This window comes from Chaetodon auriga, chromosome 14 (assembly GCF_051107435.1).
Source record: "Chaetodon auriga isolate fChaAug3 chromosome 14, fChaAug3.hap1, whole genome shotgun sequence".
Lineage (NCBI taxonomy): Eukaryota > Metazoa > Chordata > Actinopteri > Chaetodontiformes > Chaetodontidae > Chaetodon > Chaetodon auriga.
In genome coordinates, this window is record NC_135087.1 from 25121007 (window position 1) to 25409364 (window position 288358).

At 42.8% G+C, this 288358-nt stretch overlaps 3 protein-coding genes and 1 pseudogene across 7 annotated transcripts; 3 read left to right on the plus strand and 1 right to left on the minus strand.

Moving 5' to 3' along the window:
- The first annotated feature begins 17760 nt into the window (after positions 1 to 17760).
- Positions 17761 to 26028, plus strand: adi1 (acireductone dioxygenase 1). 2 transcript variants are annotated; one of them, XM_076748090.1, is made up of 5 exons: positions 17761 to 20841; positions 22172 to 22345; positions 22686 to 22805; positions 23128 to 23307; positions 25452 to 26028. In XM_076748090.1, the coding sequence occupies exons 1-5, from the start codon at positions 20014 to 20016 to the stop codon at positions 25566 to 25568; spliced, it is 1419 nt and encodes a 472-aa protein (XP_076604205.1). In that variant the 5' UTR covers positions 17761 to 20013; the 3' UTR covers positions 25569 to 26028. The 2 variants fall into 2 exon arrangements, with proteins under 2 accessions (XP_076604205.1, XP_076604206.1); XM_076748091.1 differs by having other exon boundaries at positions 17761 to 20836; positions 22176 to 22345.
- Positions 24705 to 67095, minus strand: trappc12 (trafficking protein particle complex subunit 12). 4 transcript variants are annotated; one of them, XM_076748087.1, is made up of 12 exons: positions 67039 to 67095; positions 65248 to 66567; positions 64007 to 64123; positions 42346 to 42459; positions 37773 to 37911; positions 34870 to 34982; positions 34532 to 34604; positions 33203 to 33276; positions 31436 to 31534; positions 30961 to 31064; positions 28643 to 28730; positions 24705 to 28169 (listed from the first exon to the last, which is right to left on the minus strand). In XM_076748087.1, exons 2-12 carry the CDS (start codon positions 66556 to 66558, stop codon positions 27927 to 27929), a joined length of 2475 nt encoding a protein of 824 aa, XP_076604202.1. In that variant the 5' UTR covers positions 66559 to 66567; positions 67039 to 67095; the 3' UTR covers positions 24705 to 27926. The 4 variants fall into 4 exon arrangements, with proteins under 4 accessions (XP_076604202.1, XP_076604204.1, XP_076604201.1 ...); XM_076748089.1 differs by having other exon boundaries at positions 65248 to 66562; positions 67039 to 67089; XM_076748086.1 differs by having other exon boundaries at positions 66894 to 67060.
- A 119-nt stretch (positions 67096 to 67214) lies between these two features.
- On the plus strand, positions 67215 to 208205 carry eipr1 (EARP complex and GARP complex interacting protein 1). The gene is made up of 9 exons (XM_076748096.1): positions 67215 to 67428; positions 67652 to 67735; positions 79621 to 79753; positions 93568 to 93724; positions 130139 to 130238; positions 156896 to 157032; positions 192090 to 192257; positions 201044 to 201211; positions 205696 to 208205. The coding sequence occupies exons 1-9, from the start codon at positions 67387 to 67389 to the stop codon at positions 205868 to 205870; spliced, it is 1164 nt and encodes a 387-aa protein (XP_076604211.1). The 5' UTR covers positions 67215 to 67386; the 3' UTR covers positions 205871 to 208205.
- Positions 208206 to 243151: 34946 nt separating this feature from the next.
- Positions 243152 to 267396, plus strand: LOC143331959 (uncharacterized; annotated as a pseudogene).
- Positions 267397 to 288358: the final 20962 nt, after the last annotated feature.

A 288358-nucleotide genomic window follows, 5' to 3' on the forward strand; every position in this document is an offset into this window, starting at 1 on the left:
ACAAAAACAAACTGAAATCACTCGCCTTTGGTGGAGCGCTTTCACGTCCTCCAAACAAACCCCTCATTTGCATTTCCCAGACCAATCTACAAATCTATCCCTGCCGTTGTCCTTTTCCTCATGTTGGACTTTTTTCTGCCATCTGGTCAATGTTTCAAACAGCACCGACCCCAAGGAGCCGGGTTTACTGTTCTACCGCTTATCAATGACTTTCTGTGACATCTTTAAATATTTCACACGTGTTATTCAGAGTGGGTGAATGGCGCAGTGCCCGAGTGAGGACTCAATCGAGAAACTTCTACACAAAGTCTAGTACTCTGTGCGCTTGATCGCTGGGGGTTCTCCCAGTCTTTTCACTCGTTTTAATTCACCAACTTCTGTAACACCTTAACTGAAAATCCCCTCTTACCTATTCCAATGCCCCCCTTAACAGAACTACTTGAGATCTGTGTCAGTGCAGGAATTCTCGATCAGTCTATACTGCTCGATACACTGTTGCTGACACAGTAAAATATCAACCAAGTAGGAAACCACCCCACATTTGCATGAAAAATAATGTTCTTTATTGCACTTGCATGTTCTGAAAGAATGTTACTCTTAGCCTTGAGTCGTAAATATTATGTGGCTGGTGAAAACCAGTTCTGATAACAACAGATACTCTTGTCTCCTCTCTTCTTTATTTATGACACCTGTTGCATTAAGTTCCACGCCTTAAGACAACACACACACACACACACACACACACACACACACACACTTACAGGTTGTTCATCACACGTGTAGAACAATGATATGGTATGCCCAGGCCTTGGGAACCAGCCAATTACATTCTGTAATGTATATCTGAATATTGTATGGGGTTTGGTCAAACCCAACCCAAATGTGACCTTTTGTCTGAAAACTGTGCTCATTCTGGCAGATATCCTGTGGGAGCTCTGTTAGTCTGAGACCAGGGCTGCATTGCTTTATATGTGACCTCAATAAATACTTTGACTGTGAACTGAAGATTGCTTCGGACAGTTCTTGGGTTTCCAACAAAAGAACCGGGCTAACAGGACGGTAGATAAAAATAAATGCAGTCATTGCCACCAGCCTCACAACAAGGAAAGTGGCCACGGTTAGTATTATGGGTTCATTTACTGTCCCCAAAATGCAAGCATGCCACTTGACCAGTGGATGAGGAGATGCACAGGAAGAAGGCAGATAAGAAATAGATTAGTGTTTCTGCCATTCTTTTTCCCTTAGTGTGTAGATAATGCAAATAGTTTTAAAAGAACAAATACTGCTTGTTATATTTCAGTCTTGCCATATCAGCACATTCTTAATTTTATTAATTATATTTTGTATATTTTGCTATATTTATTTTATATAACAGTGTATTTGTTAAAGTTATTTTATTAAAGCTGCAGTACGCTGCGAACCGCCCCCTCCCTCCGCTCATGCTGCCAGCTGCCGGCTGCCGCTCAGTCACACAGCTCTGTGAGCGGTGTCAGGAGGCTATGGCGGAGCAACAGCCAACCGCAAAGGAGAAACTGCCCATACCGCCGCTGCCAACAACAGCATGTATGACTAAGATAACAAATAACCATAAAGCTAGTATGGTGATTGTTACAGTAACACTGCAGTATGTTATCGACTGTGATGTAGCAGCTGGGCAGCGTTAGCTCGTGTCTGATGCTAAGGCTAATGTTACTGGTTGCAGTGTTAATTTTGTCAATGAAAATTCCAACGAAAAGTATTCATTGACGTCACTTTATTGGATGACCCAGATCGACCCAGCAGACCGCGAGAGAGTGCTGTGTTTTTGTTTTTACAGAGACATGGCTCAACAACAGCATACCGGACCCCACCTTCCAGCTTGACCGGCTAACATGCTACCAAGCAGACAGAGCCCTCATTGAAGGAGGTAAGACCCGCGGTGGCGGGGTCTGTGTTTACATCAGGGATGCTTGGTGTCAAGATGCTGTGGTGATTTGTAGACACTGTTCACCCCTTGTGGAATTTATGACCATCAAGTGCTGGCCTTTCTATCTACTGAGGGAGTTTTCGGCCATCCTGCTAGTTGCAGTCTACATCCCTCCCTGCTGCAACAACAATGATAGAGACAAGGCACAGAGTGAACTGTACAGCGCCATCAGTGACCAGCAGACAGCCCATCCAGAGGGATTTCTCATTGTGGCTGGAGATTTCAACCATGCAAATTGTTTTGAGACAGTGTGGAGTTTGCATGTTCTCCTTGTGTTTGCCTGGGGTATCCTCCTTAAATAACCCCCATTAAAAACATGCAAGAAGATCACCACCTGACCAATGGTGACAAAGAGAACTGGGTCCCCGGGCGCCGCTGTCGGCTGGCAGCCCACCACTCCTGGTCCGCCGCGGAAGAAGAACGTGCCGGGATGGGTTAAATGCAGAGAAACAAATTTCACAATGCATGGTGTGTGCAGTTTCCTGTAACTCTGTGTGTACGATTAATAAAGGGATGTCTTTCTTTCTTTCTCTTTCCTTTCCTCAGTTGTACCAACACATTGACTTTCCAACCCAGGAAACAACACTCTGGACCTGGTTTACACAACACTGAGAGAAGCATACAAGGCCTTACCCCTCCCCCATCATGGTGCTTCAGACCACATCACTGTGATGCTAATGCCAGCGTACAGGCCAAAGGTCAAAGTCACCAGACCAGTCCAGAAGCAAGTACAGGTGTGGCCAGAGGGTGCCTCCTCAGCACTTCAGGACTTCTTTAACACCACAGACTGGGACATGTTTAAGCAGGCAGCCACCTACAACCACCAGATCAACATCCAGGAGTATTCAGACACTGTTACTGCCTACATCAGCAAATGCATTGATGATGTCACAGACAGCAAGACCATCACAGTATGGGCCAACCAGAAAACATGGCTGACAGGGGAAGTCCATAGGTTACTGAGAGCCCGGAAAAGTGCTTTCAGAGCAGGTGATGAGGCTGGTCTGAGATCAGCAAGAGCCAACTTGTCCCATGGCATCAGACTAGCAAAGAGGCAGTACAGCAGCAGGATAACCCACCACTTCACCGACAGCAGAGACACAAGGAGCCTGTGGCAGGGAATACAGACCATCACGGACTATAAACCCCGACCACAGACCTGTGACAGTGACATCGCTCTGCTGAACAGTTTAAATAACTTCTTTTTTAACGCTCGCAAAGCTGTAGGTCCTGGCAGTCCGGGTCGGCAGCAACACAACCAGCACCATCATGCTGAACACAGGGGCCCCCAAGGATGCATGCTCAGCCCCCTCCTCTTCGCTCTGCTGACCCACAACTGCACACAACACACAACACCAACCTCTTCAAATTTGCGGGCGACACTACTATGATGGGGCTCATCAATAACAACGATGAGTCAAACTACAGGGACAAGGTGAGCCAACTGGCCGCATGGTGCAGAGACAACAATCTCTCTCTCAATGTGGAGAAGATGAAGGAGATTGTTGTCAACTTCCGGAGAGCCTCCGCCCAGCACCCCCCACTGACCATCAACGGTGCTGCTGTGGAGAGAGTGAGCAGCACCAAATTCCTCGGCGTTCACCTCACTGAGGGCCTCTCCTGGAGCAGCAACACCTCTTCACTGGCCAGGAAAGCTCAGCAGCGCCTCTACTTCCTCCGCAGACTGAAAGAGCCAGAGCACCAGTCCCCATCATGCACACCTTCTACCACGGAACCACCGAGAGCATCTTGACCAGCTGCATCACTGTGTGGTACGGCGACTGCACTGTATCCTGCTGGAAGACCCTGCAGCACATAGTAAGAGCACCTGAGAGGATCATCAGTGCCCCCCTCCCCTCCCTCCAGGACATTTACAGCACACGCCTGGCCCGCAAAGCACTCAGCATTGTGGGTGACTCCACCCATCCCACCCACTGCCTCTTCAGCCTCCTGCCCTCCAGGAGGAGAATGAGGAGCCTACGGGCCAGAACCAGCAGACTGAGAGACAGCTTCATTCACAAAGCCATCAGGATGCTGAACTCCCTCCCAGCTCTCCTCCCCCTTCCTTCCCTGCCCTCTGCCCCCACAAGCTCTGGACCTGACTATTATATTATATTTTATGTTTATTGCTGTTTGCACCAGGGATTTGAGGGAAATGATATTTCAATTTTGCGCACGTCCTGTACATATAGCAGCATTGACAATAAACTTGACTTGACTTGACTTGATGACTAAATTATAACGACAATGTAAATGAAAAAAATATTGATAACAAAAATTATCACCTGCTTGGTGCATGCCAGGCACATGTCGGGTGCCCGCTGAAAGATAACAACAAGGCAAGCTAATATTCACATGTCTAAGTTTCAAGCCAAAAGAAACTATTTTAGCTGCTGCTGGCCACTCAAAGATGAGTGCCTCATCTTCACCATCATGTCAGGTGGGAAGGAAGAGGAGAGACGACCTATGGAAATATTTATCTTAAATTCCATCCGAAAAAAAAAAAAAAAAAAGACTATGTGTATCGTTTCCAATGAGGATGGAGCGGTTTGGGGAGTCAGTGCCACTTATTGTCTCAAGTCAGTCTTTGAGCAAACTAAGCACTTTTGCCAGTCTGTTTTAGGTTGCTATGAATGTATTTTTGATGTTAATCTGTGCATTTTGCTCAACCTCCTACCAGTTTTAAAGACAACAAGCTCTGGAGGGAACTGTTTTTGTTTTGTTATCACTGTGTGTTTTTTTAATAATTTGTTATTCAGAGTAGTCTTGTTTAAGAAAGCAGTCAATGAGTAGGAATATAAGTTGGACCAAATTATTTCACAGCATTTGTATTTCTCCAGGTTGTATGCCAAAACTAAATTTAATCTTATTTTCAGAAAGCGACTAAGACTAAAATTAAATTTATTCTAAATAAATTAATTAATATATAAATAAATTAATATATTCTTTTGTTAAATTCTTTGTGTGTGTGTGTGTGTGTGTGTGTGTGTGTTATGATTACAAGTGTGTGTGTGTGAGAATTAAGGAGTGTATTTTGCAACAATTTTCAACAATATATCTACAGCAGTACTTTTGACTTGTTTCTACTAAACATATCAGTGAAAAAATGGGAGTCAAATGTTTACCTTTTGCAAAGAAATCAAACTACTGCAAATGGTTCTGCATTGTATGCAAGCATGCAAACTCAACAGTCATCTAGACAAGGCAGTTGCATTGTTGCAGTGCTTTATTCCATTAGTTCTTAATTAGATTGTATCCTTGAACTGGATCTTTTTTCTAAAGCAAACACACAAAGTTACATGTGTGTATTGTGTGACTACTGCTTCTGAGACTTAGACTTGACTTTACTGATCCCAATTTGGGAAATTCTTTGCAAACATCGCGACAGAATTCTTACAAATGTTTCTCACATTGCTATACATTTCCACACATTTCTCCCTTATGTAACCATTAAATGCCATCACATATTACTTTTTAGTTGTATGGCATTAAAAATAAGATGTTATGGTTGAGATAAAGCAAGGCCAGGACCCAGTAGCAGAGACGTAGAAAAAACTAAAATTTATTGATACAAAGTACAACCGAAAATCACCTGAACCAGGGAAAAAATGCATACAAGCGAAGAAAAACAGAAAATCACCACAACGGGGAAAAAAGGCACAAAAAACAAGATGATAAGAAAAACTAAACGTTGCAGGAAAGTAACAAAATAAAGAAACTCAAAATTCACCAGTAACTAGGAAGAGCAATCTACAAAACACTGAACAAAAAGCGACTATGAAAAACCACAGTGAATATTACTCAAGACTAGAGGAACGCAGGAGGCAGGAGGAGCGAGACGAGAGAAACGCGAGAATAACTCTGCTGCGAGCTGCATCTGGCCTGGAACTACAGGAATAGTCCAGCACAGGGGTTGAGCATGAGGTGGCTTAAGAAGCCGAGCCGATTAGGTGATAAGGTGCAGGTGTGTCTCATGAAGCTCTCTTCTAGAGTAACTCTGCCCTGCCTCTCTCCCTCTCCAACCTGCTGAGTGAGAATAAGGGAAAAAGACACAATATCAAAAGGAGAAGACTGACTCGAGACCACAGCCATAACATAAGATTCTTTCCTATTTGTATCACTTAAGTGATTTCTAACCATTCATAAGAGGTAAAGAGTTCAGGTTAATGGAGATATGTTTCATGTCGGGGATCAAACCGGCGACCTTCGGATCCATAGTTCTTCCTGCCGTACACCAGCAATTGTTCATGTTTGGATGTATTTTTCACATCATTAAAATGAAAACTGGGTCCTATAACTTCTGCGGCCACAGAGTCAATAATAACTCTCAGTTCACTTCACATTTTCATTCAGTCTCTCTTTTCTGTGCTTCTATGTCTGTGCTTCTAATTTACCTAACATGTTTAACACAACGCACAATTTATCACTTGTATATCATCATTTGTACATCAACTTAGCATTTTTCAGTGGGAATTTGTGAGTCTCAACAGATTTGTGTTGATGCTATTGAGACTGTTATTCTGCATTTCCTTCAGATGAAAGGCATCTGTGGTTGCAGTTAGTGGTGTCACAGTCTGTGAGTTGACTTGCTACAAAACAAAGTTAGCAAGCTAGTCAGTACCATAGCATCAGCTGGCTAACTTAGCTTTTAGCTTGTTAGCTGGTTAACCTTGTAATGTATTTCTTTGACAAGTTAGCTAATGTTGCTAGTGTAGCAGTATGATATGCTGCTGGGGCTGAATACAGGTGGGTCGGCTGCTCTGTATTATACCTGGCGCATTAGCCTATTGGAGCAGAGGGCGAGGGTATAAAAGGTAGACTGTGTCCCTCCCTCATCCTCTCTCACTTCCTGGCTCGAAGGCCCTTCCCATTGCCAGCGTTCCACTTCCTCCTCTGTTCTCCGTGCAGGTAGGTACGCGGCTGCATTACCGGCAGGCTATTTTTAGCGCTCATCGGCTTACTAAGTGGTTCAACTGTGTGTTTTAGTGGTCCATCGTGGCTAAGGGGATGGTGGCGATCTTCCTTGTTTGCCATAAACACTAAACAGACAAGGTACGGAGACATTAGTATATGTTCAGCATATGTGCCAAACACTTCACCGGTCTGTTTCTACAGAGGATCCACAGACGCTCCCCTTCGTCCGGAGCCGTGCAGAGCCTCCTCGTCTTTCTCCTCACCGGGCGGACGCCTGCCCACCCGGACTGGTGGATGGGCTGTGGACCTAAGACCCTCGCCGACCCTCATTGCCTGTAGCTTGTTCATGCTGCTCCTGCTTCCGCTTCGCTCGCCACTGCCTGCTCTGCTCGCCATTGCTTGCTTAGCTTGCTGTCGCTGCCACCGCTTTATGTTGGGAGCTTGGAGTGGTTGCTTGGGCCCTGGTACTCTGGCCCAGCGCACCTCGTAACATCGGGCCCCAGCGGTGGTTGCCCAGCCTGGACCGTGTGTGTGTGTGTGTGTGTGTGTGTGTGTGTGTGTGTGTGCGTGAGTGAGCGTGAGCGCCCGCGTGCAGGGGTGGGTTTAGATGGGATAAGGCACTTTTGCCTGTTTCTTTGAGTGTATTGTGTTATTTTGAATCCATTGGTTGGTTAATTATTATTTAGTTTTCATTTCGAATTAAAGTTTATGTACATTTGTTTTTGTATCTCTGGCCAGAGGCTTGCGTTCTTTGTTTCCTTTCTTTGGTTTGTTTGTTGTTGGTTTTCCTTTGTTGTTGTTACTGAGTACATGCCTTTTGCGGCTTTTAACACCAATAACCAATAACATTGTAAACTAATTGTGTTCTCCCATCTCCTTTCTAGTTGTTGGGAGCCGACGGTGGTGGTGGTGGTGCCCCGGGTGGTGGTGTCCCTTGTGTGTGTTGTGATCCGGGAGTTTAGTTTGCGGTGTAATTCACGGGCTGGGTGTCACGTGTGAGTGGGGTGCTCCTCTTTTAAGTTGGACTTCCTCCCCCCAAGTCTCCCCCGCACTGTTGGTAAGCCTCCCCGTTGGGGTATGGTGTTAGCACCCTAGTTTCCTTTTAAGTCTGTTTTTTTTTTTATCTTGAGTGATCTGTTAATAAACATAAGTTTTGACGAACATCGAACCACACCTCCTGCCCTTCTTTGTATAACTTACCTGCGTGCCTCTCCTCCAACCTCTATTTATCCCGAATTCCCTGGGTGAAAAATACCAGGGTGGCGTTGTCGGCTTTTCTGTCCAAAATTCATATACTCAGATCTTGTCCATAGGACTGTATCAGCCCTCGTACCGCCACACTAGGATGTAACCACAATTCCAATGTCTCCATTATCTTTGGAGTGTGCCTCCTACAAATTACTCTGCTTTTATTTGTGCATTGTGTGTTACTAGGTATGCAACTTGGGAGACTGTTTTGACACCATAATTCAGAAAACTGTCTTGTGGGATCAGCAAAGGTAGATTTCTCACCTCATTTCTTGTGGATGCAGTGTTATGCTTGCCATCTGCTTGCCTGATTTCTTCCTTGTCTGACCAGTTTGAGTATAAGTTCTCAGACAGGGTGGGTAAAATTGTCCAACCCATCAGCAGCTCTGCACTACTGACTGCTGCTGAGCAGAAGAAGGGCCATGCCTTCTTCTGCTAAAGGAAGAAGGCATGGCCCTGAATAAAATATATATATATAGTTAGAACTTACATTTAACTCTGTTCTGTTCAGATTGAAGCCAGCTGCCTCAATCACTGTCAATACCTGCTCAAGATGGTTTTCCTGGAGTTCCCCATGAACTAGCATGTCATCCACAGAGACTTCTCTGAAGCCCCTGTAAGAGTTCTGCCATTTTCTGCTGAACAATTTCTGGCACACTTGTTATCTCAAAAAGGGAGTGATGAAAGTGGTTAATTTGTGACTATGTTCTTGTAGGAGAATCTGGTAAAATCCACTGGTGGAGTTTAATGATGTGAACCCTTTACACCCCGAGAGCTGTGGCATGAATTCCTCAATTGCGGGGAGTACATACTTTTCCTGTTTCATGATATGATTTAGTTTCCTCAGGTCTGCACAGCACCGGACCTTTTTTCTGATGCCTGCCCTGAGCTAAAAACTGCTAATGCCTATCCCTAACCCTCACATAAATGGGTATTTTTTTAAAAACAGGGCTTTTCCAAAGAGGCTATCTGATGTCAAACAAAGAAGATAACGGCGCACACTCTGTTGTCACAAGTCCAAAACTCAGTTTTCCCCATCTACACGTCAACACTGCAAACAGAGATTTCCTGAAAATCCACCCTGGAAGGAGTTTTGCAAAAATTCTGTTTCAGTGACCTAAAACTGTAACTGGTAAGGTTAGAACCCAATAGCAGTGCTACATGAATGCAGGAGTCTGTTTGAGTCTTAGGCGAGCCTGGCTTGATGCTTCACCCATGTCCTCCTCATTCTCTGCAGGAGAGGTCCAGGGGAGGGAGTCCTCCTGTCAGAGTTGGGTTCATCCTCATCCGAGGGCTGTTCCTCTTTGTCCAAGGAGTCAAACGGTGGTGGTTTTGAGGGTGCAGGGGTTCTGGTGAGCTGATCCAGATGCTGCTGGTGGAAGTCGGTGAAAAGCCTGTGATTGAGAATGTGATGAGTGGGGACCCATGATCTCTCCTCTGGCCCATATCCCTCCTAGTTGACCAAGTACTGTTGACCTCGACCCTGATGGCAGGAGTGCAGGGCAGCAAACAGAATAGGCAGGGCAACGACAGGGCAATGACTCGAGGTGGCGGAGGCAGAGCCATCTCCATCTCCTGATTTATCTGCTCAGTTTGGCCATTGGACTGGGGAAGAAACCAAGAGGATAAACTGTCCGTGGCTCCCAGCAGGCTGCAGAATTCCCTCCAGAAGATGGGTGAAAACTGGTGCCCTCTGAGAGGCCATGGAGGTGGCAGATGTGATGTAGCATAAGTTTGACAGTCCCCTTGGCCGATGGGATCTTGGGGAAAGGCACAAAGTGAGCCATATTGCGAAATCGATCCACCACCATCAGAATGGTGGTGTTACATTGGGATGGTGCACGTCCGATAACAAAGTCCGAGGAGATATGGGACCATGGCTGATGCAGAACAGGGAGAGGTTGAAGGAGGCCTGGTGGAACGTGGTAAGAGGGTTTGTGTTGGTTGCATAAAGGGCAGGCAATGACAACCTCTGTGATGTCATCATCCAAGGAGGGCCACCAGAACCATTGGCAGACAATGTCTCGGGTACGCTGGATTCCGACCTCACCCTGACCTCAATGTCCCAGGTGAAAGGGGCTATCAGTCAGGAAGCGTGTAGAATGGGTGTGGTCCCTATCCCTTCTTCTCCCCCCTCTCCTGGAACTGATGGGACGCTGGCTTCAGATCTGGCGACACAGTGACCTCCAGCACATCCAGAGTTAACCTGAAGAGGGGCATCAGGGAAGCTAAACACACTCAGAAGCTACAGATTAAGGAGCACTTCCACAACAGTGCATGTGGCAGGGCACCCAGGCCATCACAGACTATCAGCCAAAAAAGACAGCCTCACCAACCAGCAATGCCTCCCTCCCTGATGAGCTCAACAACTTCTATGCTCTCTTCGACCGGGACAACACACAACCAGCCACCAAAACTGCTCCCTACCCAGATGAACAGATTCTCACACTCTCCATTTATGATGTGCATTCTGCAATCCGGCCCGGCCACATGCTCAAGGCTTGTGCAGAACAGCTGGCTGGGGTCTTCACTGACATCTTCAACCTGTCACTAACTGAGGCAGCAGTCCCCACGTGCCTCAAGACCACCGCCATTGTGCCAGTACTGAAGCAGTCAGCTGCAGTGGCCCTTCATGACTTCCAACTCCATCATCAAGTTTGCAGATGACACCACAGTGATAGGTCTGATTAACAACGACGAATCAGCCTACAGGGATGAGGTTCAGCAGCTGGTGCTGTGGTGTGCCGACAACAACCTGACCGAGGAGCTCATTGTGGACTACAGGAAAACCAAAGGCTGCAGTCACACCCCCATTCACATCAACGGGCTGAGGTGTCTCCAGCTTCAAGTTCATGGGCACCCACATCTCCGAGGACCTGTCCTGGACAAGAATGATTCAGATAAGGCTTGGGAGAATATGCTGTGGTCAGATGAGACCAAAATTGAGCTCTTTGGCATCAACTTGACTCACTGTATTTGGAGGCAGAGAAATGCTGACTATGACCCCAAGGACACCATCCCCACGGTCAAGCATGGAGGGGGTAACATCATGCTTTGGGGCTGTTTCTCTGCTAAGGGTACAGGAAGACTTCACCACATTGAGGGGCCAATGAACAGGGCCATGTACTGTAGAATCTTGGAGGAGAACCTCTTTCCCTCACCAAGAACACTGAAGATGGGTCTTGGATGGGTCTTCTAGCATGACAATGACCCAAAACATACAGCCAAGGCAACAAAGGAGAAGCTAAAGAAGAAGAACATTAAGGTCATGGAGTGGCCTGGCAAAGTCTCCAGACCTTAATCCCATAGAAAATCTGTGGAGGGAGCTGAAACTTTGAGTTGCCAAGCGACAGCCTCGGAACCTTAAGAATTTGGGGAGGATCTGTAAAGAGGAATGGACCAAAATGCCTCCTGAGATGTGTGCAAACCCGGTAACCAACTACAAGAAACATCTGACCTCTGTGCCTGCCAACAAGGGTTTCTCCACCACGTACTAAGTCATGTTTTGCTTGAGGATCAAATACGTATTTCACTTGATCAAATGCAGGTTCATTTAGAATCTTTATATAATGTTTTCTGGATTTTTTGTTGATATTCCATCTCTTTCTGCTAAAACAAACCTACCATAAAAATTATAAACCGTCTATTTCTTTGTGAGGGGGTAAACTTACAAAATCAGCAGAGGATCAAATAATTATTTCCTCCACTGTATACATATTCATGTGTGTGTGTTTTTATTGAAATGAAAATTTCAAACAACTGCAAAACTGTGAGGACTGCACTATCATTTGCAACCTTTGTGACCTTGCAGAACTGATACTGATTTAATCTGAATTGAAGTTGATGCTGTAATATTTTTGAATGAAAACCTTGAAGTCTTTGGTTATTTTCCTCTCTCCTCACCTGTACCCATGGGCCTTACATTGATAATGAAGTATTTTATGTCTTTGCATGTTCTGTATGTGTTGGAGTAGACTTTCCTGACGTTAAGAAAATGTCCCTTCTTGTGTTCCACACGAACATCCTGATACCTTGAAATATCGCAAGACATTCTATTATCTTCCGTATACTATTACAGTCACAGGAAAGGAAGGCGGATCGGACAAGTGCCGGCTCCCGAACCGAACCCCCTCCGGTCCCTGGCTGCGCCTAGAAATTCTGTCCATAAAAATAATGAACAGAAGCGGTGACAAAGGGCAGCCCTGGCGGAGTCCAACATGCACCGGGAACAGGTCCGACTTACTACCGGCAATGCGGACCAAGCTCCTGCTCCGGTTGTACAGGGACTGCACAGCCCTCAGCAGAGGGCCTCCAACCCCATACTCCTGGAGCACCTCCCACAGAATGATGCGAGGGACACGGTCGAATGCCTTCTCCAAGTCCACAAAACACATGTGGACTGGTTGGGCAAACTCCCATGAACCCTCAAGCACCCTGTGGAGGGTATAGAGCTGGTCCAGTGTTCCGCGGCCGGGACGAAAACCGCATTGTTCCTCCTGAATCCGAGGCTCAACTATCGGCCGGATTCTCCTCTCCAGTACCCTGGAATAGACTTTCCCAGGGAGGCTGAGGAGTGTGATCCCCCGATAGTTGGAACACACCCTCCGGTCCCCCTTTTTAAACAGAGGGACCACCACCCCAGTCTGCCAGTCCAAGGGCACCATCCCCGACTGCCACGCGATGTTGCAGAGGCGTGTCAACCAGGACAGCCCTGCAACATCCAGTGACTTGAGGTACTCAGGGCGGATCTCGTCCACCCCCGGAGCTTTGCCACCGAGGAGCTTGCAGACTACCTCAGTGACTTCAGCCCGGGTGATGGACGAATCGACCTCTGAGTCCCCAGTCTCTGCTTCATCTGCAGAAGACATGACAGTGGGATTGAGGAGATCCTCGAAGTATTCCTTCCACCGCCCGACAATATCCCCAGTCGAGGTCAGCAGCTCCCCACCTCTACTGTAAACAGTGTTAATGGAGAGCTGCTTCCCCCTCCTGAGGCGCCGAACGGTTTGCCAGAATTTCTTCGAGGCCAACCGGTAGTCCTCCTCCATGGCCTCCCGAACTCCTCCCAGACCCGAGTTTTTGCTTCTACAACTGCCCGAGCTGCTGCCCGCTTAGCCTGCCGGTACCCGTCAGCTGCCTCAGGAGTCCTATGAGCCAACCAAGCCCGATAGGACTCCTTCTTCAGCTTGACGGCATCCCTTACTTCCGGTGTCCACCACCGGGTTCGGGGATTGCCGCCACGACAGGCACCGGCGACTTTACGGCCACAGCTACGGACGGCTGCATCAACAATGGAAGTGGAGAACATCGTCCATTCAGACTCAATGTCTCCAACCTCCCTCGGAATCTGGTTGAAGCTCTCCAGGAGGTGGGAGTTGAAGACCTCCCTGACGGTGGGTTCCGCCAGACATTCCCAACAGACCCTCACAGTACGTTTGGGTCTGCCAAGCCTGTCCCGCTTCCTCCCCTGCCAGCGGATCCAACTCACCACCAGGTGGTGATCAGTTGACAGCTCAGCCCCTCTCTTCACCCGAGTGTCCAAGACATACCGCCGGAGGTCAGATGATACGACTACAAAGTCGATCATTGACCTCCGACCTAGGGTGTCCTGGTGCCACGTGCACTGATGGACACCCTTATGCTTGAACATGGTGTTCGTTATTGACAAACTATGACTAGCACAGAAGTCCAACAACAGAACACCACTCGGGTTCAGATCGGGGAGGCCGTTCCTCCCAATCACACCCCTCCAGGTATCACTGTCGCTACCCACGTGGACGTTGAAGTCCCCCAGCAGAACGATGGAGTCCCCGGTTGGAGCACTTTCCAGTACCCCTCCCAGTGACTCCAAGAAGGCCGGGTACTCTGCACTGCTGTTTGGCCCATAGGCCGAAACAACAGTGAGAGACCTGTCCCCAACCCGAAGGCGCAGGGAAGCGACCCTCTCGTTCAGCGGGGAGAACTCCAACACATGACGGCTGAGCTGGGGGGCTATAAGCAAGCCCACACCAGCTCGCCGCCTCTCACCGCGGGCAACTCCAGAGTAGAAGAGAGTCCAGCCTCTCTCAAGGAGTTGGGTTCCAGAGCCCAAACTGTGCGTGGAGGTGAGTCCGACTATCTCTAGTCGGTACCGCTCAACCTCCCGCACTAGCTCCGGCTCTTTCCCCCCCAGCGAGGTGACATTCCATGTCCCCATAGCCAGAGTCGTTGTCCAGGGTTTGGGTCGTCGGGGCCCCCGCCCACAACTGCCACCCAAAACACAAAGCACCGGCCCCTTCTGGTCCTTCCTGCGGGTGGTGGGCCTACGGGAAGGCGGGCCCACGTCGCTCCTTCGGGCTGAGCCCGACCGGGCCCCGGGGCAAAGACCCGGCCACCAGGCGCTCGCCTGCGAGCCCCAACCCCAGGCCTGGCTCCAGCGTGGGGCCCCGGTGACGCCAATCCGGGCGACGTGAACATCCTCGTTTTTTCAAACTCCATAAGGGCTTGTGAACCGCTCTTAGTCTGACCCGTCACCTAGAACCTGTTTGCCTTGGGAGACCCTACCAGGGGCATTAAGACCCGGACAACATAGCCTCTAGGATCATTCGGGTACTCAAACTCCTCCACCACGATAAGGTGGCGGTTATCAACCGGTCACATAGAAAAGCGACGCCAAAACATTGAATTTATGTGGAATAACTTTCATATCAAAGCTAATAAGATGCAAAACGTTTCTATTACATGTAAATCTTTATTATGAACACTGATTTTCAGTACACACAATATAAATCAACTCCCCCTGTGTGAAGAGAGGGATAATAGCTTATTCAAAATAATTCTTATATTCTTTCTATCTCCAAATATGTATAAACAATGAATAAAGATACTGCAAAGATTAGAACCAGTGCGAATTTTGTTGACAGTATTGATACTTCTGACAGCAGTAATGTGAGCTGTAAGTGTCTGTTTTCATTTTTTTTTACCGCAGTGGAGGTATTGAATCAAGAATAGAAGAAAGAAGTCAGGTAGGGAAGGAAGTTAAAATCATTTTGCGTTTTGATGAGGTAGGTATAGGAAAAGATCAGGAATATGTATCAGTGAAAATATTAAATGAAGAAATTGAGGAGACTGACAAAAATTAAAACAACATTGATAGAAGCTGCTAGCCAGACAATTTCTAAAAGTAAAGGGAAAATGAAGCGAAAAGCAGTTCCCTAGTGGACAGGTGAGTGTGGTAAGGCAGTGAAAGAAAGGAATAAAGCTCTCAGGAAATTAAGACGAACTCATAATTTCCAGAATTTATTGAAATATAAACATGCTCAAGCACAGATAAGAAAAATTTATTCGTAAATCCAAAAGGCAAAGCTGGCGTACTTTTTGTAACAAGATTGGTAGAACACCTACAGGAGATGTATAGAACATGATTAGGAGTATGAGAGGGATCAGAAGAGAATGGCAGTATCCTGTACTAAAAATAGGGGAGGAAACAGCAGTTTCTGATGGAGAGAAAGCTGAGGTGATCACAAAAGCTCTTGTTCAAATTCACAAGGATGAAAGCAGATGATCCGTTTATGGTGATTTAACAGAACATCACCCTTACAGATATGGTTGTGCATGTGTGTATGTGTGGTTCTGGAATAAACAGAAATAGTAACAGTCATTAATAACCAGATACAACTAACGGTATACACAGTAATGATAATTACCCTTAACATCTCCATAACTTCCTCAAAACACATGAGAACTAAAAATACACAGTCAACAAAAATATGTCTGTATCACATATGTATAAGTGAGAAGAAAGGGACGGTCAGTAACATAAATGTAAATATAAAATAAATGACCATTCATGTCATTACTGGCGATAACAAGTGCCTTAATCATTAGCAACACACTCTCAGTAGCACCAGATATAAACCTGAATCTAACAGGTAACGAGTGACAGCACGATAATAACATGCATCTGGCAATCAGAACACAACTGAAACTCATTTTTCTCTGGACGCACATCTAATCACAACTGGAGGATAAACTAATGTGATGCAACAACCCTAACGTCATTCACTCCATGCAATAATTACTACTCCCGACAGTCTCTACTTCTTTCTCTCAAACCAGCAGTACACAGCTTGACCGGGCGCGGCCACGCCCCTTGTGGTTGGGGTCTGCACATCACCTGCCCTGCCACACAGTCTTCAGAACAAATGGAGAGAATGATTACAGAAAGATGAACAATTTACATTGAAAGTAGAGGAATTCTATCTCCATATCAGAATGGTTTTAGAAGAGGGAGAGGAACCATGGACCCTGTTATGTGCCTTGAAATAGAGATTAGAAAAGCTCAAGTTAACAAAGAATCTGTAATGGCTATTTTTTTGATGTAGAGAAAGCATATGATATGGTTTGGAAGAAGGGGTTATTGATAAAATTAAATGAAAAAGAAATATCAGGTAAGACATACAATTGGATTCAAGATTTTGTATTTAATAGAGTTATATAGGTAAGGATAGGTACAGCACTGTCACAAAGATATGCTGTGGATAATTGTACGCCTCAAGGAAGTGTCATCAGCCCAATTCTGTTTTCTGTTTTGTTTTATGGATAAGGTTTATAAGGGAATAGGAGATATTACTGCTTTAGTTGAAGACAGGTTGCAAACGGTATGCCAAACTTATGTCTCAGTTTTTACAGATGGATTCAAAGATCCTGCCACAGGCAGAACAGGATTTGCTGTTAGTATTCCAACATTAAATGTCTCTGACAAAAGAAGAACTACAGATCACCTTTCTGTATTTACTGTGGAGATGTTGGCAATATTAACAGCACTGCAACGAATAGAAGAACTCTGGATTAAGAATGCCATTGTTTGTAGAGACTCATCTTCTGCTTTAATGTCATTTAACTCATATTCATCACAAAGTAGACAAGTGTTGCACCGATTCAATAGTTTAAATATAGTTGACACTAATAATAACAATAATAACCTTTATGTGGGTACCAGCTCACAGAGGGGTAAACGGGAACGAAATAGCAGATTCACGAGCAAAACAGGCCCTTAATCAGGAGGAAAGTATGGACATTTCTTTCAGTAAAAATGAAGCAACTGCATTAATTAAAAAGCACATTATCAAAGAGTGGCAACACAGTTCGGACACAGGAAGCACAAGGCAACACCTTTATTCATTATAGCAAGATGTGGATATAGTGAGGACAGACAAAAGAGGAGAATATTCTAACCAGGTTGAGAGTAGGACAGACAGGGCTGAACAAAACTCTTCATCTAATAAATAGACACCCCATAGGACTGTGTGAGCAGTGTCAAGTAGAGGAATCAGTGGAGCATGTCATTCTTCATTGTCAGAAATATTCAAGACAACAAGAAACTTTGGAAGGGGAAATCAGGGGAGTTACAGATCACCTTAAAAGACATTTTTACCACTGGAGTAGATAATTTATTCAATTATCTCACTGAAACAGGGCTGATCCAAAGAATGTAGTGATTTTTTTTTTGTCTGTTTTTGTTTGTTTGCTTTATGACACAGGGTCGTTACTCAGGTCCACACTCCAACATAGTAGGTGGCGGTAATGCACCATAAAGCTGGTTGCCACCCGCCATGAAACAGAACGAAGAAGAAGAAGAAGAAGAAAAAAAAGAAAAGATGGTGGAAGGGTGAGGATGTTTGTGGGTTACCGGCAACACAGTTAAGCTAGCGACTGGGGAGAGCAACGACGGTTGAGTTTGGTTCTGTTTTCTTTATATTTGCGAGGTTTGGGTAACGGACTATTGGACTTGACTGCCAAGCTCCCCTGGAAGGGGTCCGCTATGGCTTCGGGAGGGAGTCAGAGGGGAGAGGGGAGCCAACAAAGTACGAAGAAACGAGACAGGTCAGAGAATGGGAGTGACAGTGAGCGGGCTCAAGAGATAAGGAAAATCACGAAGTCTGTAGAGGAGAGTGGGTTTAAGATTATTATCAAGTTTAAGGATAAGAGTAACAAGGCCTTAAACCCCCTAAGCCTGTCGGAGGAGCTAAAAAATAAAATGGGGAGTGTACTGAATGTGAAAAGGTTGTCGAATGGAATTATACTTGTGTTCTGTAAAACAGAAGCCCAGCGATTGAATGCCATGAAAGTTCGCCATCTGCTTAACAGGCCTGTTGAGTGCTTCATTCCTGGCAAAGCTCAAAATGCGAAAGGAGTGATATACATAAGCCCAGAGATAACGAAGAGTGCAATTGTTATAAACCTGGAAGGAGCTGAAATAGAGACTGCACGTAGGTTCAAGGAGACAGGCACAGCTGTGTTGCTAACATTTAAACAGGAAACAATGCAAATGTGAGTCTATTTGGGGTATATGAGCTTCCAAGTGTAACAATATATTCGCCCCCCTCTGCGTTGTTACAAGTGCCAGTGCTTTGGGCATGTAGCTGCAGTGTGTAGGGGATATTAAAAGGTGCAGGAAATGTGGAGGAAACCATGACTTTGCGCAGTGTCAGGCTGAGGAAATCAAGTGTTGTAACTGTGGGGGGAACCATACAGCTTCCTTCAGAGGATGTTAGCGTCATGTAAGAGCTTTGGAGGTAGAAAGAATGAAAGTAGAGGAAAAAATGTCATATGCGGACGCCCTGAAGAAAGTGGGGGGAGTAGGGGAGACGACCGGGGCAGTAAAAGCAAGTGCGGCTTCCTCACTGCCTGTGGCTCCAAGGCAAATGATAGGGACACAGTCGCTCCTTGCATTCATGGCAGATGTACTATGGGCAGCAAGAAACCAAACCAAAAGGTCTGATATCATGAGAGTGGTAGTTGATGCTGCAGACAGATTCCTTGAGGAGGTGTTCCTGGGTCCAGAGGAGCTGCACATATACATGAAGCAGAAGCTTGAAGTGTTCACTATGGGTAGTGATCACTTTCCAGTTCTCCTGAGATTTGGAAAAACCTTATTCACAGAAGGGCAGAAAAGGCCAAAATACTTTAACTATAGTAGGGCAAATTGGGAACAATTTGTGGTTAGATGTAATAAAGCTATTGAGGGTGTCAAGGGGGAAGGGACTATATGTGAAGTTATTATGTGCCGTGCTTGTAAATGCATCCTTGTGAAGAAAAACCCTAAGAGGAGGATAAGTGTGCCATGGTGGAACAAAGCATGTGATGAAGCAATACGAGCTAGGAATCGAGCCTATAGGGCTTTGAGGAAAAGTCCAATGGAGAGTGTAGCTATGGAGTATAAGAGACTGAGAACAAAGGCTAGGAGAGTGGTTAAAGGAGCAAATCAGAATCAGAATCAGAATCAGAAAAAGCTTTATTGCCAAGTACGCTTTTACACATACGAGGAATTTTTTCTGGTGAAATTGGTGCATGACACATCTACTAAAATAAGAGCATAAAATATAACAATTTAAATATATATACACAAGTTTGTTTTTGTTGTTGCTATTTACCGGAAACACAGTACTGTTTTTCAGAAAGAAGTCCAAGTTGAGCGTTAATGTAACGCATAGAGTTATATTTATATCAGTCAATGTGACAGAATGAGTCCAAGGTGGAATGTGAAGAGTGTCGGGGGGGTTCCGGGCCTTGTTGGTAAGGCTGACAGCAGACGGGAAAAAACTGTTCTTGTGGCGTGAGGTTTTGGTCCTGATGGACCGCAGCCTCCTGCCAGAGGGGAGTGGCTCAAAGAGTTTGTGTCCGGGGTGAGAGGGATCAGCCACAATCTTTTCTGCGCGCCTCAGGGTCCTGGAGGCGTACAGGTACAGGGAGTGCTGGAGAAGGTATTGTGGTAAATTAGGAGTAGAAACAACAGTGGGTGAGATGTGGTGGGCAGTACACTGTATGTCAAAAAACAACATGCCAGTGTTAGAGGAAGAGGGCAAGGTTTGCACAAGTGATTTTCAGACTCAGCCTCAGTCCTAATGACTTTGAGGGATTACAATGCGGGGGCCACACCAGACCTGATGGTGGAGCTCCTCACTCTGTTGTACAGAATTGAGCAGGCCGGAGGCATGATAGGTTTTCTGTGGGTGCCTGCCCATGTTGGGGTGGAGGGTAATGAGATGGCAGATATGGCGGCTAAAAGGGCATTAAGGAGGGATGTAGAGTTGACTGTGGGCATCGGGTTATCTGAATGCTGCTCTATCATCAGGGAAGACATAACAGCTCCGTGGCAGAAACACTGGGAGAATGGGGAAAAAGGACGGCATTACTTTTCAATACAAAGTACTGTAAAGACAGACCAGTGCTATCTGGGCCGTGAACGAAAACACACTGTGATTATGACGAGACTAAGACTTGGACACTGTGGACTGGCATGGGATTTAGCTAAGATCGGCAAGCATGAGGATGGTTTGTGTGGAGCCTGCAGAAAACAGCAAACTGTGAAATATCTGCTTATGGAGTGCAGCCTGTTTGAGGAACAAAGAACACAGTTATATGCCAAACAGTCACATGAGGGAATGGAATCAGTTACAGTGAGGAGTCTCCTTAATCCTAGAGAGAACCAGGCAAGGACGGCGAAGCAGTCCTCGACTTCATCACCTCCACAGGATTACAACTTTGGAAGTAGGAATGGCCTAAACTGCAATCTCACCTCCACCTGCGAGAGTCAGCAATGTGCCGCAAGGCATCCAGCCTGCCGGAATTCGAGGGGAAGAAGAAGAAGAAGAAGAAGAAGAAGAAGAAGAAGAAGAAGAAGAAGAAGAAGAAGAAGAAGAAGAAGAAGAAGAAGAAGAAGAAGACATCAGCTGTGTCCCAATTCAGGGGCTGCATCCTTCGGAGGATGGATTTGAAGGCCGATTACGTCATAACGCTGCGCGAAGGCTGTCCCAATTCGTCCGAATTCGAAGGATCCTCCAAATGCAGCCGACAAATGCGTCCTCCTTTTCCCTGTATTTGGAGGATGCGTCGCTACTATCCTTCACGGCCTCCCATATCCCAAGATGCTTTGCGCACCGATTGTTTTTTTTTAATAATGGCGACCTGTTGATATGAGGAGCTCAGTTAACAGTTAGCCTTATTAAAACTCTTCACTTACAAATGTTACAAGCTCGCATGTCAACTAATATCTTATTTTGGGTGAATACTCGATTGTGATTGGCTGCAGGTCTCCGTTAAAAAGTGTTGTAGCACAACTATAAAAAAGTTCCGGTCAAATAGCCTGATTGTTCTAAATTTTTGCGCTGGCTCAAACGCTAGTTGGTAACCGTGGCAACAGAAACTCAGAACATGCATTATTTCACAGTTTATTTATCACAACGGCAAGACAGTAGAAAACATGAGTGATTTTATAGTTTCCTTTAACCACATTTAATGATCAGAGTGAATGGTGGATAATATTTCTTGCAATAAAAATGATTTAGGAAACTATCTGTGGACTTTGAGTCTTTGAAACAAAATCTGGCATCATCCTCTGGACACACACAAGCGGTAAGAGGTGCACTTGCCCTCTGAAACGATACTTTGTATCACGTAACATAACGTTAAGCAATCATGTCACTTCCCTCCTCTGATTAGGTCTAATATAACAGTTGAGCCGACCGAGCTGCAGGTTCTGTGGCCAGAGCCGGTTACCTTGGCAACGCGTCACAACGAGCGATATTAAATAGTCCACTCAGTCGATTTTAACGGTAAAAAAAAAAAACAACATTAACGTATTAATAATTGATTTAATATTTATTTCTTTTGTAAGTGACCATGGTATAAGCGGGATAACGCCCTTCGAGGTGTCCATTTTCAGAAATGAATGGACGACGCGGAGGCGTGAACCGTCCGACGCGAAGCTGTGAAGATATTCACATCAGGTGAATTTGTAAGTTGTATAATAGGCTACATTTCGCGCCTCTTACAAGCGATGGGAGCTGTACGGGCGCATCTCTGCACCCCGTACGTGTGTTTTTCCCGGGTTAGGAGGGAAGAAGTTATGACGTCGTGACGCAATCACGAAATGCTCCGAAGGCTAGACCGTCCCATTTCACGATAGTTGATGCGGCCGACGGAGGGTCCTCCGAAGGACCCAGCCTCCGGAGACCGCGTAGGCTGGGTCCTCCGAAGGATGCAGCCCCTGAATTGGGACACACCTATCGTCGTCGTCACTTTCCGTCAAAACGTCTGTCACGTAACTGCAACATGGGTATGGAAGCCTGGTTCATGAACAACTCTGATGAAGACCAGAGAAAGCCGCACAGACTGAACCCAAATCAGCCCGTTTCCCTTGACGAATTAAAAATGCTTGGTGTGTTCTACTGGAAGGTAACGTTAACGTTATAGTTATTAGTTGCTTTCCACATAACAGCTAACTCTACTAGATGTCAGATATTAGATCGGATAATAACCAGCCAGGATTCGGGTGCGGGGAATTGAACACACAAATGAACATTTAATTTTCTGGCAGTGAATTTCACACTGCTGGTTAGCCCCATTTTGTCTACTAACTTACAGTATGTATTATCATTACGGGAAATGGGCTAACTGCATTGCATTTGCTGTTCCAGTGTGCATCAAATTAAGAAATGACCGCATTGGTTTAGAAGGAATTACATTCCATAGGTGAGTTTATTGACGGACCAGTCCTGTTGTGCTGTTGTTGCAGCTCAATGCTGACATCTATGAAACAGACCCAGAGCTGGAGCAGATTCGTAAAGACCAAGGCTACTCCTATATGGACATTATCACTATCCACAAGGATGCACTGTCCAACTATGAGGAAAAGGTAACCTGAGCGCTTCACATTGCAAAAGGTGTACATTTTAAGTCAGGCCTTAAAAATTACCTTTTTTATTGTGAGAAACTTGCTTTGTTCAAAGATTCATCAATCAGTTGAAAGTAAAGAAGAGTTAAGTGTAATACAGTCAGTAAATCAGATGAGCTGTGGACAATTGCTGCTCTACAGTGGTTTATGACCTTTATATTACCATCACTCTCAGTCAGTGGTGAAGAGAACACCATTAGGACAGCTACTACTGTGTGTTAAGTTTATAATTTAATGAAAAAGCCACCATTATTCAGGCCCATTGTTATTTTGTGTCTGTCAGCTGAAAATGTTCTTTGAGGAGCACCTGCACTTGGATGATGAAATCCGCTACATCCTGGATGGTCAGGCCTACTTTGATATAAGGGACAAGGAGGACCGATGGATCCGCATTGCCATGAGCAAGGGGGACCTGATTACCCTGCCGGCTGGCATCTACCACCGCTTCACCCTGGACGAGACTGTACGTAGCATACATGAATGTAACTGTCATTGATGTAGACCTAGTAAACTGAAACATGAAAGTAGTGAAGTGCACATGTTCAACACTGACAGTGTTAGCAAAGCTCGTCACTACACTATATTAGATGAGATGACATTGAAATGATGCCTGGGGAGAAATTGAATTGTTGCTTTAGGAAACAATAATATTTAAATGAGACTAGGGCAAATATTGAGAGCACAACCCCACTACTGATTCCATATATCAGAATACAAAGAAAAATGTGCAGATGTGTATTGTATTGATAGTGAGATGAAGCTTCTTGAAGCCTTGAAGCCTTCCAGCCAAATGGTTCACAAACTTAGACCAAGTTGGAAGGCTTCAGGTTCACAGAGAGGAGAACAAAAAAATAATAACACAGAATACATGTTGCCAAGTGCTTGCTCATGAGGGAATTGTTAGGTCTCTGTAGATAAAAAGAGTTTGGTCTGTACCAGCTCTATATGGAAAGTGTCCTGAGACAACTTCTCTTGTGATTTGGTGCTATATAAATAAAATAGAATTTCATTGAATTGAATTACCTTTTTCTGGACTGGAAGACAAAATCAAAGGGCATTTGGCCCAAAAAATGGTTACAACTAGTGATGGCGAGATGAAGCTTCCCTTCCAGCCAAATGGTTCACAAAAAGGTTCATTTCTCAAGGCTTCATGTGCACACAAACCCCCCTGCTGGTCAAAGACTGTTAAACAGCGATATATTATAGGTGGTGATGGGTCATACTGTGCCGACGCTTCGGAGCGGAACCTATGAATTATAGGTAATTGTAATTGTAATTTCATCAATTTGCAATACACTCAAGACTGTCCTGCAACAGTGAAGCCATGGGAATGACTGCCAGCTAAAAGAAATCAATTAATCTTAATAAATGCATTTCATGTATTGTTCATGTATTCAGTCATATAAATGAAATTTAGATTGTTGTTAGATTGTTTAGTGTATTATGGGTATGTAACATGACAATACAATGGAATCTAATATTGTCAAATGTTTATCAATAAATCATTTTGTCAACGTTTGAATAACTCATAATGATAGGGGAACAATTGTTTTCAAACTGTTTCAGTGTTTTAACAAGGTAAGGGGCAGTGGATGTGCTTGTGAACATGAAGAGGGCAGTGAATTTGATTGTGCAATTTCAGGACTTCATTCATTTTTATTCAGAAACAAAATATGGGCTGAGTCCAGCCACATTCCTCTCATTATTTTCATGCAAAGCACAAGGACGCCTCAGCATGGATGAGGTGTTGTTGTTGTTGTACCCCAATTCTTTAACACACAACAAACACTTCACCTTGGATTAAAAGAAAAGACAATGAAAAATATAGTACATTGCATAACAAACACAAAACACGTGTAATAATGTTACTGAAAGTGTACTTATTTTATTGGGAGAGATCAGATCAAAATGTTCCCACACGGGGGAAAACGTTCTCTCTCACAGGCTCCATGAAAATGCACCTCTATGTCACAAACCAACAAATTGCCAACACTAACATGAAGTGTGAGCAGATCCATTGCGATATATAAGTTCATAAATTGCGCTGATCCTCGAACCAATTCCTGGTCCAGCGAGGCTTCGAACGTCATCAGTGACGTCATTCGCCCTAAACGACACAAGCATTGATGCGCGCTTCACTAAACACTTCTGGGATTTCTCGACACACGCTCCGAAGCGTCGGCAAGGTACAATCCATCACTAGTGTATTGTCCAATAGTATTTATAATACCAAATGTAAGAAATGTAATTCAAATTAAATATTAAGAGTACACAAACTGCATACTTTGTGCATTAAAGTTATAACATTAGTGGGGTTTTTTTTTTTTAATGTTATGACTGGTAGCATTGTCATTACTATTGCCACTGGCATGTGAAGCTTTGTTTGTTTTTGGACAAATAAGTTTACACTGATGTTTTGACCTAAACTCTATTGCAGTTAACAGTAGCTAATTCATTAGCTTCCAGCTAGCTAAATGAATTGGTTTGTGTGAGTAAAGTTAACAAGCCATTTTTATTGCTGTTTAAACTGGGGGAGGAACAGTTGAAAGTTGAGATTCTTTCATTTATCCAGCTACATTCAGACTGACCTGAACACTGTTTCTGTAGAACTACACCAAAGCCATGAGGCTGTTTGTGGGGGAGCCAGTGTGGAAAGCTTACAACCGGCCTGCTGATGACTTTGAAATCCGCCAGAAGTACGTGGCTTCTCTGCAGGGATTCTGAGAGGAGAGCTGCACCAGCACACAACAATAACTACACAGTGGACTCCATATGAGCACTGTTCATGCAAGACTAAGGACTTCTAATGTGATTTGGTTTAACATTAATGAATGAAATGATGTACCCTTTATGTAGACAATCTCAGAGGTGGAATCTCATTAACTACATTTACTCAAAGGTACAAGTCTTTCCTTTTATCTTTTTTTAAGCTTCTACTCTGCAACATTTCAGGGGGGAATATTGTACTTTTGACTTGACTACCTTTGGCAACTATTGTTACCAGTTACATTTAGATTTTACACACAAAACATGATCATCAACTAATAAAAGTATTTTTCTAATTTCATGTTCAGATTCTCTGAATCACGAGTGAGAGATGACTTCTCTGAGCTAATGGGGTGGAGCATCTCTGACAGTTAATATACATTTTTTTGTATGTAAAATAAAGTTGCTGCTATTGTCAGTCTGTTATGGTTTGTCCTGAACCAGACAAGTTGATTTAAAAGAATAGCTTTATTAAGGATAAAACTATTTTTGAACATACATAACTACGATAACACAATTTGTAAACATTGATAAATATCCACTAAGAGATTTAATAAGACAATTATTTTTAATATAACCATTTAAAATTAAAATGAATCAGCTTCTTTGATATGAACAATTTAGGATTCCAAATATTTGCATTTTTGTTTCGTGGACAGGTTACAATGGAGTCAGACAGGCTTATTTATTTTCACAGCATGAGTTAATAAACCTCGACAGCTGAAGTCCAAGTGGTATGTAATTTAGACTACATATATGTTGTGATGTCTCTCTTCTAATCTCACAATCCTTAATTTGATAATTCCTCTGCAACTAGAACTTCTTTCATAAAAAGTAAGTATTTTGGTATTCTACTCACTTTCTTGAAGACATTCTCTCATGACTTCATGCTGATTATGATGCTTGAGCCACCAACTGCTTAGAGTATTTTTGCTGACCTCAAGACTTAGCAGGGGGAAACCCCTAGCGTGTGCAAATGACTAGTTGAAGGGGGGTTTAATGCACTGGACTGTTTCCCGGTAGTGGGACACTTTTGGGACCAAGACCTGAAGGGTGAGGGTCACATGTCAGATGAAGGTAGGTTAATATTTGATAGCCTAACCAGCTTGTCTGCTTGTACTGTAAGAAATGAATCAGTGAAGAAGCACATAATATAGCGCTCTCTGAAAAACTGGTAAAAGTCCTTACAGCATAAGCAAAAAAGCTTATTAAACAACCTGCCACACCGTTTTTATTTGATTTTTGACAAAGCAGTTCCTTTTCACTGTGATTTAAAAATGTGATACCAAAATTTCCAAGTGAAAAACGCTTTTAAGAGAAGCAAACTAAAGACTGGTAACAAGCCAAACTCCTTTCAAAATATATATCCTTCATGAATTTTAGTGCAAACATAACTTCCAGTTGATCAAATTTTTGAAACAGTTTCTGTATTACAGTTGTATTATCACAAAATTTCCCCTCATTATTTCATATGTATTATGACTCATCCATCAGTTCTCTTTACCTCTGGCCAAAGAAGTATCACATAATGAATAGGAAACAGCTTGATGTACTTGAGAGAGACAAGGAGAAAACTTTTTCAGACAGCTTTTTATCCCTCCTGAAATGTATCCATTGTAAAACAAACAAACAAACAAACAAACAAACAAAATCCTCATATACTCAAATAACAGATTTGCTTGCTATTGGTAATGCTAGTGATGTACCCCTGCTGGTCATTTGACCCACACCATGAGGTCACAGTGGTCCACTGAGTGTAGATGAATTTTTTTTTAACAGAGCCAGGCAAGCTGTTTCCAGTCAAAACTAAGATACCGCCTGTTACTATATATGTATTTACTATACAGACGTAAGATTGATACAACATCAATCTTCTAATCTAACTCAAAAGAAAGCAAATAAGTGACTTTCCAAAAATGCTAAACTAGTCCTTTAATGTGTGAAATAAAATCAATATCAACTTTTCTTTCCAGAATGTCAATTCAACAGTATGAGTATAAGCTGGCCACCATTTCTGTTCCTGTAAGTAAATGTGTGAGTCTTTACTGGGTCAGTCTTCAGAGGGATGCAAAGAGAAATGTGTACCTGACCTTGGCTTCCCACATCTATTATGTAACAATAAAACCAGTTCTTGTATCAACTTGCTTTTGGGAAACCAAACCAAACACTAAAGATCTGCTCTTCTGTCACCACACTCTCATGTAAGCTTGAGCTTTCTAATCCTCCACAGATTCCTCTTGTGGTTTCACTTCCTGTCACACTGGAGGAGAAAGAATGCAATAGTGTGTGTCTTCTCCCAGTTCATCATCTTGCCTCTTAGACCAATTTGAGGCACTGTATGTTGAAGCTGTCCCCCTCCCGGCAAGCCACAGCCTCCAGCAGAGCCTGCTTCTTCTGGGTGCTGCGAGACGATTCCAGCTCATACATAGTGGTCAGGTTGAAGAGGACACTCTCATGGAGGTAAAGTGCAGGGTCCTGCTGCACCAGGCCCTCCAGCTGGCCCAGAGACTCCTTCAGACGGCCTAGATATAGCAGGCATACTGCTGCGTTGTTGTTAGCCTGGGAATGTATGGCAAGAGGGAATGGGTGAGGAGAGATTGAATATGAAATGTATCATTTTATTGGTATGAGGCTACTGCTATTGATTTCAATTTTATCATCTCACTCTATGAGAAAGCAAATAAGTGCATTTGCAAAAATGTTGAACTATTCCTTTAAGGAGCAGCAATGATACTGAAACATGTTTGAATGAATATATAATCTTTGAATGGATCTATACATGGATCATCAAATAAACACTGATGAGATGACATAATGCATGGCATAAGCCTTACTTTAGATTGTCTTGCTTACATTACTTTGACATAATTTGGTCAAATATAATACTATAGTTAATACAATGCTTGTATCTAATATTATTTAATCTAAAATTTGAATCATCTGAAGTCTGATCATTTTCTGAGCTCCTGTCCTGTATTCTAAAGCTTTTGTAGAGTAAATGTGTTTACTTCAGTGCATGTGGTAGCACTTACAACAGGGTTTTTCGGGTCAGTTTTCAAGACTTCAATGAAGGATGCGTGTGCTTCAGCATAGTTGTTCTGACTGAGGTAGACAAAGGCCCTGAAATACCACACACACACACACACACACACACACACACACACGCTCATTACATCTACAATCTGTACTGATAATAGTACTAACATAACAGGAAAATTCTAGTTGTTTTCAATTATGCTTGTCCTGTGCTGTATTCAGGTCATACTGAAAGCTGTAAGAAACATACATTACCCACATTATCAACATGTCATTTCAAAACCACAGGCATTTAACTGCCACTTCACTCTCCTGGTCCCGGGTTTTCCACCAGATTGTGGAACCTGGTTGCAGCGATTTCCTCCCAGTGAGGCTGTGGTGCTTGCTTTGTGCATGGGGGCAATATCATGTTGTAACAAGAATGGGACAAACACAAACCAAGGTTGGAAGAACACTATTGTCTAAAATAGTACAGTATGCCGTAGTAGTAAGCATTACCCTAACTGGAAAATCCACATCAAAATAAGAGGTATGTTATTTCTATAATATTCTACAGGTCAAGTTGTATTTGTTAACCTCTTTAAGATGAACAGCAGAGAGACTGAACAGTTTGAAGATGTCATCTGCAGACACATTGTAGTGCTGCTCCACACACAGGAGGCAGCAATTGAGGCTGGGGAAAACAACATCCAGCACTGGCGGTCCCTAGGGATGTGTGGTCTGCCCACTGCTCTTCCCTCTCCAAACTTATGAGTGCACCTCCTCAGACCTGTTTGTTATACTCCAGCAGAGGGTTGCACCAGCTAAAGTGATGTTCAAAGGTATCCTATTTTGAACTTAGTTTAAGAACTAGTTTAAGTGCTACTAAAATTTTAATGGTTGTGCAACAGCTGAAAAAATTCCAATGTAGGCACAAGTTACAATTTACAAGTTGCATAAGTTCTCCCTGACAGTACACAATCTAACATCAACATAACATTATGCTATGTTATAGGCTAGCAAAGATGGCAACTTTACTAAATTTGACATAAGACACCAGAACAACCTGGAGCTGAACTGGAGCTGAACACACTCAAAACTGTGGAGACCAACAGCAGACCCCCAACAACACTGTGTCTGCTGTGGAAACCTTCAGGTTTATGGGATCTACTATCTCACAGGTCCTAATGTGGATGGCCAACATAGAGTTTGGAAGTTTAGCCTTCATCAGGAAATGCTGATCCATTTCTACAATGCTACCATCCAGTATGTTCTACGTTCATCCATCACTGTCTCGTTTGTATCAGCCCCCAGACAGGACAAGAACGGACTACAATGAAAAGTCAGAGAAAATCAGAAAGTGCCAACTTGCCCTGCATTCTGCCCATTTCCAGAAATGTCATTGTGGACCCATCAGAGCCTGGACACAACCCTTTACAACTTCTTCCCTCTGAGAGGTGCTACAGAGCTTTGTACACCTAAACAACCAGACCCAAGAACAGTATCTTCCCACAGGCCATCACTCTGATGAACAGTTACATCAGTCATACAGTGTAAATAACCTAACACCAGAACATCCACAGTACCTACAAATTATATACATTTAAAATTCAAAATATCTCTAACATGTACATATCATCCATCACTGCCAATATAAGTCCTGCACACTGTACGCACTGGATAAATACATATACTATACATAACCACCCATTTCATATTCACGCAACACTGATTTCTGTCCTGTTTGTATTTGTTTACAATTTTCAGAACACTTGTATATGGACGTTGTATGTTGTTGGTTCACCCCCTTATATATACATAATAGTTCTATGCTTAAATTTACCCATCTTTGTTCAACTTTGTTGTGCTTGTTTTTAGCTGTATGCCTATTTCTGTCTTCCTGTAAATTGTTTTATACTTGGCCAATACAGCGGATGCTGATTAAAATCCTAGGATGCTATGAAAGCAGCCATGAGCCACGGCTCAGCTTTTTTATTGTTCACATTTGTCCTGTAGTATCCTTCTATATTAAAAAAAGACAACATAAAGAGTCTAACTAAAAACAACAGAATGCTACAAAAACAATGTGAATCTTTGTAATGTGAGTAGTGTGAGTGAGACAGGTTATCACCTGAGCTTTGCCTTATGCTATACATCTCCTTAGGCAGAGCAACACAGGTGTGACCTCCTGTGCTAAATCACACGGCAGGAGGAAGCACAAATCTGCAAAAAGCCCTGAAGCAAGCTCTGCTACCATGGAGCAAAAATGATCCTGAGAAGCATAAGGTACACACACACACTGTATGGAGGTGCTAAATGCACAACACACACGTACCTGTTCATTAGCATGCATGTGGTCTGACTGGGCTGGCTCCCTTTCATCTGGCAGGCTTTCTCCACATCCTGGAAGTACCTCTCTGCTGTTTTAATGTCTCCAATCTGGCCAAGAATAAAGCAACAATAGCACATTAACCAATGTTCTGTGTGTGTATATATTGTAAAAAGGGCATGCACAAACAGATTAGATTTTATAATTCCCCAGGGAAAACTGACTCATTGCATCAGCAAAGAATACATACAGAGAGAATAATTATGACAAAACAAACAGATCTCTGATGATAGGGAAACTTCTACATTTGCTACACATTATTTTGCAGCAATTTGCTGAAGTATCTTCATATGTCAGGGATTTGGTTTGATTGATGGATTAGCCAAAAACAGAAACTGTTTGGTTACTAGGGGAAGGTTGTGTCTGTGTCTGGGGAATCAGTGTCTCATAGTCATGTGTGTGTGTGTGTTAATGTGTGGACCTGCAAGAAGATGCGTCCTATGCCACTGAGTAGCTGTACTTTCTGCTGGGGTTCATACTGGATGATCGAGTGATAAGTTTCTACAGCCAGAACATAGTCCTGAAAGAGAAAGTGACAGGTAGATAGATAGATTGAGAGAGAGAGAGAGAGAGAGAGAGAGAGAGAGAGAGAGAGAGAGAGAGAGAGAGAGAGAGAGATTAATGAGAAAAAGGTCAAGGAAAATACTGAAGTGAACAATGGGGGGCAATGGAGGCAAAGACAATAGTTAGAAGTGGTAAATAATAGAAGGCACACACAGGTGGAGGGTGAATAAGGTAAAGAAAAGTAGAGTTGAGGCAAGGACAGAGAGAGAAAGCATGACAACATTGCATTAATCAAATACATGGAGTGTTAGCGGGCCATTGTGACCCTCCTCTCAACTCCACACTGCACTGCTACACATCGCTCAAATGTGACTAGACAGCTGAGCAGGGCGACCAAGAGAGGTGGGTGTGCATGTCGGTGGAGAGCGTCTACTGGGCTGGGACAAGGTACAGAAAGTGTGCACTGTACATGTGTATTACAGTCCAGTTTTTTTCCCTTCTTACCATTGCTGTGACTCAGTTTTCAGAGTTTCCTGAGTGTCCAAAACTCTTAAACTTAAAATCTCTCTACAGCATGCAAAACAAAATAATGAGTTGATCTTCCCACTGTGTATTACAGCTTGATATATCTTTTCCCTCTGTGCTATAGAGCTCCACTGTTATTAAAAACTATTAAGAACACATCAGTGAACCATACTGTTGAACTATGGGGCTAGAATAGGTGTTACTATGGGTGTGCTGGGTGACATGTTCTGTTATTACCATGAACACACACACTGTGGTTTATTTTGACTCAGTTCCACATACACTGTCTTGCTGTCCCAAATACTCACTAGAGCACCAAATGTGTATTAATACGCTGCTGAAAATAGTCCCCAAAAACATGATTGATTTTCCTAAATGAGCAGCATTTGCTAAAACTACAGTGTGAGCTACTTGTACTGAAATGTTTAATTTCAGTACTTGTGGCAGGGTAGGAAAGTAAGACAGTATTGAGGGAGGGACTGTTATCAATGTGGGTCTTTGAAGTTGGCAACACCAGACGTATGCACACAAGATAGTATTTTTCAAACATTTTCCTATGCACCCAGAAGCAAGTTTCAAGAATCAGCCTTTTAATTTTCAAACCATGCAGTCATGAATAAAAACTAGTGTTGTGACACTTAAGCATGGTTCACTCAACAGTTAACACTAACATAAAGTATTTAGGATATTTACAATTTGTAATAAATGTACTACAACATATAAAAATCACTGGTATGGTGCTTTAAAGGTGAGAGTTTGGCATATTGACATTGAAACCAAGAAACTGAAAAATACTGTAATCTCAATTTTCACCAGTCGATGGCACTGTGGTTCTCTCTGGAGCCTGATCTAAATCTACACCTCTCTTTCTTTATCACTGAGCAAGAATCCAATTAGTGGTCAGTCTGAGGGGATTTCACTGTGAATCCTCCACCAGCCTGGCATCACAGATCTCTGAGTCTCTCTCACTCTCTCTCTCCCTCTCTCTCTCACACACACACACACACACGCACACACACACGCACACACACACGCACACACACACGCACACACACGCACACACAGACACACACACAGACACACACACAGACACACACAGAGATAAATTCACTCCAGCATGCCATGAAAAACAAACTTGAGCTGACAAACACACACATACCTTCATCAGCAGCAGACAGTTGGCCATGGAGTACATGATCCGGCTGAGGCGAGACCTCCAAAGCTTAAGAGACACTAAAAACAGGGAGAGAATAAGAAGAATGACAGAGGGTTTCTTTCTTCAAGAGTTACTTCCTATTTTCATTCCACCAGCCTTTTTGGGCGTCCCCTCTAAGTTACCCCTTTCCCCCCGACTCTCGCTCCTGTCAATCCCCTTTCCCACATATACACACAATAAGGTTGTTTTTAAGGCGATAAGGTAGTGAGGAACACACTGCGGCACACTTCGCTTTCCTCTTTTCCCTCAGACAGTGTGCCCTGTGAAAGAGCTTGTGTGCAAGGATATTAGTATTCATCGCTGCACACATGTATGTCTGTGTGTGTTGGGAAGAAGAGCTAATCACCCAGTAGGGGTCTGATATGTGAAGGCAAAGCCCTGCATTATTGACTTGACTGTCGACTGTCTGCGTGGGCAGGGAGAGGAGAGACAGAGGGCACGGCTCTTACACTGATTTTAGAAGGGGGAGAAACTAGCAGAACCGGCACACCCTCACACATACAGTAGATTTATACACGCGTCGCCCTACCAATTTTCTCAATCATATGCAAGTGTCTTGGTATATTTAGCTCAACTTCACCAAGAGATTTATTGTTGTTCATTACCCCGAAATAGCTGATTAAATGGCTTCTAGTTGCTTTTAACTAAATAAATAAATAAATCAAAACAGCTGTTGGAAAAGTCGCCAAATTATTGGTCGCAGGACTTGCAAACATAGGACTCAAAGGGCTCTGCATTGAGACGTATTGCTGTATTGAGAAAGTCTGAGAGAAGAGAAGAATAGATGCAGTCTTCTTACATCAAATTGTGTGGAGGTGTGTCTACCTAAAACTGGTGAATTCCAGATGAAGGTGCCTGCCTATTTCCCAGCACATTTGTGCAGATGTGAGTGGATTGGATAGGATTGATCTGTATTGATCTGCCTGGCGTGAAGGGCTGGAGAGACCATTTGATATTCAGCATGAGTACTGAAGCAGTGAGGTGCTAAACACTTTTTGAGCACTGCATTGGTGTGCTTGTGTGGTTGAAAGTGTGTGTTTGTGTGGCTGAGATATGCTGCAGTCCTGCACCAGGTGTGCCTCTGTCTGTGACTGAGTGAATGTGTGTTTGTGTGTGTGTGTGCGCATATGCGTGTGTGCGTGTATGTGTGTATTACCCACTGAGGCCCATGACCTCACTCTCCTCCCACAGTGTGATGCAGTCTGGGAATGGGGCCAGGTCTGTAGCCAAATGTCTGTGTGTGTGAGCATGTGCGTGTGTGTATGTGCTTACCTTGCCTGTTCTCCTTTGTTCGGGTGATCATGCTGCCATCCTCAGCCAAGCCTCTCTCCAAGTTGTCCAGAATCTATTTGTGGGGGGAATCAAACTTCAGAGGGGGATGTTGCTTCACTGCTGAAGGTTTTTTATGTGTGTGTGTGCGTGTGTGTATTAGAATCTGCATATTCACTCCAGTATCTATCCACATGTGGCTGTTTACACAGTTGGGCTTATGGATTTGCATGGCGAATGTGCTTTTCTGTGGGTGTGCAGTTTTATTGTGTGAATACTAGTATGCATATCTATATGTTCATCCAGAGGCTGTGTTCATGTGTATCTGTGTGTATACTAACAACAAGGGAAATGGTTTTGAGATTGTGCAGGCGGTCCAGAGCCTCCTGGGGCTTGGCCAGGTACTGGGGAAGCTCTGCATGGAGCAACCGCATGGAGAATGGCACCATGGAACCTGTACAGGAGGGGGAAGGGGAGGGGGGAAGGATAAGTCGAAAACAGGAGACAGAGGGAGAAATGGCAAATAAGGGGAAGGGGAAAATAAGAGGCAGGGTGGTATAAGGACATAGCAGGAGAGAGAGAAAAAAAAGAGAGGGAAGGCAGAGACAGAAAGACACAGAGAGCGAGATGAGAATATAAATCCATCCACCCACACACAGACTGCACACAGCCCTGAAGGCAGGAACCTACAGATGGCATTGAGCTACGTATGGCTGCTTATTAAACCCTCTCATCTCTTGCTCCCTGTGTGTGTGTCTGTGTGTGCTCCATCACTCATCTTTCTGCCTCATCCCTCTGTTTCTCTCTGCCTCTGCATCAATCACACTATGTCACACACACACACACACACAGAGGCACACATATCCCCAAGAAAGAGCCTATATTCAGGTGAGTCTTCAGGCTTTGATCAGGGTCTCTTTGATATTGTCATCATATCTGAAGCTCAGCTAGCTGGTCCATCTTTGGCTCCTGCTTCTGCCAGTCTATGTATCTCTATTTTTTCTCTTGTCTATGTGCTTGTGCTTTCTATCTAACACATCTACAGTACAGAAGACACACTCATTTTCCCCATGTACCCCATCATTTTATCTTCACGCTGTTTGGACAGTGTTCTCTCTTGGCTTGATTCTTTATTCTAATGTTAATACTTTTAATACCTTTGCAGTGTCTGTTAAGGTAAGGGGTTTGTAACTGAGAGGGTAAACAACCCATGAAAAAGCACAACATTCTTTGAAAACTACATTTATCCTATGGAGGTACCCTATGGAGTTTTTGACTAATAGTGGTCCTATAAAGCAATGGTTTGAAGAGGGGTGCCCATTTTGTTTATATCTCTACTGCATATCTCTTCTAGCACATGCAAGAGGATGCACGTTCATACACAAAAGCACACACATTCCTTCGAACAGTTTCAGGTTCCCATCACATCGTCATTTGGTAACAATGACATTTTGGAGCAAAATAAATTCAAATGAGCCCCATCTTTACCAGCTGCAGCATTTAACTGTTGTGTACATTAATGTATCAATAATGATGATCTTTAAATATGATATATATGATTCTGAAATGGGCCATTCTGCATGAGTACTTTTAGGTTAGTGAGAGCATGTTGCCGGTTAGTTTGCAAGCTACAGTAGTTCACTTACTTTCCCTGCAGATAGCCACGACTGGGTCATAGCTACCACTGAGAATGTCTGGGTAGCATTTCTGTGACTTTGGGGTGATCACTCTACAATTCTACAAATAGTACACATATTGGATTTTTAAAGCTGATTATAACATATTTTCTTTTTTTCAAATGTGACGTTTAGCAAACAAATATGTTAAAATAAAAGAGATTCTCAAACAGAATCATATACCTGACAGTGTATAGAAGAATCTGAGACTAAATTTAGACCATAATGTTTTTTTTAACCTTCACAAAAATGAGTAATTCTCATTAGTAAAGTCTCATGGTAAAGTCTCATAGAAATTTAAGACCAAAACAAAGAAGAAATCAAAGAATAACACTAATGATACAAATAAAAATAATGTGGGTAGATACAATTTATAGAAAATGTAACTGAACATTTAAATTAGTAAATACAATTTAAGCATTCTTAAAAAGTCTATAAAGATATAAATAATTCTAAAATCCTGGCTCAATGTCATCAAGCATCCAGCCCCACTTATTTTGCAAAGATGTGCTGAGAATGTCCTGTGTTACTGTGTGGTCTGACCGTGCATCCATTCCTATTCTCATCTCTCTTTTACTTTATTGATTAAAACATGAGAGGAATTGTGACTGAAAGGAAAGTATGAAGATACAGCATTAAAAAGGACATGAATGAATGCTACTTGTCAGGCATGTGAAATTCAGGTCACAATATTTCTGAGTCTAAATTGGACTCAACTTTTCAATTCACAAACAAATTAATAACTGACAAAAATTGATTTCTTCTCAAGTGCTCACTCGATCCTGATTGTTCGGACAGCAGTACATGGGCAGCCGTCTCTTAAGGTGTTCAAAGAATAATCATGGCTAACAGACAGTTGATGCAAGCCCTTGGCCAGAGAAATGTTCATGTTCGTGTTCGTGTGATGCCAGGTTACACAACTTGTGCCAGGTTGTCTGCGAGCACCAAGCAGGGCACAAAGCTTTTAAATTTAGCAATGGAGAGTCAATCGGTTCTCTCTTTAGAAGGATGTGTGGTGCAACTTCAAGTGTGCTTTTTTTGTGAGTTTGTGTTGGGTGTGTGTGCATGCAGCTGTGTCTCTGCTACTGCCTTCACTGTGGTAGCCTGGGGGCGAAGCAGATCCAAAGTAATGGGAATACATTAGGGAACAATTCATGCAGTGTAAGAAGAGGAAAAACAAAACCAAAGAACTGCTGGAGACAAGTAGAGTTGTTGGAGCTTCTCAATGACACAGTCTAATATCAAGCTCCTGGCAGAAACTTTCCTTTGAATATTTAACAGGACAGTGGAGGTATGCTTGTGTATCCTTAAAAACGTGGGCAAAATGCGGAATCCCTTTGGAGAGTAGGCTAATAACAAATGCAAAACACACAGATAACAGTTTCAGAGCAGTTTTTCAGCACTATGCTGAATACTACTATTGAAACTTTTGTCAGCTTTCTTGTGCTTGTGCTCCTCCTGCACAAAAGGTCAATAATAGTGACCCTAAGGGACAGAGGATGGTATCGTTGTATGCAGCTGAGTGTGTGTGTGTGTGTGTGTGTGTGTGTGTGTGTGTGTGTATACACCTCTTCTCCCAGGGTAAACAGTGGGGTAGTACTCATAGTAGAGATCTGGATGATCCAGGTTGCCAAAGGGCTCAAACTCCAGCTCAGCATTTTGGAAGAGGTTCAGTTTGGTCAAAAGGGCCAGTCGCAAAAACCAGAGCTGGAACACACACAAACACACTCTGTTTGTTAAATGTACAAAGCATTCATTAAATAGTATGGAAGAAACATCAAAAAGATACATCATACAAAATCTTTATCTTCGCTGGTCACGGTTGTACACCTAAATCAAAACCATTTTCATCGTTAGACCCTTCTGATAGATCTAAACATTACATTTTCAAGGACCGATTACTTGGACTTCCAGACAGCTGTAAAGGTAGGGAGAAACAATATATTTATGGTTTCAGCTGTGACATGCATGCCATCCAGTGCACTCTCTTGAAAGTGACCATGGTGGCTAAAACTATCTAATCCATCTGTACATACACTACTCATAAAAAGTTAAGGATATTTGGCTTTCCGGTGAAATTTCAGGATGACCCTAAAATGCACTATAACCTTTACAGGTGAACTTAATTCGACCTTCTCAAAACTTTTGAATACACATGTCCAACTGTTCAATGTTTTAGTACTTTTTGCACAACTTGCTGTTCTCTAACAAGGAACGGCAAAATTCACTGCAGGTGTTTGATCAATGAATCGATCAATAAATTTCTTGGTTCAATTAGAATTGGTATTTAAACAGTCCTCTTCATCATGCTGTTCACACTTTGACATCATGAGACCAAGACAACACCTAACAATTGATCGACACTGCCTCGCCATTGTGAGGCTTCAAACAGGATGTTCTCAGAGGGAAGTGGCCACTGAGCTTAGAGTGTCACAGAGTGTCATCAGCAGGTTGCAACAGAGATACAGAGAGACTGGAAGAGTCACAGAACGTGACAGAAGCGGACGTCCTATGGCCACATCCCACACTGATTCGAAACCATTTATATCAGCATGGTCTGCGTGCTAGACAACCTGCAAGGCTACCTGACCACACCACCAGGCATAGGCGTCATCGTCTTGCATGGGCCAGGGAGCATTTACTCTGGATGAGGGACCAGTGGGCCTCAGTGCTGTTCTATGATGAAAGTTGATTCACGTTGAGCAGAAATGATGGCGGCCAACAATGTTGGAGACGTCGAGGAGAGTGTAACCCAAGTTATTAGACATTAAATATTACATTATAATCCAGAAATGTCAGTTAAAAATGATGATGGTAAAATTCATATTTTCCATGCAGAAATAAATTAGAAGTTGATGAAAAAGACAAACTAAGGCATTAATGAATTCATTCACTCTGAAAAAGGGTTAAAATCTTTAATCCAAAAATATTTCATTTCATTTCATTGGAGGTGAAAGTGCTTAATGTGCTCAGTTTGTGACGTTTATAAAGGTTCAGGTGACATGGGAGGAGGGTGGCGCTGAACTCGGCGAGTACAGGTGACATGCGCATGATACAGGGCTGATATCCCTTACCAGCCAATCAAAGCCCAGCTCGCTCCGTGTCGATTAAGCTCACTTGCATTTCCGATTTTCTCTCTTCTGCGCAAACGGGATCAGACACAGACTCACCTTGGATTGCTCTGAAGATTTACACGCTGGATTATGTTGGAGAAATTGATATTTTAGTTTGTTTGCTGAAGAAGAAACTGCTTTGGCAGTTCGTCAAATTAAGCGGAGATATTGTGCTGCCGTCGAGTTGAGGAAAAAACGTGTGTTGGCTAACTTGTCGCTGCCATGTTTGCTAACAGCAGTCATATTAGCCGTTTAAAGTTGAGCAAGAGCTATTGCTTTGTGAAGTTAGATATCTAAAACGCTATTTACTCTGTCCTCATGTCCTCTGTCTTGGCAAAGTGGACAAAAACTGGAGTTTGTGAGCCGTGCTCAAGTTGGAGTGTGTGCCTATGACTGAACTGTGAGTGAATTTTATTGTTAATTTTGTGAGTAAATTAGTTGGTACCGACCTGTTGTTTACTGTAAATAATTAAGGAGATGCTAATTTGAGCTTATTTCTGTACATGCCGTGCATAAGGACATGCGCTGTAAATTACCCCCGCTGTGTTTTTTTTTTTTTTTTTTAAGCGCGGTGGTGGTGAGTAAAAGAGTGAGAGTAATGTGTGGTCGGAGCAACTAATTCATACAGAAGTGTTTGTCAGAAAAATATTTAAATGGTTATTTCTGATTAGCTGTCATGTATATGGTTGATTAAATGAACATTAATAGGAAGCAGAGTAAGAAATGCCATAGTTTAAGCAGTTTAAGACCCTAAATGTGTGTGTAAAAGTTTAAAAGAGTAAATGCGTAATTTTTCTTTTGGTCAATTGCAGGCCGGGTCTTTTTCTTTGTCCGTGTTGAAGTTGTTGAAGAAGTGGACTTCTTCTGCTGCCCTCTGCGCTGCAGTGGTGGTAGAGTTCAGCAGTTGTGGCAAGCCAAACTAATTGATGAGACGATCCTGAGATATCTGAACTGTTGTTTCCATCATCACTCTGGTAGGACTGATCTTTGCCATAACGCTGAAGGATTTTGTTTTGTAGATTTCATTGTTAAAGGACACTAAGAGAGAAACTGTTCATGCTTTAAAGGTACATTCTGTAATTGTATTGAATTTGTATTTGATTTCATTGTTTTTTGAAGTTGTTTGTAAATTGATACTTCACTTCTAGTGGTATTTGATAAGCACTTTAAAGGCTGTTTTGATAATTTAATTTTAAAGGGTGCATTGTTAAAAATCCAAAACTCATTGTATTGACAATCTTATGGTGCAGCCTAACTCTAGGATTAAAATTAGCACAGGATAAACTTAAAGTAGGTCCTAAACACATTTCCTAAACACATTAAGAACTAAAAGCCACTAACAATAATTGTTTTTTTTTTATACTCCCTCCTCTTGTAACAAACCTAGAACCTGATAATTGGTCCATGTGATAGTGAAGCGATACAGTGATACCATTTCTGAACCACCCAGTGTCTATCACCTTGAGTTAGAGCTGAGATTGGTTACAAGAGCACTGTACATCAGCCACTGTTGTCACCAGATGAGCCTTTGGTGGTGGTGGTGTTACAGTGTGGGCAGGTGTGTCTAGTCAATACAGAACTGCCCTACACTTTGTGAATGGTACAGGCCCATACTACCTGAATAACATAATTAATCCAGTCATTGTGCCCCTGCATGTACAACACAGGCCTAATTTAATATTCATGGGCGACAATGCTCCGGCTCATTGAAGTCGCATCGTTAGGGAACGACTGCTGGAGACAGGGGTACCTCAGAAGGAGTGACCTGCACTTTCTCCAGACCTGAATGCCATAGAAAACCCATGGGATCAGCTGAGTTGCTGTGTAGGGGCTCGTAACTCTGTACGCCAGAACCTCAATGACCTGAGGGCCACCCTTCAAGAAGAGTGGGATGCCATGCCACAGCAGACAATAAGTCGACTTGTGAACAGCATGAGACGTTGTTGTCAAGCCGTAATTGATGCTCAAGGGCACATGACAAGTTATTGAGACATTGACATTTTTTGTTGTGGTATACCCACCACTGTTGTTGGCTTTTGTTTCAATAAATTGTTTGAGATAAGGAAATCCCCATTGCATGCTTCTACTTAAATGCCCTACTTTCATGATATAATATCACTCTAGCGTGAACTTTTTACATTTTCCATAAATTTCACCCGAAAGACAAATATCACTAACTTTTTGTGAGTAGTGTATATTGCATGTTCATATTTATGTACTTTCAACAGTGCTAGCAGTCTGTGACAATTCAGTATAGTGCTAATGTCCTGTGGGCAGTATGGTGGGCTATAAAACGTTTAATAGAGTTGCATAACAGTCACCATCTTGCTTTGATGCATATTGATTTGGGATGAGGTGATGCTGTTGTTGACTTTACAGCTATAGGCTGCCCAAGCTAGCCAGTCAAGTGAAAAGAAGTGACTAATTACATTAAGAAAATAACTAAAAACACATTTAAAACCTGAATTTCAAAACTGTGCCAGGATGTTTAAGAAAGTAAAATTAACAGCCATATGTAGCAAGAGGCAACCACATAGTCGGTTGGTCTCTGGCACAGAGCCTACAACAGGGGTGTCCCTCTTAATGAGCTTATGCAGCCATCATTCTTCTGGATTGAGCCCCACAAACACAGGCACATGAATGTGCTAGCAGCAACACTGACAAAATGTACAAAAAGGACAGCACTGCAAAACAAAGCATGCAATGAAACATCTTGGACTGTCCTTTCTTTCAGATGTCTGTGTTAGTGGTCATGTCTTACGTACTGCGCAGATTGATTCTAGGAAAAGAAAAAAATCCACATCTGCCTCCCTGAGGTGAAATTGTACTTAATATCACTCAAAAATAATCACATCATCAGATTTGAAACAAAAATGTACAAAAAATGTAATGAACTCACTTCTCAAGTGCAGGAAATGATTACATTAATCTCTAGAAAAAGTCATGTCCTGGCTTCACTCTCAAACACAAAGAAACACACAGAGAGACAGACAGATGAACTGATGGATGAAAGTCACTGGTGTCTTACCTGTAGTGAGTCAGTAGAGTGGGAGGTTGGCTGGCCAGCCTTTCCATATCCCTGACCATGAGTAGTCAGCAGCCGGCCCGTCAGATCCACAGCAGCCCGCCAATTCTTACTGCTCTGCAGGGGAAAAAAGACACAACATACCCAGGGGTTGATGTATGGAAGAGGACAAATCACTAACAATATATCACCACATTTTTTCAAGATGCCCGTCTCCAATGTTCTCACACAGGGACAAAGGCTTCAACAAATTTAAAGGATAATTGTGTTTTTTTTAACAACATGCATCTTATTTTTATAGTTTTGGCTACCATTTTTATCAGTTGTGATAATCTTGTAGCCACCAAATATCACAACAGGTTCAACAGGGAAAAATGATTTAATAATGAATACATTTTCTTTTTAAATTGACTGACCATTTAGTACGGATGCTGTGAAAGGCAAGTGAGGAAAAAAAAAATCTGGTCGGGGACCACTAGGCTTGGGCGGTATCCAAATTTTGATACCGTCAAACTTCCTCCACATTTTACCGTGGTATACGGTATTACCGTGACTAATTAAAAATTATGACGTAAGCCTCAGGTGGTATTACCAAACTGTTGGCTTGTGCCTTCACCGTTCAGAAACTGAATACCAAATAGAGTTGGGCAGTATCCAAATTTCGATACCGTCAAACCTTCCCCACATTTTCCCGGGGTATACAGTATAATTGTGACTAATTCAAACCACTTTGCAGGGCAGCATGACATGCGCGCAGTTCAGACAGTCAATGCTCACACCAATCCTAACTTGTAGCATACAAGAATGACGGGGAGAAACTCAGCTAAAAGCCTCTACCAAGCATTGCCACCCAAACGAAACATAATTCATACCTCAAGAAATTATATGTGCATGTAATGAAAACACGAAAATATCGCATGTCAAAGGTACTGCCTCTGCTGATTTCACCACTTCATGCAAACCACACAAGCCTGTTACTATATGAAAGCAGAGAGTCTGCTGATCACGAAGATGTCTGCCTCCTCACTGTGTGACGAAAACTCGGCGAGCTAGCAACCAAAGAGTAACAGAAAAAACTTTGCTAAATCATAAAGTATGTCTTACCTTTGCTGTTTCGTGGTCAAAAGTTATATTCCAGCTCGAAAAAACGCTGCTAATGTCTCCTCCTACGACTCTGTGTTAGTTTGACACCAATCACGAAGGTCCTGATTGTTTACATAAAGAGAAGGGGGTTTCTAGAGTGGAGGGAGCGCTCTTCATGTGATAACCTATCTCTGGGGTTACTTCCTTCTGGATCATCATTGGTGTTTCTATGGTGAATTTGGGTGGGTCGCTGACCTATTGACCAGCATAACCACGCAGCTAGTTTCACCACTCCGTCTCATGAATGAGCAGAGCGCTCACAGAGGACTCTGCTGAGCAGCCGAAAGTGTTATTTTACTGTTTTATTTGCATTTCGTCCTTTTATGAGAGCTAAGAACAATAGCAAGCAGAAAAAAGGCTGAAAAAGTGATTTCAACAGAGGAGTTTCTCCGTATGCTTGAACGAGATAACGGCACTCTGCTCAGATGCGCCTAAATGAGCGCCTGGGCATACCTGTGTTAAAACATCTGTAAAACTGCTCAGGTTCATTTTTTTAGCATGTACTCTTGCACAGTCACCTTTTTCTCGAGTAAAAATTCAACCAGATACATTGAACGGAGTGGACTTCATTTTTGTTAAGACAATGCTACAATTATGTTAGGCCCCTATAGATCTAGCATGTTTTTTACTGACGGTAATGAAACTGATACCGTTGCTATTTTTAGATACCGCGGGATACCTTATTACCAGATTACCGCCCAACCCTAGGGACCACTGTGGCTTATTAGGTAGAGTGGTCGTTCACTTATCATAAGGTCAGTGGTTTGATCCCTGACCTCAGCAATCCACATGTACACTTGGGCAAGATATTGACCCTGATCCTGTGACCCAGTGTCATATAAATACAGTCCATTTACCATTACTTTTCTGTCTTATTTAAATTTTGCTTCGTAAAAGATAACAGTTTGGATTCAAATAGACCCTTATGTGTTAGAAAAGCTTTCTGGCAGAAAACTCTCAAGCCCTAAATGCAAACTTCTGTTCACTTTACCTCACGAAACAAACAAAACAAACAAAAATGATCCTGACAAAAAAAAAAAAAAAAATCTTTTGCCAGAACTTTTCTTTCAACTTGTTTCACAGATGGAAAAAAGAAGAAAAAACTTAAAGAACTTGAAAAAGATTATCTTTGCAAAACTTTTCACCTGTTCTTAAGTCATAAAAACACAGGAGAGAAAACAATTACAAAAATGGATCATCAGATTTGTTTTTCTCACTTGCTTCTCAAGGCATCTGTCAAAACGGAGAAATATTTCCTTCTCAATTTTCCAGAGCATGTATTGTCTTCATGTTTTGTCCAGCCAACAATCCAAAAGGCAAAGATTCTTTACTTTACAATGACATCAGAGAACAACAGAAAAATCCTCACATTTGGGAGGGTGGAAAAGTAGGTTTGTCATTTTTGCTTGATAAATGTCTTAAACAATTATATCAATTAATGACCTAAATGTTTCAGCTGCACACTAATGTATCTTTCTCATTCAGATCAAAGGCTTTGAATTTGAAGGAGACACCATCTAGGACATCTTAGAGGCAAAACACAGGGATACTCTGCCATCTAACTAACCATCTTACCATCTCTTTGGCAGCACTGTCACCTCACAACTAGAAGTTCCTAGGTTTGATTCCCGCCTGGGTCAGGACCTTTCTGTGTGGTGTTTTGCATGTTCTCCATGTGCAATTCCCCTGCCAGTGCCCTTGACCAAGGCACTATCTGTAGCAGTGCCTGTCTTATTCTCAGGGACAAGTTAAATGGACAGAGCAAGTTTTATACCATATGTATACATTATGCATGTGAAAGTAAAGAATCTTCTTATAATAGTGGCAACTCCAAACTGCTAGGGAAAAAAGAACAAAGAAACAAAGAAAAAACCTCAAATGAAATAAGGTGTAAGTACACACCTGACAGTGTTTACATCAGTGTTTTGAACTGCCAGCCATTGAGGCTGGAGGACAAAGTGCCCACAAACAATGGGGACAGGTATGTATGCACACACACAACCCAAGATATTAGCAGCATCTGCTTCCACAGGAGGTGGTACAATAAGTAAGAGGGGGACAGAGGTGGAAGTCACCATCCAATCATCAGCACACGACAAGGTCGGCTCGTTGACTGGGTCCTAAGTGCTGTGCCATTCATCACAGCCAGGGAGCTTATTAGGAGAGAAAGAAAGAGAGTAAGAGAGAGGGCTACTTTATTTCTAGTCATCTTTATCACAAAACTGATCACCCTTTTCCCTCTGTTTTCTCTCTTGTAGCGGTCCTCTCTTCTCCATTCATCCTCCAAACTTCCAGTCTTCCTGTTCTTTTTTGTCTAACCTACCTTGATGCCTCTCTCTCCTCTCCAGGATTCTCCCCTACCTTCTTCTCCCTCCATCTTTATGCCTCCTATTGTCTTTCCTCTCCCTCCCGCCCCACCCTGACTCTCATTTCTGCCCTCTCTCTTTCCCAACTGTAATTTCTCTCTCCGTTCTCATCCTTCCCTCTCCTCTCCTGCCCTGTGCCAGTAGCTGTGATGCCTCTGAATCTTCATTAGGGGGGGAAATGAAGCTGAAAATGAGGAGGCAGCCTGGATGGCCAAAAGCAGCTGCAGTCACTCAAACACATACATATCCTACAGTACGCTACTGTCCACCGCTGCCCTACCACAAGGCATTAGAAGACAGGTGTGCATGCATGTGTATATGTATGTGAGACTGGGATATAGCCTGAATAGGGGACATGAGAAAAGCTAACAGTGATGTTCTGCAGTTACATGCATGCACACATAGAGTTGAGACGGGTTGGCCACAGAGAATGGAAAGAAAAAAAATAGAAATTCTGGGCCAAAAGAGCTGGGGAAAAGAAAAAAGGAGCAGTAGTGAGGAAAAGACAGCTGAGGGCCAAGGGAGCTGCAGAGAGGCACCACAAGGAGCCAAAGTGAAAAAATCTCACAAAGCTGGAAAAGTGAACTTCAGTTCAGGCCTTATGTAATGATGCAGCATTGGTGCTCCGCACATGTAACTTTATAGTATGATGTTGTCTTACACCAGCCTATACTTTTAGGTCTTGAACCATACCAAGCTATAACAGATGCTGTGATTTGAATAGACAGCAGGCAGGGCTTTGTGTTTTGAGAGAAGGTCTGCGAGCAGAAGGTCACAGGGTCAGACTCCATTAAAGATACTATGTGAATATGAGTGCCCTTGACTGAGATAATTATGTCTCTGCTCCACTGTTATCTTAAATGACTGAACCTGAGCTCTGACCTCACTGATGAAAAAAGTTTAAGAATAATCACAGACTGGACTGTGTTCAACATTCTAATCTACCATTTAAAATGTACAGGGTCTTGCCTCTGGCTGTCAGCACACATTACAGTGACTGCAATTTGTATTATATCTTTTCAGTTTCAGTGGGTTCAGTATTTTATCTAGCAGATACCAGCTAGATTTGAGCTGTCTTGAATTGCTGCTAATGCAAACCAAATGTTTTCTGTTGCTGCTACTTCACATTAAAAGCTGGTAGCTGAATGGTCACTGCACACGCCAAACAACCGCAATATCAATCAATTATCATTCTTGCCAAAGTTTTCTCCATTCAAACTGGCAGGTTTGCTTGTCTCCTGCTTGTCTTCCATGTTTTCCTTGTTCTTCCAGAAACATACACAGATGGGCACTATCTTACATCTAGTTACTCTGTGGAGTCTCACGTTTCAAATGACACCTCACTTGACCAATCATGCCATATGAGGTCTACCAACCACAGCAGCTGATAACAGTCTGAGATGAGCAGAAGGACCTTGTTCTCTTCTTTACATGTGAAGATCGAGCCAATCTCAACCGTTTTTGCAGGTGACTAACACCTCAAAAAGCCCATTCTGAACATGCTGATATGCCACTTTGGTGGGTTATTTAGAGCTCTGATCACCTCAAACAAAGGAATTCAGCGCAAATATGGATATTATACATAGTTTGAAGTGATAAATCTAGCACATGGCCTCAATATAAACATATATAACCAAAATGTAGGTATAGATACCTTAAATGTGAATGGCCCAAATTTTGATTTCATGAATACAAATATAGATATTTATGTAAAGAAATGTAATAAATTGGATTCATAAAAAAATATTCAGATGGAAAAAAAACCACTCTACTTCAATGTGTTCAAACTTCTATTACTCCACTTACTGTGATTCTGACTACCAGTGTTAGAGTCTGCGTTATGTTGAGTTGGGTTTCCTTTCCTTTCCATGTCGGTTGTTTATGTTTTGTTAACCATTCTCTCCGCGTTTGCAGTTGAGGTGTGGCCGGGCGGTGCGATGTGTTGATGGCTCACCTGAGGTTGATCTCCATGGATTGTCTCATGATTTGCCAGACTGTAGAGCATCTAGCCGAGACTTTCCAGCCATTTGATCATAGTACTGAGTCCTCTGGAGTGTTTTTTCCTTCCTACCTGCTCACCACGGTGTAGCGAATGTTTTTGTTTTCTTGGGCTGATTTTGTATTCACTGGTTATTCAGGATTTTGTAGTGTTTTGGTTTATTTTGTTATTGTTAATAAACCATTTGTTTAAACGGCTCCCTTGGTTCTCTTGCTGCTTATCTGCCTCTTGAGTCATGCTAAAGATATATTGATTTACAAATTATAACAACCAGGTACCTCCATGCCACACCATCTCACTGAAAGCAGACTAAGGAGACACTGCTGGTTTTATTTCCATTCTACAGTAGCAGTTCAGGTAAACTTATCTCTCATTTCAGAACATACAAACTGCTTTATGATAGCTCGCCATGAACGCTATCATGCATACAAGTCACGCTGCCACTCCACAGGTTGGAATTATTTCAAATAACACAGAAAGGGCATTGGGAGGACATAAAAGTAGAAAAACAATAGACTGATGGTGATTAATAATTTAGTTCAGCTCAAATGATTCAGCAATAAGGCATAATCAGATCACCCCAAAATCAAATGAGGAGGCATGACCATGGTGATTTATTGCCAGAGATATTGTATGAGGAATTGACTTTAGAGGCTTGGCAAAAGAAGTGTGTGTTGGGATTATGTCGACATATCTCAAGCATGACAAGGAAGAAGGAAGGGCCATTTTCTCCAGACAAAAGTGTGCAATGAAAATGTGCACACATCATTTCCTTTATCTCTCTCTCACACACAATAACACAGATACATAATTAATCTCATTGCGAATTTAAAAGGGGTGAGGCTTCTAAAATGTGTTGAAGATCATAGGTTCAGTGCAGCTTTTTTTGAGTTTAAAAAAGACCTGCATAACAAAGCCTGATGAACACATGAACACCCACTCGCAAGACTGGAAGCCTCTAGGCGAATTGGACTTAAAAGGCTTCCTTACAACAGCTTTGGTTAACACAAGGACGTCCCGTGTGACTTCAATTAAGCCCCTACATTTTGGATCATACTGTGATTGTGGGAAAAAACAGATTAATAATATGGTAAAAGTGCATGTCAGTTATTGCAAAAGCAACTCACTGTGATGCCTCTGTAGTTGGTCTACAGACACTTGAACCAGGGGACAGAATATTGCCCTAAATATGAACGATGGCATGTTTGGCTACTATACTGATATGAACTTCACACAGCAGCCATTTTGTCTCCCACAGGCAGATGATGGACTCTTCAAACAAAATCACTGAAAGACGTTGAGACATAAACTGGCATAATATATAATGTGAAGACACTGTACTAGCTCATGGCTTATAAGAAACTCTACATGACACTCCCTAAGATGGTTCAACACAGCTTCCAAGTTCTAAGTGACAATCCTTTGGGTAATATTAACTACTGACTGACTAGTGGGCTACTGGATAGCTTTTGATCATTTGGTTGTCAATAAAAACAGTATGTCCCACTTGCTTTTTCTCAGAGTGCTGCCGAAGACTGTGTTTAAGAAAAGTTCTGTCTCTGGCCCGATTCATGTCCCATGACACCCAAGCCTGTTTTCCCAGTACTGCTAGTCCAGAAGTTGGCACTGACCAATTTTGTAAGATAACTGATTGGCGAACATTTCTATCAGTTTTAATAAGATTGTACTTTACTGTACTGTACTAAAAATAATTGCTGAGATCAGGAAACAAAGTTACTACATTATACAACAAAGTCTGATGGAGAAGAAACTTAGATTGTCAGACAAATAAGATGTGTTGTTAAGAACAGCCACAACCAAAGAGGTGTTGAAAATCTGAACAGAGAGAGGGGCAAGGGGTGATAATGGTCCAAATGAGGATAATGATGCACACTTTCATTGATTTTTTTTTGTGCACATGACAAACAGTATGAAAAATGAAAAGTATAAAGGAATGAAAAACTTAGGAGACAGATTAAAATCTTGCACATAATGTTGTTTAATTTAAATACAAAATGTTGCTAACAATGCTCATGTTTAGCAGGTATAATTATTGGCATCTTTGTTTAGCGTATTAGCAAATTAACATTTACTAATGGCGTTTTTGCCACCTTTTTGTGAAAGAGTATGATCACTTTTGTTTCACCAGAAACACCTGCTATATCGTTCTTGTCAAAGTCACCAGACAGATATTTACAGAACAGTAATTTTATCACTGCAAAACACACCTCATTCAAACATGTCAGGAGCAACATAAATAAATATAATTATAATTATAAATAAATCACCAAAACCTTTGGCTGTTCCAACAATCACTACCAATTCTGGTCTAGTTGAAATAAACTCTTAATTCACTGAATCGGGAGAGGGGCGAGAGGGCAGACATAAGAAAAGCGGTAAAAGATAACCCTTTATTAATCCCCATAGGGGAAATTACGGTGTTGCATGCAGCAGCAATAGCATTAGGAATATAAATGGAGACACAGAAGGGAATAAAAAAATATAAAATATAAAATAAAAAAATCAACAATCAACAATATAGGCAGGTTTAGGCATGAGAAGGCTTTTTAGCTGTGCTGTATGAGCTGCCAGTTTGACACAGTACCTGCTGATGAGAAGTGGCACCTGCCAAACACAAGTGGCATGCTGTTTTTATCTGGCACACAGCAGTGGCAAACCAGCAGTCAAAAGTGGCATGCTCAGTAAGAATTGCAATATGTCATGTGCCTGTGGTAAACAAGTGATGAACTGTTGATAAATCTGATGAGCCAGTACAACTGCACCGGCATACCAGCAGTCAACAGTGGCATATCTAAGAATCAGCATATTCCCTAAAACAAGAGTGGCATACCATCAGCCACTTTTAGATCTCAGTGTGTAGTATAATTTTTCTGGCAAATACGTGATGAAAATGAAGAAATGTTGTGTGAAAGTCTTATACACTGGTCATATACTCAGCACTGTGTGAAACTAAGGGAGCACATTCAGCATAATCATGTATCCTTTCATAACTCATAATCATGTGTTTTACTATGACTATCAATGAACTGATTGTCCATGTAACTTCACCATAATCTTAATGTAATCCTGAAGTGCACTGAAAGAAAATATTATTCTTTATTATTCCTTTTATATTTAAAAAAAAAAAAAAATACCATAAGCGATGGCTAAGAAATAATGGTGTAATCTGGCAAAGAAAGTGAGAAAATAAAAAAGGGCATGACCCAAGGATGACCTCATGCTGAGGAAGCATCAAACTGGGAAAATAGGAGAAATCCAAGAAGGATCAGCTGCAAGAACATTACCTAATGGTGTATGATATCAGGGACTTTGGATAACGCCTAGGGGGTGGTCTAGAGGTGTGGAAGACCAGTTCCAAACTGTATAAAAGACAGAGCACAGACCATTTCAGGTCAGAACTCTTCTGGTGTGCCTTGTGTACATTTTGAACAAGTTAATGCCTGGCATTAAAGTCTTTGCTAGGTCTGAGCGTATGAATGCAGCCTACATAAACAGAGGAAGGTGAAAACAAATATCTGGTTTTAACATGTTCTTCAGTACAACAAAAGCTGATGTGGCATTACCCAGACCCTGGCTTGCAAGTTTAACTGGTGACAGAAATGACAGCTATGTAAAAAAGTTATAATGACAAATAAAGGTTACAGCAATGGTCTCAAAGTATGAGGCAGCTGGGTCATTGCAGTGATTATGGGGGTGTGTCTGTCTGACCCAGCCAAGGTGGGTGTCTGTCTCTCACACGCATACACACACGCATATGCATAGACAGACAGACACACATGCCCAGAAGAGAAGAGAGAGGTTAGAGTCTCTAGTGTATAGTACAGGGGAAAGGGAGAAAGAGACATGAAGGAGGAGGGAAAGGGGGGACATGAACGGGGGTCGGGGGTGGGGGCTTTTCTCTGAGCCAGAGACTAGACCACTGCTGACCACACCACAGAGTTCACTGGGAAGACAAAAGCAGCAATAGAGGGGAGGTTAGGACAGCCAACCAAATTCAGTTCAGCCCAACCTAAGTAACCATCAAATTCTAAAATTAACAGTTCCCTAACATTGTAAAGGAAACAGATAGATTATGGTTTATTACCATTAATTTGTGTAGTTTTGGCCAAGACTTGGTTGTCTCTGGCAAGAGTAATGACAACTGGGATGAGGTGACAAGCTATATCCAAGTCCAACAGGCCAAGAAACAAGCAGTGATACACTCAAACTGGCTGTAAACATCTCTGTGTGTGTTTTTTTTCCAGACTTTGTAATATCAATGCGTCCATGTTTGCAGCTGTTTGGAATTATGTTGGTGAGTGCAATGTTGCCTGGCCAAATCCACAAAATAAGTTCTAAAAAACTTGAACTATCTTCTCAAAGAAGAAGACCGACTGAGTTAGACACTGAATTAGGAGTTACTGCCCACAGGAATTTAGCAAACAGTTGAAAACTTGGCAGCAGTTTGAACCAGTCTTCCCAGCCATGTAAACCGGGCAAGGAATAAAATATGAGCAAATTTTGCCTATCAAGTTACAAAGAGAACTGACTGATCAAAACTGTGCAAAAGGAGACTGAGTATTATGTAGCACATGCAGGCCAATATTGCTGTAACATCTTGGCCTGGACCGGACCAGAATGAGAAAGAAAAAACAAGGATTGGAAAAAGATGAAAGTCAGGAGAAAATGTCCACATGAAAACTATTTTAATTTTGATGTTTATAGACATGTAAACCTCTTAATGCTGCTTTAGGAAGAACACCAAACCTGACACATGCTGAAATCCAGAGTGGCTGCAGATCCAAGCCTTTTTTGTGTTCTCAATGCCATAACTTGCATTACTTGCCTGTATTTTTACACGTATTTAGAATAAGACATTTTCTCAATTATTTTTTTGACAGCTTCCCTTCCTTTATCTGTGTATTCACTGATATAGTGAGTTATCAAAATTGCGACACCATATTAAAATACAAATCCAGTACAACATCCATGTTGTACCACTTGAAAAGTCAGCACCCAATGGTTGCAGTGCAAGTTGAAAGTGGAACACCGTCCCCCCAATAGATTATCATGTCAGTGTTAGCTGTTAACTCAGAGGCTTTGGTTTATGGTAGAAAAGGACATGATGCCTTTAAACATGGTGGACGGTGAGGGATTGAACAAGGGTATCACATTCCCTCAAGAGGTACAATTACTAGCCACGTTGAGAAGCAGTACAACGACAAGAAAGACAAACTTGAGACACAGTTACTTTCAGCTGACAAGGTGGCTATAACGACTGACTGTTGGACTACGTTAAAACTGCAGAGAGTTACATCACAGTTACATGCCACAACATCGACGAAGACTGGCATTTGAAATTAGCTGTCCTGGTAACCCAGGCAATACCAGTAATACACACTGCAGGCAATGTAGCTGAAAAGTTGAACAAGGCTGTGGTGACGTGGGTGGTGGCTGGTCAAGTGAAAGCATGTGTCCATGACAACGCAAAAAATATCGTGGCAGCAAACAATCTGACTTGTGCTAACTGGCATTCTGTTCCATGCTTCGCACACACTTTACAGTTGACCATTAATGACAGATTTGCCAGCTATATGCACCGGGTCATTGCCGCAGCTGGGAAGCTGGTGAGGCACTTCCATCATAGCACTGTTGCTACCAAAGCACTGGAGAGCAAGCAGCAACAAATGAAACTACCAGCTCACCAGCTAATACAGTCCTGCAAAACAAGATGGAACTCAGTAAGCGACATGTTTGAAAGACTGTTGGAGAGGGTGACAGCAGCCGGCTCCTGGAGTTCAAGTCCAATATCCGGGCCTTGCTGGATGAACAAATGAAGGTAATTACCAGCACTAACTGCACTGCTGATTTTAGCCTAGTTATCCCAGATTTTTTTGTATGAACGCGTTATGTTACGCCCTGTCTTCTCAATTCATTTGAAACCATCTCTTGACTTAATTGGAAGTGCTAATGTAAGGTAACTCAAGCGTAGCTATTAACGTGTGCACAGGTTCAGTCCCGAGACTTTGTGTCATCGCCAGCACTGATTGCATCAATGTTAGACCCCCGCCACAAACACCTTGGATTTCTTACTTCAAAAAAGAGACTACTTGCCAGTGCTAAGCTGCTAGAACTGCCAGCAGAGATGAAGACAGAGGAATAGCGACCTCTGATGAATAGAGAGCCACGACTCGGCCTGAGGACAGCGCTGCTACAGACACGGTACTACTCCTTGGGGACCAGTACTTTTTAAATGCATCCAACAGTGCTGAAACAGAGGTAAAAAAAAACTTCCTCTGTGACAACCCCACTCCTGTGGATGTAAACCATGTTAACTGGTGGAAAGCAACATGGAACGATTCCTGAGGCTGGAAAAGTTAGCCAGGCAATACTTGTGCATCCCAGGGACGTCAGTGCCATCAGAGAGGGTGTTTTCTGCAGCTGTGCCTACGATTCACCCCGACCACGTAGATATAATCAGAGTGGGTGATTTCTGCAGCTGTGCACATGATTCACCCCTGACCACCTAGATATGCTCAATTTCCTAAACAAAAACCAGTTGGTCTTAAATATGTTGTGGTGAGCTTAAGAGTATTTTTCTGCACTCACAACTCACTCCTGACCATGTAGATATGTTATTTTTCTTAAATACAAACCAGTAGGATTTAAGTTTGTTGTGCAGAGTATTTTTTATTTTCCTTTTATACAGCACTTTATGTTTATTTAAAAAAACTGGTTTGGTCTGCCTTGTTAGTCTAGAAATGGCAGTAATTGCATCCCACTTGACGTTATTTTGTTTGGTTGCGCCATTTGTTGGCGCAGTCCTGAAGGACAGGTGGACAAGAGCAGGCGTTTCAAACGAGAGCCATATTGCTTTTTTATTCTGTCCTATGAAATTTTTTGTGCTTCATGATTTAATGGTTCACATAACTACTGTGGCGCTGGAATTGCTTACATAAAACTTAAACTGAGAAACTGCGTTTTGTATCTTATTAATGATTAATCGATTATTGATTGTTAACGTGTTCAAATATTGGTTAAGGAAAATGCACAGAATTTGCAACCCTAGTTCAATATGCTTTTTTGTACTCAGTTCATGTGTGTGTACAGAGGGATTGTGCAGTGGCTGTGGGTGCAGTCACAATCTGGCTCTGCAGCATGACTCATTCTGCCAACTCATAGCAGAGCTCTACAATACACAGACACACCCACACCCCACACACAAATATATATATACACACACACACATACACACATTCACACACACATACTTGCACTGTTTTCTATTGAGTATATGTCAAAAAAGATTAGCAAATTATCACACTCTGTTTTAGAGATGTTTTACATAGCATCCCAACTTTTTTGGAATTGGGGTTAATGACAAACAGTTTTTTTTTTAGTGGCTCCTGGAAGTTGGGAAAAATGTTAAGTAGGTATGTTAGTAGGTATGTTAGTTTTACTTCAAGCCACTGCAATTACTTGCAGTTGCAGATGGCACGGCAAGAGTGGCAGCTAGTTACAGCAGCTCTGACATCTTTTCTTTTTAGTGTGTTTTTGTGCTTCTTTTGTGTTTCCTCACTAGTCTCAGTCGAATGTGTACAACTATGGGTGTACAGCTGGTGAGACTAGTGCTATGCTGTCACCTACAGTTTGCATATTGATCAACGATTGGTGTGGAAGACACAGTGATCTACCTGCTGCACAGAACTTTTTCATACCTGGAGAACACTGAAACCACAGTGAGAGTCGTGTTTTTGACTTCTCCAGTGCTTTCAACACAATCCAGCCATCACTGCTCAGGGGGAAGTTGGAAGAAGCCGGTGTAGACAACTTGCTGCTAAACCATCAACCACCCTCACCAACAGACCAGAGTATGTGAGGCTTTTCAACTGAGTGTCTGATGTGGTGGGTTGCAGCATTGGGGCTCTACAGGCTCTCTCCTCTCCTCTTCACCCTCCACACATAAGACTTCAGAAACAACATAGACAGCTCTCATCTCCAGAAGTTCTCCAATGATACAGCCATCGCTGGACGCATATCACAGGGGAATGAAGTGGAGTACAGGGAGATGTGAACTGAAGCACCTGCACATAAATGCCAGCAAGACAAAGGAGATGCTGACAGACTTCCGCAGGAAGGTGCTACAGACTACACCAGTGAACATTCAGGGTTTGTGCTATTTGTGTTTAACATTTGCTAATATCCACTACATCCATGCAAATATCTACATATCTATATTAGTGATTTTTTTTTACTGTGCCTAAATATTTTTTCCACTGTGTTATATATTTTCTATTGTGCAATAGCACAAAACTGTATTTTATTATCCATATCTTACCATGTGCAATTCAAAAGTTTTCCAATGGCAATAATATTTTTATACTCCTTTTGTATATAATGTACATATAGTTGATTTTATTTTGTATCCCCTTTAATTGTCTATTTGTTCTTTTTCTATATCTCATTTTCATTCTTGCTATTACTGCTGTCTGTAATTTTAATATCCCTGGTATGGGATCAGTAACGTTATATTTTATCTTGAATCTGTTCAAAATAAAAAACGCTCTTTCCCTGCTAAAAGTGTGCATGCATTGTCACTGCACTGCTTAAACCTTTACTGCATAACCTCGAATTGTTGAAGCAAATGATCTTATTGTGAAGGACAGAAGCACAGTGCCAGATGTGCAGCACTGATGTTGGTCTGGCCAACTCAAGAACAGCCTAATACCCACCCCCAAACCAGCAACACTTTGTGACACAGGGTGTTTAACTGAGAAAACGCCTTGCACATGGCTAAATCACCAATGATAATATCCTTTTGCTGTCCTTGGGAAAGAAAAAGCTAAAGTCAATGGTCAAAACAATATTCAGTTCGAAAGGTAACAAGTTAGACTTTACTTTCAAATCACTAAATTAACTGAAAACATGACAAGATGATTTACTGTATATTAGCAGCACAAGTGAAATTTTTAAGTTATCAAAAAGTGTCCACCTCAGAACACAGCTTTGCAGTATGGTATGGCAGCTGTGCTAAACAAGCGTATCAGAAATACAACCATGTATAAGCAAAACCACATATTGCACATTTCCAAATAGAGCTGGAGGAAAACCAATAAACAAATGTCAAAAGTCTTCATCCAACATAGAATAAGTAAAGAAAATCCCATCATAAATTCACTCAAAGCTCTGAGATCTGCATCAACACAATCAGGACTCCAAACTTACTAAATCACTGTGAATGTCCACTGACACAGAGCCCTTAGTTAGGCATTAATATTGTATTATATTTTTAATTATCCCCTCCTAAATGTCTGAACAAACAACAATTAGTTGTGGTTATAAAATAACTCTTACTAAACTGATAAAAATTATTACAGATGAATCTCACCAAATCATTTTCACAAAATAGTTATTTGCAGTCATGTCACATCAAATCCAGATGGAGAGCAGGAAATGAAAAACACAATGGATGGAAGGAGGAAAGTTTTTAATCTGCTAGTTCAAATTAAATTATAGGAGACTTCTTACTTCTTGCCCTCCATCTGCAGTTTGCGCCAAAACAAAAGAGGTTTCAAAAGAAGTCACGTCACATGCAAACAACCTACTGAATTTTAAGCTTTTCAAATTTGTGAATCAAGAATGTAAATTTATTGCAGATTTTCAAGATGTTAATCAAGAAATCAATTCAGAAGGGTCTAGACATTCAAACACATAGTAGCTCTTCACATTCCGAGGTACATTGTGAGCGTATGTGTGCGTGTGTGCATGAGTGCTTAGGGCCAGACGAAGCCTTCTTCTGCCTCCATGTCTCTCACACACAACATCACTTTCTCTTTTCTTTTTTCTTTTTACTTGTCATTCCACAACATTTCTCCTGAAGGCCTACATTAGCTTTCTGGGTCACTGTCTCTCTCCTTTATTTTGCCTCTTGCTCAAGGTAGTCACCCACACCATTTGGCAGTGTATGATCTTTTTACACTCGCACACTCACCTACACCATATAGTGCAGTTGACTGCAACCTGAAAGTATCTTGTGTGTGTGTGCGTGTGTGTGTGTGTGTGTGTGTGTGTGTATACACCAAGTCCAGAAGGTCCTTGAAATATGCACAGCAGTGCCATGCATAAAACATGGGCACAGCAGGAGAAAAGAACTTGTGAGCCGAGTGGATTGCCACCTCTCCACCTCTCTAGCTCTCCACTCCACCCTTCCCCTCCTCCTCTCCTCTTTCCCTTATCTCCATCACACTGCCTCCTACTGCTGTGCATATGCTTTAAATAAGAAATGTCTCTCAGGGTCATCTGTGGGTCACAAATTATGACTGAACACATGAGGGCTGGATAGATAGATAGATAGATAGATAGATAGATAGATAGATAGATAGATAGATAGATAGATAGATAGATAGCAGGAAAGGGAATGAGTTGGGACTGCATGGTAACAAAGAAAGACGCACATTTGTATGCTTGGCAGACTTGAAGAGAAAGGAGACAAATAATTCACTATTTTCAGTCAGCTGAGGCCTGACCACCAAGCAGTTTCTGTCGAAACTGTCAAAGATCAGACAAGCTGCAGAAACCAAGGTGTTAAGCTGTGGTCACCTAGAAGTGGTTCTGTCATTTACCTCCAGAAAGTGAGGTAATGTTCCCAGAAAGTACAGTGGCTTGCAAAAGTATTCATACCCCTTGAACTTTTCCACATTTTGTTCCACAAACATAAATATATTTCATTGGAATTTCATGTGAAAGACCAACACGAAGTGGCACACAATTGTGAAGTACAAAGAAAATTATACATGATTTTAAATTTTTTTTACAAATACAAAACTGAAAAGTCTGCAACCCCGAAAGGGATAGGCGGGTATAGAAGATGAATGAATGAATGAATGAATGAAAACTGAAAAGTGCGGTGTGCAAAAGTATTCAGCTCCCTTTTCCCTGAGTGCTTTCAGAAGTTGCCTGATGATTGCTGAATGATCGAATCTTGACCTAATGACTAAATAGAGTCCACCTGAGTGTAATCTAATCTCAGTACAAATACAGCTGTTCTGTGACAGCCTCAGAGGTTTGTTAAGAGAATATTGGGAGCAAATAGCATCATGAAATCCAAGGAACACACCAGACAGGTCAGGGATAAAGTTGCGGAGAAGCTTAAAGCAGGGTTAGGCTATAAAAAAGATTTCACAAGCTTTGAACATCTCACAGAGCACTGTTTAATCAACCATCCAGAAATGGAAAGAGTATGACACAACTGCAAACCTACCAAGACACGGCCGTCCACCTAAACTTACAGGCCGCACAAGGACAGCACTGATCGGAGATGCAGCCAAGAGACCCATGGTGACTCTGGACGAACTGCAGAGCTCCACAGCTCAGGTGGGGGAATCTGCCCACAAGACAACTATTGGGCGTGCACTGTACAAATCTGGCCTTTATGGAAGAGTGGCAAGAAGAAAGCCATTGTTAAAAGAAAACCATAAGAAGTCCCATTTGCAGTTTGCCAAAAGCCATGTGGGGGACACAGCAAGCATGTGGAAGAAGGTGCTCTGGTTAGATGAGACCAAAATTGAACTTTTGTGCAAGTGCAAAACGCTATGTGTGGCGGAAAACTAACACTGCACATCACTCTGAACACACCATCCCTACTGTCAAACATGATGGTGGCAGCATCATGCTCTGGAGGTGCTTCTTTTCAGCAGGGACAGGGAATATGGTCAGAGTTGATGGAAAAATGGATGGAGCCAAATACAGGGCAATCCTGGAAGAAAACCTGTTGGAGTCTGCAAAGGACTTGAGACTGGGGCGGAGGTTCACCTTCCAGCAGGACAACGACCGTAAACATAAAGCCAGGGCTACAATGCCATGGTTTAAAACAAAACATATTCATGTCTTAGAATGGCCCAGTTAAAGTCTAGAGCCAAATCCAATCGACAATCTGTGGCAAGATCTGAAAACTGCCATTCACAAACACTCTCCATCTAATCTGACTGAGCTTGAGCTGTTTTGCATAGAAGAATGAGCAAAAATTTTAGTCTCTAGATGTACAAAGCTGTTAAGACATACCCCAAAAGACTTGCAGCTGTAATTGCAGCAAAAGGTGGTTCCACAAAGTACTGACTCGGGGGGGGGGGGGAGGGGCTGAATACTTTTGCACACCACACTTTTCAGTTTTGTATTTGTTAAAAAAAAAAAAAATTAAATCATGTATAATTTTCTTTGTACTTCACAAATGTGTGCCACTTTGTGTTGGTCTTTCACATGACATTCCAATAAAACATATTTATGTTTGTGGTCATAATGTGACAAAATGTAGAAAAGTTCAAGGGGTATGAATAGAGAACAGCAACACTGTGGGGCCCCAGTGTTGCTGACCACTCTGTCTGACAGACAGTGTCGCAGGCACACATACTGTGGTCTGCCAGTCAGGTAGTCCACAATCCAGGACACTAGGGGGGCGTCCACCTGCATAGCTGTCAGTTTGTCACCCAGTAGAGCTGGATGAATGGTGTTAAATATACTGGAGAAGTCAAAAAACATAACCCTAACAGTGTTCGCCGGCTTGTCCAGGTGGGCGTAGACACGGTTGAGCAGGTAGATGATGCCATCCTCAACTCCAAGTCGACGCTGATAGGCGAACTGAAGGGGATCCAAGAGTGGCTTGACCATGGGCCGGAGCTGCTCCAGGACGAGTCTCTCCAGGGTCTTCATAATGTGGGAGGTCAGTGCCACAGGTCTGTAATCCTTTGAGGCCCTGGGCCGTGATGTCTTTGGCACAGGAATAAGGCACGACGTCTTCCACAGCATGGGGAGCCTCTGAAGACTTAAGCTTGGTTTACGCTTCTGCGTCGCGGCGACGCCGTACACCCTACGCCGTCACTGAGCATTCATAGTTCTGCGTCGAGGGAACGCGTTGCTCCGCAATTCACCGCCAAGCCGCTAGGGGGGTGTGGCTGTGTCTTTGTATGGTTTCGGGGGGCTCTTGCTGCCGCGAAGAGGAGTTCTAGAGGTGGTCGTACTTGCGTATGTCCTCAATAATTCTTTCTTCGGCTTGGTCCAGTTTTTCTTGACGCTCTCACCACAGAAACTTTGAAAATGGCGGTGTTGTTGTGCTGCCAACATAGGGCTGCGACTGAACCGAAAATTATGTTCTGAACGGACCAATCACAGTCCTCGACGTTCACGTGAGTCAGTATTTTTTTTGTTTGTTTGTCAGTCGCACATAAAATATTAAAATACAAGCAGAATCAACAACCAACAATGAAGCAAGCCACAAACAACACAATAACACTGCGTATAGGGTTGAATGCACACTGTGTATTAAAGAAATAATCAACCAGCAAAATAGCAACAGAGCAAACAAATCATACCACAACAACACATCAGCAAATCAAAAGTACTTCCTTCCTCCAGGAGAGATCCACGGCTCCGTCGTTCCGGTGTTTTAACAACCAGGATTACAACCACACGGCTTCCAGTGCATACGCGGACTTATTGCAACGAAAGAAAAGAAGCACGGCAAAACGCTGACCTTCGGCAGGACGGCCTCACCGCTCCCTCGTCGGACTATGCGCGCCATCTTGGATTTCGTCATCAACCTAAGACGACTAGGTGTCGGCCACCATTGGCTCCGGAGCGGAGGGGTGTATGTGACGGCGAAGGGGTGTGTACATGCGGGGATGAACGCGAGTAACCTCCCGTGGTCGTGACAGCTGATCGCTACAGAGTGGGGAGTGGTTGATGGTGGTTGTCCAGGACAGACAGCAGAGGGGTCAGAGGGGGGCCAAGCCAGCCAAGCCTGAAGTGTCAAATCTATTAAAAAACAGATTCAGTTCATTAGCCTTGTCAATGCTGCCTTCAACTCCTCTGCTGTTGGTCATTCTGAAGCCAGTGATGGTCCTCATACCACTCCAGACCTCTCTCAAGTTGTTCTGCTGGAGTTTCCACTCCAGCTTCCTCCTGTATTTCTCCTTAGCCTCCTTGATCTTCACCTTCAGTTCCCTCTGTATCGTTCTCACCTCATCCCTGTTACCAGCTCTGAAAGCCCTCTTCTTCTCATTGAGGATGACTTTGATGTCCTTTGTCACCCATGGCTTGTTATTTGGATAACAATGGACAGTCCTGGCTGGGACAGTGGAGTCCACACAGAAAGTGATATAGTCCTTGATGCACTCTGTGAGCCCATCAATGTCCTCCCCATGTGGCTCACAGAGTGCCTGCCAGTCTGTCACCTCAAAACAGCCCTACAGTGTCTCATATGTCTCCTCTGACCATCTCCTCACTGTCCTTGTGGTCAAAGGCTGACTACACCAGAGGCACATAACAGGGAGTGAGGTGCACAAGGTTGTGGTCTGACCTGCCCAGAGGGGGGAGGGGGGAGCAGCTGCATGCATCCTTGGCATTAGCATACAGCAAGTCCAGGGTTCTCTCCTCTCTTGTAGGACAGCTCACATACTGAGTGAAATTGGGCAGTGTTGTTGCCATGGCGACGTGGTTGAAGTCACCTGAGATAGCGATGAATGCACTCGGGTGTTCAATTTGCAGATGGGCTACAGCGGAGTGAATGGCATCACATGCTGACGTCGGGTTGGCGGGGGGGGGATGTAAACAGCAGCAATAATGGCATGCGAAAACTCCCTGGGCAAATAATATGGCCTGAGCCCAACAGCCAACAGTTCAATGTCCGGGCAACTGATACGTTCCTTGACCAGGAGAGACCAGGATTACACCACGGTTGTTGACTAGAACGGTGAGCCTCCCTCCTTTACCCTTATCACTCTCGGTGCAACCCTGGTCGGGCCAAACAGTCTGAAAGCCACTGATGGAGACGTTGTCGTTGGGTATGAACTGGTGCAACCATGTCTGAGAAAAACAAATCAGACTGCACTCCCGGTACTCCCTCTGACTCCTGGCGAGTGCTGTTAGCTCATCCGCTCTATTTGCCAGTGACCTCACATTGCCGATGATGAGAGGGGGGAGACACGGCTTACATCTCCTCTTCTCAATAAGCCTCTGTTGTCTCAACCCAGCTCTTTTCCTCCACTGTTTCTGTCCTCCCCTGCATCCCCTGTGTGTTTTCCTAGAGATTTCAGCGGGGATCTCTGATGTTCTGGCCGACAAGCCGGCCGGCCTCAGTGCGATCAGCTGATCTCTGGAGTAAACAATGTGCTGCACATCGGTGCTGTGTCCCAGTGAGAGTAGCAATTCCAAAGTGAGAAAACAAACCAGAACTCTCTCAGCCAACATGTTTGGAGAGGGCACAGCTTCAAAATGACGGTGATAAAATTGCAGGTATTAATGATAAAGAATAGAGCAAAAGAATTTGTAAAACTAAAAAAAGAAACACGAACGACTGCGACAGGCTGCATGCACGGTCGGCACATGCGCATCTGATTATGGACCCCATTTTCCTACATTTTTGAGTCCATGTGACTAATGGAGACAACAATTTTTGGAGTGTATCCACTATTGAAGAAGATTGCAGGAGCTGGCAGCAGCGAAAAGTGCTGCAATATAATCTCTCCAGGCTTACATTGTTATAAGCATACATTATGGCAAGGATCCCTGCAGAGATACCTTTTTGTTAATGAGTAAGATCTATTTTGTTTAACCAGAAATAGCTGTGATATCGCTCTCGGCTTGACTGCTGCATCCCTACCTGACAAAGCTGTTAAAGTACTCGAGGTGGTTTTATTGTATGGCAGTAGAGAAAGTGCTGCCAGCCTAGCGTTCTCAAGCAGTTTTACCGATGTCACTATTATTCAGCACTGGATATGAGAACATGGGGGTGAGCAGAAACAGAATCAGGGCTTGCATCATGCTGCTGTGCCCATGCCTGTCTAATTTTGACCTGTATCTTATTGCAGGTCTGTATTTTTTTGTAATATATGTATATGTATGTATGTTATGGAAAATAAACCAAGTTGCATGGCCTATGAAATCTCACAGAATTTGATTGAAACCCAATAAGACGCTATTGACAAAGCAATGTCCTCTCAAGGTCCACTTACTCACTTGCTGTTGAGATTTTTGTAAAGGTGCTGATTTCTTTTTATACATGACTATATACTCTAGACTGCCATTGCTGTTGAATGATGTTCTGATGCTCAGAAGTGAACATGAACAAATTAGTCATACACAATAAGTACAGTGAGTGACTTACAATCAGTTGTTTGAGGCCTGTGAAGGACTGTTCCACAGAGTTGGCAGTGAGGACCTGACGCTTCATTGCTGCCTGTTCTCCTAGGAAACGAAGCATTACATCTTTTACAGCGTCGCCCTGCAGTGAAACATACATAGAAATTTAACATTAGTAAAGGAACATAACACTGTACAAGCAAGAGAACTAAGAATTATCATGCTGGTATTTACACTCAGGATCTAAAAATACCAGATCTGGATTTGTTATTGATTATTACTCAAAATTGAATGAAGTAGATTTGGGGACAAAAAATGACATGGACATCCCAAAGACTTGAACAGAATTAGAATTAATACAATTTCAATCATTCATATGGTTGATAAACAAAAGAAAAATGGCAAAACAGGTTTGAGCTTCTTAGAAGTGCAGATTTGATGTGTTTGAGTTTCTGTGTTTTATATAAATATAAATCATATAGTTGTGGGCTTTCTATGGTTGGTTGGAGCAAACAAAGCATCTGAAAGTGTCGCCATGGGCTCTCAACATCTGCGATGGGCATTTTCACCGAAGGCATTCGCATCAATAATGCTTGGTGGGAATGATGGATGCAAAAAAAAAAAAAAAACTTGAGTCTGTTTTTGTCTGTAATTGGTTACCAAACTTTTGAAGGTGTGGCCTAATGTACTTAATAGGTCATAAATATTTAATGCTAAACTGGACTGCAACCAAATTTGGAAATGTTGTACATACAGCCACATTGTTAAAAATGTGTAACATTTTGTGCAATTCTACCCAAAAAATGACATTCAGTTACATTTGCTGTTTTTGCCTCGATTTAAACGACACAACTGTGCAAAAAATGTGCTAAAAATCATACTTTCATTACATATATTCATGAGAAACAGTTATTGTTTTATGTGTTCTCGTTATGTTCCTACTGACTACTCCAGTGAGTTAGTATTGGACTTCTGCAAAGTTGGGAGACTTAGAAAAGACAGATTTTCAAAAGTAATAGTCAAAATAACATCATCAGATGACATCACAATCAGATTTCTTATGTCTGAGGGTTGTTTCTGAAGACCTCCAGAGACAGATAAATTCATTGCTTAACTGTTTTTTGCAGACTGAGTAATAAAGTGAAGTTCAGAGGACATCTTTCACTGTTTTGAATGACATACTGTAAAATGAGAAATTTGCTCCCAGTTATTTCTAAAGACACATGTTATGTCATAAGCATTTGACTATCTAAGTGCTTTCTCTACCTGCAGGTTGTCAAACTTGAGTCCAGGCATGGTGAGTCTGTTGGTCTCTACATAGGCAGAGTTATAGTGCTGGGTGGCCACAGAGATCAAAACCTTTCTGGTCTCCTCAGATGGCAGCCAGGCATCATGGCGCCTGTCAACCTCACACAGGCTCAGTGCTGTCGCAAATGGGTCATCACTGCCCGAGAACACAGCCTGGAGTTGGTTGAAGGGCTGAGGGTGAGTAGCTGGGGCAATGACTTGAGATGGAGCTGAGACTACTTGGGGTGGATTTGGTTGGGGCTTGGTGGTGGATTCAGTTGGGGCATGGCCAAAGACTGAGCTAGGGGTGGGAGCACCAGAGTCCAAAGTTCCTCCAGGGGTGGAGATGGAAGAGGAGGTGGAAGAGAGCTGGCGATCAGGGGTGGGGGCTATGGGCACTGGGCTAGGGCCAGGAGGGATCTCAGCATTTGGGTTTGAAACAGAGATAAAGGAGAAGGGAGCCGTAAAGGAATCAAAGAAGTCAGAGGCTGGGTTGGCCTGTCCATTGTCAGCGAAGAACTTACTGAGGCTTGGGCTGGGCTGGCACACAAGGGGGGCCATCAACTTGCTAGGGGTTACTACCTCAGTGCTTCCTCCACTACTCCCCATGCTAAAACTGGGGGATTTGATGAGGGTGGGCTGGAACCCGTCAGGCACTAGAGACTTCGGCTGTGTGCCCTGGCTGAATATGGTGCACACTGGCACAGGCTCGTCTTTTGGGCTTGTCCCTTTAGCTTCTTGTAGTGCTGGTTCCGGTCTTTTAAGACCAGATGGGCTCTCACCTTGAAGTGAAACACAGGCTGTGGCTTGCTGTTGTGCAGCTGTCTGCTCCTTTATGTTGTCTTCAATTTTTTCCTCAGGACCACCTTTCTCCTTTTCTTCCACTGAAACTTTAACCTCAGTTGTGTCCTGTCCAATTTCACTTTGGTCCTTTGTTTCACCTGGTGTTTCCAGTGATTTCTCCTCCTCTTCTACTCCATCAAGAAAGGAGTCAATGGGAGCTACATCTTCCTCCTCACTGTTATTAGGCGAGTCAGAAATCATGACGCTCTCCATCATTTGGTCATTGAGCTTGTCCATCAGGCTCTCTGATGGTGTAGCACTGCTGTCTTCATGAGGAGTGGCAAACTCCCTGCCAAGGTCAATGCTCTCTTCCTGGGGAACACCATTGTCTCTGGAAGGGATCTGAGTGGGGGTAGGCTCTGGAAGGTCTGGGGCTTCCTTGGTTACACCTTCCACTGTGATGTCCAAGGTTACTGGCCGCTGAGCAGGAGCCTCCCCACAATCCATCTTACTGCCCTTGACAATTTAACACAGCAAAAAAGGACAATAACCCTTTGTATCAGTTAATGACCAATATTCTGTTTTACAACACTAACGTTATGTAATCTTTCTTTGACACTTCCTGTCATTGCAAGCAAACGCCATTTTAGTTAGCTCTTATCATCAGCTTTGAAGTACAGCAAAAGACATCGAGTCAGTCTCTAGCCTTTTATTCGTGCACTAAGTCTTGTCACGAAAGAATGGCTACCCGGGATATCGGAGGATTGTTGTCTGTTTAGTAAGATACTCGTTGATATGTTGCTAATGCTACATTAGCTGGTTGGCTATCATAAGCTACTTACCTCAAGAGTTGGTTGCATATGTCAAACACATTCTTCACTAATAGCTGTCCACACTTTAAAAAGCACGGAACATGCTACCCGGTTATCCATATCACCACGCAATGACAGACAACAAACTGAAACACAAACGCGATTGCTTTCTTACCTTACGGCGGACTGTCCAATACAACCCTAGTGCGCATGCGCAGCTCTAGCTACATGTACGGTGTTCTAGAGCTGTCAAATTTCATGCTGCCCTTTATTTTAGTATTCTTGACTTCATCCGCGTACTTTTAGTAGCCTATTCAACGTTGCACGACGGTTGTTACGTAATTTAGTCGTAAGCCTATTTTTTTGCCGTTCGTAAATCGCGGAAGTGTATTATGTTGTGCTTTGGGCTGTGCATAGAACAGTAAGAATTTTTTGAACTGCTTTCATCGCAAGAGGATCTTTTTTAAAAAAAAAAAAAAAAAAAAAAAGATTACAAAGCGTTAACTTTTGCAACAACTGCAAAATGGAGGACGACGCTCCTGTTATTTATGGTCTCGAATTTCAGGTACACTTTGCTGTCGCACTGTCACATCATTCATTACTAATTACCTGCGTGTGAGTACAAGCTAAGTGTTATATTCTAAATGTCTTATTAGCAGCACTTTGTGATTCTGGTCTATGTAACACTATACTAATTGTTCTATATTCGATTCTATTCTATACCCGAAAACGTGTTCATGTTAATGGGTAACGTTAGTGTAGCCGAGTTTTTTGGATCTGTTTTTCAGGCACGAGCACTTACTGCCCAAACAGCTGAAACTGATGCCGTTCGTTTCCTTGTGGGCACACAGTCACTCAAATTCGACAACCAGGTAAGAAAAGCAGTTCAGACGTCTCATATCATTTAAAGCCAGATGGAAAGGAAGTCGTCCATAAGTGTAGACGACAAGCATCCCCTGTTCTGCTCATTTAGTACATAATAGTAGATTGTGTCCCCATACATTTACCCCCCCCCCCAAAAAAAAATTTTGGTTAAAACAAGGCATTGTGCAAATATCCTGCTACTGCATGGTCTCTCTTCTTGAGAGATATGTGATGCTGCATCTACTAGGCTCAACAATTACATAACATAACATTTTATTTACACGTGGGTCAAACACAGCGAAACAGAAAACGCAAACAGAAATGAAATACAAATATTATTTTTGATTTAAATGAATTAGCATTTTATCATTTTAAGATTTCATTCAAAAGATATAGAAGAATGTGTATGTAAGATATTAATATTTCAGAAATATAGTTAAACTAAACAAACAGAAATGAGCTCAAGATCCATTTACTGGCCTTCTCCAGAGCTTTCAGCTGCAACTAATGGTCTTCCTCAGTGGGTGGAGTTTGCTTTCAGTTTGCTTTAGACTGATGTTTCCTAGGTCATAAGGTCTCAAGCAAAAAAGTTGGCTGAAGTAGGGGTTATGTGTTAAAAGCTGTATTTCAAATGTAAATCTGTAGTTTCAAGCAGCTGCAGATGATTCTGTTCATTTTCTCAGTAGTATAACATGTAGCACAGTGTTTTTTAATTTCCGGTCCTCAGGGACCCCTGCCCTGCATGTTTTAGATGTTTCCTCCACCACACCTGATTCAAATGGTCAGCTCATCATCAAACTCTGCGGTTTGAATCAGGTGTGTTGGAGCAGGAAACGTCTAAAACATTCAGGGCAGGGGTCCCCAAGGACCAGAATTGAAAAACACTGGCTACGTTTACATGCAGTCAAAAACCCTTTCATAACCGGAATATCAGCAATAACCCGGTTGCGCATGGCCATGTAAACATCTTATTATGGGCTGACTTCACCATGGGCTCATATTCCGGTTTTTAAAAACTTGAATATGACCCCTGGGTTACTCCTTTTCTAACCCGAATATTTGGTCATGTATACGCCTATTGGAATATCCCCATCGGAACATTAATTTGTCTTCTGTGTAGGGCTGGGCGATAAAATGATAACGATATGTCTCGCGATAGACACGTAATCAATATCAATAAAAAATGCGTTCGATAGAACATTCGATAATTTTTTTCTTCGTCGGAAGAAACCACAAGTTGCAAAGCAAGGCTGGTTGCATGAACAAAGGCACTCGCTCTCAGGTAACCCCAGCAACATAGGGAGTGATCACTGATCAGTGGGAGTGACACGCTAACAACCAATCATTTAGCGGTATCAAGTTTGATTGCACACATTGTCTGTGCGTCGCTGTTTTGATCAGGATATCCCAATTGATTTATAATTACCATGTATACAGGATTAACCCTGTTTGCTCACGCATGTAAACAGGTTATTCTGAATGTTTCAGAAACCGGAATATTGACCGTAACCCGAATATTGACTGCATGTAAACTTAGTCACTGATGTAGCATAACGTGGAAAGAGAGTAATTGAGACTGCATGACTTTTATTGCCAGATATGGAAGCTTAAATGAAACATAAGGGGCGTTGTGTTCGAATAGTTTTTTTTTTTTTTTTTTTTTTTTTTGCTTAGTAAGGTTCTTAACTGACTAACTAAATATCTAAGTGGCAGCCATGATAAGAGCTGCTTGAATTCTCCAAATGCTAAGGAAAGGTGCTTCAGTGCTTCCTTTTGTATCTCCTTTAGCAGAGGATACACTAGACCATCCTTTTTGAAAAGAAAGGAGATAAATGCCGTCCTCAGTTCCTTGCAGTGGCAACATTTAATGTGATGCACCACTCAGCCATTCATGACAACAAACAATCAAATGTCACATTACTTATCCACAGCCTGTAACAACTTCAACACAACCTTTCAAGTTGGTTCTTCAACTATTGTGTGCATAGACTTATAATCAGATATTAATAATAGCCTATTCATTTGGAAGATTTCCTACTTATCTATGATTTGTATTATTGTTGATTGAATATCTTACTTGGACTTAACAAGCAGGATGAAAATCAGGATGAAAAAAACACCTTAGAATTTAGGAGGTGTCATGGGCATTTTTGACAAGTATTAGTTCGAAAAGAGACTCTACTGATTGATTAATCAAAAAGTAGTTGTTAATTTTGGCCCCAAATGAATCAGTTGTTTATTACAAAAAGTCAGAATATAGTATATACAAATTGCCCATCACAATAAAACCCAAACACAAGCAGCAAATCTTTTTGAGAAGTTTGGAACATTTCAGAAGTTGGAACCAGCAAATAGCCAGGGCCAGCAGCCTTATGTACATTCACCCTGCTGAGTGCAAAATGCATGTCATAAGTGGAGAGTGTGAGGGGCTGTTCACATGGGTGGGGAGCAGTTTTGGTGGCTGGTTGTTTGTTGTCGCAGTCGAAGCGAGTGTAGAAGGTGTTGAGCTCATCAGGGAGGGAGGCATTGCTGGTTGGTGGGGCTGTCTTTTTTGGCTGATAGTCTGTGATGGCCTGGATGCCCGGCCACATGCGGCAGGGGTCGGCGTTGTTCAATTCAATTAAATTCAATTCAATATTCCTTTATTAGTCCCACGAGGGGAAATTCCAAATTACAGCAGCATCAATAAAGCGGATAGAGTAATATAACAAGTGCATGCAAACTAAAAACAACAAGTATATACAAAAGAGTGGGATAAAAAGAAACGTCATCCGAAACAATTGTAAATAGTATTTACAAACTGTGATGTACAGGTTGTATTGCACAGCTTATTGCACTGATTACTTGGAGCATTTTTTGTTGTATAGTCTGACAGCTGCAGGGAGGAATGACCTGCGATACCGCTCCTTCACACACTTTGGATGTAGCATCCTGTCACTGATGCTTGTTGTGGAAGTGCTCCTCAATCTATAGCTTGTGAGCATGTTTAGCTTCCCTGCTGCTTCTCTTCAGGTTAACTCTGGATGAGCTGTAGGCCATTGCATCACCAGATCTGAAGGCAGAGTCGCGTTCCTTTAGTAGGAGGCTTCTGGTTGGGAAAAGTTCTTATCTGTTTGTGGATGGTGAAGATGTCAACACATGTTGATGTAATCCAGAACAGAGGAGGCATATGAGTCAGTGTCTATAGATCCTGAGTCCAGCGTAGATTGGCTGTAGATTTGTGATGCAGTGTGTTCACGTGCTGCTCTGTACCATCGAGAAAACAACATGATTTCGTGGAGAAGCAGATTCTCCATTGTAGTCAAGTGTCACTGTGATTGGCACAGCTGTTTCAGTATGATGAGACCAGTAATTTGACTGGCTGAGAGCATATTTATTAATCACCAGTCTAGTTCATATCCACCTACACCAAGCCCATTTGTGCAGCTGCACATACCAAAATAACAGGTGCGCTTGGAGATGCACTGCATCAAAATTCTATCAAGGACTCAGTATGCTTCAAATAGGTACTTCAGCAAGTGCATGTCGAACAACAGTGTACGAAGCCCCTTTTCAATTTACATTTTTTGTAACTTATTGAAAACAGACAATTGCCTCACCCCCTTTCTGCACCATATGGCTAGGTGTGTGTCTTCCATCACTTTTCATGTGCACCACTGATTGCTCTACCATGAATGCCTTCAAGGATAGACTGTCCCATATTGTGCACTGATGTCCTCATTTGTATGATTAATTGTATTAATTGATTAACACTACAATGACACATAAAAGATACAGAATTCCTCTATAGCAGACCTGGGCATTTTACAGCCCGCAGGCCACATTCGGCCCTTAGGGCATCCCTGTCCAACCCCTGTGAGGTCAGTCGTAAATTAGAACATAAATGAAAAAGTATTTATGCTGTGCACGCAATAAAACTGTGTTGCTTTTATTTTGAAAAGCGTGCCTTTTGTTTTTTTAAATTGATGTAAGGAGGCACATGCGTGGGTGAACAGCTACAAGTGATGCTAGCCCTCAAAATGTCAGCTCGTGCTAGTGCTGCACAATTTGAGCAAAATGTGCGATTGTGATTATTGAGGACAATATTGCGATTGCGATATTATAAATGAATGGTTGAATGTCAAAGACAACACAGAGAGTAACGATAGTTTTTATATTTCATGAAACTCAAAACATATACTGTTGTTTTTTTTTTGGTCCAAATAACTTAATATCAAAATATAACTAAAAGTTGCCTTTCTGCTGGCATTTATGTAAACCTGTACTGAAAAAAGATTTTACGTAGATTAATGATTTTTAAATTTTCAAATTATTTTTAGATATTTATTAAAGATATTTAAAGATTTTAAAAGATTTCCTTGTGTCTTTTTGAGGTCTTTTCGGATTGCGTTACACTTGCATATGTATCCGTAATTGTGCGTTGTGGTTGTTTCTGGCCGTTTCCAGTTCTGTCGGTTGGGCTTTGATGCATTCGTCGTATTTTTCTCTGTGTTGTTTCAAATGTTGATATAGATTGGTCGTATTGCCTCGGGACGTGGCGACTTTAGTTTTACATGTTTTACACAGCACGTCTTGCTGTTCAGTGTCGTCGTACCTGAACCCAAACTATCGCCATACAACAGACGTTGCATTTTTTTTCCGCCACCAACTCCGCTTGTCCATCTTCGTTTCCCTCTTCGACGTCCACGTTGGTGCTGTCTGCTGAAAGCCGGGTAATCACGTGACGTACCTGCGGCTGTGTGTGGATGTGACGACACCGCGCTCCACACGCCACAGGAGAAATAGTCACAGGCACACACGTGCATATTTGTTTACATTAAATCGCAAATGACAGTCTTTCATGCGGTTATGTAATCTCACAGTGTGATGTTGCGATTGTGATTCGATTAATCGTGCAGCACTAGCTCATGCCAAAAAAAGAAAAGTTGATACCGAATGCCGCGTTTTCAACAAGACATGGACTGCTAAATATTTATGTACAGAAGTCAAAAGTAAAGCCGTGAGCTTAGTTTGTGGTCCACAGGTTGCTGTGTTCAAAGCTTACAGTTTGAATCGTCACTACGTGACCAAGCATGAGGAGAAATACAAGAAGTTGTCTGATCCAGAGCGATCCAGAGGGAGTCCTATGCTTTGCAAGCTAAGCTGCAAAATCAGCAAGGACTTTTTACTAAACTTTGCAAATCCAGAGATGCAGCTGTCAGGACAAGTTATGTCAAGTTATATCCCACAAAATGGCTAGAAAAAGGTGAACCGTTTTTTGAAGAGAATGCAGACATTCTCAGACATTCATCCAGATTTCAATGCACTTGTTCAAGCCCAAGACAGACTGGATTTTTCTACTGAACAAGTAAAACAAAGTGAAAAACATTAAAAGCACATTGTGCTTTTTGTATGAAGTTGACCAACTGCTGATCTTTAACAAACTGCAAAACACCTTTTCAGTATTTGTGAAGATGAACATGTCAACAAATAAAATGAAACACTGATGTAATGATTGTTTTTGTTTTTACTGTTCATTACTTCTATAGGAGTATTTTCCTATTTGACCTACACCACAATTTCATATACTTATAGAAATATTGGGCGGGATGGTGGTGCAGCAGGTAGTGCGCATGCCTCACAGCAAGAAGGTCGCTGGTTCGATCCCTGGGTTGGGCAGGGCCTTTCTGTGTGAAGTTTGCATGTTCTTCCCGTGCATGTGTGGGTTCTCTCCGGGCACTCCGGCTTCCTCCCACAGACCAAAAACATGCTCATTAGGTTAATTGGTGACTCTAAAAGTGTCCTTAGGTGTGAGTGAGGTGTGAGTCTCTATATGTTGCCCTGCAATCGACTGGCGACCGGTTCAGGGTGTACCCCGCCTCTCGCCCGTTGACAGCTGGGATAGGCTCCAGCCCCCCCACAACCCGAAAGGGACAGTCGCTATAGAAGATGAATGAATGAATGAATACAGAAATATTTACAGAATATCCTCTGTCTTCTGATTACCAGTAGCAGCTATATAATTTACTATTTTTTACAATGGGAGAAAATTAATATTGAGCAGAATTAAATTCAAGTTGTTGGTTCGGCCCTACTCTACAGCTCAGGTTTCTCATGCGGTCCCTTGTAAAAATTAATTGTCCACCCCTGTTCTAGAGATATGCAGGAGGCAGTGGGAAGCAATCAGGAGGAGGCTATAATAGTGAGCATTACGAACAGGTATAAAGACTTTTGCTCTTAGTTGTGGTTGAACACATTGCTCCACTACATCTACAAACAAACTACTTATACTGGAAAGCATGGAAATATGCAGAATGCACAGGCCTGTGCAAAATGAAAGCCACATTTTTGATTGAAAAGGAGACAGTGCTACCACTACAGCTAAACTTCTTTGTTCTGCCCGATTTATAATATGTGAGAATGGAAGTTGTTTGCATTATTTTCTTCATCCATTCACATCATAGCCCTACAATTCTCCATGCATTCATTTTATGCTAACATCTCTCAAAGATATATCATACAGTCTCACAAAGATTGAGATTAAGATTTTATTTGACCCATCTAGCAGTGGCATGCAAAAAACCTGCAAGATCAGTGTTATTACAGAGTGTGATGGTCTTTAGTGTGAAAGCATTGCTGATTTCCTCAAGTTATTTACTTTGAAAACAAACAGAATTCAAACCCATGTAGTATTGTCAAAATATTCTTTACTCGTCCTTTGATTTCTGATGGAAATGTCAAACAGCATAGCTGTAAAGCTGTAAAATATGCGAGGGATTGCAATCACTTGCTCAGTCAGTACAGTCTGTTTTATTCATGAGGTCTTATCCACATGGTATAAATTTGCTGGCCAACATTGGACAGCTCATCATCTAAGTTTGAACTTACCATGTGAAAAAATGTTTTTCGATTAGCATTTCAGCACTGCTAGCTTCTGCTGTATCCATAAGCCTGCTGGCCTCTCCACCTCCCATTAAGCAAAATGCAGGGTGGAAATGTCTCACTTAACTCGCAGAGCACCTCTCAAATCCCTCAGACACCAATAGGTGGAATGACAAATCAGAGGGCGCATTGGCATGGCATTTAAGGCTGCTAACAAGATAAAGCACCCGAGCATGGCCCCACTCACCCGCTCACCACTCCTCCGCCCTGCCTACTGTCATCTATGTGGCTAAAGAGCTTTAGTGGAGAGGTCCCTGAAGTGGGGGCCATGAGCCAGCTTCATTTTATCCCTCCCTTACCCTCTCTTCCCAATTTCCCTGCTCTCCTCCTCCCTGCCTCAATTCCTCCCACCATCAGCTCATAATTAGAAGTGTTGGGCTGGGTGCCCAAGTGGCTGAAGGCTATGAGTCACTCCCCAGGACTGGAAGAATGAGGGATAAATCACTTGGGGGAGGAGGGCTGGATCTTCTCTCTCTCTCCCCTCACACCTGGGTTCATTCAGGGGGACCCTATTACTAGTCCCTCCAATTACCCTGTCCTGCCGGCCTAAATTTATTTGTCCCACTCCCCCACCACCATAAAATTCTAACTTTGCGTAATAATTTTTTGCTTGATGCAGTCCAACCCAAGGTTAATAGCCACCTAGCTGACTTTGAGGAGGCTGAAGGATGCTGCTGTACTGATGCTCTTCTCCTCCCCCTCCTCACACTCCCTCCTTTCATCCTCTTGTTTAACGTGTAAAAGTAGTGCAGGCAAGTGCCGAGCAGGAGTTATTGTCCAGTGCAAGCCCATTAACAGTCCCCCAAGGTGCTGTAAGTGTCTCTCTTATGGGAGAAACCGCCATTAATTGTCTGATCAAACCTTGAGAGGTAGGCCCTGAATTGCATTCAGTCGAGGGCCCTCATAGAATAGATTTCCATCTAATGAAAAGAGCTCAGTAAGGAGGAGTTTCTATTAACTTGTTATGGATAAAAGTTTAGCTTGTTTGTTGAACTTGTGTGGTGTTTAGACAGCTGTTGATTGTATTTTCAAGTGCAGCCAAGACCTCAGCATTGCACAGGATCAAGGAAACCCATAGGTATATCTGGTGTCTTATAGCATGTGGTAGTTTAGATGTAACTGTTGAGTTCTTGTTATGCATCTTTTGTATTTTTGTATAAGACGATCGTCATGAACGTAATTAAGCTGGATTCCAGGAAAACCGAGATTGTTCAATGTCAGAAATCAGCATTGGGGCAGCTGTGGCTCAGTGTTACGCCCCAGTCTAGGGGAGCCAAGACGCAACATAAAAGAGTGACAAAAAAAACAAACTTTGTCTCCAAATCAACAAATACTCCATGACCAAACCCAGGTACAATGGTAAACAATCAATTTATTGTTATTAACAAAAAGAGACCTGATGTACAGGTAAAAAAAGGGCCACAGCCAAAACAAAACAAAATAGTGCTAAATATATACAGTGTAACAAACTACAAACCAAAACCTGGAGAAGATCCAAAACCCACCACCAAAAAAAACCACACTACCAAAACTAACTCTACCACAATATACACCGGAGATCTGGGGACAAAGTTCTTGAGTCCAAAACGCCATAAACATACGAGCCACTGCTGTCAAGCCGAGTCCCCCGGTGAATGAGAAATCCCTGGCTTAAGATACGCTGGATGCTGCAGCAGGGACCAATAGGAGAGCGACACCACTTGGCGTACGGAGGAGGGCAGGACCAGCACAGCTGCTAAAAAAAAGAAGAGCACACACTCACACACAAAAACATGAACCGGACAAAAGGACGCCACAGGACCACACAGGAACAAACACATAGCGCAATACGGCCAGGGCCGTAACATTCAGAGCGGTAGAGTTGTCGTCCACCTACCAGAAGGTGGTTCGATCCCTGGCCTTGGCAGTCCACATGCCGAAGTATCTTTGGGCAAGATACTGAACCCCAAAATTTGCCCCCGCCAGTGTGTGTGTGTTTGAATGGCTCATAATGTGCTGGTGGCTTAGCCACTTGATGCCTTGTGTAGACTTGTGTTGTAAAAGTGCTTTGAGTGGTCTTCAGACTAGAAAAGTGCTATATTTACCACTGCCTACACTATGAGCATGAGTTTATTCTTAATCTTACAAACACACTGACAGAACATCTTAACAAGGATTTAAATTAAAAATACAAAATACTAGTGATGACTAGTGAGTTTGATGCCTGATATACCAATATCAAAACAATACTCAATACTTTGAGGAATAGAAAACGTATGTAATGTATGGTCAGCTTTCTCACCAGTCAGAACAAGAGTTTTCAATGGAATTCTTGTGTATCCAGAATAATATTGATACTGGGTACTTTGAGGTTTTAACATCAGTTATTCAAAGCGAGCACTCATTTGTTGAGCTATTTTACTCAAAAGGAATGCAATAAAATGGGAAACAAATATGCTGTACATTTGTTACAATTTACCCAGAGCTTCACAGAATTATATTTCAAGTGCATCAGATATTCCTACATATGTACAGCATTTGAGATTTTCTGGGTTGAAGGAAAAATCTGATTAAAATTGTATCTTAAAGGAATAGTGTATCATTTGCTTCAGGAGAAGCTCTCCCAGCTGAGCGTGCCTGACTCCACCTGCAGGTGGATCACAGACTTCCTGTCTGACAGGAAACAGTGCGTGAGGCTGGGGAAACACCGACGCTAAGACCATCAGCACCGGATCCCCCCAGGGCTGTGTTCTTTCTCCTCTGCTCTTCTCCCTGTACACGAACAGCTGCACCTCCAGTCACCAGTCTGTCAAGCTCCTGAAGTTTGCGGACGACACCACCCTCATCGGACTCATCTCTGATGGCGACGAGTCCGCCTACAGGTGGGAGGTTGACCATCTGGTGACCTGGTGCAATCAGAACAACCTGGAGCTCAATGCTCTAAAGACAGTGGAGATGGTTGTGGACTACAGGAAGAACTCAGCCTCACCCGCCCCCATCACCCTCTGTGACTCCACTATTGACACTATGGAGTCTTTCCGCTTCCTGGGAACTATCATCTCCCAGGACCTCAAGTGGGACCCGAACATCAGCTCCCTCATCAGGAAAGCACAGCAGAGGATGTACTTCCTACGGTAGCTGAAGAAATTCAGCCTGCCAAAGACAATGATGGTGCACTTCTACACAGCCATCATTGAGTCCATCCTCACCTCCTCCATCACTGTCTGGTACGCTGCTGCCACCGCCAAGGACAAGGGCAGACTGCAGTGTGTCATTCGGTCTGCAGAGAAGGTGATTGGCTGCAATCTCCCATCTCTTCAGGAACTGTACGCCTCTAGGACCCTGAGGCGTGCAGAAAAGATTGTGGCTGATCCCTCTCACCCCGGACACAAACTCTTTGAGCCACTCCCCTCTGGCAGGAGGCTGCGGTCCATCAGGACCAAAACCTCACGCCACAAGAACAGTTTTTTCCCGTCTGCTGTCAGCCTTACCAACAAGGCCTGGAACCCCCCCTGACGCTCTTCACATTCCACCTCGGACTCATTCTGTCACATTGACTGATATAAATATAACTCTATGCGTTACATTAACGCTCAACTTGGACTTCTTTCTGAAAAACAGAACTGTGTTTCCGGTAATTAGCAACAACAAAAACAGACTTGTGTATATATATTTAAATTGTTATATTCTTATGCTCTTACTTTAATAGATGTGTCATGCACCAATTTCACCAGAAAAAATTCCTAGTATGTGTAAAAGCGTACTTGGCAATAAAGCTTTTTCTGATTTCTGATTTCTGATTTCTGATTTGGGAAATATCTGTGAGTAAACATGGAGCAAGAGTCAGAACATGTTTGGTATAGTTTAGCATAAATACTGGAGGCAGAGGGAACCAGGTACCATAGCTATTCGCAAAGATGAAGAATAATCCTGCCATCACCTACAAAGTTAATATGTCTCAGTATGCACAATGATGCCACACTTGACAACCTCATTGCGATGATGACCCTCCAGAAAGTCACCACCTAGCTTTTCTTTGCCAAGAATGTTATAGCATGTAATTTCCCCTAAAACTACTACAGTCATTTTTATATTTCTGTGTTTATGTACACATAAAAGAGTTGAGATACATGTAGCTAGCTAGCTAAAGCTAGATAGCTTTAGAGGTGCAAGGCTAATTGCCTCCCAGCTTCAGCTCAGAAACTTGACACGAGAGTAGTATAGATCTTCTCATCTCACTCTTGAAAAAAAAAGTAAGCAGGAGTGTTACCCAAAACTGTTCCTTTTAATAATTGCAGGTTTTTCCACCTGCAGCAGGTTAACACAATGCATTTGGATTTTTATTCTTTTGCCATTTAATGGTCCATTAAGGAAAACATCTATTCCTCTAACGCTGCAGGAAGGAAATGTTTTCTTCAGTACGTTATTACTGCCCCACACCAGTTAGTTTAACTATTGCTAAATTATCCTCTGCTGCCAAAGCTTTGCATACAAAAAAAATGTCTTTTCAAAAAAGTATACAATTAAAGCACTTTCGCAGAAAAGCTCTCTTGGATAAAGCACCTAATGCAGAGTTCCTCTTAGCATGGCCCTTTCTCCCTCTCAAAAAAAAAAAAAAAGGAATGAGCTTTTATCAGTTTCCTTTTTGTTGTACCTTTACCTTTGACTCCCCCAACATGTCATATCCAAAACTGCCATGAATCCAGTGTGAGTTCTAACAGTGTCTTAATCATCACTTTAAAGGCCAAATCAAGATAAAAAGTCTTCAGTTGTATGTAGTTGACAGGGGAAAAAAGAATCAAAGAGATGCCTGCCTTGAAATTACATTTACTGTCATATTAAAAAGATGAACCTTCTCCTTTTTCAGGGGAATCAGAGGAGTGAGTGGAGCTTTGAACAGCGGCTGGTGTGTGTGGAGGAAGGTATATGCCGTGTTTTAACTCTAGCCTCATCTTCAACCCATCCCTTCTCTCTGTCTCTGCTTTTCTTCCAGATCCACATCATTGACTTTGATGATGAGAATAACATCATTAATAAGAATGTCCTTCTGCACCAAGCTGGGGAGATATGGCACATTGGTGCCAGTCCTGCAGATAAGGCTGTGCTCACCACCTGCTATAATAAAAGTGAGTCCTACTGTTTCCTTCTGTCTCTGGCTTCATTCTCTGCCTCTTTAGGCTTTATATTTATCTTTTCTTTTTTTGTTTTTTCCTTTCTATTTTTATGTCTTTGTCATTCTTTTGCATATACTTTATTTTTCTATTTTTTCTATTTCTGTTCACTCTGATAACCTCATATAGTTTAGTTAAGGTTCATAACATATCATCAGCCTTTACCAGGTCATCAGTAATAGCCAGTCGTCTTCAGAGATCTGTACTGTACTGACTATAACAACTCACAGAACCAGTGTTAGTGTGTGAACATGATCACCCTCATGAGGGGTAATAGCAGCAAATGCAAAGTCACTGTCAAGCAGGAGAAAATCTTTCAAGGTCACATGCACATTATCTGTGCTTTTATGTAAGGTCGTCTTCTATTTGTACAATATCACAAATGGTTTTTGGTTTGCTGCACTCTATTTACACACGATCGTAATTAGAGAAAACACTCAAGTGCTACAGTACAGACGAAAGCAATAAAAAACCAGTTCAGTTCCAGTTGTGTCTTCCAAATTCAACTAAATTCAAGTCCCACCACTCTGGCAGTGAATTTATCAACAGTCCAAATATACTCAGTGGCTCCTCTCTGTGGCATAATGAAGATGAGTTCTTCTCTTAAGGAACGTAGTCCATGGGTTTGGTTGCCATCTTGTGTCCCATGTTTGTTTGTGTGTCGTCTCCCAACACTCTAAGGTCAAACTTCAAACAGGAACAAAAGCCTGATCTGTACAACAGGTCATAAAGGAAATAAATGATTCTGTTGATATGATTCAAAATCAATACAGTTTTACAATTACTATGCATCGTAATGTTGTTCAACTAGACCCAAACACACTGCCTTCTTTTACATGTAATAGAACTCCACTAAGACACTGCACATTCAGTTTGGTTCCCTTAATAAACTGAAAGACATAACTGCCAAGCAGTTATGTTTTGTCTGTGTCTTGTCTGTTGTCTGTGTCCACACAGTTATACTATTTGTTCTTCGCTAACATTCATAAGTACAAATATTACAAGCAAAGTTTTAATGAAATGAGTTGAAACTCACTAAAACCATTGTGGTTTATTTAGACTAGAGTCCTGCAACGGGCCGGGTACCCACGGATATCCGACGGGTACAAACGGGTGGAAAATGTGCATTTATAATTTTACGGGTACGGGCGGAACGGAACCAAAAGCGGGCGGGTAACATTTTATTGTGTCATGAAAATCACTAGTTTCAAGCAGAATGACGCAGCGAAGACGCTGCGCACCGCGCAGCACGCACTCTGACCTCCAGTACATATACACACCCCGGCAGCAGCGCGTGCGCGCGCGGAAATAACAACAAAAACAGCATGGAGGAGAAGGAGATACGAGCTAAGTTAGCAAGCGGTGAATATGAAATAGTGGTGCGTCTGTGTGTGACTAGTCAGTCTACTACTGTAAGACTTCGCTGAGAGCGTTAATGAAGGCTGCTGTCATCTTGTGTTAAAACAGGCTTGAAAAAATAAAACGTTTTTTTTTTTTAAGTGAGAGACCGTCTGTTGTAGGCTATTTAGTGCATGTAATCACGGGTAACGGGTCGGGACACGGGTCCATTTTTTGACGGGCGGGGCGGGGCTGGTTTGACATTTGATGTAATCACGGGTAACAGGTCGGTTCACGGGTCTGATGATTGACGGGCGGGGCGGGCACGGGTTTCGAAAATTGGACCCGTGCAGGACTCTGATTTAGACATGGTCTTCATTAATTGCTAACAAGGTAGGCATTATTTTTCAGGTTGTAAACAAACTCTTCATAAAACTATTTTGTCCGTTAATTTCTCTGCTTCACTTCTCTGCTTGTCTTCTCAGCTCTCAGCTGCTCTCTCCACTCTGAGCTTGCACTACATCATCAAAGCATACACTCCTCACAAAAAGTTAGGGATATTCGGCTTTCGGGTGAAATTTCAGTATGAACCTAAAATGCACTATAACCTTTACAGGTGAATTCAATATGACCTTCTCTAAACTTTTGAATGCACATGTCCAACCGTTCAGTGTTTCAATACTTTTTGCACAACCTGCTGTTCTCTAACAAGGACCTGAACGGCAAATTTCACAACAGGTGTTTGATCTATGAATCAATCAGTAAATTTCTTGGTTCAATTAGAATTGGTATTTAAACAGTCCTGTGCATCATGCTGTTCACACTTTGACATCATGAGACCAAGACGACACCTAACAATTGATCAACAGTACCTCGCTATTGCGAGGCTTCAAACAGGATGTTCTCAGAGGGAAGTGGCCACTGAGCTTAGAGTGTCACAGTGTGTCATCAGCAGGTTGCAAAGAGATACAGAGAGACTGGAACAGTCACAGAAAGGCATAGAAGTGGACATCCTATGGCCACATCCCACACTGATGACCACTTCATTGTGATCAGTTCCCTGCGGAACCGGATGATGAATGCCACTCGACTCCAGGCACATTTAAAGGAGGTGAGAGGCACCCAAGTGTCACATCAGACTATTCGAAACGGTTTACATCAGCGTGGTCTGCATGCTAGCGTCATCGTCTTGCATGGGCCAGGGAGCATTTACACTGGACAAGGGACCTGTGGTCCTCAATGCTGTTCTCTGATCAAAGTCGATTCACGTTGAGCTGAAATGATGGCCGCCAATGATGTTGGGGATGTCAAGGAGAGTGCTATGCATCAGCCACTGCTGTCACCAGATGAGCCTTTGGTGGTGGTGGTGGTGTTACAGTGTGGGCAGGTGTGTCTAGTCAATACAGAACTGCCCTACACTTTGTGAATGGTACAGTGACAAGGCCATACTACCTGCATAACATCATTAATCCAGTCATTGTGCCCCTGCATGTACAACACAGGCCTAATTTCATCTTCATGGATGACAATGCTCCAGCTCATCAAGGTTGCATCATTAGGGAACGGCTGCTGGAGACAGGGGTACCTCAAATGGAGTGGCCTGCACTTTCTCCAGACCTGAATCCCGTAGAAAACCTATGGGATCAGCTGAGTTGCTGTGTAGAGGCTCATAACTCTGTACCTCAGAACCTCAATGACCTGAGGGCCGCCCTTCGAGAAGAGTGGGATGCCATGCCTCAGCAGACAATAAGTTGACTTGTGAACAGCATGAGACGTCGTTGTCAAGCTGTAATTGATGCTCAAGGGCACATGACAAGTTATTGAGACATTGACATTTTTTGTTGTGGTATACCCACCACTGTTGTTGGTTTTTGTTTCAATGAATTGTTTGAGATGAGGAAATCACCATTGCATCCACTTAAATGCCCTACTTTCATGATATAATATCACTGTAGCATGAACTTTTTACATTTTCCATAAATTTCACTCGAAAGCCAAATATTCCTAACTCTTTGTGAGTAGTGTCAACAATGGGATTTGAAAAGAAGGGAAATTTTCTGGCACCCAGCCCTGGCCATTCCACTACCTTACTACTGTCTACGTAGTCCTTACATTTAGAGTGTACATACAGTGAATCCTTAAATCACCACTTGTTTTAAAATGTCAGAGCAACAAGGATTGGGTCAACTAGTTCTGACATTAAGTAAGAGGTGGTCAGAGTCAGATACTGGGTTGAAATTGAAATGCTCCAAACATCCCCACATTACATAAATGAAAACACAGAAGGGCATATAAATTCAGCACTTGATGCACACATCACCACCACGTTAATCACATTATGCTTCAGTTGTGATTTTAAGAGGTTACTGGCAAGTGAGACAATTGGTCAGAGAGGGTGATTAACAAAATGGATGGCAAAGATAGTGGAAATACAGTCATTGGTGGACCATGTTTCTGCACCCCTTGGGCAGGCTTATGCTTGCTAGATTTGTAATGCTGGTTCACATCGCCTTTGCCTCCATGTGATACAATAAAATCTGTATGGCACATATTACAAAATGCATAACTTTGACCGACATATGGGTAAGCCTCCTCCCATTTGGTGAGATACTTGCACAAACTTTTTGCCTTCTTGGCAGATGCTCCATCCCTCTCACGTTCATTCTTCTTCTTCCTCTTCTTCTTCTTATTTTATTCATGGGTGGGCTTGAGCGGTATCCAAATTTTGATACCGTCAAACTTCCTCCACATTTTACCGTGGTATACGGTATTACTGTGACTAATTAAAAATTATGACGTAAGCCTCAGGTGGCATTACCAAACTGTTGGCTTGTGCCTTCACCGTTCAGAAACTGAATACCAAATAGAGTTGGGCGGAATCCAAATTTTGATACCATCAAACTTTCCCCACATTTTCCCGGGGTATACGGTATAACTGTGACTAATTAGAAACCACTTCGCAGGGCAGCATGACATGCGCACAGTTCAGACAGTCAATGCTCACACCAATCCTAACTTGTAGCATACAAGAATGACGGGGAGAAACTCAGCTAAACACTGCTAATGTCTCCTCCTATGACTCTATGTTAGTTTGACACCAATCACGGAGGTCCTGGTTGTTTACATAAAGAGGAGGGGGTTTCTAGAGTGGAGGGAGAACTCATCATGCGATAACCTATCTCTGGGGTTACTTCCTTCTGGATCGTCATTGGTGTTTCTATGGTGAATTTGAGTGAGTCGCTGACCGGCATAACCACGCAGTTAGTTTCACTGCTCTGTCTCATGAATGAGTGGAGCGCTCACAGAGGACTCTGCTGAGCAGCCGGAAGTGTTATTTTACTGTTTTATTTGCATTTCGTCCTTTTATGAGAGCTAAGAACAATAGCAAGCAGAAAAAAGGCTGAAAAAGTGTTTTCAACAGAGGAGTTTCTCCGTAAGCTTGAACGAGATAACGGCACTCTGCTCAGATGCGCCTAAATGAGCGCCTGGGCATACCTGTGTTAAAACATCTGTAAAACTGCTCAGGCACAGTCACCTTTTTCTCGAGTAAAAATTCAACCAGATACATTGAACGGAGTGGACTTCAGATTAGATTAGATTCAATTCAACTTTGTTGTCATCATCAGAGTGCAGCACAGAGACAACGGAATCATCTTTGTTTGTAGTCTCTTGGGTCCTGAGTGAGGGCCATGAGGTGGTAAGAAGGGGTGTCAGTGTCAATGGGAGGGTGGTGGGGGTTGGAGGGGGAGCTGCTGAGGGACGGAGTTCAGCAGGGTAACAGCTCTGGGGTAGAAGCTGTTCTTGTGCCTGTTGGTGCGGGAACGGGGGCTCCTGAACCTCCTGCCAGATGGGAGGTGGGCAAACAGTACATGGTTGGGGTGGGAGCTGTCTCTGCTGATGCTGCGTGCCCTTCTTAGACACCGCTTGCACTGGAGGTCCTTGATGGTAGTTAGCTGGGCAACAGTGATGTACTGGGTGGTTTTCACAACCTGTTGCAGGGCCTTCCACTTGGAGGCTGTGCAGCTGCTGTACCATACTGTGATGCAGTTGGTCAGGATGCTCTCGATGGTGCAGCGGTAGAAGTTAACAAAGATTTGGGGAGCCAGGTTAACTTTCTTCAGTCTCCTCAGGAAGTAGAGGCCCTGTTGAGCCTGCCTTATCAGGGTGGAGGAGTTGAGGGTCCAGGAGAGGTCCTTGGAGATGTGGACGCCCAGGAACTGGAGACACGTTCAACCTCAGACCCGTCGATGTGAATGGGGGTGTGACTGCAGCCTTTAGTTTTCCTGATGAGCTCCTTGGTCTTCTTGGTGTTTGAGGGTCAGGTTGTTGTCGGTGCACCACTCGTCGTTGTTGTGAATCAGGCCTATCACCGTGGTGTTGTCTCCGAACTTGATGATGGAGTTGGAGCCATGCACAGGCACACAGTCGTGAGGGAAGAGGGAGTAGAGATGAGTGCTCAGCACACAGCCCTGTGGGACGCCAGCGTTCAGGGTCAGGGTGTTGGAGGTGTGGTTGTCTAACCCAACAAATTGGGGTCTGTTGGTCAGGAAGCCCAGGGTCCAGTTGCAGAGGGAGGTGCTGATGGTGAGGTCACTGAGTTTGTTGACCAGCTTGGAGGGGATGACACCTTGTCAAACAACTTGGAGATGCTGTATGTTCTACATACTGCCACCTGATACTAAACACATCAGCAGTTATGTCCCCTTTCAAGTTTAAAAATAAGGGAGATTTACAGCAAAATATTTAAACCATAGGACAGCAAATGACACAGGTAAAATACAGGAGAATCCCGGGAAAAATGGGAGGGTTGACAGGTCTGCCAATAGCAAAGGCCAAGTGCCATTACAACGTCTTATGGGCATACTTTTAATAGTGCCCATTAAATCATTGTCAGACCATTTTTTACGGACTCTTAATGAATAACATGTCTGCATTTTCACTAATTATACTTATTTAGGCATTCAGATCATATTTTAATGTTGGTTGTCTTTATGTTAAGATTTTGATACATGAAATTCACTCTGACATTTAAAACTTCTGGAGTGACCCAGTGGTTAGAGCAAGAAGAACCAACTTCAGGCATTAGTGGCTATCTTAACAATAAAGTTTTTTTGCCCCTATAACTTTGACAAATACTACTTTTACTTTAACAAGCAAATGTGTGATATGTATATAGCTGTCCCTAACATCCATATTGCAGTAATTCATTTATCCCTATTTTTGAGCACATGACAAGATACATTTGTATAACTTGGATGACTAAAACAAGAGCCTAACCAATACCTTTTGAGGCTGATACTGGTGTCAGTAAGTAATCATTTAAACAATGAACAAAAATATAAATGCAACACTTTTGTTTTTGCCCCCACTTTTCATGAGCTTTCAAAGATGTAAAACATTTTTTCTATATACACACAAAAAAACATTTCTCTCAAATATTGTTCACAAATCGGTCTACATCTGTGTTAGTAAGCATTTTTCCTTTGCCGAGATAATCCATCCCACCTCACAGATGCGCATATCAAGATGCTGATTAGACAGCATGAAAATTGCACAGGTGTGCCTTTGGCTGGCCACAATAAAAGGCCACTCTGAAATGTGCAGTTTTGCTTTATTGGGGGGGGGGTCAGAAAACCAGTCAGTATCTGGTGTGACCACCATTTGCCTCACGCAGTGCCACACATCTCCTTTGCATAGAGTTGATCAGGTTGTTGATTGTGTTGGTCAACTCCTCTTCAATGGCTGTGCGAAGTTGCTGGATATTGGCAGGAACTGGAACACGCTGTCATATACGCTGATCTAGAGCATCCCAAACATGCTCAATGGATGACATGTCCAGTGAATATGCTGGCCATGCAAGAGCTGGGATGTTTTCAGCTTCCAGGAATTGTGTACAGATCCTTGCAACATGGGGCCGTACATTATCATGCTGCAACATGAGGTGATGGTCATGGATGAATGGCACAACAATGGGCCTCAGGATTTCGTCACGGTATCTGTGCATTCAAAATGGCATCAATAAAATGCACCTGTGTTCGTTGTCCACAAGATACGCCTGCCCATACCATAACCCCACTGCAACTATGGGCCACTGGATCCACAACGTTGACATCAGCAAACTGCTCACCCACACGACGCCACACATGCTGTCTGCCATCTGCCCTGAACAGTGAAAACCAGGATTCATCTGTGAAGAGAACACCTCTCCAGCGTGCCAGATGGCATCAAATGTGAGCATTTGCCCACTCAAGTCATTACAACAACGAACTGCAGTCAGGCCGAGACCCCGACGAGGACGACGAGCATGCAGATGAGCTTCCCTGAGAAGTTCTCTGACAGTTTGTGCAGAAATTCTTTGGTTATGCAAACCGATTGTTGCAGCAGCTGTCCGGGTGGCTGGTCTCAGACGATCTTGGAGGTGAATATGCTGGATGTGGAGGTCCTGGGCTGGTGTGGTTACACGTGGTCTGCGGTTGTGAGGCCGGTTGGATGTACTGCCAAATTGTCTTAAACGCCTTTGGAGATGGCTTATGGTAGAGAAATGAACATTCAGTTCAGGGGCAACAGCTCTGGCGGACATTCCTGCAGTCAGCATGCCAATTGCACACTCCCTCAAAACTTGCAACATCTGTGGCATTGTGCTGTGTGACAAAACTGAACAATTTAGAGTGCCTTTTTATTGTGGCCAGCCTAAGGCACACCTGTACAATAATCACACTGTCGAATCAGCATCTTGATATGCCACACCTGTGAGATGGCATGGATTATCTCGACAAAGGACAAGTGCTCACTAAAGCCCTGTTTACACATACACAGATATTTTGAACAACGGAGACATTTCCCTCCGTTTGTGCCCTTCATTTACACGCAGAGAATTCGCCTCTGAAAACGATTCATTCTAAAAACTCGAGCCAGAGTGGAGATTTTGGAAAACTTCGGTTGCACGTTTGCATGTAAACAGAGAAAAACAGAGTTTTAGGTAGCTGACGTCACAGTATATGCCAGAGGTTGCACCTGCGCCAAAAGTGCGATCTGTGTTTATATTTTCATTTGGCTATGGTGATCATGGATGCATTCAGAGCAGCAGTCGCAGGTCGGAGGTCCGCAATTTTGCAACAACTCCCCCCACAACATACATTTTTGTAAAAGCCCTTGAAAGCATGCTTTCACATGTGAATTAGTACTCTGTTACCTTGAAGGCAGAATGAGTAGGATTTTTCTCAAGACAATGTATGTCATGTCACAATGTATTGTCTGATAAATAATCCCTCTCAGTAATCATGTCTGACCAGCTAGAAATATGCGGTGGTATGTTTATCTATCTACGGGACCCGGCCGGGCTCAGCCCGAAGGAGCGACGTGGGCCCGCCTTCCCGTAGGCCCACCACCCGCAGGAAGGACCAGAAGGGGCCGGTGCTTTGTGTTTTGGGTGGCAGTCGTGGGCGGGGGCCCCGACGACCCAAACCCTGGACAACAACTCTGGCTATGGGGACATGGAATGTCACCTCGCTGGGGGGGAAGGAGCCGGAGCTAGTGCAGGAGGTTGAGCGGTACCGACTAGAGATAGTCGGACTCACCTCCACGCACAGTTCGGGCTCTGGAACCCAACTCCTTGAGAGAGGCTGGACTCTCTTCTACTCTGGAGTTGCCCGCGGTGAGAGGCGGCGAGCTGGTGTGGGCTTGCTTATAGCCCCCCAGCTCAGCCGTCATGTGTTGGAGTTCTCCCCGCTGAGCGAGAGGGTCGCTTCCCTGCGCCTTCGGGTCGGGGATAGGTCTCTCACTGTTGTTTCGGCCTATGGGCCAAACAGCAGTGCAGAGTACCCGGCCTTCTTGGAGTCCTTGGGAGGGGTACTGCAAAGTGCTCCAACCGGGGACTCCATCGTTCTGCTGGGGGACTTCAATGCCCACGTGGGTAGCGACAGTGATACCTGGAGGGGCGTGATTGGGAGGAACGGGCTCCCCGATCTGAACCCGAGTGGTGTTCTGTTGTTAGACTTCTGTGCTAGTCATTGTTTGTCAATAACGAACACCATGTTCAAGCATAAGGGTGTCCATCAGTGCACGTGGCACCAGGACACCCTAGGTCGGAGGTCAATGATCGACTTTGTAGTCGTATCATCTGACCTTCGGCGGTATGTCTTGGACACTCGGGTGAAGAGAGGGGCTGAGCTGTCAACTGATCACCACCTGGTGGTGAGTTGGATCCGCTGGCAGGGGAGGAAGCGGGACAGACTTGGCAGACCCAAACGTACTGTGAGGGTCTGTTGGGAACGTCTGGCGGAACCCGCTGTCAGGGAGGTCTTCAACTCCCACCTCCGGGAGAGCTTCGACCAGATTCCGAGGGAGGTTGGAGACATTGAGTCTGAATGGACCATGTTCTCCACTTCCATTGTTGATGCAGCCGTCCATAGCTGTGGCCGTAAAGTCGCCGGTGCCTGTCGTGGCGGCAATCCCCGAACCCGGTGGTGGACACCGGAAGTAAGGGATGCCGTCAAGCTGAAGAAGGAGTCCTATCGGGCTTGGTTGGCTCATAGGACTCCTGAGGCAGCTGACGGGTACCGGCAGGCTAAGCGGGCAGCAGCTTGGGCGGTTGTAGAAGCAAAAACTCGGGTCTGGGAGGAGTTCGGGGAGGCCATGGAGGAGGACTACCGGTCGGCCTCGAAGAAATTCTGGCAAACCGTTCGGCGCCTCAGGAGGGGGAAGCAGCTCTCCATTAATACTGTTTACAGTGGAGGTGGGGAGCTGCTGACCTGGACTGGGGATATTGTCGGGCGGTGGAAGGAATACTTCGAGGATCTCCTCAATCCCACTGTCATGTCTTCTGCAGAGGAAGCAGAGACTGGGGACTCAGAGGTCGATTCGTCCATCACCCGGGCTGAAGTCACTGAGGTAGTCTGCAAGCTCCTCGGTGGCAAAGCTCCAGGGGTGGACGAGATCCGCCCTGAGTACCTCAAGTCACTGGATGTTGCAGGGCTGTCCTGGTTGACACGCCTCTGCAACATCGCATGGGAGTCGGGGACGGTGCCTTTGGACTGGCAGACCGGGGTGGTGGTCCCTCTGTTTAAAAAGGGGGACCGGAGGGTGTGTTCCAACTATCGGGGGATCACACTCCTCAGCCTCCCTGGGAAAGTCTATTCCAGGGTACTGGAGAGGAGAATCTGGCCGATAGTCGAACCTAGGATTCAGGAGGAACAATGCGGTTTTCGTCCCGGCCGTGGAACACTGGACCAGCTCTATACCCTCCACAGGGTGCTTGAGGGTTCATGGGAGTTTGCCCAACCAGTCCACATGTGTTTTGTGGACTTGGAGAAGGCATTCGACCGTGTCCCTCGCGTCATTCTGTGGGAGGTGCTCCGGGAGTATGGGGTTGCGGGCCCTCTGCTGAGGGCTGTGCAGTCCCTGTACAACCAGAGCAGGAGCTTGGTCCGCATTGCCGGCAGTAAGTCGGACCTGTTCCCGGTGCATGTTGGACTCCGCCAGGGCTGCCCTTTGTCACCGGTTCTGTTCATTATTTTTATGGACAGAATTTCTAGGCGCAGCCAGGGACCGGAGGGGGTTCGGTTCGGGAGCCGGCAGATTTCGTCTCTGCTTTTTGCGGATGATGTTGTCTTGTTGGCTCCATCGAGCCAGGACCTTCAGCATGCACTGGGACGGTTCGCAGCCGAGTGTGAAGCAGCTGGGATGAGAGTCAGCACCTCCAAGTCCGAGGCCATGGTTCTCGACCAGAAAAAGGTGGCTTGCTCCCTCCGGGTTGGGGGAGAGATCCTGCCTCAAGTGGAGGAGTTTAAGTATCTTGGGATCTTGTTCACGAGTGAGGGAAGAATGGAGCGTGAGATTGACAGGCGGATCGGTGCAGCGGCAGCAGTAATGCGGTCGCTGTATCGGTCCGTCGTGGTGAAGAAGGAGCTGAGCCGAAAGGCGAAGCTCTCGATTTACCGGTCAATCTACGTTCCTACCCTCACCTATGGTCATGAACTTTGGGTCATGACCGAAAGAACGAGGTCCCGGATACAAGCGGCTGAAATGAGTTTCCTCCGCAGGGTGGCGGGGCACTCCCTTAGAGATAGGGTGAGGAGCTCTGTCACCCGGGAGGAGCTCAGAGTAGAGTCGCTGCTCCTCCACATCGAGAGGAGTCAGCTGAGGTGGCTCGGGCATCTGTACCGGATGCCCCCTGGACGCCTCCCTAGGGAGGTGTTCCAGGCATGCCCCACCAGGAGGAGGCCCCGGGGAAGACCCAGGACACGCTGGAGTGACTATGTCGCTTGGCTGGCCTGGGAACGCCTCGGGGTCCCCCCGGAGGAGCTGGAGGAAGTGTCCGGGGAGAGGGAAGTTTGGGCGTCCCTGCTCAGACTGCTGCCCCCGCGACCCGGCCCCGGATAAGCGGGTGGGAATGGATGGATGGATGTTTATCTATAAGAAAGAGTTCAACACCAATTGGCCTCATATCATCTGTGTGACGGTGGTCTGACAATATTATTGTACAATCCTACATATGTCATCAAATTCAATATTGCTAAATGGTCATTGACACGCAGAAGTTTGTGACATCAGCTTTTTCTTAATGAACCCCACCAACTTCAAAATAGTGAGAAAAACACAAACAAAAATGCAAATGCAAAGAATTTGTGTCTGTGTGTGATGTGTAAGAGATCTTGTAGGACTTTTTATTTCAGATCTTGACAGTGACGACATAAAGTGAGGACAGTTTTTTCTTACATTCTTCAAAGGCTGTTCAAATGGTGAGACTTCTTTTCAAAACTCAGATTAAAATTACGTTAAGGTTAGTGTCTAAGGAACTCATTCATGTTAATGATGATTCTCTCAAGTATAAAAGGACAGAGGACAGAGCAGACTCTATCTGCTCAGGAGGCTGAGGTCTTTTGGGGTGTGTGGGGCACTCCTGAGGACCTTCTATAACTCTGTTGTGGCCTCTGCCATTTTCTATGGTGTAGTCTGCTGGGGGAGCAGCATCACAACAGCTGACAGGAAGAGGCTGGACAAACTCATCAGGAAGGCCAGCTCTGTCCTGGGATGCCCTCTGGAACTGGTGGAGGAGGTGGAGGAGAGAAGGATGACAGCCAAGCTGTCCTCCATGACAGACAGTGACTCCCACTCCCTCCAACACACACTCACTGCACTGAGGAGCTCCATCAGTGACAGGATGCTACATCCTAAGTGTATGAAGGAGCAGTATCGCAGGCGATTCCTCCCTGCAGCTGTCAGACTACACAACAAAAACTGCTCCAAGTAATCAGTGAAATAATCAGTGCAATAAGCTGTGCAATGAAACATGTACAGAACAGTCTGTAAATACTAGTAGAATTTTATACGGTTTTCTTTAGGATGACTCTCTTTATTTTTTTTTTTATTTAAAATTCCCACTCTTTTGTACATACTACTGTTTTTACTTTGCATGCACTTGTTATATTACTTGCTTTATTGATGCTGCTGAAATTTGGAATTTCCCCTCGCGGGACTAATAAAGGAATATTGAACTGAATTGAAAAGGTGTGTGAACGTGTCTGAGGTTGTGTTACAAAAGAGAAGACAGCCATGTTAGATGGCACATGGAGAGGTTGATGCAGAGTGCACTGGAGGCCTTTAGGGGTCGACACAACCTCCCAACAACCTCTCGGCTCACTCCCCCTCTCTTTTCCCTATGTCTCTTGCTCTCTGTTAGATGAGTTGTACATGCTTGAGCTCACAGGATTTAAGTCATTGTGGACTGGGCTGAAACTTAGACAGCACACTACACACTACTGCGCACACCAGACACTCGCACACCAAAATATATACATACAAACACACACACACATAAACAATTGCGTTCACATAACGTTTCCATAATGCATTCCAGCAGCACTCCAATATGTGAGCAAGAAAAGGCTTTTGTTCAAGATGATTGCTTGCCCACTTACTCCAAGTGCAAGGTTGTCTAAAACCACTCAAGAGCCTGTGCACTCGCCCCACGTTGCTTTTTAATTTGACAAATGGGCCTAACGCCAGTGTTTCATAGCCCAACAGCTGCTTACACACAGTCAATATCTGTACTAAAAAGAAATTAGTCTCTCTCTCTCTCTCTCTCTCTCTCTCTCTCTCTCTCTCTCTCTCTCTCTCTCTGTCTCTCTCTTATGCCCTCTAACTTCAAACTCTTAGTCCAATTACTGTATCAATTTTGCATTTACTCCATTGTTTCCAATTAGCAGCTCTGGCTCTGGTGTGGATGTGCCAAAATAACTAATTTGTGAAATGGATTTGGAGAAAAGTGTATCCACATCAGTGTATTATTGCCTGTCCACCACACAAACATAAACACATACACATACACATACACACAGCACTCTAACAAAATGTAAATGACTCTCTCTCTCTCTCTCTCTCTCACTGTGTGTGTGTGTGTGTGTGTGTGTGTGTGTGTTGTCTCCCTCCAGCAAGTGACAGCAGGGTGGTGTCCTGTGCAGCAGTTTGGCGGATGCCGTCTGACTGGGAGACAGGAAGCCATGAGTCACCTGATGACTCCGCCCACAACCCCCAAACCCTGGAGTTGCTCTGTCACCTAGACGACAACGTCCATAGCAACGCTGCCTGGTAGGTGTTGGTGGGGAACAGTCACACTCACAGTACAAGTGATACAAGTGCAATTTTTCTTTTGATCCACAATAGTGTGCAATTCTGTGTTTGTCTGCTGTGTATGGGGTATTGTTAATATTTATGAGGACTACAGGATAACTAATAACTCATGGGGTTCAATAAACTACAGACAGAAGCCTGACATGCCTTGAAAAAGATTCCTGTATTTGAGACGTCCTGTGATACAGTGATTAATATAATTCATATAATATCATTGGTTCCCAGCATTCTCTCATGAGTGAGGCATGAGTTGGGTTAAATACCCACGTGCATCTGTGCATCTGTGCATCTGTATTCCAGTCAGTCACTGAAATACTTTTGATGCATGAGTCTGTACTGACATGGTTTCATCATCTCATGGCTGAGCTACGTTCAGGTTGTGGGGCAAGGGTGATGTGTGTATCTGCCTGAAATTTTGTTGCTGTAGATGGAACTGTCTTTTCATAGTTCTTGCCTCACGGGTCAACCTGAGCACAGCTAAGCAGACAGATAAACTTCTCGACAAGTGACAGGTGTATTCTTTGAGATGTTTCCCTCTAAATGTCGAGAGAGTGAAGCTGGAAGAAAATAACAAAGCATAGTTTTCAAGCTCTTGGCTGTAGTGTACCACATAAAAATACCATGTTTCTGTGTCAACATATTTGAATACATATATCTAAAAGGAGAATTGCAAAATGTCCCTGTTGGCCATAATTGAAAATGTGAGACTTGTTTCCTGTATCCTGGCTAACCTAAGTAATTCCTGTTACAATTAGAATTACAATTTGTCATTTGGCAGATGCTTTATTCCAAAGTGACGTTTTTTCATACATCACAAAATAACAACAACAAAATAATTTCCCAAATTGGGATCAATAAAGAAGCAGTCTAAGTCTATGTACTATTATTAGTGCTGAACGTGTGCTCTCTTTTAAACAAGACCTTTTTAATGAATGATGTTATTTTAGATCATAAGTTAGACTGTCTTCTTTTAACCGAGACATGGCTTGGTACTGACGCACATGTTGCTCTCACTGAGGCTTCCCCGCCAAATTTTAACTTTTTATTTTCTACTAGAGGGGGTAGAAAAGGAGGCGGAACTGCGTCAATAGTAAATAACACACTGACTTCTACTGCAGTGTCTTTTAACAGTTTCACATCATTTGAGCACCACACCTTTGTTTTTAGCAGCCCTCCAATTCTCTGCATTACTGTATATAGACCACCCCATCACTCTAGCTCTTTTATCAGTGAATTTTCAGATCTTTTATCAATCATTCACACTTCTTACAACAGGATTTTAATAACTGGTGATTTTAACCTACATGTTGATGACACCTCGGATCCAATATCCAGAGAATTTTTAAATCTTTTAAACTGTCTAGATTTTAAGCAGCACGTCACGCAGCCAACTCACAACAGAGGACACACCCTGGACCTGGTCATAACCCATGGCCTGTCCATTGGTGTGCCCTCTGTTGTTGACCTGGCTGTGTCTGACCACTACTGTGTTTTTTTTAATATCACCAGTTTTAACCAGCGGGATGCCCCGGTGAGAACAGTGAGGAGGCGCTACCTAACTTCTGAAGTGGCTGCAAATTTTTTCAAGATTTTACAGAGCACTCCTGCTGAAATTTTACCTGCACCATGTGATTTTATTGTTGATAGTTTTAACAGCAAGCTGAAGTCAACTCTCGACTCAGTAGCTCCACTTTTAACTAAAACAATCACAAGAAAACCTATACCTCCGTGGAGAAACAACAGTGAAATACATAAACTGAAAAGACAATGCAGGAGTACTGAGAGGAGATGGAGGAAAACTAAACTATCAGTCCACCTCGAGACTCTACGGCAACAACTCAAAAACTACAATAACGCAGTTAAACAGGCAAGAATTTCTCATTTCTCACAACTTATCATAGACCACAAAAACAATCCCCGGTTCCTCTTCTCCACCTTTGATATTTTAACAAGCACAAATTTTAATAAAGTTCTTAACATGCCATCAGACACTCTCTGTGAGAACTTTGCAGACCACTTCAGAACCAAAATCAAGGACATCAGATGCAGCCCTTTATCCCAACAAGTTTTATCTGTTAACACACCTGAATTGTTGTCTTTGACTGAGGAAACACTCGAGAGTTTTTCCCTGGTTGTTGCGAGGACACTTGGTCGAGTTTTCTCCCAACTAAACCCAACAACCTGCCTTTTAGATCCAATTCCCACTTCACTTTTAAAAGCATTTTATGGATTCTTTGAGGAACAGTTTTTAAACATTATGAATTGCTCCCGTCAGACGGGTGTCTTCCCCACCGCTTTTAAAACAGCTCTGGTGAAGCCCCCTCTGAGGAAGAGCACTTTAGACCCCAATGTTTTTAATAACTACCGAACTGTATCCAACTTACCCTTTTTAAGTAAAATTTTAGAAAAACTGGTTTTTAACCAAGTCACTGACTTTTTAAACAGAAACAACATTTTAGAGAGACATCAGTCTGGTTTTAGGATAAACCACAGTACAGAGACAGCACTTTTAAAGATTTTAAACAACATCAGGTGGAACTTAGATAATAGGAAACTCATAGTCTTGGTTCTACTGGATCTAAGCGCCGCCTTTGATACAGTAGACCATCACATTTTATTAAATAGACTCAGACACCTGGTTGGCCTCTCTGGTAGTGTTCTTAAATGGTTCCACTCCTATCTCACAGACCGATGTTTTTATGTAAGTATGGATACTTGTTCCTCAGGAACCCATGAAATTAGGTGTGGGGTTCCCCAAGGCTCAATTTTAGGTCCAATTCTTTTTAAACTTTATATGCTTCCTCTCGGAGACGTCATTAGGAGACACGGCATCAGTTCCCATAGCTATGCTGATGACACACAGCTGTACATTGCCGTGTCTCCTGATGACACAGGACCAATTGATGCCCTTTTTAACTGCATTTTAGATATCAAGTCATGGATGGCAGGGAATTTCCTACAGCTCAACCAGGACAAAACAGAGGTTTTAGTTATAGGTCCTGAAGGCCAGACTGAGAAACTTTTACCAAAACTACAAGATTTTAAACCAACCCAATCTGTAAAAAACCTGGGCGAGATTTTTGACTCTGAGCTGACTTTTATCCCACATATCAAAAATATAACAAAGATAGGCTTTTATCATCTTAAGAACATAGCCAGAGTCCGCCCGTTTCTCTCTCAGGCCAGCACAGAGATGTTAATGCATGCTTTTATTTCCTGTCATTTAGATTACTGTAATGCTTTGCTCTCTGGTCTTCCTAAAAAGAGTATTTCATACCTCCAATTGCTGCAAAACTCAGCCGCACGCGTGCTGACAAAGACCAGAGGGCGGGCCCACATTACACCAGTTTTACAGTCGCTGCATTGGCTCCCTGTCCGCTTCAGGATCAATTTTAAGGTTCTTTTACTAGTTTTTAAATGTCTTAACGGCCTTGCGCCCTCTTACTTATCTGACCTGCTTTTACCATATCAACCCTCGTGGACCCTGAGGTCCTCCGACACCGGTCTTTTATCCATACCAAAAGCCAGAACAAAAACCCATGGTGAGGTGGCATTTAGCCACTATGCCCCACACCTGTGGAACAGCCTGCCGGAGGGGCTCAGGACTGCAGAGACTGTTGACATTTTTAAAAAAAAGGTTAAAGACACACCTTTTTAATCAGGCTTTTAACTGAATTCAAATTCTTCTTACGTTTTTATCATTTATCATATGTTGATGTCTTTTATTCTGATGTCCTATATTTTGTATTATTTCACCCTATTTTATCTACTTATTATCTTATGAACTTCTCTTCTTTTAACTGTTTAATTTATTTTTTATTTTTATTTATTTATTTATTTTTTGTTTTAATTCCAGTGTTTCCTCTGGGGGGTCCTCCACACTGAGAGTTGTGTCTGGTCTGCTCTGGGGGTGCTGTCCTCAGGCCCCATCGGCCTGGCTGGTGGGGGGGACTCGCCAGTACGTCAGGGTCGGTGGGGCCCGGGTGCCGGCGCCCCCTGTGCTCATAGCCCGTGATGACTCCTCTCGGTGTGGACGGCCCCAAAGGTGGCATTCTCCTCAATCTTCAGTGCCTTGCATGTCTCATTACTCCTGCTACTGTCTGTGGTGAGAATGTGTGTGTGTGTGTGTGTGTGTGTGTGTGTGTGTGTGTGTGTGTGCATGTGGTCGAGGATGTGTGTTAGTACATATGGGGGGTGGGAGGGTTGGGTTTTTTCGTGTTGTTCTGTTTCTATTTATATTGTTTTTAACTCTTGTAAAGCACTTTGTATTGCACTATGTATGAAAAGTGCTATATAAATAAAGTTTGATTTGATTTGATTAGGCTTGGCCATAATTTAGCAGTAGTTGGGCTCAATATACAGACCAGAGACTAGAGTAAAAAGGAAACAAGTTTATTAAAGAAATAAATAACAAAAGGTGCACTCATAAGGAGTGGAAACTAACTAAACTAAAGGTGCACTCAAGCGAGTGGAACAAAACTCCACGTGAGAGGCTGAGGCTGAGCATAGGCTGTACGTGGCTGGTAGGCACTGCAGAAGACAGAAGCACACGTAAGAACAAAAGAAAAGGCCACCTTACTAGGTGTGCAAAATACTGAGACAGCAACTGACAAACGACTGGAGGTACTCACTAGGCACAGGCTCTGGAAACTCATGGGAGAAATCAGGATAATCCAGCGACAAACCAAGCTCGCGTCTTCCTTATATACTGAGCCGAATCAGGCTCATGTGCTCCAGGTCCGCTGCTGGAGAGGCGGAGCCAGCTGGGTGCAGGGAAACACCCAGCTGAGACAGACAGGGGAACAGACAGACAAACACATAACACTAGGGAAAAGGGAAACAGAAAACACTAGGAACAGACAGGTTAGCGGATCCTAACTGTCACATTCTTCGTTTGTTAGACATTGACCTTTATCAAGCTTATTATTAGCCACTTATATTAGCCACTTAAGACAGACTTGAAAAAATATGAATGTATCCTTTATTTAACCTCTACATGGTTTGAAGTATGTTGAGTATGTTGCTTCGATTCATTCAAGAAATAGAGCCAGTTGTTTAATACAGTATATCATACCTTATTTCATACAGTTGGACATGTCCTACTGAAAATGACATAGCCCACATTTGCCACACCATTTTATTACCAGTTGGAATAAAGGTCTCCTCTTTCATTTCCCACCTTCTTTCTTATCCTCCCCTCTCACCTTGTATTCGTCCTCCATATGAGTGTTTTATGTTTTTTTTTGTTTTTTTTGTTTTTTTTTATGGAGACTGTTGACTGGCCCGCATCTCAGACTGTAGCCTAGTTTTGGTCCTTTTGTCTTATAATTCCTGTGCACAATGCCTTACAATAATTCAGCACTTATGAGAGGGAAACTCAGTGATCGTTCCTCTTTTTACTCTACTGTTCATTGGCTGGCACATGATTGCTATCATTTTTAGAGGCGTCAATCATTTAGCATGATGCATATTGTAGCAGGTGTCTATAAGGGGGAGATACAATGGAGAATGAGTGGGAAAGATGGAGAGAAGCTTACAAAGAAGAGCATAAGAGAGGTAGAAGAGAGGTTGCATTCGTGCACTGTGTGCTTGGTGTGTGCTTTGAGCTTGTGTGTGTGGAAAGAGGATGGTGTTGTATATGTGGGGGGTGCACCTATGTGCGTGTGTGTGTGTGTGTGTGTGCGTGCATTAGCAAGCCAAGCAAGGCTGCTGGGTAATGATTGATGGTTCTGGGCTTCACCATCACAATCTTAAAGCAGGGGCACCACACTCTGTGTGTGTGTGTGTGTTTGTGTGTGTGTGTGTGTGTGTGTGTGTGTGTGTGTGTGTGTGTGGTGGGAGTGTGCATTTGGTGTTGTGAAGCCTGTAGCCTATGCTGTGCACTTTTGGTTCCCAATGGATGGCTGTGGTCTGCTGCCCACCTCCTCCATCTCTTTATGACACACACACATACACACACACACACACACACACACGCACACACGCACACACACACACACACACACACACACAGGTTGATGTATCTGCCTGAGAGCCCACTGGGGTCCAGCTGAATGGGACTAGGGGACCCTCACAGTAAAAATGTCATTTAGTGATCATGAAGTCGCCCTGCACACTTTTGAAAATCAACATTCTTTCCTTTTGCACTTTTCCATTCCCGCCTAGGACCCTGATTAGCTCAGTTGGCTCCACAGGAATCGATTCACTCAACCCAATCAAAAACCAAATGAAGAAGAAGAAGAAGAAGAAGAAGAAGAAGGGGAAAAAAATATAGATATAGTGCACACATAAGCATAAGAAGCTTTGTTTAGCTCACTTTTTAGGGAGCGTATTTTGCTGATATTTCCATTCAGAGAACACTTCACAACAGGGCAAAGGATCAAATGTTTGCCCACCGAAAAAATTAGGAGATTTGGAGGAAGGAGAAATTGTTATTATTACTTGGAGTGGAGGGACACCAGCTACCAAATACCAGACACCACATAAAGGATGCAGGCTATACATGGGCAGACATGCTACAGGGGGTGCAAACACACACAGGAAGGTGAACAAATAAACAAACACAAGCACATACACAGACACACACACGCCTCATAAGAACACAAACTCCATTTTATGTCTGCTTACACACAAACATTCATACAAACACTGATTGGTGCAAGCTGCCGGTATTATCGTAGTGAGTGGAGATAAGTGTGCGTGCGTGTGCCAGTGTGCGTGTGCGTGTGTATACAATCCGGGTTATCAGGACCTTTGTTTTCTAAAATAAACAAAGCAAACATCCTAAAAACACATGGAGTTAAATGCACTGGGGGGAAGACTAACATAGCACAGGTGAAAACAATCAATCAATAACACAGGCAGGAACACACAGGAGTAAAAGATGACATGAGGTAAACCTTCAGCATAACACAGGAAATAACAATGACATGACATGTAGCCTTTTCAACCACATCTTAAATGAAACATCATGATGCAGGTGGCATCTTCAATCTTTAGTGAAGTTCTCAGTTTATCCAGAATCAGAATCAGAATCAGAATCAGAATCAGAAAAAGCTTTATTGCCAAGTACAATTTTACACATACAAGGAATTTGTTGTGGTGAAGTTGGTGTATGACACATCTACTAAAAAATAAGAGTACAAAATATAAGAATATAAACATATATACACAAGTCTGTTTTTTGTTTGTTTGTTATTTTCCGGAAACACAGTCTGTTTTTTTCGAAAAGAAGTCCAAGCTGAGCGTTAATGTAATGCATAGAGTTGTATCTATGTCAGTGTGACAAGATGAGGCAGAGGTGGAGTGTGAAGAGTGTCGGGGGGGTTCCGGGCCTTGTTGATAAGGCTGACAGCAGACGGGAAAAAACTGTTCTTGTGGTGTGAGGTTTTGGTCCTGATGGACCGCAGCCTCCTGCCAGAGGGGAGTGACTCAAAGAGTTTGTGCCCGGGCTGAGAGGGATCAGCCACAATCTTTTCTGCACGCCTCAGGGTCCTGGAGCTATACAGGTCCTGAAGAGATGGGAGATTGCAGTCAATCACCTTCTCTGCAGACCGAATGACACGCTGCAGTCTGCCCTTGTCCTTGGCGGTGGCAGCAGCATACCAGATGGTGATGGAGGAGGTGAGGATGGACTCAATGATGGCTGTGTAGAAGTGCACCATCATTGTCTTTGGCAGGCTGAATTTCTTCAACTGCCGTAGGAAGTACATCCTCTGCTGTGCTTTCTTGATGAGGGAGCTGATGTTCGGCGCCCACTTGAGGTCCTGGGAGATGATAGTTCCCAGGAAGCGGAAAGACTCCACAGTGTCAATAGTGGAGTCACAGAGGGTGATGGAGGCAGGTGAGGCTGAGTTCTTCCTGTTGTCCACAACCATCTCCACTGTCTTTAGAGCGTTGAGCTCCAGGTTGTTCTGATTGCACCAGGTCACCAGATGGTCAACCTCCCACCCGTAGGCAGACTCGTTACCATCAGAGATGAGTCCGATGAGGGTGGTGTCATCATACTTCATAAGGTAAATAAACCAGTTAAAATTATATAGAAAATGCATTTAACGAAGCTTAAACTGGCATTTATTGACTCATTAGAAGTTTTTGTTTTGGAGAGGGAAGAAACAGTTTTGAGTGGCTACCTGATTAATGTTTACAACTTGTAGCTACAACCTGATAATGAGATGAGTAGCCAAAGATACCAGATGTTGATTAGATATGTCCCTCTCACATTGAAATAGCAGCTTTTTCCTTCTTACTGTGCATACATGGCCTGCATACATGCATACATAGTGTGTGTGTGTGTGTGTGTGTGTGTGAGAGAGAGAGAGATAAATTAAGATAAAACTTCATTGATCACACACGGGGGAAATTAAGTTGTTATAGCCAGCAAAGTATTAAACGATAGGCAAGAAAGCAGTGGCATAGTAGGATCAAAATAAAAAGGATACAGGATAAAAATAAAATAAATAAAATAAAAAAATCAACTATGTGTAACCAACAGAAAAAAATATGGTTACTAAACTCATACATGTAGTTTAGAGGTGTAGTTGCATGCCCACCAGAGGGTGGCGCACTCACCCTGTACCTCACTTTGAAGACAACTTAGTGCCTGTCTGGTGGCTTGCTCTCTCTTTTCATCTGAGACATTGAGCAAACTGAAGATCCCCCCGGTATGAAAAATGATATAAAAATCATAAATCAATGATTAATCCATAAATAGCGTGTGTTAATAAGTTGCTTGTTTGTTAGGACCAAGTCCTGTGTGTTTTACTGAATGGAGGAGCTGCTTTCATTGAATGAGCTCTCTCACTGTGAACTTCGGTAAGCGCAGCCACTGCTTGCTAAGAGGCTAGACCTCCATGTTTGTTGTTAATATTAAGTGGTTGCTTTTTACACCATACTGTTGTTTACCAATATTTTCTCTAAAGCCATTGGAATCACAGAGCTTTTGATACTACTCTGGTACAGACTATATCATTGTTAACTGTTTAAAACGATGAGAAAAAGATCGCTAATGACGTTAGCCGCAAGCTAATGCCAATCACACATGGCGCTAGCCGTTATGCTAACGCTAGCATTGCCTATTAAATATGGGTGCAAATAAGATAAATGCTGATTCATAGTTGTTCAAAAATATAAATAGTGACTTTTAAAGGTAAATAATTTCATTGTGTCATTAAAATACAAATTGTGAATTGTGAATTCATGATGAATAATTATTTTGTTTGGACTAAAATACTTTTATTGTGATATATGTCAATTCATTTCACAATGATTGAAACAATATATATCTTGTATAGTTTATATGGAAAGATATGTTGAGTGATGAAAGTAATTTGAGGTCATTTGATAAACAGAAAGATAGTAGTAAGAGATGGTAATGTATATATTCTACACTGTGTGTGTAGATTGTTTTTTCCGTGGACTAGGAACTGATTAGTCTGATCCTGAACCCTGGAGGGTTCAGTGGTAAGCCAGACCCAGAGAACTGACTGTGGACGGACCAGACACACGGTGTGGCCAGCCGTGGGCTCTGCCTCAGCAAACTTCAGACCTTTGATTCACTCCATTCACTAAAATACAGATAAGACACACTATAAAAACCTATTAGTCATAGGAGCAATGTGCACACACAAGTTAAAGGAAACTCCTCAGGCAGAGCAAGACACTAGATGTGGCTGGAAGGCACTGAAAGAATTGAGAAACAGTCCAAAAGCAAAACAAAATCCAACATACGCACGCTCTTGGGAATTAACCAGAAAAACTCTGAAGATATTGTCTAAGTGATACTCACACTGAGAAAATGTCAGACACGGGAGAGATCAGAATGAACTGGCAACCAGTGGCGCGGAAAGCCATACTTATATACTGCTGGTCTGATGAGCCTGATGCTCAGCAGGTGTGCAGGTGATTACGCGGAAGCCAGTGGAGAGATTAGGAGGCCACACCCAGCCTCAGACAGACAAGGGAACAGACACACAAATAACACGAATGGAAAAGAGGAAAAGGAAAACACTACAGAGGCACAATCGAACTTCTTGATGAGGGAGGGGTCCAGAATAAAAGAGCGAGGCTCCCAGGAGTGCTCTTCAATCCACGAGGTACTGCAGTCCCCTGCCCCCCTACCAGGTTGCTGGTAGAGACGAGCTTTAACTCGGAGACGTGGAACGTGGGGTGAACCCTCATGGAGGCACTGCTTGTGGGTTGACAATTTCTTCAATGAGAAAAGGCCCAATATACCTGGGAGATAGTTTGTGAGATTCAGTCTGAAGCGGGATATTTTTAATAGAAAGCCACACAGACTGACCTGGTGCATAGGGAGGGGCTGGGGTCCTAAGGTGGTTGGCTGATATTTGTTTTACCTCCTGCTTGCGCACGAGGGATGCTCTGGCATCCTTCCATTTTCCATTCCACATTCTCCACAAGACTTTAGTTTCCTGTCTCTCCTTTATTGGCCGCAAAGTAGGCATTTTTGAGGAGGTGGTGGAGAGGAGGACACTGGACAGATTGTTATCCATCATGGATAACCCTGAACATCCTCTTTACCACCTCGTGGACAGACAGCAGATCTCCTTCTCAAATAAACTGCTCCAGCTCCGCTGTCACAAGAACCACTTCAGGAAATCATTCCTGCCACGAGCCATCACACTGTACAATAGCAACTTAAACAGTTAATCCACCAATCTCACAAACCCCAATATTTTACCAATTATCTGCACGACTGCAATATTGCACATATGGTCTACTGTTCACATTTATTTATCTGAAACTGTAAATACTTGTTTATATACTGCTGTTATTCCTGTTTATATTTTGTGTTACTTTTTTAAATAATTGTTGTAGACATTCTGTGTTTGTCTGTATGTTTAATTGCTACGGCAAAAAAATAATTTCCCAAATTGGGATCAATAAAGAAGCAGTCCTAAAGTCTAAAAGTCACATTTTCCGGATGCATTTAACATGATCCAGTACTGCAGGCACAGCAATCTCTGATTCCTGTGCTGGGACTAGAGGAGGCTGGTAACCAAGGGAGCTTCATAGGGGGAGAAACCACTAGTGGATGAGACAAAAGAATTATGAGAGTACTCAATGCAAGGGAGGAGAGAGCTCCAACTGGCAGGGTTTTCTGAAGCTAGACAGCGCAGGGCAGATTCCAGGTCCTGATTAGTTCTCTCAATTTGACCATCTGACTGGGGATGAAAACCAGAGGTTAGACTGACCGTGGTTAGCAAAAGCCCTCCAGAGGTAGGATATGAACTGGGGCCTATGGTCAGAAACAATGTCGGATGGAATGCTGTGTAACCGGATAACATGTTTGGTTAAGAGTCCTGCTGTCTGAAGGGCAGATGGAGTTTAGGTAGAGGAGTGGACTGGACTGGCTTGGAACTCGAGCAGCTCTCTCTGACCATCTCTCCCTGAGACGGTTATCCATCCAAATGGCGAGACTGACCAGCACAGGCAGCTCGGCAGGCTCATCACGGGTGGCTAACTCATCCTTGAGCTGTTCATTGAGCCCCTTAAGGAACACACCCCATAGAGCCTTCTCATGCCAGCCGGTGTCGGCTGCTAGAGTCCAGAAATCCACCGCATATTCTTCTTCATCTTCTTCCCGCTTTATCTGGGGCCGGGTCGCGGGGGCAGCAGTCTGAGCAGGGACGCCCAAACTTCCCTCTCCCCGGACACTTCCTACAGCTCATCTGGGGGGACCCCGAGGCGTTCCCAGGCCAGCAGAGTGACATAGTCATTCCAGCGTGTCGTGGGTCTTCCTCGGGGCCTCCTCCCGGTGGGGCATGCCTGGAACACCTCCCTAGGGAGGCGTCCAGGGGGCATCCGGTAGAGATGCCCGAGCCACCTCAGCTGGCTCCTCTTGATGTGGAGGAGCAGCGACTCTACTCTCCCGGGTGACAGAGCTCCTCACCCTATCTCTAAGGGAGCGCCCTGCCACCCTGTGGAGGAAACTCATTTCAGCCGTTTGTATCCGGGACCTCGTTCTTTCAGTCATGACCCAAAGTTCATGACCATAGGTGAGGGTAGGAACGTAGATTGACCGGTAAATCAAGAGCTTCGCCTTTCGGCTCCTTCTTCACCACGACAGACCGATACAGCGACCGCATTACTGCTGCTGAACCGATCCGCCTGTCAATCTCACGCTCCATTCTTCCCTCACTCGTGAACACTCCTCCACTTGAGGCAGGATCTCTCCTCCAACCCGGAGGGAGCAAACCACCTTTTTCCGGTCGAGAACCATGGCCTCGGACTTGGAGGTGCTGACTCTCATCCCAGCTGCTTCACACTCGGCTGCGAACCGCCCCAGTGCATGCTGAAGGTCCTGTCTCGATGGAGCCAACAAGACAACATCATCCGCCAAAAGCAGAGACGAAATCTGCCGGCTCCCAAACTGAACCCCCTCCGGCCCCTGGCTGCACCTAGAAATTCTGTCCATAAAAATAATGAACAGAAGCGGTGACAAAGGGCAGCCCTGGCGGAGTCCAACATGCACCGGGAACAGATCCGACTTACTGCCAGCAATGCGGACCAAGCTCCTGCTCCCGTTGTGCAGGGACTGTACAGCCCTCAGCAGAGGGCCTCCAACCCCATACTCCCGGAGCACCTCCCACAGAATGATGCGAGGGACACGGTCGAATGCCTTCTCCAAGTCCACAAAACACATTTGGACTGGTTGGGCAAACTCCCATGAACCCTCAAGCACCCTGTGGAGGGTATAGAGCTGGTCCAGTGTTCCACGGCCAGGACGAAAACCGCATTGTTCCTCTTGAATCCGAGGTTCGACTATCGGCCGGATTCTCCTCTCCAGTACCCTGGAATAGACTTTCCCAGGGAGGCTGAGGAGTGTGATCCCCCGATAGTTGGAACACACCCTCCAGTCCCCCTTTTTAAACAGAGGGACCACCACCCCAGTCTGCCAGTCCAGAGGCACCGTCCCCGACTGCCACGCGATGTTGCAGAGGCGTGTCAACCAGGACAGCCCTGCAACATCCAGTGACTTGAGGTACTCAGGGCGGATCTCGTCCACCCCCGGAGCTGAGCTTTGCTACCGAGGAGCTTGCAAACTACTGGCATATTCTGCCACAGAACAAGGTCCCAGTCAGGTTCAGGTTTGACTAAGGTTTGACTAGAGGCGTTTCCCACATGGTTAGGGTGGTCAAAAACAGTTCTTGGTCTCTTTTCAAAATTTAGAAAAGTGAGTGTTCTTGCTAACTTTTGAATTAAGTGCCTCAGCCCACGCCAGTGCTCTGCCTCACACGAGATGTCCAGGAGGCATCCCTACAAGATGCCCAAACCATCTCAACTGGTGAAAGCTAGTTTCTGTGTCTGGGGATCAGACTGCCAAGGCCCCCGCCTATGGCTCCTCCTGTAGGTGGTGGGCCTATTGGAATACGGAACCATGTCTCTGTTTTGGACTTGGCCCTACCTGGCCCCATGGACAAAGGCCCGGTCACCAGCCGCTCGCTGGTGGGCCCCATCCCCAGGCCTGGCTCCAGGGCGGGTGCCCCGGTATCCCTCCGGTCAGGGTACACTGATCCTTGCTGCTTGCCTTCATAAGGGTCTTTTGAGCTGCTCTTCGTCTGGCCCTTCAGCTAGGACCAATTTAACTTGGGAGTCCCTACCAGGGAGGAAATTCAGCAGTCAGCAGTGTTCCCCTGGCAACATAGCTCCTAGGGTAATTAGGGCTCTCAAACTCCTCCACCATATTAAGGTGGCAGCTCAGGGAGGAGCCAGTTCTTTCTGTTAAGGCTTAACCTTAGAATAGTTAACTGGACTCAAAAATGCAGACCGGTAGGCAGAATGAATGAACAAAAGAAATTTGATGATTGATGTAAGCTTGGCTAACATCCTTCTATCACCCACCTCCTCGATGGTGGACAGAGCCAGCTCTTCTGACCAGTTTGTTCAAGCTTTTCCTGTCCCTCTCAAAGCTCCCACAACCTCAGTAGACCACTGCATAGACAACTGCAGATGCCACCACAGAGTCGTAAAAAGTTTTTAACAGTGTCCAACATACTCCGAGGATCTTAATCGTCTTTGCAGGTAGAGAAGACTCAACTCAATGCCCAAACCCTGGATGTTCACCACAGTAGTCCGTGGTACATTCCTGTGGAAGTCTATTGCCACCTCCTTTGTCTTGTAGTATTTATGTGTAGGTGGTTCAGTCCACACCAATTGACAAAGTTGATGATGACCTCCCTATATTCCAGTTAGTTCCCCTGTGATAGACATCCAATGATTGCTGCTTCATCAGAGAACTCCTGAATGTGACAGCTGTCAGTATTGTGTTTAAAGTCCAATGCGTGGACGGTGAAGAGAAAAGGAGAGAGCACTATCCCTACAGAGCCCCTGTGCTGCAAACCACTACATCAGACATGCAGTCACAAAGCCTCATGTATCTTGGTCTCCTGGTGAGGTAGTTGTTGGTCCATGCAGCCAGGTGGAACTCTATTCCAAGCTCCTTCCAGCTTCCCCCTGAGCAGTGATGGTTAGATTGTGTTGAAAGGAAAAGAACTGGAACTGGAGAAGTCAAAAAACATAACCCTCATCGTGCTCCCAGTGTTCTCCAAGTGACAATGGGATCTGTGAAGCAAGCAGATCACTGCGTCTTCCACACAAATGCCTGGTTGATATGCAAACTGTAGGGGGTCCAGTTCACTGCTCACCAGGTGACAGAGGTGGTTCAGTATGATGCTCTCCAAGGTCTTCATCAGGTAGGAAGTTAAGGCTCCTGGCCTTAAGTGGTTGGGCTCTCTGGGATGCACAATCTTTGGGACTGGAACCACACAGGAAGTTCTCCACAGTGCTGGAGTTCTGTCCAGAGTGAGGCTCACATTGAAGATGTGCAGAATGATCCCACAGACCTGATCTGCACAGTCCCTTAGCAGTCTGGAGCTGATGCCTTCTGGGCCTGTTTCCTTCCTTTTCTTCATCTTCCTGAGATTCTTATTCACCTGATCTCCTGTTATGGAGAGGCTGGGGGGAGAGATTGGGGGTGGCTCCTCTAAAGTGAGGTGGGGGAGGGGAATGTAGTCTGTGATGTGGAGCGGAGGGAGTTAAGTGGTGTGAAAAGGGTGGTGCTGGTGTCAGCAATGCTGCGAGAGGGAAAGGGGTTGTGGAGAAGTAACGCTGTCAGGTCTGGGCTCTGGTGGGTGTGGGAAAGAATGAGGGTAGAATCAAATCTGTTGAAAAATAGATTCAGTTCATTTGCCGATTCCCGGTCTCCAGATTCAGGGCCCCTCCCGCTGTCACTGCTGTGGCCTAAGATGGATTTCAGGCCTCTCCAAACCTCTCTGGTGTTGTTCCTCCTGTAGCTGTCGTCACCTCTCTGAATCTCCCTTTTCAGGATATTCCCCCTGCACCCTCCTCAGCTTTTTTTGTCCCCTGATCTAAAGACCCTCTTCTTTTCATTCAACAGAGTTTTCAATTCTGGGGACACCCAGCCTTTGTTATTTACCTAGTTATATCTCCCTGGTAGGCACAGTGTTTTCTACACAGACGTTTATGTAGTCCATGATGCCAGTTGTTGAACTGTCAATGTCCTCTGGATGTGGACTTCACAGCACTTCCCAGTCAGTGGTGTCAAAGCAGTCCCTCAGTGCCATACTGGACACCTCAGACCATTCTTTCACATATCTTATGATTGATGGTTATTTATTCACCCACGGTATGAAGGCAGAAAGCAGATGAACAAGGTTGTGATCAGAATGGCTCAACAGTGGCCATTCTGATGAACTGCAAGCATCCGAAGTGTTTGCATACAGTAAGTCCAGTGTTCTGTTGTCTCTAATGTGGAATTTAATATACTGGGTGATGGTGGGGAGAGTGGAGGACAGGGAAGTATGATCGAAGTCTCCAGAGATGAGGAGGAGGGCCTGGGGGTGAGATATCTGCAGCTATGAAACCGCAGTGTGTAGGAGCTCGCATGCTGCATTGGCCAACAGGGGGATGTACACCGTTATCACGATGATGTGCGAGAAAACCCTTGGGAGATGGCTGAATGCTAACAGCTAGCAGTTCTATGTTTTTCATGTAGCGCTGCTCCTTTATACTGATGTGCTCTCGGTTACGCTATCTGTTGTTCACAAACATCGCTGTGCCCCCTAACCTTATTTCTGTGGGGATCTCTGGTCCTTCCACTGGGAGTACCTTCGTGTTACATAGCGCTATCAGACATCAGCTGTTCCCGTGTGTAAACAATGTGACATTATGACTGTATGGATCTCCTGATGTTGTTTTAAGTAATCCAAGACAGATTAGAAAGCAAATCACTCACTAGTTGTACATTCATACATGCGCACGATCGACCGAGACTAGTGTCAGAAATAACACGAGAAAAACTCTCTAAAACAAAGAAAAATGATCGGGGCTGCTGTAACTAGCTGCCACACACGGTGCCATCTTGGTTATAGTGTATGTGTACCTGCTACATAATGAGGGCTGGAAAGTTTTTAACTTAACAAAGCTAGGACATTTTTGGAAAGTGAGGCCATTTTAGCTGGTGCTCACAACTTCAAAGGGCTGTTTGAAGGTTAAGACTTGGTTTTAAGTGTTATGGTTAGGTTAGACATTTAGTTGTGATAAGGGGGTAGGGAATGCATGATGTCACTAATTGTTGTCACAAGGATAGAAGTCTGTGTGTGTGCGTGTGTGTGTGTGCGTGCGTGCGTGCGTGCATGCGTGAGTGTGCGTGTGCGTGTGTGTGTGTGTGTGCGTGTGTCTCAGCAACCATGAATTTCCAGCCCTTATAAACTCTAGCTCCCAACCCCCATATTTGAAATTTGCATTAAATCCAAAAGCTTTAAGTTTGTCTTCTCTTCCTTTCAGTCTCATTTCTTTTATCTCCCCCAAACACTCTCACTTTTTATTGCACACACCCTCTCTCAAACACTACAATTGTGTTGCTTGATGCTGCTTCAAGTTGACAAATTAATCCAAGAAAAAGGAGTTGTCTAATTGAACTGCTAAATGCCATCATTTTGTAAACCTCTAATGACAGCAGCTTTTATGCTGTGATGGGTTTAGGTATCAAAAACTTCAGCCAGACCACATCTATACCTCTGTGACATTTTACACCTTTTAACACAGATTTGACACAGATTTTTTTTTTCTGGAGCTGAAATGTCACACTAAATTTAAATCTTAATAAGCATATAGCAGCTTTTCCAGGCCAAAGTTCAAGGTTATGTTGATCTTATTGGTCTCTGAGTGCACTGACATTGCTTTTTTAAAGTTGACAGGATTCAGAGTTAAAAGCACTACTTTCTCACTTGGGCTGTGTCCCCTTTCTTATCCCATATAGTTGTTAGTTGTTGCTACCTACATTCAGCTGCCAAACTTATCCAAACTAAGGAAAATAAACAACAAAAACATTCAAGTGATCCAATCAACACCAAGAGAATTATGAAATCAACAGTTTGTGCTCCAGCTTGTCAGGTCTGGTTTGCTCCCTATGGCTTGTGCTCAAAATACATATTTTAAGTAGAGCTCAATGGAGAATCACAACTCCAAGAAGCATGCACTGAGGAATTGGTACTCAGCAGAGCAAGTAGCATGCAAGGAAAAATCAAAGCTAAGTATGCAGCAAAAGCTACCACTTTAACATGAGGGATGCAACCCTGTGTCCCACTGCTGTGTCTGAACAGACTGACAGAATTGGGCTGCTGGTAGTACTAGCCATACAGAACTCAGTTGTATGCTATTGTCACATTCTTTCGTGATTAATTTGTACAGTTTACACCTGCTCAAGGCAATTTCACACTGTTTTTAAGAATTTTTGTTTGCAGACATCAAGTAACATGACAAACTGCACACAGAAATTCGGGCTAATGGTAGTGACAATGACATCTGATGTCTGGGTTAAAGAAGCTTCCTAAATGTGAAAGAATTCTGTAGCTTACTATAACTTGTAAAATGTATTTGTAATCATACAAAATTAGGCACTTAAAGGGAACTGGAGAAAAGTCGTTAACACTTTCTATGAAGACCACATCTATAGTGCATTATGAGCGCATTCATAGTGAATTATAATGCTCATCATAATAAATCATAATGCATTATGACTACACTCATAATGCTTTATGGTGCACTATATCAACAGTTATGAATAACTATAAATCTAGCTTATAATGACATAAATTCAAGGGTCTTATGAGTGCTCTTGACAGGTTATAAACTACAGACTGACTGATGGGGCTTATAATACGTTTTGACTACTTGTACCCCTCTATACACACACCTCAACAATAGACTGTTGTAAGGGCTCATAGGATGCTATAAAACTCCATGAACGATCATAAGTTATCAATGTATGCTTTAAGTAAAGTGAAGTTCACATGGTTGCATCTGTAATGCAGCATACCTAATTGTAATGTTTCATTGTTTGTGTTAAGTAAAGGGTAACACATTTGCTTGCATTTAAAAGAATCTATGCTGCATTATAAGTCATTATGTCAGATACTGAAATATAAAGACACTACTAAATACGTAGACATAATAGCTTTCAGCTGAAAACATGGTTTTGGGGTTTAGTTACTGTTGGTATAAAACACTAAAAGTGAGAAAAAGACAAAACACATTTTAAGTCTCACTATTTCTCTATTTTCAAAATGGAAACCTTAACACTTAAGTGCAAACATGTGGCATTCATTTTAACTTGTTAACATCGCAAAAATTTTTAAACTTTCACCCAACGCTACTGAAAAGAATAAAAATATATCTCTTTGTCATCAAAAAATAATAATACTGATCCTGTATCAGCATCAAGTGCAAACCTGCATTCATTTTAACTTGTTGAACTGTTTTACCATCTTAAAAGTTAAGTGTGTAGGATTTAGTTGCATCTACTGGTGACTGCCTGGTGAGACTTGCTAAACAGAAGAATCAGCATTGTGTGCTGCCATGGCAAGACTTGCAGCCACTGTAAAAGTCTCTCTATTTACATTCACACTTGTTGAATTTCCTTATGACATCTTCAAAAACATGCAGGCCTGGAATGAGCGCAAGGAGAAATTGTCATCCTTCGTCGACAGGTGCCGTGCTGCCATGACCCCAGAGATCAAGGAAAAGATCACAAAAATGAAAGCTGCTTCTCATCGCCACCCATGTCTAACCAATACAAGATCAGTATTATTATTTTATGATGACAAAGAGATTTATTTTTATTTGTAACTTTAGAAATACCTCTGCTGTGATTGTTATATGGATCTGATGTCCGATGATCTGGCACTGCACTGCCACTTTTTTGCTTGTTACGATATTTGATTTTGAAAGGTTGCCGTTTCCTCCTGCTGTACGTCGAGACTTTTCGAGCTGTTTTGCGGTTGTAATACTAAGTTTGGAGATCATTGACGGTACAGGTAAATGTTTAAATGCTAAAGTTAGCCATGTATCTTGTTTCCACATTAGATCTCGAGAAGTTAGTCTATCTCGTTATTTACCTTGTTGCCTTTGTATTGTACGTACGCTATTTCAAAGAGCTGGTCTATGAAGCACAAGGCTAACGGAAAAAGCCGTCGTCCACACCCCCTTAATGTGGCAATGGGTTAGATTTTACTTTGTTATAAGTGTCCGACAACGCCACCTAGGCGAATTTCACCCCCAGGAAATCACAGAGTGGACCCCCCACTCTAATGCTGACCACAGGTCACACAGGTTCGACAGACACCAGAGACTGACGTGATTCCAAAGTGGGATACAAAAATGAAAGTTTATTTACAACAACTTTTTAAAAGGCACAGGGCTGAGGGCTCACCAGGCAGAGATGACTAGCTGAGGGGGACACCACATGTGAGAAAAAGAAACACGCACCATTGACGGACACCCAAGTGCACTACTACAAGGAGTGAAGGGACCACCACCGCAGCGGGTCAGTCAGCCACTCGCCACACCAGCCCAACAGCTTCTGTCCAATAAAACAGAGACAAAATAACAAAAAAATACATTAAGGGATAACTAAATAACTAAATCCCAAAACCTACTAAAGCAATAATGAGTGATCACAAAAAAACTACAAACAATAAATACAATACAAAAACGAGACCATATGCACACAATGATAACTAGATTAATGAGGCTTAAAATAAAAAAAACCCAAAACAAGACAAAAGGAGAAAAAGATAATAATAATAATAATAATAATAATAATAATAAAACAAATACAACCGAGCGGTGACAAAAGTGCAGCGACAGAACAGCAGAAGTGCAGCGGCCGCTTCAGAGGTGGAGGCACTTCTACAGGACAGGCGCAGCCTCCCAGGTAGCAGGCGAGGTAGCCGTGAAGAGACCCAGCATAACACTGCAAACAGAAACCACAGTCAGAGTCCTGTGCAGCCCCGCGTAAGAGACGCCAGACAGAAATGCATCAGCCTACCTCAGGAATCCAGTGCATGCGTGAATTACTACGCACAGCTCCGCACCACACACACACACTCCCAGCCCCCCACCTCCAGCGAGAATACGGCCGACTTCGTTAAAAAGCAGAAAAGCGCATCAGACACGCCACTAATATGATTCCAAGATGCCGCAGTAGCCTTGGAACATACCTGACCAAGTGAACGGAGGGAGTTCAGCGACCAGCGTCTTGAGACAGCCACATGGATCCACACAGCCACGCCAAACAATTTATGTTCATGTGAATAAGAAGAATTTCAGGAAGACAAATGTAATACTTGCACTATTAAACTTTGTCATGTTTGTATGTGAGTTGTGAAGCTACAGGAAATCCTTTGATTGAGAGATGATGGCGCCTGTGTGTACGGCTGGCCGTCTGCTCCTCCTGCAATGTTTGGTGTTTTTACTGTTTTTATCCATCGGCACTAAACAGATCGAGTCTCTGTTGGCGTATGATCGCCAATCCCTTTTGTTTCTCGGGCAAAATGTCAGAGATGTAGGTGCGTTTAATCACGGTGGACAGAATACTGTGCCTCCGCTCTTGGCGGCCATTCCGCGTCACCTGTACTGGGCCTCGGCCCTACATTCCCGGCGGAAGCGTCCCCGGCGTCGCGGCAGATACGGCGGTCAGTTGGTGAGGCTGAAACTCCAGCTGGCATGCCCTTCATCCATTTCCTGGACAGGACATGGATTATTCCCTCCTTTTTCTGTGCCCCGGCGTTTCCTGGATCCCATCGATGCCTGTCTGGTACCTATCTCCGGCTCACCTGAGGGACCCCTCTGCCCTCTTCGGGTCTCTGAGCGCGGGGTGAACCACCGACTCCTCAGGATGCTGCCCCGGGCTCCCCGATCCACCGGATCACAGGCCCCGGCTCCCACCAGGGTTGGCTTGGTGAACGCTAGATCCCTCGCGAACAAGACCTTCATCATGAGGAATTTCTTCAGCTCCCGTGGCCTGGACTTCCTCTGACAGAGACCTGGATCAGTGCCGGTGAGTGCAGCGCTCTGGTGGAACTTCTACCTGCCGACTGTTCCTACTTTAACTCCCCGCGGACGTCTGGTCGTGGAGGAGGAACGGCGACGGTCTACAAAAATAACTTTAAATGTAAGCAGCGCACCGCCTCGTCCTCTTTTTCTAGCTTTGAGGTGACTCTATTTGAGGTGGGTCGCTCCGACCCGGTGCTGTGCGCCGTCATTTACCGACCCCCCAAATATAATAGGGATTTCGTGAATGACTTTGCTGGCCTACTGGCCGAAATTATGTCCAAGTATGACCTTGTTCTCCTTTTCTGGGATTTTAATATTCACGTGTGTTGTCCTGATAAGCCCCTGGTGAAGGACTTTTTAAGCCTTATTGACTCTTTTAATTTGGTGCAGTTTGTGGCTGGTCTCACACATGAACATGGACACACATTAGACCTTGTCCTCTCTTATGGATTATCTGTGTCTAACTTGGAGATCTCTGACGATGTGATTTCTGATCATATGCCTGTTTTGTTTGAAGTTACTTTGTCCTGTGCAGAGGTTAAATCTAGCGCTCCTGTTCAGAGACGTCGGATTTTTAACTCTTGTACTGCCAGTCAGTTCTCGGTGGCTTTTGATCAGCTCTGTGTCCATCCTGCCTCTGTTAACACAGAGGAGCTCAGCTCCTGGTTTCACTCCTCCTGCCGAACCATACTGGACTGGGTGGCTCCATTAAAAATTGTGCAGCCCAAAGCTAAATCTGAGCCCTGGTTTAACGAAAGAACTCGTGCAGCTAGACGGGAGTGCCGCAAGGCTGAGCGCAAGTGGAAGACGGACAAGCTGCAGGTTTCCTTCCAAATCCTAAAGGACTGTTGGCGCTGCTACCAGAGCACTGTTAAAGAGACCAAAAGAAAATACCTGGCAAACATCATTGAGTCCAATCGTCACAACCCACGTGTGTTATTTAAAACCATTGACACTGTTCTTAATGCCCCACAGCCTGTCAGCTTGGAGGCATCTCCTGAAATGTGCAATAGCTTCCTGCACTTTTTTATTGATAAGGTTGCTACTGCTAGGGCTCTCATTTCAGCTCCTGCATCTGATCCCTCTGACCCCGTTCCATTTTCTGTAGCTCTTGATAAGTTTGAGCCCGTGACTCTGTCGTTTTTAGAAGAACTGGTTGGCCATATTAAGCCATCAGGTTCTCCCTGTGATGCTGTCTCTCCTCGTCTTTTTAAAGAGGTCTTCCCTAGTATAGGGCAGTCAGTCTTAGCTATCATTAACAGCAGTCTGTCTTCCGGTGTTGTTCCCCTAAGTTTTAAACATGCAGTGGTGCAGCCCCTACTTAAAAAACCTGGCCTTGATCGCTGTGCCTTGGCCAACTTTAGGCCCATCTCTAAGTTGCCTTTTATTTCTAAAATTTTGGAGAAAGTTGTCCATGCTCAGTTAAAATCCTTCCTGGATGAGCATGGTATCCTGGAGGTCTTTCAGTCCAGTTTTAAAACCCTGCATAGTACGGAGTCAGCTTTATTAAGAGTTTTTAATGATATCCTCCTGGCTAATGACTCTGGTGACCTTGTAATTCTGGTTCTGTTGGACCTAACGGCAGCTTTCGACACTGTGGACCACAACACCCTGGTGGCTCGGCTACATCACCTAGTGGGCATCTGTGGTACTGCACTGGAGTGGTTTAAATCTTATCTGGCTGACAGGAGTATGAGTGTAAGCCTTGGAAATTTGGAGTCCAGCTCTGCTCCACTGCTGTATGGGGTTCCACAGGGGTCGATTTTAGGGCCCCTGCTCTTCTCTCTGTACTTACTCCCTCTGGGCTCCATCCTCAGAAAGCATGGCATCTCGTTTCATTGTTATGCTGACGACAGTCAGATATATGTGCCACTGAAAAAGAAAAATGCCTTCTCCCTCACACCACTTCTGTCATGTCTTGAAGACATCAAAGCCTGGATGGCCTTGAACTTCTTAAATTTCAATGAGAAAAAAAACGGAAGTGATGGTGTTTGGCCCCAGTGGCCCTTGTGAACCCCCACCTGTTGACTTGGGCCCTTTGGCAGGCTATGTTAAGCCAACAGTTTCAAACCTTGGTTTTAAGATGGACAGTGATTTTAGATTGGACCGGCAAATTAGTGCTGTAGTGAAGTCCAGCTTTTTCCAGATTAGGCAACTGGCAGAAGTGAAGCCTTTTCTTGCACAACAGCACTTTGAAACAGTAATCCATGCCTTTATCACATCTCGGCTGGATTACTGTAATGCACTTTATTTTGGAGTCAGCCAGCCTCCCTCGCGCGCCTCCAGTCGGTGCAAAACGCAGCTGCTCACCTCTTAACTGGGGTACGTAAGAGGGAGCACATCACCCCCATCCTGGCCTCCCTCCACTGGCTGCCTGTGCACTTTAGGGTCCATTTTAAGATTCTTTTATTTGTTTTTAAATCCTTACATGGTCTCGCCCCGCCCTACCTCTCTGAGCTCCTTCACCCCTATGCTCCTGCTCGGTGCCTCAGGTCAGCTGATCTACTGCTCCTGGAGGTACCGAGATCAAAAAGAAAGCTCAGAGGGGACAGAGCCTTCTCTGTGGCGGCCCCTAAATTATGGAATGAGCTACCGTTGCTCATTAGACAAGCCCCATCACTGTCCACTTTTAAAACTCGTCTTAAAACCCACTTTTATTCCTTGGCTTTCAACCCCACATGAGACTCTGCCTTGTTTTAGTGTTTTATGGGTTGCTTTTATTTATTGTTTTATTGTTTTTGATTGTTTTAAAAACAATAAAACATTCATTTTAGTGTTTATTTCTGTTTTATTTTACTTATTTTATTGTTTTTATTGTTTTGTCTATTTATGTACAGCACTTTGTTTCAGCTGGGCTGTTTTTAAAGCGCTATATAAATAAAGTTGAGTTGAGTTGAGTTGAGTTTTTTCTGTCTTTTTCCTCTGTAGTTTTCACGGTGCAATACAAGTAAATGTGATACCCGTTCTTGAAACTCTACATCTTGTTTATTCGAGCTAAGAGGACGCTACATTATTCTTTTCAGTAGCATTGGGTGAAAGTTTAAAAATGTTTGCCACATTAACAAGTTAAAATGAATGCCAAATGTTTGCACTTCAGTGTTAAGGTTTCTATTTTGAAAATAATGTTGAGAAATAGAGAGACTTAAAATGTGTTTTGTCTTTTTCTCACTTTTAGTGTTTTATACCAACAGTAACTAAACCCCAAAACCATATTTTCAGCTGAAACTTATGATGTCTACGTATTTAGTAGTGTCTTTATATTTCAGTATCTGACATAATGACTTAGCATAGATTCTTTTAAATGCATGCAAATGTGTTACCCTTTACTTAACACCAACAATGAAACATTACAATTAGGTATGCTGCATTACAGATGCGACCATATGAACTTCACTTTACTTAAAGCATACATTGATAACTTATGATCGTTCATGGAGTTTTATAGCATCCTATGAGCCCTTACAACAGTCTATTGTTGAGGTGTGTGTATAGAGGGGTACAAGTAGTCAAAATGTATTATAAGCCCCATCAGTCAGTCTGTAGTTTATAACCTGTCAAGAGCACTCATAAGACCCTTGAATTTATGTCATTATAAGCTAGATTTATAGTTATTCATAACTGTTGATATAGTGCACCACAAAGCATTATGAGTGTAGTCATAATGCATTATGATTTATTATGATGAGCATTATAATTCACTATGAATGCGCTCATAATGCTCTATAGATGTGGTCTTCATAGAAAGTGTTACCGACTTTTCTCCAGTTCCCTTTAAGTGCCTAATTTTGTATGATTACAAATACATTTTACAAGTTATAGTAAGCTACAGAATTCTTTCACATTTAGGAAGCTTCTTTAACCCAGACATCAGATGTCATTGTCACTACCATTAGTCTTATACAGTGCATAGGCTGTGATACAGACACAGGGCTCCGATACACACACACAGACTCACAAGGGATCCTCTAGCATCTGTATGAGAGCACTGGGCTTTTAACTCACTCCAATGATAACCCATCTGAAGTGGCAAAAACCTCAAAACTGGGTTTTTCCCATAACTGCTCTTTCATTGTCCTCTTGATGTTGTTTTTAGTACATGTAGAGTGTGGGTGCAGTTTGTCAGATTTGTAGCCTTCTTCCAATAAAAGTCCAGAGGGAGTTCAGTCTTACCATTTGATCAGACTTGATTTTAAAATAAAATAATTTAAACACAGAAATGGTGTTGGTCAGTTTTATTCATGAGATCGCTGCTAAGGTTGAGGTTAATGATGGTGTCTGCTGTAACCCGCCTTCTTTCCACCATGCGCCATATGCACCAATTTCTAGAATCGTGCCCTCACCACCTACCTATAAAGGTTGCACACACAAAAGAACTTAAGGGAAAAAATGTTATTGTAACCCGTCTGAGAGGCAGGTGCACGTTTGCCAGTGTAGTCTAGACTGGAATAGAGGGGTAATGAAATGGACTTGGACACCACAACGAGTAATCAGGCACAAAGATAAGTTGAAAGTGAGCAACTGTATTAACACAAATTTAAAAAGAATGTTTACATCATATCCATTGTTAATAAATCTCTCTAAAATGGGTGCACCTGTAATAAAATACAATTCTTCTTTCTCAAAAACAATGTCTCGTTTGAATGTGTTTTTGGAATCTTTCCCCAAAGTCCAATACACAGGAAGTAAGGCAGAAGCAAAGGAACTCTTCGATCCAGGGCTCAACATGGGTGGCTCACCATCCCCCTCATTACGGAGAGAATGAAATCCAACTAGTGTCCAGAATCTAAGGCGTTCCAAAAAAAAAACCAAAAAAAAAAAAAAACAGTACAACTTCAAATATTTTACCCAAGAACATTGAATAGCTGTCCAATTGTGATGTTAACATGCAACATATCATTTTCACAACAATTATTATAGACCATTTAATTGTAAAATGTAAACAAAACTATTACATGACTATAAAAGAAATGTAAAACCATTCTGAAATGTAAATGATTATGTTAACCCCATGCAAATACAGTCATTCAATTCTCGCATTTGAATAATGTTAATACAATAATGTGAGTATAAATTTCCTTGCAAAACGACACCTTGTGATCCTATGCACAGCAATGCATACGATCAACTAGTCTCATAACACGTGAAAATCAGCTTAATTATCTCTGTTCAACAATTTCAAATAAACATACACATATAGTTATATATTATTATATTAATATGTGCTGTGTACTGCAGCGACAGCGTTGATATTCAGTACTGACTGACAAAAGGAAAGAAAAGGAAGACATGAAGTTCAACCGTGTCTCAGGGTCCTTTCAGCAGTTGACAAACTCTTGTTGTGTTTTCATTTTGTACTATGTGGTACTGTCAAGAACAGGTAACAATATCACATTATTTTCAGTGTCTCTGCTTTCCTCTCGCCATGCACCGCAATCTCACGTTGAAAGGCTAATCTGCGTCTCTCTAACCTGAGTAAAGAGGCAGAACTTGGTTGCTTTACACCAATATTGCTGATGGAAGAATAGACCTCTTGCTCAACAAAATAGCAAAATAAAATCTAAAATGAAATAAAAAATGTGATTACTAATTAAAACAAAAGGAATCCCCAGTGAAGGGAAATATTTTTAACTCTCATAGTAACAACTGATTTTTTCCAGCGGGTTACCTTCTACATAAAGAAAAATAGACTAAATTGTGGCTCCTACACACCTGCCCCTAATTGTTCTATATAGAATCAATCACTTAATTAAATTAAAATAATGGTGTTAGGTTTTCACAGAGTTTACAGGACCCAAAGTGCCAGACTCAGACAGAAGAGGCAGAGGCAGAAAGCAGTTTAAACAGTTTTGATGAGCAATGAATGAGTTCAGGGGAGGCAGAGTCTATTGTACTGAGTTGCACTGTTGGCAGATCTCCACAAATGGAACCATAAGAAGTAAAGCAGTTAGAAAAATAAATTTTACAGCTTACATCCTTTGTAGATGTCTTTAAATGAAGAAGACTTGTTACTTTCCAGCCTCCAGGATGCAGCACAGCTCGGTTATGGATTTTTCAATAATATAAGTCTTCATCTGGAACTTCAACTGAATGGACCAGACCCCTGCCATCAGGCTTGGTTTCGAACACTCTGCCTAATGGCCATGACCCTCGAGGACCAGTGGGCTCAACCACCAGGACAGTGTCCCCAACTTTCAAGCTCTTCCTTATTTTTGTCCATTTCAGCCTTTCTTGGATTAGTAAAAGGCATTCCTTTGTCCATCTATGCCAAAAATGGCCAGCCATGTATTGGACCTGCCTCCAGCAGTGCCAGGCACCTGACGGACAGATCTTATGAGTTCTTCCCAGACTACACCATGGTGTGATGCTGCTGGTGGATTGAAACTCCACTGGATACCATCAGGAAGCAGAGCACCCTGGATTTTCCTTGCATTCCCACCAGGTTTGTGCCATTGTCAGATCTGATGTGCTAACCTGACGTCTCTTGCAAATAAGTCTTCTCAAAGCATTAATGCATGAGTTGGCATCCAATGAATAGGCTACCTCCAAGTGTATAGCTCTGGTAGATATACAGGTGAAAAGGACTCCATACTGTTTGATCATACTTCTTCCTCATCTCACTTCAGTCGGGCAAAAATAGTCTAATCCAGCAATGGTAAAAGGAGGGTGGTCAGGATGGATTTGTTCCTGTGACAAATCTTCCATCTTGTGCTCACCTGATTTGCCTTTTACACATCGACATGCTGGGTGTATGCTGGGTTGATTAGATTAGATTAGATTTCTTTATTGTCCCATAGGGATATTTGTTGTCACATCAGACAGGTCAGTTTCTTCAGGCATTGGTCAGATTTTGTATGACTCACATCACATTTACATTTACATTTACATACATGCAAACAACAGAACACATAAGCAACCACACACATATACACATATCTTCTTCTCCTCCTCTCCTCCTCTCCTCCACATACATACATGCAAAGACGCCATTTAAACATTCACTTACACCTACATACATATACACATGAAGGGTCGGGGGGGGGGGTTATGGTAATTGTCAGAGGAATTTGTTCAGTGCAGTGATTGCTGTGGGGACAAAACTTTTCTTGAAGTGTGCTTTTTTCCAGTCCAGTGTTCTGTATCTGCGGCCAGATGGGAGAAGGGTGAAGAACCGGTTCAGAGGGTGGTCAGGGCTGCTTGCTATTGTGCGGGCTAGGCGTGTGATGGCTTTTTCATTTGCATCAGTGAGGCTGGGGGTAGGGAGGTGTATTATCTTGGATGCTAAATTGGAGATTTTAATGAGCTTGTTCTTGCTGGTGACAGTTAGTATGTTGAAGAAACAGGGGGAGCAGTAGAGTAGAAGGGGTTGGATGATGCTCTTATATAGTAGCAGAAGGAGGTGGGGGGCAACAGACAGTGATTTTAGTTTGCGTATGATGTACAGTCTCTGGTGTGCATGTTTCTGTATAATGGTGGCATATTCATTGAATTGTAGCTTATTGTCAATTGTGAGTCCAAGGTATTTGAAGGTACTGACCTGTTCGACTGGCTGACCATTGATGGAGATGTGAGTAAGTCCGGAGAGTGGTTTGGATGCATGAATGACCAGTTCTTTTGTTTTATCGACATTGAGTTGAAGGTAGTTGTCAGAGCACCATTGTGCAAAGTCTGTGATGGACTGATGGTAGGCTGTAATGGCTGTATCATCTGCATATTTGTAGTATGTGGTGTTGGTTGTTGAGCTTTGGCAGTCATTTGTGTAGAGTGTGTACAAAAACAGGCTGAGAAGGCAACCTTGTGGAGCCCCCGTGTTGGTGATGATGGTTTCCAGTTTTGCCATTTCAACTGGGAATGCTTGTCTCTGGACATAGGCAATAGCTGACCTTTCTACCTGTGAGAAATCTTCAGTGGTGAGGAACTGTCCACTAAGTTTAAAGCTCACCTTTTGGCTGCTTGAGAGGGTGCTAATGTGGTCCTCTTGGACCACATTAAGTCACACAAAGTACCTTTCGTCTTTTGAATATCAACATCAATTTATTTTGAGGTACCATGCCCCTGCTTTGAGGAATTTCGTCCAATCTGAGAAGAATGAAATAACCTGGTCTCTGGGCTTCTCAGTGTTTTTCAGCACTTGTGAATACAGCAGTGTTTTTTCCTGACCTCTGGATCATCTTGTAACACTGACTTTCCTCAGGCTTCCAAAGAAACTCGGGGCCATGTATCTTTCTCTTTTGCTGCATGAGCTTGGTTGCACTCAGTCCTCTTGAGGCGTCATTGGCAGGAATATCTTTACATGTCTCCATTGAGACAAATTTGTGTTGTCATGAATCAGTGAAACTCTGTTGGCTGTGTAGGTCTTAAACTTGGCGTGGTTATGTCCAATGTTCTTGAGCACCGTTTGACTGTCTGTCCAGAAGACAGAGGGTTTTAAGTCAAGGTGCAGTTCTTTCCTCAGCATTTTATACACCTTGACTAACAGTGCTGCAGCCATCAGTTCCAGTCGCTGTATTGTGATGTGCTTTAAGGGAAGGACTCTGAGCTTTCCAAGGGCAAGAGCAATATGCACAACATGATGAATGTTGATCTGCCTGATTTAGCTCACTGAGGTATAGCCACTTTACCTGGCATCAGTGAAGTGATGACAGTTGTGCACACTTTAGTGTTCCCTCAGTCTTAGGCTTCATACATCATGCAGTACTGAAGCTCCTAATCCTTACCAGACTGTTAATCTATTCCATTCATTTAGTCGATATAGCCTGAGGCAAAAGTTTGCCTCATCCAAAGCCTTTCTGGCAGAGCTTGTTAGGATCCTGCAGACTTGTCTAATCCTTGTGTTTCCTCTTTCCCTTTCCCCAGTGTAGATTTTGTCTGTTTCCCCTTTCTGTCTAGCTGGGTGTGTCTCTACACCTGTCCAGCTCCGCCTTCCCCGGAGCACGCCTGATGTGCATGACGCTGATTAGGCACAGGTTAGAAGGGCTCTCTCTCTACCTGTTGCCGGATTGTTCCCAACTTCTCCCGACTTCTCCCAACTCTTTCCTCCTGAGTCCTGACTCCTGGCATGATTGTGTGTTTCATGAGTTTGCCTGCCTGCCGCGTCAGTGTTTGCCTTGCCTCAGACCCGTCACAATGGAGCTCCCTTAGTTTTTTCTCCACTCTTTTAGAGTGTGCCTTTTGTTCTTAGTTAATTCTCCCCTCCTTTTGAGTGCACCTTTTGTTCTACATTTTTATTGTTAATAAATTGTGTTCTTTTTATAACCTTCTCTCTGGTCTGCATCTTTGGGTCCAATCTAAAACATAGGGTGACAACCGTAACAGAGCTCCTGCAACAGCTGGTTGACAGAGAGAATGAGAGGAGCAAGGAAGCCCAGTGAATCAAAGCTTGAGCTTACAACAGATAGTGTGCTTCTTCGAATATGTGACCCGCCACGAGAAAACCAGCAACAAGTCGGCCCAGCGCAAGTTGTGTAAACAAAGAAAAATTGTTTTTTTTAAAAAAAAAAAAAATTGTGATTTTCATTTTTTTTTGCAGAATATGTAAGTTGAAATCACGAAGAAGCCGCTCCATGTTTCAAATAACAGTATTGGGGGCCTTAAAAACCATAAACTTTGTATTTGAATTTGGGTTGTTTTAGAGGAAATTCTCGGTCCTAGTTGGGGGCTGTAGCGATTCAACAGTAAATTAGCATACTGGCATTCTTTGGCTATTCACGTGCTTCTGCTCTTTCTTTTGGCCAGCTGCACGTTAAAAGAGAACCACATGGCTGCTTATGCAGCTGCATAATAATCCAATCCCCTTTCTCCACATAGCCCAGCAGTTTTGAAAAAGACAGATAGAAAAAAAAATATGAGCAGAGCAGAGAGACACCAGTGGGAGAGTGGAGCCAGAGCACGCCAACTTACCGCAGCGAATTACCGACAATGAAATAAACCCCGCGACTTGAATCTGTCGGTAGCAGAAGGATCTCCTTTGTCAGGAACGTCAGCAGCCAGACTCAAGAAAGATCGAATATTTCCGTAGAGTTTCCTACGAGCGGCCGGTGTCTGTGGAGTTTAGAAAGACACGGTCCGACCTACGCCAATCCTGACCGTGTCTGACTGGCTGACTGACTGACAGGTCCTGAGTATTGTGAGTACTGTACATATTGGCCTTATTCACTTGTTGCACTGCGCTAAGAGACACTATCCTGGTATGCAACATTTTGATTTCCTGTTTTGATTTCTTTGGGAAGATCCGTGGTAAAACCCGGAGCGGACTTTTGAATATACTTTTCGTTGATAAGGAAAACACTGGTTTGAACTGAATTGTGGGGAAAACCGGGGTGGACGGTCACTTTGAGGGATTGCACTGAATACTGTTGCCACACACATACATGCTTGTATATTGCTCACTGGTCTATTAATACACTGTTGAACGTTACGTTAGCGTTCATTCAAAGTCACATACAGGGATTACAAACTGTTTTTTCATGCTAGATGCTATGGCAATACCTTACATTGTTTTTAGCTAGCTCAGTATTGTCGTTTTAAAATGCAGATGATGTGCACATCGAAACTTATGTTAGATCAGATGATCATATTATAAGCTGTAATGGGAGGTTTAGATATGGTAATGTAAGCATCTGCTATTAATTTAACACACCAACCTGATGATGTGCTTGAGTACCTTTGGGTGCATGAATAACACACCCATGGGTGAATAACACACCTTTGGATGCATGAATAACACAGCCACAGGTGAATAACACACCTTTGGGTGCATGAATAAAGTATTGACTGTGATGCTAATGTGCCTGTTAGCATGATCCATGATCTGAAACAAGGGTTTTCTTTGTTTTCCTTTTTCAGAATTGGTGACATAATCAAACACAGACTGATCCATCCCACTGCACCACAGAGTGACAGAATTTATTTTATTTTATTTAATATTAGAAATAAGTATCTACATTTGCTCCTTCTAACTCTTAAGTATATTACTCTTTCTTGTCATTTTTATTCATGGACTTTTTGTATCAAAAGAGTTCCCATTTCCATTTGATAACCATTGTTCAAACTACTACAATAGTTTCTGTCCTGCAGGCTAACAGATACCGGATAGCTAGACCAGTAGGGGGTTGGATTTGTAAATGAGATGCAATGAGCAGCACTGTGTTACCTGACTCCCCTGGTAGGTGAGATCCTTTCAGGCTGGATTTCCCACTAAACTAGTTTGAGGAGTGCCTACATTCAAATAGCCACATCTTCAAATATTTTCAGATTTCCATGTGTTAGACATCGTCGGAAAGCTTAGAAATTACACTTTCAGAATCTGTAAATAACTCAAAATGCCCCCCGGGAGATTTGTTGCTGGTTTTCTCGTGGCTGGTCACATATGTGGTTTTTGGCTGATGTCTTTGTCGAGATCCAGTTTCCTAACTTCCTTTGCTCTTTGTTCTTGTCAGATGGAAGCAGGAGCTGCTTAGCTATTGCCAACCCACTGAGTGACCTGAAACCCACCTTTGCTGCACAATGCAGTCAGGTCTTTCACCAGCTGAATGGATTCAGATTCTTATTCCTTAGTGACTTTGTACAGCCATCAACATAAAAATGTGTCTCACTGTTTCAGCTACGGAAGGGGAAAAAACAGCTTTCATTGTCATCAGCCATCTTTCGTAACTTAAAGTTTGCACAGCTTGGGGAGGACACAGCACCAAATATGTGAACAAGCATGCATTGATGCTGGGAAGCTTAACTTAGATACAGCCATTGCGCCATGCTTCTCTGCCTGGGATTGCTACTGATGGGAACTGGCATTTCTTTCTGAGTGAAAACTTCAGGAAGAGGTAAGAAGTTGTTGCTGTCCAGTGCTGAAACTTAGACTCCAGAGATCACATGAGCCTGAACCATTCTTCCTGATTCATTATAATAACAAGAATGTGTGTTTTTCTTCCTTTGAGTATGAACTGAGACATGGGCGTTTCATAGCAGAAGGTGGCAATGGAACAGTATGTAGAATAGTGAACACTTGCAAACTTGCAACTGCCTTTTTCTGCCTTAACTTGCTGCTCATAGGCTTTGTTGTGACATTTCTGTCTGAGCTTGTATGGTAACTTAAGCAAAATACTTTTATTGTTGGACACCGTGTCTAGTTCCTCTATGTATTCCATTTCCTGCATAGCAGTACAGCAGCTCCTAAGGAACATTTTGAGTCCTCAGATTTAATTTCAGACCAGGAGAGAGCTGTTTCCATTTTCAGTAACTCCTTTGCTCTCTGGTAGCCTCTATTTGGAGACATGTACTGCTTTTGCTTTTGACGGGCCTTTGAGCTTGGCCTTTTGTGAACTGTGTAAGGAACTGCAGCCTGTCTTTGTTTGATGTGTCCACCAAAGAGTGGGATGCTTCCTTTTGATAGGGTAGACAGGGTGATAGGGTTTCCTGTGCAGAGCTAGGTGTGGAGGGAATTTGCCATTGTGACAGACTATGTGTGTCTGGAGCTGATCTGGCAGCTGACTGAGAAAACACAGGGGGAACGACAGAGGGAACACCTTGAGCACCATATACTAAAGTCTACTGTAGTTGTTGTTGAGCATCACTGCTGGGCCAAGGCTGGATAACAGACTGATTTTGTTAATTATCTGCAATTAAATCAAAAAGTGGAAACTGAACCTGAGCACCGGCCAACCACAACAACATCTTCAGTATAAGGACAATGCAAGTTTTCCAGCTTTTTGCCTGGTTGTGCACCTGTAGCTGATGATGCACCAGCTATGACTTCTGCTGCCTCTGCACCTAATTCAGGTTTCTGAACTGAAGCTTCCTTAGGTGATACAAGGTTAAACATTGGCAATTCAGCCTCATTTAGATTAGTTAATTTTGGCATTAGTGGCTGCTATTTCAGTACGCAATTCCAACGTTTCCCTTCTTTTTCTTAACCTTTGTTCTTGTTTTTTAATGGCATGAATTTCTTGCAGCTTTAATGCTTGGGTTATTAAAGCTGCCCTCTCCACCTCCACATCAATGTGCAAGGATGAGGTAGATGAATTAGATGTGCTGGACTTAATTGATTGTGTATCAATATCAACATCACTCCAACCACAATTTGTATTCTCGCCCTCCTGAAGAGAAGATTCAGGTGGAAATTCTCTTGGCTGAGTGACAGTAGAGGAAACTTCAGGTAAGCTGAGATTGTTAGGGTTTTCTATGGCTGAAATCCACTATGTTACATTGGCAAGGAAAGCTACTATCTGTGCATGTTTAGGCTGATGCCAGTTTTCATTGTCTTCCTTTTTTGCTCCTCATCCAACACTTCAGAATAGGATGCATGCAAAGCTTTAAAATCATCCACAAACTCATTAAACTTGATCATGTTTCCTTTAACTTCATCAAAAAAAAAGTGCTTATCTTTTCCATGCTTTCCATGGACATTTTTCCTGCTCAGGATGAGCACAGAAGTGCCGTTGCCTCATTCATGTCATTAACAGGAGACGTATTCTGCCTCATCAGAAATTGACATTTTATTCAAAACTTAATTCTTTGTTTGGTTCAAAAAGTTCAGAAACACTTCTTAATATTTGCAATATCCACATTTCACATTCTTCAGCTCAGTTTCATTCATACTAGCTTGTGCCCATCACCACTCTCAAATGCTGAATGAAAATTATGCACCTGAGTCTGTCAACTCAAAAATCACCAGTGAAGTTTGTTTTCTTGATAATTCATATAATAGTGTTTCTTTGTTTAGGTCACCACACATCAAACTGACGTTTTCCTTTGTCTTTGGTCCATGAAAAACTCCAAAAGTCTTCCAGTGTCAATCCACAGCATGTCGTTGACAAACTGAAGTGGCAAAAACCTCAAAACTGTGTTTTTCCGTTAACCTCTCTGTCATTGTCCTCTTCTTTATGTTTTTACCACTTAGAGAGAGCGGGTGCAGTTTGTCAGACTTGCAGCCTTCTTCCAATAAAAATTCAAGGGGAGTTCACCATGACCACTTGATCAGACTTTATTTTAGAATAAAATAACTAAACACAAAAATGCTGTTGATCGCTTGTTTGTGTTTGAGTTTGAGTTTGAGTTTAATAACAGTGTCTGTTGTAGCCCACCTTCTCTCCACCATGCGCCACATGAACCAATTTATAGAATAGCGCCCTCACCACCTACCACCTTTGTATTTGATGACCTGGAATGAGACCATGGTTTAAACCTGGTATTTCTGCATATTTGCATATAAAGAGTAGGCTACACTAATATTATTAGTATTATACTCTTTGTAGAATTAGATTCCAGTGGTGGTGTTTTTGACTCATTATGATCCAATTTTTATTGTATTGTTAAGTCCAGTAGTCAAAATGTATTGAAAAAATAGATGTAATACTTAAGTTCACACCTTATTTTTGGCTTCAATCCATATTTCTTGGTGTTTAATCTCTCAAAATAAAATGTAATTGCAGTCAAAAAATGGTTTGCTCTCCTGCTTGCCATGCACAAAGGGAGGCCCACACCTGTATTAAAATGGCTGTCTGTCAGCAAGGTTGTGATTACTATTTCATCGTTTATGCCTTTATTGGATTAACCTGTGCCTACATTTATTCATGTTGACGAAACTGGGGAGTTATAGTTGTTGAAGAAAATTGATTTAATTTAAAAAAAGACTAACCCATTTAATTCCATGAGTCATTTTATTCAAATTGTTTGAGATTTTTAGTAATTTGTTTGTTTATTTTTTGCAGGGGATTAATGATGTCATAAAATATGATCACAGGCATTCAAAGTTTCATTTGAAAGACCCCATTAGAAACTTCAAATGAGCCTATTTTTACATCTGTAATGTGTAACATGTTACAATTCTTTCCTTGTTGACGCTTTACATATAGAAAGCATGCATCTGTGCATGTGTTCCCAGACATAATCTGGAAATGTACACAGCTGTTTAAAATTTGGTTAGCTGTGGTATTATACAAGGTACTTATATTTAGCAGTATTCTAGACTGATTCTTGACTGACTTGGATATGTGTTAACAGTGTGCTGTGGGAGCCCATGGGGGATGGCAAACGTGTGATTTCACTGGCTGATAACCATGCACTACTCTGGGACCTGCAGGAGAGCTCCACCTGGGCCACAGTAAGACACACGCACACACACACACATACACACATTCACACATAGTATAAACCACAGTACATACACAAATTTACACACAATATCACACAGTAGCTCATATAGAAGCTCATATCACTCATAACATGTGATATCATATCACTCAGCCACATCCTCTTGTGTTGTCAGATGCACACATCCATGCACACAGCTGAGTGTCCACTGTTGTTGTCATTCTGTCCTACACAGTGCTACTATGGCTGTCAAAATTGGCCAGAAATTATGTTCAACTATTTCTTATGGTTTAAATATTCCAGAATAAAACACATAGATTTGAACCATTTGATTATCTATTTTTTCACATTATGTCCATAAGAGGGCAAACCAAATCAAGGAAAGACACACTACTTGAATATTATTTCAACATTTTAAAAGATCTTCATACCTACACATTAGAAAATTAAACAAATAAATAAACAAACAAATAAATAATTTCCTGTTCTATGTTGTTGAATTATTTGTTCATATCAGCTTGACCCTACATTTTTCTACATGAAAGAAAACATGAAAGAAAAAAAAAAAAGTTTCCAATTGGAACCGGTCCATGTGTCCTGAAAGATGTCAATGTGCCAGTCAAATGGGAAAAATTCTGGTCAAGTATTATCTGTTTGTGGAACCTATTTTTCCCAGTTTTTGTGTCCAAGTGACTAATGGAGACAGTAATTTTTGAAACTAGTCCAGTATTGAGTGAGAACACTGCAACCAGCAACGGGCTGCAGTGTAATTCCTCCAGGTGTTTGCACACCAACAATGTATGTCCATTGAAAGTGTTTGTTTTTGCCACTGACAGGCTCCGATTGTTATTCTAGGTGTCTGACAACATTATGGAAAGGATCCCTACAGAGATAGACCTTTTTGTTTAAGAGCAAGATCCTTTTTGTTTAACCAGAAAGAGCTGCTATATTGCTCTCGCCAAAGCCACCAGACTCCATTTACAGAAACAGAAATTTTATCATCCCAAAACATACTTCATTCAAATACAAAATACTTTAGACTTTAGGCTGCTTCTTTATTGATCCCAATCTGGGAAATTGTTATACAAATAGCTCACCATAACTTTTTTGTTTCATGTTTCACATCTTTCACAATCAACACCAACTCTGATTGAAATAAACTCTTAACTCACCAAATCGGGAGAGGAGCAACAGAGAGGGTGGACATCAGAGAGGCAGTGGGGACATTTTCAAAGTCTGGGCAGGTTTCAAGCTGTGACCAATATTATTTTGGTCAAGGCTTTTCGACAGTGATAATAATAGACTTGTTTAATAAGAAAGAGAAAAGCAATTGACTGTATTTGTTTTTACAGTTCACGAGTGCGACTGGTGTCACACATTGTGTTTCACATGAAATGTAAGGAAACTGTAATATATGGCCAAACGTATGTGGACACCAGATCAATGTACCCATATATGATAGTTGAACATCTTTCTCATCTCAAAGCCATGGGCATTAGTATGCTATTTGTGTGTTTTCACCACATGACTAAATTTAGTGCAAAAAAACTTGATTACTGGGTGGATACATGAATGTCACTGGTTCAATAAATACAGTCACCGTGGCTGCTACAGCTTCATTTCAAAATATATGGAAATATTGGCCACCACAAGCATCAAGATCAAGTCAAAATAAAAGACAGACATTTCTGGTTGTTTAATAATAAAGCTAAAAGCCTGAGACAATGAGAGAGACAGGACAGAAATAAACCTTTATTTAATGATTTGTCATCTTTGTTATGATTAAAATCATAACTAAAAAACAAGAAAACAAGCTATTACTTTGCTTTGTTTTTTCATGTTTTTTAGTCTTTTATTGAACTAATTTGCCAAATCTTCAATTCTTCAGATGCAATAGAAATGTTGTTGGGATTGTTGGGTCTCTGTAGATAAAAGAGCTTGGCCTGTACCAGCTCTATATGGAAAGTGTCCTGAGACAACTTCTGTTGTGATTTGGCACTATACAAATAAAATTGAATTGAATTGAATTGAGCTCAGTCAGGTTGCACAGGTAGTCCAGCTCCTCCAGGATGGCACATCCATACGTCAAAGAGTCTGGAGACCCTGTGGTGAACGTTATGCTGTCTGTAACACCATCCAGCATGACCGTTTTGGCAGTGGGTCAGTGATGGTCAGGTCATAGCCACTGGTACCCTGGCTGCTGTTAGGTACCGGGATGGCACCATCCGTTGACTTATCAGGAGCATTGCCCAGATGTTGTCACGCTACTGAGTACATTATGAGTTGCTATGATGAAATTCATGCAAGTTGGAACCGCCTGTGATTTCAATTTTTTACTTTGATTTTCAGTTTGATTTTGAATTCTGCCCTCAGTGGGATGATGATTTTGGTTTCCACTCACTGTTGTTACATCATTTTGTTCTCAACAAATTATACAATGTACATCAGTAAAGATTTTCAACTTGAATAATTCGTTCATCATGATCCGATGTGTGATTCAAGTGTTCCCTTAATTTTTTGAGCATTGTATATAAACAATGCAATGATTTGCAAATTCTTTTCGACTTGTGGCATGCAAACATTTGGGTACTGTCAAAAGAGGTTGACATCCCTATGACAGGCCTTTTATCACCCAGTCCTATTATGGTAAATTAATATTCAATTCAATTTTATTTTATTTATATATGCCAAATCACATCAGAAGTTGTCTCAGGACACTTTCCATATACAGCTGGTACAGACCATACTTTTTATCTACAGAGACCCAACAATTCCCTCATGAGCAGGCACTTGGCAACAGTGGCAAAGAAAAACTTCCTTTTAACAGGCAGATACCTCAGACAGAACCAGGCTCTGGGTGGGCAGCCCTCTGCCTCGACCGGTTGGGTTAGAGAGAGAGCGTGAGAGAGAGAAAGAGACAGAAATGCAATCACAGTAACAGTGACAGTTCTAATAATAGACTCTTAACTATACGTACTATATATAGCATAGTGTATACAAATATGATGTATTTATGTATGTGATATATGTACGTAATGGGAACAGATAGTATATGTACGTAATACAGCACTATGAATGTAATAATAATGAAAGTGTGACTAATAGTAGTAGCAGTTGCAGATGTCAGGCAGGGTCATGGCAGGAGAGCTATAATTCACAATCCAGGTTCGGCCTCTATCCATGGGAACCTGCGAGACAACAGTTACTAAGTTAGTAACATGCCTTGGTAGGACATGGAAGCGTGCAAATGGAGAGGGAGAGAAAGACAGAGTATCTCAGTGTATCTTTGGAAGTCCCCCAACAGTCTAATCCTATAGCAGCATTACTACTGGCCTGTCCAAGGTAAGACTGAGCCAGCCCTGACAATAAGCTTTATCAAAAAGGTAAGTTTTAAGGCTACTCTTAAATGTAGAGATGGTGTCTGCCTCCCGGACAAAGACTGGAAGGTGGTTCCACAGGAGAGGAGCTTGATAGCTAAATGCTCTGGCTCCCATTCTGCTTTTGGAGACTTTAGGAACCATACGTAAGCCTACATTCTGGGAACGCTGTGTTCTAGTGGGGTAATAAGGTACTATGAGCTCTTTTTTTGAACACTTTATTTATGAAGTTTTTTTTAAGTTTAAACCACATATAAAAACACAGACAATATACAACAAAACAAGCAGAAGAGATCACAACAAAATGAAACAAACTGCAAGCCCAAAGAAATATAAACATGTAAAAATTACAATTATGCATATCTGTCCAGAAACTGAATCAAAGTTACAGAGATAGATTTTGAAATCTGAGTCCAAAGAGCCAGGACCAGGTGAAGTCAAGGAAACCAGAGGCCCGGCTGTGCAAAGCACAGTATAGTCAGTACAAAACCAAATGAGACAGAATAAAAGTGTCCAGTGTAATTAGACTGGAGGATGATGTCTGTCACTTCTAATATACTCAATAAAGGGTCCCCAGACTTTTTTGTGATGAGTGTCTGACAGAGTATTTCGGACTTACTCCAGATAAATACAGGAAACCATATTGTTCAACCATTTTTTAAAACAGGGAGAGGAAACTGATTTCCAATCTCTAAGGATAGCTCGTTTTGCTTGTTGACTATATATAACACTGAACAAGTGGTTAATGTTGTCCCAAAAATTCCGAACCTTAGGGCAGGACCAAAAAAGGTGACCCAGAGTCCTGTCATCTGACTTGCATTAATCACAGGTAGCAGAAACAGAGGGAAATGTCCTGTTCAGTTTGGTCTTGGAGAAATGTAACCGGTGAATGTCTTAAAACTGAATAAGTTGACGTCTGACATTGATAGAGCAAGATTTGATCCTATTCAAACCCTGGGCCCCCAGCACATCTGAAATCTCATCATTGGTGTCTGCTACCCAGGCTTCTTTAATATGGAGAGAATGGGCTGCCAAACTAAAAAGATTAACAAATTGAGAGATCAAGCATTTGGAGGTGGGAGGTTTGGACATTAACTCATAAAAGATATGTTGCTCAGGCAAAGTTTCAAAGTGAGGGATCGACTGCCTAGCAAAGTTTCTGACTTGCAAGTATAGAAAAAAATGACTGGAAGGGAGACCAAATTTTACCTGCAACTAAGCGAAAGATGCAAAGTGGTCATTGATGTAAAGATCTTTGATGGCGGTCAGGCCTTTATCGGACCACTGTACAAAAGCAGCATTAATTGTGCCTGTTTTAAATCAAGGATTCTGACAAATAGGAGCTTAGGTAGACAATCCAGGGAGATTCAGCACGGTCTTAATCTGTTTCAAAATCTTAAATGTGTTACGCATAGCAAAATCATCCTTAAAACAGCAAAAAGGTAGATTTAATTTAGAGAATAGAATGGCCGCTAAAGATGCACCTGCATGCACTGAAGCTACCCAAGTCTCAATTACAGGCCAACTGGGACAGAGGGAACCTCTCTGCTCAGCCACAGCTGCAGAATGTCTCCAAAAAAACCAATGCTCTGGCATTACAGGCCCAATAATAATGACGAAAAACAGGGAGACCAAGACCACCCTCAGCTGTGGGTTTGTGTAGGTGTGCCTTAGAGATACGAGAAGGCTTGCCAGCCCAGATAAAAGGAATAATGATGGAATCTATCAACTTTAAGAAAGAGGCTGTGAGATATATGGGTATGTTTTGGAAAAGGTACATACACAAGTTTCCATTTGTCTGTCATAATTTTGGGTTTACCGATCAGGTCAGAGTGATTCAACTTAAAAACAACCTTTGGATTCCTGGTGATGTTGATCCCAAGATACACAAAGTACTCACTAGAGACTTTAAATGGTAAGTTATTGAGAAAGGCAAAGTCGAGCTCATCAGACAGAGGCATGAACAGACTTTTTTCCCAATTAATGGTAAAACCAGAGAGCTGTCCAAAATTCTTTCTAAGAATTAAAAGTGGAGTGAGGGACACCTGACAAAGTCAAGATCACGTCATCTGCGTACAAACCAATGGCACTATCAGATGCTCCACGCCCGATGCCGGTAATCTGAGGACAAGATCTAATGGAGATGGCCAAGGGCAAAGAGCAAAGGGGAGAGGCTGCATCCCTGTCTAGTTCCGTGATGCAATAAGAAAGGAGAAGATCTGTCATGGTTAGTCAAAAGCATGGACTTGGGGCAAGCCTAAAGCATTTTTAAAAGAGTCGTGAATTTATCACCAAAACTGAACTTTTTGAGTGTCGCGAACATGTATCTCCATTCAATTTGGTCAAACGCTTGCTTGGCATCTAATGAAATAACCACAGAATGCAATAGATTAACATAATATTTAGCAAACGGAGAGTATTGGAGAAGGAGAATCTATCTGGAATAAAGCCTGTCTGATCAGGGTGGATTAATGTACCAACATGTTTGCTTAATTGGTTAGTCATAACTTTTGCAACAATCTTTTGGTCGCTGTTTAAGAGGCTTAAAGGGCGATAAGACGCAACATTAGTACTGTCCCTGTCTTTTTTCAAGGGAAGGCAAATATGAGCATCATACGCACTATTGAGAAAAATTCCATCTTTCACAGAGCAATTTATCATCCGAAGAAGAAGAGGGGCAATTGCATCTATATGTTTTTTATAGAATTCTATTCCAAAGCCATCGCGGCCACAAAATTTACTGTTGGGAAAGGAGCGAATGGCAGTTTTTATTTCCTCTAGTGTGAGGTCGGAATCTAAATCTAACTTAGCAGCTTCATTAAGAGTTGGAATGTTCAAAGAGTTGAGGTCGGAGTCAGTGGCTTTAGATTTAGAGGTATACAACTGACTGAAAAAATTTAAAATTTTTCATTAATCAGTTTGGGATCAGTTATCAATTGTCCAGTGGCAGAGGAAATTTGTGTATTGCCCTGTCAGCCTGTACGCCTTTTAACTGCCTAGCAAGTAATTTGTCAGGCTTATCTCCTAGCTTGAAATGCTTTTACTTTCACTATATTTCAAATATAATTTCCAACCTGTTCTCCCAACATCTGATTGTACTCATACTTTATCTTCAGGATGGCGTTAAGGGTGTCTTCATCATTTGTATCGCGATAAGTGTCCTCCAACACTGCTAACTCAGCCTCAATAGCTGCAAAACGCCTCAGCCTGGACCTTTTAATGGACGATTTATATGAGATGATATGACCCTGTAGTACTACCTCAAATGACTCCCATAAAACTCAGTCAGAAACTGCCCCATTCCTTCGATAAAAAGCAGAAAATCTGAAATCGTAGCAGAAATATAGTCATGAAATGCTTTATCTGAGTTCAGAGAGGGATTAAATTTCCAGTTGCATGAAGGTGTATGGAGGTTTGAAATGAAAGCCAAGAAGCGCCGGTATCTGTCGCGAGACAAACTCAGTTGGGTGACCGTTTTCTTGTCCCTCTTTCATGTCCACAAGCCTACGAGAGCGACCCTCCAAATCATTCACTTTAGCTTTGAGGAGCCTGTTAGCCACCGTTAAATCTTTGCATGTCGCCTCCAACACTGTGATGCAGCTATCAGCGGCCGAGAGAGCCTCATCCATGATGTTCAGGCAGTGCTCAGCTTCAGGGTGTTCTTTTTGGAGGGTAGATAGGCATGCTATGATTGAGTCAAGGCACCCCTCCATTGACTTCTTCAAGTCATCCACAAGCATGCAAATCTTGGCAAGCTCAATGCCATGGCTAGCGATAGCAGCTAATACAGCATTGGTGTTAGCAGCAGTCGGGCTCGCCTGAGATGTCATCTTTATGCCTTTGTCTTTCTTAGGCATGTCGTAAAAACAAAATACAGTGAATTACGATGTAGGACGGCGACAGGGCAGCGAAAGATAAACATTCAGGTGCAATTGTTTATGGAAATGGAGGTAGCAACACAGAGCTCCAACAAAACATGTCTACTCCATTACAGTGCACGAGCGCCCCCGGTACTATGAGCTCTTTAAGATAAGATGGTGCCTGATCATTTATGGCTTTGTAAGTAAGGAGAGGGATTTTAAATTCTGATTTTACAGGGAGCCAGTGCAGAGTGGCTAATATCGGAGAAATTTGATCTCTCTTCCTTGTTTTGGTCAGAACACATGCTGCAGCATTCTGGAGCAACTGGAGAATATTCAGCAATGATTTGGGGCAGCCTGATAGTAAGGACTTGCAATAATCCAACCTTGTAGTTACAAATGCATGGACTAGTTTTTCTGCATCGTTTTGAGACAGGGTGTGCCTGCAATGTTACGTAGATGAAAAAAGACAGTCCTTGAAATTAGTTTTACATTGGAGTGAAAGGACGTGTCCTGATCAATGATAAGTCCCAGATTCTTTGCAGTGTTTCTGGAGGCCAGCACAATGCCATCCAAAACTGCTATATCACCAGAAAGTGAGTTTCTATGTTGTTTAGGGCCTAGTACTATAACTTTAGTTTAGCAACAGAAAATTGCAGGTTATCCAGCTCTTTAAGTCAGGGATTTTGTAGGATTGTAGTCAGGTGTATGATCAACCAATTATACCAAACAGGTGCTAATGATCAATTTCACATGTAGGTTGAAACACAGTCATTAACTGAAACAGAAACAGCTGTATGTAGGAGGCTTAAAACTGGGTGAGGAATGGCCAAACTCTGCTGACAAGGTGAGGTGGTAGAACACAGTTTCATGTCACAGGTCATACACCATTGCAAAACTCAGCACAGGTAGTTATACTGCATCAGCAACGTCTCTCCCAGACAAAGATTTCAAAGCAGACTGAGGTTTCAGGATGTGCTGTTCAAGCTCTTTTGAAGAAGCACAAAGAAACGGGCAACACTGAGGATCATAGAGGCAGTGATTGACCAAGGAAACTTAGTGCAGCAGATGAAAAACACATCAAGCTTATTTCCCCTCGAAATCGGAAGATGTCCAGCAGTGCCATCAGCTCAGAACTGGCAGAAACTCAGTGGGACCCAGGTACACCCATCTACTGTCCGGAGAAGTTGTCTTCATGGAAGAGTTGCAGCCAAAAGTCATACCTCCAACATGGAAACAAGGCCAAGTGACTCAACTATGCACGAAAACATAGGAACTGGGGTGCAGAAAAATGGCAGCAGGTGCTCTTGACTGATGAGTCAACATTTGAAATATTTGGCTGTAGCAGAGGGCAGTTTGTTCACCGAAGGGCTGGAGAGTGGTACAATAGTGAGTGTCTGCAGGCAACAGTGAAGCATGTTGGGGGTTCCCTTAGTTTTCCAAGATGTTTGGAAGAACCTACAGGCCGAGTTCCTTCATAATCTGTGTGCAAGTGTACCTAGAGGAATTGATGCTGTTTTGAAGGCAAAGAGTGGTCAAATATTGATTTGATTTAGATTTCTCTTCTTTTCATTCACTGGATTTTGTTTATTGATGAAAATAAACTATCTACAGTTACATTTTTGAAAGCATTCTTAGTATACAGCATTTTTTCAAACTTGCCTAAACCCCTGGATCAAGAGTATGCTTTTCATTACAGCTACTTTAAAGGACTGTGGTATGTAGTCTGTTGATAAAGACAGAATAAAGTCTAATAAAGAAGAGCCAATTAAGGCTAAACCTTATATAAGCAGCTTAGTTTGGATTGGGTCTAAAATACAGGTTGACAATTTTGATGACGAAATTATTGAAATTCGTTGGTGAAGGTTGACAGGTGAAAAATTGTCTAAAAATATGTCAAGTTTAGTAACAATTTACTACTGAGGGCTAAAGTAATACATGGTACACTGAAATCATGGCTGACAGTGGCACGGTGGCAACACTGTCGCCTCACAGCAAGAAGGTCCCGGGTTCGAATCTCGCTGCGGGCACCGGGTGTGTCCTCCACCATGCCTTCGGTGCCTGCTGCTCGAGGAGGGCCTTTCTGTGTGGAGTTTGCATGTTCACCTGGGGTATCCTCCGTAAAAATATACCCCCACTAGAAACAAGATCACCACCTGACCAATGGTGACGCCGAAGATGGGTCCCCGGGCGCCGGTCTGGCTGCCCACCGCTCCTGGTCTGCCACGGAGGAGGGGTCGTCCCAAATTTCACCTTGTGTGCCGTGCTCACATGTGTGTGACAAATAAAGGGGAATGTCTCCCCCCGATTCTTCTTCTTCTCTTCAGCCTGCCTACAGTGCTGAAGAGAAACCTGGGATTGTTCCTATTTTCCTCTATTGGAGAGGATTGGAGAGGATTAATAGGCCGCCCTAGCACTGTGGGGGGCTTTCTTGTATGTCTTAAGCCTGGTTTAGGCTTCTGCGTCGCGTCAACGCCGTACCTACGCCGTCGACGCAGACCCCTACGCGGACCCTACGCCGTAGCCTGACGCGCACCTCCAAAAAATCCTGACTACGCGTCGCGTCGACGCGTAGTGACGTGAACGTCGAGGACTGTGATTGGTCCGTTCAGAACGTAATTTTCGGTTCAGTCGCAGCCCTATGGTCGCAGCACAACAACACCGCCATTTTCAAAGTTTCTGTGGTGAGAGCTACAAGAAAAACTGGACCAAGCCGAAGAAAGAATTATCGAGGAGGTACGCAAGTACGACCACCTCTACAACTCCTCTTCGCGGCAGCAAGAGCCCCCCCAAACCATACAAAGACACAGCCGCACCCCCCTAGCGGCTTGGCGGTGAATTGCGGAGCAACGCGTTCCCTCAACGCAGAACTACGAATGCTCAGTGACGGCGTAGGGTGTACGCCGTAGGTACGGCGTCGCCGCGACGCCGAAGCCTAAACCAAGCTTTAAGACTGACTTGCCAGGCAAAACGAAATTCTTCCAAATTGATGGAACGCCATTTCCTTTCTACTTTTCGTGAGGTTTGTTTGAGGTTGGGGGGTATGCCATAGAGCTAACCTCCCGTGTTTTTTGTCTTCTTTGTTTTACGGGCAGAAGAGTCAAGTGTCATAGGAAATGAACCTGTAGCACTATCAACCGGGTAGTTAATTTGGGAGGGACGTAGCATTAAATTAAATGCTGTAGGGATCATATCCTTTAATTTAGCTACAGCACTACCAGGCAGGAATCTGGTGTAGGAATTTTTGCCTACTGGCAGGTAGTCTGGTAATATGAATCCAATAGTTATTAGATGATGGCCTCTTCAATTCCAATGCCATATGTCAGAACAAGGTCGAGAGTATGATTAAAAACAGTGAGTAGGTTTGTGTACATTCTGACAGAAGCCAACTGAGTCTAATAATGAGATAAACGCAGTACTAAGTCTGTCATTATCAGACTGTCATTATCAACATGTACACTTACTATTACTTTATCTGTTTTAAGGACTAAACCTGATAGAAACTCAGAGAACTCAGATATAGATTTGGAATAAGGACCAGGACACATGAGCTTTTGTCATATTGTAAGTTATAATGATGAGTGAATTAAAGGTACTGTGCTACCAAATGATGTAATGAAATCATAGGAATAAGAGTGATAGAATCAAACACAAGGTTTTGTAAGCTGAGCTAAGTTAATGAAAAACTAAGCAACAATCAAATGAGGAGGTCACATACACACCTAAATGATGAAGTCACGTAGACTGTGACTAGTGGGCTGTACCAAACCATGCCAGGGGCCAAAAGCTTCATGGGAAATAACCAAAAAAGGACATTCACACATAAATATTGCACATGCAATCTAGCTGTTTGGTGTACAGAAGGACATGTGCAATAGGCAGGAGGGATTAAGAGAGAAGGGTATAAAATATCCAAAAAGGAGAGAACAGTTCTTCCTCCTCAAGCCATCTCTTCAACCTCAAGCCAACTCAAGAGAAGGAGTATGTGAGAAGCCTAACATCGCAAAGGAGGACTTTGAAAAATCTATAGTCAACTCAAGAGGACAGAGCACAGGAGGAATAACCATTTTTTTCTGACTGTGGATTATAAAATAGAGTTTCAGTCCTTCTTCACTCACTCAGCTACAAGGATGGGACTTTTGAAGGAACTTAATGACTTGGGATGGAATCGTGGGTTTTGTATAGTTTCCACACTTCTGCAGGAAGAGACAGGTTCTTCTGGCCAGATAATCAGTCTCTCTCCCTCTATCAATTAAATGATTAATTATTTAGCTCCAGCTTTTTATTAAAGTTATATGTTTTAATTGTTGATTTTTCCTCTAATTGATTGTTCTACCAATTGATTTTCATTTATTATTCACCTAGAGATTAAAATCAGATTATGCTGATTGATTGCCCTTCTTTAATATATATATGCCAAGGAGGCAGGAATTGACCATGTGTTGGTGAATCCAAATACTAAAGCAACTTGTCGTAATAAGGATCATCAACGTCTTATTGAATGCCTGCAAGCGTATAAGGAGAGAAACCAGCAGCTTTAGGATGAAAGATGGGACAGTAGGAGTGTCAGGCCTCAGGTCACTGGGGGGAAAAGAAGGAGAAGCAAATAACAATGTAAATGAGGACTTCCCTCTGCATCAGAGGGCGAGAAGGCGGACTCAGACAATAGTGCCCCCGATTAAGATTCACATTACGAGCATCTCTCCCAGCTTGGTAAACTTCGGAATTCACTGACCCCTGCAGTCAGGCAGCTTGTAAGTAGGCTGGAAGGGCCAAGCTGGAGGCTCCCATGAAGAAGGACATGCCGTTGTAACTAGTGGAGCCCATTTTCCACACTATGCCAAAATACACCTGCCAATTGGAGACTACCAGGGGACTGAAGGACTTCAGGAATACCAAGGCAAGATGTTGCTGACATTGGAGAAAGGCCTACATAAGGGCAATGAGATGAGGTACAGATGAGTCGTGATGTGCGCCGATGGACCTCAATCTAACAACTTGCAGTGGGAAGAGCTGAAAAAAGCAGTTATGAAGCTGTACTTAAAAGCACCGTCTGGGGGGCTCAATTGAAGTAATTGTAGTAATCACCTCCCCAGAACAAGACCAAGAACACGGGCAAAGTGTCCTGAATGCCACACAGTGGTGAGAGACCTACCAGCAAAGATAAAATCTGAACCACAGAGGTCATAACTTGTGAAAGTTGAAGGAGAATCAGAGCTAGAGAGACTTGCACCCCAAATTAAGACAGCTCCATCAGTTGGAGCAGCCTTCAGGGTTAGCACAGGATGCCCAGAGGAACAGCAGACCTCCAGGCAAAGACCTTCATCCTCATCATCTCACTCCAGGGGGCAAGCAAATCCCCTGGAGGATTGCTGTCCTGTGGAACCCTAGTCCTGGAACACAGAGGAGGATCTGGGGGCAAGCTATCTACCAGATCCAGATCAATCAAAACTCAGCCTGTTAAGATCAGAAGTCAGTGAAAGGGCACCACTACAGTCGGCTGAAAAGTTGACGTTGAGGCAGACTGAATCAGCGACTCTGATGGAAAAGATGCCAATGCAGACAATGACGACGTTGCCTGCTTTCAGTGGCAGCCCATACGGAAACAGGGCACAGAGACCTGAGATTGAGGCAATGCAGAGGTGAGAAAGAGGCCCTGGAGATATTCAACATATGGTATGGTAACAGTGAGCAACGAAAAAGGGGAACTGGTGACCTTATGGAGTTACACCTTGTCATTGGTGGAAAAGAAATATCCAATAGAGGACAATGAACTACTGATCCTGGGCAGGTATTGGAGTGCCCTGAAAGAGCTAGCTCGAGGCCAAGTAATCAAGGTCATCACCTAGAGCCAAGTTCACAAGTTTCTCAGAAAAGGAATGGTGGAAAGCACCAAGGCAATGAACACAAGATGGGGAAGATGGGAAGACATCCTGCTAGACCCCGACCTCGAGACTGGCCCAGTACAACCCCCTAACAAGAGACTGCAGAAGTCAGACCAGACAGAGGGAAAACCATATGAATGGATCTTGTACGTGACAGATCAAGAAAGGATGAGACAACACGGCCTCATTCTCAAGAATGCTTCAGACAGAAAGGCAGAGCAGGCAGAAGTGAGAGCAGTGTTAGAGGGACAGCTAGAATTGACAAAACGAGAGCCAGGATAATATGCAGTTATTATTGATCTCAAGTTCTCAAATAAGACAATGGAAAAAAATAGCTGAATTGAGGCTAAATATGTACCTGGACGTGGTGCATCAGAAAGCACATGCCAAGGAAGGAATGTACTGGCAAGGAAATGATGAAGTGGAGCACTATGTGCAACAGAAGAAAATCGTCTATGTCAGGATTGAGAAACGGGACAAGACACCCAAAGGAAGGGAAGTCCCAAAAGAGTCCGTGGAGGAAGTGGTGCAGGTCATACATGAAGCACTTGGCCATGCTGGCACCTTATCCACAGGGAAGGAAATGGAGAAGCAGTAGCTTTGGATCCCAGAGATCCAGATTCACCATGTACTCAAAGACTGTGAAGTATGTGGTCAGTACAACGCAGTGAGGAGAGGTCAAAGGGTGGATGGTCTCACCATCAAAAGCACTGTTCTCTGTGGATTTTTATGCATGGATGTACAATACAGTGCAAAGGTTTTACAGAGGTATAAAAAATGCTATAAACTAAGAATGCTTTCAAAATGTAAGTGTTGATAGTTTATTATCATCAAATAACAAAAAGCAGTGAATAAACAGAAGAGAAATCTAAATCAAATCAGTATTTGGTGTGACCACCCTTTGCCTTCAAAACAGCATCAATTCCTCTAGGTACACAGTTTTTGAAGGATCTCAGTCTATAGGTTCTTCTAAGCATCTTGGAAAACTAACCACAGGTCTTCTGTGGATGTAGGCATCCTCAAATCCTTTTCTCTCTTCATGTAATCCCAGACAGACTCGATGATGCTGAGATCAGGGCTTTATGGGGGCCATACCATCACTTCCAGGACTTCTTGTTCTTCTTTACGCTGAAGATAGTTCTTAATGACATAGGCTGTTTGTTTGAGGTCGTTGTCCTGCTGCAGAATAAATTTGGGGCCAATCATACGCCTACCTGATGGTATTGCATGGTGGATAAGTATCTGCCTGTATTTCTCGGCATTGAGGGCATCATTAATGCTGACCAAATCTCCAAATCCATTTGCAGAAATGCAGCCCCAAACTTGCAAGGAACCCCCACCATACTTCACTGTTGCCTGCAGACACTCACTATTGTACCGCTCTCCAGCCCTTCGGTGAACAAACTGCCTTCTGCTACAGCCAAATATTTCAAATGTTGACTCATCAGTCAAGAGCACCTGCTGCCATTTTTCTGCACCCCAGTTCCTATGTTTTCGTACATAGTTGAGTCACTTGGCCTTGTTTCCATGTTGGAGGTATGACTTTTGGCTGCAACTCTTCCATGAAGACAACTTCTTCGGACAGTAGATGGGTGTACCTGGGTCCCACTGAGTTTCTACCAGTTCTGAGCTGATGGCACTGCTGGACATCTTCCGATTTCGAGGGGAAATAAGCTTGATGTGTTTTTCATCTGCTGCACTAAGTTTCCTTGGTCAATCACTGCCTCTATGATCCTCAGTGTTGCCCGTTTCTTTGTGCTTCTTCAAAAGAGCTTGAACAGCACATCCTGAAACCTCAGTCTGCTTTGAAATCTTTGTCTGGGAAAGACGTTGCTGATGCAGTATAACTACCTGTGCTGAGTCTTGCAATAGTGTATGACCTGTGACATGAAACTGTGTTCCACCACCTCACCTTGGCAGCAGAGTTTGGCCATTCCTCACCCAGTTTTAAGCCTCCTACACACAGCTGTTTCTGTTTCAGTTAATGACTGTGTTTCAACCTACATGTGAAATTGATCATTAGCACCTGTTTGGTATAATTGGTTGATCATACACCTGACTACAATCCTACAAAATCCCTGACTTTGTGCAAGTGTACGTATAAGAATTGATGCTGGTTGGAAGGCAAAGGGCAAACATCAAATATTCATTTGACTTAGATTTTTCTTTGTTCGCTCACTTTACATTTTTTTAATTGAGAAAAATAAAGAATTATCATTCGTATTTTTGAATGCATTCTCAGTTTACAGCGTTTTTTTCACACCTGCATAAAAGTTTTGCACAGTACTGTCGCTGGACTTATGGGGGTGATGGGAACAAAGGTGAAATGTACATCATAGTGTTTGTGGACTCTGTGTCAGGGTATGTAGTCATTAGACCAGTGAGGAGGGCTAATGGTAGCAGTGTCAGGAGCATGCTTGACCTAGTCTGCATTAACCTTAGAGTGCCCAAGGAGTGACGACCGGACAGCGGAATGCACTTTCACAATTCCCAAGTGGATCAGTGGTATCAACAGAACGGAGTGATGAGGATCTACTCATCACCCTACACCCTTCAAGACAACAGGGTGGTAGAATGAACCATTGGTCTGGTCAAGAACTGGATTGGTAAAAATGCCAGTTCAAAAGAATGGCGCACCAAAGTGAGATGGGGAAGGCCTTTAATGACAGACATTGAGCTGACTGACTGACTGATTTCAGTGCACTTGTTCAAGCCCAAGACAGACTAGATTTTTTCACTGAACAAGTAAAACAAAGTGAAAAAGCATTAAAAGCACATATTGCTTTTTGTATAAAGTTGACCAACTGCTGATCTTTAACATACTGCAAAACACATTTTCAGTATTTGTGAAGATGAACATGTTAAAAATAAAATGAAACACTGATGTAATGATTGTTTTTGTTTTTACTGTTAATTACTTCCATAGGAGTATTTTCCTATTTGACCTACACCACAATTTCATATATTTATAGAAATATTTACAAAATATCCTTTTTCTTCTGATACCAGTAGCAGCTAATCGAAATATATTATTTACTGCTTTTTACAATGGGAGAAAATCAATATTGAGCAGAATTGAGTTCAAGTTATTGTTGGTTCAGTCCTTCAACACAGCTCAGGTTTCTCATGCGGTCCCTTGTAAAAAATTAATTGCCCACTCCTGCTGTAGTGAAAGGTAAGTATGAAGTATCTGACATAGTAGAGCAGATCCTCTGCAGTGATACAGTCTCACTGAATGAAAAAGGAATGGAACAGCTCAAACCCTTTCCTAGCAAGAGAACATCAGGGACCAAAATGGCCAATAACGCATAAACCCTTCCACCCTATGTCTGATTGACCACTGTCTATGGGGTGGTTGCCACGTGGAGAACAACCTTAGGGCATTGGGCGGGAAGGGACTTGTAGAAATTAAATGTTGTAAGGAGAGGATTCCTGTCAAAGAAAGGGGATAACTGAATTGGAGAGAAGTGAAGAATTCATGTGTGGTTTGCTCAAGGCAGCCCACATTGTTAATCCACAATGAAGGGCTGGGGCATGAAAAGCCATTCCAACCCAATGGACCAAGAAGAGACTTTAAAGGGATGATCCACAAGCCGGTAAAGGTTATGAACACCTATTTGTGTGGTATGTGCTGAGTAACCACCCGGCCCAGATTGGTCATCATCACACAGTGGGACCTTAGAGGAATGAAGCTGGATCCATCTGAGTGCACCTGCCAGTGAGATGGTGAGTTCCTCCATTATTGTGACAGCTGTTCTCGTCAAATGAGGAGTAGAAGACTACTACAGATGGGCTGTTTCAAGAGTTGGCAAGTGAGAAGATTCTTGGATCCTCTTGAGTCCTTCAAGCCATCTGCAGGAGAAGAGAGAGTGAAACACCTGTAGCAGCAGCAGTTGCACCTCAACGATGTGATGAGGAACCTCAGAGCCCTCTCAGCTCAACAAATACATATACCAGTTCGGGCACCGGTGAGCCCGAAGAAGGCTGTATAGGTACAGTAGCAAGGTTTGGACGTTGATCCTTGTTGAAGGAGCAAATCAGGGAGGACTGGCCATACCATCACTCAGAAGGACAAGTGGCCTCCCCTGAACCCAAGTTTCAAAGAGTGTAACAAGACCCGACACAACCTGATTGCACCTGGAGAAGTAACCTGACAATGTAAGAGACATGGCTTGAGGCCAAGGATGGAAGGACCCTCGGAGCTCGTTCCCTGGAGACAGCTGGTGGAAGTTGTTAAGAACCCTAACATCCCATTCAAAGATCTACCACACATCCTGTGAGAGGAAGGAGCTACTGTATATACTAACCTACTGTATACTACAGTGCCACTGGTCTCGACGCGAATTCTGGACCAAAGGCAAAAGCAAAGAGCACTGAATTCATCATCTCCCCAGAAGTGTGGCATTGTAACAGTGCAGGTTGACCTAATTGGCACTCCATTTCTGAGCGTATCAAATGATCGTATGTGGTTAAATCATTAAAACACAAGACTTTGAAGTTACCGATACAAATTTTGGCACTGCAAATTACTTGCAAATTACTGCAGCAGTTGGGAATACACAAGAGGCCCAGAACTATTGGTCCCTGGACAACAGATGTATCTGCCAGTTGTGGTAGATGGGAGCGTTCTACAGAAACATCAACCATATCTGGCTATGCATGATGACCAAACAGTACCCGGGTGTCCCAAAGATCCCCCTGGATACTGAACACAGTCAACCTCAATCTGTATATGTGCAACAGAACACACAGACAAGTACAAGTACGGGTGTATACCTACCCACTAATATATTTCCTTTTTATTTATTTATTTATTTTTTGGTTGTTGTGGTTGTTTTGTCTGTGCTCTAGGTGGTGTTTTTTTTTATTTTTATTTTGTCTATTAGCTGGTTTGTTTTGCTTTTTGTTTTTCTCTTTGCGCTTTGTTTTTTGTTTTGATTTGTCTTGTTTTGTTTGTTTTGTTTATGGTTATCGGCACATACATTATGTTGCTATGTATGTTTACAGTTTTCAAAACTATTAAATAAAAAGTATTAAAAAAAAAAAAAAATGTCAAGTTTGGCTCAGGAATTGTCATGATAATCCCAGTATCAGTGCAGTACAAATCAGACAAAATGCTTGTTTAGCAAAGTGTTTGAGATTTCAAACAGTAAAAAATGGTTTGTAATTTTGTGTAACACATGCATGCTATTGGGCAGTGGTCAGTGAAGTCAACACCACTAGATTTATAATGTTGTAGTGTGTTGGTCCAAGATTGTGGCCTTTTCTATATTTTTTGGATCTGGTTGTGTCGGGGAGGAAATGAACTTTACCCAAGCCCTTGGGAGGAAACAATCTTTGCATGCCAAGATCAACATACTGAGTTTCTGAGAGTCACAACCTCAAGCTATGGATGGAGTTGTAGACGGATACAAGCCTAGGATGGCTAGTTTTTCAGAAACTGTTTGACAGTCTCAGCACACAGCAGCAGGACCTACAGTGTTAGAACTGGATGTGAGAGTGGGAGACACAAAGGTCTAGATTGAGTCTTGCCATGGTGCATATCAGAGTAACTTCAAAGTTATAAAATGGAAAAAATTAGTAGTCAACTGCTTTGTTAACTTTCTGTTCTATATAGGCTTGAATTAGTCCTAAAGTTATCAGAGTTTGAGATGAACTCATATCCTGCCACTAAGCAGAAGTTTTATAACCAGTGGTGGAGACTGAAGAGTCAACTAAAACATTCAGACCTCTTGGAGAGAGTGGGAATGAGGCCATAAGACAGTGGTTTCCCAGATTGTTAATTGTATAGCAACGGGACTCAAGGTCCGTGTGTAATTTGTTGGAATTTCTAGCCATGACGTAATCAGTTCCCACGTGTGTTAAAACAATTTTGACACTGGGATGCAGGTCAGAGCCGGAAGGAGCTCAATTAGGTCCTATACCTTGCCACTGAAAAGACAATAGAGACAGGTGATAGTCCCGGAGAGAGTTAAATACTATAAAAATTTCTGGACTGCTGCTTAACCCACAGTTGTTGTAGATGATAGTTAAAGTGGAAGTTGGCACACGATGTTAACCAGGCTAGCTGGATTAGAATCAGCGTAGGTTGCCCTTGGGGGATGCAGTGGTGCAGGTCCCTGGCAAGAAGGAACAAGCCTGGGAGACTGGAGATCAGTCAAAGCAGCAGGCCCTTCAATGATGAAGCATGTGCACAAGATTTGCTTTGCTTATAATCACAACAAACATTGCATATTTCATTTGGCCAGTAACATGGACATCCACGCTGACGCTTTTACAGGCTACTGAGTCACATCGTCCTGTCTAACAGGCTAAATATGGTAGTGCTGCTACATACAAAGCTAACCTTGTGAGGATCAATAACTTACCCTGGTGGACAATTTATTCAATTCAGTGAACACTTTGTGATCATTTCAATTTAACCATTTTCAGCATGACAACATGAGTATAAATGACCCTTATTCCTCAGTGTCTGCACTGTTTCTCGATGCTTGTAATTTGTATGCATGTATTTGTTCTGCTTGTAATCTATTCAGTGTCTGTGTGCGTGCATGCATGCATGCGTGTGTGTGTGTCCTCTGCCATGACCCCAGTGTGAAGTCAAGTTGGAGCATGGAAGCAGGGTTTTGTTGATTCTTTCCTTTGACTCCAACACTAGACAACACAGCCATTAACTCTTGTATCAAGTGAGAAGTAGAGAGGAGGAAGGTAGTGGTGGGAAAGTAGTATAATGAGAATGGGAGGATGGACAACAAGGGAGCAATGGATGACCTGACTAATTGGAAGGATGGAGATTAGAAGGAAGAAAGAGGGATATATAGATAAGTAAAGAGAGTGGGCTTGATGAGGAGAACAAGAATGAAAAAGTGGAGAACGACCTTGGCAGCCAAGACAAATTCCTCCCTTCCTTCTACCCCCTTTCATTCCATTTTCCTCTCTCCCGTTCCTTCTATCTTTCAGAGGGTGATGTCGTCATCTCAAGTCATGTCCAGTTGCAGTGTGGATGTGTCTTTCTCAAGGGCCAGGCCAAGATTAGTGTGTGTGTGTGTGTGTGTGTGTGTGTGTGTGTGTGTGTGTGTGTGTGTGTGTGTGCGTGCGTGCGTGCGTGCGTGCGTGCACCTGCGTGTGTGTGTGTGCGTGTGCGCGTGTGTGCATGTGTGCGTGTGTGTGTGAGTGAGAGAGAGTGTGTATTACTATGTTGTAGGGACATAAGTCTGTTTAGACATTTTATGTTGTCACATTTTAATCTTCAATACAATACTATTCCAAAACAATGCTCAGTATTTATTTTGATACCTCTTTTGGCAGACAAAATGGGATACTTTTTTCTTTTGTTTTAATTAACAACCTGAACTCAGTGCTGGTACAGAAAAGCCGCTGAACACATTCCAACACATTAAAGTGTGTGTGTGTAAACTGTTTCTATGAGATCTTTGAAAATCTCGTTGTAGATCAGTTTTTTTTTTTTCTTTTCTTTTCTTATACCTTTGGTGCAATCAATACCATTAAATGTTTAATTAACTGACTAACTTGTATTAAAAATATGATGTAAAGTCCCTATAATTTAAATAATAATAACATGAATAAATCATGACATTCTAGGGTGAAGACATGGGTTAAGGTTCAGGTTAGGTCAAGGGTTAGGGTTATGCAAATAGTGGTAATGATTAGGGTCAGTGCCACAGTAAAAAGAGACTGATCTGGCTGCCACAAAGACACATGCTTCATATAGTTCTCAGTAGTTCCAAACAAATCTGTGCTGTCAGCCTATTTGAATGATTTCAAGTGGGACAGATAAAAGCAGCAACTGTAATTGCAGCGATATTTAAATGATAAATGGACTGTATTTATATTGCACTTTTCTAGTCTGAAGACCACTCTACCCAGCAGCATATAAAGTGAAAGAAATAGCTCGTTACCTCGCATTAAAGTAATGTATGTATTGATACATCAGTAATTTGATGCATTATTCTGAAATGGGCCATTCTGCATAATGAGTACTTTTACTTTTGTACTATAAGCATATTTTGATGCTAATACGTTTGGATTTTCACTTCAGTAAAATTTTGACTATTGATTTGAGTGCTTCTACACTGTGGTGTGGTTACCTTTACTTCAGTAAATGATCTTAGTATAACCACTGATTTATGGTATATATACATTAATATTGTTCTGGTCTTCTGTGGTCATTATTAGTTACATCCTAATGTTTAGGCATTCTAATAAACATGCACAAGAAGTGGACATCATTTCATGCCAACAACTGCTCAAACTAAAACAAAAAAGAAGTTTGGTCATTAGTGCAAAATAAACAAGGAACCAGTTGCATTTAACAAATCCAGGGAGAGGCTAGATAAGTTTTTCCTTGCAATGACAGTCTTCAAAGAAAGGCATTCGACCTCCTACATTGAGACAAAGATGACAGAAAGCAGGCCAGGTAAGGAATGCATGTGTTCCAAATAGCTATTGTATTTGTCCAGGGCAACAGTATGAAGAAAAGGATGTGTGGAAACCTGGCTGTGAGTGCTCAATAAACCTCACTGGATGATCACTGCACAAAATGTCTCCAGACACACGCGCAGGAATCTTAGAGTCAATGGCTAATCCATACAATGACAACAAAAACATTCAAACTCCACCCCAAAAGTAATGATGTAATTGAATTTCTTTGGTGAGAGCATTCCACTGCTGGAAGCAGACCATGCCATAGTCCGGAGCAGCAACTGGGCCTTGAATCGAGCCCGTCACTGCTGGAGAGAACTGATAGAGGTCAAGAAAGATGAAACAGGTTCATACATTGAAGGACATAAATATACCAAAAATCAGCCTTAATTCAATTATATGTTTTAGCATGGAGTTTATAGTTGATGATTGTGTTACATTATGTTTAGAGTGTTTGTAATATTCTCATTTTTAGTTCTTATTCACAGGGAACCATGAACAGGAGGTTTTGCTTCACTGTATTCTATCTAACATCTCACAGGTGAAGACCATTAGCTGAAAGGAAGGATATTTAAATGCCTTTTGTAACTCATATTAATTGTATGTCCCATGTACACTATTTACATATTTGAAGATACAATGTTGGCATGTTTCCATGTTTCTCATGTTTCACAAGGCCTATGACCACATATACACTGATCAGTCTGCAGTGATACACGTGTGTGTGTGTGTGTGTGTGTGTGTGTGTGTATATATTTAATGTTGATGTTTGCCTAAGTGTGTGTATGCATATGTAAGAGTGGATCATGTGGATAAGTCAACCAGTGTGCATTGTTTGAAGGAAGATTTGTGTGTTTATGTGTGTGTCTGCATGTGCATAGCTCATCAATTAGAATCACTGGTGGAATTGAGTGAGAAAATCTCCACCGGCTCACAGCACACCCACTCACCTTGTCCTGCACATCTGCGCAGACACACAGACATTCTCTCTCTCTCTCTCTCTCTCTCTCTCTCTCAGCCAGAGTCTCGGCAAAGCATAAATGCATGGTGATTTGACAGATAACTTTGCATTAGTACCGCTTGTGTCCTAAATGAATGTGTCCCCTTGTGTTGTGTGTACTGCCTTGTTAGGACCCCAAATTTGGTTAGTGCACTAATTAAGCTGGGAACCTGGGATACACGAAGCTCAGGCTTTACTGTTGCACCACTAGCATTACTGCAGAGAGGGAGAGTCCTGCTTCAGCCTTCCAACTGATTATGGAGTGACAGAGTTTTTCTTCAGTCAAGAGGAGTTCAGGGAACTTGATCAATTCTTAGATCAAGATGATCAGCAAATTTGGCATACAGTTTATTTGGCGAGTATGTTGCACCCAGGTTGTTTCATTCTTTTTTCAGTAATCTTTAATCTGTAACAATAATCTGTAATTGATGGTGCTGAATTTTCTCACACAAGCCCAGTAACAATTGAAGTCTGACTCTGCCCCTTTGGAAAATTCTAAAGGCACAGTGAAATCAAAAAAGTACATTGGTAAATTCTTGTCCTGTGTTCCTGTAGTAAGTATATATTGATCTGTGTTCAATATATTGGGTCCACTAAACATTTTTTGACTGTTTCTGCTTTCTCTTCCTGTTAAAATACTTTTAGAGTGCGGCTGAGATCTAATTTATTTTGCCCTTTTCCTTCACTCTCTGGTCTACAGTAACAATGCCAGTAAGGGACATGTGAGAAGAGGTGAATGGTATTCCACAGCTTTGTAGCACTGTGGTCCTACAGAGACTCCCTCAGAATTTTAGCCCACCCACATTTTCCATTTCACTCAGAGATATGTGATATATCTGACACCTGATCAAGTTCTCCTTGCTGAGAAAGACCATGGAATACAGTAACAAACCCTGGAAAAATTTTGAGTAAACATAACACTGGTGGGGGTTGATATAATGTTAATATTAACATTACAGCATTAAAAGTGGAATCAGCAATATTCGTTGTATATTCGTTTCTCATCAAAACTTTCAGACGTTGTTGTAATTTTGTCTTCAGATGACCTTACTTTATACCCTGTGATACTGACCACACCTTTCATCATCTTAATTACACCTTGTGAAGCTTTAGGCAGAAATATGCTTGAAATGATGTTTTGTACAACATGTCATCTGACCAGTATTTATAGCATTTCTGAATGGCCACACTTGAATGGGCTGAAAAGCCTGCTGTCATAGAGAGGGGTGAGCAGTGTCATACTGAGTTGTACACGAAAGTACTGGTCACCCCTCATTTCTGACATTAGAAATGTGAGGGAGTGGGAGGTCTAGACTCGATGTTTTGATGGACTTGACCATCCGTCAAAACATTTTGGTTTACCATACCACCAATGCTTTGAAGGAATGCAAGATATGCGGTCATCATGCACACATAAATACATAGTTATAAACAAGTATATCAGCAATGTAATGCCATTTCATTGTGCATTTAATTAAATAAGTAACAGCGTGTCTGTTTTCCTTATGACTGATATGCTCAGTAACTCTAACCTGACATGAAAATATTATTAATTTATGGAGGCACTCTGATGCAATTATGAAAACTCATGGAAAAATTCTGGAATTTTACTTTAAGGCCACAGAAAAAACCCTGCTTCTCTCCTGTTCCAATTTTATTTGTTTCTCCTACTCTCCCATCTTTTTTCAGCTTTCTTTTCCTTTCTTGTCTTCTTCTACCCTCTTTGTTCTTCTGCCTTTTATGCTATCTGCCTTTCTGTCTCAGTCTTCCTCCCTACCTCCTTGCTGCTCTTTCAACCTGTCTCTCTCTCTCACTCACTCTCCCCCTGTCCTCTCCAGCTGAAATAATGAGAGTGTATCAGGGACCTGTGCTGTGACGAGGCGATCGATGATCCTTGCTCCAATAGGCAGAGACAGGAGAGAGAGAAGGGGAGAGAGTGGGAGAGAAATGGGAGACAGAGAAAGATGAGGATAAAAACCTGCACACTGCCAGAGAGCAAAGAAAAATGGAGCAATGCGATGCTGCTTTTTAGAATTGTTAAATGCATCATAGTTTAAGGGAAGATAACTATTTCCAAAATCAGCTTGCTGAATTGGATTCCATTTTTAAAGCAGCCCGAAATTACGTGCTTTATAATTCAAATCCCTTGAAGTGTTTTAAGTTTGATTAATTGCAACTTCATTGTTGCCCTGTGAAATATAGGTTGCAGATTCAAGTATCCAATGACAAACATGTCATGCTGAAAAGCCTCAAATGTTGCAATGTAATCTGCCTCCCTCAGCTAAACTGCTCAAATTTTTGGACCTAGTGACAGTTTGTCAGTTAATTGTTTTTCTGCTGAAAGATATCATAATACATTTGATAGATTTTCAACTATGCTAACCAGGCTAGTTTGATTCAGCTTTGAACACTGATCAGTCTTAAATCCTCCAAGGGCACATCTTCAACTCAGCAGTTGATCCATAAGTAACTCTGAGCGATCTAGCGTGCAGATGCCCACCATGGGAAAAAGGAGAGCCTGGGATCAGTAGATCTGTAGCATAGGAGGTAGAGCGGTCGTCCACCTCTCAGGAGGTGGGTGGACCTTGGCAGTCCACATGCCGAAGTATCTTTTGGGCAAGATACTGAACCCCAAAACACCCGATGCTGTGCCACCAGTGTGTAAGTTGATAACGCTCGCAATGAGCAGGTGGCTTAGCTGCCACATGAATGTATGCGCAAATGCAGAATGCAGACTTGAGTTGTAAAAGCCCTTTGAGTGGTCTTCAGACCAGAAAAGCACTACACAAAATACAGTTCATTTACCATCTGCTAACAGCAGCACGTGACAGAGGAGACAGGAGCATGCAGTTGCCTCGTAGTCCAAACACTGCAGGGTTCTGTATAGGATCCTGTATAGGACCTGTTGTGCTATTGGGCATTGAAATGAGAGCAGAACATACTAAATTCATATGCTGGAGTATCTGCAGTCAGGAGAAATTGGGTCTACTTATGAATAGGGATGCATTTATTGACAGAATTTTCAGTTACGGCTACAGAGAAAATGTTAAACATTACCTGTAATGACAGCATCCTTTCATTTCTGATAAAATTTAATTTTTGGAAAACAGAGAATACTTTGTATCTTGACAGATAATTTAAAGCTGCATTAATTGATACTTGGTCATATGGGAAAGCTGAAAACACATTTGAGAATTTCAATATACAACAGAACAACATTAACATTCATGAGGAGTCATTTTCTCTATCCACCTGACAAATTTAAGTCTGATATTCACTCTCTTAAATTTTGCTTTGGTCTTCACCAAGTCCTGAGAAAAAATACTGTCTTTCTAGCTGTTAAATACTCCACTGTGCTCACTTATGCTGGCTCTGTTCCCACTGACGGCTGTTTCCTCCAGTTGGAGAAAGAGAAGAAAAACATTAAGATTACTGATCCTAACAACCACTACTGCAGTTTTGGTGTCAGTTGAAAATTTCAGTAGATACGTAACCCACCTCTGGGTGGTTGAAAAAACCCTCTCCTGTAAAGAAATCAGCAAACATAAACACAGTATTTTGCTAAAAGAATTCAATCTGATTATAAGGCTAATGTTCATCATCTCTTGGTGGTGGTGGTGGTGGGTAGGTAGCATACTGTGGGTTTATCAAAGTTTTTATTTCTGAAAAGGGCATGGATGAGAGCCAAAATTGCAAGCCAGAAAAACCAAAACAATAAGCTAAAAGAGATTTAAACCTCTACAAAGAAGAGGAGAACTGCAGGGTTTGGTAACAGTTCTCTGTGGGGTTGTCTGTATGAGCAAGACTGAATCAGACCAGAGTTATATCATGACTAAGATATATATTGCAAAATATGTAGAAGTAAGACATGTTTTGGCTTGGCATAAATCTGCAGGCAATTGTGCCACTAATACACAAAATGCGAAGTCACTACAGAGTGATAGTGAAAGATTGTCATCTTGAGTGTGGTCTGCAGAGAAAATTTCTTCTAATAATACCTTATTGTGCTGAATGAGTGCGCTGGCTGAACCTGTCACAGATTTTTGGATGAGATTCACAACCCTGCGCAGAGATGGTAATGAGGTTGTTTCTGTCCTCTGTAGGTCTCCAGCACTGCCAATCTGGAGGGTAAAGGTCAGCTGAAGTTCACCTCGGGCAAGTGGAGCCCCCATCACAATTGCAGCCAGCTTGCCACAGCAAATGACATGGCCATACGAGGCTGGGACCTTCGTACTATGAGGTGAGCTGTAAATATAATGTATCTCAGCACAATGACTTTGTACTTTCACTGCTTAAGTAAATGATCTGAGTACTTCACTATGTAAGTTACATAAGCAAGTGCAACAAGTGAATATCAAATCATGCCAACAACTGCTCAATTTAAGCCAAGAACGAAGTTTGGTCAGTTGTGCAAAATAAACAAGGCCACCAACTGCATTCAACAGAACATTTCATTATACAATATATGCACAGAGGGGGTAGATAAGTTTGCTTTTGATTGGACAGTCTTCATAGAAACTTTTTGACCTCTTGCAGAAAGAGACAGATGGCAGAAAGCAGGCTAGGAAAGGTTCCAAATAGCCATTACATTCTTTCATGGCAATGGTAGGAAGAAAAGGAGGTGTGGACACCTGGATGTGAGCACTCAAAAAACTACACTGGATGGTCACTGCTCAAAACATCTCCAGACACATGCACATGTAGGAATCACAGAGTCAACTGTTTATCCATACAATGAAAGCAAAAACATTCAAACTCCAGACCAAAAGTAGTGCTGCAGTTTATTGAATTTTTTGATAAGAGTGCCACTGCCAGAAACAGACCATGTCGCAGGCCCCAGAGGAGACCAGAGTTGAGTCGAGCCTGTCACTGCTGGAGAAAACTGATAGAGGTAAAGAAAGATGAAACAGTGTTGAGGATAATACATTTAAGGACATAAATACACATTGAAAGCCAATTTTCCCAAACATTTTCATGAGATAGGTATGACAGTCTTCACAGTTCCCACTTACCAGAGAGCTCTTCGGGTCTGCTGACCAACAATCAGAATTACTGTATCAACACTGATGTCTGTTTTCTCAGTATTCCATTTTTGCCTTGCTTACAATGTGGGCAGGAAGTGCTGGATGTAATGCTTCCAGAAATGATCTTGGTAGACTGCACGGGTGGAAAGGCACTTGTACAGAATGCCCCACGTCTTCTCAGTCTGCGGTCCGACTTTAACAAACATAGGGCCAAAGCAGTCCATCCCAGTTGAGTAGATGGCAGGTTGGAAGAGTCTCAAACTTGAGGGGGGCAAATCTGCTATTCTTGGAATCTCTGGTTGGGCTCTCCACTTCCTGCACTCAAGACAGCTGTGCTGATGCTACCTCACAGCTTTGCCACCCCTCAATATCCAGTATTTCCTAGGAAGGTCAACAAAGACATGTTTAGCTCCGTGGTGATGGAACTGGTTGTCACAGTACTGGATTAGAAACTTCATGACTGGGTGAGAGTACCAGATGTAGGACTTCTTGGCTCAGGCTCTCACACCGGCGGAGTCTACCTCCTACTCGGAGCAGGTCAAAAGACTCATCGTTCTCAGGCGCAAGGGTAAGCAATCTGCTGCTGATTGGGATAGCTTTGCCCGATATGAATAGTACAAACTCCTCAGGAAAGCTCACCATCTCAGCATGTTTAAGAAGGAGGGGGAAGATGGCAAAACAAGGACTCCAGGTTGTCCTGAAGAGGAACACATGCCACTCATTAGCAGTGGGCTCCTTGTCTACTTTCATGACCCATGTTTCATGTTTGTCTTCAGTTGATGTTGGTGCATGACAAATCTTCTAAAAATAAACTATTAAAAAGTAAAAAATATAACAATATAAATATACACAGTCTGTTTTTTTTCAGACTAAAAAGAGCAGTACAGCTGGCAGTGATACAGTACGAAAAATCAAATGTTCACAAATGAGCTCTAGGTTGTTCTGGTTGCACCAGGTCACCAGATGGTCAACCTCCCACCTGCAGGCAGACTCGTCACCATCAGAGATGAGTCTGATGAGGGTGGTGTCGTCCACAAACTTCAGGAGCTTGAAGGACTGGTGATTGGAGGAGCAGCTGTTTGTATACAGGGAGAAGAGCAGAGGAGAAAGATCACAGCCCTTGGGGGAACTGGTGCTGATGTTCTTTGATCACACACACACACACACACACACACAGCTTCACGCACTGTTTCCTGTCAGACAGGAAGTCCACCTGCAGGTGGAGCCAGGCACGCTCAGCTGGGAGAGCCTCTCCTGAAACAGAGTTGGGATGATGGTGTTAAAAGCAGAGCTGAAATCCACAAACAGGATACTAGCATAGGTTCCTGCGGAGTCCAGGTGCTGGAGGATGAAGTGGAGGGCCAAGTTCACTGCATCGTCTACAGACCTGTTGGCTCTGTTGGCAAACTGCAGGGAGGTCCAGGAGAGGGTCGGTGATGTCCTTGAGGTGTGAGAGCACAAGGCGCTCAAAGGACTTCATGACCACAGAGGTCAGGGTGACAAGTCTGAAGTCATTAAGTCCTGTGGTCCTTGGCTTCTTGGGAACAGGGATGATGGTTGAAGACTTGAAGCAGGCTGGCACATGAGATGTCTCCAGTGAGGTGTTAAAAATGTCTTTGAACACTGGAGACAGCTGATCAGCGCAGTGCTTCAAGGCAGATGGGGAGACAGAATCCGGTCCAGCTGCTTTCCGGGGGTTCTGTCTCCTGAAGAGTCTGTTGACGTCCCTTTCATGGATGGAAAGAGTCGTCACTGAGTTGGGTGGGGAGGGGGAGGGGGGGCCTTTAAGGTGGGCATTGGTGGAGGTGACTGGAGCTGGAGCTGTTCAGAGGTGTTGTGGGGGATGGTTGCTGGACTGTCCCTTTGTCTTTCAAAGCGGCAGTAGAACTGGTTCAGGTCGTTGGCTAGGCGTCGATCGTTGATGGAGTGGGGGGCTTTAGGCTTGTAGTTAGTGATCTGCCTGAGCCCTTTCCAGACAGACGCACAGTCATTAGCTGAGAATTGGTGTTGGAGCTTCTCAGAGTACAGCCGTTTAGCCTCTTTCACCGCCTTGCTAAACTTGTACTTCGACTCTTTGTATCTGTCTTTGTCCCCACTCCTGAAGGCCTCTTCCTTTGCCAACCTTAGCTGCCTGAGTTGGGCTGTGAACCAGGGTTTGTCATTGTTGTAACTCACCCTGGTGCATGATGGAACACAGCAGTCCTCACAGAAGCTGATGTAGGACGTCACAGTCTCCGTGTACTCATCCAGACTGTTGGTAGCAGTCCTGAACACATCCCAGTCAGTAGAGTCGAAACGCGCCTGGAGATCCTCCACAGCCTCACTGGTCCACTTCCTTGATGTCCTCACTACAGGTTTGCAGAGCTTTAGTTTCTGCCTGTACGCAGGAATCAGGTGTACCATGACGTGGTCAGAGTGGCCCAGTGCAGCACGGGGGACGGCGTGATAAGCATCCCTGACGGTGGTGTAACAATGATCCAGAATGTTCTCCTCTCTGGTCGGGCATTTGATAAACTGTCTGTATTTAGGGAGTTCGTGGGTGAGGTTGCCTTTGTTAAAGTCACCAAGGACAATAACTAAGGAGTCTGGGTTGGTCCGCTCCACACGCAGTATCTGGTTGGCGAGCATACGCTGTGCGTCCTGCACGTTGGCCTGCGGCGGAATGTAAACGCCGACCAGAATGAATGAAGCGAACTCACGGGGTAAATAAAAAGGCTTACAGTTAATGGTGAAAGATTCCAGGTCAGGAGAACAGTGCTGCTGGATCACTGTCACGTCGTTGCACCAACCACTGTTGATGTAGAAACAGATTCCTCCACCTTTAGTTTTGCCGGAGAGTTCCGTGTCTCTGTCCGCGCGGTGGAGTTGGAAGCCAGCCAGCTGCAGCGCAGAGTCCGGTATTAATCCACAGAGCCACGTCTCGATGAAGCACGAAACCGCAGATGAAGAAAAGTCCCTGTTTTTACCCAACAGCAGTTGCAATTCCTCCCGTTTGTTGGGCAGTGAACGCATGTTAGAGAGAAATATTCCCGGTAACGCTGTACGTAGTCCGCGCTGGTGAAGGCGCATGAGCGCGCCGGCCCGTTTTCCTCTCCTCCGGCGTTTCACTGCGTGAGCAAGGGTGAGCGCACCTTTGACCAGTATGTCCAAAATTTCCACTGTTGGGAGCGTGAAAGAGCTGAGGTGAAAGAGCTCCGGGTACCGTCACAAAAAACAGGTTTAAAACACAAAACAAAACAAAACAACGTGCACCAACACACCGAGGCAGCCGTCCGCGGCGCCATCTTGAGTGTCATCAACTCATGGCCAGAGTTGTTAGAACATGTTATAATGAGCCTAGTTCCCTGGTCCTGCCATCTGTATGACCAGTAGAAAGGTGCTCCCTGGTGGTAAATAAAAAGAAAACTGCTAAGGAACACAGGAGCACTGTGCTGTATTCAAACACCTGGAGGCATGTTTGCTAACAGCCAAGTCAGCACAGTTCGCTATTCTGGCTCAGACGGAAAACATAGTGCAACTCACTGCATACACAAACTTAAATTCAGCTAGCTGACCCAGCAAATCCAGCTGTAGTGGGTTACAGTGGTGACCCACCATAGGACGCAAATATGCTATCTTTAACTGAAATGGACTTAATTAATATACTTTAACCTCCTAGGACCTGGCATCCACATATGTGGACATCATATTTTGGGTTGTCTAGACCACAATACTAAATTTTGCTCTACAAGGACCTGGTGTCCACACATAAGGACATTATACTGCTAATAATAATAACATATATAATAATATATATAATATATTGGATAAATAAATAAATTGGATATATAGGATTGTGTTAAAAGCACTGGAGTTTAGTGGTGGCGCCATATGAGCGGCAGCCTGTTACAGCAGCTCTCTAGACTCTTAGGAGTTTTTCTTCTCTTTTCCTGTTTTCTTGTGTGTCTTTTTTTATCCATTTTAGTTCTGCGTATTTGTAAATCTCTGGTGCATCAGAGACATCAAGCACGGTAACGCTGGTGCTACTTTTTCATTACTTTTCAACTCGTGCAACTTTCTCCGCGTCTGTGGGTCCATGAGAGACAATGGCTCCCATTGTTTACAGTAGGGATCAGCTGCTGGCCCTGTGTAACACAGCTGTGTGGCTGGAGGAGCGACCTGATGTCCCCCGCGAGTTAAGGAGGAAGATGCAGGGATGCTGCGCTGCGATCAAATGCTGCGACAGGAGGAGAGCTTATAGACCGACTCTCCCATCCATCATCATGGGGAACGTAAAATCTCTCCTGAACAAGATGGACGAGCTAGCGGTGTTGACCTGGCATTATCAGGAATTCCAGCGGTGCAGTATGTTATTGTTTACTGAGACATGGCTGGGAACGCAGCACACAGACGCGACTGTCGCGCTGGATGGATTCTGACTCATACGGGCAGACTGGACAGAGAGGAGCGGTAAGAGAGGAAAGGAGGAGGGCTGGCAGTGTTTGTGAATGATAGATGGTGTAACTCCAGGCACATCACTATCAAAGAGCAGCACTGCTGCCCGGACATTGAGCTGTTGGCTGTTAGTTTGAGGCCATATTATCTGCCGCAGGAGTTCTCACATGCCATAGTGGTGGCTGTTTATATTCTTCCCTCTGCTAACGCCAATGATCAGCAGGCTGCAGACTCCACAGGCCCTCTTACTGATCTCTGGGGATTTTAATCATTCCTCTCTGTCGTCCACTCTGCCCAAATTCATCCAGTATGTCACATGTGCCACCAGAGACAATAAAACACTGGACTTGCCAACACCAAGGAGGCATACGAATCATCACCTCTCCCCCCTCTTGGAAGAGCTGATCACAACCTGGTTCATCTCCTGCCTGTATACAAGCCCCTTGTTAACAGGCAACCAGCTGTGTCCCGCACAGTGAGGAGGTGGTCTGGCGAGGCTGAAGAGGCTCTGAAGGACTGCTTCGATACAACAGTGTGGGAAATATTCAGTGACTCTCATGAGGAGGACATTGACAGGTTGACAGACAGCATCACGGACTATGTAAACTTCTGTGTGGAGAACACTGTACCCACCAGGACTATACGGCATCACTCAAACAACAAACCCTGCATTAATCCTGACATCAAATCAAATCAAACTTTGGTAACACTTTCTATGAAGACCATATCTATAGTGCATTATGAGCGCATTCATAGTGAATTATAATGCTCATCATAATAAATCATAATGCATTATGACTACACTCATAATGCTTTGTGGTGCACTATATCAACAGTTATGAATAACTATAAATCTAGCTTATAATGACTTATAAATCCAAGGGTCTTATGAGTGCTCTTGACAGGTAATAAACTACAGACTGACTGATGGGGCTTATAATACGTTTTGACTACTTGTACCCCTCTATACACACACCTCAACAATAGACTGTTGTAAGGACTTATAGGATGTTATAAAACTCCATGAACGATCATAAGTTATCAATGTATACTTTAAGTAAAGTGAAGTTCATATGGTTGCATCTGTAATGCAGCATACCTAATTGTAATGTTTCATTGTTGGTGTTAAGTAAAGGGTAACACATTTGCATGCATTTAAAAGAATCTATGCTGCATCATAAGTCATTATGTCAGATACTAAAATATAAAGACACTACTAAATACGTAGACATAATAGTTTTCAGCTAAAAAGATGGTTTTGGGGTTTAGTTACTGTTGGTGTAAAACACTAAAAGTGAGAAAAAGACAAAACACATTTTAAGTCTCTCTATTTCTCAACTTTATTTTCAAAATAGAAACCTTAACACTTAAGTGCAAACATGTGGCATTCATTTTAACTTGTTAACGTGGCAAACATTTTTAAACTTGTGTGTCTTTAACTTTCCTTTAAAAATATCAACCCTGTCTCTAAAAACCTGAGGCTCTGCGGCAGGCTGTTCCACAGGTGTGGGGCATAGTGGCTAAATGCCGCCTCACTGTGGGTTTTAGTTCTGCCTTTTGGTATGGATGAAAGGCCGGTGCCGGAGGACCTCAGGGTCTGTGAGGGTTGATACGGTAAAAGCAGGTCAGATAAGTAAGAGGGCGCAATGCCGTTAAGACATTTAAAAACTAGTAAAAGAACCTTAAAATCGACCCTGAAGCAGACAGGGAGCCAATGCAGCACCTGTAAAACGGGTGTAATGTGGCCTCGCCCTCTGGTCTTCATCAGCACGCAAGCGTCTGAATTTTGAAGTAATTGGAGGTTTGTACAGTAATGCAGAGAATAGGAGGGCTGCTAAAAACAAAGGCGTGATGCTCAAATGATGTAAAAAGAAAAAGAGCGCATGCGTCAGCGTTATCGGCGTTGTGTTTCTCCGCCATACACCTCTGTCTAAATTTGACTTTTTATGAAATTTTAAGCAACTTTTTCATGGCATACTTTTGAGTTTTTTTTTCTTTTTAACCACTCCTCCTAATCTGAGAAACAATTCTAGTGATCTGACGCCTTGATCTCACGCAAATTAAACAAACTGAGCACAGCTCAGTCAGCCATGGCTCCACTTACCTCACCATCCGACTGCCAAAGCTGCTTCGCCCTCGGCAAGAAAATTGCTGAGCTGGAGCAGAGGATTTCCACTCTCTACAAAATCCAGGAAGCCGAGAGACACCTGGACACAATCCTCTTCGGCCCTGCACAAGTCTCTGCCACCAATAAAGACCTTGAGGCCACGGCTCCTTACTCGGCTGCTTCGGCTACTGACTTTACGCAGCGCGCCACTATGGCCCCGGCCGCGGGTTCCACTCCACCCGCTGCTGCTTCTGCTCTGGCCGCTACTACCGCTGCCACGATGCTCTGCTCTGCGCGGGCCGCTGCTGCCGCGCCGGCCGCTGGTTCTGCTCCTCTCGCCTCTCCTGAGGACCCCTGGTTCCAGCTCGGGGCTAAACCCAAGGTCCCAGTCAGCTCCACTCCTTTACACCCGGACTCCTGGGTGGTCGTTGGCGATCGCAAATGGAGGGAGAGGCTGTCACTTCATACTCCCTCAACCTGTGACATCCAGCTACATAATCGCTATGACATCCTGGGCTCACACGAATTTCCACCACTGGCTAGGAACCGGGGGCCTTCTTCTCCACCTCCCAGGATTTTAAATGACTTCAGCGGATCCCCACCGCTCCCGCCTGTCCCGGTGAATGCATCTGGGCGGACAACTCGCCCCATTTCTCGCCGAGCACAACACAATTTCACTCCGGCTCCGCGGGGCTCTTCCTCTGTCCGTCCTTCGCCACCCGATCCCACAATGAGTGCACACCCGCATCATCCGCCACTGGCAGCCGGTGGCACACAGGTCGCTGGGCACGCCACCTTGAAACCTCAACGGTCCTCATCCCGTTCCACGACATCTTCCGGCCGACGTCGGATCCTTAAGGATGCCGTGCTCCGGCGCTCTGGTGGTCTTCCTCGTCCGGAGCCAGCGGGGAATCCCTCCCCCAGCCTCGAAAAAGCATCCTCCTCACCGCATCTGTCTGCCCGGACGCACAGCGCAGACCATGGATTATCCAGCCACGGGACCTCACAACCTCCACCACCTCGTCCCCTCTTCCCTCCAACCACTTTGGTAGTGGGCGATTCAATAACTCGCGGAATTCGCTTCTTCAACGCAGCCACTCACTGCTTCCCAGGAGCCACAGTCCCGGTTATCCTGGAGAAACTTCCCGGTCTGCTGCGGTCACTCCCATCCTCCATAACCCGTGTCTTAGTACACGTGGGCTGCATTGACACCGCTCAGAAGCCGTCTGAGCTGATTAAAAGGGATTTTAACAACCTTTTTAGCTTTTTAAACAAGTGTGGAAAGTCTGTTTTTATCAGCGGTCCTCTTCCCACACTGTCTCATCATGGAGCATGGCGCTTCAGCAAGCTCCTCTACCTGAACACTTGGCTACAGTCCGCCTGCAGAGCTTTTAATGTTGGTTTTATCGACAATTTTAACCTGTTTTGGAATCGTCCCTCATTTTACAGGGCCGACGGAGTTCACCCCAACAGGCTTGGCAGCCGAATGCTAACGGCTAACATTCACCACGCCGTCCAGTATGCTCCACGAGATTGACTGCTTACCTGTCACACCCCCTCCCCATATTCTTCGTCTCCGTCTGTACCAGCTGTTCATAGCACTATTGCACTCACTAGCCCCCTCTACAGTCTACAGTTGTCACTACCACCTAAACCGGACATCTTTCCCATACAAACCATTACAGGCAGACATTTTCCCCGGACTCACATGCAAAGCGCTTTTAACAGAGACAATCTCGTACACCCAGACATTTTATCTCCCTGTGGTCATGAGCGCACGTTCAGCATGAACATTAATCTGGCTGTGCTGAACGTGCGCTCTCTTTTAAACAAATCTTTTATCATAAATGACCTGATTTTAGACAACAAGTTAGATGGGTTACTTTTAACAGAGACATGGCTTGGCACCGAGGCACCAGTTGTTCTCACCGAGGCTTCCCCACCAAATTTTAACTTTTTATTCTCCACCAGGAGTGGCAAGAGAGGAGGCGGGACTGCATCAATTTTTAATAACGTCTTAATGTCAAAGGAAGTCTATTTTAACAGTTACTCATCTTTTGAGTATCATGCTTTTGTTTTTAGCAGTCCTCCTGTTCTCTGCATCACTGTTTATAGACCACCCCATCATTCCACTGCTTTTATCAGTGAATTTTCAGAGCTTTTATCAATCATACACACCTCTTACAACAGAATTTTAATAACTGGCGATTTTAACCTGCACGTGGACAACATCTCGGACTCACTGTCCTTAGAATTCTTAAACCTTTTAAACTGCATGGATTTTAACCAGCATGTCACACAGCCAACTCACAACAGGGGACACATCCTGGACCTGGTCATAACCTATGGCCTCTCCACGGGTGTGTCCTCTGTTGTCGACGTGGCTGTATCCGACCATTACTGTGTGTATTTTAACATCGCCAGTCTTAACCATCAGGACGCCCCGGTGAGAACAGTGAGGAAACGCCACCTAACTTCTGAGGTGGCTGCAAATTTTATCGAGATTTTACAGAGCACTCCTGCAGAAGTTTTACCTGCACCCTGTGATTTTATTGTTGATAATTTTAACAGGAAACTGCGATTAGCCTTAGACTCTGTGGCTCCACTTTTAACAAAAACGGTAAAAACAAAATCTTTACCCCCGTGGAGAAGTAAAGATGAAATTAAAAAATCAAAGAGACTATGCAGGATTGCGGAGAGAAGGTGGAGAAAAAATAAACTCACAGTCCACTATGAGATATTCCATGAACAACTCAAATCCTACAATAAAACAGTCAAACAGGCAAGAATATCCCATTTCTCAAATCTCATCTCAGATAACAAAAACAACCCAAAATTTCTTTTCTCCACCTTTGATCTTTAAACTAACACCAATTTTAAAAAATCCCCAGAGACACCAACGGATGCCCTCTGCGAGGACTTTGCAGACCACTTCAGAAGTAAAATCGAAGACATCAGATCCAGTCTTGTATCACATCAGAACGTAACTTTTAACACATCTGGACAGTCGATTTTATCCGAGGAAACACTGGAGAGTTTTGCCCTGGTCGATGCGAGGACACTTGGTCGAGTATTCTCCCAGGTAAACCCAACAACCTGCCTTTTAGATCCAATTCCCACATCACTTTTAAAGACATTTTATGGATTCTTCGAGGAACAGATTTTAAATATAGTGAATTGATCTCTTCAGACGGGTGTCTTCCCTGCTGCCTTCAAAACGGCAGTGGTGAGGCCCCTTCTGAAGAAGAGCAATTTAGACCCCAGCATTCTTAATAACTACAGACCTGTATCCAACTTACCCTTTTTAAGTAAGATTTTAGAAAAGCTGGTCTTTAACCAACTAAGTTATTTCTTATCTACTAATAACATTTTAGAGAAATATCAGTCTGGTTTTAGAGTGAACCACAGTACCGAGACAGCCCTTTTAAAGATTTTAAATGATATCAGGTGTAATGCAGACTCACAAAAACTCACAGTCCTGGTGCTACTGGATCTAAGTGCTGCCTTTGATACAGTAGATCACCACATTTTATTAAACAGACTCAGAAACCTGGTAGGCCTCTCTGGTACTGTTTTTAATTGGTTTTACTCGTATCTCACAGACCGCTGTTTCTATGTAAGTTTGGATGCATGTTCCTCTGGAACCCGTGAAATGAAGTGTGGGGTGCCCCAAGGGTCAATTTTAGGTCCAGTACTTTTTAGTTATTGGTCCTGAAGCCCAGAGAGAGACACTTTTACCAAAACTACGAGGTTTTACCCCCTCACAATCCGTTAAGAACCTGGGCGTCATTTTCGACTCTGAGCTCAGTTTTATTCCTCATATTAAAAATGTAACAAAGATAGGTTTTTACCACCTTAAAAATATAGCCAGAGTCCGCCCGTTTCTCTCTCAGGCTAACACGGAGGTACTGATGCATGCTTTTATCTCTTGCCGTCTAGATTATTGTAATGCCCTGCTCTCTGGTCTTCCCAAAAAGACTATCAATAACTTGCAATTACTCCAGAACTCAGCCGCACGTGTGCTGACGAGGACCAGAGGGCGGGAGCACATTACACCAGTTCTAGAATCGCTGCATTGGCTCCCCGTGTGTTTCAGGATCGATTTTAAGGTGCTTTTATTAGTTTTTAAGTGTCTTAACGGTCTTGGGCCATCTTATTTGTCTGAACTGCTTTTACCATACCAGCCCTCGCGGAACCTGAGGTCCTCTGGCACTGGCCTCTTAATTGTTCCAAGGGTCCGGACCAAAACCCACGGGGAGGCGGCATTCAGCCATTATGGTCCGAGGCTTTGGAACAGCCTGCCGGAGGGCATCAGGACCGCAGAGACCGTTGGTGTTTTTAAGAGGAGGCTCAAGACTCACCTTTTTAGTTTGGCTTTCAATTGATTTCTTTTACTCTTTTAATTCAGACCTGTTTTATCCTAGCCTATTGTCTTTAGCCTTTAGACGATTTTACTTTAGGTCTTATGTCTCTTATTCCATTGTCTTTTAGGTTTCAGGTCTTTTTATTCCATTGTCTTTTATGTTTTAGCTCCAGTGTCTCCTCATGGGGGGCCTCCACGCTGGGAGGTGTGTCTGGCCTGCCCGCTGGGGCGTCGTCCTGGGGACTCCTTGGGCCCGGAGGACTGGGGGGATCTGCCCTGTGTGTGGAGTCCATCCCGGTCTATCTGGGTCGGGGGTCTCTGCTACGGCGGCGCTCCCTGTGGGCTGTGACCCCTTGCAGTGTGGATGAGCTCCCCATGGGTGGTTTTTTCCTCTCTTGATTCCTCAGTGCCCTGCCATGTCATTATACCGACAGCTACGTTGGGGTGTGTTTGTGTGTGTGTGTGTGTGTGTGTGTGTGTGTGTGTGTGTGTGAGGCTGTGTGGTTGCGTACTATTTTGCACTATCATGGGTGGGTGTATGTATTTGTGGTTGTGTTCTATTTTCTATTATCATGTTTTTATCTTTTGTCAAGCACCTTGTGTTGCATTTTTTATGTATGAAAGGTGCTATACAAATAAAGTTTGATTGAAGTTTGATTGATAAAACTGTTAAAAGACACTCCATTAGAGGTCAGTGTGTTATTTGCGATTGATGCAGTTCTGCCTCCTTTTCTACCCCCTCTAGCAGAAAATGAAAAATTAAAATTTGGTGGGGAAGCCTTGGTGAGAACAACAGGTGCGTCAGTGCCAAGCCATGTCTCAGTTAAAACAAGACAGACTAACTTATAATCTAAAATCACATCATTTATTAAAAAAGACTTGTTTAAAAGAGAGCGCATGTTCAGCATCACCACGTTAATGTTCGTGCTAAATGTGCTCTCATTGTAGTGTGATGATAGTGTGTGTGTGTGTGGTCTAAAAACAGTCCTGGGTTTGTGTGATCTGTAGGAGATAATGGTTGAGATGGTGTGGGTGGTGCTGTGCGGTACTTCTGTGGGGTGTGGTGTGTGTGTTTGTGACGTACAAGTAGTCAATCACTTGGATATGATTGAACCGCGTGGTGAATGTTACCTGCTAAAATGGAGCTGCCCAGTGTACTATGTATGATAAAAGGAAGGGCGATTCCAGAAAAGGTTGAAATTGTCAATAAAAGCCAGGTTGTGTGATGTGCAGGTGTGCTGGAGACAGGTGTTCATGCTGAGCAGTCTTACGAACCACTCAGCACCTTGGGAGTGGGTCGGTATGGGCCCACTAATGAAGAACCTCTTCCCGCATGACTCCAGGAGGCTGAAGAGGTCTTTAAAATCCTTTTTTGTTAATTTAGATTGTCGCCGAGCCGTGTCATTTGTGCCGATGTGAACGATAATCCGGGTTATGGAGGATGGCATGGACTGGAGCAGTTCATTGAGTTTGTCCGTGATGATGGCGATGGTGGCTCTGGGACAACACCGTGTGTTGGCATTGAAGAAGCGGACATTGCGGATGATGCTGTCCCCCACGATGAGTGTCGTGGGACTGAACAGTGGATGGGGGGGCAGGTGGGCCGGAGCGGGGGTGCGCTCAACGGGCAGCTCTGGATGCTAGGCGGAAAGAGAGGGGCTCAAGCCGGAGCTCTGCCTTTCCACCTCTGCGTTGAGGTGGAGGTCTGCGCGCCGACAGGAGCTAACGCAGGTGATCCAGATCTGACTAGAGGAGAGGCAGTGGTGCCGGCCCCTTCAGAGGCAAACTCCCGAGCAGGGCTGCGGTGACTCCCGGAGTGTCTCCGCACTGCGTCCCTCAGGAGTCTCTGGCGTGCAGAGGTGGACAGTGCCCTAGAGGAGGGCCAGGGCTCCGACTCCACACTGCTGGGCACTGGCTGGGAAGACACTGGGCCTCTAGGACAGGTAGACGTGGGAATGCCGCTCGACGGCAGCAGCCCGCTGGAGGTGGTATCGCCAAGCCCGCTCGCACGTTCACCGGCCTGTGACAGCAAGTCGAAGCGGTTCTGGAGTTTGAGGGGGGGCCAGGTATCGTCGACCGCAGCTCTCCCTCTGCCAGACACCACCTGGGATTCTGCTGGAGGGCGGCTAGCCGTGAGTGGAGGGAAAGCTGAGGTGTCCGTCAGCGGAGGCATGATGTCTGTGGCTGCAGAAACAGGTGCAGTTTTCTGGTACTGGTCCCGTGCTGCCAGCTTCTCGCTCACGGACAAATCCACGTACTTGTAGGAGAGTGGCGGGCCCCATTCCGCCTGCGGACGACCACTTCAGTCCAGGGGGTCCCCTTGTTTGGAGTGGAGCAGGCGGGACGTTGACAGGAGGAGAATGGTTTCCAGAGAACTGTGTGCCCGAGTGCAAAGGTGGTGTTCAGCAGTGCGGGCTCACTGATCCGTGATGTCTCCAGCCAGTTGGTTAGTGTCGGGAAACGAGACCTGATGGTGGTCAGCAGGCAATCCTTACTCTGCAGCTTGTTTAACATCCGTTTTTTGTCCTCGAGAAGGTCGGCGATCTTTTTATATGCCTTGTCTAACAGTTCTTCCACCTGTCCAGCTGAGCCGGCAGCATCCAGTGTGGGCATGACGGCTCACTGGCTATGCTAATGTTAATAGATGCTAGCAACAAACACTGGATCTTCTCAGAAATGCTGAGATTACAAAAACAACAGGCAATGTTATCCAAACCGAGAATCCTTTGCAGCTTGATGAAGCGTGTCAATTTTAGACAATTTCGCTAGGACAGGCTAGCGTGTCTCTATTCAGAGTATATCGACGTGTGATAATGACGTCAGCACCATGCAAGCTCTTAAGGCTCTTTTAAAGGAGAAAAAGAGGGCCTTCAAGTCAGGAAACAAAGAGGAGCTGAAAACTGTTCAGAGGGAACTAAGACGGAATATCAGAGAGGGGAAGGAGAGATGCAGGAAGAGAATGAGGGAACAGCTGTAGGAGAACAACACCAGGGGAGTCTGGAGAGGCCTGAAAATCATCTCAGTCCACCAGGAGCCAAACTCCCAGGCAGCTGGGGATCCAAAGTGGGCAGATGAGCTGAACACCTACTTCTGTAGGTTTGAGGAAACATCTGCCAATAATGCCACCCCCCACTGCTCCTCCCAGCCCCCATTCACTTCACAAGACACTCAGCCCCCCTGCTCCAACTTGTCCCTCACACCTTTCCAGGTGAGGGATCAGCTCAGGAGGTTAAAGATCAGGAAGGCTGCAGGACCAGACGGCCTCAGTCCCAGGCTCCTCAGATCCTGCTCTGGTCAGTTGAGCGGGATCATTGGACATCTGTTCAACCTGAGCCTGAGACTGGGAAGGGTGCCTCTGGAAGACGTCCTGCGTGGTACCTGTGCCAAAGACCCCACATCCCAAGGACCCTAGCTGCTACAGGCAGGTGGCCCTAACATCGCACCTCATGAAGGCCCTGGAGCGGCTGGTCCTTGCCCACCTGCTCATCCATGGACCCGCTGCAGTTCGCGTACCAGCCTGGCATTGGAGTGGGCGATGCCCTCATCTTCCTCCTCCATCGAGCTCTGTCTCACCTGGAATCACCTGGGAGCTCTGTTCGGGTCCTTTTGCAGGACCTCAGCAGTGCTTTCAACACCATTAGGGCAGCCATCCTGAGAAACAAGCTGGAGCTTTTGGGGGTGGACCAACACCTCACATGCTGGATAGTGGACTACCTTTCCAACCGCCCACAGTATGTGAGGACACGTAGCTGTGTGTCAAGGACTGTCCTCTGCGGTGTAGGGTCCCCCCAGGGAACGGTGCTGGCACCGTTCCTCTTCACCCTCTATACAGCTGACTTTTCCCATCTGTCACCCACATGCCACCTGCAGAAGTTCTCTGATGACTCTGCCATTGTCTCATCACAGATGAGGAAGAAAGGTCATACAGAGGGCTCATCCAGGATTTTGTGGACTGGTGCCAGCAGAACCACCTACTGAATAATGCCGGTAAAACAAAGGAGCTGGTTGTGGACCTCCGTCGGCGCCCATACCCTTCACCATCACCAGTGAACATCCAGGGAAGGGACATTGAGATGGTGACATCTTATAAGTACTTGGGTGTTCATCTGAACAACAAACTGGACTGGACTCATAACAACACTGCACTTTACAAAAAAGGACAGAGCAGACTCTATCTGCTCAGGAGGCTGAGGTCTTTTGGGGTACATGGGGCACTCCTGAAGACCTTCTATGACTCTGTTGTGGCCTCTGCCATTTTCTATGGTGTAGTCTGCTGGGGGAGCAGCATCACAACAGCTGACAGAAAGAGGCTGGACAAACTCATTAGGAAGGCCAGCTCTGTCCTGGGATGCCCTCTGAAACTGGTGGAGGATGTGGGGGAGAGGAGGATGACAGCCAAGCTGTCCTCCATGACAGATAATGACTCCCACCCCCTCCAACACACACTCACTGCACTGAGGAGCTCCATCAGTGACAGGATGCTACATCCTAAGTGTGTGAAGGAGCGGTATCACAGGTCATTCCTCCCTGCAGCTGTCGGACTACACAACAAAAACTGCTCTAAGTAATCAGTGAAATAATCTGTGCAATAAGCTGTGCAATAAAACATGTACAGAACAGTCTGTAAATACTAGTACAATTTTATACAATTTTCTTTAGGATAACGTCTCTTTTTATTTTTTATTTAAAATTCCCACTCATTTGTACATACTGCTGTTTTTACTTTGCATGCACTTGTTATATTACTTGCTTTATTGATGCTGCTGTAATTTGGAATTTCCCCTCGTGGGACTAATAAAGGAATATACAAATAGGAATAACAAACTGATCAGGAAGGCCGGTTCCGTTATTGGCTTCAAACTGGACACTGTTGAGGAGGTGGACACTGGACAGACTGTTGTCCATTATGGATAACCCTGAACATCCTCTTCACCACTTTGTGGATAGACAGCAGAGCTCCTTCTCCAATAGACTGCTTCAGCTACACTGTCACAAGGACCGCTTCAGGAAATCATTCCTGTCACAAGCCATCACACTGTACAATAGAAACTTACACAGTTAATCCACCAACCACTGAATCCCAATACTTTACATTTTTATCTGTACTACTGCAATATTGTACAACATTTATTTATATTTACAGTACATTTACATGTACATTTACATTTAGTTTTATCTTGTATTCACTGCTGCTTTTTCTGTATATATTTTTTTCACTTTATGTTCACTTTTTTAAATTCTTCTATATATTCTATGGTCATCTGTATGTTTTTTGTTTTTTTTTCATTGCTACTGCAACAACACAATTTCCCAGATTGGGATCAATAAAGAAGCAGTCTAAAGTCTTCTCTGTGGAAACACTAGGAAGGTAGTGGTAACAGTGGACTGACAGGCAGAGGAAATCTCTGTAAATTTCCTCTTTTCTCTTTATGACACGTTTTATTTGCCATTCATGAATCTAATGAAGTGTAAGCTTCACCGCAGCACATGATAAAGTCCGGGGTGCCTGAACATAAATGTTCCTGGTTGTGATGTGGAGCATGTGTACGATCACACATTAACCCAGGATCAGCTAGCCACCATACAGCCTCTAGCTGTGTATGTGTGTGTGTGTGTGTGTGTGTGTGTGTGTGTGTGTGTGTGTGTGTGTGTGTGCTTTGTTAGTGTTCCCTTTGTTTCTGAGGTATGTGATGAGTGAAGTTAGCATGTGTGTACATGTGGGCTCTGCTACAGGATTTATAATCATCTCGCTATTCATCGCCATGATAATGGAACCATGCGGAAGAGAGTGAGAGGGGTACTGGCTGAAGGAGAGAGACAAGGAGAGGGACAGCAAGAGAATGAATATATTTGGATGTGTATCACAGCCCCAGATAAGATCACTGATATCACTCCTCATCAGCTCCATAACAGATTGTAGAGTTTCTACATGTTTCGTTTTGGCCATTCTCTTCCCGCTGTGCTATTTTGAAAGATACAACAATACTGATTTGGCTGCCGGCACAAAGGAAAGGAGGGGACGGCAGCACAGGGCTTGTTAGCAGAGACCACAGTCTAATTTATAATATCACAGTGTATGGAAAGATATCTTGTGCATTATTTCATACTAATTTCCCTATAATTTAGCTGGTATCTCTGTAAACTTTGAGATCTACACTAAAATTTAAGCTCTGTGTGTTTGAACATTTTTTGGTAATTCTGTGAAAGGGTGTGCATAAGACTAACATCACACCATCATAACCATGACATGACACCTGTCATAAAAATGAGGAAATCTATACAATGCTCATGACTGTTGTCATTAAGTGTAAATCACTCGATTTGGTTCCACATTTCAACAGTCCAGTCCACAGATGAGGCCAGTGGAGTCATTGAGATAGCTTTAACTATGTGACCCTCATTAAATATTACATCATTGACCGAATGACTCTTAATGACAACAGACACTGTTTATTAAGTGGTAGATAGCTTTTTATTTAGCTTAGCCCCAAAAACAAAACAAACAAACCAGAGTAAGTAGATTTTACTTTCATATGGATAGGGACCACATTAATGTTCATGCAAGGAATAACATAGTAGAGCCGATTCCTCTTCATATTCATGGTTGTTTGCCTTATGAACATTGCTGGAGGTATATGTCTGTCTTTGTATTTGCAGTAACTCTATGCTGGGGAATGTGAGGAAATAATAACAATCACCTTTATTTATATGCTACCTTTACTACTTTTCAGTTTACAGAGTGCTATAGATATATAATATAATACTGTCAAGAGCATCTCAAGCATAGAAAGAGTTATGGTTTAAATTAATTCAAATAGAATATATAGAGAGCGCTGAAATGGTTAGACAATTAGTCCATCAGTTAATCAACACAAGAATAATCAGCATCAGTTTTTATAACTGATTAATTATTTTTCAAGCCAAAGTGGCCGGAATTTTGTGCTTCCAGCTTCTTAAATGTGAAACTTTTTTTTTGTTTGTTTTCTGCACGAGTAAGCCGAATCTGTTTGGGTTTTGGATTGTTGTTCAGACAAAATGAGCAGTGACTATGAATATTGAATATGTTATATGTTGTTATTGGAAATTGTAATGGCCATGTTTTACTTTTTTTCTGATGACTTCGAATTGATTAATAGAGAAAATAATCAGCAGAGAATCAATAATGAATATAATCTTTAATTTCCCTAAAAGCCCTAAATGTAATGAAATGTAAAAAGCTAAATGTAAATAACAAAACAAATAAGTTTAATAGCTTCAGGTCTTTGTAAATAATAGGCCTGTGGTTTCTTTTTTTTTTCTTTTTTTTTTGTCATTTATCCATTGTAGTGATGAACTGAATGAATCACTGCAGTCTTCTTTACTCCTTTAACGTTTTAGACAGGCAGGCAACAACGGAGGACATGGTGTGTGTTTGGATGGTGTGTGTTCATGTGTGCACATCCTTGCGCAAGTGTGAAATGGTTGTGAGTGGAAAGCTTGCAAGTGTGAATGAGCAGTGAGTCACGTTTGTGTGTGTGTGCATATGTCTGAGTAAGTAAGATGCATGTGACAAGTGACTGTGAGCTCACCTGTGTTTGCTCTTTAATGTGTGTACCTTTCCACTTTTGTGTTTGTGTGCTGTTGCATGCTCATGCCGCTACTTACTGTACATGCAGCCTGCTTGTGTGTTTGTAAGTGTGTGTGTCCAGTTGGGGTGGCAGCTGTGTGATAGCAGCCTCTTAGCACGCTCCACTGCCTCCTCAGACGACCTCTAAGGTGTCACACATGCACACATACAGTGGCACACACACAATGAAGTACACAGACATAGCAAACACACTCTTCTCTTCTCTTCTCTTCTCTTCTCTTCTCTTCTCTTCTCTTCTCTTCTCTTCTCTTCTCTTCTCAATGTCCCAGGGATTGTCACCCACTCTGCCAGCCCAATCACAACTGCCCTACTCTGAAATAAGGACATGGGGAACAGCCCAGCAGTGGCAGCCACCATTGGTTAGTTAACATTATCTAACGCCCTGGAGAGTAGCTCAGTATCTACAGCACCACATGTCCCAGACACACAGTGCTTCAAAAGAAAATACAAAGATATCACTGCTTATAAAACATATATGGATCTTGTTCTAGTCTAGTCTATGTAATATGCAGTTTTATGTCAATTATGGAATGATCTGCTCCAATATTGGGGGCATAAAGTATGTTTCTGTTTATTTTCATTTTCGCCTCTTGTCTTCTTCACTGTACCTTTGCTTTTGCATTATTTCCCTGGTACACAAGGCTGTTGTCGTGACTTTTATGCAAGGTGTTTTTCATTAATACATACAGTACCAGTCAAAAGTTTGGACACACCTTCTCATTCAATGGTTTTTCTTTTTTTTTTTTTTTTCTTTTTTTTATTTTATTATAAACAAAAAAGTGTTAAACAAACTAGAATATGTTTTATATTTTATATTATTGTCAAGAGTTAATTTCCAGAAATTAACTCTTGACAAGGCACACTTGTTAATTGAAAACCATTCCTGATGACTACCTCATGAAGCTGATTGAGAGAATGCCAAGAGTGTGCAAAGCTGTCATCAAAGCAAATGGTGGCTGCTTTGAATAATCTAAAACATAAAACATATTCTGGTTTGTTGAACACTTTTTTGTTTACTACATCACTCCATATATGTTCCTTCATAGTTCGGATGCCTTCAGTATTAATCGACAATTTAGAAAATAAAAAAAAATAAAGAAAAACCATTGGATGAGACGGTGTGTCCAAACTTTTGACTGGTACTGTATTTTAAAGGTCATATTCACTTATGCTGTAGGTTGTCAGAAACTGGCAGCATTTTAAGATTTCCTTTGTGTAGGGTAATTAGTTATTAAACCTCTAAATTAATGTTGCATTCGTGAATAAAAAAAGGGGGGCACCAACCTTCCTCAGCTAAGAAGGATTTTATATATCATGTCTTGTAATGCTGATGTAGTGAAAATGAATGAACCAACAGTAGATCAGTCTGATATCTAAGGCGTAAATTCTCAGCACAGGGATTGCTTATACCCAGCTCGAAAGGACACCGTCTGACCACGACTTGTATGAAAAGGATTATTTATTAAACACAATAATGAAATGAATATGAATCATGGATAATACAATAGATTATATGGATGATATGGAGTAACACAAACACTGCAAAGAGAAACTTATGGCAAGAGAACGGCAAAATGAGTTTGGCGATAGTGAGAAGTGAGAAGGAAAAAAATTGGGGACGCGAATGTAATGTTAATTTGTTGAATGAACGATTGAGAGATTTTAACAAATTGATAGTATCTTAACCTCTCGGACCAACTCTTATTCAAAACCGCTTAAGCATGCCTACTTTGTCAGCGACGCTCCTGTAGATGTCTGCTCCGAACTGACACGAAGAAGCTCCACCTTACCGTCCGTAACTCTGATCTGCGCTGCAGTCTGCCAGATGAATCAAACAAACCACGGTTGAGAGGCGATGTTGGACAGGGATGTCTCGGGAGCTGAGGATCTTTGGTGTCGGTCACAAATGAGGAACGGCTTCTGATGGTTATTGAACCCGAACCAGCAGGTCAGCAGCAGGCTACAGGTTTTAGATTGAGTCGACGACCGTGTGCCGAGTAATAATTGGTAATTGGTAATAATTGCCGAGTAGTAATTGGTAATAATAAAATTAAGAAACTCTTCGGTGGCCGGTCGAAAATGTCTTCAAAATTATTATTATGTGACTAGACTTTAACAACAAAAATATGAATTATGCGGCTTGGCGTGGCGAGCAAAAATTAAAGTTTCAAGAAGAAGACTAGAAAAGTACGTTGTCTGCAGAATTAAAGCAAGCTACTCTATGTAGTTGTGAGCAGCAACAAAAAGACTGAGAAAACGATGGAACGGAAAATAACTTGAAAAACTAAAGACAAAGAACTTAAAGAAACTCCGTGGAAAACAGATAGAAGAGACAGGAGAAAGATCAAGGCACAAACTTACTGAAAAATCCGCTGCGTGCTACTGACTTTATCATCGCTCCAGGGTGTGTCTAATCAATAGGCCGTCACGCATGTAGGATGGTTCATAGGCGAGTGACGGAATTTCATCCTATGGAGCGGGAATTAATTAATGATTCATACAAGAGACTCATCTGCTTCTCACTATGGTCAATCCGATATATTTTAACATGATCCGTTTTCAATGGCACTTCAACAACAACATGCGTGTTCACCACATGCGTTAGACAATTCTTATGAATAGATGATGACATTAAACGATATTCACGATAACAATTTCTAATACTCATCCTAATATACATGATGGTCCAAGGCATAACTAGCCTTACAAAGAAATAAAGGTATACTATAGTTGCCAAAACGATTACCGCACATTCAACCTAACCGCTATGAACCCCTAGATGGCAGTATGGTTCCATGGTAGAGACTCAGAGATATCTTTGGAATAGTTAAAATCCCAGTTTCATCATCTTGTAAGTTAGAAACACCAGAAAAGCATTGTTATTGTACAGATCACGAGCTCAGTAATGTAAAAACATCCACAGTTAAATCAAACATAGAGATGTAGTTATTTTGGTTGGTTAAGAAAAAGGCACACAGACATACAGCACAGTTTGCTTCAGGAATGTCTAATTTACAACCCATCAGCATTATCTGGTTTGTAGATTCTTCTGAGACATGGCATTTGTCCATCCAGGCAGTTTTATTGTTCTTAACTCCCATGGGCTATCAAGGAAGAGTTAGCACCTCCATGAGAACGTCCTGAGCAGAAGATACCCTTTGAAGTGGGAGCCATCAGTGACTCTTGTTGCCCTGAAAGAATGTGAGAAGTTGCTCTACAACCAGACATCTTGTCTCTGCCTGAGTTCACACCTTCCTGTGAACCTTCCAAATGGTCAATAACTCTTAAAAGTGTGATTGTTTAATAACTCCATTTCTCCTGAGGAATGCAAAGAGGGGAAAAGAGGGTCAGTTACAGGCCAGTTCTGCTACATTTGATAAACAATACATACAAACGGTTGAAGGTTTTATAAGGAATATGATATATGTACCAAATATATATTTATCAAGAAATATTAATTAAATAAAAACAGACTTGATCAATTTCATACACTTAGAGTGGATTTCGCCCAGTATGACCAGAAACATATGGCAGCTAATGTTAGATAATGTCAGCAAGGATATAGCTGGACAATTAGTAGCAAGTAGTTAACCATTTACATGATTAAAAACTCAGATTTTGTCTGTGGATTTTATGACTATGCACTGGGATAAGTAAATCCAGTGGCCATGATTGACACACCTGGTCTCAGAATGGTTCTTCCGCAAAGCAAATTTACCTCCAAGATCTTGTTGTTTCGTGGCAAAAAATTTTATTGAGATAACCAGGGGAATTATCATGTCTTAAATTCATGTTGTATTTCTGATGCAACAAAAAAAGTTGTTTAATCCTTGTTTAAAACACTCATTATTCATTTGATATAGCAGACTCCCTGTCATTCAGAAATAATCTTTCTGAATGAGTGATGTTGCCTTGTCTGCCTGCAGTCATGTTGTTTTTCCATTGTCGGCATAAGCAACCTTTTAGCCTGTAAAGAAATGCAAAACTGGAAAGAGTTTAAAATCAGAAAATAGTTGACGACCCACACAATGATCACAGCCTTGAAGATGCAAAATGTTATTCATGGTTTAGACATGGATGTAAATAACAATTCTGTTATTAACTTCAAAAGGTCTTTGTAGAGAAATGATGGAGAAACAGTGTTGTGTTAGTTGGGGAACCAATTGTGTATCATTCCCGGCACACTGGAGTGCTTTGAGCCTTTGGCTAATATTAGCCTAGCTAAAGGGTATGTAAAACCAGCCACTGGGTATACTGTACAGCTGTGTGTGAGAGACAGACAGGCAGAAAGAGACAGATACAGCTGCCTGTCTCTAGAAATGTTCTTACACCAACTGACAGTCCACAGTGAGGGCCAACACAAACACACACACACACACTGAGTTGTGTAATAGCTGTCAGGCCTGCGGCTATACCAAGCACTGCAGGGTGCATACTGAAAAGCAGTGCAGTGCTGCAGTGAAGCATGGACTCTCAGCACATCCCCTGTGGTGTGTATTTATGCATGTGAGTGTCAGCAAGAGATAGACTGACAGAGAATGAGCATCTGAAAGAGAAAGGGAGCACAATGAGCAGATATGGAAGGAGAGATGCCATAAAAGAAGGTGAAATGATTGATAGTGGCGCCATTTGCTCGATCATAGTCCAGGTTAAAAGCCAGCATCAAAACTCCTCATCCAGACAGAGAACACAGTCTCCTGTTCACACTGCATGCCCCCTGACCAAAAACAGCTTTTTCATTCAACCTATTCAACAGATTTTGCAGTGCTTCAGTGTGCCATAATGACAGGGTACCCAAGGTAAACCATTATTCAGAAGCCTTTTCCATCATATTTACTGTCAAATTTAATATAGCACCATTATGCAAAATGTGTTGCCTATTAGGAATATCATGTTTCTCATTCTAATATGAGCCATTATGCAAAAGATGTCAGCTGTTTTTGAAATAATCATATTCCATGCCATTGTTCATTTGAGGGTGACCTTTTGAACCTGGCTTCTGTCAAATCGACCATCTGTAACCTTCTCATGTGCTCCAAGTCTCTTGTCCCTAGTAGACATGAACCAGACATCTTACTGTAACTCTCATAATGTTGAATTCATGAACTTCTGCAGACCTTGGAATTAATGGAAAAAGAAATGGGCAAAAATACCACCACCCTCCTTCGTTACTGTTGATATATCTGTTAAGCTTTCTGTTCTGGCATGTCTCAAATGCAGATTACATTGATACTAGAGGCAGATTTAACTCATTTCATTAGAAATTTTTGAAATACTGGGTCCTTCATTTCAGTCGGAGGTATACACAACCAACCTTCTCATTTCATCAGTCTATTTTGCAGGCTGAAATGAAAACTGCCACTAGTAGATTTTCTTGGCTTTACCTAGCTATCTAGTCGATTAAGCTAAGATTAGCTCTGTGAGTTAGTTGACAACACATTTTTCAGCTGTTTTTTGGTGTTTGCAGCTGACTCATCTTAGACTGGCTGTGGTGGCTACATACACAATATTGTGCTAAAACACTGAGGTCAAAACAATTTAGTCACCAGTTGTTGATCCACTGAAGAAATAGGAGCACCATTTTCTTATATTGCTGTGTTTGTAAAATGTAGTCTTAAAAGTGTAATAAAGGAAGCTGTAAAATTAGTTTAGGCTGTTTACATTACATTTGCACTTTGCACTTTCTGTCTATTTTCCCCCTTTTACCTTGCAATAAAAATGACTTTTAGGATGAGGAATAATGAACAGGTTTGACATACTTAATAGCATCTTTCCTAAAGTTGGCTTGCGGTGCTGGAATATAAACCCCAAATCTAACAAGTACAGGACAGAACTGCTGACATTAGCCTAAACTATTATATTCTAACATCCAGCACTAGCTTCCACACAGTAAATGTGTTAGTCAAGAATTTGTTTTTGTTTTTTGCAACCTGTAAACAATGTAGTAAGTTAATGATGTGCTTAGTCTTGGCCTTGGAAGTAATGACAGGCAGCCACAGTACTGTAAGTAGTGAGCTAGTTAGCCTGTAAGTAGTGAGCTAGTTAGCAAGACACACTAACATTTGCAGCCGACAATACAGCAGATAAGCTTACTGTGTAATCCATTCTTTACACGTTTGCTTTTGTGTTTTAAGCTTTGCAAAGACCTCAAATGCCAATAAAATAAAGTGTAGGAGATATAACATTGTTTTTGGGAAGTTTACACTAGTTTTTCTCTTCACGGCCTTTGTGAAGACTTCATGCTAACCATCAAGATCTCCCCAATCATTTAGGCTGCTTGATGTAATGATCCCTTACTTTTACACCTGAGCAGACTCTTACCCTCTCCTCTTCCCTCCTTCCCTCTCTCCCTCACTCTGCCTGCCTCACTACATGTCTCTCTTTCTCCAATCTTTCTTTCTCTGCCAGGCTTCTTTCTCCAAGCCAGGCTTTAATTTTGATCAGCGATAAAATGATTGTTCCCCTCTTTCGATTTTTCTTTTCCACCCTCCCTCCCCACAGCAGTTGTCATAGAAACAGAGATGTGTGTGTGTTTGTGTGTGTGACTGTGAATGTCTGTGTTCCAGTTGATCCTCTCAGCAGAGTGATTTATCACCCAGACTAAGCCAGGAGGGTGTGCGTGTGTGCAGGGGTGTGGGTGTGGGTGTGATTGCCAAATGTGTGCTTGCCTATCTACCTGTGTAACTGCCTTTTCACACACTTATATCTTCTTATGTATTTACACACATAAACAGTATTTGAGAGAGTTTGTTTTCCGAGTTTTATGTTTTTATCTGTAAGCACCTAACAGTGTGTGTAATAGGTCCCCTGTCACCTCATCAACCCCCATCAGACACACACATATCTCAGCCTTGCTGTCTGGATGACTTGAGATTGAGTATGTTTGGTGGTTTAGGCTGGCCACCACTCTAATCCTCCTCACTTATGCAAACGCAAACACACATTCGCACACTGAGTGTGTGTGTCTGGCTGGGTTTGTCTGTGTACGTGCGTGCGTGCGTGCGTGCGTGCGTGCGTGCGTGCGTGCGTGCGTGCGTGCGTGCGTGCGTGCGTGCGTGCGTACGCAAAGAGGATTGCGCAGAGACACCAGAGAGGTAAAGAGTGAAACTAACCTAATTTCCTGCTCCATTTCCTTTTCATGCAGTGGGTGTGTCCCATTCCATGGTGGGCCGGGTTGAACACCAGCCACCCTACAGCCCGGGGTCATGCCTTTTACCTCATACACAGGAGAGGGAGGAAATAAATTGTGCTCCAGCTCAAAATTACACATGAATTTTCTATTTTGAGTGAAATTGAAGTTCACCAAAAGTTCCAAGTCGATCCAAGTTAGAGCAGCTGGTGATGATTGATGCATATTTCAAATATGTAAATTTACTGTACGTATTCATTCATTTAGGAGACCTATATTCCTTAAAATGATGTTCCATAAATGCAATAAATAAATAATGATTACATAAAGCGTGTGGTAATCCACAGAAAGGTGCAACTGAATATAAGTTGTTAATTAGCTGAGTATAAATTGGGAAATATGGATAGAAGTCGTTTGTGAATAAATTAACCAGACAGGAATGCTTAGTCTTGGTCAATTCAGAAAAAATACAAAAACAAATCAAGGTATTTCATCACACTGATGTAAAAAAAATCCTGTTAATCCACATTTGATGAGTCAGTCTGATTCATTAAGAGGCAGGTGGTCAGCTATTTCCAGGTTCTGCTGATGCTCTGTTATCGTAGTGCAGCCATGCCTCCACATGACTCTTTTCCAAGCAGCATAATGGCTAATGTTACAGCAGGAGTATGGCTTTCAAATAGCGCTAGCAACTAATATTTACAAACCAATTAACAGAGCACAGTGTAGTGGGCAATTGCCAGATAATGGAAACCCTGCTTTCAGTCAGCATTGATAGTGTAAGGTAATTGTGATATAGTTTTGTTTGAGTGAGCTGTCCAGCAGTCCAGTGGTCAGAGCAAGCTTGTATCCCTGGCTATCTTGACTTTTAGCTCATCCTTCTCCTTCCCCTTTTTTCAATGCATTTAGTCACAATAGCTCTCAATGGAAAAAAATAGTGCTAAAATATATTGACTTTTATCCAACAACAATCTACTCATTTAGGGGGTCTGTATTCTGATATCACTGTAGTATCTTGCATCAGCCCAACAGCAACGGCAACAGTCTTAACAGGCTTACAGGGCAGACTATCAGTTTCCATCTACATATGTGTGAAACCAGTTATACAAATTATAGGAAAACATAGATAATGTATTCTGTGTGCTTTCACACTTGACATGTAGCAGTAAACTGATCTCATTTTTTATGTTGTGTATTATTCACTCTAGTAGTTTGCCAAATTTTGCAAACTAATCCATACTTTGCCCTCTCATTTTCACCACACCAAAATAATTCAGGATTTTTGTTCTGCATTCTTAAGAGGTGTGTGCAGGTCATCATATAAAGTAGTTGTGGTAGTTTGTAGTAAAACTACAAACAAACAATAAAACAAAGTGCATTTTTTTTTCATCATCTTCAAATGAGCCAGTAAATGATAGATAGAAAATAGAAAATGACATATTTTGGAACACTAGTGCTCATGTTTGGAAATATCCAGATAACCTCTTGAACAAATGGTAAATGGACTGTATAGCACTTTTCTAGTCTGATGACCGCTCAAAGCGCTTTTACAAGCCTGCATTCAGCCATTAACAGACACATTTGTACGGCGGCTAAGCCACCTGCTCATTATGAGCGTTATCATTCACACACATCAGGGCATCAGTATCTTGCCCAAGTATGCTTCAAGGGATCGAACCACCAACCTTCTGATAGGTGGACAATTGTTCTACCTCCTGAGCCACAGCATATGCATGCACATGCATTGCTTGCCAAATAGCAATTTATGTGCACTCATTATGTGCTCAATCTATGTTCCGTGGAGTCCATGGCCATATTAGAAACTGTACTCAATATTTGACATTTTCTGTCAAGCTCCATATGCTGACACCAGTACCATGGTCTAATATATACACACACACACACACACAGAGTCACGCAGTTCTTGAGTTGTCTTGACCCAATTGAAGCCCAGCGGTCTGCCCCAGGTCATTCTCTTATACTGCCTTTATTTTAATGAGATTTTTAATTAGCATGTCAATTGCCTAACGTGATCAGCAGGGTGACTAGCCAGCTGACTAGCTGCGGGTTGGTATCCAGCTGGGCCATAACACTCAAGCTTTCCACTCAGCTGAACCAAACCGTGCCAAGCTGAGTTTTGCTATGCTGGGCTTGGAAAAGAAGTAGTATTGAAGAAAAATAAGTACTGATTTTGTAGTCTCATGTTGCATTTATGATGGAGGCAGAGCTGTAGATCCAATTAATTACCAGTTTATTCCAATAGTTTTCCATTGTCTGACCCTTACTCAATTTGCTGCTTTTTTCTTTTACTTTGAAAGCAGTATCAGGAGGCTAGCTTAATAATATTAGCAACAGAACAATTAATCTGTACACTGTACACCTAGTAAAATTATTACACACACGTATATATAAGGGCTGCTAATGCATAAATAGGATTTTTCATCTGGTATCTTGTGAATGCAGTGTACATAGATTGAAAACAAGGACAACAAAGCTCAATAAAGAGTTAGAAATTAACATAGAGCTATTATGTATTTGCAAAATAGTGCATGGAAAGTTCTAGATTATGTACATGAAGTATGTACAATATATGCATCTAATATATGCATGTATACATGTCTGAAAGGTAATATCCCCATCATTTTCCTTTTTCAAAATAACTGTAACATAACCCTGTCCCTGACAACCGTCATGTCACATGCTCATCATATCTGTTTGCTATGTTAGCGAAGGAGCTACCCAGCTATGGTTCATCAGCACAGTCAGTAACATGCCACATTGAAATGTAAGCCCTTCACATTCCCTTCACATTCTTTCTGCACTCAGCAGATGACAGTACACAAATGGTTTGAGTCTGTTGGGTGTTGACTTTATACTACATTGTTACCAAGTTGCCATCAAGGTGAGATGCAATGCTGGAAAGTAAATATATCACTTACAGCATATATCCACTTCTTGTCTGGTCTCTTGTTCTGTAATGCCATGTTTACATGCCTTCGCAAAAACATTGTCACAGCTTCAGGATGTCAAACTGTAAAACTTATAACATATCTCACCTATTTTACGTTCCCTTCACTGGCTGCCTGTCCCTTTTCGAATTGATTTTAAAATTTTAGTCCTGATTCTTGAGGCCCTGCATGGTATGGTACCAAGCTACCTGACTGAGCTTCTAAATCATTACTCAACACCCCATAGCTTGAGGTCCTCTGATAGGGCCATGTTAGCTATTTCCCAATTAGGGCTGTCAAGATTGGCCAAAATTTTGACATTCAATTATTCCTTCAGAAAAACCGCATAGGTTTGAACCATTCGAATATCTATTTTTGCACGTGATGTCCATGAGAGGGCAAACCAATGAAATGAGAGACATACTCCTTGTTATATGTATATTTATTTCAACATACACATGTATTTTAAAAGATCTATAAACCTACACAATAAAAAATAAATTAAATAATGTCTTACACCGCATTGTTGAATTATTATGGCCAGGAAATCTTGTTTTCAGTCAATGAAAGGGACATTGTGGGCAGTTTCCAACTGATGTCAGTCCCCATGTAACAAAGATTTTAATGTCCCCGACAGACAGGAAAAATGTGTCCTCACAACACATCCTCACAAAAGCAGATGTACACTGAACAAAAATATAAATGCAGCGCTATTGTTTTTGCTCCCATTTTTCATGAGCTAAAACATTTTCTATATACACAAAAGACCATTCTCTCTCAAATATTGTTCACAAATCTGTCTAAATCTGTGTTAGTGAGCACTTCTCCTTTGCCCGAATAATCCATCCCACCTCATAGGTGTGGCATATCAAGATGCTGATTAGACAGCATGATTATTGCACAGGTGTGCCTTAGACTGGCCACAATAAAAGGCCACTCTAAAATATTCAGTTTTATCACACAGCACAATGCCACAGATGTCGCAACTTTTGAGGGAGCGTTGTTGCGTGTGAATTGAATGTTCATTTCTCTAACATAAGCCGTCTCTAAAGGCGTTTCAGACAATTGGGCAGTACATCCAACTGGCCTCACAACCGCAGACCACGTGTAACCACACCAGCCCAGGACCTCCACATCCAGCATGTTCACCTCCAAGATCGTCTGAGACCAGCCACCCGGACAGCTGCTGCAACAATCAGTTTGCATAACCAAAGAATTTCTGCAAGAACTGTCACAAACCGTCTCATCTGCATGCTCGTCATCCTCATCGGGGTCTTGACCTGACTGCAGTTCTTCGTCGTAACCGGCTTGAGTGGACAAATGCTCACATTCGATGGCATCTGGCACGTTGGAGGGGATTGTCTTTATGGATGAATCAGCGTGTGGGGCGTCATGTGGGTGAGCGGTTTGTTGATATCAACATTGTGGATCGAGTGGCCTATGGTGGCGGTGGGGTTTGGTATGGGCAGGCGTATGTTATGGACAACGAACACAGGTGCATTTTATTGATGGCATTTTGAATGCACAGAGATACTATGACAAGATCCTACGGCCCATTGTTGTGCCACTCATCCATGTTGCAAGGATCTGTACACAATTCCTGGAAGCTGAAAACATCCTGTCCCATCCCCATCCCCATCGGCATATACGGCAGCGTGTTCCAATTCCTGCCAATATCCAGCAACTCTGCACAGCCATTGAAGAGGAGTGGACCAACCACAGGCCACAATCAGCGATTTGATCAACTCAATGCGAAGGAGACATGTTGCACTCCGTGAAGCAAATGGTGGTCACACCAGATACTGACTGGTTTTTAGTTTCTGCCTGCATATTGGGAGAACGTGAGTCCCAAAACTGCACGAAGCACAGAGTGATAGGAGTTATTTAATATGGTATAGCAAAGGTTCAGTGTGTTTTTATCCCTGGTTTATGACTGAGGGTTGCTCTCCAAGATCTCCAAGAACAATGTGCAGAGAGTCTGGACACAAGCCTGAATTGGGATGTAAACACTGACCAGAATAATAGAGGAAAACTCCCATGACAAATGGTAAGCTAGATGGTTTTTTTTTTTTGGTTTTTTTTGTTTTTTTTACCTGCAAATCATAAAAATCACAGATTGATCAGTGTTGTTACAAGCTGCTCCAACAATAAGCCTTCCTTTACTAGGCAACAAGCCTCTACTCTCTGAAATAAATTTCACTTTCTTTTGCCTCCATTAAGTCATTGTGATTCTGAGAAGCATGCTGCATTTCAAGGGTGCATTGTACTACTGATCTCTTGCTCTCTGCATATGTTTCCTGGCCAAAATTACACCATTACAATTTCATGAGTCTAACATTTTTGTTTTTATTAAGTTATCTATTACATCTTATCAATGCAAAACATCATGGATTGAACATTTGATGGTTTATAACCATGCTCTTACAAGTAATACCAGTGAGTTACCAAGCAGTTTTACATCCACACTGTACAGGTCAGAATTTTTATTTTTTTTCCTAAAGCCTGTCATAACCAATTTCACACTAGTGTTATGAGAATGAATAATAGAGGGGACAATATCTGACCACAATTAACCCAAGTACCTGTATTTCACGGTCAGTGAAAATGTGTCCTGTTAAACTGTAGGGGAATTAGTTTATTAAACCTCTAAGTTAATGTTGCATTCATTAATAAAATATGGGGCACCAATCTTCCTCAGCTAAGAAGGATTTTATTCATCATGTCTTATAATGCTGATGTAGTGACAACGAATGAACCAAGAGTAGATCAGTCTGATAATCTAGGGTGTAAATTCTTGACACAGGGATTGCTTATATCCAGCTCAAAAGGACACCGTCTGACCACAACTTGTATGAAAAGTATTATTTATTAAACACAATAATGAAATGGATATGAATAATGGATAATACGACAAATGATATGGATGATACAAAGTAACACAAACAACTACAGAGAGAAGCTTATGGCAAAATAATGGCAAAATGAGTTTGGCGATAGTGAGAACTGGGTTTAAGGGAAAAATAGGGATGCGAAAGTTAATTTGTTGAATGAACGGTTGGGAGAATTTAAACAAATTGACAGTATCTTAACCTCATGGACCAACTCTTATTCAAACCTGCTTAAGTATGCCTACTTTGCTAGCGACACTACTGTCGAAGTCTGCTCCGAACTGACACAAAGGACTCCAAGCATTGGTCCGTGGCTCTGATCTGTGCTGCGGTCTGCTGGATGATTGGTAATAATAAGATTAAGAGCCTCTTCAATGGCCGGTCGAAAATGTCTCCAAAATTATTATTATGTTACTAGAATTTTAAGACAAAAAACAAAAGAAATCATGTGGCTTAACGTGGTGAGCAAAAATTAAAGTTTCATGAAGATAAAAAAAATAGAAAAACGTTTTTCTGAATAAAGAAGTAAGACCGACGAATGAAGACAAATTAAGACAGACGAAAAGAAGACTCAGGACTAACAAAAGACGAAAACTGACTAAGAGAAACTAGACTAAACAACTGAAACTAAACAGAAACAGAGTGTCCGCTACATGCTGCAGACAGTATACTTGCTCCAAGGCGTGTCTAATCAATAGGCCGTCACGCATGTGGGATGGTTCGCAGGCGCGCGATGTGATTTCACCTCATAGAGCGAGAATTAATTAATGATTCATACGAGGGGCTCATCTGCTTCTCACTATGATCAATCGAATACATTTTAAATGATCAATTTTCAATGGCATGTCAACATTGTTCACAGCATGCTCAGACACCTTGGATGAATAATGACAACATTCAACAATAAACATGATAACATTTCCTAGTACTCATCCTAATAAACATGATGACTAAGTGTATAACTACCTTAATATGACAAAGGAATAAAGAAAGGCAGACTATATTTGCCGAAATGATTATCACCATTATGGTTACTATAAATAACTGTTTCACGTGGAGCATATTCAACTTAACTGCTACAAACCTCTAGATGGCAGTATGGTTCCATGGTAGAAACTCAGACAAACTTTTTAGGAGAATTAAAATCACAGTTTTGTCATTTTATGAGCCAGAAACACGGGAAAAGCATTGATATCACACAGATTATGGGCTTAGTACTGTAAGAATGTCAAATTTAAAACATATAGATTTCGTTTTCCTGGTGTGATGGGAAAAGAAGCACACATACAAAAACAGTTTGCTTCAGGAATGTCTAATTTACAACCTATCAGCATTATCTGATTTTGTAGGTTCCTCTGAGACCTTTCACTTTTCATTCAGACAGTTTTTTTGGCCTTGTCTTTCATGGGGCTATCAAGAAAGAATTAGCATATCAATGAGAAACATGCTGGGTGAAAGGTAATCTTTGAAGTTGAACTGGTTGTGTCTTCTGCTCCCCTGAAAGAATGTGGAAGAGGTGTCAGACATCTTGTCTCTCACCTCCCTGTAAACAGTCCAAATGGTTAATAGCTCTTAAAAGTTGGAATGTTTTATGACTGCATTTCTCCTGAAGGAATGCAAGAAGGGGGGAAGAAGGTCAGTTACAGGTCAGTTCTGCTACACAACTCTGCCATCACAGTAATGGTGGCAGCACTAGAGTGGACAACAGCTGGAATATTGGTCTATACAGCAGTTGTTGCTTATTTACTCATCCAATATTAGATTCACTCCTCTTGCAGCTCTGTTTTATTGTCATAATTTTAAGCAGAATTTCTTTCGCTCTTTTCATCTTGGAGATATTAAAACAATATTAGCCTCTAACTTTCTAGATGTTCAACTTTACCATTTAGACATATTTTGTCTATTGTTTGGTGCTAGTTGTGTACTGTGGCTTATCTGAGTCTTTTGCTGAAAACAACAGCCTACTGCATCTGGAAATGAGGTTAATGAGAGCAGAGTCTGAGGATCAGAAAAACAAAACAAAGACATTAAAGAGCACTCCACAGAGCTCAGGCAAAGTTGGGTGATGATTCTCTTTAGGTTTGTCAATATGAGTAGCACCTTTCACATTACACATAGCCATTCCATCCATTGTCAGGATAAAAATATTATAAAGTTCCGTATCTATCACTTTAACACATTAGTCAAAGCAAGCTAGCAAGTCAGTTTATTCAAAATGTCCATTACCAAGGCTGAATTTGGCTCTTGAAGCCATTGTTATACACAAATTAAAGCCATGGTTGGAAGGTCAGAGTAGAAAGCAAATAAAAGAGGGTGCAATAGTATTTTCAAAGTGTATGTTGAAGAGAGAAGATAAGGTGAGCTGAAGAAAATGTATGGGGGATGAAGGGAGGTGAAGGGGGTCGCAAAGATGGAAAGAGACAGTGCACAGAGCTTCTCTCTTACTCCGCCATGTCATTCTGTTAACTTCATTTTAGCAGGAACTCAAGGCTTTGGAGTTATGAGGCTTGCCTTTATAATTTACCACCTCTGCTGTTGATTTCTTTATTGAGCCTGACCTTCATTGACAGACACAGAGGAAGCTTTGATTTAGACTGGGAATGTTCTAGTGTCTCTTAGCATTTCTGTCCCCAACAACCTCTTGGATACTTCCATCCTAATTCTTTTCTATCTGCTTCTCCTCTCACCTCTCTTCTTGTCCATGCCTCCTGTCTACTACTTTCTAATCACCCCTCTCTTGTCCTCCATCTATCTCTCTCCCTCTCTTTCCTCTCCAGTCAGATCTACTGTATAGAAAACGCCCATGGCCAGCTAGTGCGTGACCTGGACTTCAACCCCAACCGGCAGTACTACCTGGCCAGCTGTGGAGACGACTGCAAGGTCAAGTTCTGGGACGTTCGCAACATCCAGGAGCCCATTAAGACCCTGGAGGAGCACTCACACTGGTGGGTGGATTGGTTGTTGGTCCAGAGAGGTTCAGACAAGGGTGCTTAGTTGAATGAGTCCTTCAACCGTGTTAGCAAGTATCCATCTTGCTCAAGTATCGCTGAGTTCCACACTAAATCTCAGAACCTCTTGTCATCCTCCCATGTTTTGGTGGGAAACAGACAATTTGTGCACATGGATTGATAATATATATTTTTCAGTCAAGACCGCTTTTGTCAAGGAATGTTTATTTGGTGGTATGTCTCTGTTCTGGGACCTCCCTCCCCTTCAGTGTGCTTACGTGAAAAAGCTTGCTGAGCACCTCTCTGGTCTGCCATGTGCCTACATGGAACAGCTAGAGCAGGGACAGCAGCAGAAAAGACCCCATAGAGAACAGTACAGACATACCATAAAAGGTGGAGTTCAAGATTCAAGATTCAAGATTCTTTCTTGTTATGTACTTCTAACAATGTAACATCATCACCAGTAATGAAATGTTTTGTGCTTAGTGCCAACTCAACTTCACGGTGCAATATTCAGAATAAATATATACATATAAAAAATAGAATAGAATAAAATAGAGGTAGCATAAAAATAGAATAAAAACACTAGAGTAAGGACTGAGAACTGAATATATGACAAGGTGCAAGAGTGTGTGTATTTGTGTGTATGTGTGTGTGTGTGTGTGTGTGTGTGTGTGTGTGTGTGTATGGCAGTTCAACTGTTTAGCAGTCTGATGGCTTGTGGGTAAAAATTGTCCTTTAAGCTGCTAGTTTTAGTCTGGATGTTCCTGACTGGAGCATGAACAGACTGTGGCTGGGGTGGCTGGGGTCAGAGAGGATCCTCTTGGCCTTCCTGCTGCAGTGCTGGCTGTAGATGTCCTGGAGGGCTGGCAGCTCTGCTCTGGTGATGCACTGGGCTGATTTTACTACCCTCTGCAGTGCTTTGCACTCCAGGGTGGTGCAGCTGCCGTACCAGGCCGTGATGTTTCCAGCCAGGATACTCTTGATGGTGCATCTGTAGAAGCATCCCAATGTTCATGCCAAACCTATGCAGATGCCGCAGGAAGAAGAGCCGCTGTCTTGCTGACCTTACAATCAGGTCCGTGTGGCGAGTCCAGCTGAGGTCCTCGCTGATGTTGATCCCCAGGAACCTGAAGCTGCTGACTCTCTCCACTGCTGCTCCCTCGATGTGGATGGGGGCATGTCCTCCACCCTGAAGCCTCCTGTAGTCCACGATCATCTCCTTGGTTTTGCTGACGTTGAGCAGGAGGTTGTTGTCACTGCACCATGACGTCAGTGCTCTCGCCTCCTCTCTGTAGGCCAACTCATCACCACCTGTGATGCAGCCGATGATGGTGGTATCATCAGAAAATTTAATGATGGTGTTGGAGCTGTTCTTGGATGTACAGTCATGGTTATAGAGGGAGAAATGCAGAGGGCTAAGGACATACCCCTGGGGGGCCCCAGTGTTCAGAGTCAATGTGGAGGAGATGTTGCCGATCTGTGGTCTGTTTGTCAGGAAGTCCAGGATCCAGCTGCACAGTGAGGAGCTGATGTTCAGGGTCCTGAGCTTCATGATGAGTTTTGATGGGATGATTCATTTAAAAGCAGAGCTGAAGTCGATGAACAGTGTTCAAACATATGCGTTCCTGGACCTGGATCTGTGGACCTGTTAGGCTTGTAGGCAAACTGCAAAGGGTCATGTGTGGAGGGCAAGGAGGCTGAGATGTGAGCCTTAACTGACCTTTCAAAGCACTTCATGATGGTGGAGATGAGTGCTATAGGTCGAAAGTCATTTAAGCAGCTCACATTAGGCTTTTTAGGTACCGGGATGATTGTAGTTTTCTTGAAGCATGTGGGGACTACAGACTGGAGCAGGGAAAGGTTGAAAATGACTGTAAAGACATCTGCCAGTTCGTGTGCACATGCTTTGAGGACGTGGCCTGGGATGTTGTCTGGTCCAGGAGCTTTCTGTGCATTCACCCTTTTAAGGCTTTTACACACATCAGCCCGGGATAGCTGGAAAGGGCAGTTGTCTTGTTCCAGCAACACCTCCTGCTTGCTATTGTCCTCAAAACGGGCATAGAAGGAGTTCAGCTCCTCTGGGAGAGAAGCAGACACCTCCTCCATGCTGCAGCCCTTTCCCCTGTAGTCTGTGATGGTCCTGAGCCCTCTCCACATGTTCCTGCTGTTAGAGTCACTGTAGCATAGCTCTGTCTTTTCCCTGTATTGACCCTTGTTGATTTAATACAGCATCTGAGTTTGTACTGGGCTTTCTTGTACTCATTCGGGTTGCCGGTGTGGAAGGCTGCTGTCTGAGTTCTGAGCGCTGAGCAGACCTCTCCGTTAACCCACAGCTTCTGATTGGGGTATGTCCGTGTGGTCACTTGCAGTATGACGTCATCGATACATTTGCTGATGTATCCTGTGTTGATGATGTATCACGTGCTCAGTGTACTCATTAATGTTGTTGCCGGCAGCAGCTCGAAATATGTCCCAGTCTGTGGAGGAGAAACAGTCCCGCAGGGCGGCGTATGAATGGTCCGACCAGCGCTGTACTGTTCGCGTCGCGGGCTGCTCGCACTTCAGTCTCTGCCTATAGGATGGGAGCAGCAGGACCGAGGAGTGATCTGATTTGCCGAAGGCCTGGCGGGGGCGGGCTTTATACGCACGTCTGAATGGAGTGTAAACATGGTCTAGTGTGTTATCTCTGTGAGTAGGAAACGCCACATGTTGGTGATATTTCGGCAGAACTCTCCTCAGGTTGGCTTTGTTGAAGTCACCAGCCACAATGAAAGCAGCCTCTGGGTGTACAGTTTCAAGCTGGTCGATAACTCTGTACTCAGTGAGAACCACAGCTGTAAACTCCCTGGGCAAATAAAACGGTCTGCATGAGATCGTTCGGTGCTTGAGATCAGGGGAGCATCCCGACGATAAAGTTTTAGTGTCCACACAACACCCATTGTTCACCATAATGCAGACACCACCACCCCTTTTTTTGCCGGACTCCACCATTTGGTCCTGGCGATGAATGGAGAGGCCTCCCGCTGTGATTACAGGGTCCGGGACCTAGGGATTGAGCCACGTTTCCGTGAAAATAAAGGCATTACAGTTCTTAATGTCCTGTTGGAAAGCCAGTCTAGCCCTTAGTTCATCCAGTTTGTTATGAAGGGATTGAACATTTGCTAGAAGGACACTAGGAAGTGGAGGGTGGTGTTGTCTGCTCCTCAGCCTCATCAGGACGCCGGCTCTCTTCCCTCTTCTCCGGCGGCGTTTCCTCACAGGTAGGACAGGTAAATCAAGTCTGGTCAGAGAAAAGCCTGGTATAGTAGAATCTGGGTTTGGTCTAAGATCCAGAAGGATTTGCTTATCATACTGGATTAACATGTTGCAAAAAGTTAAAAACAACAACAAAAACACAAGAAAAGCGTAAGGTTGAGGAGGACACCAAGCGATGGCAGCCATCCTCAACGGCACCATCTTGTCATCTGAGTTGGGGTCAAGACAGGTTTTAAACGGTTGGTAGAGGAAGCAACAAGGTTAAGTAGGCTAGAGCAGCTTAAATAGGGTGCTCTGTTTGAAATATGCCAATAGAGTGCGAAAAAGAGAGCTGAGCTGTCAGCTAATGTGGGCTGGTTTGAGATCAACTGAGCATCAGCCAATGAAGCTACACTGGCCTATCTGAACTTGCACTATGCAATTCATATATATACTCTGTGTATATATATATATATATATATATATATATATATATATGGACGGCCTTGTCAGAGTCATAGTTCATAGCCAGAGATGACAGCCTGTTTGAAGAAATTTCCATTCACCAGCAATATATAAGGGTGGAGGAAGAAATCTCAGAGTTGGGTATCTCAAAGTTTGGGTCAATTAATCTCCTCTCTGCCTGGCCACTTATTTATTTAAAGAGACACCCTTTTTATACTGCCCAAGAGTGTACACTGAACTTGTGTTGGGACCATAACATTTTATTAGAAATTTTATTACATGATTGGAATTGACAAGAAACATTACCAAAATAGGTGAAAAAGTAATTTATCATTTCATTAAATTTTACAGATTGAGTGTGAATGTGAGCAAGTATTTCCTGTGTCTAATACAACTACACTATACATGTGAACAGACTTTTTACAAAGCATTACAGTGTAATTCAGGCAGGTTCAGGATAACTCACTAACCATGATGATAACTCCTTTGCTCCACTGTTTATTGGTTTCTGGTTTTATTAATGGTTTTATCTCCTAACTAATGAAATGCCCTAACTACTGCTGGTGCAACAAAAGGCACGAATACACTCATTAGTAATTAAATAGACAGCTACTCATCTTGTTAGTAAGGATTGAATCACTGTCAGTTGAACGCTGCCCAATTCTGCTCTAGATTGTCTTCTGTGAAGCTTGAGACAGTTGACGATAGTGTACTGCACAAGTGTGTGTGTGTGCATGGGAGACACTCTCTTGTGTGAGCTGAATAGATGATCAGTGTGTTTGCGAGACAAACCAGGCTATTGCTGCAGTACATTGATCCTCACCTGATAAAGGAACATATACACATACACAAACACACAGACACATTGACAAACATATGCACACACACACTGGAGAGGACGTTATCTCCAAAAGAAAGATCAACTTGGCAAACATATCCATAATTGTAGATAACTTCAGATGGGATCTCCTCAGATACAAGATAACTATATATGTGTGTGTGTACGTGTGTGCGTGCGCGCGCGCACACCCATGTATTACTCACATTGTAAGGACATAAATCTGTTCATACAGTCACATTGTGGGGATTTGCCCTCCCTATGGGTACAAAAGGCAAGTCCCCACAATGTAAATAATTACATTTTATGGTGTAGACTTAGGTTAAGATTAGGTTAAGGTTTTTTTTCTAAGTGCTTCCAAAGGGTGAGAATGGGTGAGTTGTTGACCTGCTCACCCATCATGTGACTCAGTAGGGTCATGTGAGTCCTGATAAGTGGTGTCTTAGATCACCTCCTTTGTTCATTGATGGTCTTTCCAGTTTGACATGGATGGCTTCTTTCACTCCTCTTCCCTGGCCAAAATATGTGCATTATTGTCCTCAAGGAATGTCCCATGTCCTTTAGATGTAGGTGGACTGCTGAGTCTTGACCTGAGGTGAAGGCTCTCCTGTGTTGTGCCATGCGTTTGTGAAGCGGTTGCTTTGTTTCCCCAATGTACAAGTCTGTGCATTCCTTGCTGCATTAACTACATTGCTCTGCTTGTGTCTGGGTGTTTTGTATTTAGGGTGGACACATTTCTGCCTCAAGGTGTTGCTGGGCTTGAAGTAAACAGGGATTTGGTGTTTGCTGAAAATCCTTCTGAGTTTTTCAGCTACTCCTGCAATATAAGGAATGACAATGTTATTCTGTTTAAGGTCCCTTCTCTCTCTGTTCTGTGTCTTTTTGCGGCCTTGATGAAGGCCCAGTTTGGGTAGTCACATGTTCTGAGTGCTTCCCTGATGTGTTTCTGCTCCTTATCCTTGCCTTCTGTCCTTGTGGGCACACTCTGAGCTCGATGTTGAAGGGCTCTGATAACCCCCAGCTTGTGCTCCAGGGGGCGGTGAGAATCAAAGAGCAAATATTGATTGGTGTTCGTGGGTTTTCTGTATACTTCAATGTTGAGACTCCTGTCCTCTTCAATGTGCCCTGCACAATCCAAAAGGGCCAGACTGTCTCCTTTGACATCCTCCCGAGTGAACTTGATGTTGCTGTGCACTGCATCGATGTGATCCACAAAAGCTTCCACTTCCTGTGTTTTAATTTTGACCCAGGTGTCATCCATGTACCTCAAGAGTCCCTGTGAAGGAGATCAGGGCTCTGCTCTCTACTTCTTCCATATAGAGATTGGCCACTATGGGAGAGACTGGTGGTCCCATGGCACAGCCATGCCTCTGTTTATAGAAGTCCTGGTTGTATTAGAAATTGGTGGTTGTCTGGCAGAGGTCTAGCAGGGCACATATGTGGTCGGGGGTAAGGTTGGTTCTGTTGGAGAGAGTGCTGTCCTGTAGCAGTCATTTCCGGACAGTCTTCACTTCTTCCAGGGTGTAGATGCATGTGAAGAGCAAGGTGACATCATAAGATACCATGGTTTCATCCGAGTCCAGTTTTAAGTTTGCCACTTTGTTGACAAAATCCTGGGAGTTTCGCTTCTTATCCAAAAGACTTCTTCGGTTCACCATAACCTTATTGTGAGGGGAAGGGGCAGGGTTAGGCAAGTAGTGGTTATTGTTATGGCTACGGTAAGTCTCCAGGAATGTAAGACTATGTAATGTCCCCAAAAATTCTGGAAACATGACTGTGTGCATGTGTGCCTGCATCTAACCAGTGTTTTTGCAAGGGTTCTCTTTTTTCTTTTTGTCTGTGTGGCTATACAAATGTGTGTGTATTCAAGCATTTCTATAATGCATGCACTATGCATGCCTGTTTGTCCTGTGTGTCCTTTTGTTTAATGCATATACTCTATGTGTGGGTGGTTCCCTTAGTGTGTGTTTGTTGTGCATACTCATTTTTCAAAGTGCAGCCAGGATATGGCCTCAGGGTTGCTGGGGGTATTAGGGAGTATTTTTTTTTTAGAAGGGAAGCAGATCAGGGGAGCGTAGGGAACAGAGTGGCCGAGGCTGATTTCCTGTCAACAGCCTTGGTTATCCCTCAATCCCTCCCTGTGAGGGAACTGGGACTGCACTCTGAGCTGTGCCCCAGGCTCACAGAGAGAGGGAAAGACATAGACAAACAGAGAGAGAGAGAGAGAGATGAAAAAGAGCAAGAGAGGGAAACAGTGTCAACAATCAGAGAGAGACAAAAACGATGAGAAGAAGGGACCAAAGGTGTAAAGTTAATTAGCAAAGAAGTGAAACTGAGCAGCCGATACCGTAAATCTAGGATTGTAGAGTTTATTATAATGATCAACTCGTGTGAACTAAGCCCAAGTATAAACTGCAATGTACCAAATTCCCATTATCAGCACCTGAATAAACATTCAGATTGGAGTATTTAGCAGTGAATCGCACTGTGAGAATGTTGCATTTTCTGCATGGCTATGTGAGCATGTGTCAAAGAGAGACAGACAAATTCTCTGCACGATGTTATACTGTGCATTGTTATTAAGTGTGTTATGTTTTTCTGTGTATATGTTGGCTGTTCAGAGGGCAGACGGCGCACCTGATGTTGATCCACTGATTTCTATTCCCATTTAAGCAGCGTGGCGGAGATGTCTTGCTGCCAGATTGTTCGAGCTTCATGCTAAACTTTCCAGCCATTACCTTGTCTCTCTATCATAGTATCTTGTCGTGTTCCTAGGCACCTGTGAGCGTATTCTCGTTTCTATTAGCTTTGTTTTCCATGTGTGTTTTCCCCGTTTTGTTTCCTTGCTATACTTGAGTGTTTTTGCTCCTACCCGCTTGCCACAGTGTAGTTGATGTTTTTGTTTAAGGGCTGTTTTTGCGTTTTGGAAATTGTGTTTTGTTGTTTCGCATTTGCACCATTGTTAGTATTTTTTCGTTCTTGTTAATAAACCGTTGTGTCTTATAATGGCTCCCTTCATTTCCATGCTTTGTGTCTGCCCCTTAGGTCCTTCTAAAAATGATATTGATTAATCATAACACATGACTGTGTGTGTGTGTGTTTGCATGCATGCATGCAGTTTCAAATTCATACGGTGGGCGACGAGGGCAAATGCGCCGCAAACAGCAAAACGCTGCAAACACAGGAATGATACAAAGCCAAAAACACATAAAAAAAATGCAACAGAAAAACGCTGCAAGAGAAAAATGCTGCAATCACAGAAACGAAGCAGAAGCAAAAAACTTACAAACACACAAAACAAATGCGAAAGAAAAACGCTGCAAATATCAAAACACACAAAACCGCAAAACAACTGCAAGAGAGAAATGCTGCAAATTCACTCGACAAAACAGAAGTGCGCCAGGCCACTGGGGGACTCGACCTGAGGGATGGACCGGTCCTGTGGGACCGTGGGAGCAGACCCTCTTGAAAGACATGAAGAAGAAGAAAGTTGGCTAAGTTTTGGAGAGGAGAGAACTAAAGTTAAATTAAATTAAAACATGCTAACATTAGCTACGTAACCATGCTGCTCTTCTATAAAATTGCAAAAGGTTACGGCCAAGTGTTTAAAAAAATACACAAAGGAAAACGTACCTTTTTCACTCTCCTCTCCAAAACTTAGCCAACTTTCTTCTTCTTCATGTCTTTCAAGAGGGTCTGCTCCCACGGTCCCACAGGACCGGTCCATCACTCAGGTCGAGTCCCCCTAGTGGCCTGGTGCACTTCCATTTTGTCAAGTGAATTTGCAGCGTTTCTCTCTTGCAGTTGTTTTGCGGTTTTGTGTGTTTTGATATTTGCAGCGTTTTTCTTTCGCATTTGTTTTGTGTGTTTGTAAGTTTTCGCTTCTGCTTCGTTTCTGTGATTGCAGCATTTTTCTCTTGCAGCATTTTTCTGTTGCATTTGTTTTATGTGTTTGTGTGTTTTTGGCTTTGCATCATTCCTGTGTTTGCAGCGTTTTGCCGTTTGTGGCGCGTTTGCCCTCGTCGGCCACCGTAAATTCACTATAGTAATATCACTGCATTCAGTGCTTGGTTAATGTTGGCTTATTCACCCTCATGGAGCTTTGGTGGAAAAGAGTATGATACAGACATGGCTGCAGACTCTTTAATGTATCCATGCATGAATGTAAACTGTACAGAACTTTTCCACATTGCTGCACTGTTAAATGCTGAATGCATGTCTGGTAATGTGTTTTTTGTCTCAGGGTGTGGAGTGTCTGCTACAACCACAGTCATGACCAGCTGGTGTTGACAGCCAGCAGTGACAGCCGCCTCATCCTCTCCAACATGGTGTCCATCTCCTCAGAGCCATTCGGACACTTGGTAGATGATGAGGAGCTCAGTGAAGGGGAGGACATCCACCAAGAAGACAAGTAAGAGCAACTTGGACTTGATAGAAAAGGAAATGCTTAGAGTAATCTCACTTAATGGTAATTACTTTTTCAGTGGTAGTCTGGTTTAAGGCAGTGGCTTTAAACAAAAACAATGGTTTATTACAGCTTGGGTGTTAGTTTTGCTATGAAAATAAAAGTTTTAATAAATGGAAATCTAACTATTCAAACACATGAATAAGAAGACAGTAATAATACTAATACTAGTACATGAAAGTAAAACAGAGTAAACAGTAAAAGCAGAGACCTAATTTGGTTTGTAAGGTTTTAACTGTCCATAGTATCTCACGTCAGTGTTATCATGGATGAGTATCTGTGTTTTTGGTGTTTTGGTTCAGGAGAGTTGTCCATATTCACAAATACTGAATATACAAGAGAAAAGTAATTAGAAATTCAGTGGTACATTATTAGCTCCACTGCACAATTATTGACATTAATAAGTATGTATAAACTATCTCTCACTGTCCAACCTATTAAACATTAACAGGAGTATGAGTTCATTTTTTTAGATGCATAATTCCCATTCATTTGTGAGATTAGCTTTTTCTTGCTCTGAACATGGGCTTGTACCTCATTTCCTGTCAGTGAGCTTTATCATCTTTAAAGTATTAGGACAGTGATACCCCTTCATCAGTTTTGATTCTATATTATAGTACAGATGTGGAACCATACCACAGACAGTCAGCCTTCATCACATCATACCTGATTAGGGTTTTTCTTTCTTCTGTGTATTTCTGGACTGCCACAAGCAGCCCAGTGAAACAAGCCAAGAGATACTAAAATGTGTGCAAAAATGTGCTATGTATTTTGAACAGATATTAGTCCACCAAAGATTAAAGCTGACTGCCTGAACCTTCACTGTCACATATTTTCAGATCTACCACTGTCCATCCATTATTGTCCCATCCCCCTGCTTATCCATAACTACCAGCTTTTACATGCAAAGACTGACTCTCATCCACAATTATCAACTCTTCTTTCTAATCACCAACACTTATTTGCCCTTTCAACCTTGCTTATTGACCCCTCTTGTATGTACAGTAAGTGTCTACTCCATAGTACCTGGACACAACATACAGAACTCCTCCAGCGGTTGGCCTATTTTCTGATTTTATATGGTGGTTTTTAAAATGTATAATATTTGAGATTTTAAGGATTTATAAGGATTATAAGGATAAGGATATAGAATATTTGTATATATGTTTTTTTGTTTGTTTGTTTTTTAAGTTTGGTTTGGTTTGTTTGGCAGTTTAATAAATCACCATCATCACCAAAGTGATGTTTAACATTTGGAAAGAATAAATGAAATTGTATTATTGTGTCATGGGTAAAATAATAAAGGTACCAGAGGGCATCATATACATTGTCAAACAGCAAGAAAGAAACAGAACTAAAACATCTTTCTCATTCAAATCTTCAGGCCATCATAGAGTAGGGCAGATCTTGTGAAACACTGACAGACTTGCTACACATTATTAAAAAATCAAAATAAATTAAGTAAAACTCTTTTGCCCATGGAGAATTGTGTGATTTGTTCCACATAGATACTTATTTTTTCTGTCCTCTGCCATTTTTATTAGATAGTTCCACAATGTCATCATTTCAGATTTTCATTGGACCTGGTACCCAGGCCATGACTGCCCGAATTGATGAAGTCGGAGCAAATCTTTGAACCCCCAGAAAACACTGTATTGCTCTATTCTTTATGATGTAGACAGTTTTAAATTCTTTCAAACACAGCAGACACATGACGCACTGTAGCGTTGGGTATTGGTAGAATGTCCAAGATCATTACATACGTTCAGTGTGTTAATAACTGATCCCAGATCTCTCCCAGCAGAGTCAACAAGAGATCCAATTCCAACCTTGTAAGTCATAAATTAATCAAGATAGAAAATTATTTATATGAACTAACATAGCAACTGAGCCAAAATTCATTCTTTGTGTACATCTTTCCATACCATTCTTTCTGAAATGCCCTATTTGTATTTTGCTTTGAATTATTGTGAATGTCCACATAGAACACCACAAACTGACCACATCTAACATATTCTGGTCAGACTCAGCCAGTAAAATTATATAATTTGCATAATATGAAATACCAAATCAAGGCAGCAGTGGCTCAGTAGATAGATCAGTTGTCCACTAATCATACTGCAGTGTATGTGGAACCTGTACACTGCATGTTTAAATGTAACAAATGTAACAGCCCATTCAAAACACAGAGCACTTCTTATTTGTCCTTGTCTACGTGTTTACCATGTACATTGACCAATTTAATATCATACAAGCGTACACCTTGGTTAGCTTCTCTAATTCTAAAGAGCTAAGTGATTCACAAATTATGCAGTAAGAATTGGGGAAGGTATATCACTTGTGTCGGATTCCAAACCAGCCAGTAAACAAACCATTGATCTCAAATCAGGCAACTGGACAACTATACAAGGTTTGGAATGCTTTGTAGAAACTACTATTCACACCGTTTAAAGGCAAGCAAAGAAAGTGTTTTTGCCTTTGGCTATTCTAGTTCTAATAATTGATGATACTAAATGTTTCTGAGGCTTATTACTTTCTAAATCCATGCTGCTCATCAGCACGATACTGTCCCATTTCTAAATACTGTGTAAGCCTGTTCAGTACATTAGAATACAGTTTGTTGGATGAATTAAAGAGGCTGATGCCCCTGTAATTGAAGGGCATTTGGGGGGTCATTCTTTTGTGACTTTGGAACAGGCTTGATAATGGACTTGTACCATAGTGAAGAAGTTATACCATTTTTAAGCATGTCTTGAAAAGATAAAGGAGGACCTCTGAGAGATGTGGATATTTCAAAGTTTCTTCTCATAGATTTTCCAGGTCTGCGTCATTCTTGATGATGGCAAGCTCTGCACTAACACATGGCTCCAAAAATCTCTCACAGTTACTTAACAGGGTTTGAGACGAAGGTAGCATAATATGTGTTTTTAGAAGTATTTGTGGCAACAACATCTGGTGAAGTGGTTGCCTGATAGCCAATGATGCAAGTTTTTTTTTGTTCTTTTTCAAAAAATTCACATAGCTGTCCCTTTACAAAATTCAGCATCTGCTGTTGAGTATGTATTCCTCAGAATACAGAAACTAGAGAACTAGGCTAACTCGCTTACTCTTGGATATTCTGTACATTACACGTGTATTTAAATGACAATAGGCTGTAATGTATAGAAATTAGGAATAATGTAGGGAGCACTCAAATCACAATATATTCTCATTTTGGAGGCTGCAGTTCATGGTGCTATTGAATTAGATGTTGTTACACTGATATCTTCATTTATGTAAATGGGGTGTAGAAAATTACTGACACATTTCAGTATAGACACCTCTTTATTCTTTAGGAAAACTGAGGCAAAGTCCAGCATCTCTAGCATCAGTCAAGTACTCTCACGTGTAGCCTCTTGTTCTTGTCTTCCCCACTGAATCTATACAAACAGAGTACTTGGAGTGTTTATATTTTAGGCTGCAGTCCAGAGGGAGCAGCTACTATGTATGTGAAATGGTTAATGTGTAAAATAAATTCAAATATGTATGTGGCTGTTTTCCCTCAAAACTAATTACAGCAGTAGGTTTGGGAGAACTTTTGGATGGCAATAATGCTAGATCATAATTCTGAAATCATATTTATTGTCACATTGTCGGAACAGTGGGAGAACTGTCACAGCACTGGGGGGGTTGTTGTTTGTGTACTAAATAGTGAATAAACAAAGTAAATATTGGGCATCCTCCACAGGTACTGGTGTGTGTGGGCAGTCAACAACACAGAGGGAATAAACTGATACAAACAGATTGAAAAAATTGTTTGCTCCCAGTGGAAATTTGCCTCTGAAGTTTTTACACAATTTCACATAATTCCTGAAAAGGAGAAGGTGCACTGTTCACAAATGGAAGCATCTCACTCACACTATTAAATGATTTAATTGCACTACATGCAGCTTTTTAAATAACTGTCAAACTAACATTGAACTCTTAAGGTGTCAGCATGCCTCAATCAAAGGGTTTATCAGGTGACTGAACAGTGTCTGAAATACCATGGTGTAACTTGGGGGGGAGCTGCGCCAACAATGATGCCCAGTTTACACAGTGATTGGCTAGATGTGCTGAGATTTAAAAAAGGAGGTAGGATTTGAACTTTTTTTAACATGTTTTTTGTGCATTTGATGTAAGCATTCAGCTACCAAGATTTTTTTTGTACATTTTTCCCACAATTACTCCAATCACTTTTTGTGTCACCAACACTGTAAATGCCTTTGAGGAAACATTCTGTCAAAGTATGTGTCATTACCCCTGTTGGAATGATTACTGTGTCTTGCTCCTCTCTGTTTTTTTGTTCTTCCTACATGAAGTCTGCAAGATGTAATTCTTCCAGTTTCCATAGCTCATTTATTTGTGTGTGTGTGTGTGTGTGTGTGTGTGTGTGTGTGTGTGTGATATAGGAGTAAGGAGCCTCTAAAGGACAGCGTGGTATCCACCTATGAGGAACATGAAGACAGTGTATATGCGGCAGAGTGGTCATCAGCTGACCCCTGGCTTTTCGCCTCACTCAGCTATGATGGACGCCTTGTCATCAACAGGGTCCCCCGTGCCCTCAAATACCGCATCCTGCTGTGAGAGGGTGGGGAGGGACAGGTGATCTGAATGTGTGTGTGTTTGTGTACAGTAAGAATGCAAGAGAAGAGATAATAAGACATCTGTACACATTCTTTAATGTAAAAAGCTGCTCATAGACATTCCATTATAACTTAGACTGTGCAAGACACTGCAAACTGCATGTGAAGGAAGCAATGTTAAAGAATATGTGTCTGATGTAAATATACTGTAGTTCATGTGTTTCAGTGATCACTGTAAACAATAAACTGTGCTGTTATGACTTATGGATAAACATTTGACATTGTGTGCTTCTTAAATGTTAGCAACAACCTCATAAGATAGGAACACATACTCAAGAAACATCATTTTCTTCAGTTTACTGTGTCATGTCATATGTTTATTTATATTTGTTGTCATTTATGAAAGGTTTTAAGCATTATCTGTCTGAAAATAATGACTGGTGTTTACTGGTGCTCAACTACCTGTACAATCATGCCCTTTTTTTACTTATAAAATGCTGAAGACACAGTATTTGAGCAAAATGAGAAAAATAGAAGGATGAAAGTTTAAAAAAACGTGTGAACACCAGTGGCATGACCCCTGTTTTCCAAGTACTCAAGGATTCTTGATGGTGATCTCTCTTCCTTGTTTTTGTCAGAACTTGTGTTTAGGGTTGCAACTAACTGTTTTCAACATCCTCAAATCTGATGATTATATTTTTATCAACTTATTAATCATTAAACCCACACTTGTTTTGGACCACTTGGGCCAGCAGGACAAGCTGTGAAGTTGATATGACAAAGGTGTGAGCAAACAGCTGCTTATTTGCAACACCAGCAGATGCAGGGCAACATAAAACTTAATTTGGAGTCGTGTTTTTAGCCACTGGTTCAGAAATATAGTGGCATGAAAGAATTTGTGCACTCCAGGCCAAAATTTCTTGTACTGTGAACAACTAAGTGAGTAAAAGATGACCTGAGTTCTAAGCAGCAAAATTAAAGATGACACATTTCTTCAAAATTTTAAGTAACTCTACTTTGGTATTTCCATCTTTTCCACTTTCAAAATATCATAAAAGGAAAAGGCCCTGAAACAAAAGTCCGGGAACCCTTCATGGTCAGTGCTTAGTATCCCCTTTGGTAAATTTTACAGCTTGTAACAGCTTTTTATTGTCAAGTCAAGATTCTTTCAATTCTTGTTTGGAGGATTTTCGCCCATTCCTCCTTTTGAGCCATCATGCATACACTGCTCTTTTGAGGTCTATCCACAGATTTTCAATGATGTTTAGTTTGGGGGACTGTGAGAGCCATGGCAAGACCTTCAGCTTGTGCCTCTTGAGGTTGTCCATTGTGGATTCTGTGGTGTGTTTAGGATCATTATCCTGTGTTCTGGCAATTTTGTACTAAAAAGCACAGAGTCGTTCGTTGTCTTTCTGTGAGTTAATTCTGACACCTGCACACGGACTCCCTTCTTGCTGTCTCAAGTGTGAGATGACAGAAAAGAGCCCGGAGCAGAAGTTGATAGATTATATACAATACATTATCTTTGTAGACAGGATGACTGTTCTATCATCAGAACAGTGTCAGCACAATAGGCACGTCATAATGTGTTGTACAATCAGGACACAAGGTTCCCTTAATCAGTGCATAATAACATACTATACGTGGTTACATGGTCAGCAGATTATGACACACACACACACTTAATCATATGACATGGTTATGTCATTTGGCTTTAAGACAGTAAATATTTATGATTGAGTAAAAGAGAAGATGAATAATAAGAATTGCCATTACACCTGTTTTTGAAGCCAGGGTGCAAACTACGGGAGAGCCAGGGGGAGCTTGGCTCCCCTTAATCAGACATGAGCTCCCCCTGAAAACATGATCTGTGAAATTTTGGTGGGTCTCTAAAATATTGGCAATATGCTATTTTTGCCATGCATTTCTATCTTTCTGTATCGTCAATGTCATTGAACTCAAAATATGTGTTACTGTGTCAGAGTAAATTCATCTTGAACACAGTAGAAATTTCTATTTTTTCTCTCCACCTAAGAAAAAAACACCTTTAAATCATGGGATAGTAGCCAAATTAATCTAGGAATTAGTAAAGTAATATCTGGTGAGTAACTGTGCAAACGTACAGGGTAAAAAAAATGTACCTGTGCAGTTTTACTGACGTTTTAACACAGGTATGTCCAGGTACTCATTTGGGCGCATCTGGGCAGAGTACCATTATCGAGTCCAAGCATATGGAGAAACTCCTCTGTTGAAAACACTTTTTCAGCATTTTTTCTGCTTGCTATTGTTCTTATCTTTCATAAAATGACGAAATGCAAATAAAACAGTAGAATAACACCTGGGCTGGTCAATTGCATCCTTCATGTGTAAATGAGATGGGGCGGTGAAACTAACTGTGCAGTTACACTGGCAATAGCTCAGCAACCAATTGGTCAATTTCGAGAGGAACATCTAGGGGAGTGTCTGACATCTATCAATCACTACTCACACATGCTGCGAACCGCCCCCTCCCTCCACTCATGCTGCCAGCTGCTGCTCAGTCAAACAGCTCTGTGAGCGGTGTCAGGAGGCAAGTGAAAGCTATGGTGGAGCAACAGCCACCCGCAAAGGAGATACTGCCCATACCGCCACTTCCAACAACAGCATATACAGCTAAGAGAACAAATAACCATAAAGCTAATATGGTGATTGTTACAGTAACATTCCGCAACGCGTACAGTGTGTTAGCGACTGTGATGTAGTGGCTGGGCAGAGTTAGCTTGTTTCTGATGCTAAGGCTAACATTACTGGTTGTCATGGCAGCCGCACAGACGCCGCAGGGAGGAGAGGCTTGGATGCAGGGCACGAGTGCAACGGAGAGGGAGGGGGAGTGACGTGGAACTTGTGTTGGTTAAAATTTTCAGGCTAAGTCTGCTCTCTTCTCGATCTTATCTACTGCAGCTTTAAGATGGGTCTGAGGGGGAGTGACATGGAACTTGTGTTGGTTCAAATCTTCAGGCTAAGTCTGCTCTCTTCTCGATCTTATTGACTGCAGCTTTAAGATTGGTGCTTCCTAGCGCAGCGGCGTTGTCGTATATGCTGATCTAGAGCATCCCAAACATGCTCAATGGGTGACATGTCCAGTGAGTATGCTGGCCATGCAAGAACTGGGATGTTTTCAGCTTCCAAGAATTGTGTACGGATCCTTGCAACATGGATGAATGGCACACCAATGGGCGTCAGGTTCTCGTCACAGTATCTCTGTGCATTCAAAATGCCATCGATAAAATGCACCTGTGTTCGATGTCCATAACATATGTCTGCCCATACCATAACCCCACCGCCACCATGGGCCACTTAGTCCACAACATTGACATCAGCAAACCGCTCACCCACACGACGCCACACACGCTGATTCATCCATGAAGAGAACACCTCTCCAACGTGCCAGATGCCATCAAATGTGAGCATTTGCCCACTCAAGGCCGTTACGACGAAGAACTGCAGTCAGGTCAAGACCCCGATGACGACGACAAGCATGCAGATGAGCTTCCCTGAGACGGTTTGTGACAGTTTGTGCAGAAATTCTTTGGTTATGCAAACCGATTGTTGCAGCAGCTGTCCGTGTGGCTGGTCTCAGACGATCTTGGAGGTGAACGTGATGGATGTGGAGATCCTGGGCTGGTGTGGTTACACGTGGTGTGCAGTTGTGAGGCAAGTTGGATGTACTGCCCAATTGTCTGAAATGCATTTGGAGATGGCTTATGGTATGGAAATGAGTATTCAATTCACAGGCAACAGCTCCAGTGGACATTCCTGCAGTCAGCATGCCAATTGCACGCTCCCTCAAAACTTGTGACAGTTGTGGCATTGTGCTGTGTGATAAAACTGAACATTTCAGAGTGGCCTTTTATTGTGGCCAGTCTAAGGCACACCTGTGCAATAATCATGCTGTCTAATCAGCATCTTGATATGCCACACCTGTGAGGTGGGATGTATTATTTGGGCAAAGGAGAAGTGCTCACTAACACAGATTTAGACAGATTTGTGAACAATATTTGAGAGAATGTTTTTTTGTGTGTATATAGAAAATGTTTTAGATCTTTGAGTTCAGCTCATGAAAAATGGGAGCAAAAACAAAAGTGTTGCATTTATATTTTTGATCAGTGTAATTGCCAATTCTTAAATTCACAAGCAACTAAGGAACAGTTACTTGAAAATGTTTTCCTATCTTCTTATAGTCTTCTCCTGCTTTGTTATTTTAAGTGCTAGGCAGCTGCTTAGAGGAGCCCATGGCAGATCATTGTTGGGACAAGCTTTGAGGAGAGTATTTATAAAGCTTTGGTTTGCACACCTTTATGCCTTTTGGAGATTTGTTTGTCTTCTACTCACATAACTGTTCACATGAACAGCAATTTTGACCAGGGGTGCCCAAATTTTGCATGTCACTGTATCTGGCTCTTTCTTTCTTTTTCTTTTTTTTTTCAATTGAACATACAGACAGAACACAGACTGTATACAAAAACTGCTTAAAAAAGTCACAGATCAGATCAGAGAAGTTGATCACAGATACACATTAAGTCACTCACTTGTAAAAACCTTGTTACCCTACAGTAAATAATTGAGAGGAGGGATCAGGGTGGACATACAGAGGAATACTGGGCACTGAAAAGGTAATCGCCCAATCTTGCCCATCTGGATGCTTGTCACAGACATGCCACGAAACACACACATGCAGCACACACTGTCAGGTGTCTTCTGTCATCTGGACAACATTGTTTGAAGGGATGTGAGTGTGACAAGCATGTATGTCAAGGTCTTATGTGTCAGTGTATACATCTGTTTTTTGTTGTATTGAAAGACCATAATAAAAGACAAATTACTGATTAGCAAAAGCAGAGATATATTTCATCATCTTAAACAGAATATGAGATTAGATTAAATTAGATTAGATTGAACTTTATTGATCCCTATAGGAGGACCCCTCAGGGAAATTGGAGTTACAGCAGCTCAAAGCGATACAGATAGAAAGGTTATAAAATACAATAAAATACAATAGAAATACACAAAAAATGGGAAAAATATGTGCTATACAATATATACAATGATGAAGTGAACTGTAGTAGTCTGGTAAGTGTCCTAGTGCTCCTTCCCTTCCTTCCCTCTGTCCCATGTTACCTTCTCACCCTGAATGAGGAGTTGCACAGTCTGATGGCATGAGAGACAAAAGAGTGTTACAGTCTGTTCATCCTGCACTTGGGATGGAGTAATCTTCCACTGAACAGGCTCCTCTGGTTACTGATGACGGTGTGCAGAGGATGCCTGGCATCATCCATAATGTCCAGCAGCTTTGCAGCATCCTCTTCTCTACCAGTGTCACCAGAGAGTCCAGCTTTGTGCTGACCACTTAGCTGGCCCGCTTGATCAGTTTGTCCAGCCTGGATGTGTCCTTCTTGGATATGCTGGCCTCCCAGCACACTACCTGTGAACATCCACGGGAGTTTATTGCAGATGTTAAATGACGGCCTGCTCTGTCCTTTCCTGTACAGGTGGTTTGTTGTGTGTTGTCTAGTCCACAGCCTCCACCACAACTCCCTCTATCAGAACTGGATGTAATCTCAGTCAGCTCAGAGTCGGAATAGAAGTCTGATGTGTACAGGGTGAGGAGAAGAGGGGCAAGCACTGTGCCCTGGGGGGCTCCGGTGTTGCTGATCACACTGTCAGACATGATGTCCTTCAGCCTGACGTACTGGGGCCTGTTGGTGAGGTAGCTGAAAATCCAGGCAACCAGGTAGGGCTCCACTCTCATTATGCTTAGTTTGTCCCAAAGCATAAGGGGCTGGATAGTGTTAAAGGCACTCGAGAAGTCCAGGAAGAGAATCCTCACAGTGCCACTTCCCTTATCCAGATGAGAGTGGGCTCAATGTAGCAGGTAGAGATGGCATCCTCCACACCAATACCTGTCTGGTATGCAAACTGCAGGCTGTCCTGGGCGTATTGTACATGGGGTCTGATGAGGCTGAGGAAGAGCCGCTCCAACGTCTTCATCAGGTGTGAGGTGAGTGCCACTGGTCGGAAGTCATTCAGCTCGCTGAGACGGTTCTTCTCAGGAACTGGAACGATGCGCGATGTCTGCCAAAGAGTGGGCACTCTCCCTAGCTGCAGGCTAAGGTTGAAGATGCATTGTAGTAGTTCTCCAAGTTTTTGTAGCGCAGGTCTTTAGTAGCCTTGGGCACACCTTGTCTGGACCTGCTGCTTTGCTGGCGTGGAGCTTCCTCAGCTGTCCTCTGACCTGGTCTACAGTGATGTGAGAAGGAGATTTTGTTGGAGTGATGGGAGGGGAAGAGGAGGAGGCTGCTGTGGTGTCTGGTAGGAGGTGTGTTGAGGGAAGGAGGAGGGGTGGCTGCAATGAGGGTGAGAGTGGGGTGGCCATGGACTGGTTGGACTGGTTGAAGAAGTCGTTCAGTTTGTTTGCCTTCTCCATTGCCCCCCAATGACTCTAGTCTTTGTCTTGTCATCAAGTATACGTCCTTGATACTTGCCTACAAAATTGCCACCAAAACTGCTCCGACCTACCTGAACTCCCTCATTCAGGTTTATGCTCCCTCTCGCTCACTACGCTCTGCCCAGGAATGGCACCTGCTGCTGCCACCTCCAAACGGCCCCAAGTCGCTAGCTAGACGCTTTTCCTCTGTGGTTCCCCGATGGTGGAATGACTTACCAAACTCCATTCATTCTGCAGAGTCTCTCTCAATCTTTAGCAAAAGACTTCAGACCAAGCTCTTTACTGAACACCTTCTTTAATTAAAGAAAAAAACAAAAAAAAACAAAACTCTCTTCACACCTTCTCAGACCTCCCTCATGTTGTTCTCCAGTTTCTGCTCCACCTTTCTCCTGTAGTTGTCTTTAGCTTTCCTCACACAGTGTTTCACCTCTTGCTGTGCTGCCTTCATGGCCTCCTTGTCTCTGCTCCTGAAGGCAAGCTTCTTCCTGTTGAGGACAGCTTTGACTTCCCGCGTTACCTATGGTTTGTTATTAGGGTAGTGGCGGACAGTCTTTGCAGGGGAGACCACATCTGCACAGAGGTTAAGGTAATCCGTCAGACAGTGCATCATCCCCTCTATGTCTTTGTCGTGCGGGCTGATCAGCATGTCCCAGACCATGGTGTTGTAGCACTCTCTCAGGGCACCTTCCATCACAGGGGACCACCTCCTGATGGAGCGAGTTGTTGCAGGCTGCCTTTTGACCAGGGGGATGTACTGTGGCTGTAGGTGGACCAGGTTGTGGTCGGACTTCCCTAGAAGGGGCAGGGGGGTGGCCCTGTATGCATCCCTCACATTAGCATACAGCAAGTCATTTGTCCTGTTGTTCCTTGTCGGACAGTCTACAACTTGGTGTAGAGTCCAAAGTTACATGATTAAAGTCCCCAGAAATAATCATGAGTGCCTCAGGGTTCTGTGTCTGTCGCTTTGCTGTGACGGAGCGAATCTTCTCACATGCAATGGCACCGTCCACTCTCAGAGGAATGTAAACACAGATGGTGATCACGTGACTGAACTCCCTTGGCAGGTAATATGGCTGCAGGCTAACGGCTAGCAGCTTGAAGTTCTGACAACACAAGACCATCTTTACAGAGGTATGTCCTGGGTTACACTAGCGGTTGTTTACATTGATGATGAGCCCCCCACCTTTGCTTTTCCTGCATGCTTTCATGTCTCTGTCAGCCCTCACCCCAGTGAATCCCAGTAGGTCCACGTTAGCATCCAGTACGAGGTGGTTTAGGCATGTTCTCAGCATCAATGTGGCGTGGCATGTAGGCGATCAGCCTGTGGCACTGCTGAGGTGTAATGGTAGCCCAGGTTGCTTTGATAGCGGCCTTCAGCTCGTCTGTATTGTTGGGTCTGGTGTCTCTCATCTTCCTCTTGACAGTACCCTATAGATTCTCTATGCGGTTCAGGTCAGGCAAGTTTGCTGGCCAATCAAGCACAGTAATACCATGGTCACTGAACCAGCTTTTGGTACGTTTGGCAGTGTGGACAGGTGCAAAGTTCTAATGGAAAATGAAATCAGCATGTCCATAAAGCTTGTCAGCAGAAGGAAGCATGGAGCACTCTAAAATTTCCAGGTAGATGGCTGCATTGACTTTGGACTTAAGAAAACACAGTGGACAACACCAGAAGATGACATGACACCCCAAATCATCATTGTCTGGAGAAACTTCACACTGGACTTCAAGCAACTTGGATTCTTTGCCTCTGCACTCTTCCTCCAGACTCTGGAACCCTGATTTCCACATGAAATGCGAGATTTACTTTCATCTGAAAAGAGGACTTTGGACAACTGAGCAACAGTCCAGTTCTTTTTCTCCTTAGCCCAGGTAAGATGCTTCTGACATTGTCTCTAGTTCAGGAGTGGCTTGACACGAGGAATGCAACATTTGTAGCCCATGTCCTGGATTCGTCTGTGTGTGGTGGCTCTCGATGCACTCCAGCCTCATTCCATTCTTTGTGAAGCTCCCCAAATTCTTCTTCTTCTTCTTCTTCTGGCTCTCAACGAAGGCGGACGCTTTTTCTCTTGCTCCCTCCCTGCCCTTATCTGCCCTGCTGCTGCTCTTTGTCTTGTGCTGTCTTTGTCTGATCTATTGGAGCCTCTCTCTGCATTTCTTTCCGAAGCCTAAAATCATGGATTTGGTCAGCTGGTCTCTCAACGCAATTGACCAAATTTTCTCGACTAAGAGACTGGGTAAAGGAGAGCCCGCCTGCCCTGACGGAACGTTTGCAGCCGGATACACGATGTACTCCTGGGAGAAGTGGAGGATCGTGTGCCTGTCGATCCTTTCCGTTGAGGATGTTGAAGACGTCTTCATAATTGGATTTATGATAACGGGCTTTCTGCTGTCTGTAGTTGGCAGTTTCCTGATCTATCACAAAGTTCGGAAGATGTTGGCAGCACTTTTGGCAATTGAGAAGCTGCCAGTCTTGATTGAGGGAATGAGCAGGGCTGTAAACACTCAGACTCAAGTGATGTGTGAGCTCGGTCGCAAGCTGGATGTGATTCATGATCAAAATCGCAAACTGGATGCGATTCTTGATCAAAATCGCAAGCTGGATGTGATTCTTGATCAAAATCGCAGGCTGGATGCGATTCCTGAACTCTTTCGCAGGATGGATGCCAACTTTCAGCTCGGCTCGAGTGAAATTGGCCACCGAATTTGGATATATTTGAACAAAGACACTGGGAGACGCAGAGAGACTCAAAGGCAGACAGAAAATTTGCAGTGTCGGCCTGCCCCAAAACAATTGTTATCTTCATTGGCTCCCTGAGATAGCTGGCCTTCCCAAGGCCGGTGTCTCTCCACTCTCCTGGATGTTTTGCAGACAAGATGCTCCGGCCCTATCTCCTCCCCCATCACCCCCCTATTCCTGTGAACTTTGTTTCTGGATCAGGACTCTCCGAGGTCGTCTCCACGGCTATGGCTGTGTTTTCGTTATCAGTTATCAGACGGCAGAGACAATGGGTTGGATTGAGTAGAGATGAAGTACACGGGCTTACACATACACACACACGACGACACATATGACACGCACACAACCTCCAACTCAATGCCTTCGTGGCTCCCACCCCCCTCCCTCCCTTGTCGCAGTTGCGAGGCACTCAAATGTGGCTGCGTGCACGCGCCCCCAGTGTCTGTACGGCGACACCTACCCTCCCCAACTCCCCCCACCCTTCCCACATGTGCAAGTCCTTGAGATTTTGTTGTAATGTCTTACTGTGTTGCTTATGTGCTGAGGTGTTTTTTTCCTAATCCCACGCTGTGCCCCCCCCAACAGGAGCTTAGTTTGGGAGTTGCTTTTTTTTACCATCTTCTTCCCTCTTGTTTTTCCTCTTTCACATCTAGGGAAACGGGGCGCTCTCCATGTGTGCGACCCACAGTTCTCCCGCTCCTGTCCTCCCCTGTTATGTGTCACTGTCTTTTTTGTGTTTCTTGGACGGGATGTAACTGAAATGGAATTTCTCCTTCGGGAGACTAATAAAGGCATTCTGATTCTGATTCTGATTCTTGAATGGGTTTTGCTTGAGAATCCTCTCAAGGGTGGAGTTATCCCTGTTGCTTGTGCACCTTTTCCTCCCACACTTTTTCCTTCCACTCAACTTTCTATTAATATGCTTGGATACAGCACTCTGTGAACAACCAGCTTCTTTAGCAATGACCTTTTGTGGCTTACCCTCCTTGTGGAGGGTGTCAATGACTTCTGGACATCTGTCAAATCAGCAGTCTTCCCCATGATTGTGTAGCCGACTGAACCAGACTGAGAGAACGTTTAAAGGCTCAGGAAACCTTTGCAGGTGTTAATTAGCTGATTAGAGTGTGACACCATGAGTTTCCATAATATTCTAATTTTCTGAGACACTGAATTTGGGGTTTCCATTAGCTGTAAGCCATTATCATCAAAATTACAAGAAATAAAGGCTTGTAATATTTCACTCTATGTGTAATCAAGCTGTATATGAGTTTCACTTTCTAAAATGACTGAAAAAATTATTGACTTTTCACGATATTCAAATTTTTTGAGCTGCACTTAACTTTGTCCTGCCGTTTAGTGTTGGGAAGGTAGGTCAAAGAAGCTAAAAGGCTCTGTAGAGCATAGGGGGATTACAGAGTTGGGTGATGTCTTTGTATTACACATAGTACATGTGATTGGGGCGCTTTATGTGCCAGCCACTCAGGTTTCCTCAGGCAATGAAACTCTTCACCTGGGGCCCGTTTCACAAAGGAGGTTCAACAAACTCCGAGTCTAATCCTGAACCCTGAGTTGATCTAGCCTGAGATAGGAAACTCTGAGTTTCCGGTTTCAGAACAGGTGATTTGAGTTAGTTCAATCAACTCAGAGTAGGTTAACTCAGAGTTAAGCGCGTGCACCATGACTATAAACAGCCAACATCAATGGAGCCCCGATTCAACGAGTCACCATGGCAACAGGGAAGAGGAGGGCTGCGTTTTATACCCCACTAGAACTTGAAATCTTAATGCGCTTATACGGCGAATTTGAACATGTTTTTAGAAAAAGTGCAACACCGCTGCAGCTGCAAAAGAGAGGGAGATGGTGTGGGGGAACATTGCTGCTTGGGTCAATGCGTAAGTTTAAATGTAGTCCTTTGCAATCACAATAATATTTTCAGGGGGAAACTGCTTGAATGGTAGCTCATTAATTTATTTCATGTAGGTATAACAGAAAGAAGGCAGATGCCCGTAAAACAGGTGGTGGCCCAGCACCGCCACCTCTAATGGAGGCAGAGGAGCTGGCCCTAAGCCAGAATTTAGGAAGGCCAGTGGCTGAGGGAATCCCTGGAGGGAGCTCAACTTAAGAGCTCATCCCCCAAGACACAAGTGCCTTTATAAAATGTAATGTGCCTAGGCTTATATATCTTTTTTATGCCTATTCATAAAAATGTTTATTTCTCTTTCATGTCTTTTTTTTCTTTTGTCCCAACAGATTCTGATGGTGCTATCTGTCTAGTGGAGCCCCCTCATGCCACAACAGACCTTGTAACTGTAAGCAGGCAATACCAATACTTAAACTACCATTTTGCCAAATGGTAGTTTAAGTATACTGAAACATATCACTCGATGAAGAGCACGAGGAAACTGTGTCTGCTGCCTTTACAGAAGGGGATCCAGAAAGGCCTATAGAGGTAACATCTTGATATGTTACTGATAGTTCTCTTCCAATTTACATTTCTTAACATTCTGGTGGAATATAGAGTGTGACCAGCCTACACTGAAGTATTAACACATTCTCATCCTTTTTAACAGGGCATGGCTGGGCAGCAGCAGGAGAGTCCCTCAACTTCTACTGCACAGATTGACACAGTGAGATGAATGTTCAGTAAACATCAGAGGTTCATTCTGTGGAATTCATGTGCAACTGTATAATTTAATGCCCTCCTTCTGTATTCCCAGTTACCAGTAAAAGAGATTTATAAAATTCACCTGCTGAAAAAAATCCAAAAAACCAACAAAGAAATGAAATACTTAGACTGCCAGAGTAGGAGGGCAGATCTAGAAATTGAAATACTGGAGCACAAATTAGAGGTAGGTGCATGGTCACAGGTGAATTATGTTAATTATGTTAACTATTGGAACATTAACTAAACTAGCTCTTGTATTTGTAGGAAATAAAGAAGACCAAATGAAGTGTGTATTGTCTCTTTATTTGACTGCTGTGGTGGTGGTGGTGATGATGGTGACTCAATCTCTGAAGTGACTATGGCATATGGTATCTCTGACTGCTCTGCCATCCTGCATAGCTGGCTGGTGGATGGGGTCATCATCAGGGTCTTCAATTTGTAGGGCAGGGTGTTGCTCTCCTCTAATAGTACACATGCCACAGTAATATCACAGGTCCTCTCAGGGGTCATCTCCACCCGGGCTCTCGTCCTGCAGTGAGCCCGGTTGAAGTTCTGTTGAGGGAGTGGTTCAGGGTCAGGGTAAGGGGTCAGCAGCCTAGGTTTGCACAGGTAACCTCTGTCACCCAGCACAGGGCCATCAAACTCTCCTGTAATGTGTAGTGGACACATCAGAGTATATTAAAGGAGGGAGACAAGTGAATTATATTGTGCAAATCTTTAGGCTGCTTACCACGTTGCAGTCTGTTGCTCAGGTTAGATTTGTGATAAATCCTTGAGTCATGAACAGACCCAGGCCACTTGGCCTCCAGATTGGACATTAGGTATGCAGCATCACATATGATCTTGACAGTGCAGAGAATGACAGATGTTGAACTATGATGCAGTCTTTAACATTTTGAAACAGTCGTCAATCTACATGTACCTGCACATTTATGCTGTGAATGGACTTCCTATTCACATAATCTGCTTCATTATGTGAGGAAGCCGTGATGGGGATGTGTGTGTCATCTATGCAGCCAATCACACTGGGAAATCCTAAAAGAAATTAAAATTACTAATCCCAGTCTGAGGTTGCAGCACAATGTCATTAGCGGAATATAATTTAAAATTCATTTGGATCTCTACATCATTCACCTGCAATCCTGTGGAACTCCTCCTTGATGACTCTGACAGGTTTATGTCCAGGGAAAACCACAAAGGTGGGTAATAGCCGTTTCACGGCGAGGCACACTTTTCTGACCGCCCTGCATACAGTTGCCTTACTCAAGTGCTCTGCATCTCCGACATTATAACAAAAAACTCCCATTTGCAAAGAATCACAGCGCAACACATAATTATGGCTGGTAATGTTGCAAATGTAAGAACGGATTAGGTTGTGTATGCAGATGATGGACTGTGGCGTGAAACAGTACCGTTCAAAAAGATAATTGTCTGGAAATGCCAGAACATCTATGCGCGGTCTGATAACCGTCTCCCGACGAATATTTAATTCCCTGCACGGTAATGCTGCACCTTCATCCACGGGATAGTTGTCAAAAGGACATGCCATGTTAGTGAAAAAAGTGGACTTCTAATAAAGGCCTACTGAGTGAGGTACACTGAGAAAAACCTGGTCCTGACCAGGTTAGGTTCATAGAGTCTGTTACCTCTCTCTGTGAAAGAGGCTAGTGTTACCCCTCTTTCTCTGGTTTGAGTTACTTCCCTTTGTGAAACGGAAAACTCTGAGTTTCCTTCATTTCATGCTGAACAAACTCAGAGTTTTCACTAAACCTGCTTTGTGAAACAGGCCCCTGGAATAAGAGATGGCAGTATTGTTGTGGCTGCTGGCAGCCTCACACAAGTTAATGCACTCTCCTGTGAAGTAGAGGCTGACATTTTTTCAGGAATCTGGTGGTGCTTATGAACTTGCAAGTGGTGTGACAAAGCAGGAAACTTGCCATAACTCTTTAACGATTTGTCCAATCATCATAAATCTTCTATGTATCTTCAGGGTGGGATTGGGAACAGGTCTACTGAGCATTTTGAGCCTGATAGCTGTGCAGGCTCTCCTGAACATATACACTGAATTTTGCTCAAGAGCGGACAAACGCTGTACCTTTGAGCAAGCAATTATTGAAATGCTGCAGGCTTTGTGACGATGAAACAAACTGAAAGAGCTGAGGTGACTTTGCTCACCTTTGTGAAGCCTAAAATCCACTTGTTGGGCCGATTGCTGCTTGCTTCTGTTGAGTGAAAAAGACCTGAACCCAAAATCACGGCTTACAGTTATATTGTGCGTTTGTGACTGCAGTCAAGCTGCTAATTTTAAATTTTATTTAAAACGTGTTGTTGGTTTTGAAATTGGGGTTTGGTGGCATGATGTTCCACTAGTGATGTTAGTTTGACATTGAATGCAGTTGTAGACTAAAGGTGTTCTTCATTTTAACAGTAGCATCATATATCATCAGATACCCCACCACCACCACCACCACCACACACACACACACACACACACACACACACACACACACACACACCATAATTTAAAAAAATATTAACATAGTAACAATAACTTTTATCTGGGTAAGTACATTTTTACATAAGTGCTTTTACTTGAGTACTAGTACTTCTATACCTCTAGTACTCTTTCCATCTCTGTCTAAAAATAATCTAAAAAGACATAACACAGGGAATGGATGGGACAAGAGTCATTCTTCTGAGACTGGGATGGGACAGGATTTATTTATTTATTTATTTATTTTCTCTGTCATGGGTTTGTCATGGGGCAGGAGTATTTTTGTGGGTGTGGGATGCAACAGGAGTGAACAACCACTCCCATGTCACAGTGTTTTGGGAAGGCACTCTAATGAAACTGAGGTAAAATGACCTAAATATTTATGTGGCTGGGAAGTGGGATGTTGTTTTCCTTAGCAAAGAGTGGGAGTGATTACTGGAAGATACTATTCACTATGTGGATGTGTTATGTGAGAAAATTATGGAGATTTTTGCATCTCATGTTCTAGGCTAAAATGAAAGTTATGAGGCAAATGCCACAGAAACATAATGAATCATTTCAGAGATCAGTGGGCACGGCTGTTTACATTATTTCTTTTTTCAATTTTCTGTCTCTGTGTAAATTCGATCAGTGCTGGTAGCTGTGTCATGTATTACTTTATTTACTCCATCACCACAAAAAACATATGTCTTACATTCAAATGCATCACTGATCTAAAACACAGGTTTTTGTGTAATGTAATAATGGTAATTGTACCTGAGGGTCACCTGGATGTCAGGGTGGAGGCAGAACTGGATTCAGCTGCTAAAATAAATAAATAATTTTGTTTAATTATATATTCATGTTGGCAGTGTAATGTGGAGCCACCTGAGGTGTTTGTGTTTGTGTGTGTGTGTGTGTGTGTGTGTGTGTGTGTGTGTGTGTGTGTGTGTGTGAGAAGGAGCAGGGATTTCAGGTGATTATTACCTTGGAGAGTTGGACTCATTTGCATTGAAGAGAATTTCTATGACCCCTTGAAATGAAACTGATGCATAAACATGCTGTTCTCTGCAGGGAGAGGAGAGAGAAAGACAAAGAAAGAAAGAGTGGCTGATAGCAGGAGAAAGGGCGACTTTTTGACCCATGGTCAGGAAAAATAATGGAATGAGGTAGGTGTGTGTTTACGTGCGTGTGTGCATGTGTGGAGGAAGAGGGAAGCCTGACCAAGTGTGTTTGGTCCACAAGGGGGTTGATGGTGAGCTTAAAGATTTCAGGAATCATACAGATCTAGCATTTATGTTTCTCATTAATGGATGTCAGAACAACGGAAGACTAAAAATAAACCATTTAGACTTAGACTTAGGCTGTTAGTTTATTGATCCCAATTTGGGAAATGATTCCGTTGCAGTAGCAGTTTAAAAATACAGACCACCAAAAATTATATACAACAGAAGAATAAGGATGAGAAGGAAAAACTAAGAGAAAAATAATGTTCTCAAAGAATATAGCTAAGCATAGAAAAGTCTTAAAATATAACATAATATATAAACGAGAATAACAGCAATTGCTAAAAATATAACTAAGTATACTTAAATATCTAGATATATAAGTATTATAATGTATAATACATATTTTATATAATATTATAATAATATAATAAAAAATACAACATAACTAAGTATATAAACAAGTATTTACAGCAGTTCCTAAGAGAGAGAATGAGCCAGCGCTGTAAACTATATACCAGACAAAAATTGCGCAAGTTGCAGATGATGAATAAATGCAAACAGACATTATGTGCAATATTGCCATAATGCAAATAATATGTAAGATTGAAATATTGGGGTTTGTGAGGTTGGTAGATTAACTGTTTAAGTTACTACTGTGCAGTGCGATGGCTCATGGCAGGAATGATTTCCTGAAGTGGCCCTTGTGACAGTGGAGCTGAAGCAGTCTATTGGAGAAGGAACTCCGCTGTCTGTCCACGAGGTGGTGAAGAGGATGTTCAGGGTTATCCATGATGGATAACAGTCTGTCCAGAGTCCCCCTCTCCACCACCTCCTCAAAAGTGTCTAGTTGGCAGCCAACAATGGAGCCGGCCTTCCTGATCAGTTTGTTCAGCCTGTTGGTGTCGCCAGCTCCGATGCTGCTCCCCCAGCACACTGCAGCAAAGAAGAGTACACTGGCAACAACAGACTGGTAGAAGATCTCCAACATCTTGCTGCACACATTGAATTATCTGAGCCTCCTCAGGAACTACAGTCTACTCATCCCTTTTTTGTAGACAGCATTGATGTTAGTTTTCCAGTTCAGTCTGTTGTCAAGGTATACTCCATGGTATTTGTAATCCTCAACCACTGTGACATTCCCCCCAGAATACACAGTGGTTGTGTGGTCGTCCTGTTCCTTCTGAAATCAATCACCATCTCCTTGGTCTTGGCCACGTTAAGCAGCAGGTGATTTCTACCAGGCCATTCCACAAAATCGTCCACCACTGCTCTGTATTCCCCCTCTCGTCCATCCTTTATACACCCCACCACAGTTGAGTCATCCCAGAACTTCTGTAGGTGGCACAATGAGGAGTTGTAGTGGAAGTCTGAGGTGTACAAGGTGAAGAGAAAAGGAGACAAAACAGTCCCCTGTGGTGCTCCTGTACTACTTTCCACGGTCTCAGACAGACCATTGCCCAGTCGGACAAACTGTGGTCTGTCTGTCAGGTAGTCAGTAATGCAGGAAATTGTGGGCGTGTCCACTCCCATCACTCACAGCTTCTCACCCAGGAGCAGCGGCTGGATGGTATTAAATGCACTGGAGAAATTAAAGAAAGTGATCTTCACAGTGCTGCCGCTACAATCCAGGTGGGAGTGAACACGCTGCAGCTGGTGTATGATGGCGTCATCCACACCCAGGTGGGGTTGGTAGGCGAACTGTGGAGGGTCAAGTGATGATTTCACCTGCAGTTGTAGATGGGCCAGGACTAGCCTCTTCAGCACCTTCATCATGAGTAATGTAAGGGCAACGGATCGGTAGTCGTTGGGGCCAGATGGAGACTTCTTCTTTGGAACAGGAGCCACGCAGGACGTTTTCCACAGCACTGGGACTCTGCAGGCTCAGGTTGAAGAGGTGTCCCAGGATAATGGACAGCTGGCTGGCACAGCTTCTCAGGACTCTGGAACTAATGCTATTAAGGCTGTTAGCCTGATTCTTTAATTGGAAGCCCAAGAACAAACTGGAGAAATCTTCAGTTCATAGACAAAGTATTTATTGAGGTCACAGGTAAAGTATAGCAGTGCTGGGCTCGGAATGACAGAGCTCTCACAAGATCTCAGTCAGAATGAGCCCATATCTCTGATAAAAGTTCACATTTATCTTCTTGGGCTGGGCCTGCCCCACACAGAAGTTGGACTTATGCGACCGAATGTAATTGGCCAGTTACCAGGATGTGGACAGGCCAACAACTGTCCATACCTTGTCCTTGGAATGTGATAAGCAACCTGTGTGTGAGTGTTGTTTTGGGTGTGTATCTAATGCAACAGACCTTACTGACAGAAAAGAGAAGTGTCATCTGCCTCCTGTTATCCAAACTGTCTTTCACCAGTCATGCTATGTTACAGTTCTGAGCAGTAGAGTGCAGTAGAAAACTACAGAATAAGAACACATGACATCTCTAAACAAAGCCAATTGTAACAAGGCCAGCAGCCTTGCCCAGGTGGAGCATCTACAGCTGTCTCCTTACCTGGCACGCAGTCAGGCAGGGGATGGTGCTAGTGGAGTGGGTACTGTGGGGGATGGTGGGGGATGTGAGAGTTGAGTCCAAGGGAGGGATCACCAGGGGAGGTTGAAGGTTGGAGTGAGAAAGCTTGGGAGAAAGCTGACTGTTCTCATGGACACAGGCTGCCTCTGGACAAGAGGGACATTCTGAGGTGTTAACAACACCAGACTGTGATCAGCTCTGCCTAGGGGGGGAAGGGCTGTGGCACTGTATGCATCCTTTGCATTAGCATACAGTAGGTCTAGTGTGGCATTGTCTCTGTTGGGACAGTGTTACAACTGCAGTTGTAATTTCTGTTAGTTTTTGTGTGTTCTGTGTTTCCTTGCCTGTGTTTATTCAGTCTTCTTTATGCAGATTGGAGTGTGTCATTGCTGAGAGGTGATTGGTCAATTGCTTTCTGTCCTGGCTGGCGGATTGGCTGTTTCTGGAGGGTACCTACTATAAAAGGGTCCAAGATGGCACAAACAAACAGTCACAAACAGCGCAATCCCTCCTCCCTTCTTCTTACTGCTCTGAGCTACGTCACTGTCCGCCCTCACACAGCTGAAGCTGGGTACCTTCATGCTCCAGTCAGGGACATCTGAATGATGCCACGACTCAGAAAAGGCCATAAGGCTGCACTGTCGATACTCCCACTGAGTCCAGACCAACTACAACAAGCTCATATTTGCTAAGGACCTCACATTCCCTGTGATGATCAGCGGCACGGACAGTATCTCCTTGCCTTGGCCCTACGTTTGGCTCTGGCACTGCAGCCCCAACGTTGTTTCTTCAGCTCGTCCGGGACTACAAGCCTTTCTCTAGGTGGCAGTGTGGGTTTACACAACACAATCAGCTGCTCGCATGTCTAGACAATGCCCCCACACTGTAAAAACAGATTAGTTGACCCAACTTAACTATGTCAAGTCATCTTGTTGCTTTGACTGAGTTGAGTCAACTTATAGTGTCAAATTTATTACACTTCAAAACACAAGTTGATGCAACATACAGTCTGTTGACTCAACTTCCTGTATCAGGTAAGTTGAACTTAAAAATATTATTTGAGATAACTTTAAGAGATGTTGGTTGAATTTATTTTATCAAGTTCCTACAACTGTGAATCAAGTTGGCTCAACATGGAATACATAATAGATACAACTTGCGATTTGTTGACTCAACTTTCTGTATCAAGTAATATGGACTGGAAAACATTACTTAAGAGAACTAAAAAAGATGTTGGTTGAAGTTATTTTATCAAGTTAGGGCAACATTATTATATTTTTCTCATGCTCTATTGCCCAGTTACTGGAGTTTACAGAAATTGCTAGATTTCAAAAATTTAAACAAAATAATATCTACCATAAATCTGCATGAGAATTAGCCAAACTAAATATTAACACAAGAAAAAATAGCTGAAAAGACAATTCAATAAGGACCTTTATTTAAACCCGAACAAGTCCAACTTCAAACAGCCTTGCTTCAAAATAAGTGTCAATGGATGTCGACGCATCAAAAAAGACCTTCCTTGGGACATGTTAAAAAAATAGCCTTTACACCCTCTAACCCACTTTTGCTTGGGACTGCTCACAAACTGAAATTACACTGTCCCACACATAAATAATAATAATAAAATACAAACAATAAAACAATAACTCTCCGAGTTCAACAGGGTCCATTCTGAGTGAATGTTCACAGTTGCTGCAGTAAATTGCAGAGATTCATAAAAACAAACAAAAACATGTATCTGAGAAACTAGCTCAAATTGCTGAAAATGAAAACATTCAAACATTGCTGAAATGTCCACTCTCTTGACAATTTATAACATCACATGGATCAGTGTTCCTCCAAACAGAGCAATAGAAATAAGTCAGAAAATGAAAACAAGGTGGTGTGACCCACAGAAGGGCAATACATTTCTTCTCCTCGTACTAAATACTGTAAAAAATGAGAATTCTTCCTCTGCAGACAAAAAAACCTTCCCTCTTAAACATCCATGCTCTTCCAACTCTTTCAGGGCTGGTCAAAAACCAAAATTATATTGTGTCCCACTTGTAAGAATTAAAAAAAAAAGATCATCCTTCCTTTGAGGGGAAAAAAAAACAACTCTTTAAGTGATGTGATCATACATATGCAGACAGATATATATATATATATATACACACACACACACACACACACACACACACACACACACACATACAAATGCAGAAACATCCTCCTGAGCCATCCCTCTAACCGAGCAGTTTATTCTTTAGAGAGTGGACCCTGGGACTGCACATCTCGGACCCGATTCCCATGAACAGGCGCTGAATCGCCTCAAAAGTATATTTCAGGTCTTTTGGATAGTCGAGGTTCAGCATGTACAGCAGGCCCATCAGGTTCACAAAAGCGTTGGGTACATCAACTAGATGACGCATGACAGTCTTTTCCTCGATGACAATGGCAACGTTGTTGTAGGAAACTGGAAGGGGCTCCTTCACATCTTCAACGATCAAATGGATTCCAATCATCATTCCCTTGATGACGTCCTCCTCAGGATCTGTTGGCTTCATGCAAAAACAAACAAAAAACAAAAAGGTGCCTATGCTTTAGACATGTTTTGCTATATAATGTATCCACACAGAGGATACCTGAAATGATATGTGTAACCCTGCCCATTGTGAACTAGTTTTTGTATCATTGAACAACATTTTGCTGCTTACCTCACATCTCTTCATCAGTGTAGAAGGATTTTCCTTCATGTACCTGGGCAGTCCCTGCAAAGCTGCTGCTCTCTTCCTTTGGTTTGATGCCTGCAAAAACACGATACGTGAATTCAGTTGATATCAGAACTCTGATTTTTGTCAACCCTCAAATGACGGAAACTGAGCTTTCAGTTCAAGACAGGTAACTTAAAGTCTGATCTTCTCACTGGCAGATTTTATTCAACAAACCCAGAGTTTCTCTCCATCTCCTCCATCTTACAGAGCCAGCTATGTTGTTTCATTTTCTTATTCATTCAGTCTGTATCAAAGTGCCTATCCAATCCATCCTGGTCCCTCTCTTCAGTGGGGTTGCAAAATTAATGTGGACCACAACTACAACAAATATGCAATTACATCCTTGTTGAGACTAAGGATGTCATTTCTTGAACTTCATTGAAGTGCTTCAACCGGAAAAACTGAAGAAGTTTATGCAGATGGCTGTCCAGACCCTCATAGAACTTATGGATGTCCATCGACATGAGCCTGGTGAATTCCTTGACGATCCATGTGGAGAAGTAACATTACAGTTTTAGTTCAAGTTAAAAGTCACCTAAATTTTCACATTTCAGTACTACAACTGACATGTGGTCAGACACGTGATGTACAGCAGAGACCTGTCTCAAGGTGCATATTTCATTAATATTAACTTCAACCTCAACGATCTGTGTCCTCAGACTGTCCTGACCATCACACAGGGAGAACATGGAGTTGGCTTGTGTGACAGGTTATTGAGTTTTATTAATGTTTACATCAGACTGATATGTCAGTGCTTTGTTATGTTGTCATGATAATTCATACATGCTAGTAACAAGGCTGTAAGTTTAACAAATCAGTATGTACTACTATGATTTAAGTAGTTAAATAAAAATATGCAATTCATATCTGTTCAAGCATTATTTAATATCATCATATATAGGAGTGGCCTACAGGAAAGATCAATTTATTTTTAATGTGTCAAATATTGTCTTAGTCATAATATAGAGCAAGTTATTGCTTGCGTATGTTGATTAAAAAGATGAAATATTTCCATGTTTGTATATTCTGAGTCACATCAGAAGTGAAATTATAATTTAAATTATTTCACTTTAGGAGCACAGGAGATGCCTCATTATGTGCTGGAGCGTAATCCAGTGTCGCCTCCATATTGGGTGGGTCTCCGCTAGCACCAGAGCCAACCGAAGTCAACATAAAGAGAGCAACTATGCCCCTGTTTATTTATTTTATTTTATTTAGCTTCCCAGCCCCAGTTGTGAGCTTAACAGGGTAGTGTAAAACGCTGGAATGACCTGGAATTTTAAGGCTTACTTTTCCTGGCCTTAAAAAAAAAAGAAAGGGAAAAAATGTACTGAGCAGGTATATATGGGAGCTTTGTATGTATGTATATGTGTTAAAATCAAATCAAATCAAATTTTTATTCCAACACAACTGAGTAAGAAACTTACTCAAAGTTTAATACGCATGTCAACTGGTTATGTGAGATGTTTGGTTTTTGTGTGTGTGTTGTGTGTGCACGCACGAGTGCATGTGCCTGTGCCTAACTTTACATTAAATATACTCAGCGCACAAAAATGAAGAAAGTCTTGTGTTATTGGTGTGTACAGAAGGGTCATGACTTTGTGTGTGTGTGTGTGAGAGAGAGAGATAGAGATAGAGAGAGAGAGAGAGAGAGAGAGAGAAATAAATTCAAATGAACAATCAAACTGTTTCTTTATTTAAATATAAAATGTATTCATTTATACATTTATTAATATGCCATACCATATGTCTGTATTATGCTCTTTAACAAAGACAAAGTATTTCAGCATGAAAGCACGTATTTTTAATGTGTGATGTGTGTGTCGTACAAGTCACAATGTCACGTATATTAGCGGGTTGATCCAGGTATAATATTCCCACTGTTCACACATTTTTCCGTAATAAACAGTGACAGGTCACGAGACAGGTCTCGCACTGTTTCACTCCTATTAGAGTATATTATCGGTGCCGAATACTTGTTACAGTCGAATATGAGGCTCAACCCTACATGAACTTGCTGTTTCACTCTGGTGGCGCTAGCCAACTAGCGCTACATGCTAACGTATTTCCGAAAATGAGCAAACATGAAATATTCATCACAGGTTTAATATCTTGATGGATCATTTGAGATGGAGAGACATTAGACGACCAATGCACATTACCAACAGATGAACTAACTAAGCTAAAATAATTTAAAATGTACTTACTTGGACGGCTCGGCTCCGAGGAAAAAAGGTGGTGCTCAGCTCGGATTTTCAGTTCAACACTGCGCATAATGTCACATTGCGGGCGCCTGCGTGTTGGTTGAAATGCCCACGACGTATTTTCTGAAGTTAACTGAATGGATTATCGTGTGTTTTTAATGAATTTCCGCGCTTTTTTCAAGTTGAAGTTGTTGTAACTCTTCTTACTTTGTTGTAGTGGGCAATGAGTTCTCTCAGCTTGACAGCAATAGTCCTTCTGACTAAAAGCCCAAGTCCCTTCTAACAGTGCATTCCTCTCTGTACGGCCCTCCGTTACAAAGAGTGCAAAAAAGTAGCAGGAGGGCCACCAAAAAAGTTGTGATACCGCGCACAGACATTGCGACCCTGTCTGTGTAGCTGGGTGTGTCTCTACACCTGGCCAGCTCCGCCTTCCCTGGAGTGCACCTGATGCGCATGATGCTGATTAGGCACAGGTTAAAAGGGGAGAGCTCTCTCCTACCTGTTGCCAGATTGTTCCAGACTCCTTCCTCCCGAGTCTGGACCTTGGCGTGTTCAGTTGTGTGAGTACTTACTCTCCTTCTCCTCCGCTCGTGAGTGTGCTAATGTTCCTCTTATGTGCCACCACTTAAGGTGTGTTTTTCTGTTTCAGTTGCATGCCTGCCGCGTCTGCGTGTGCCTTCCCTCAGACCCGTCACTACGGACCTTAGTTTTCTCCACTCTGTTAGAGTGCGCTTTTTGTTCTCAGTTATTTCTCCACTCCTTTGGAGTGCGCATTGTGTTATCAATAAATTGTGTTCTGTTTATTACCTTCTCGCTGGTCTGCATCTTTGGGTCCAATCTAAAACTATAGGTGATAACCATAACAGGGGTATACTGTACAAAGGAATAGACCTGTAATATGCCCTTTGTTAGTAAATTTCTCAAGTTGTCGTTTCCATAGTGGTAGGAGCCCTGATGAAACACAGCCCCATCACTTTTGATGTTAGGTCTGCGTATACAAGGATAGCTACTTAACACTGACAATCACCCTGTAGTCAGAGAAAAGCTTTTGTGTGTTGTAAGCTACTTATTTACTGTTTTATTGCTTCTGATGAAGATATGCTGCTTTTGGAAGGGGTGAGCAGAGACTGTTAACCCATCTGTGAAATTACGGGAGAGGTCTGTATTAAGGTATGTTTTTCAGGAAATTATCATGAGCTTTTTTTTTTTTTTTCAAACCTCTGATTAATTTGCATGTTCTCTCTATACTATGGGTATACCAACTATTTAAATCTGTCAGGACCTGAGTAGGTGCAGATTTCTATACATCTTTACAAAAGTCACTCTAAAAGGTTGACAAGCTCTTTTTCCCCCAATTTCTTCATCCCGTTTTACTCTGAACTGTGCTATTAGTGACACTCATCTGCAGACTTGTTGCCTTGGTGCTTGACATCATTCAGCTTTGTCTGTCTAACCAAGCTTACTTTCTTCTGGGTTGAAAGGGACCGTGATGGATGAGGTGGTTCGTGATGCAGCATGCACCCAGCTCCCTTCTCCCATTTCATTGTTTTTCAGTTATCAAACAAGCATACAGGAAAGATTCAGAATTATTTATGGACCCTTAAGACCTCAACACATATATTATTACCTCGAAACTAATTCAAGAAATATGTCATTTATATCTGTGTTAATGATATAGCACCAAACCACAACAGAAGTTGTCTCAGGACACTTTCCATATAGAGCTGGTACAGAACTGTTACTCAGGTAGTCATTCATTAATACACAGTCATTCATTAGTACGCAAACATTTGTTCAATTGCATTCATACAGTCCAAGGACTTTTTCGTTTTGCATGCAACATCATCCTCTTGCAAAGTTCGTGATTCCAGCTTTTGGATGTGAGGTTGACTAATGATTGAAGTGACTGCTGAGTCTCTCACTGGTGTCCTAGCAATACAGAGTGACAGTTTGTATGTGTTGATCAATAGTGCATTGCTCGGGGATGGAGCGGTACCAAGGGTCTGTGGCAACTCTCACACCTCTTCGTCAATCAAACGGCACCCCACGAAATCCATTAAAACCAATTAAGCTACAGCTGTACAGCTCAAAGCTCCATGAACACTCAACCCATGGTGAATTAATAATGGATTTTCAAAACTTTGGTTATTTGAGTTGATTGCTGAGTATTATTTCTAGGACCTGGTGTGTCATTCATTATTATGTGGTGAAAAGGGCTCTCAGTTAGGGATCATTCTACATAGATTCTATCCAGCCTGATCTCATGTTAATAAAAAAAACTAAATAAATAAAATAAAAAATAATAGTTAATAATAATAATAGTTCTCCCAAAATGATCCTGCATTAATGGTGCCTTCACAAATGTGCATGTTACCCATGCCACGTGCACTAATACACCCCATGCCATCACGGACTCTGGCTTTTGAACTGAGCACTGATAACAAGACCTCCTCCTCTAAAATAAGTCTCAAAATAAGTCCAAAATAATTTAAAATTTTGACCCGTCAGACCACAGGACAGTTTTTCACTTCACTTCAGTCCATATTAGATGAGCACATTGTCAGGATCTGCTCACCTGTCTGTTCCTAGTGTTCTCATTTTCCTTCGTGTTCCCTTGTCTGTCTAAGGCTGGACCTGGGGCCTCATGTACAAAGGGTGTGTATGCACAAAAATGTGGCGTATGCTCTTTTTCACGGCAAAGTTCAGATGTATCGAGAGTGAAATGACCGTGGAAATGTGCGGCACCTCACACCAACTTCATGGCTGGCGTACGCACGTTTCTACAGCTGTTGGTCCTTTGGCGACACTTGCTGGGATGTGCACATCAAAAGACACATGAACAATTAACACTGATGAACTGATGATACCCACGTATCTGCAATTACATGAGTGGATATAAAAGCATGCGCAAAGTGGTGCAAAAAATACTGTTAAAAACAATGGCTGCTTTAGCAGTATTAGAAGACATTGCAAATGGTGCAATACGAAGAGAGCGTGTGTTCAGAGACAGAGAGGATTTACTGGCACATGATGACAACTGGCTCATCAGCCGCTTTAGGTTCCCATGGGCAATCCTCATAGAGCTGTGCGCAGAGCTGCGGCCGGCCTTGGAGCGCAACACAGCAAGGAGCCATGCGCTGCCTGTGCCCATACAGGTGCTGACCACACACATTAGCCAACATTGTGGTGAGGTGGCCTGGTTCAACGCACAATTCATACATTCTGAGTAACAGCATGGTTGGGAACAGACTACAAGCTGGCACTGTGCGCGATGGGTGGCTTCTTGGTGAGTACATTTATTCATGTAATTGCCCAAATATTAATCTCCGTGATGCACATTCAGCATGTGCGCCCCCAAATTTTATCCCGTCTTCACAGCATCATTACTAGTCAGTGGTTAAAGTTAGTGACTTGCTGTTTCTTGCTGGTTAAACTACAGCTTAAGATCTTTCTAACAAGCCCCTGACCCCCCTGTCTCTGTGTGCAAAGTACTCATGTTAATAACCCTGTGCGTAAAGTGTGAAATGTCTTAATCAGCCTCACCTTTTCCCCAGCGCACTTCTGCACTAATTTGCAACAATAGTGTGTGATCCATGTAAGCAGTGTATAAAATTAATGAATGGAAACTGTAAATCAAGTTTACTTTGTCTACCTTAGTATGCCCATGAATGTGCATCCTACCCAGGAGGCCATTCGGGCCCGGCAACATTTGATTTTCAAACATGAGTTAAAGTCTTTGATATGCTGCCATGTTTAAATTTAAATTCAAAAGATTTCAAACCAAATAATACCATACATACTGCATTTATGCATGAACCTCTATCGTATAGGGCTGTGAGCAGGCTACCGTATGAACACATTTGTTGTGAGTTACACAAATACATAAGTATTTACCTTGGGGGTAATCAGAGTCACCCGCATGTGCTCCCACCACCCCTGAGAGAGCAGTGTCACCCACAATTGCGGCGACTCCGTTCAAATAGGGTGGGCCCCTCTTCTCCTGTCCCCCCACCTGGTTTGGCCACACTTTGGCGGTGGGCAGCCATCCTCCGCTTCACATGCACCTTGATATCGGACCACTTCTTTTTTATTTCTTCTTGTGTGCGCTTCTCTGACCCCACAGCATTGACAGCGTCACACACACTCTCCCACTCACTCCTCTTGCGTTTGGTGCTTATGCCGGAGGACAGGGTGCCAAAGGGCACATTTTTGCGCACCTCCACTTCAGCGAGTAGCGCCTCCAAATCGCTTTCATGGAAATTCTTTTTATTTCCCATCTTACTCATTCCTCTTTGATTTTCTGATCATGCAGAGAGGGGAATCCCAGGTGCATGGCTCATTTAAATATGATTTGCATATTTAAATAGGGGCATGGACAGGGAGGGGTTGGGTACTCCAACACGCGCACTCAATTCCACGTTGATTGGGATGTACAAAGGAAATGTGCTTGGATTCATGCATGCACACAGATTCATACATCTCGATGTTTTGTGCGTACAACGTTTTCTGGATTTGAGCGTACGGCATGTCTCAGTAGGAAATTCATGCAAGTCTTTGTACATGAGGCCCCAGGTCTCCTCCACTCCACTGCTGTCGCTTGCCTAATCACCTGCTGCAGATCAGGCTCATCAGACCGACAGTATTTAAAGCTGGCTTTCTTCAACTCTGTTTGCCAGTTCATCCTGAGTTCTCCCGTGTCAAGCGGTTTTCTCCATTTGAATATCAAATGAACAATCTTTAAATAGTTGAATGTAGTGTTATTCTCCTGGACCATGCTTATGTTGGATTTTTGTTTTGTTTTATGGCCTGTGGACGTCCATCTGTGTTTTCTTTCTTCCATTGCCTGCCAGCCACATCCAGTGGTTTATCTTTAAATTGTTCCACTACTTGCAGAGTGGAAGCAGACTGCTGTATCCACTCTGCAAGAAGGAACACTACTGCAGGTTCTTCAATCCAACTGTGGTCACACTGTTCAACTCTAATTTTGTCTAATGTATGTTTTCATCAAAATGCCATTAATCTCATGCAATATTACCTTTTTTTTCTTCAATATTACATTCCTATCTCTTGTATCAAGTCTATGCATATACATATATATGTAGCAGTATATAGATGAAACATTTTTTCTTCTATATACTGCTACATGTTTTTTTAACTAATGTCCAATAGTGAAAAACACTCTATTTGAACCATGTGCAAGTCTAAGCCCGTGTGCAATTCTCCATTCCCTGTACAATTTTTAATTTTTTTTCATTAGTGATAATATTTTATATACTGCTATATACTTTTTTTTATCCATTGTGCAATACTGAAAAGCACTGCACTCCCCTGTTTAAAGAGTTCAGATTTTTTTTATTATTATTATTATTATTACTATGAATCTATTTTGCATTTTATTCTTTTCTATGTCTTTTTCTACTTTTTAATATTACTGCTGCTGCCTGTAACACCCAGATTTCCCCCATGGGGGATTAATAAAGTGTTATCTTACTTCAGAAAGACTCAGCCCCTCTTCAGTGATTATACCTAATCATGGTACAAACCTGTTGCCAGTTAACCTAATTAATTGTGAGATGTTCCGCCAGGTGTTTTCTTCTAGCATTTCACAACTTTCCCAGTCTTTTGTTGCAACTGTCCCAACTTTTTGAAACATGTTGCTCTAAATGAGGATATTTCCAACAAAACAATGAAATTTCTCAGTTTCAACATTTGATATGTTGTCTTTGTGCTATTTTCAATCAAATATTAGGTTTCAGTATTTTGCAAATGCACATTGCTTCTGTTTACGTTTTACACTGCCTCCCAACATTTTGGGAAATTGGATTGTATTTTTTTATTCATTATTTATCAGTTTCGCAACTGCTGCACAGTTACCCACCCAGAAGTGCAGCTCTGAAACATTTAGAAACATCTGGTTCAAAGCAATTTTAGCATGGTGACGCAACTGTGATATCACACTAGTTGGTGGCCTTCAGATGCTGGAAGAGAAAATTATTTTTCTCTTCTGTGGAACTAACAGGGGTGGAGTGGGATACATAATACAAAAACAGACTAAAAGTCCAGACCACATATATTGTAAGCATTTTGTTAAAAAGTATTTCTTCTGTTAGCTGTTTATGCTCATAACATATCTTTTATTCACTTTTAGTTTGGAAAAAAAAACCAAACAATACAAACAAATACAGGAATACATATTCATATATTTCATTGTGCAGTGTTTGTTTTGCACCTTGGCCTGGCTTTATTGGCCATGTATGTGTATGTGAATTTGACAATGGTTTAAACATTTAGCTCAATGTAATTCCATAGGAGAAAGAAAAAAAGAGACAAAAAAAATGACTGAACAGTAAGTTAAGTCATACAAAAATATGAAATAAACAATAGTTCAATCCTTTTTTTTTTTTTTTATAAGCACCAAATCACAACAGAAGTTGTCTCGGGACACTTTCCATGAAGAGCTGGTACAGGCCGAGCTCTTTTATCTTGTAGCAGAACTGGTCTGTAGCTGACCCTTCTCTCACCTCTTTGCATTGCTCAGGAGAAGTGTAGTGATAAAACAATCAGACTTTTAAGAGTTATTGACCATCTGGAAGGTTCACAGAAAGGTGTGAACCCAGGCAGAGACAGGATGTCTGGTTGAGAAACCTCTTATCACACTCTTTCAGGGCAACAAGAGTCACTGACAACACTTTTACTTCTAATTTACATTTGGTCAAGACGTTCTCATGGAGGTGCTAACTCTTTCTTGATAGCCCATGGGAGTTAAGGACAATAAAACTGCCTGGATGGACGAATGCCATGTCTCAAAGGAATCTTCAAACCAGATAATGCTGATGGGTTGTAAATTAAACATTCCTGAAGCAAACTGTTCTGTATGTCTGTGTGCCTTTTTGCTTAACCTACCAAATTAACCAAATCTCAATGTTTGATTTAACTGTAGATGTTATTACATTGCTCAGCTCGTGATCAGTACAATAACAATGCTTTCCTGTTTTTTTTAACTTACAGAATGACGAAACTGTGAATTAAACTATTTCAAAGGTTTTCTCTGAGTTTCTACCATGTAACCATACCGCCATCTAGAGGTTCGTAGCAGTTAGGTTGAATGTGCTTAGCGGATACATTTATTAATAAGTAACCGTAATAGCGATAATCATTTCGGCAAATATAGTCTGCCCTTCTTTATTCCTTCATCATATTAAAGTAGTTATACCCTTAATCATCATGTTTGTTAGGATTAGTATTAGGAAATGTTACCATGTTCATTGTTTAATGTTGTCGTTATTCATAAGAATTGTCTAACGCATGTAGCGAACGCGCATGTTGTTGTTGAAGTGCCATTGAAAATTGATCATTTAAAATATATTCGATTGACCATAGTGAGAAGCAGATGAGTCCCTCGTATGAATCATTAATTAATTCTCGCTCTGTAGGATGAAATCACGTTGCGCGTCTGCGAACCATCCTACATGCGTGACGTCCTATTGATTAGACACGCCCTGGAGCGATGAAAAGGTTAGTCGCGCATCGCGGACTTTAGTTCAGTTTTAGTTTTTCTTTTCGTTTAGTTTAGTTCAGTTTTCTTTTTCGTCTTGTTCTAGTTCTTGTTTTCCTTTCTTTCAGTTAATCTAATTTTTGTGTTAAGTTCTTTGTCTTTAGTTTTCAAGTATTTTTCCGCTCCGTCGTTTTCTCAGTCTTTTTGCTGCTGCTCACAACTACACAGAGCGGCCTGATTTAATTCTGCAGAAAACGCACTTTTCTAATCTTCGTGAAACTTTCATTTTTGCTCGCCACGCCAAGCCGCATAATTCCTATTTTTGTTGTTAAAGTCTAGTCACGTAATAATAACTTTGGAGACATTTTCGACCGGCCATCGAAGAATTTCTCAATCTTATTATTAGTAATCAAAAGCCTTGCCAAACGGCCAACAACTAGCTGACCGCACCGAAGACCTGTAGCCTGCTGCTGACCCGCTGGTCCGGGTTAAAGAACCATCAGAAGCCGTTCCTCGTCTGTAACCGACACCGAAGACCCTCAGCTCCCGAGACATCCCTGTCCAGCACCAGTTCTCATCAGCGGTTCGCTTGATTCGTCCTGCAGACTGCTGTTCGGGCCAGAGTGACTGACAACCGGAGCCTCTTCGTGTTAGTTCGGAGCAGACATCTACAGGAACATCACTGACAAAGTAGGCATATTTAAGCGGTTTTGAATAAGAGTTGGTCCGTGAGGTTGAGATATTGTTAATTTGTCTAAATTCTCTAAATCGTTCATTCAACAAATTAACTTCACATTCGCGTCCCCATTTCCCTTTAAAACCTACTTCTCACTATCGCCAAACTCATTTTACCATCCTCTTGCCATAAGTTCCTCTGTGCAGTGTTTGTGTTAATTTACCTCATCCATATATCTTTTACATTATCCATGATTCATATTCATTTCATTATTGTGTTTAATAAATAATCTTTTGCATACAAGTCGTTGTCAGACGGTGTCCTTTTGAGCTGAATATAAGCAATCCCTGTACTGAGAGTTTACGCCTTAGATTATCAGACTGATCTACTGTTGATTCATTCGTTCACTACATCAGCTTTAACAGATATAATATACAAAATCCTTCGTAGCTGACGAAGGTTGGTGCCCCTAGTAATATTAACGAATGTAACATTAATTTAGAGGTAATTCCCCTACAATCTGCAGAGACCCAACAGTTCCCTCATGAGCAAGCACTTGGCGACAGTGGCGAGGAAAAACTTCCTTTTAACAGGCAGAAACGTCAGGCAGAACCAGGCTCTGGGTGGATGGCCATTTCTCACCAGTTAGGTGAGAAAGAGAGCAAGAGAGAGAGTGACAGACAGAGAGAGACAGCCAGAAGTGCAATAAGAGAGAGAGAGACAGAAATGCAATCACAGTAACAGTGACAGTGGATGTAATAATAGTAGTAGCAGTTGCAGTGGATGTCAGGCAGGACCATGGCAAGAGAGCTGTAATCCACAATCCAGATTCAGCCACTATCCATGGGAACCTGCGAGATGACAAAGCACAGAGACTCTGGGGAAGAAGCTAAGTTAATAACACGCTGTGGTAGGACATGAAGGTGTGCAGATGGAGAGGGAGAGAAGGACAGAGGAGCTTGGTGTATCTCTGAAGGTCCCCTGACACTCTACTGCTGTAGCAGCATAACTAGGGGCTGGTCCAGGGCAACCCTTTGCCTGCCCTAGCTATAAGATTTATCAAAAAGGAAAGTTTTAAGCCTACTCTTAAATGTAGAGACACTGTCTGCCTCCTGGGCAAAGATTGAAAGAGTTCCACAGGAGAGGAGCTTGACAGCTAAGTGCTCTGGCTCCTGTTCTGCTTTTGGAGACTTTAGGAACCATTAGTAAGCCTGCATTCTGGGAACACAGTGTTCTAGTGGTGTAATAAGGTACTATGAGCTCTGTAAGATAAGATGGTGCCTGACAATGTATGGCTTTATAAGTAAGGAGGAGGATTTTAAATTCCATTCTAAACTTTACAGGGAGCCAGTGCAGAGTGGCTAATCTCAGGGAAATATGATCTTGCTTCCTCGTTTTTGTCAGAACAAGTGCTGCAGCGTCTGGAGCAACTGGAGAATATTCAGCAACGAATTTGGGCATCCTGATAGTAAAGAATTGCAAGAATCCAACCTGGAAGTTACGAATGCATGGACTAGTTTTTCTGCATCATTTTGAGACAGGATGTGCCTGATTTTTGCAATGTTATGTAGGTGAAATAAAAGCAGTCCTTGAAATTTGTTTTACATGGGAGTGAAAGAACATGTCTTGATCAAAGATAAGTCCCATATTCTTTACAGTGGTGCTGGAGGCCAGCGCAATGCCATCCATAACGGCTATGTCATCAGAAAGTGAGTTTCTAAGATGTTTAGGGCCAGTACTATAACTTCAGTTTTGTCCGAGTTAAGCATCAGAAAATTGCAGGTCATTCAGGTCTTTATGTCCTGAAGACACACTTGTAGTCTAGTTAGCTAATTGGTTTCTTCTGGCGTCATTGATAAATATAGCTGGGTATTATCTGCATAGCGATGAAAATTTATTGAGTGCTTCCTGATGATGTTCCCTAAAGGAAGTATATACAAGGTGAATAGTATTGGTCCAAGCACAGAAGCCTGCGGAACTCTGTAGCTGACTTCAGTGAGCACAGAGGAGTCATCATTAACGTGTACAAACTGAGAGCCATCTGAAAAGTAGGATTGAAACCAGCTTAGCGCAGTTCCCCTAATGCCGATGAAGTGTTCCAGTCTCTGCAATAGGATACCCTGGTCAATGGTGTCAAATGCAGCACTAAGATGTAATAAGACTAGTACAGAGACAAGTCTTTTATCTGATGCAATTAGAAGGTCGTTTGTAACCAGTGCTGTCTCTGTGCTATGATGCAGTCTAAATCCTCAACTATTGTTGTGTAGAAAGTCGCACAGCTGATTGGCAACTGCTTTCTCAGGAATTTTTGAGAGAAAGGGAAGGTTGGATATTGGTCTATAGTTGGCTAAAACCCCGGGATCAAGAGTCAGCTTTTTAAGTAGGGGTTTTATTACAGCTACTTACTGTGGTACATAGCCTGTTGATAAAGACAGATTAGCTGTGTCCCAATTCAGCGGCTGCATCCTTTGGAGGACCCAGCCTACGCGGTCTCCGGAGGCTGGGTCCTTCGGAGGATCCTCCGTCGGCCGCATCAACTATCGCTAAATGGGACGGTCTAGCCTTCGGAGCATTTCCTGATTGCGTCACAACGTCATAACTTCTTCCCTCCTAACCTGGGAAAAACACACGTACGGGGTGCAGAGATGCGCCCGTACAGCTACTATCGCTTGTCAGAGGCGCGAAATGTAGACTATTATACAACTTACAAATGCACCTGATGTGAATATAATCACAGCTTCGCGTCAGACGGTTCACGCCTCCGCGTCGTCCATTCATTTCTGATAATGGACACCTCGAAGGGCATTATCCCGCTTTTACCATGGTCACTTACAAAAGAAATAAATATTAAATCAATTATTAATACGTTAATGTTGTTTTTTTTTACCGTTAAAATCGTAAGTTTTTTAACAAGAGGCAGCTGAGTGGACTATTTAATATCGCTCATTGTGACGCGTTGCGTAACCGGCTCTGGCCACAGAACCTGCAGCTCGGTCGGCGCAACTGTTATATCAGACCGAATCAGTGGAGGGAAGTGAGATGATTGCTTAACATTATGGTACGTGATACAAAGTATCATTTCAGAGGGCAAGTGCACCTCTTACCGCTTGTGTGTGTCCAGAGGATGATGCCTAATTTTGTTTCAAAGACTCAAAGTCCACAGATAGTTTCCTAAATCATTTTTATTGCAAGAAATATTATCCACCATTCACTCTGATCATTAAATGTGGTTAAAGGAAACTATAAAATCACTCATGTTGTCTACTGTCTTGCCGTTGTGATAAATAAACTGTGAAATAATGTATGTTCTGAGTTTCTGTTGCCACGGTTACCAACTAGCCAGCGCAATAATTTAGAACAATCAGGCTATTTGACCAGAACTTTTTTATAGGTGTCCTACAACACTTTTTAACGGACACCCTGCAGCCAATCAGAATCGAGTATTCACCCAAAATAAGATATTAGTTGACATGCGAACTTGTAACATTTGTAAATGAAGGGTTATAATAAGGCTAACTGTTAATTGAGCTCCTCATATCAACAGGTCGCCATTATTAAAAAAAAACAACAATCGGTGCGCAAAGCATCTTGGGATATGGGAGGCCTCGAAGGATAGTAGCGACGCATCCTCCAAATACAGGAAAAAGGAGGACGCATTTGTCGGCTGCATTTGGAGGATCCTTCGAATTTGGACGAATTGGGACAGCCTTCGCGCAGCGTTATGACGTAATCGGCCTTCAAATCCATCCCCTGAAGGATGCAGCCCCTGAATTGGGACACAGCTCACGATCATGTGTAATAAGGAAGAGTCACTTAAAGGTAAAACTTCTTTAAGCAGCTTAGTTGGGGTGGGGTCTCGAATACAGGTTGATGATTTTGATGACGAAATTATTGAAATTAGTTGGTGAAGGTCGACAGGTGAAAAACAGTTTAAAACTGCGACAGGTAACAGTTTCTATGGTTTACGGTTTTAATAAACAATACATGCAATAATGATGGGGCAATAAACAATATATACAATGAAATTTACAATGTGCAGGTATTTATGTTGACAGTGACAGTGAATGATGAATGTACATGTTAGAAATTGTGCATTACTGGATTATAAATGGCTAGTCAGTGGATGTTTTGCTGTCAGAGGATTCATGATGCCGTATGACTAGCTAACTGTTCATCAGGGTGATGGCCTTTGGCAAGAAGCTGTTTTTGTGCCTGATTGTTTGGCCTTCAGTGATATGTCTCGCCTAACAGAGGGGAGAAGTTGGAACAGGTTGTTTCCAGGATGCAAGGGGTCTGCACTGATGTTTCCTGCCCATTTCCTCAGCCTGGAGGTGTGTTTGCCTGGCAGGCAAATTACAAGGGGTCCAGCCTGTTTTTTAGGTGAGTCAACACCAGTCTCTCAAAGGATTTCATGAACACAGATTTGATCTGATTAGTTGATCTGCTGACGTGCTGAGGTATGCGTATCACTTCCTGTTTCCGTTTGCTGCATCAGTAGTAGCGTACGTCTGTTGCTTTTGCATGTCTGAGTGTAATTTGCTCTGTCTTTTGTTACAGCGACTTACTACCCGCTATTTAAAGTAACATTATGTGGCGATGCAACGAGGGTTATATTTTACTTTAGTTGGTTATAAATGTCCGACAACGCCACCTAGGGGCATTTCACCCCCAGGAAAGATGCTTGTACTGACCACAGGTCACACAGGTTCGACAGACACCAGAGACTGACGTGATTCCACAATAGGATGCACCAATGAAAATTTATTAGCAACATTTTCTTTAATAAAAAGGCACAGGGCTGAGGGCTCACCAGGCAGAGATGACTAGCTGAGGGGGAAGGGTCCTGACACTGCACACCACACGTGAGAAAAAGAAACACACAACATTGACGGACACCCAAGTGCACTACTACAAGGAGTGAAGGGACCACCACCGCAGGGGGGGTCAGTCAGCCACTCGCCACACCGTCCCAACAGCTCCTGCCCAATAAACAGAGACAAATTAATTAACAAAGAACATATATTAAGGAATAACTAAATAACCCAAATCCCAAAACCTACTAAACAATAACTAATGATAAAAATGAACTGCAAACCATAAATACCATACAAAAATAAGACCATATACAAACAAGGACAACTAAATTAATAAGGCTTAAGAACAAAAGACCCAAAAACCAGACGAAAGGAGGAAAAGAACTAATAATAACAATAACAATAATAATAATAATCAAACAACTGCAAGCGAGCAGTAGCAAAAGCGCAGCGACAGAACAGCAGTAGTGCAGCGGCTGCTCCAGAGGTGGAGGCACTTCGACAGGACAGGTGCAGCCTCCCAGGTAGCAGGCGAGGTAGCCGTGAAGAGACCCAGCTTAACACTGCAAGCAGAAACCAGAGTCAGAGTCCTGCGCGGCTCCGCGTAAGGGACGCCAGACAGCCTACCTCAGGAATCCAATGCAGTGCGTGAATTATTACGCACAGCTCCGCGCCACACGCACACACCCAGCCCCCCACCTCCGGCAAGAATACGGCCGACTCCGCTAAAAAAGCAGGAAAAGCACATCAGACACGCCACTACTATGACTCCAACATGCCGCAATGGCCTTGGAACATACCTGACAAATGAACAGAAGAAGCTCAGCGACCAGCGTCTTGAGACAGCCACATGGATCCACCAAGCCACGCCAAACAATGCTCCCATGTACAGTCCAGCTCCAGCAACAGAGAAAAACGCACATCTGAGGCGCATAGCCCTCCCGCAGATAAAGCTGGGCACAGCCCCGCCCCATAATCAAGGTGGAATTGCACCCAGCCTAGTGACATCTGATGGGTGGGGGAGCAAATGAACAAGCCCACACAGCCATTCCTACTGAGTTACTATGTTTAAAACCCACAAGTGGAGACGGACCATGCCGTCCTACCACAATTAGTTCCGCTCAAGCACCCAAAAGTCTGTATTTTTAGCGACCACTAATTTTACTCGTCTACACGCTTGTCTGCTCTGCTAGTTACACCAGTTTAGCCTAGCAGTTAGCAATGGCTTCTCTCTCTCCCTCTCCAGCTCTCTCCCGCTTGGTGTGTCAGATGTTTAGCTACTCCTCTACCTCCTTTCGTGATACTGGTACAATTAATAAATGTAGTTTATTTGGTGAGTTGGAAGCGCAGCTCCGCACCATGTACACCAATCCATTAGCTGTAGTTAGCCAGGCCCCCATAGCTGGTGCTGACCAACCAAGTGCAGCTCCGGCTAGCCATCCCTCGACATCTCCCGAGCAGCTGGGAAACCAGGTAGGCTGGGTGACTGTTCAAAGGAAGTAGTCACAAGCTGAAGCCAACGGTTCACCCCTGACCACTTCATATTTCTAACAGGTTCTCCCCACTCAACGACCATGACAGAAACCAACTCTGATTATTGGCAGGTCCATTTTGAGAAACGTAAAGTACACGACACCAGCGACCATAGTCAAATGACTGCCGGGGGGCAGATTGGGTGATGTCAAATCAAATTTGAAACTGCTGGCTAAGGATAAGTGTAAAAACAGTAAGATTGTTATTCACATCAGTGGTAATGACACACAGTTACACTGAAAAAAGTGAAACTACTGTGTCATTCCTTTAAAGTGTATTTTTAAATTGGTCTAATGAAAAATTATGGCTTCATGTTTAAAACTGATATTTTCCGTTTGCTTCAAAGCAAATGTCACTACCTGTGGACAAAATAAAAAAAAAAACACTTCTGCTCAAATGGTATTTTCACTTCAAACCAAACGTTTTCCTGTCACGTGACCATGTGACGTCACATCAGGCCTCTCTTTTCGACCGTCGAAGTCCGCCATTGTTGTTTCCTCGCATCAAGTGCAGACGGCAAGAGTGAACTCTGTCCTGTGTGGAAACTCGTTAAAAAAAGGTAAGAATTCAAAACTGTGCTATTTTAGTGCAACACACGCTTTCTGTGTACATTTATGGTCAGTGGCAGAGTGAACAACTGACATTATCTTAAAGACTGGCTGTGAATTTTGTGCACTACGCAAATGCTAGCTTAACGAGGTCGGTTGCAGAAACATTAGCAACAACTAAACGTTTGTTCTAGTTGCCTGTGTTTAACAAGTGCGAAGTTAATGTTGTTGTTAATATTATTGTGAAGTCGCGTTATGAAAGAATATGCGTAAATGATTGTGATAAGGCTTGAATAAAGTCCAATAGGTCTGTAGGTGTGTGAACGCAGGTAGCTCCAGCAGGAGGGGCTGGGGGGTGGGGGGGAGCGGAGAAAGAGTGTGATTTTGTGAGGGAGTTCATTGTAAGTTTACTGTTGTGTTCGGCGCTTCTTAATTGATTGCCATCATTGGTAAACAAACACACATGGCTTGGTGCTACAACCGAATTTCACAGCTGTGAGATGATTGGCTGTTTGCTTGTCAGGGAGCATTCAGGGATATGATTGGCTGTTTGAATGCTAGGCAGGGAGCACATGTGGGACTATTTGTTACATGATTGGCTGATGAGCAGTTAGCCCCCCCATAAATAAATATATAAATAATAAAATAGTGTGCAGAGTAAATAAATTGCAGACAATATTTTATTCATTCAGTGTGACCCAGTATCAAAGGATCCACAGAATATAATTCCATTCTCTCATCTGCCTGTATAATCCAGTATAGTACAATACCAGAATGCCTAAGGTCTAATAAATTGTAGTCTGCAATGCAATACTAACTGTCCCAATAAAAAACTAAATGTGAAATCTTTCATTTCTGTTACAGGTTTGCTCCTGAAAAGATTGCAGTTGGTAAGTCTGTAAATGAACAACTGTGGAAATTATTTTAATTAATGTTTAAGTGTCATTGACATTTTTTTATTTGTTATATTTCACTAATTGCAAACAGAAATAACTTCAGTTTCATCAGACAATAACAATAAAAAAGGAAAACAATTTCATACAGTTTTAAATAATGTTAAAATGGAAGTAAAATGTTAAAAGATTGATTGCAGCTATTGTAGCAAGAAATAAATCATAGTTTTTTGTGTCTCATACACTGTTCATGCACTTACGCCAGCTGTTGAATTAGCTATAGTGGTGTCTGCAGATTTTCAGGATGGTGTGATTAATTCATAAGATTTCAATACAAGTTTTAAAATACTCTGAATTAATATAATGAAACAAATAACTAATAGCTTTTAGGGGTGTTGCTTTCGTTCTGAACAAGTAACTTGATAACAAACTACTAAACTACTACTTCGTTAGATTAAGTTCAAATGAACCATCTACCATGTGGCATTGTATCAATTTTATTAAGTGTTAAATGGGTAAGGTGGGTCTTCTTTTTCTTTTCTAGTCTTCCAATGAATGTGGAAATGCAAAGACTGTGGCGCCTGTGTCTCACAAAGATCTGAGCTTCTTAAACATTACAAGCTTGAGCACAGACATTATGGACGCCACCACTCCTACCCATGCATCCATTTAAACTGCCCATGTACCTGCAAAACTTGGAAGGCACTTTTGACCCACTTGTCAAGATCTCATCAGTCATCATCACAAACTGAAACTGACTTGACCACATTTAAATGTCTCTTATGCCACATCAGTGAACATTCAACTTTAACAGACTATTTTCAACATATAGCTCAGCATCTGAAAAACAGTGAAACAGTTGATTGTGTGTTTAAGGGTTGTTCGTACAGAACAAATATTTATGGTTCATTTCAAACTCACAGAAGCAGAAATCATAAGAATTACACAGTAAGTGACTTAAAGCCTGAAATACTTGTGAAACAGGGGTCAAGCGGAGGTCTTTCAGTCGAAAGCCATGACAGTGTCCAGATTGATATTGAGCCCTCAGATGTAAATGGAGAGGACCTGGGTGATTCAAGTTTTGATGTAAATGATTTGGCACATAATGCAGATGATTTGGCACATAATGCAGAGCTCAAAGTTGCTTCACTCTTACTGAAGCTTGAACATATCTATCTTGTCTCCAGTGTTGCTGTTGATGAACTTTTACAAGAGTTTAACTATTTACTTGGCACTACTTCTGTACCCCTTGTCCATCAAACCATATCTCAGCACTTACAGAATGAAAATTATCAAGTAGATGAGATTATTGTGCAAGAGCTAGCATTTTTTAGATTTATCAATCAATTTGAAATCTCCCCATCAAATTCAGTCTGATAAAATTCAGTATAGATGCTTTTATGATGGTAGTAAGTATAAAGAAAATTTGCAGTTGTCAAAAGAGTGTGCTATTTCACTTATATTATACATTGATGACTTTGAAATCTGCAACCCCCTAGGTACTTCGAAAAAAAAAACACAAAATCTGTGGGGTATATTGGACATTGGGGAACTTACCTGCTAGTTTTCACTCATCACTGTCTAATATATATTTAGCTGCACTTATTCATAGTGACGATGTTAAGTGCTATGGTTTTGAGAGGGTACTGAAGCCATTAATAGATGATCTCATTACCTTACAACAAGAAGGACTGTTTATTGCCAAGTTGGGGAAAACTGTGAAAGGGTTTGTTCACTGTGTAGTGGCAGACAATCTCGGGGCACACAGTTTGGCAGGGTGTGTGGAAAATTTTTCAGGTAAATATGTTTGCAGGTTCTGTACAGCAGAAAATGTAGACATTCAAACAACAGAGGTCAGGTCTGGAGCATTTTGTTTAAGAAGCAAGGAAATTCATACTTCTCATCTTAAAGCTATTGAGGAAAACTCATTGGATTGTCATTTTGGTGTAAAAGCGAAGTGTGTTCTGTCAGAAAATCTGCCATATTTCAGTGTGACAGAGAGTTTTCCCCCAGATATAGCTCACGATCTGTTTGAAGGAATTATTCCTGTTGAGATTGCTCTTTGTCTTACTGTGCTAATTTCCAAAAAATATTTTACATTAGCAATTTTGAATGAAGCAATAGCAACATTTCCATTCAAGTGGAGTGATAAAACAAACCGGCCCCATCTTGTGCCCCTCACCTATGCTACAAAAAGAACGATTGGAGGGAACGCACATGAGAATTGGAGCCTGTTGAGATTTCTTCCTCTCTTGATTGGAGCCAGAGTTCCTTCAAACGAACCAGCATGGCAGGTCCTGTGTGATTTGAAGGACATAGTAGAACTTTGTGTTGCACCTCTTCATACTGAGGACTCCATTTCTTATCTGGACTTCAAGATATCTGAACACAGGGCAGTATTCCAAGAGGTGTTGGGATTTATTTCATTTCATGTTTATTAAAAGGAAGTTCTTAATAGTATTTAATAGTTAAAAGAAGATTGCACTGTTGCTACAGTTAAAAATGTATTGAAGAACTATTATTTGCTTACTGCATGTTAAAGTACTTGATATATGGACTATTTGAGTTTGTTTTGGAAGGAATATAAGACGCTTTTATTTTGAAGGAGTTTTTCCAGGAAGTGCCTAGGCGCTATGTTGTTGACTTTAGTGTGTGCCGCGGGTGTGCCGCTGCTAGCTAGAGAGAAAAAGAAGACTTGCACGTAACGTACTGAAAACAAGCTACCTTCTTTTTTTATCACTGTTTTTCCACCGTGTTTGTACATTTTCTTGAAGCTGCAAGAAGTCAGTAAACTTTTCAAAACGTTATTTCGGACTCTTATTTCACCCTTTTAAGAACTTTCAATTACATTTTGGTGCCGAAACCCGGGAAGTGACTTTGTTGATGTTCTGAAGTTGGAAGTTAACGGCTGAAATGTCCGACGACATGGAACGTATGAAGAAAAAGAGAGGAGTAGTGCGTGCTGGAGTATCAAAGCTATTTGCTCGTATGGAAGAAGAAGCAAACAAGGAGGAATACGAAAAGGATTATGATTCACTGCGTGAAATGCTGTCTTTATTAACGACCAAGGAGGGACAATTAATGGAGCTGGACAAAGGCATTGAACAGAAGACGCCAACGGAGGATTTAGACCATGAAATGGAGTCCCAACAGGAATATCAGGACCGCATTATTACGTGGAAAACACGTGCAAGTATACTGATCCAGAAGAGCCCTGGCGCATGGGAGGAGTCTGTGAGTAGGCGCACTAGTGCGGGAAGTTCAAGCTCCCTGGCAAGACAGACTGTTAAACTGCCCAGGTTAGTGATTGAAAAATTTAATGGAGAAATAAGCCAGTGGCAAGAATTCTGGAGTCAATATGACACTGCTATCCATTCAAATGATGCGCTGTGTAAGAAGGAAAAATTCACTTATCTGAAATCCTACCTAACAGGAGCAGCAGCAAAAGCGGTAGCGGGTCTCACATTGACAGACAGTAACTATGATAATGCAATTGACTTGCTTAAGAACAGGTTTGGAAGAAAGGACATTGTGGTCAGTGCACACATGTCAAAACTGCTAACCTTGACACCTGTGAAAAGATCATCAGATACAGCAGCACTGAGATTTCTCTATGATGAATGTGAAATACAGATTCGCAGCCTAGAGTCCCTAGGTGTTCACAGTGACACATACGGCACCCTGCTATGCCCTGTTTTACTGCAGTTGATACCAGATGACCTGGCTTTAGACTACACACGCACATTGGACACTGATGGTGAATGGAAAGTGCCTGAGCTAATCAAATTCCTGCAAAACGAAGTGCAAAGTAGAGAAAGAGCACTACAACTGACCAGGTCAGGCAGCTCCCAAAAGGACAATTCCCAAAGTAACAGAACATTCACAAAACAAGTGTCATCCAATGGGTATAAATCCAAAACTGTTCCCTCAGCAGCTGCATTGCACACAGCCAGTAATGCCCCCCAGACCTGTGTGTATTGTGACAGTCCCAGTCACAAACCAGAGAACTGCTCAGACACCACAGTGACTGCTCGAAAGGAAAAATTGAAAAAAATGGGAAGATGCTATGTGTGCCTAGGCCCCAAACATATAGCTAAATACTGTAAAGTCAAAGGTGTCTCATGTGCCTTGTGTGGTCGCAGACACCACCAGTCAGTCTGTGATCCAAAAGAAGTGCAGCCAGACACTGCTAACAGCAACAGTACAGATGCTGTGGTCTCTTCTGTGTCTAGCACAATGAAACCAAAACCAAATGAACCCAACGCAGTGCTACTTCAGACAGTTAAGGCCTGGACAGAAGGCCCAGCAGGCAGAAAAATAGTGCGTTGCCTATTAGAGGCAGTCAAAGAAGCTTCATACACGAGGACTTGGTGAAGACACTGAAACTGCCAGTATTAAAGCAAGAGACATTGAACCTCCATACCTTTGGATCTGCTGGCCCCATGACAACCAAGCGCAACATTGTCAAAATAGTGCTAGAGAATGTGTGGAATACACAGCAAAGTATTGAAATTGCAGCAGTTGAGACCCCACAAGTGTGCACTGCTGTAATGAAAGTGCCTGGAGAGCACATCAGAGGAGAACTCAAGAGGAGAGGTCTGCAGCTGGCAGATTTCCAGCAAGAAGGTGCTGAGGACACCGAGCTGTTGGTCTTGATTGGAGCTGACTTTTACTGGAAGGTAATGACGGGCAAGGTGGAAAGACTAACAGAGTCACTAGTGGCCTTAGAAAGCACATTTGGATGGACTGTACAAGGGCCAGTCCCAATGTCTAGTGTAACAGACACAACCTGCATGCACATCAGCCTGGATGAGGACACTCAGATCTCAAAACAGTTGCATGCTTTTTGGGAAATAGAATCACTGGGCATTGTGAATGACAAGGCTGAGAAACAAGAAGATACAGAGGCTCTTCAGAGCTTTGAGCAGACTGTAACATTCAATGATGGTCGCTACCAAGTTGAATTACCATGGCGACATGACAGCCCACATCTACCAGACAACTTCAGAGTTGCAAAGAAAAGATTTGAGAGCCTGAAGAGGAAGCTGAGCGCTGATGCCACTCTGTACACAAGGTACAACAATGTGATTGAGGATTACCTACAGCAGGGAATATGTGAGGATGTCCCAGAGAATGATTCAGCAGTAGAATCAACAGAGACTGTGAAATATTACCTACCTCATCATGCTGTACTCCGGGAGGAGAAAGCGACGACCAAGCTGAGAGTAGTGTTTGATGCCTCATCACACGAGGCTGGAAGCCCCTCACTAAATGACTGTCTGTTAACTGGGCCAAACCTAAACCCTGATCTGTTAGATGTGCTAATCAAATTCAGACTGCACAAGATAGCTTTCACTGCAGACATCACCAAGGCTTTCTTGCAAATAGCCCTAGCAGACAAAGACAAGGATTCAGTTAGGTTCGTGTGGCTACATGGACCCCCCACCAAGGACTGTGACAACGAGCTGCGCATCATGAGAATGAGTAGAGTGGTATTTGGAGTTTCACCAAGCCCTTTCCTCCTAGCTGCAACCATTAGGAAACACATCCAACAGTATGAGGCAGCCCAACCAAAAGCAGTGAAGGCACTGAGAGAGTCCTTGTATGTAGATGATCTGATCTCGAGCTCATGTGACGTGGAGGAGGCCTATTCAGTCACAACAGGAGCTAAGAACATTCTGTCTGTTGCTGGAATGAACCTGCGCAAATGGGCCACAAACTCACCAGATCTCAAATCGAAATGGGCAGAGAATGGATTCGAACAAGCTATAGAACCTGTCACTTGTGGGAATGTACTCAAGGTGCTAGGCCTAGTATGGAAACCAGAGGAAGATCACTTTGTGTTTGACTTAAATGGACTGTTAGACCTTTTGAAGGACAAGCAAAACACAAAGAGAAGTGTGCTGCAAACCTCAGCTCGTATTTTTGACCCTATTGGGTTCCTCACTCCGTTCACCATTAGAGTGAAGCACCTTTTCCAACAACTGTGGGAGAGAGGAATTGGTTGGGATGACCAGTTACCACCAGACCTGGCAAAAGAATGGAACCAGTGGTGCTCAGAACTGCCACTGCTCCACCTTGTGGCGATTCCCAGGTGGTGCCACATTGAAATCCAACCAAACATGCAGTCACTGGAACTACATGTATACTGTGATGCTAGTGAGAAGGCGTTCGGTGCTGTTGCATACATGCAAGGAAAGAACCAAGACGGGGAAATTGTGAAAAGCTTTGTTGCATCAAAGTCGAGAGTTGCCCCTCTAAAGAAACTGACTTTACCACGTTTAGAGCTGATGGGAGCGCTGGTCGGAGCCAGGTTGGGAAACAATCTGCTGAAATCCCTGAAGATGGAAAAGAATCAGCTCAAGATGTGGACAGACTCCATGATCACCTTGCACTGGATACGCAGCTCAGCACACAAATGGAAGCCCTTTGTGGAAAATAGAGTGACTGAAATCCAAAATCTGACAAACCCAGAATCATGGTCACACATCAATGGCAAAAATAACCCTGCTGATCTACCCACCAGAGGCCAGAGCGTTGACAATCTCATCCAGAGTGAGCTGTGGTGGAATGGCCCTGCTGCTTCACTGTCAGCTGAACCAACAGACACAACTGAGCCTGAGGAGGACTGTATTACTGAGGACGCAAATGCTGAGCTTAGGACTAAGTTCGCAGTAGCCGTACAGTTTACTAGCACTGACCCAGCTGAACCACTGTTGGACCTTGACAAGTACAGCAGACTGAGAACAGTGTTCAGAATAACTGCATGGGTGAAGAGGTTTGTGAACAATGCTCGCTCAAGCCAAAGGACCCATGGAGAGCTAACTGCAGAGGAGCTCACTGCAGCTGAAATGTACTGGGTAAAGGTGACACAAGAGCAAGGTTTCAGCCAAGAATTGAGACAGCTGAAATCAGGACAAGAACTTGACAAAGATTCTAAAATCAAAGACGTGAAACCATTCCTTGATGAGAACAGCCTTATCAGTGTCGGAGGAAGGCTGCAACAGTCAGAGTTCAGTTTCAGAGAACAGCACCCTTGGGTGCTCCCCCCAAAACACAGATACACTGAGCTCTTAATTCGAAACTACCATGAAAAGGTGATGCATTCTGGGGTCAGGGATACTCTAGTGCAGATAAGGGAGAGCTACTGGATATTGAGAAGCAGACAGCTGGTAAAGCAGATTGTGGCACGCTGTCACATCTGTAAGAGACTAAAAGTGAAACCAGCTCAGCAAGTTACTGCCCCCTTACCAAAAGACAGGACTACAGAGTCCCCACCATTTGAGGTCATGGGCATTGATTTTGCAGGCCCGCTGTATGTCAAGTCAGACAGCCAGACAAAGAAGGCATACGTAGCACTGTTCACATGCGCTGTCACTCGGGCAGTGCATTTAGAGCTCGTATCTGACATGTCCACAGAGAACTTTCTCTTAGCCTTGAAGAGATGCATTGCAAGACGTGGGCTATGTAAAGTCATTTATTCTGACAATGCCAGGACTTTTAAAAGAGCAGACCAAGATCTAAAGGAGCTATGGAAGTCATTCAAAGAACCCGAGCTCACTGCATTCTTTACCGAAAAGGGCATTTCATGGAAGTTTATTGCTGAGAGAGCTGCTTGGTGGGGCGGCTTTTGGGAAAGACTCGTGAGGTCAGTGAAGACATGCCTAAGAACAGTCCTAGGAAAGGCCTCATTGAACTTCGAGGAGTTAACCACCACCCTCACAGAAGTGGAGGCTGTGCTGAATTCTAGGCCACTCTCATATGTACACAACGATGCAGATGAGCCCACCCCCCTGACACCCGCTCATTTCCTAGTTGGGAAAAGACTGACTTCCCTGCCACCAAAAACTATGATTCCGGAGATTCAGTCAGCCAATCTCAGCAGAGAAAACATGGGACGCAGATGGAGGTACCGCCAGAGACTATTAAACACATTCTGGACGCGCTGGCGTAAAGACTATCTACTGGATCTGAAATCAGCACATAAGTGTGACACACCCAAACCCACTGAGCTCAAAGTGGGAGACGTCGTGCTGATTGGAGAGGATAAGATACCCCGACAAACCTGGAAAACAGGCAGAATTCAAGAACTGTTTCCAGGGCGAGATGGACTGACACGCTCATGCACAGTCCGTACCCCTACAGGGACACTATTGAGAAGACCTGTGCAACTGATCTATCCTTTGGAAATAACCTAACCTTATTCAGGCATAGATTAGTAGTGATGAACATTGTTCATGGGGCGGGAGAATGTTGGGATTTATTTCATTTCATGTTTATTAAAAGGAAGTTCTTAATAGTATTTAATAGTTAAAAGAAGATTGCACTGTTGCTACAGTTAAAAATGTATTGAAGAACTATTATTTGCTTACTGCATGTTAAAGTATTTGATATATGGACTATTTGAGTTTGTTTTGGAAGGAATATAAGACGCTTTTATTTTGAAGGAGTTTTTCCAGGAAGTGCCTAGGCGCTATGTTGTTGACTTTAGTGTGTGCCGCGGGTGTGCCGCTGCTAGCTAGAGAGAAAAAGAAGACTTGCACGTAACGTACTGAAAACAAGCTACCTTCTTTTTTTATCACTGTTTTTCCACCGTGTTTGTACATTTTCTTGAAGCTGCAAGAAGTCAGTAAACTTTTCAAAACGTTATTTCGGACTCTTATTTCACCCTTTTAAGAACTTTCAATTACAAGAGGTTTTCCCCCACAAAAGAATACGGCCCAAACTGCATTTTCTTGAGCACTATCCCCAGTTGATACGCCAGTTTGGCCTCCTTGTAGCACTATGGACTATGAGATATGAAGCCAAACATAGCTTTTTCAAAAGAGTAATTGGTCATACGAACTGTTATAAAAATGTATTGTGTTCATTAGCCCAGAGGCACCAATTTCAGACTGCATATAATCTGCACATGTCTGAATTTGCTAAACCATCTTTGGAGGTTACTGACATTTCACTTTCCCTTGATGTTATCAATCAGGATATTGCACTAGCAGTCAAAGAGAAACACCCACATATGGACACTGTGAACCTTGCAAAAAATGTATCCTACAACGGCTATAACTACAGGACTGGAATGGTGGTAGCCCATGGGTCTCTGGCTGGACTTCCAGAGTTTTGTGAAATAGTTCTGTAATAACCTGATAAATATCAGTTCTATTTAGATATTGTTTTCCTATCATTTAAATGTGTGGATATTTTCAAGTATTGATGAAATGCCTGATTACTATTCAGTTGTCATGGTTACATTCAAATTCACATGATGAATAAGAGGTTAAAATATATTTAATTTACAGTTAAAATATGTGCCTTTAAAAATGTATTTCATTGCTGGTTCGATACTTTAAAAATGTTAAAAGTTGTATTTTGTAGTAATGATCCATAAAGTTTCATTTCCGGTTCACCTGGGTGTGAGAGGAAGTAGGAGAAAAGTGCGCAGAAAGAAAAGCGACGAGAAGAAGCAGGAGGACAATGGCGTAGCGCATGGAGAGAGACAAGAGAGTGAGGAGACAGACTACCCCGTGTTTATACTTTTTTTTAATTTTTTTGTTCAGTTAGACTGTTAACGGTTTGCCAGCCGACACGCTCTTAAATTACAGAGTTACGGACTGTGAATTGCCGACCGAGCGTGTCTGTTTTCTGCTGCAAATTAAGCTAGCTGAGTTAGCTTAGCCGCCGCCGCCATCGTGGGAGAGACGCTGTCGCATTCTTTTCCCCGCACGGACGTCGGAGGAGGCTGCCTGAGCTGAGGAGCTTCAGCGGATGTCGTGGCTGTGTGTGCTGAAGGCCGAGGACCGGCTTTTCCCTCTGGTTGGAGAGGTTGTGGATACTGCTGCTCATTGCTGCTGCTGCTGCTGCAGACGAGAGACCAGAGGAGGATTTCCCTGCGGTAGGAGCCGTTTCCATTTCCCCACACGGAGGTACTGTTGTCTGCCTGAGCTCCAACTTTTAATGCGCGCCAACGATCCAAAAGCAAGCTTGCTAAATCAAACTTAAACAAAGAGTGCACTCAGAAACTAAGACAATTTATTAAAGAAACCCCAGGTATTTTATTTTATTTTTTATTTTTCATATTAAAAGGTTGGCATTTGTATTAAAATATTGTCAATACGTTCTCTAAACTGAGATTCAGTGTTTGTGTGTTTTTGCCTCGTGTTTATGGTGTTTTATGTATTTCTATTTACATTACTATCAAGACAGTGAGAGTCATAATTTACCCTAGACAGTTAATTTACACTGAGATGTCTCTTTCACCATATAAGTACAAATTTGAGTTTGAGGAGCTTTACTTCTTTATTTAGTGTTAAGTAAAGGGTTTCACATTTCACGAGCCGATGGTGAAAAGGGTTACATTTTTGGGGGCTCGTCCGGGATGATGTTTTGAAAAATTGATAACTTTTTTTCCACACCTGAGTCTATATTGAGCTGTATTGCTAACATTTTGCAATATTGAGTGCACTGATAAAGTAATTGCATTTACAGAATTTTTTTTCTGTCTTGAGCTGAGAAAATGGATGCTACAGAGATTGAGGCTTGGTGTAAAAGGAAGCAGCTAGCTTGTGAAAATGCAGTAATTTTGAGTGATGTTAGCTCTGATGTCCCAGACGATATTCTGCTTCAAGCTTTGAGTCAGGTTAAGGCATTTGGGAAAGCTGAGATAGCTGACCGCTGTTTTGACATAGCTTCCAAAACACAGTTTGTCCTGATTAAGACATCCACTGACCTGACTAAGCAAACCGTACCTGACTTTGTTGAACTTCCTGGAGAGGCCCGGCCTTGGCCTGCTCATGTGCTCACAGCTCCTGTAGAAAGTCAAGAGTTTGAAGCTAAACTGATGTCGTTTCTGGAAAATGAAGGGAAGACTATCACTGATGTTAAAGGCCTACTCAGCCCTTCATCCCTTGATATGAACACTGCACTGATAAATGCCATCAGCTCCCTAGTGGATAAATGTAACACAGTGCCTGCTGATACTTACAGTTACCGAAAGCTCCGCCTGTTCTCTGGAGTAAAACCCACTCCTAGTGGGGAGGAAGAGTATGACGCATGGGCAGAGCAGACAATGAACTTGTTGGAAGAGTGGCAGTGCAGTGACAATGTGAAGAAACAAAGAATAGTGGAATGCCTTAAAGGTCCCGCTGCTGACATAGTGAGATTTCTAAGAGCACAGAGCCCTGATGCAACTTCATATGACTATATGCAAGCTTTGGAAACAGCATTTGGAACAACTGAGAGTCCAGCTGATCTCCTCGTCAAGTTCAGACACACATATCAAAATGAAGGTGAAAAGTTGTCTACCTACCTGTTGAGGCTAGATAAACTGTTACACTGTGTTTTCCGGAAAGGAGGAGTGGAACTGTCTGACATGAACCAGCTGCGCATTGAGCAAGTTGTGAGAGGTGCATTGCAACAAGACATGATCGCACTTCGCATCCGCATGACACACAAGCTGCGAGATCCTCCCACTTTCAATGAGTTGTTGAAGGAGGTGAGGGAAGAAGAGGATATGCTTCAGAGCAGAAATGATGCTAAGAGCACAGTGATGTCACAGTCTGTCACTTCAGTTTCCAAGTCTGCTCCTGAAACCAAAGTCAGTCCTGAAGTGGAGCAGTTGAAAAAAGACATCAGTGTCATGAAAGCTGAAATGCTCAATCTCAAAGCTGCTACAGTTGCAACGCAGTCACACCCAAAGACCACAATCTGAAATCCCTGCCAAGACAAAATACAAAAAAAATGCAACCCCACAAAGATCTGGCAATGAAGGGGATAGATCTGGAATATTTTGTTATAGATGTGGGGAGGATGGACACTTTAAAAGAGACTGTGAAGGTGAAGAAAACCTACAAAAAGTCAACAAGCGCCTCATCAAACTGACAAAGAAATCGGGAAACTACCGCGGGAACCAGTAAAGGAACGGCCTGGCTTCCCGGTGGTTGAAACACGTTCCACCAGGTGCATCAACCCAGATGAAAAAGTGGATGACACTATACCAGAAGGCTTAGTGGGCCCCAGCTCTGTTGTATCAGTGCAAATTGAAGGCATCTATTCTAAAGCCATACTCGACTCTGGATCTCAGGTGACTCTACTGTACAGATCCTTCTACGACAGATATTTGACACATTTGCCATTGACACCTATCAGCGTCTTAGAGATATGGGGTCTCAGTCCTGCTGATTACCCTTACGATGGCTATCTGTCACTTAAGCTGGAGTTTTTGGAAGCTGATGTAGGAGTGGCTGAGACCATTTATGCCCTTGTGTTGGTTTGTCCCGACCCAGTTGTGAGAGGTGAAGCTTCCATCATTGTTGGCACAAACACACCAACTGTGAGACGACTGCTCAAATGCTGCAAAGAAAAAGGAGGAGAAAACTTTGTGAGCACCCTGCACATGCATCCAGTATTCAAACAAGTTTTCAATGAGCTTTCAGAACTCCCACCTGATGACGACAGTCACAAAAGAGGAACTGTGTGGTTCACTCAAAACAAACCTGTCACCTTGCGGCCTGGAGGAATAGCCAGAGTGACTGGTGTGCCAAAGTTCCGAGGAATGCCAAGCACTCAAGCCATTCTCGTGGACTCACCTGAGGAACCTGCAGAGGAACCAAGGTTTCCAGAACAGCTCCTGGTAAGACCAGAGTTGCAAGCTTCTATTGTTGTGATGTCTAAGAGAATTACTGTGCTAGTCAGAAATGTGTCTTCCCGAGAAATCACCTTGACTAGAGGGATGCCAATTGCCCACTTGTTCCCAGTCGACGTTGTGTCATCATCTCCTGCAAAGGAAGAGGCCGACACTAAGTCAGCTGAAAAAGTGACCCCTTCCTCTTTTAACTTTGGAGACTCACCTGTCCCTGAGGAATGGAAGAAAAGATTGGTCGGAAAAATGATGGAACGCAGTGAGGTTTTCTCTACTCATGAGTTTGATGTAGGATGCAGTAAAAGCACACAGCACACTATCAAAACCACTGATGACAAACCATTTCGAGAGAGGTCTCGCCGGCTGGCGCCTGCAGATGTGGAGGCACTGAGACAGCATCTGTCACAACTGAAAGATGTAGGGATCATCACTGAGTCACGTAGTCCTTATGCCTCGCCAATTGTGGTGGTGAGAAAGAAAACCGGAAAAATAAGGATGTGTGTGGACTTCAGGACTCTAAACCGCCGCACTGTACCTGACCAATACACAGTGCCAAGAATCGAAGATGCTCTGGCTTGTCTCAGTGGAAGCAAATGGTTTAGTGTTCTGGACCTCCGCAGTGGTTACTATCAAGTGCCTATGAACGAAAGTGACAAAGAGAAGAAAGCTTTTATCTGTCCTGCTGGCTTCTATCAATTTGAACGAATGCCACAAGGAGTGACAGGAGCTCCTGCAACTTTTCAGCGAATAATGGAACAAACTGTTGGAGATATGAACTTGCTTGAGGTCTTGGTCTATCTCGATGATCTCATTGTGTTTGGAGCGACGCTTGAAGAGCATGAGACCAGGTTGTTAAAGGTGCTCGACCGCCTCAAAGACGAAGGTCTCAAGCTGTCACTGGATAAATGCCAGTTTTGTCAACCGTCAGTGACTTATGTTGGGCACATCATATCTCAAGATGGTGTATCAACAGATCCAGGAAAGACTGAAGCTGTAACCACATGGCCCAGACCAAGCACTGTGACTGCTCTGCGGTTGTTCCTTGGGTTCTGTGGATACTACAGACGCTTTGTGAAGGATTACTCCAAAGTAGCCCACCCCCTCAACCAGCTGTTGTCCGGCTATCCACCAGCTGCCAAGAAATCCAAAATGAAACAGGGTGACACCTACCTAAATCCATCTGAGCCCTTTGGTTGTAGGTGGGATGAAAAATGCGAACAAGCCTTCAAAGAGCTGAAGCGGAGGCTTACTCAAGTTCCTGTGCTGGCTTTTGCAAACCCACAGCTACCCTATGTGCTACATGTGGACGCTAGTCAAGAAGGACTAGGTGGCATGTTGTACCAAGACCAAGGTGAAGGGTTAAGACCAGTTGCTTTCATCAGTCGCAGCCTTACCCCATCTGAGAGATACTACCCTGCACATAAATTGGAATTCCTGGCACTGAAGTGGGCAGTCGTTGATAAGCTGCATGACTACTTGTATGGGACAAAGTTTGAGGTGAGGACAGACAACAACCCACTGACATATGTGTTGACATCTGCCAAGCTGGATGCAACAGGTCACCGCTGGCTTGCTGCATTGTCTACCTACGATTTCAGTCTCAAGTACAGATCGGGTGTTCAAAACATTGATGCGGATGCTCTCTCTCGCCGTCCACATCCGACACCAACTCAAAAGCAAGAATGGACAGACATACCTGCCACAGGTGTGAAAGCTATGTGCCAGATGTCTGTGGTGACTACAAAGAGGAACTCATTCTCAGGAAGAGTGATTGACCACTTGGGGCTCTCTATGCAGGCTATCCCACAAGCCTACTGCAATCTGACTACCCTGTGTGTCAAGGAAATGCCTGTCCTGAGTCCAGTTGAGCTGTCAACTGCTCAGCAAGAGGATCCTGGCATCAGTCAAGTGTGGTCAGCCCTGAGCCAAGGAGATGTAACCCAAGTTGACAAGACAAAACATCGAATCTGTCCCCTGCTTTTGAGAGAGTGGGATCGGTTAAACATGAAACAAGGAGTCATGTACCGAGTCACAAGTCCGCCTGGCAAATCCAGCCGTTTTCAGCTAGTCCTGCCAGAAAAGTACAGGAACATGGTAATGAAATCACTGCATGATGATTCAGGTCACCTGGGCCTTGACAAGACCTATGGCCTGATCAAAGATCGTTTCTACTGGCCTCGGATGAAGTCAGATGTTGAAGAGTACTGCAAATCCTGTGTGCGGTGCATAAAGAGGAAGACCCTTCCAAAGAAAGTTGCTCCTCTGTCTCATTTGCAAAGTAATGGCCCACTGGACCTTGTGTGTATGGACTTTCTGTCTATTGAACCAGATTCGAGCAACACAGAAAATGTTCTGGTCATTACCGATCACTACACCCGCTACGCTCAAGCTTTTCCAACGAGGGACCAAAAGGCCTCTACAGTGGCAAAAGTGTTACTTGAGAAGTATTTCATTCACTATGGACTGCCAAAGAGAATGCACAGTGATCAAGGGAGAGACTTCGAGAGTCGCCTTATCCATGAAGTACTGAGCACACTTGGGGTTGAGAAATCAAGAACGACACCCTATCATCCTCAAGGGGACCCTCAGCCTGAAAGGTTTAACAGGACATTGTTAGACATGTTAGGGACCTTGGAGCCAAACAAGAAGAAAAAGTGGAGTCAATACATTTCACACCTCGTCCACGCCTATAATTGTACTCCAAATGAAGCCACTGGGTTTTCACCATATTTCCTGATGTTTGGGCGTGAAGCCAGATTGCCTGTGGATCTATGTTTTGGAACATCCAGTGATGGCACACAGCAGAAAACTTATCTCAAGTATGTTGCTGACATGAGAAAGGAGTTAAAAGCTGCTTACGAACTTGCAGAGTCCCTTGCTACCAAGCAAAATGATGGCAACAAGAGGAGATATGACAAGAAAATCCGTTTCTCACAGCTATTGCCAGGAGACAGAGTCTTGTTATGGAACCTAGGATTACAAGGAAAGCATAAGCTGGCAGACCGCTGGGCCTCAAACCCGTATGTTGTGGAAAGTCAAATGCCAAACTTGCCAGTGTTCCGGTTGAGACCAGAAGATGGAAATGGACCCATCAAAATCCTCCATCGAAACCATCTCCTGCCACTCGTACAAAAGGTCTCCCCCGATCAAGTCCCTGATGTAGACCCTACACCTAGTAGGAGAGTCCTTCGACGGAGGAAAAAGAGGCAACATAGAGAACAGTCAGGAAAGGAAAAGACACAACAGGTGACAACAGATGAGGAATCTGGAAGAGGAGAGATCAGACCAGATGATGCTGCTGGAAATGAGTACACAGACTCAGAGGATGAGGAATATGGAATGTGGTATGAACTATCTGTTGACCCTCTCAAGTGTAAGACAGATGATGAAATGTCGGAACCATTCAGTCTGGATCTGGATGTTGTTTTCGATGATCAAGTTGGACAACAAGAAGCAGTTGAGCAAGGAGTGACACAGGACTGTGTGGAGGAACAAGGAATGGACAAAGGAGGAAATGGACCTGAGTCTGGAAAGACAACAGGGAACATTGAGTTACAAGAGACAAGTGAGACCCAAGAAAAGACTCAGAGAGATGAAACACTGGACGTGGAGACTCCCTTGTCACAAAGAGACACAGAGACTGACACTGACACTATGACTAGACGAACTCAGAAAGTCAGAAGACCCCCCTTAAAGTTAACATATGATGCCCCAGGGCAACCCAGTGTCATAGCAGCCCCTGCAGTGAGATATGTTTCTTGTTTTTACAAGTATATAGGTGTCCCAGTGGTAGCCTAATCATATCAGTTATTCTTGTTTAACACTCACTTACCAAATTGTGCCATGGTTGTTTATGTTTTGAAAACTACCAAGTCATGAGGGCATGCCTTACATTGGTGGGGGGAGAGTGTAATAACCTGATAAATATCAGTTCTATTTAGATATTGTTTTCCTATCATTTAAATGTGTGGATATTTTCAAGTATTGATGAAATGCCTGATTACTATTCAGTTGTCATGGTTACATTCAAATTCACATGATAAATAAGAGGTTAAAATATATTTAATTTACAGTTAAAATATGTGCCTTTAAAAATGTATTTCATTGCTGGTTCGATACTTTAAAAATGTTAAAAGTTGTATTTTGTAGTAATGATCCATAAAGTTTCATTTCCGGTTCACCTGGGTGTGAGAGGAAGTAGGAGAAAAGTGCGCAGAAAGAAAAGCGACGAGAAGAAGCTGGAGGACAATGGCGTAGCGCATGGAGAGAGACAAGAGAGTGAGGAGACAGACTACCCCGTGTTTATACTTTTTTTTATTTTTTTGTTCAGTTAGACTGTTAACGGTTTGCCAGCTGACACGCTCTTAAATTACAGAGTTACGGACTGTGAATTGCCGACCGAGCGTGTCTGTTTTCTGCTGCAAATTAAGCTAGCTGAGTTAGCTTAGCCGCCGCCGCCATCGTGGGAGAGACGCTGTCGCATTCTTTTCCCCGCACGGACGTCGGAGGAGGCTGCCTGAGCTGAGGAGCTTCAGTGGATGTCGTGGCTGTGTGTGCTGAAGGCCGAGGACCGACTTTTCCCTCTGGTTGGAGAGGTTGTGGATACTGCTGCTCATTGCTGCTGCTGCTGCTGCAGACGAGAGACCAGAGGAGGATTTCCCTGCGGTAGGAGCCGTTTCCATTTCCCCACACGGAGGTACTGTTGTCTGCCTGAGCTCCAACTTTTAATGCGCGCCAACGATCCAAAAGCAAGCTTGCTAAATCAAACAAAGAGTGCACTCAGAAACTAAGACAATTTATTAAAGAAACCCCGGGTATTTTATTTTATTTTTCATTTTTCATATTAAAAGGTTGGCATTTGTATTAAAATATTGTCAATACGTTCTCTAAACTGAGATTCAGTGTTTGTGTGTTTTTGCCTCGTGTTTATGGTGTTTTATGTATTTCTATTTACATTACTATCAAGACAGTGAGAGTCATAATTTACCCTAGACAGTTAATTTACACTGAGATGTCTCTTTCACCATATAAGTATAAATTTGAGTTTGAGGAGCTTTAATTCTTTATTTAGTGTTAAGTAAAGGGTTTCACATTTCACGAGCCGATGGTGAAAAGGGTTACAGTTCATATGATTGTGCTACAAGAGACACTACTTTGCATCATCAAAAAATTGGATGCCTGGTACCTGGAGCATTATCGAGCTTATGACCTTGTCATATCTGCCAGTAAACAACTACAGCTTGTTGGGGTGCAAGAACTGACTGATCCCTACCCTCTGGCTCCTTACATGGTTGGCGGAAGGCGCATCATCTCTCTGAAGAGATACATACATGCATAAGGTTGTATATGAATGGGTGTAAGTTTGGAAAAGTAGAATTCTTTAAAAGTAGCTTTTGTTTTATCAGTCTGTTTTAATTTTCAGAAAAAATACATTTTCCAAGAATGTCCCGTTATTTTCAACAGAATTGTAAATTAGATCTGTGTTGTGGCCAATTATGTACTACAACAACTAATACTATTTTTTATTCTTGTTTTTACTAGATACTTTTGGGTGGATTGACACAATGGAGAAAAGGCCAGCTAAGATGAGGATTATCTTGAATCCTGATGACACCAGGAAGCTAATTCTGCCTGGTGGTATTCCAGAAACAGTCGAGGAACTCATCAATCAAGTGAGGAAAGTGTGTGGATTAAATTGCAATGTTAGACTGCAGTACCAAGACAGAGACTTTGGAGATGCACTAGTGAACTTGACATCTACTGCTGAACTTGAAGATTTTGCAACTATCAAGGTCATTCCACTAACTGATGATGACCAAACCATCCCTGTCTGTGATGATCTGGTGTCCACTGAAACTGATGACACAGAGATCCTGTCCTCACCCTCAAGCTCTGTCTCTACAAGAACCCAGATGTGGCCAAGGGAGTTTCCCATCCCAATATTCTCCTATGACACTGAGCTCCAGTTAGAGAAGGGAAATGCAGTGTATATCTCCTCCAAGACACCATTGACTCCAAGTCCTAAGACAATATCAGACATTCTGAGAAAGGTAGCCGAAGAGATTTACAAGTACAAACCGTACCCAACAGATGCTGACTTTAGTGATGTAGCTCAAGCGCTAATCAAGAAGCATCCATGCCTTTGGGAACCCGGTTCATACAATGGTTGCTACGGATGGAAACAGAGGCTGAAGACAAAAATCGGCAACTACCGTACTCAGCTGAAGGGCATTGGGTGTGCTGAATTACTTGCAAATTCGCTGAAATCCAAAGCTCCAGAGGATGCATTGCCTGCAAAAAAAGTCAAGAGACCTAGGAGAGGAGAAGCCAACCACATACCTGACATTCCAACTGGAGAGACCTCAGATAATTTGGAAGATGAAAGACTGTCACTTTTGACAGAAGTGAAGAAGCGAAACAATCGTGCAGTGATAAAGAACAAAATGGACAAGACCTTTTCGCTGCGAAGACAGGAAATTGTGGCAAAGGAATCAGGAGTGGAGGAGGTGAAAGAGAGATGGCCTGCATTGTTTACAGTGGATGAGGTAATTAATTTTTTTCAATCAATAGCAATAGGTCAGTTGTGGCCTGTAAATTAAATTATATTTATATCTCCTATTATATGAAACCTGTGAAAAAAAAAATAGCCAAAGCAGTCACAAAAATGTCACAAAAGATCTTACAGCACAGAGTTTTAATGCAATATCTAATGTCATAACTTATGTGATGTTTTATTTTATAAAGATAAATGCTGAGTTCATGAGGATCACTACTGTTCCACTTCAACCACGATTCCTGGCCTCCTTGGACAAGCACCACAGCAAGCTGATTGAGATCATCAGGAACAAGGGAGGAGCTGTCAGGGAGAAGACCCGGGATGTGCTGAAAGTTCTTGATCAGGTGTGTACTTACTGTAATACTGCAAAACTCACCTTACATCACATTAATAGTAACATTGTAAATAGAAGCAATTGTGTTAATGTATCATTGTCATCACATTTGATTGTGGAGTTAGATTACATGTTGTAAGAAACACAATGGCATCTCGACGTTTGCGCAAACCATTTGTTTGATTACTGGACAATTACTGTAAGTCTAAGTTCCCATTGATGCATTTCCATGTTTGCATATTCAGCAACAGCATGATTTTTCATCATTTATGTTTGCACTTACCTAGAGCCTTGATGTAAGCCTAAGGAGAGAGTGTCTGCTGAAGTGCCTCATCCTTTACCTTGGGGAAGATGTGCAAAAACTCATCAAGGAGTTTCTGGTAAGAAGTTTTGCATTTATTCTATTAAGCTTTAGACAATCGTAACTGAAGTATGTATCAACAAATATTAGTCAAAAAAGTTTTAAGTTAAAATGAGTTATAAGGTCCAAAAGCGCCATCTGCTGGTCAGCAACAAGTGCTCTCAAATTGCACATCTGCTCCCCATGGAGTAATTAACAGATGAGTTACAGATGACTGAACACACAAGCCATTCATCATTATTTTTATCTATCACTGAAGAAATACGAGTATGGAATTTAATGAGATGCAACACAATAAACACATATCACAAGAGTACCCTTCCAAAGGAAAATATCTATAATCACAGGTAGGAACTATGAGTAACTGTCCGCTGAAAGTTTGCTTCAGATGCGAGAAAAAGTCTTTTGGTCTTCTGCTTTATGATTAAATCACTCCCTGCTACACAAAGGGGAGACAGACTTGTGTGCATACATACAGAGTAGCTTTTTATACAATGTGAATGTCTTGTCTTTTGTCAGGTTGGTGAGAAGGATGATGCTGAAAGCGAGCTTCAACAGTGCACAATGGCTGTGTTTGTCGTCAGAGAGGAGGAGGATCCGTTACAGCCACCACGTGACGTAGGCATCATCATTGAAGGTGTGGAGGTGCTTAATGAACTGCCATCAGTTGCACATGGTTGTGCCCTCTTGTTTGGCCTCATATATGCTCTAAACTTGAGCTATCCAGGTGAGCTCAAACACACTTTCGATGCACTGCAGAAAATATTCATGGAGATAGAGCCAAAGAAAATGACACACAGAGTGTGCAGTCTCAGTGTCAAGCTCTAAATATGGGGTCCGGTATATGTTCTGTGTTTATTTGTTATGTCCCTCCACCTCTTATTGTCCCATGCTGTAAATATCAAAAATAACACCGTCTGTGAGTGCGCACCATTTGGCACAGTCGCGTTTATATTTCGTTTGCTTCATAAACGTCCCAGTGATGGTGGACTGTCGGGAAGACGTTGACAGCCCCTCTGCCTCTTTTCCTAACTGGGAAAACTGCAGCGGGTGGTTGTGTTTGACGTGAAGGTGCATTTTTGTCGTGTTGCTGCGTTTAGCATAAACTGTTTTGAAACAATGGCGACATACCGGCTCATTTATGTTCTGTGGTTCACCGCGGTCATCTGGCTCAAATCCAAAGTGTTCCGACACGTCAGCTGTTACTTTCGGTTTAAAAACCAACTCCAATTGTTATTTATTCCTCCAAATCTCTCCCTCTACTCCTCGGGGCTCTCATGCTGCACTTTGAGGTGCGTCAGGTGCTCCGCCTCCCCACACAAAGACAGAGTGAGTGACAGGAGGGTTCACTCCTCATTACGCTAAGGAACCGAGAGGAGTCAGTTGAGACGGATGCAGTTAACGCATTAAAAAACAGTCTCGGGTAAAATATATGTATATATTAATAAATTTATATGCGATCGGCTTTTCTGATCGGCACTTTGAGAGCCCACCGATCAACCTGTTTAGTGTCCATATTGGCCGATAATGATCGGCGGCCGATCGATCGGAGCATCCCTACTGTTGAGTCTAAAGTTAATGGCTGTTCCCTTGCATCTCATGTTTTGAAGAAGAGTACAACCAGTTACACATGTGAAGATGTGCATGTAAATTGATGGTTTTATATGGTTTAAAAAGTAACATGTTGAAAAGACCAAATTTTAATATCATTTACACACACAAGTTTTTTTTTTATGTGTACAACGCATACTTTTATGGGGGTTTTTTTATGTGTAAAACGCTGCTGATTGCAAGTTTAAGGTGATGCCTATTTCAAAGTCATCAAAATAAATGGTCTTTTGAAGAGAATTTTCCTGTTTTTGTTTTTTTTTTTTCAGTTATCTCTTAAGTTAATCAGTTCAGTAAATTGTACTCCTATATTGTACGGAATTAAATTTTGTTTATGGTGATATATCAGTTTTTAAAAGGCAAAAAATATCATTGTATATCTAAGTAAGTAATACTTTGGCTTGTGACGAAAGAAAATGTATTGATTATGGTATGATTAAAAAAATACTTTGGGCTGAATCAGAAATTTAACTTGAGAAAAATTTAAAAAAATTGCGTGTAACAGAATTACAGCAATTAAATTAGTTTAATCCAAAGTAAAATTTATAATTGGATGTAATGGTAAATATTAGGTTTTCCCAAATTAAAAAAATTGCATGTAACAGAATTACAGCAATTCAATTAGTTTAATCCAAAGTAAAAATTATAATTGGATGTAATGGTAAATATTAGGTTTTCCCAAATTAAAAAAATAAGTTGTAAAAGAGTAAAAAAAATAGTTTATGTTCTTTTAATGAATAATGTTTTTACTTTGCTTGAAAGCAAATTTTTTGCTTTGTCTTAAAATAAAAAAATTATTTACATTAAATCAAAATTTACGTGTTCTACCAAATCATAAATTTAATTTGTGAAAAACTAATAAATTTAGGTGTAACAAATTACAGTAATTTTTTTAAGTTGATCCAAAGTCTCACTTTTTTCAGTGTATGCCAATCGCAGGTCACAAAAAACAATGTGGTGTGTACATACGCAAAGACAACGTCGGACTCCATAGTTTGACTGAGACCTGTGTCATGAAGAGTATGTTAGCCTAAATGAAGCTACTCCTTTGAGCCGTATTAATACTCACGTTCACAGTTGCAGCCATTTTTGACTCAAGCCTATTAATCAACCCTAAACCTAAACTCAAGTATAACGAGTTACCTGCGCCTTGGACCGCCCCTCAAATAAACATACCAGTCCTACCTTATGTTTCATCGGGCTATTTTATCTTATTTTCTTGTATTTTATTTTATCTTACCTATCTTATTCTTTTATTGACTGTTCCTCTAACGGAAGGTCTATGAACCTTTTTTAAGTTCTTTCTGGGAGGATCCTCTTTTAATCATCCTTTGATTTTATTACAAATGGCCTTTTAATAAAGACTATGTCTCTTCCTTGTCCCCTGAGCCAGTGCCCATCGTGACATCCAATAGGTTGTCACATTTTTACCCAAACCTAAACCTAAACTCAGCTATAACTCATTTGAAAGTCTTGTTCTTACTCTTTCACGTGAAAAATGGAAAACAGTGTAGCCAGTTGTATTTGTTATGGTATACTGCTCTCCTGGTCCTTATTCTGAATTTATATCTGAATTCTCTGAGTTTAGTCCTTAAAACAGATAAAGTAATTATTGTAGGTGATTTTAATGTACATGTTGACATTGATGACAGCTTTAGTACGGCATTTATCTCAGTATGAGACTCAGTTAGCTTCCGTCAGAATTTACATGAGCCAAAGCACTGCTTTAACCACACCCTGGACCTTGTTCTGACATATGGCAATAGTTAATAGTCTCCTCACAGAATCCTCTTTTATCGGACCATAATTTAAGAACTTTTGATTTCATACTACCTGCCAGTAGGCAAAAATTCTTATACCAGACTCCTGTCTGATAGTGCTATAGATAAATTTAAGGATATGATTCCATCAGCATTTAATTCAATGCCATGTCTCAATACAACAGAGGACTCCAATGTTAGCCTTAGTCCCTCCCAATCTGACTACCTGGTTAATAGTGCTACAGGTTCATTCCATATGACACTTGACTCTGTTGCCCCTCTAAAAAAGAAGATAATAAAACAGATGTCACAGTCCAGCCCAGCACTTACCTGTGCTGCAGCTGCACGCCCCAGGCAGGACATTTTGTAGCCCGATGCCCAGCAAAAGAGAAGGCTCACCAGTAGAGGGGGGAGTACTGGTGAGCTGCACCTCCGTATCATCATCCTCCATTTCGTCATGCCCACTGCTCCAGACCACACTTTGGCAACATTCGTGGACTCTGGGGCTGAGGCCAGCCTGATGAACATGGAGCTGGCACGCAAGCTAGGGGTGGAGCTCACGCCCAATGATCCGTATTCACATTTTTCTAATTTGGATTCAGTGAATCCTTCACTTGTACTGTAATCCCATGTACAAATATTGATGACAGCAATCAATAAATATTTATTGTATATCTGTAAAATATTTCATGTGAATAAATGTGTAATATACAGTATTTGCTTAGGAAAATCTTGGCTATATGTTCAAGAAAAAGAACGATCTGAATTTGTTGCATTGGCTGACTATATTTAGTTTATAATGGTGTATGAACAGGGAAGTTAACTAGGTTATTATAGATAAAACACACTGCTCTATCCCCGATAGCTGTAAAGGACCGTAGACAGCCCTGTAAATGTTGTATGCATTCTGCAGCGAGAACACATTTAGGCAAACAGGTTCTAAACCTGGATGGTTGCTCGTGCATGGAGGCCTTTCGTCCAGCTGCTGCAGCCATCTTGTAACCTATTATGCATAACATAAGGTGAGTATCTGTAGTGGCATGTTATCTGCAATCATACACTGTGATCATAAGGGTAGATAAAGACGATGTGACCTGTGGCACCACCTGGCAGCATATGTTCTCAGGCTCTGACTGCATTGTTGCACACTTTCCACGTGCACTGATACAAACCATTAAAAAATTGACAATTCATGGATGTATAAAGCTAAAGAAATCAGAAACCTTGCATACCAGTATTTGCAACCAATAATAGCACCCACATTTTAGATTTGAATGTGCATGCTCTTGCTAGCTACTTTTTCCTCAGCCTGATGTGAATGGCCAGTAGTGCTGGCCAGCAGTGTGCGCTCTGTCCATTTATGTGTAAATGACAAGGAGCACTGAAACTAACAGCGCAGTTAGATCGGTCAATGTCTCAGCAACCCAGTGGTCGAATTTGATGATCGACACCTCTATTGACCAGTCAGAGTCAACAGATCTGAGGGTCAGCACCCAAGTTCACCATATGACACCAATGACAATCCAGAAGGAAGTAACCCCAGAGACAGCATATCACATGAAAAGCACTCCCCCTACTCTAGAAATCCCCTCCTCTTTATGTAAACAACCAGGACCTTCGGACTCTCTGCTTTCATATCATACCAGGCTTGTGTGGTTTGCGTGACATGGTGAAATCAGCAGACGCACTAAAGTGGACATACGCTATTTTTGTGTTTTCGTTACATGCCCATATAATTTCCTGGAGTATGAAGTATGTTTCGTTTGGGTAGCAATACTTGGTAGAGGCTTTTAGCTGAGTTTCTCCCCTTCATTCTGGTATGCTACAAGTTATTGGTGCTTCCTAGTGTGAGCATCTGACCATCTGCATCTCATGCTGCCCCCTGTACAGGGGGTGCTGGTATTGAAGAGAAGAAAAATAGACATTTTTTGACTAACCATTCAGAAGCGTCCTGCTGAATTCTCTGAGTCTGAGGTTCTGTAGAAGCCTCCCCTTCCTGCAGGATCCGGTTCAGGATCGAACATGTATGGTTGAACTACTGAAGCGGTTGACTTCTGGTTTGGTGATGTAGCAGAGAGACGTAGGGTGAAGGGGCTTCCGATCAATAACTTAATAACTTTAATAATTGATGTTTTACATGCATATTAAGCATCGCACCGATGTGTATATATAGTTGTTGAACCCTTACGACAGTGAAATGGCCAGCAACAATCCTAAATCACAGAGACACTCAACTTCAACCAGACGAACAAATAGCATAGCTAGCAAGCTAGCAAAAGTGGCAGCTGCGTCTTCTGACACGGAAGAACCTGGAGACAGCGAACACGGAGATCTTGTCTCCATGTCTCAACTGACTGCAGAACTATCTAAGCAACGGTCCAACTTTAGGGAAGATGTGGCCACATTAATCCAAGAGACAATTCAGCCTCTGCAAGCCTCAGTAGATGGGTTACGTGACGAAGTTAGCTCTTTTCAGAGCAGACTCGTTGCAGCAGAAACCCTGACAGGCAATAATTTTCAACGGATTTGTGAAGCATCAAATCCCTTCAGGCCCAGAACGCAACCCTGCTGGATCACCTTGAAAATAGATCTCACAGAGCTATCCTCCGTATCCTGAATTTGCCTGAAGGAAGTGAAGATGGACATGACCCTGCTATTTTTATCGCAGAGTTTGCTGAAAGACGTCATGGGGGACAACGTATTCCCCTCCCCCCCAGAGCTGGACCGTGCACACCACGCAGCTGGACTTAAGCCCGCAGCAGGACGACCCCCACGGCCCTTCATCCTGTGTTTTCATCAGTACCGGGAGAGGGACATTGCTTTGAGATGGTCCAGGCAGCACAAAGTAAAGTACAAGGGGACTACTTTGAGAATATACCCAGACGTCAGCACTACTCTCGTTAAGAAAAGATCGGCATTTAACGGCGTTAAACGGGTTCTTTACCAGAGAGCAGTGCAGTTCCGTCTGCTGTTTCCAGCCTGACTCAGGTTCACTTTTGATGGAGAAAGCCACCTCTTTGAGACACCAGAAGAGGCCCGAGCATTCTATGATTGCCTTATTGCAACGTAAACATCTGCCCACAGGCTCGTCGCAACTGGAGAAATAATGCTTGTCATTCTTATTCCATGGCAACTGTGCACTCTGTTCAGGGATTGGCTGCTGACTTTAATAAAGAAAAAAGAAAAAGACATTAACGTGGACTGCTTTTGGTTTCTCCAGGCTCTTGGGACTCAGTGGGTAAGATAAAAGCTCAGTTTCAAGAATCCATATGTAAATGGTTTACTTTACTTTATTTCTCAATATCTATCCACACATGCATGAGTAATGCTGGATTATGCATGGTCTTGTTTAGATTATTATCATATTATTTTTTCACTTGTCTTGTTTTATTTTTAACCACTTTATCTAAGGCCCAGATATTAATAATTTTAGGTGAAAGAACCATATGTTTAGATACTCTGTTTTAATTTGCTGCAGCCAGATAGCTGCACTGTTATGTTAACTTTAACTTGAATCTGGGCCACTGATCACATTAATATAAGGTTGACTGTGATGTTTCCCTGAAAAACAGCATATTTGCATTCATATGCCACTGTTCATAAACATTCTTACTGGTTTGGTTTATAGATTAATAGTGTAATTCCTGCGTACAAGTTGATTGGGTGCCCCCTCAAAGTTAATGTGAGGATGGTCTATCGGGAGATCTACGTGTTATATAAAGAGCTGCAGTTTGCTTCGGTTGGGGAAGCGAAGGCACAGTTAGGATGGGTTCTAATGGGGTTCAGGTTCAGTGCTGTCATATTAGGTTATATGATCCATTTGTGTTTGTTCTTTTATTTTATGCTATTTAATTTCATCAACATGCCTTCATATGATAGACTTTCAGATGAGGTCACTGGGTCACGATAGCCACAAAACTGAACAACTATGACTGACTTATCAAGCAGCAATGCAAGAATGGAAGGTTCAGCAGTCCGCTTTACTAGTTGGAACGTAAAAGTTTTTGCCCACCTTAAAAAATTAAAAACAGAAATAGCATTTTTACAAGAAACACATTTGGTAACATCAGACCATATGAAACTTAAAAACCATGAGTAGGACAACTTTGTCATTCACAATTCAATACCAAGGCGAGAGGAGCAGCAATATTAATACACAAAAATGTGCAGTTTACTCTTAATGAGTCCATTTCAGACCCACAGGGCCGATATGTCATAGTGACTGGCTCCCTCGTTAATACTCAAGTTACACTTGCTTGTATATATGCTCCTAATTGGGATGATGCCAGTTTTGTATCTATGCTGATCTCTGTTTTACCTAACATGAACTCTCACTGTCTGATCTTTGGCGGTGACATAAACTGTGTTATGGATCCGTCCTTCGACCAATCTAGCTCCAAGTCAGTGTCTCCATCTAAGATGGCTCATGCCCTGTCTACATTTATGAATGAGGCAGGCTGTATAGACCCTTGGCCTTTTCTTTTCCCACATAATAAAGAGTTCTCATTCTTTTCACATGTACATCAATCATATTAGTGAGTATTCGGCCATTGTGGAGTCAGACCACTTGCCAGTATTGCTGGATTTAGGCTTTCCCCTTAATCAAGCTCAGCGCCCCAATTGGAGATTGAACTCAACTTTACTTGCAGATGAAAACTTTTAGGAAACAATATCGACTGCTATAGATAATTTCTTACAGGCACATCAGACAGGCTTTATCAGGGGGCACCATTCATTTTCTACTATACGCAGGCGCCTCAGTTTCGTTCACTCTCCTGCATCCCTGGAGATTCCGGAGGTCGTGGTCTCCCTGGATGCGGAAAAACCATTTGATGGGTTTGAGTGGTCCTATTTATTTGTGGTATTGGGAAAATTTGGATTTGGGGCCAAACTCATATCTTGTATACAGCTGTTACATGCATCACCTAAAGCAAGTGTAATTACTAATAAATTGTGTTCTAAGTCCTCACTGTCCAGGGGTATCCAGCAAGGTTGTCCTCTTAGTTCTTAGTTCACTTCTCTTTGCTCTAGCTGTCGAACCTCTCTCCATTATGCTGAAAACCTCACATCGATTTAAGGGAATCTACAGAAAACATTTAGAACATAGAGTGTCCTTATATACGGACGACTTATTGCTTTACATCTCAGACCCAGTGTCATCTGCCTCTGACATTGTGAATATGTTACACCGATTTGGCAGGTTTTCAGGATATAAATTAAACTTTTTAAAGAGTGAATGTTTTCCAATCAATAACCTAGCCCTTCAAATTGCAGAAACAGATTTGCCCTTCCCTCTCTCTAGATCGGATATAAATATTTGGGAAATAATGTTACCTGTTCGTTCTCTTGTCTGTATGACACAAATTTTACTCCCCTGATAAATAATCTTAAATGCAACCTTCAGAAGTGGAGTGTTCTGAACCTATCCCTAGCAGTAGGGTTGAGCCGGATACTCGTTTCAGACGGATAAGGCATTTTTGACGAGTCCGAGCATGATACGAGTAAAACTCGTCAATATCTGTGCTCGTGCTGAAGGAAAATCCTCATTGGGTAATTGACTGTCTTCATGCTCTGCTCTGTTCTCACGACTTGTTTCGTAACATACGCGGTGCATTTGACAAGACAGAGCTGAAAACGGCTCGTGTCGCATCGGTCACTGCCTCCACTCTGGTTGTTTTTTTGGTTTTTTTTACCGTCTGCTTGTTCTTAGTTTGGCTGGTGATATAAAGTCATCCTGCTCTTTGTGGTGTAATCCAAGTGTCCGCGAGCCGCGACATTAAAAATTAACTGCAAAAGATGCCATTTACACCATGTTCTTAGCCTAAATGTCAACTGTAGCATGTAGCTGGTAGGATGTAAAGATGGTGTCGATCTCGCAAGACGTCGTATATCTCTTAATGGCAAAGTGGAATAACGCTTTAACAATACCAGGACCCTGGCTCTGTTAGACCTTAATGGAATGCAACCTTAGTTAATGTCATCAGTATTCACCTGTGCAATTTCATGTCAAATTGACTGCTGTTAAAAAGATTTGTTGGACAACACAAGCTTTACCTTTGAATGAATTCAAGTGTACAGGCAGCCTCCTCTTGGTACTGTAGGTTAAAGATGTAGTACACTGAAAACAGGGGAGTAAGCGCCATCACAAATGTTGGTTGGATGCCCTCAAATAGGACATGACCCTCAAGGCTGATCATCCAGCGTCCAGCAGCCACATGCTCTGTTCCACCTGAATGTGAAATTAAGAGTAATTTCAGAAAGCATTTTGTCTTATAGAATTAGGATATTCATGCTTAATTGGAATACAGATAACTTTAAAAGCTCATCTGATCTGAAAAATATGTCAATTCACTCAATACATACCAAGCAGTATTAGACGAGGAGTCGGGGGTAGGGTGAGGGTCTTCTCAACATCAGCCTCTGTGGCAGAACTCTGTAGCACACAGACAATATAATTGTAATGAGAATATTAGTTTCATAATATCATTTTTAAGATGGCAACAATTCAATGCAATAAATATGAAGAAAGAGTAGAAACAAACTTACATCTGCAAGAAGGATGAGCTCATTCATTCATTCATTTCTATGTTGTCCATCAGCAGCTGGACAACATAGAGCGCCACCTCAGTGTTCTCACCTTGGGAGAGGACAGCCTGGACATCTTTGTTGGTAGATTTGCTCTGGAAGCATTCTATGATCGCTTTTCCACATTCTTCCATGGCAGGCTCCAGGAGATGTAACACATTAAGGTCTGTGAGAAGCTCAAAATGAGCATAGATGCACCTCTGATTGAAGAGGTAAGGCCATTTGCTTCTTAATATCTTCAGTGGCAGGGGCTGGAATTGCATTTATGTCGACGCAGTAGACAGAATGTGGTCTCCATAAGACTACAGACCTCTGCTCTTTCAACCCCACCTGCACCTTCCTGTCTATAGATCTCTTCCAATCTTTGGCGTTTTTGCTCCACAGTATCATCAGTCTCACCTGGTGGGAGATCTGGCTGAAATCTAGTACATCCATATGTGTCAGTGGGCCCCTTCTTGTGCCCAGAGCTGGATCCAGAGCACCTTGAGACTCGGTGGCATGCAAAGCTGCTGTCACGGTTTAAGTTCTCAATATGAGTTTTCACCTGAATAACGAGCGAAGTATGACCGCCTGCCATAAGTGAGCCATCTGCAGAAACATCAGCAAAACTCTGGGGGTACTGCCTCACAATATTTCGACAAACTGTGAGACACTGGGAACATGTTGGATTAGCTTCATATTTCCTCATTTCATCTACCAGCTCTCTCACCATCTGCTGCCGCTCGGCAGGGGTTGGTCTTTTCCCATTGGCAATGGCTGAACGGTTTTCCAGTGGCATGTTATCCCATGGCACTTTGAATGTTTCTGGCCATGTTTTGGATATCTGGGATGGAAACCCTGTATTGTTTGGGCTGCTCAATTCTGACGATGACGTGGATGGCAAGGATGATGGGCTATAGAGTGGTGTGGGGCCTTGCATCACCGTGAGATCTAAAGTGATTGTCTCTAAAACAAATGAAAACAACACAGTATTGAATGATTGTTAAAAGATGGCACACCGACAAAGTGGCTTGTAGAATAAAAAAAAAATCTGCACACAGCCCAAAATTTACCAGTGTTAGCTGGTGGCAAAGTTCATTTCAAGCCAAAATCACACTGACTCAGTCTTCCTGTTGTACATATTTCAAGTCTTCCTTTGATTCTAAGCCAGAGCTCTGAAGCCTAGAAATTAGTTGCAATTGAGTCTCTTCAGAAAGGTTTGGCAACACCCTGACAATGATGCCCTTGATTTCTTCATCTGAAGCAGACATTGACCTACAATGAGAGCAAAGAATGGTGGAGAACTATTAGTGCCATGCCATCCACAATGTATTCAGGCAAGGGATAGTGATCAAGCAGTTTCTCTTGGTTAACACAGCAGTACCCTTTCTGACTTCATGTCAGGCAGTGAACTCCTATGTCAGGGAGATGCATAGCCAGATATTTCTCAGTAATAAAATGTACTTCTGAATCTCTATGGATGAGTATTACTTTGATTTTTCCCACCATGAGCCCCTCCTCACCATTATCAATCACAATGAATATGTTCTTCTTGTATTTTGTACCCTTCACAATCACTTCATGGGCTATAGGAGTGTTTTCTGGCTCAAAAGTATGATGTGCAACTGATTCTCTGATGTTGTGATTGTAGTCCTCTAAGAAAAACTCAGTACCCTTCTCTACTATAACTGCTGGTGGGAAGAAGTTGCCAGCACTCAGAAAAGCCTGAAGAAGTTGATGCCTCTCTGCAAGAGTTGAAGAAAGGTTTTTAAAGTTATGCAGTTTCCTTACACACTGTTTAAAATATGTATGCTTGCTCTCAAATCGTAGTGTCCACAGACGAATGAGTGGCCCAAACTGCAAAATAAGCTCTGTATAATGTGAGATATAATGATGCATGGGCTTCATTGGGTGATCAGGAAAGACATGCTGTCTGAAATACAAACATTCATCAATAAGACCTCTTAAATAGCCTATTTGGCCAGTTGAAATGCCAGGTGCACAGATCAACTCCACAATCTCTTGGAGTTGCAAGATCAGTTGCTACACTTCATTATGATCAGGACTTCTTATTTTTTCTGCAATAAAGACTGGCAACATTCTGAGTAAACACCAGTTTTGCACTGCATGCCCACCAAGCCTGTCACTCTCTGGATTAACCCCATAGGGCTTATCATTGGCATCATTCCCAAGATAATGGAACTGGTTTATTTGTTGATTTAACTCAAGGTAAGTAAACTGTCTACTCTGACAAGATGCTTTATGTACAGTGCCAGATCAGATGACACAATCCCTTCAAAAAGATCATGGCCAAGACAGGGAGGTAATCCTGGCTGACATACATGAAAGTAAGTCAGCTCATTTAACACAGTCAAATTTGACACCTCTGTTAACCCCATCATTGCTCTGAACATATGACTGTGTGGTCCGGTTAGTACCTCTGGAAAGAGGATCTTTCTCCAATGTTTTTCTGTCAAATTCACAATATCTGCAAAAATGCTGACTATTGCTGAAATTCTCAACAAAGCCTCCAATGCTGTGTGAACCTAGGTTGTCACCTGCAATGGCGCACAAGGTTCCTTTGCAGACTGTTCCGTTAGGCAAGTCAATGCCACTGACCTCAAGATTTTTTAGGTCTTTGACAAGGGGGGCCATGACTAAATCTTGACCAAAGTATTTGAAATCCTGTTCTTTACAAAGAAGAACAAGTTGCATATGATCAGTGCTTGACCTATTCTGTGGCAAAATGTCTGCAAGAGTGAGAGACACTGCGAGTATCTTGTGTTTTTTCTTGCCAGACCCAAGAGGGTTTACTACTTCAAAGGAATCTTGATATAGAATCGAACCAAGTGATGAGACTTCTGTCTTGAACAACAAATTTTCCCTTATATTACTGCCATCCCATACATCTCGAAGAACATCCTCAGATGGGACATGGGAGTGTATTTGACTGTACTGCTCTCTCACTGACTCACACTGAAAGAGAGATTCTATTGTTTGTTTGATTGGGACATATTGAGCAAAACATTCTTTGCCTCCCTCATTCTGTCCCAAGCAAATGGGCATTGGCTCAACATAATTAAAGGTATTTTTGAACTCATTTTTTCTTCTTTGGTCAGTTTTCAGTGTCCCCGTATTGCAAGCCCTCAAGAGATCTTCAGTTTTTAGGACATCAATTACTGTGCTAATGTCAGCTTCTGGGACCCCAAGTGCAACCAGTTTTTCTTTCAGTTTGAAAAGTAAGTGTGACTGGCTGATATCATGTATTTCTTGAAAATCTTCAAGAATTACCTGAATAACAGAAGATGGAAGCAACAACTTAGCTTGCAGTTAAAGGTAAAACAGGGCTAAATTTTCCAAAAACTGCACCGCATCAGCATTTTCTGGACAGACATCCGATTGCTCATCACTTGCATCACTGGAAGCACTACGGTCCATATCAGACTGTTCATCCCTTTCATTACTGTCATGCGAAGTACTTGGCTTTACAACTGAAGCCCTGAGAACAGGGTTAACCAGGCCATCCTCAGAACTGTTTCTGTGTTTTCTAGACATATGTGACGTGAATGTTGATAACACAACATGCTGCCAAATTTTGGAATGTCCTTTTGCAGTCAGGCAAGGCACACTTGAAATCTGAGTTTGGGATATGAATTCTTGTGTGCTTTACATATGCCAATACAGTGGTACATTCAGTAGCACAGACCTGGCATGGGAACATTTTGATAGTTTTAGCTCAGTGTGTCATATCAAGCATCAGTGATGATAAAAAATGGCTTTGGCAGGAGAGTATCAAGTGGACTGATTACCTACTGCATTATAAGCACTGACTGATACAGGCTCGTGAAACAAAAAGGACGAAGCCATAGAGCCAAAGAGAAATTGTTGGTCACAAAGTCAGTGTCACTTTCCATATTCTTAATTTATCATTATTGGTTCTTGATTGATTCAATACTATCTGTCTATCTAGTGTCAGGCAGGGCTCTGTCTTCCCCTTTTTTCCCTGTGTTTTCCCTGTTTCCTTGCCCCCTTGTGGTCTTGTCTGTCTTCCCTTGTCTGTCCAGGTCCATGTTGAGAGGCTGCACCTGTTTCGGCAGCCCCTCCTACCCGCCTCCTCTCACACACCTGCATGTCATCACCTCATCACCTTCCAATCAACTGATGCATTTAACCCCGGCTCTTCTCTCCAGTATTCGTCAGATCGTCTGCTTACCTCCGTGGTATTGTGTGTTCCTCTGCCAGCCTTCTGATCCCCTGTGTCTTTCTCGGTCTGCTGACCTGTGCTTTGCTTTTTGTTTTAGGAGCTTCTCGCCCTGTGGATAGCCCTCAGCCCAGCCTCGGTTGTGAGAGGAGTTGGAGCTCAGATTCTTCAGAGCGTGTTTTTGCTCTCGCTTTGTGTTCTTCCCGTTTTTGTGGACTCCCTTAGTTGAACTGTACAGAGTGGTTTTTGTGCTCTCGCCTTTTGTTTTCCCGTTTTTGTGGACACCCTTAGTTAATAAACCCTTTTTGTGTCTACCTGCCTGTGCCCTGTGTGATCCCTGTAGCCTTCACTTTGAGTTCGCCTTCCTCTGGTCTCAGGGTGTTCGTACACCTAACATCTAGTATAGCTTGCTCTGCTAAAGTTAGTTTACAACTGATATTACCCATTCATGTGGAAATGCACAGAAAAAAGGAAAAAAATCCTCAACTAAAAGTAAAATAGTGCTTCTAGCCACAAACCAACTGAACAAACAAAAACCAGTATGACTAACGTATCTGAACTATTTAGAAAGTGATCTCACCTACAAAATAATGATAAAAAAGCACTGTCCAGTTACAGCATGCCAAGTTAAGAGGACTGCATGAGAGTGCTGCACGCTAGTTTATGTTATTAGTCGCAGTTTGTGTAAGGATAGAAAGATAATAGTATGCAGGGACGAACTGGGACTGAAAAACAGCCCTGAACTCTTAACCAGACCAGCCAGTTTAAGTGGAATACTCACTTAAAAATAGAGGAGACACCTCACATATCTCTCTGGCTGCAGCAGAAAACAGGAACCTGAAAGCACATAACAATTCATATAAACCATGTTAAAAACAGATACTAAATAGACTTTGTTTATACAGATTAACTCACTTAAAGATGGAGAACACACCTCATATATATCTCTCTGGCTGTACAAAATAAAACAGTTACCTGAAAGCACATAAAACAGTGTAAGTCAGGATTAGGGCTGGACAATTTGGAGAAAACATCTAAGTGCAATTTTTCTGACAAATTTTTAGATTTGGTGTGTGATTTCATTTAATACCACAGATTACCATTACACGGCATTGTCAAATGCTCGATCCTGATTGGTCAATTACAACATTCTACGGTCTGTTATTTCTGTATAGCAAACCGTTGCTATGAATAGCAGACCGTTGCTATGGACGCTTCTGATCGAGTCGGATCACGTCCTGTCATATCAATCCGCAGATAGATAGACGTCTACACCCTGCATCAAGAAACCGGTGCTTTTCTGTTGCTCCATCAGGAAAAAAAGGAATATTTTTCCCTATCAATTTTAATACATTTAGAGAGAATGAAACTTTGGATTCATGGTTAATGTCTGACCAGTCCTCAGTCAGGAAAAGGAAAGGAGAGGAAAACAGCCCAGAGAAAGAGAGGTGAAAAGACACAAGGAGCTGGACAACAAGGAAATTGAAAATTTGAAGAAGACAAACATGAAGTAAATACTAAAACGGAATACGGTATGGCCAGTGACTGAAATGTTCAATTATAATGCTATGCGGGCACATCTTCACCACGGAGTAGAATCAGAATCAGAATCAGAAAAAGCTTTATTGCCAAGTACGCTTTTACACATACGAGGAATTTGTTCTGGTGAAATTGGTGCATGACACATCTACTAAAATAAGAGCATAAAATATAACAATTTAAATATATATACACAAGTCTGTTTTTTGTTGTTTGCTATTTTCCGGAAACACAGTCTGTTTTTCAGAGAGAAGTCCAAGTTGAGCGTTGAGTTGTATTTATATCAATGTGACAAAATGAGTTCGAGGTGGAATGTGAAGAGTGTCGGGGGGGTTCCGGGCCTTGTTGGTAAGGCTGACAGCAGATGGGAAAAAACTGTTCTTGTGGCGTGAGGTTTTGGTCCTGACGGACCGCAGCCTCCTGCCAGAGGGGAGTGACTCAAAGAGTTTGTGTCCGGGGTGAGAGGGATCAGCCACAATCTTTTCTGCACGCCTCAGGGTCCTGGAGGCGTACAGGTCCTGAAGAGATGGGAGATTGCAGCCAATCACCTTCTCTGCAGACCGAATGACACGCTGCAGTCTGCCCTTGTCCTTGGCGGTGGCAGCAGCGTACCAGACAGTGATGGAGGAGGTGAGGATGGACTCAATGATGGCTGTGTAGAAGTGCACCATCATTGTCTTTGGCAGGCTGAATTTCTTCAGCTGCCGTAGGAAGTACATACTCTGCTGTGCTTTCCTGATGAGGGAGGTGATGTTCGGCTCCCACTTGAGGTCCTGGGAGATGATAGTTCCCAGGAAGCGGAAAGACTCCACAGTGTCAATAGTGGAGCCACAGAGGGTGATGGGGGCAGGTGAGGCTGAAGAGCAGAGGAGAAAGAACACAGCCCTGGGGGGATCCGGTGCTGATGGTCCTAGCGTCAGAGAAGTGTTTCCCCAGCTTCACGCACTGTTTCCTGTCAGACAGGAAGTCTGTAATCCACCTGCAGGTGGAGTCAGGCACGCTCAGCTGGGAGGGCTTCTCCTGAAGCAGAGTTGGGATGATGGTGTTGAAGGCAGAGCTGAAATCCACAAACAGGATCCTAGCATAGGTTCCTGTGGAGTCCAGGTGCTGGAGGATGAAGTGGAGGGCCAAGTTTGACTGCATCGTCTACAGACCTGTTGGCTCTGTGGGCAAACTGCAGGGGGTCCAGGAGAGGGTCAGTGATGTCTCTGAGGTGTGAGAGCACAAGGCGCTCAAAGGACTTCATGACCACAGAGGTCAGGGCGACGGGTCTGAAGTCATAAGCTGGCACGTGACATGTCTCCAATGAGGTGTTAAAAATGTCTGTGAACACTGGAGACAGCTGATCAGCGCAGTGCTTCAAGGCAGATGGGGAGACAGAATCTGGTCCAGCTGCTTTCCGGGGGTTCTGTCTCCTGAAGAGTCTGTTGATGTCCCTTTCATGGATGGAAAGAGTCGTCACTGAGGTGGGTGGGGAGGGGGAGGGGGGGCCTTTAAGGTGGGCATTGGTGGAGGTGACTGGAGCTGGAGCTGTTCAGAGGTGTCGTGGGGGATGGTTGCTGGACTGTCCCTTTGTCTTTCAAAGTGGCAGTAGAACTGGTTCAGGTCGTTGGCTAGACGTCGATCGTTGATGGAGTGGGGGGCTTTAGGTTTGTAGTTAGTGATCTGCCTGAGCCCTTTCCAGACAGACGCACAGTCGTTAGCTGAGAATTGGTGTTGGAGCTTCTCAGAGTACAGCTGTTTAGCCTCTGTCTTTGTCCCCACTCCTGAAGGCCTCTTCCTTTGCCAACCTTAGCTGCCTGAGTTGGGCTGTGAACCAGGGTTTGTCATTGTTGTAACTCACCCTGGTGCGTGATGGAACACAGCAGTCCTCACAGAAGCTGATGTAGGACGTCACAGTCTCCGTGTACTCGTCCAGACTGTTGGTAGCAGTTCTGAACACATCCCAGTTAGTAGAGTCCAAACACGCCTGGAGATCCTCCACAGCCTCGCTGGTCCACTTCCTTGATGTCCTCACTACAGGTTTGCAGAGCTTTAGTTTCTGCCTGTACACAGGAATCAGGTGTATCATGACGTGGTCAGAGTGGCCCAGTGCAGCACGGGGGACGGCGTGATAAGCATCCCTGACTGTGGTGTAACTGTGCGTTCAGACCAAAAGAGGCAAGGACGCCCGAGGCTGCGCGAGAAACAGGACAGCTTCCAAAGCGGCAAAATATTTTAGCCGCTTTGGTCGCTCTTCACGTGACTGACGTCAAAGTTAAATCGTGCTAGTCATTTAAAGGAGCCGCAAAGCAGACTTCTTGACAGCGGCATAGTGCTGCTTGCTGTTGTTCACCTTCAGTTTAAAGCATGCCTAGTTGCATAGGAGGTTTTGTGTGTCATTAAATACAGAAAAAAAAATCTCAGAGCATGAACATAAATCAAAATCACCATCTAGTCACGAGCGGATTGACGTATTGAGGAGGAAGCAATTAACAAAGGGCATTATGATTTACCCACCACAACATCAAACTTTTACAACTTTGAAATATAAAATTCTGTGGCAAAGACGTACCCTGGGCATGCAAGCCTTTCTTGCTTCATCTGAATGAGATGACACATTGCATAACAAAGCATTTTATCAACTAACTGACATTTGAATAGAGCAAAAATATCTTGATGTGTGCAGTGAAAAGTGCTTTTTTTTTTTCAAGCGTCTTCTTCGGGTGTACAGGCAGGCAGCAGCACACATCACAGCGATGTCATCCAAATCCATGATGAGTCCATATGATTTTGACCACGCCGCCGTGTTAATGACCATGTTAATGATCCAATAATAACAATTATGAGCGGGAGTAAATTTAATGTCATAACCGCCTCACCCCATTTTTCCCCGTTCTTCCAAAAAAGTAAAACGCTCTTTGGCCACAAGATTGTTATGTTTTCCGGCTCCGGGGTAATTTTCTTTAGGCCTATAGAACACACACACACACACACACACACACACACACACACACACACACGGGTGCAAATGCGCGCTCCTGACGTCTCAGCTGCAGCATCTCTGTGCACAATTACGCATGTGGTGTTGTCTGCTTGTCTTTCGTTTGGTGTCATACAAGTTCGTCAAGTTTGTGTGTGTGTGTGTGTGTGTGTGTGTGTGTGTGTGTGTGGCCAAAGAGAACGGGAAAAATGGGGTGAGGCGGTTAGCGAATTAAATTAACTCCCGCTCATAATTGTTATTATTGTATCATCAACATGGTCTGCGACGACTATAAATATGCGCGTTTAACCCTCAAAATCATATCGACACAAGCAATCAATTTCTCGGCATCCATGACGGAACTAGGAACCAAAGTTACATGTGTTGTTCTTTGAGGCCCGCTCGAGCGAAGGACACCTCTACTCTGTTTGGTTGCCGCCGGTTGCCACTGAACCACGTCATAGCTAATTACCATAAAGTTAACCGAGGTTCAACTTTTCATCTGGTGCCGCTTTGGACGCTTTAGCCGCTTTGGACGCTCTAGACGCGCGGCTGACGGTGGCTACGCTTTGGCCGCTCAGGACGTCGGGCTCTCATTGAAAATGTATTAACTTCCAGCGTCCTTGCCTCTTTTGCCTCTTTTGGTCCGAACGTACAGTAACAGTGATCCAGAATGTTCTCCTCTCTGGTCGGGCATTTGATAAACTGTCTGTATTTAGGGAGTTCGTGCGTGAGGTTACCTTTGTTAAAGTCGCCACGGACAATAACTAAAGAGTCCGGGTTGGTCCGCTCCACACGCAGTATCGGACCCTGACAGGCCGTTCTTTTCTAAAAACGAGCCTGTCAGGGCTCTATAGTGACCGGCTCGCTCTACATTAGCCCTTACATATATTGTTATTTATTGAGCGCATTTTACACAACATAAAATAAAATCTATCTCTCTCCCATCTCAAACCATCTCAACGGTCTGTTGCCAGACATGAGGGCAAGCCGCGTTGAAGTCAGGGGGAAAAACGTGATATTCTTCCTCTTATGTTGTTGTTGTTGTTAGCACAACTGCACTTTCATACTGGAATAATTCCTCATTAACAATCTGCAATTCACGAGTAGTGATTTTACATTAAGGTTTCAGACATACTGATAAACCTGTTGTAGCGTGTTAAATCATGTTGGTGGGAGTTTCAGATGCAGCCAGTTACTTAGTGTTGTGGTAAACTTGCTAAGCTAACCAGGTAAGTTATCACAGTAAAAAGGCTGATTATCTCCGATAACATCTTATCCAACGAGCTACTTAATCTCCGGAGGATGTCGAAACGACTCATTTTAATTTAGCGGAACATTTAGGTATTAAGTTACACTGTTTATGTGCTAGGTGCAGACAAGCTAATGTTAGCTGCAGCTGCTGCTGTGGAGGACGTTGATACTATACATTCATTAGCTTTTAGAGAAACTGTATTTTGTGTTTGTTGCCTTCGCCATATTACATAGACAGGAGCGAGTGCTGCCTGCGTCTAATTTTGAAAAGTTGCGGCCTCTTTCGGCTCCATGGTACTTACTCACTGCCTGCTCTGCAACTGAACGCCGCTACTGGCTATAACATGTGCCGCTCCCTGTCACCCTTATGCACTCCTGCACAACAAAAGTTTGCCTTGGGTGAGATGCGTATATCTATGTCGCAGCCAGGGTTCTAAATTAACTTTTTTGATCACCAGCCAATGTGGCTGGTGACCTTCTAAAGTTACCAGCCAATCAGAATTTCCACTAGCCAAATTTTTTCCCGGTGAAAATAAGAGAGATTATGAGTGCCACTGAATGCATTTGATCATTTTATTTACATTGTTGGCATGAAAAATGCACAGAAAGTACAACACATGAAACAAAATATACACAGAAAGTGCAAACATTTAATTTATACAAACAAAAAATGCTGTCAGATTTATTTTATAAAAGACATTTTTCCAGTAAGTATTTAGTATCATTACATTCCTAATAAAATGTATTTTTCCTTTCAACTTAAAGTGTTTCTGCTTTCCTTCTTTAATAAGAAATATATATAAGTAATTGCCATGACTTTCTTTTTTTTTCTTTCGTGTACATGCAGCAATCCTTACAAAACATGACGGCATTTTCGTGATCAAACACAAGCCATTCACGACCTGTCAGCCATTTAGCGTTAAACTTTCTTTTCTTCGTTTCGCACGCTTTGTCGACATTCTCATCCCCTGCCTTCTTCCTCTTCTCGCCCCCAGACGTCTGTCCCAACCACTGCAGCATTTAGTTTAACTTTACTTTTTACTTTTAGCTAGCTCAGTCTCCTTTTTTACAGTTTATACGCTGCCGTTCATTCTTCTTCTTCTTCTTTGTGTTTGCGTTTCCATGGTTTCTCGTGCCGGTTGCACTACAGACTGTAGTGTGCCTGCGCACAGCCAATGGGCGTCTTGTACGTCATCACGTAGCATTACGACAGTGTTCATGGGAAATGTAGGATGGACCGTCAGGGGACAAATGACCAAGAACTGTAGAGCGGCTCTGACTGACATGATTGCCTAATGCATTACCGGCCAAATTGGCTAGTAAGTTTTTATTTACACCCGCCAATATGAATTTTAACCCGCATTTGGCGGGTTGGCGGGTGTTAATTTAGAACCCTGGTCGCAGCCTTTCAAGTCGTGATTTTTGAAGTTCTATTAATAGTTATGCCAGCCGCCCTCAATCACTGGAGTCCTGTGCTTCTCCAGAAAAGTCCAAATGGCAAGTCCTCACTGGATAGTACAAGCAAATATCACCAGACAGATAAAATGTACTTCAACTTACCGTGTGATCTCCTTGATACAGTACAGGATTAAGATGGATGATCCTCACAAAAAAAGTTTGCTGGCTTTGACTGCCCCTGTCCTCCAGAAATACAGTAGCGTTCTGTGTTTGTGTGGCCCCTTTGCCATGAATTCCACATCATGCAACGTTATTTACAGTATATTACAGTATTTTATGAAAAACGGCAAGCCGCCCATAAATATTGCCCAGAATGCTTTGTTTTCTATCGTATAGTACTGTTTTAATGGACAACAGCATGTTACTGTCAGAATTTGGCTGTTTTCTTACAGCAGTTTGTTACAGTGTGCCATAATGCTTGTATATCATCATCACTCCCTGCATTAGTTACCTCGAAGCTCCCCCTCTCTCCTAAACAATACTCCTCATGTCCTATTGTAATCTCCACCCTGTTCTGCTATCTTCAGATTCGCCAGTTTGTTCGTACCATCAGCCAATCCTTTCCTAATTTACCAAAAAAAGGAATAGATATCATTCTGCGAATTCCCATGCACCATAAAGGTCTCATCTCAAAAATAATATCAAATCACTCAACAAAGTGACGCTCAATAAGATCAGAGTAGACTGGGTGGAAGAACTTGGAATAAATACCTCAGATGCAACCTGGGATGATGCATTATACAGAGTAAATGGGTCAACCTCATGTGCTCGCCTTGGCTTGATTGAGTTCAAGGTTCTCCACCGAATCCATTATAGTAGAATCAGACTCTCTAGAATATACTCTAATGTCAGTCAAACATGTGAACATTGTCATTTAGCTAAGGCCGACCTGTCCGTTCTGGTCCTGTAATAAACTGTATAATTTTTGGACTATGATATTTCAGACTTTATCTGAAGCTTTTAACCCAACCCAGTCCTGAAATGGCTATATTTGGAGTCCCAGGGGAGGGTATATCAATGACAAATAAAATAAAAAATGTGTTTGCTTTTTCAACTGTCCTTACCCGGAGAAGAATCTTGTTGGAGTGGAAATCAGCACATTATTATTACAATTATTGCTTATATATATTAATATTAATGCTTTTTTATTGTTATTGTTTTAATCTTGTATATTTCCATTCTTGTAACCTTTTCAGTCTAACATTTGAGTGTACTTTTTGAGTTTATTCTCTTTTTTTTTTTTTTTGCACTGGCAGCATGGTGGGGACGAGTGGGGAGAAAGAAAACAAGAAAAATGATGTATGTTGAATATCTGTAATCAATGCTCATTTTATCAAATAAAAACATTTTTAAAAAAAGAACTACTGAAGCACTCGGTCTGTGAATTGTCGCTATGTCCGCTACTTTCACATAGGTAGTGCATCGTTCGAGTCTAAGCTCTCCCTGTTACAACGGTAACATGCGTGCTGAAGCAGCGGCTTATTTGCATTTAAAACTACAGACACCAGAAACAGCACATTCTGAAAGTGACTGAAACAGAGGGAAACAGAGGAAGGGGAAAATCTTTTCCTAAAAGCTATTTCCAGCAAACAGCTTCAAAAACATGTTTTATGGAAATCATAGACCTATGTAACTTACTGAAAAGCTGTAGCTGTAATAAAACCTCTACTCAAAACTTTACTCTTGAACCAGAGGTTTTAGCCAACAAGAGAACAATATCCAACCTCCCCTTTCTCTCAAAAATTCCTGAGAAAGCAGTTGCTAATCACCTGTGTGACTTTCTACACAACAATAGTTTATTTGAGGATTTCCAGCCAGGATTTACACCCTCCGGTCCCCCTTTTTAAACAGAGGGACCACCACCGATCGCCAGTCCAGAGGCACCGTCCCCGACTGCTACACGCTGTTGCAGAGGCGTGTCAAACAGGACAACACTGCAACATCCAGTGACTTGAGGTACTCAGGGCGGATCTCATCCACCCCCGGAGCTTTGCCACTGAGGAGCTTGCAAACTACCTTAGTGACTTCAGCCCAGGTAATGGATGAATCGACCTCCGAGTCCCCAGTCTCTGCTTCCTCTGCAGAAGACATGACAGTGGGATTGAGGAGATCCTCGAAGTATTCCCTCCACCACCCGACAATGTCCCCAGTCGAGGTCAACAGCTCCCCACCTCCACTGTAAACAGTGTTGATAGAGAGCTGCTTCCTCCTCCTGAGGCGCTG

What these genes read in the sequence shown, in the direction of transcription:
- adi1 (XM_076748090.1), top strand. Translation starts at nt 20,014, where the DNA reads ATGACTTTGAGGGATTACAATGCGGGGGCCACACCAGACCTGATGGTG. An exon ending in GAAGAAGAAGAAGACATCAG is followed by an intron (nt 20,842 to 22,171) that starts CTGTGTCCCAAT and finishes GAATTGGGACAC; the next exon opens with ACCTATCGTCGTCGTCACTT. An exon ending in TGTCCAACTATGAGGAAAAG is followed by an intron (nt 22,806 to 23,127) that starts GTAACCTGAGCG and finishes TGTGTCTGTCAG; the next exon opens with CTGAAAATGTTCTTTGAGGA.
- trappc12 (XM_076748086.1), bottom strand. An exon ending in CAGGCCTCAAACAACTGATT is followed by an intron (nt 42,460 to 64,006) that starts GTAAGTCACTCA and finishes TTTCCCCTGCAG; the next exon opens with AGCAGTAAGAATTGGCGGGC. An exon ending in TGTTTACCCTGGGAGAAGAG is followed by an intron (nt 34,983 to 37,772) that starts GTGTATACACAC and finishes CCTCCTGTACAG; the next exon opens with GTTCCATGGTGCCATTCTCC.
- eipr1 (XM_076748096.1), top strand. Translation starts at nt 67,387, where the DNA reads ATGGAGGACGACGCTCCTGTTATTTATGGTCTCGAATTTCAG. An exon ending in TTTATGGTCTCGAATTTCAG is followed by an intron (nt 67,429 to 67,651) that starts GTACACTTTGCT and finishes TCTGTTTTTCAG; the next exon opens with GCACGAGCACTTACTGCCCA. An exon ending in CACCACCTGCTATAATAAAA is followed by an intron (nt 79,754 to 93,567) that starts GTGAGTCCTACT and finishes GTCTCCCTCCAG; the next exon opens with CAAGTGACAGCAGGGTGGTG.